The 288358-nt window shown below is 45.0% G+C and overlaps 2 protein-coding genes and 1 long non-coding RNA gene across 38 annotated transcripts; 1 reads left to right on the top strand and 2 right to left on the bottom strand.

Annotated features, from left to right (window-relative positions):
• Positions 1–38801: 38801 nt before the first annotated feature.
• Positions 38802–61791, bottom strand: TEX29 (testis expressed 29). 2 transcript variants are annotated; one of them, XM_002824438.5, is made up of 6 exons: positions 61537–61791; positions 61347–61442; positions 54446–54556; positions 42576–42645; positions 41210–41385; positions 38802–38967 (listed from the first exon to the last, which is right to left on the bottom strand). In XM_002824438.5, the coding sequence occupies exons 2-6, from the start codon at positions 61402–61404 to the stop codon at positions 38927–38929; spliced, it is 456 nt and encodes a 151-aa protein (XP_002824484.1). In that variant the 5' UTR covers positions 61405–61442; positions 61537–61791; the 3' UTR covers positions 38802–38926. The 2 variants fall into 2 exon arrangements, with proteins under 2 accessions (XP_002824484.1, XP_024086758.3); XM_024230990.3 differs by lacking the exons at positions 61347–61442; positions 61537–61791 and adding an exon at positions 43184–43325 and having other exon boundaries at positions 54446–54538.
• LOC129049603 (uncharacterized) lies at positions 61750–67130 on the top strand. Of its 2 annotated transcripts, none has more exons than XR_010136826.1 (4): positions 61750–62708; positions 63809–64375; positions 64737–64852; positions 65094–67130. It is a non-coding gene; the product is annotated as an uncharacterized LOC129049603 (long non-coding RNA). The 2 variants fall into 2 exon arrangements; XR_010136825.1 differs by having other exon boundaries at positions 61750–61922; positions 65094–67128.
• An 11036-nt stretch (positions 67131–78166) lies between these two features.
• ARHGEF7 (Rho guanine nucleotide exchange factor 7) lies at positions 78167–270139 on the bottom strand. 34 transcript variants are annotated; one of them, XM_054529243.2, is made up of 22 exons: positions 268964–270139; positions 228312–228398; positions 177161–177245; positions 172552–172682; positions 164835–165036; positions 149886–149974; positions 138866–138960; positions 138538–138633; positions 116226–116348; positions 109911–110049; positions 109073–109132; positions 108194–108340; positions 106209–106295; positions 103524–103602; positions 103197–103336; positions 100541–100765; positions 97688–97781; positions 95453–95542; positions 91595–91771; positions 83064–83163; positions 82374–82428; positions 78167–80914 (listed from the first exon to the last, which is right to left on the bottom strand). In XM_054529243.2, exons 1-22 carry the CDS (start codon positions 269126–269128, stop codon positions 80792–80794), a joined length of 2589 nt encoding a protein of 862 aa, XP_054385218.1. In that variant the 5' UTR covers positions 269129–270139; the 3' UTR covers positions 78167–80791. The 34 variants fall into 34 exon arrangements, with proteins under 34 accessions (XP_054385218.1, XP_054385227.1, XP_054385216.1 ...); XM_054529252.2 differs by having other exon boundaries at positions 100505–100765; positions 103434–103602; positions 268964–269213; XM_054529241.2 differs by having other exon boundaries at positions 103434–103602; positions 268964–269207.
• Between the last annotated feature and the right edge of the window lie 18219 nt (positions 270140–288358).

Genomic DNA, 288358 nt, shown 5'->3' with positions numbered 1-288358 from the left:
GCCCAAGTCCCCTCCAGCCCACAGCCTCCCCGTCTCCAGCCCAAGGGACCTACTGGATGAGCAGCAGCTTCCACACACGAGAGTCTCCTATGGGGGCAGTGGGAGGACAGAGAGGAGTTTTCTCCAAGAAGGGGAATTTCACTTTGTGACCAGACACAAAAGGACCTGCCCTGGTAACCCAGTAGGCAAGGAAAGAGCTGGGTTCATCCCCAGGGGTGCCTGGCCCTGAGCCCAAACTCTGTCTCCTATCACAGCCTTGGAACATCCTCCATCATCTCTGCAGGGCTCCCACAACCACCACAGCCCTGGAACAGGCCCTCACCATCTCCACAACCCCACCCGGCCTCCATCACCACAGCCCAAAACAGGACCCACCATCTCCACAGACCCCACCTTTCTCCATCACAGCCCTGAAACAGCCCCTCACCATCTCTACAACCCCACCCTGCCTCCATCACCACAGCCCTGAAACAAGCCCAACCATCTCCACAGACCCCATCCCGCCTCCATCACCACAGCCTGAAACAGCCCCTCACCATCTCTACAACCCCACCCCGCCTCCATCACCACAGCCTGAAACAAGCCCCACCATCTCCACAGACCCCACCTTTCTCCATCACAGCCCTGAAACAGCCCCTCACCATCTCTACAACCCCACCCCGCCTCCATCACCACAGCCTGAAACAAGCCCCACCATCTCCACAGACCCCACCTTATAGCCCTGAAACAGCCCCTCACCATCTCTACAACCCCACCCCGCCTCCATCACCACAGCCCGAAACAGGCCCCATCATCTCCACAGACCCCACCTTTCTCCATCACAGCCCTGAAACAGCCCCTCACCATCTCCACAACCCCACCCCGCCTCCATCATCACAGCCCTGAAACAGGCCCCACCATCTCCACAACCCCACCCTGTCTCCATCACCACAGCCCTGGAACAGGCCCCACCATCTCCACAACCCCACCCTGTCTCCATCACCACAGCCCTGGAACAGGCCCCACCATCTCCACAACCCCACCCCGCCTCCATCACCACAGCCCGAAACAGGCCCCACTATCTCCACAGACCCCACCTTTCTCCATCACAGCCCTGAAACAGCCCCTCACCATCTCCACAACCCCACCCCACCTCCATCATCACAGCCCTGAAACAGGCCCCACCATCTCCACAACCCCACCCTGTCTCCATCACCACAGCCCTGGAACAGGCCCCACCATCTCCACAACCCCACCCCGCCTCCATCACCACAGCCCGAAACAGGCCCCACTATCTCCACAACCCCATCCTGCCTCTATCACCACAGCCCGAAACAGGCCCCACCATCTCCACAGACCCCACCTTTCTCCATCACAACCCTGAAACAGCCACTCACCATCTCCACAACCCCACCCCACCTCCATCATCACAGCCCTGAAACAGGCCCCACCCTGCCTCCATCACCACAGCCTGAAACAGGCCCCACCATCTCCACAACCCCATCCTGCCTCCATCACCACTGCCTGAAACAGGCCCCACCATCTCCACAGACCCCACCTTTCTCCATCACAGCCATGAAACAGCCCCTCAGCATCTCCACAACCCCACCCCACCTCTGTCACCACAGTCCTGAAACAGGCCTCACCCTCTTCACAACCCCACCCCACCTCCATCACCACAGCCCTGAAACAGCCCCTTGCCATCTCCACAACCCCACCCTACCTCCATCACCACAGCCCTGGAACAGGCCCCACCATCTCCACAGACCCCATCCCACCTCCATCACCACAGCCCCGGAACACCCTCCATCATCTCCACAACCCAACCCCCTCCCCCATCACCACAGCCCTGGAACATCCTCCATCATCTCCACAACCCAACCCCACCTCCACCATCACCACAGCCCTGGAACATCCTCCATCATCTCTGCAGACCCCACCCCCACAACCACCACAGCCCTGGAACAGGCCCCAATATCTCTACAGAGCCAAGTCCTCAGTCACTACAGCCCTAGAACAGAACCCACCATCCCTATAGAGCCCACCCCCAATTACCACAGCCCTGAAACAGCCCCCCAACCATCTCCATAGACCCCACCCCCCACTCCATCAGCACAGCCCTGAAACAACCCCCTACCATCTCTACAGACCCAACCCCCCAGTCACCACAGCCCTGGAACAGCCACACCCTCCACCATCTCTCTAGAGCCCACCCTCCATCACCACAGCCCTGAAACAGCCCCCCATCATCTCTATAGACCCCACCCCTAAGCCACCATGGCCCTGGAACAGCCTCCCCACCATCTCTACAGAGCAGAGCCCAGCCCCAAGTCACCACAGCCCTGGAACAGCCCCACCATCCCCATAGAGCCCACACCCCCATCACCACAGCCCTGGAACAGGCCCCCACCATCTCTGCAACCCCACCCCACCCCCAGTCACCACAGCCCTGGAATAGCTCCCACCATCTCTATAGAGCCAAGTCCTCAGTCACCACAGGCCTGGAACAGCCCCCCACCATCTCTATAGAGCCCACTCCCCATCAGGACAGCCCTGGAACAGCCACTCCCTCCACCATTTCTACAGACCCCACCACCCAGTCACCACAGCCCTGGAACAGCCACTCCCTTCACCAACTCTGCAGAGCTCACCCTGCCCCAGCTTCCACCCCCAGCCCAGGTCTGTAGAGTTTGCCTCTGCATCAGAACACACATCCTTGACTTCAGAATGACTACCTCACCATCTGAAAGGGGCAGGAGGCCCTGGGAGCTCCCTCACTCATCAGTGCCCTCCCTTATTCCTTCAACCAATAAATGTGCATTGAGTTGATGCCTACTGTGTCCAGAGGTGCAGAGCACAGCCAGTCTCCTGGGACCAGCTGCCTCCACACACACCTTCATCTGCATCAGTGCTGCTCTGCTGGTCACTTTACAGGGATTTTACATCCATAATCATACTCTAGTAAGGAGACACAGCAGAACAGATGAGGAGAAAGTGGAGAAAGTGTCCACAGACAGCGGGAGACCCTCGCAGACTTTCTTCCTAAGGACCCCAGTGCTCTCAGTCATTAAGTGCACACCCCTGGGACTGCTCACCCACCATGTCAGTGGGTCCAACATAACCTTCCAGTTTGGAAAAACAACCAATGAACCAAAAGACCGTTAAAATCTCTCCACTAATTTCTTTTGCCAAGAGATGCTGGAGGGGAAAAATAAAATGAATAAAATATGATCAAAAGAATCTACAATCAACTTCCATGGCAGCTAAATTCACTTATGTATGTTGTATTAAAGTCCTTTTTTGAAAAGTTATTTGAATCTTCCAATAAAGGTTATTTATTAAATTCATATCTAAGTGGATAAAAGGAAAGTAATAAATTATTTTAAAAAGCAAAAAACAAAAAATTTCCTAGAATCAAAGGATATGACTTTCCAGGTTAATAGCTTTAACAAATTGGTTACCCTGATCAATGCAAAACAACAACAACAACAACAACAAAAATCTGACACCAACTTCCTCCACTGTGAAGCCTGGGAACAACATGTCTACATTTCTGTCCAACTTGGAGAGCAAGAACAAGCAGAAAATAAAGAGCCATGCCAGGAACCCGAACCAGGGCAGCTTCACAAGGAGCCTTCAGGGAGAGGGGACAGTGGGAGACAGCCGAGGACAGCCGTGCCAGGATGCAGACTGACCTGAACAGAAGGTCCCAGTGCATGCCCAGAAATCCAGTGAGCAGAGAAAGGGTAGTGCTGAGAGGGACTGGAGGCTGTGACACCCCAGAAGTGGTGAGCACATCCCACACCCAGAAGGTGGTTTCTAACACCATCCTCTGGTCAGGAAGCTCCTTAGAGAAGTGGCTGATTCCAGGAAAGGCAGGGAAATTACAGGATGTATATATACGGTATCTTTCAGAGCCAGAAAAGGAAATGCTCAAGCAAACAAGATGAAGGTGTGTCAGAAGGACCCAGAAGCAACCTGAGGGTAGTCATGAGGGCTAAAACTGAAGCAATGTGAGGAACAACAGAATAAACAATGATAGCACTGGATTATAACCCCTAAGATAAAACAAATATGCACGAGTCCATACTGACATAAATGACTGAGTTTATAAATAAATGTGGAAGAAGAGACAAATCTTCCTTACAGAAAAATTCTCATTAATGCATGTAGAAAGAACAAGGGAAATAGAAAATCACCACTAACACACCAGAGGAGTAATTGCTACAATAAAGATGCATTGATAAGTGCTAAAATTAATGTGCAAAACTTAAAGCAGAATATTTACCTGACTTCAAAATATCTCCCCTAAAATGTGATAATTACCATCATGTTTTTAATGTGAGTCCCACAGATCCTCAGATACCCACTTCCAGGACATGGGGCTTACTTTCCCTCCACCTGAGTGTGGGCTGGACCTACTTACTCACTATGAAGAAGTATGAATAAGATAATGATCAAAGAGTGCAAAAGAAAAAACAGTTAATTTAACAGTGAAGGAATCTGGCAAACACCACCTTAACTGAGTGATTAAAATAAATATTAACAGTAATAGGTCATATTGATATCATGTGCCTCCAATATGATTTGATGAGAAGGATACATCATCTCTGCAGTATTCTTACCCAGAATCCACAACCTTGGCCTAATCATGAGAAATGTTAAGCAAAGTCAGATTGAGGATGTTCTACAAAATATTAGACCATGATTCTTCAAAAGTGCCAAGGTCATGAAAAGCAAAGGGAAACCAAGAAACTGCCATAGACTGGGGAGGCCAAAGAGACCTAACAAATACTTGTAGTATCCTGGACTGGATCCTAGAACAGAAAAATGGTACTAGTGGAAAAACCGGGGTAAGCCTAACAAAGTCTATAGTTCAGTAGGCAGTCTTGTAGCAAAGTTAAGTTCTTAGTTTTGATAAATATTCCATGTTTAAGGTGTCATCATTAGAGAAATCTAAGCGAAAGTACATATGAGAACACTTTGTACTGTCTTTTTATCTCTTCTAAAGATCTAAAATTATTTTAAAATCAAAAGTCCTAAAAAGAAACTGGCATGAAAATGTGTGGGACTGGAGGTAGCAGTCTTAGCAGGCACCGTGTTTGGGGAGGGTGAGGCATCACTTGCAGACTTTTGGTAAAGGAAAAGGAGGAAGCAAGTGGTGCAAATTAAAAATCCTACAGGAAAGGCTGGGTTGTGGTGACTCATGCCTGTAACTACAGCACTCCAAGAGGCTGAAGCGGGCGGATCACCTGAGGTTGGGAGTTTGAGACTAGCCTGGCCAACATGGCGAGACCCCATCTCTACTAAAAATATGAAAATTAGCAGGGCATGGTGGCACGCGCCTGTGATCCCAGCTACTCAGGAGGCTGAGGCAGGAGAATCGCTTGAGCCCAGGAGGCAGAGGTTGCAGTGAGCTGAGATTGTGTCAATGCACTCTGGCCTGGGCAACAGGGCAAGATTCTGTCTCAAAAAAACAAATCCTACAGGAAAGAAAAAGGACTCACACCCCACAAAGGCACCATCCATAAGACTGTGTTCTTGAACTGAACCAAACCCCTCACTACTGCCCACATAGCATCACTCATTGTTGCTAGTCTAGAAAAATAGAAGACATTTCAAAATGAACAGAAAGTAGAAGGCACTTCAGCTGGTGAAAATTCTCCACCCAAAAGAAAATATGGAGCAGTGGAGAATTGTAACAAACACTCCAAACCAAATTAAATATTATTAAACAAACAATTATAGATTAAAAAAAACTTTACATCAAAATTCAACAGCTAAAAACAAAACATGGCTTTTTAAAAAATACTGAAATATATAAAATGAGAATAAGCTAAATTTAAGAAAAACGGAATAAAAGGAAATAAAATTAAACTATTGAGTGTCCAGGAGAAAAATGTATGCAACTGAATATATAAAAGGAATATTGAGGACACAATATAAAGAAGAGAATTAAAATAAAAAAGAAAGATGTTTAAAGGATCAAATAAAACAATACATAAAGAAGATAGACAAAGAAGATCTAACATGCATACAACTGGAATTCAAAAAAAAAAAGTACAACAATGAAAAATAACTTTTATAACTAGATTTCAATAAAATGATAATCCAAGACAATTCAGAATCTATGGGATAGAACTAAACTACCAATCAGGGGAAATTTTACAGCTTTCAATAATTATACAAATATATTTAAAAACAAAAATAAAGGAATTAAGTTCTCAACTTAAAAGAACTAGAAAAGTAACAAAAAACCAAAAGAAAGTAGGAGAAAATAAACAAGAATGAAAACAGAAAAATCACGTGACAGAAAATTTTTTTTAAAAAGTAGAACTATTACATAATTCAAAATACTGTTTCTTTCCAAAGAAATGAACAAACGACTCTCCTATACTAGGCCTAATTAAGAAAGTTAAAAATAATAATAATAACCAGGGAGGTTGACTGGGTGTGGTGGCTCATGCCTGTAATCCCAGCACTTTGGGAGGCTGAGGCAGGCAGATCACCAGAGGTCAGGGGTTCAAGACCAGCCTGGACCATATGGCGAAACCCATCTCTACTAAAAATACAACAATTAGCCAGCTGTGGTGGCACACCCCTCTAATCCCAGCCACTTGGGAGGCTGAGGCACGAGAATCACTTGAACCTTGGAGGAAGAGACTGCAGTGAGCTGAGATCATGCCGTTGCACTCTAGCCTGGGCAACAGAATGAGACTCTGTCTTGAAAAAAATAAAAAAGAAATAATCAGGGGAAAATAGGCATGAAAAAACAACATAAAAAACTCATAAGAACATGTTGTACAACTCTATGCAAATTAAACATTTAGATAAAATAAATGACTTCTTAAGAAAATATAATTTGCTAAAATTGACCCAAATAAATATAGAAAGCTTAAACATTCCTACTTCCACAACAGAATACAGAAAGTTATCGAAGAACTGTCCCATAAAAAAGGACAAAACCTGGATGGTTTCACAGAGGGTCTACTAAGAAAATACAAGATAATCTCAATGTCACATAATTTGTCTCACAATATAGAAAGAAGAAAACTTCCAAATTTTTTAAAAACAAATATAACATTAATATCTAAACCAATAGAGATAGCCCCAAAAAGACAATTATAGCTTCATATTTCTTATAAATACCAACGCCAAAAAATTCTAAATAAAATGATAGCAAAAAGAATAGAAAAACATGCTTAAAAATAGTACATTATGTCCAAGTAAAACTTATTCTAGGAAAGTGAGGGTAGATCTATATTAAAAAATCAATACAATTTGCCCTATTAATAGTAGTCATAAGGAAAAAAATGCATAATTTTCTTCATATTAAGAAGATACACACACATCAATATTTAGATATATAAATACACATATGTATATAGATATATATGTATGTGTGTATATAAACAGATGTATAGATATATATCTGTGTCTATACACATGTATGTATCCACATGTCTTTATGTACAGCCACATGTTTATGTACATATGTATGTATGTATGTGTAGATGTATAAAATCAACCTTTAAGTCATCATCTTTCTTAATAGGGAAACAGAGCATTTCCTACTAATGTCAGAAATAAAACAAGGAAACCTTTAAGTCATCATCTTTCTTAATAGGGAAACAGCATTTCCTACTAGTGTCAGAAATAAAACAAGGACACTCACTATCTGCACTATTATTTAACACTGTATTGGAAATATAATATATACAATTAGAGAAGAAAACACATTGAAAGAATAAACATTTGGAAAATAATTAAACATTATTTATAGATGATGTAATAATATACTTGGAAACCCAAAAGATTCAATAATGAAAATAAAAGAATTCAAAATGAGCAGAATGAATTATACAATGAAAATAAATATCATTTACCAAACAAAATCATGTGTGTGTGCACATAAATAATATACAATGGAAGAGAAACTATTACAAATGCAATGAAAAAGATAAAGTACTTACAAATTAATTTAACAAGAAATATGCAAAACCAATATGAAAACAATTTTAAACCACTTCTAAGAAACAGAAAAGACTTGAACAAATGACAAAAAAAATCCCTTGTTCTTGGATAATTCGGTCTTATAAAAACATCAGTCCTCCTAGAGATAATACATAAACTTATCAAAATTGAAATAAAACTCCCAACAAGTTTTTACCCTGGACTGAGTCAAATTGCATCTAAAGTTTAAATGAAAAATTAGACATACTAGAAAAGCTAGAAAAACTCTACAAGAAGAACAATGGCAGGGGGATTACCCCCTGAAATTTTAAAGTATTCTAAAAGCCTTACTAGTTAAAACTGTGCTGTTGACAGATGAGCAGACTGACCAATGGTACAGAGTTAAGGGTCCAGGAACAGATGCAAGTATTTATAGAAATACAGTCTATGATAAAGGTGACATTTCAAACTCTGGAGAACAGATAGACTTAATAAAATATGTTAACTGGATAACCATTTGAAAAAATGTAGAAACGGAGCCATACCTCCCACCATATACCAGAATAAACACCAAATGGATCAGTGTTCTAAATGGAAAAAGTTCTAGAAGAAAACACAGGTGATTTTTTTTTTATATAATCTGGAGATGAAGGATATGAAGAAAGCCTTTTAAACTAATAATTCATAAGCAATAAAAGCAACAACTGGATTAATTTGACTATAAATTTTTTTGGCTTCTGAAAAACACCATAAACAAAGTCAAGTAACAGGAGATAAAATGATAGAAAATACATACAATGTCTCTCACAGTTAAAGGACTAATCTCCCTAATACATAAAATGCTGTTAAAAATAGGGAAAAAAAGATCAAAAATCTACAGAAAAATGGACAGATCACACAAATCACTCACAGAAAACAATATATAGAAAGCCCTAATGGTATGAAAAGATGCTCGACTTCACACATAAATACAGATCAAAACTACTCTAGGACTCCATATCACACATCATGTTGGCAGAAATTCAAAGGCTTGACCACACACCCTGTTGGCAAACCTTCTAGGGAAAGTGTACGTTTTTATAACTCACTGGTGAGAACGTGAAATGATTCAACATCTATGGAGGGGAATCTGGCAATAGCCAAGAAAACCATGCATTTACCCTTTGACCCAGAAATCCCACCTCTAGGAATTAGCCCTGAAAAAGACATTTTCACAAAGATATGTCCAAGGTTATTCATTGCAGCATTATTTGTAATAGCAAAATATAGCACTGCCCAAATGCTCTTTGAAAAGCAACTAGTTATATACATGATAGTACAGCTGCATGGAGTATTATGCAGCTATAAAAATGAATACATCTATATATTGACATACAATGATTTCCAGGATATATTTTAAGTTAAAAAGCAAAATACAAAAGATTATATGTAGTATTCTACCTTTTGCATACACAAGGAGGTTAAATGAGAAATATACATATACTGTATTATGTTAAAAACCATTGCTTATGCATAAGCATGCCTAATACATATATACATACACTCTCATACAGGAGGATGCACCAGAGACAAAAAAGTGTTATTATCCTAGGGGCTGGTGAGCGATAAAGGAAAGTGTTGTGGATGGGAGTAAGAATTATCTGACTATGCTTTTTTTCATGTAGTGTTGTCTTTTGAGCATGTAGAAACTTAACATATTCAAAATGTCAAATATATTGATAAAAGGCATACCCTAAAATTGAAAACAAACAAATGAACTTAATGCCGTATCAAATTGATACCACAACCACACAGAAAGGAGAATCAATGCAAGCAAATTTTGAACCTAGTTCTCTGGCTGTGCACACCTGGTGTGATATACTCTAAAGACAAAAATTATGACAAAGAAATCTTGAATTTTTCTTAACACTCTGTTGTTGGTGGAGGTGTCAGCGTAGTAATTCCGAGATAATTCTGTACATGTCATGGCAGAAAGCCAACAGGTAAATATATTACATCTGGGGAAACCAAGATTCTCACCATAAAAGTGGTGAAATATCAATGTGGAATAAGGAGGAGCTGTTGTGTTTGGCTCAGATTGGAGAAGTTAGTAAGAATATAAAACTTCTGCTCTGTTCATTCCTAGGACCAGGAGCAATGACACCCCAGAAGTAATGAACACACCAGTACCCAGGGTTTTGTTCACAAATACCACTCTCCGCTGAAAGTAACCAAGACTCCTTAGAAAATCAGCTCTTCCAGGTCTTAGGCAGGGAAAGGCCAAAGTGAGCCTGGACCGGGTTTTGTGTTGGGAAGCAGGGAAGCACTCGAGGACTAACAGGGCACGACAGAGGCCAGAGCCTGACTGTAGAGGCTCCCGCTGGCCACACGTGAAACAACTCCATCATCAAAAAGAACAACGAGGGCCATGGATTATAATACACCAGATTAAAAGAATCCGTGAGTCTATAATTGTTTTAAAAAACAGGGGACAGGGGAGAGGGACAGTTATTCATTACAGGAAAAGGCCAGTTAATAAATGCGAGAGGAAGGATAGAATTAGAACACCATTCTGCATCGATAATTAAACAACATCACCGGGTAAAAAGTTATTGGAGAACAGGATAGTCACACAGTCACAGTCACATTGGCAGCCACCTTAACCAAATGATCAAATTTAACAAGGGTCACATGTTCTTAATGCAATGAGACAGGAAGTTTGCATCACATGGAGAGGTACCTGTTGCACCTTGAGTTCCTACTGTTTCAGAAACTTCCAGGAAGAGGTCTTGCTGAAATGTGTGACCTGAGCTAATCACGAGGAAATAACCAGACAAACCAGAGCGAGGGCGTGCTGCAGGAGAGCACACCTGCACTCCAGGAGGATAATTGGGGTCTTAAAATGAAGGTAGAGGGAGTGGGCACACTCTGGATTAAAGGCAATTAGGGAGACATTGGAAACAAATGTAACCCGCGAGCCTTAACTGTTCCTGTTCCCCAACAACAGGTGGGTTTGACTACTGGGTGGGCGATGGTCTAATGACCACAACCCAGAGGGATTTGACTACTTGCAACAACTAAGGAGAGCACTCGGGTAGTTCCGAAAGCAGTTCCTCCCCCCAAAAAAGTGAAATTGGGGCTTTTATTGGGCTAGTGTGCTGCGTCATGGCATGTAGCTGGGAGTCAAGGCAGCACAGCACAGGTTCTGATCTTGCTTCTATACCACATGCATAGGAAATGATGAATGAGCTCCTCCCTGGGTGGGGATTTTAGGATGGTAGTGAGGAGGGTTCACCCAAGTTCACCTCCCACCAGGGCCTGAGCTTCTTCCTGGAAGTTTCTGAAACAGTAGGAACTCAAGGTGCAACAGGTACAAGTAGGTATTCAAAAATCCAAGGGCCCTGGGTTACATCCCGAGATTTAAAAAATACATAAAGACACCAATGGGGACATGGGATGTACTAGTCTGTTCTTGCACTGCTATGAAGAACCACTGGAGGCTGGGTAATTTATAAAGAAAAGAGGTTTAATTGACTCACAGTTCTGCAGGCTGTACAGGAAGCATTGCCGGGAGGCCTCAGAAAACTTTCAGTCCTGGTGGGAGGTGAAAGGGGAAGCAGGTGCGTTCTACGTGGCTGCAGGAGGAGGAAAAGCGTGAAGGGGGTGGTGCCACACACTTTTAAATAACCACAGTCTCACGAGCACTCACCGCTATCACGAGAACAGGGCCAGGAGGAAACCCACCGCCATGATTCAATCACCGCCCACTGGGCCCCACCTCTAATATTGGGGATCACAATTTGACATGAGATTTGGGTGGGGACACAGACCCAAACCACATCATGGGGTGTGTATGATATATTGAGGAGACAATAGAACTGTAGTTAAACAGGAGGCTCTCTTTGTTCCTGGAGACACAGGTGGGGGTCCTTGCAAACGATTCAAGAAGTGTGTGTGTGTGTGTGTGTGTAAAACAGAAACAGAGACAGAAAGAGACAGAGATAGAGGCACAGGGTCAGAGAAACAGAGCGAGACAGCACGTGCGGACGCTGTGGTTAGCGATGCAGATGGGAAGATGAGAAAGGAATTATGAGAATTGGAGGATATGGGGTATCCATCTTCATCTTCCATGGAAGTAACTCCAGGCATAACATACAAAGCTGATACACCAAGAATGCCGCAGGCACAGTGCTGGGTTCCAACCCCACCTCTGTCTCTCACTCCCTGTTTTGGGGCCACCTACTTCTCTTCCCAGGACCTCCACTTCCTCGTGGGGTGAACAATAATACCTTCCTCACTGGGCAGAGAGAAGTCAGAGTTGAAACATGTAAAGCCCCCCCACAGGAGAGCCTGGCAGAGTGCGTGCTGGAGAAATAGCTATTCAGTAGATCCAAGGGGCTATTAAGGAGATTGTTTAGAAGTTAGGAGGAAAATACCCAAACACGTGGCAGTGGCCACTTCGGGGAACAGGAGGCGTGGAGGGAGGGCTGCTGCTTTTCGTTGTGAACTACACGGATTATTTGCTCATCACACTCCGCTCGTGGGTGAACTCAAGTGAGTAATTTTTAAGAAAGCAGCAGTGCAGGATCAGAAGGTGGAACGTCTGGTACCATCTGGACAAAAGTTAGTGGTGAGATTCAGGGCCCTCTGTGCTTCTGTCTCCTCCCCTGGAAGATGAAAGAGGGGAGAGAGTTGCCGTTTATTTCTGGGAAATAAAACCCCGCGAGCAATGGAATATTCTATCAAAACCTTGAGGTTTCATGAGAAACAACAAAAATGTTCATGGCCTGAGCCTGCCTGGGCGCAGCGCTTCCAATGCCGGGGGCAGCTGTCCCATCCACCCGGCCCACGGCCGCCCTGCCCTAAGGGTCTGCCTGAGGTCTGAGCAGGGCAGGCGCCCTCAATCTCAACCCACACTCAGAACAGGGCAGCAGCAAAATGGAACCCAGAGCCAACAAGCCTTGCCCTGTAAGCACAAGAACTAAACTGAGTGTGGCTTTTAGATTTGCACACACACACACACACACGGTGCAGCATTAGAGCTCATTCCACTCTCAATCTTTAACCCTGTTTTGAGAGTTTCCTGAAATTACGCAACCAAAGCCAGGCACTCGGAAGCACAGTGTGTGGTGACAATGCTCCAGCACTGCTCACGCTGCTGGTTTAGCTGGAACATGTTAATACCGAATGACCTTTTTCTGAAGGGTATTTTAAGGAGACGCAGCAATTTTCTGTAATATGGTTACCATAGTGATTGGCCCTTTAAAAAGGCTGGGGGAGAAATGATGTACATCTGTAATCAACAGCCGCTGCAACTACAAATGGTTTGATAAAGCAACATTTGGGGATTAATTTGAAGCAGAATAGATAAGCGGGTTTTTAAAAAATCAACCAAAAAAAAAAAAAAGAAGAAGAAAAGAAGAGAACTCCACTGAGCCGCATGAGCAGGGCCCTGGTAACGGGCGTGGAGCTCCCGCTCAGAGGAGGGAGGCGGGGAAGACGGGGCCGCCGGGAAGGGCTTGTTTCCATGCTGGGCCTCGGCTTCCCCAGAGGTGTGGAAACAAAGGTGGCCCAGATGGAGGTGGCCTTACAGCCGCCTCCTCCCCCAAAAAACAAGGAAAAATCCCCTCCCGGACCCTGACCCCCTTGCTTGGCCGGAGCCAGCGTCTCAAATTTGGGGATACAGGAGGCACCACTGACAGGAACCGGAGGTCCCTGCAGGGATGGAGAACCCCAGGGCTGGGCAGGACGTGGGATGTTGCATGGTGTCACAAAGCAGGAACGTCCTCGGAGAATGATGGCGACATGCCCGAGAGACTCGGGAACCAGTCTGCAGGGCTTCACCTGGCCAAACACCAGAGACTTTAAGCATCAAAATGAAGAATGGTGGTAACATAGTGTATTCACCGTCTCAAAGCCCAACACACAAAACACTAACCGAGCAGGAATTGTGCCACGGATAAGCCTGGCAGATGCCACCTTAATCAAATACGAAAGTGACTGTCACCAGCCACAGGGCTGCTCAGAGGGACAGGCAGCTGGGAGACATCACCCTCTCCAGTTCCTCATCCCAGAGGAGCGGAGCCCGAGTCTATACCGAGGAAACACCAGACAAACACAGGGGACATTGCACTAAGTCACTGGCCTGCAATCCTTAGGGTGAACTTCCCATGAAGGGAGGTGTGAGGAATGTTCACAGCTGAGGAAGCCTGGTGGTCCCAGAGTCCTGTCAGCGTGCACTTCTCACCACACCCTTTCTGAGGGTCCTGGAGCCACATTAGGGTGAATTTCTCACCCGGGTCCTTTCTGAGGGTCCTGGAGCCACCTTGGAGTGCACTTCTCACCCAGGCCCTGTGGACACATGGGCATCCTTGGTTGAACTGGAAACATGGGGTCTGTCTTGAACTTGAATGGGGTCAATCTTAGTCTGCTTTCTGTTGCTTATAAAATAATGCTCAAAAGTGGGTAATTTCTAAGGAAAAGATTTTTTTTTTTTTTTTGACAGAGTTTCGCCCTATCGCCCAGTCTGGAATGCAATGGCGTAATCTCAGCTCACTGCAACCTCTGCCTCCCAGGTTCAAGTGGTTCTCCTGCCTCAGCCTCCCGAGTAGCTGGGATTACAGGCATGTGCCACCACACCCAGCTAATTTTTTGTATCTTTAGTAGAGACAGGGTTTCACCATGTTGGCCAGGCTGGTCTCAAACTCCTGACCTCGTGATCCACCTGCCTCGGCCTCCCAAAGTGCTGGGATTACAGGCGTGAACCACTGTACCCAGCCAGAAGCTTATTTCTTAAGAAGGCTGAGAATTCCAAGGACAAGGGTCAAGTCTGGTGAGGGCCTTCTTGCTGGTAGGGACACTCTGGGGAGTCCTGAGACTGTGCTGGGCATCATCTAACGAGGGGGCTGGGCGTGCTGGCTCTGGTGTCTCTCTCTCTCTTCTTACAAGACTACCAGGCCCACTCCTGTGATAACCCATTAATCTATGAATGGATTAATCCATACAGGGAGGCTATGATCCAGTCATCCCTTAGAGCCCCCACCACTCAATACTACCACATTGCAGACTAAGCTTACAACATGTGAAATTTGAGGAGCCTGTTCAAACCATAGCAGGGGTTAAGGATTAGATGGTAATACATATCAATGCTAATTTCCTGATTGATATGATTTGGCTCTGTCCCCACCCAAATCTCATCTTGAATTGCACTCCCATAATTCCCACGTCTTGTGGGAGGGAGCCGGTGGGAGATAATTTGAATCATGGAGGCGGTTTCCCCCCATACTGTCTTTGTGGCAGTGAATAAGTCTCACGAGATCTGATGGTTTATCAGCAGTTTCCGTGTTTGCATCTTTTTCATTTTTCTCTTGCCACTGCCATGTAAGAAGTGCCTTTCACCTCCTGCCATGATTCTGAGGCCTCCCCAGCCATGTGGAACTGTAAGTCCAATTAAACCTCTTTTTCTTCCCAGTCTCGGGTATGTCTTTATCAGCAGTGTGAAAATGGATTAATACACTGATATTGATAGTGGGCTGTGGTTATATGACAGAATGTCCTACTTTATTGGAAATACACTAGAATATTTGGGAAAGGGGCATTATGTCAGCAACTTATTCTGAAATGGTTCAGTGGGGAAAAACTTTTGTAGCTGAAGGCACTGACTTTTTGGATGAGACTTCCTAAGATTGCCCACTTTATCGCTATCCCAAGCATTATATGGAACACCATCCCAAGTATAGTCTTTGTCTTCCTTTAGAAGTTCATTTTAGAGTCAGGACCCAAACTTATCAAAAATTGCGATGTTTCCATAAGTTTGAAAGTGATTCAAGAAATAGATATTTAAGAGAGGAAGACAGGTGCTCAAATGAAATCACCCAACTTTGGAATGGTCAGTAAAGAAAGAGCCTTTCTTTATTACAGCATTTCTAATTTTGATCCCTTCTGCACAAATAAGACAGTGGTCTTCTATCTCCTATCGGCTGAGGACATGGCTTTGGCAAAGCAAAGACAAGGTGTTTAGGTGAGAAAATTGATAACAAAAGGGCTGAGTCCTCCCCTTCCCCCCACCCCACACACTTGGTACTGAGAGCTAGTTATCAAAAAACAGAAGTCAGCCCCTCGTTGCCACCTGTAAGGTAGATTCATAGCCCAGGTTTGGACACCAGCATCCAAGCCTTCTCAATCCAGAGGACTTGGAGAGGTGGAGAGAGGTGAGCACATCTGCTGGGTGACTGGCAGAGAGCAGCAAGTTGAGTGAGCCTCTGTGCACTGCACTCAGGGAGAAAAGCCGGCATCGACAGTCCTTAAAATGAATCACCATATACTGGGCAGAGATTCTTGAGTGTTTAAATGAGCAATTCCGAAATCTCCCATCCAAAAAATGGGTTGCTTCAGCTGCAGCGGACACACCTTGACTTAATTCCTATATTTCTACCCAAAAATCTTCACTGCCCAAAACCAAACTTGACTTTGAGGAACATGGAAGTAAGTGGCCGGTAGGTAACATCTCTTATAGGCTCTCTGACTAAAACTTCTGCCTCCACATCTAACCACCTGTCCAAATGCTTAGCAAAGTCAGATGCCTTTGGAGGAGAAAGTAGTTCATACCCACGGGCGCTGGCTAGCCCTCCACTCAGGCCATGTGGTGGTTCCCTTCAGTCCACACCAGTCAGGCTCATAAACTTCACAGCAGAGCTCAGCCCTCTGAGTTGCACCTCTGATGTGATGCAATGTCTAACAAAGAGCCATACCCATGGGAAGAACATTTCTGGTTGTTTTTGCATGAATTGAAGTCATGCTTCTTGGGTAAAAGTCCACAGAGCAAGTTATACCTTGAAAGCAAGGCAGGAAAACATGAGTCTCTCAAGATGAATTTGTTTAATGCCACTAATCAATGTATAAGGACCCTATATTTTCTTCTTTTCTTTGACTATCAGGAAGCTCAATGTTAGGTGGAGCCCTTGACTGGCCCCTCCACCCCCACACCAAGGTCACTGTCCTCTAACCTTTCAAGCAGCTCCTGTTCTGTTATCACACACTGGCATGGACTGGCTGGGCCACCATGGTGGAGTTCTGGTCCATCCCTTTCATTCTTGGGTTGCTGGAACCTACTTCATAACTTACATTTCTATTTTGTCAAAGTGTATTATAATTATTTGTGCTCTTGTACCTCAAATGCCTGACAATGGTAGGCACAAACAAGTATAAAAAGATTGAAAAATACATAAGAAAATTAATATTTCCGGCAATCCTCCCACCCAAGGATAAACATGGACAAGAGTTTTGTGTGTTATCTCCCTGTGTTTTCATTCCCTGCATTTATTTTGTGTAAATGCAACAAAGGTGAAACATTTATATAGTCCTGCATCCACCCTGCTTTTTACTTGAGGTATTATAAGCAGTTTCCCATTAAACTTCTTGAAAATATGATTTGCAATGGCTGGCAGGCATTTCATTGTATGGCTGTAACAAATACTATTTTTCAATTGTGGATGCTGTTGGACATTAAGGCCGCGTCTAGATTTTTGCCATTGGAAATAGCGTTTCAGGGAACATCCTTGCACGCACACCTGATTCTGCTTCTGTTTTGGGCCTTATGAACGTGTCCCAAGGATAGAGTTCATCTTCCTTTAAAAGCTCACTGTAGAATCAGGACGCAAAAGCCAGGGTTCCTTCATTACAAGGACAGGAGGGACTCTTAACTTGAAGCTTCATTAAGTTACAAACAATTACCTGGTATTATTACATAAGCATGATCTCGTAAGATTGCCCGGATACATCAGGAGTCTGATGGTAACTCCCAATTGCTCCTTACAGAAAATGGTGAACCTGTTAACCTGTAGCTGTCGAAACTGGCTCGGTGCTCCCTGGCAATTTCCACATGCCTCTCTTCCTCCCCTGCTGTCTGGTTCCTATTCATCCTCTTCCTTGAGTTCCAAGTCATTTTGGCCCTCTTGCCAGTCTCCACTGGAAACAGTCTAGAGGCAAATGCAGAGTGGTTTTTTCCCACTGGGTTTATAAGGTTCCGAGTTCAAATTTCAAATAGAACAGTCCCATAAAAGAAGCCTCAATATACTCTAGACATAATCACGGTCGGTGAACCCCAGAGAGGGAAGAAGGCGTCCAGGAAAAGGGAAGCCAGCTGGATGCACTGAAATTCGTACCTAGGGGAAGAGGCTAGGACTGCCTGTGACCACCGTACCTGGCCATGGAGGTCTAGGCATCCTCCGGGTGTAGCTCAGCACATCAGAGTGAGAAAGCAAGGAACTGACCACGAGCAGATTGGGCGGTCAGAAATTGGGGTAGACTGTGCTCTGCTCTTTCACGTGCTTTGGTTGCAAAGGAAGTGAGAAGGAGAGGGTGCTCCCTTGAGAATTTAGGGAGAAGTAAGACTTTGGGTTGTCACGGCCAGAGCACTTGCATTAGGTACCTAGTGCTGTGTACTCACCCACCACGAGACGTAGTTGCTGACAACGACAACATTTATTCTGTTCACAAACCTGCAGTCTGGGCAGGAGTCGGTGCAGACCCCTCATGTCTGCAACCTCACCAGGCAGGGTCGTCTGGAGCCCCACACTCACATGCCTGCCCTGGGCTGGGAGGGCACAACAGCTGCGGGAATCAGCTGGGCTCCTCCAGCATCTCCCAGCCTCCCCGGAGTCTTGACACAAGGCCTTTGCAACAGAGAGGCAGCCCGCACCCCCTATGCTGGCTTAGAGCTCTTGGAAGAGAGTCAGGGGAAGAGGCAGCCTCTCCTGTGACCTAGCCTCAGAAGACGCACAGCATGGCTTCCGGAGAATCCTGTCACCACGTAAGCCCAAAGCCTCACCTGCCTCCAGGAGGACAGCAAATACATGTTGCCTCTTGCTAGGGGAGTGAGAAGGTTCTGGAAGAGATGCAAACCAGAAACATGGCTGTGACAACGTCTGGAAAACAATCCGCTACAGAGGTGTGTTTCACAGTTTATTGAGAGAATTCTTAGAACATCCGCAGCACCTGTTTTAAGTGCATAATTAATAGTTTTTCATAAATTCACACAGTTGGGCAGCCACACCACCGTTTTATTCTAGAACATTTTTGTCACTTCAAAATAAATTCCATAGGCTGGGCTCAGTGGCTCATACCTGTAATCCCAGCACTTTGGGAGGCCAAAGCAGGTGGATCACCTGAGGTCAGGAGTTCGAGACCAGCCTGGCCAACATGGTGAAATCCTGTCTCTACTAAAAATACAAAAATTAACCATCATGGTGGTGAGCACCTGTAACTTCAGCTACTCGGGCAGCTGAGGCAGGAGAATGGCTTGAACCTGGGAGGTGGAGTTTGCAGTGAGCCGAGATCATACCTCTGTACTCCAGCCTGGGTAACAGAGCGAGACTCTGCCAAAAAAAATATGTATATATTCCATACCCATTAGTACTCATTCTCACTCTGTCCATTCACTCATTTCTTAAAAAAAAAAAAAAAAAAAAAGTCTACTTAGATCTTTTGTCAGTTTTTAAATTTGGTTATATGTCCTTTTATTTTTGAGTTGTAAGATTTCTTTATGTATTCTAGATACAAGTCTCTTATCAGAAATGTGATTTGCAAACATTTTCTGCCATTCTGTGAGTTTTCTTTCCACTTTCTTGATGATATAACTTGCAGCATAAATGTTTTTCATTTTGGTGAAGTCCAGCATATTATTTTTTTCTTTGTCATTTGTGCCTTTTGTGCTTATCTAAGAAGAAACCATCAACTGACGCAACCTCATCAAGTGTCATTCCCATGTTTTCTTGAAGGGTTGTTTAGTGTTAACACTAAACACTTGCATCCAGGTCTATTGTCTGTTCTGGGTGACTTTTGGGAACAGTGTGTTGAAGTCCACTGCTTTCTTTTGCATATGTGCCTCCAGCGTTCCCAGTTCTCGTTGAAAAGATTCTTCTCTCCTCATCTTATTATCTTTCTACCTCAGAGTTTTAGGAGAAGGGAGACTCAAGCATGTTTGGAAAGAGATTTAAGGAACAAGAGAGAAGATTATTCATAGAGCAACGAACTGGAGCAGGAAAGAAGACTGGATTGAAGACCAGGCTCCCCCTCTAACGTGTGCAGGATCCACGACAGCCGGGCCGCCCTTCCTGGCCCATCCCTGACTCCATGCTGCACTAGGAGGAGCCACGTGTGCAGGTGTGTGGATACCCAGCCTGCATGACCAGCCTTCCCATGGCTGCCCGTCAGCCTGAGGACTGCACATGCCCAGGAGAACAGCCCAGGGAAGAAACCCCCACAGACCAGCACAAGCTCGGAGCCACTTGTGCAGGGAACTCTGGGGCAGGTACCTGGAGCCTGGGCTGGAGGCAGGGTGTGGACTCACAAGCCTGTCTGCCGAGCATCGTAGCTTCCGTGTCTCGTGGAGAGGATCGTGGCCAGAGAGGGCCAGAGAGGAGCTCTTTCAAGTCCAAAGCATAGGGCAGTCGAGTAAATACTGGAGGCTTTCTTAGCCCACTGGCCCCTGTCACAGCTACTTAGCTCTGCAGCTGACCTGTGAAAGAAGCCATGGAAGTACACAGACAGGGTGGCTGTGTCTCCATAAAACGTCGTCTACAAAAGTAGGCGGTGGGCCAAATTTGGCAAGCAACATCTGTGCACAGCGTGGAGGTGTAGGCCCTGGTTGCCTGCATCCTCAGTGCTGCTCGTGGACTTGACCAGAGAGGCTGGGAAGGAAACCTGTCCTCCTCCTCATAGCGGGAAAGGCATGAGACGAAGGGCAGGTACAGGGAAGGGACGTGGGGGACGGAGGCTCAAGGGAACCAATCACTGTGCTGACCTCAGGAACAAGATGAGTTCCCCTCCTGGGACCTTCACTCTTAACTTCTGGGGACGGCGACATAACTCAGTCCACCACCTGACACGGAATCACCCAGAGCTTCCATGCTTTGCAGCCCTGAATGGAAGATGCAAGGAAGGCACCTTGTCCCGCGGGAGAGAGGAATTCAGCTAACTTGGGCACGTGGCTGCTGACGACCAGAATTACTCGGATTATGTCCTGTGGCTGGAGGGTAATTTTTAGGAATGCCAACACAGAGTTTTCTCCCGTTCTTCTTGTCTTCCCCACCCCCCATCTCCCTTCTCTTCAGTCATTCTTTACATCATTCTATTTCTTGTCCACTTTGCTGGAGGATTTTCATCTTACTCATGGATCCCAGGGGATGAGGGTGGCAGGTTCCACCTCAGTTGAGCCACATCCCAGCTGTGTGACTCTGTTCTCAACCTTGTCATAACCAATAACCTCAACTTCCCCATAATTTCCATTGCGTATGCCCTCTGCCCTGCAGCCCCGGCTGCCCACAGCTCCTCTCCGTAGGACCTACTTCCTCCCAGGTTCCTCGCCCACGCTGTGACGTCCTCTCCTCTGCACCCGGATTATTTTCAGGTTCCTTTTATTAGAATGTCCTGACATGCACCCCTCACCCCACCCCACCTCCCAGCATCACACTCGACTGGCTAACCTATGGCCCAGGTTCAACCAAGCTCCCCACCTGGGTACGCCTGCACCCACGCAGTAGCACTGGGAAACAGAACATGCAGCTGCTGAGATCAGTTGCATTTTAAATTCACAGCCATGTCCTCATGGGCACCTAGGGCTGCCAGTAGTCCTCACGCTCTACTCTCCTAGACCTGAGCGGGCAAGTACCTGAGGACACTGCTAGCATACAGCATTGACTGAGTCCATCAGGGGAGGCACGGGTCACTGCACCTCTCATGAGCTCCCAAGGCCACACCTGGCACTCTGGAGGGAGGTCCTGGAGGGAAGTCCCACATGGGCTCCTCTCTCCTCAAACCTTCCATGCTACTACCTCAGCTTCCTGCTGCAGCAATAGCAAATCACAAACTTAATGGCACAACCACAGCACAGAGGTGTACCTTACAGTTCTGCAGTCCCAAGTCCAACCCAGGGCCCACCATGCTAAAATCAAGGTGCCTGCGGGGCTGTATTTCCTTCCGGGCACTCTAGGGCATAATTCATTCTGTGCCATTTTCAGCATCTAGAGCTTCATTCGCTGCTTTCGGCCCCTTCCCTGTCTCCAAAGCCACCATTGCTGCATCTCTCTGCATTTCCTCCACAGCCAGGTCCCTCTGAGTGCCGCCAGAAGGGGCTCTCCACTTTTAAGGACCCATGTGATTAGGTTGGTGCCACCTGGAGGATCCAGGATAATCTCCCCATTAAGGCCCTGTCCCTCAGTCACAGCTGTAAGGTGACTGACATGTTCACCGGTCCTGGGGATTTGGATGCAGATGTCTTTGGGGGCCGTTATTCTGTTGTAACAGCCTCTTTCCCATCCTCTCTCCCAGTGGATGACCTTGGCTCACCTGCAGGATTTTGGCAATCTCGCCCTCACCTACACACTTGGGTGTGCCCTGTGCGTAACGCACATCTTACCAAGTCCCAGGCACGTAGCCAGCACTGCATGGATGCTGGTTCATTTTTTCATCCAAAAGGGTGGACTAGGTGCTGCTTGCACACAGCATGAAGTAGGCTGCTTTCCACGGGCCAGATAAAAGGCTGCTCCCCCACCTCCCAGCTGTGGCCGTATGGCCTTGCCTGCTGCCTTCTACAATGCCACCAACATCCCATGGCCAGGAGAATCTTCACCAAGCAGTGCTTGGAGCCACCATTCCCCTCCCACCCTGCTCCCATACTTGGTCCACTTGTCCCGGTCGTTCTTTCTATTTAGATATATCTGTCAACCCAGATATAAATGGCGCTTTGTCCACTTCCCACCCACTATCTGGAGGAAAAAAGCCCCTATGTGATGGGGAAGACAGACCCTCCCCAGCAGAGGGACCCCAGGCTCCCGGTGGCCTTTATTCTATGCACCCATATTTAACGTCTCAAATCACTCTATGAAAGCAAAAGATCAAGAATCATTTCTAAAAATCTCTTTGCTTGAAACCTAGAAACAAGAAAAAAAGAAAACACTGGAAATGGTCATGGGAGAGAAGGCAGAGTTTTGAGCCCCCAAAAAATGTTCTGACTTTACTGTTCCTTGCGAGACTCAAAGCAACCTCGTGGGTGGGTTCGGGAGGGTGTGGCGCCCACAGGCAACATCAGTCCCTGTGGACCCTTGGAAGGGGGAAGGGGCTGTACTGCCTCAGGGCAGAGTCAAACACGCCGGGTCCAAATTAAGGCTTATCAGCAAGTTCATTATCTAAAAATAAATCAGCTTTTCTTTGCTTCATCAAAAGACCAGATTATAGTGTACGCTGCCTCACTTTCAGAAGAAAATGTTTTTATTCTTAGACAAGCGGGGACAATGAAAATTATTACATAATCTGTCAGGTACTGTATAGCCCCATTGTGAAAGGGTATTGTTCCCCTGCAATAAGGGGTATGGAGTAGTTTCTGCCATTGTAAAAGCACAACAGGCTTCAGCAAGGAAGAACAAAAACAAGTCAGAAACGCAATCTGTAAAAGAGAAAACATTTGCTGCCAGTGTGTGTTTCAGACGGGATACTCTTGGCCAGAGCACAGGCTTCCTTCAGGAGCAGAGCAGCCTGGCTCCCCTAACACAAGAACCTCATCCTCCCCCACCTCGGCATGACCTTGGCCAAGCCACTTACTTCTTCTGTGAATTTACAAACCAGAGGTGATTACACCTGGGCCTGTCCCCTCACAGCATGGTGAGGGCCACGGAGAAAGTGGATTCGATTCTCCCCATTGTGGACACCAGAGCCGGTCTTCACAAGAGCCTGTAACTCTCTCTCCCACCCCAGCTAGCAGGTGGGGCCAGGCAGCAAAATCCCCTCCATGGGAGGGGGCTGCAAACCGTGCCTGTGGGAACAGTGCCTATGAGACTGCCCTCACTTCAGAGAGAGGCCATGAATTTGGGGTTCCCAGACTAGATTGTGAGTCATTAGAGTGACTTACAGAACTCAGAGAGGCACCACATTTACTTTTACTCACACTTTTACTCTAACAAATGCTTGAAGGCTAGAACTAATCCATGAAGAGACACACAGGGCGAGGTGTGGGAAGGTCCCAAATGTGAAGCTTCTGTGTCCTCAGAGTGTGTCACCCTGCAGGGCACGTCACCCCGCAACACATCACTGTGTGTTGCCAACCAGGAAAGCACCCTAAGTCTCCATGTCCAGAGTTTGTAGTGAGGCTGCATTACAGAGGCATGGCTGGGGGAGTACCACCCACGTGGGTGAACTTGAGCTCCAGCCCTGTGCCCTCCTCAGAGGTCAGAGTTTGGACTGACAGACGTCAAATCCCCAGCCCTCTAGCGGTCTTTCTGGCCTGGCTTGTTCCCATCCTGAGTCATTAGCATAGCCACTGGGGGCCCACCGCGAGTCACCTCATTAGCAGAAACCATCAGGACCTACCACGAATAACAAAGACATTCCTGTCACCTGGGAAGTTCCAAGGCCTTAGAGGTTCTCTCCCAGGAACTGGGGACAAAGGCCAGATCTCTCTTTGGGCTGAGACCAAATTTCTTATTACACAGGGGGCAAAACAGAAGTGTCTGTTGTCCCACAGGACAGGCTGGACTCCAAATGTTGTGCAGCTAGGAGAGGATGGAAAGGAAATACCACCTCCCACCAAATAAAACCGTGGTCATTTGGGATCGTGGGAGCAGGCACAACTTAGTTTTCTGTTCTTTTCTGAATTTTTCATATTTTAATAGAGGATTTTTTTAGAAGGAGATAAACACTTAAGGAGCTACACAGTCTCATAAACTGACATCTGTGGCTCGGTTTTGATTGGCTGATCCACCTTCCCAACAAAGCGAGAGTTTAAGTTGTCTTTTCTACAAAAGGAGGGGCAATAAGGACAGAGATGTGCCCCTCGAAAAGGGGGTCTGAGTCAGCCCAGTGACTGTCCTGCGAGGTCCACGGTCACCCACTGCACACACTGCTGGGTCCTCACAAAGACCCCATATTCCCCACCACACACACACACACACAACACACACAGCACACAACATACATGCACACACACACAGGATACATGCATGCATGACATACAGAACACACAACACACAACACACACACCATGCACACAACCCAACACACCCACACAATACCACAAGCACATACAACATGCATAAAGTACACACAACATGCACAACACAAAGAACACATATGCACATCACTCATGCAACACACAACATACAACATACACAGAACACATAACACTTACAACAAGCACGGAACACATAGACACGACACACAAAACAATGCAACACATAGACCACATGTGCAACACACACCACACACACTCATCCACCGGGGCTTTCCTGCACCCACAAGTATAATAGATATTCCAATTCACCAAGAAGCAAAACTGAGGAAAGCCAGCTGAACGCCGAGCTCCGGCCCCTCTAGAGAGGACTGTGAGAGTTGCTGGGTGGCAGGGAGAGAACCAGGTTTGTGGGACCAAAAACTTTACAATATGGGAGCCCTCTCTGAGAAGCAGAATACAAAATTATGAGTACGAAATGTCTAGGGCCACTCTCAAATCTAACAAGGAACCCTGGTGCTGAAGCTTTGTTAGGGAACCTCCCTCTGGATAAAAGTCCGAGACGATTGCTTGAACCCAGGAGTGGAAGGCTACAGTGACTAGAATGACAGAGCAAGGCCCCATCTCCAAAAACAAGAAGAAGGAGAAGGAGAAGGAGAAGGAGAAGATCAAGCTTCACATATTGCCAGTAGATGACCATCGGAATTATTGCTTTATCTTCTCCAAACCATATCTCATCCACACGTTTATTACAGTATTTATCAGGTTTCAATTATGAATCTCTTCTTTACTTTTCTGCCTTCTTCCCTAGGTTATGAGTTCTTAATTTTATCCAGTCCACATGGCATTATCAATTCACTCCATTCCACCTCCTACTGCCAATATGAATATAAACTTGTTCAAATTTACATAGCCATAGTAATAATTAAAGTTAATTAGAAAATTCAATGTTTTTAAAATCATGGAAAATATTTCAAAGCAGACATTGCTTTCTTCCTGTATCAAGGAACATCTTTCCTACTGAGCTCCTTCTGGCCACACATTATTTTGTAATCATTCTTTCTAGCTTGTGTGATGTGTGATATTGCTTTATGGATTTGGGGTTTGCAAGGCCAATGATGCAATTCAATCTTGACACCTCTAGAGCTTCTGGTGTTTGTGTTATGAAACGGGCACATTAAGGTCCTGGAGATGAGCTATAAGAGCTCACATCACACTCTAGGATCAAATAAACCTTGTTTTCAGTCCTTGCATCAGAGAAAGCTGAGGGGGCTAGGCGACATTTTGCACAAGCCTCTCCCTCTTCTATTGAATGAATAAAGTGGCTTACTGGCCACTCCATTCTTCAAATAGCTGAACTCTCTGTTGGCTTTGGGAGGAACTGCTGTCCTTCCTTTGGGAGGAACTGCTGTCCTTCCTAATCCTACAGGTGATCTAACATGACCCTCAGGGCTACTGCTGACGTTCCACCATCCAGAATCAAATGCCAGCATGACCAGTGGACCTGGACACCTAGGAAGTCAACCTTCAGAGCCACATTGCTGCCCAGGAAATGTTATCCAGCCAACTTTTGCTCTCATTCTAAAAATTTACAAAACTCTTCATCGTCTCACTCCCCAAACACTCAGAAATTTGGTCACATATGGTATTTTGTGGCCATAGTTTCCTTCTCCAACCATCGGATATCTCTTTGAGCACGATGAGGTTCTAGCTCTTTGTCTCCACTCCCCCAGTCTTCTGGGATGACAAGTTGAAGTGGCTGCTGTCCTCTCTACCCACCTTTCCAGTCGCCCACAAGGAAGTCTGCATGTTTCCTTGTTAGTGATTCTTTTATCCTTATTACATAAATTTCCATGTTGCAAACTTCTATATCAAAGTGTGTCCACCCAAATAAAATGGCTTTGCAAAATCTCTTGTCTCCATCTTTCTTGATACTTTTTTCATACATGATGTCGTTTTACAGACTACTTTTTTTGGATAAGCAACTATGGTTTTGCCATCATTTTGCAGATATTAGTTTGCAAAGTTAATGCTTCATTAGTAAACTACCTAAAGCAATTTTTTTCAGAAAAAAAAGTCCACTTATTCTGAAATATTTGGAAATAATTTTGGAAGCTGGGAAAGATAAACCACTCGAGTTGGGCTTAGAATGAATCTGAATCAAGCCATAGGGGAAGGGTGGATCAACAAGTGTGGGGGAGCTTCCGTGTCATGAACCCACAGTTCACAGCCCAAGAAAGAAAAAAGAAAGAGCAGCCAACCTTCAGCGCACCCTGCAGAGGTTGATATTTTCATCACAAATTTAGTGAAAGCAGAGGCAAGGTAAGGGCATACATGTCCATTGTTACATAGGTGATATAGAAGAAACTAAAGAGGACTTGAAAAAAGGGATATGCAAGATTTTTCTATCCTTGGGCATGAAGATATCATGTGTGTTAATGAGCGTATGGGAGAGAAAAGGCCATAGGACAAAGGAACTTTTACACAGGAGGTCCCCAGTCTTTGATATAAGAGTCTTTTTAAATTATTCTATTTTTATCAGCCTCATCAATATGAAAAGCGCAAATATAATTGGCACAATAGTCATAGTCATAAACATGGAAAGGCTTTTCTTTTTTCTTTTTGGAAAATTGGATCATACTGAAAAGAAAACACAAAAGAAAAGATGCAGGATAACTAAGAAACCTTAAACTATTGAAGAAAGCCCAGTGTCTTGTCAAAGATTTTCATTGTTGATTAAAAGAAATTCGAGGGTTGTGTGGGCAGGGTGAAAATCAGAACTCCATTCCAGAAAACATGGAAACATAGAATAGCTACCAAGTGCGTTTACGTAACTTATTGGAATTATGGTGCTTGTCTATAATTTATCATACTACAATTATTTTCCTCAAACCAGCATCTCTCAAACTGCACAGTAATAGAACTTTCCTTTATGCTCAAGAGGAATATCACACTCACAGTTGCAATATCGACACACCAGGCTTGTGCTCGCTGACTTTTTGGAGTAGGATGGGTATTTTGTTGGCTCTGTTTTACATCAGAAAGCCTTTTTTTTAAACACTTTTTAACTTTTTATTTTGCAGCAACCTTAGTTCACAGGAAGCTTCACACGTGGTGCAGCAGGGTCTTCCCAACAGTGACAGCTCCCATGACTGCAGCTCATACCGAAGCCAAGAGACTGCCTGTCGTGTGTGCCGAGTTCCGTACTGTTCATCACCCATGCAGATTCCACAGCCTCTCCAAGATCAAGACGCAGACCCTCCGTCACCATGGGCACCTCCACTGTGCCACCCTTCAGAGATGCCCCACCCATTTCACCCCCAGTACTTCTCACCCTGCAACCACTGATTTTTCCCCTCTCCACAATTTTGTCATTTCGAGAATCTTACCTTATGTATGTGACTTGAAATTGGTTTTCTCATTTGGTTTGATGACTTTGAGATCTGTCCAAACTATTGCATGCATAGATAGCTTTTTCCTTTTTATTGCTCAGTGGTGTTTCTTGGCATGGATGTACCACACATTATTCCACTATTCGCTATTGCAGGGCTGTGTTTCCAAGTTTTGGCTATTACTAATATGAAGAAAGTTGACACGAGCATTTATGTGCATGTTTTTGTGCAAACATAAGTTTTCATTTCCATGCAATACATATCGGGGGTACAATTGTTAATTACATAATAACCATATGTTTAAAATTTTAAGAAATTGCCAAACTGTTTTTCCAGAGCAGCTGTACCTGTGTGAGGGAAGTGTAGAAATCTTACCTCCTTTTTGTATCCTTATTCTCCCCGCATTTATAATACAATGGTGTTAATGGTTTTCTTCAACCACATTATAACAGTTACTTTTTTTTTTTTTTTTTTTTTTTTTTTTTAAGAGATGAGGTTTCACCGCGTTGCCCAGGCTGGTCTCAAACACCTGGACTCAAGCGATCTGCCCAACTTGGCCTCCCAAAGTGCTGGGATTACAGGCATGAGCTACCGCACCCAGGCTGCATATGTTGAATTGTCCCTGCATCCTTGGGATAAAGCCCGCTTGATCATGGTGAATGCTCTTTTTAATGTGTTGTTGAATTTGTTTTGCTAGTACTGTGTTGTGAATTTTTGCATCTTTGTTTAACAGGGATCCTGGCCTGTAGTTTTCTTCTTTTGTTGTGTTCTTGTCTGGTTTTGCTATCAGGGAAATGCTGACCTAGTATAATGAGTTAAAACTATTCCTTCCTTCTCAATTTTTTGGAAGAGTTTGAAAAAAATTGACATTAGTTCTTCTTTAAATGTTTAGTAGAATTCAGGACAGGTGTGATGGCTCATGCCTGTAATCCCAGCACCTTGGGAGAACAAGGTGGGCAGATCACTTGAGCCAGGAGTTTGAGACCAGCCTGAGCAACATGATGAAACCCCATCTGTACTAAAAATACAAAAAATTGCCTCTAGTCCCAGCTACCCAGGAGGCTAAGGTGTGAGGATCAGCTGAGCCCAGGAGGCTGGGTCTGCAGTGAGCTGTGGTTGCTCCACTGCACTCCAGCCTGGGTGACAGAGTAAGACCCTGTTTTTAAGAAAAAAAACAAAAATCAGCAGTGAAGCCTTCAAAAAAAATCAGCAGTGAAGCCTTCAGGTCCTGGGCTTTTCTCTGATGGGAGACTTTTTATTACTGTATCAGTCTCATTACTCATTATTAGTATATCAAGGCTTTCTATTTCTTTATGATTCCATCTTATTAGGCTCTATGTATTCAGTCATTTATCTATTTCTTATAAATATTTCAATTTATTGGCTTATAGTTGTCCATAACAGTCCTTTGTATCTCTGTGGTATCTGTTTTAATGTCTCATTTTTCATCTCTGATTTATTTTAATCTTCTCTCTTTCATCTTAGTCTAGCCAAGGTTTATCAATTTTATTTTTTAAAATAAAACTCATCATTTTGTTCATCTTTTATATTTTTAAAAATTCTCCATTTTATTTCTGATCTGATCTTTATTATTTCTTTTCTTCTACTAATTTTGGATTTAGTTTGTTCTTGTTTTCTAATTTCTTAAGATGTAACATTAGGTTGTTTACTTGAGATCTTTCTACTTTTTTGAAATAGATGTTTACAGCTATTACATTCCTGCTTAGAATGCTATATCTCATAGGTTTGGGTATGTTGTATTTCCATTTTCATTTGTCTCAAAGAATTTTTAAATTTTCTTTTAAATTTCTTCATTGACCCATTTGTTATTCAGTAGTGTATCATTTAATTTCCATGTATTTGTAGAGTTTCCAATATTCTTTCTGATATTGATTTCTAGTGTTACTCCATTGTGGTCAGAAAAAATACTTGATATCATTTTGATTTTTTAATTTGTTAAGACTTGTTTTGTGACCTAATATATGGTCTATCCTGGAAAATATTCTATGTGCTGTTGAAAAGAAAATGTATTCCATAGCTGTTGAATGGAATACTCCATAGATGTCTGTTATGTCCATTTGGTCTAGAGTGCAGTTTAACTCTGATGTTTCTTCATTGATTTTCTGTCTGAATAACCTGTCCGTTGTGGAAAGTGGGGTGTTGAAGTCCCCTACTATTATTATATTGCAGCTGATCTCTTCCTTTAAGTCTATTAATAGTTGCTTGTATGTTTGGGTGCTCTAGTGTTGGGTACATATATATTTACAATTGATATGTCCTCTTGCCGTGTTGACCCCTATATCATTATATAATGGCCTTGTCTTTTTTTACTGTTCTTGATTTAAAGTCTATTTTATCTGATATAAGTAGAGCCACTCCTACCCTTTTTTGATTTCCATTTGAATTTCTTCTGTCCCTTTACTTTCAGTCTATGTCTATCTTTATAGTTGACGTGAGTTTCCTGTAGGCAGCATATAGTTGGGTTTCTTTTTTTTTATCCAGTCACTCTATGTCTTTTAATTGGAGAATTTAATCTGTTTACATTCTAGGATATTATTGATAGGTAAGGATTTATTACTTCCATTTTGTTATTTGTCTTCTGATTGCTTTTTAAAGCCTTTCTCCTTTTTTTTTTCTCTTACCATCTTCCTTTGTGGTTATTTTCTCTAGTAATATGTTCTGATTCTGTGCTATTTATTTTTAGTGTATCTATTATAGGTTTTTGCTTTGTGGTTACTATGAGGCTTACAAAAACCATCTTATAGTTACAACAAGTTATTTTAAACTGATAATTTTGATTGCAAAGAAAAGAAAAGAAAGAAAAACAAACTCTACAATTTAACACCATTCCCCTCCCACATTTTAATTTTATAATGTCTCCATTTATATCTTTTTATATTGCCAATCTATTAACCCATTATTACAGTTATGTTTGTCTTTAATAGTTTTGTCTTTTCATCTTTATACTAAAGATATAAGTGATTTACACACTACAATGACAGTATTAGAGTATTCTGAATTTGCCTGTATACTCACTTTACCACTGAGTTTTTTTCCTTGTTATGCTCTTTCAGATTGCCAACATCTATTTCTGACATAAATACTCAGTAAACTGGAATAGAAACATTCTTACCCTAATAAAGAGCAACTAATAGTTTACTTAATGATTAAAGACTGAATGATTTTCCATTAAAATCAAGAACAAGGCAAAATGCCCACTCTCACCATTTTATTCAACACATTACTGGAAGGTCCAGCCAGTACATTAAGGCATAAACAAGAAATAAGAGACACCCATATTAGTGTCTTTATTTAGATAACATGAATCTGTATTTATTCAGACAACATGATTGTCTCTGTAAAAAATTCAATAAAATCTAGAAGAAAAAGCTACTAGAACTAATAGGTGAGCTTAGCAAAGTTGTGAGTTCAAAATCACTATACAAAAATAAATTTTTATACATTAGCAATAAAAAATCAGAAAAATTTAAAAACAATACAATTTATAATAGCATCAAAATATAAAATGTACGTACAAGTAAATGTTCAAGATACATACACTGAAAGCTATAAAACATTGCTGAGACAAGTTAAAGAGAATCTAAATAAATGGGCTATGTTGTACTCATAGATTGGAAGACTTGGTATTGTTGAGATGCCATTTTTCCCCAAATCAATGCACAATGCAATCAACTAAATGCAAACCGAATCAAAATCTCAGCAGGCTTTTTGTCAAGACAGACAAACTGATTCTAAATTTCATATGAAAATGCAAAAACCTTGAGTAGCCAAAAGCCCTTTGAAAAACATTCACAAAGACTTATACTACCTGACTTTGAGATTTATCATGAAGCTACAGTAATAAGGAGAATGCAGGATGGCATGATCAAGATAGAGACAAAATAATGAAATATAACAGCGTCCAGAAATAAATCCACATATATTTGGTCAATTGATTTTCAACACAGGTGCAGAAGGAATCCAGTGAAGAAAGAATGGACTTCTCAATAGTGTCAGAACAACTGGATATCCACATGCAAAATTTGTATTTCAATCCACACCTTGTAGCTGATGGACAAATTAACTCAAGATGAATCATAGACCTAAATATAAAATGCAAAACTCTAAAATATCTAGAATTAAACAAAGAACAACATCTTTATGACCTCGGATTCAGAAAAGACCTCTTAGACTATGAGAGAGTGAGAGACAGAAAATCATGATCTATAAAATGAAAAATGAGTATATTGGATTTCATCCAAATTTTGAACATCTCTTTGAAAAACACTGTTAAGAGAATGAAAACACAAGGTACATACTGAGAAAAAAAATACTTGCAAGTCGTTTGTCTGAAAAAAATGACTTTTACTTACATATGTACAGAATTCTCAAAACTCAATAATAAGAAAACAGCTCAATAAAAAGTAGGCAAAAGATTTTAATAGACACTTTAATAATAAAAACAAACAAATGGCCAGGCACGGTGACTCACGCCTGTAATCCCAGCACTTTGGGAGGCTGAGGTGGGTGGATCACAAGGTCAGGAGATCGAGACCATCCTGGCTAACATGGTGAAACCCCATCTCTACTAAAAATACAAAAAATTATCTGAGTGTGGTGGCGGGCACCTGTAGTCCCAGCTACTTGGGAGGCTGAGGCAGGAGAATGGCGTGAACCCGGGAGGCAGAGCTTGCAGTGAGCCGAGATAGTGCCACTGCACTCCAGCCTGGGCGAAAGAGTGAGACTCCATCTCAAAAAAAAGCAAACAAACTATATCCACATAATAAGTTCGATATCATTAGTAATTAGGGAACTTCAAATTAAAATCACAATGTGATAATAGTGCACACCTGTTAGAATAACTAACATTAAAAAGACTGACCAGACCAAATCTCAGCAAGGATGTGGAGCAACTGGAACTCTCACCTGCTGGTAGGAATTGAAAATGGAAAACAGGTTGTCATTTTCTTCAAAAGTTAAATATACAACTGGGCGTGGTGGCTCATGCCTGTAATCCCAGCACTTTGGGAAGCTGAGGCGGGTGGATCATGAGGTCAGGAGATCAACACCATCCTGGCCAACATGGTGAAACCCCGTCTCTACTAAAAATACAAAAATTAGCTGGGCATGGTGGCACACACCTGTAGTCCCAGCTACTTGGGAGGCTAAGGCAGGAGAATCGCTTGAAATCGGGAGGTGGAGGTTGCAGTGAGCTGAGATCACACCACTGCACTCCAGCCTGGTGACAGAGCGAGACTCCATCTCAAATAAAATAAAATAAAATAAAAATACATCTACCATGTGGCCCAGCCATTTCACTAAGTATTTACCCAAAACAAATGAAAGCATATGTCCACACAAAACTTGTATGTGAATATTCATGGAAGATTAATCTGTAATAAGCAAAAACTGGAAATAATCTAAATGTCAATCAACAAGTGGCTGAATAAACAAATGTGGTATATGCATGAAGGAATACTACTCAGCAGTAAAAAGCAATGCACCATTGATAAACACATCAACATGGCTGAATGTCAAAATACCTATGCTAAGTGAAAGACATCAGACAAAAAAGAATACATACTGTATGATTTAATTTATAGAAAATGAAAACGAATCTCTGGTGTCAATGAGCAGATCCATGGTTGCTGGGCACGACAGGAAGGGTGAAGAACGGCAGGTGTGACAGATCACAAAGGAGCCTGACTCAACTTTTGAGTGAGGGATGTGTTCATTAACTTGATTGTGTAATGATTTCATGGGTGTATTCATATGCCAAAACTTACAGAATTGTACACTTTAGATATGCGTGCTTTGGTATATGCCCATAACACCTCAATAAAGTTGTTAAGAAGAAAAAGTGGTATCATATCCCAAGGAGACTTCAAATATTAGTGCCTCCACTAAAGACCTGGTGCCTGGGTGATTGATACAGTTTGGATTTGTGTCCCCACCCAAATCTCATGTCAAATTGGAGGAGGGTCCTGGTGGGAGGTGACTGGATTATGGGGGCAGATTTCCCCCTTGCTGTTCTTGTGACAGTGAGCTCTCACGAGATCTGATGGTTTAAAAGTATGTGGCATTTCCCCCTTCTCTCTCTCTCACTCTCTTTTTTTTTTCTCTCTCTCCTGCCACCATGTAAAGAAGGTCTTTGCTTCTCCTTCACCTTCCTCCATGATTGTAAGTTTCCTGAGGCCTCCCAGTCATGCATCCCATTAAGCCTGTGGAACTATGAGTCAATTAAATCCTTTTCTTCATAAATTACTCAGTCTCAGGTAGTTCTTTATAGCAGTGTGAAAATGGACTAATATAGTGATGATTCCTGCCACACTCTTCATTTAACTCACCTGTTTAGCAAGTACAACAGCCACATGGGTCTTGGAAAGCAACAGTAAATCACGCAGATTTAGTGAGGTGTTGATGACAATGGCAGGTGCAATTACACATTTACCTTTACTAGAATAAATCAGCTGGTATGCAACCAGTTTGCAGCTGTCAATTTGAAAAATATTTTATTCCAGTGCATCCATAAAGAAAAATAAGAAACTGCCTTCATGAAGCAGCAACGGCAATATGCCTTTGATGAGTTGCTTCGTTGCCAAGGCCCAGGTACACCTGTTGTTCTGCCAGAATTATCAATAGCACTTCCTTTCACTTTCAAAATCCAGATTTGGATTATAAATTATGCAATCACCTTATTCAGGACAATGCCAAGTCTTCTGCATTGTCCTGCATTGTCCTAGAGGCCTAAGACCTCGAGAATAGTCTGAATCATACTGAGAAGCTGTAGGGACCCATCTGGCAAGTTCTAATAGGAGAATCATTGCACAAATCTCTGAAGATTTGAGTTAGGTTATCCCCTCTTCTGTTGGAAAATCTCCTTTCTAAAAGCAGCTCTTGGCTTGCTATTAGGGTCTGGTAGAAACCAGTTCTTGCAAGTGTAGGTTTGTGGGTGGACCTGCACAGTACCCCAGCCCTGCAGCAAGTAGGCAGATCCTGTGCTGTGGCCTCACACAAAACCCAGTAATGAAAGGAGACCCTCCCAGTGAGCAAACTGTGTGGCATGATCCACCATCCACTTTCTATGGAAGAAGACATGCCCTGGGGTGCTGATTCACATCAACTTGTGGGCAGTGGCTCATGGGTTGACCAGCTGGCCATGGGCTTAAAGAGAATAAGACTGGGAAATTAGTGTCAAGGGGTTTGTATTAGGCTGTTCCTGCACTGCTACAAAGAATTCCTGAGACTGGTAACATAAAGAAAAGAAGTTCAGTTGGTTCACAGTTCTGCAGGCTGCAAAGGGATGGTACCAGCATCTGCTCAGCTTCCTGAGGTGAGGCCTCAGGAAGCTTCCAATCATGGCAGAAGGAGAAGTGGGAGCAGGCGCATCATATGATGAAAGCAGAAGCAGGAGGGAGGGTGTTGGGGGAGGTACCTCAGACTTTTAAACGACCAGATTTCGTGTGAGCTCAGAGAGAGAGCTCACTTGTCACCAAGAGGATGGCTCAAGCTGCTCATGAGGGATCTGCCCCCATGATCCACCCACCACCCAGCAGGTCCCACAGCTCCAATGATGGGTATCACATTTCAACATGAGATTTGGGTGAGGACAAGGATCCAAACTCTATCAGGGGTCAAAGTGAGAAACACGTGTGTGAACTTCTCAGAACCTATGTCCACCACAAGACGTCCACTGCAGGCAGGCATTTAATAATTATATGGACAATCTGATATCCCGTGAATGTCAACTAGCCCTTCCTCGGCTACCCTGAGGCTTGCTGGAAGGGCTCATGCACAGAGCAGCTGCAGCAGCAGGGATAAAGGCTGTGCATGGGCTCAATGGCCCAACCTTCCTCTGACCAGGGCCGATCAGTCAACTGCCTACCTTTCCCAACAACAGAGACCAGTGTGGCACCATTTTTCAGGGTAGGCAGATACCATCTGTTAGCAGGTTGAGTACATTGGGCCCTTCCATCATGAAAGGAACAACACTGAATCTTCGCAGCCATAGACAATATCCCAGGTGTGTATTTGCCTTCCCTGCTCACAGTACTTCTGCTGACACCAGCAAAGTCACCTCTAACCAAGGGACATATTTTATGGCTATGGCAGCCTATCTGGTGACCCCAACAAACCATGCCTGCTTGTTTGTGTCTTTGGGTTGCCCTCTCCCAAACTGACTCTGAGCTTGGCCACAACTAGCTGTGCCCGTGGGTGCCGGCCAGGTGTTCTGTGAGAAGCCACTGCCTGTGAAGCGCTTCTTTGGCAGCTCTGTCTGGCCTTCACCTCGCTCAACAGGGCACCAACTGTGCAAGGGCAGAGGCCCTGGCCTGTGCAGGGTTGTCACACATCCAGGCCATGGCTGGCTGTCCCTGATGGGGCCACGTGCCCACCAGCCTCACTTGCACTTAGGAGCTCTGGCCCTTCTCCTGGGGGTCCCTGGCAGGAGCAGTCCCTGGGGCCTGGTCCTTTTCCCAGCTGCACACTGAACTGCTTCCCTTCCTTCATTCCCTACCCCACTGCCCTTAGCAGGGCCAGTCTCCAAACCACACATGGGGAAGCCCTTCCCCCGACCCACACCCTAGTGAGTCACAGGGGCTTCCCAAACCGGAGACCCCAGGTGACCCCTAACGTCTCTGACGAGCATCCAGTCCACCAATAACCTGGCACTTTTTTCAGGCTGGATCTTGATTGTTTTCAGGGAAGGGGGCAGGGTTGAGGGCTTCAGCAAAGGGGCCCACAAAGGTGGACGTGTTCCACCTAGTAACTTGCTCTCTAGTGATGAGGAGTCATCAAGGGAGTCACAGGCAGCAAAGACCCAACTGTCCAGGAAGCGTGGCTGCCGGGAGGCCGTTCTGTGTGCTGCTTCCTCCTGAGGATGAAAGCTAAGAAGTTGGCGTGCCTCTGGCCAAACCTGTGGCTTTTAGTGTTATTTTGTGGGGGCATCCATTCTGCCTCGTCTCTGCAAGGGATGGTCCGGGCCATGCTGGAAACATCGTGCAAAGAGACTCTGCCAGTTAGGGCCGCTGAGCCCCATCTGCACAGCTCTAGGTTCTTGCCAAAACCCATTCCCAGTCATTGGCCAAGGCTTTATTTGAAGACAGTCTAAGGAGTGCTCAGATCCCAGGTGACTGACCTCCAAAACACATTTTTTTCTTTTTCTTTCTCTCTTTCTTTCTCTTTTTTTTTTTTTCTGATGGACTCTCGCTCTGTCGCCCAGGCTGGAGTGAAGTGGTATGATCTCAGCTCACTGTAACCTCCGCCCCCCAGGTTCAAGCAATTCACCTGCCTTAGATTCTTGTGTAGCTGGGATTACAGGCATGCGCCACCACGTCCAGCTAATTTTTGTATTTTTAGTAGAGATGGGGTTTCACCATGTTGGCCAGGCTGGTCCCGAACTCCTGACCTCAGGTGATCCACCCACCTCAGCCTCCCAAAGTGCTAGGATCACAGGCACGAGCCACCACGCCCGGCTCCAAAACACATTTCTAACATCTCTAGCCTGGGGGTTACCGACTATAGCTTGCAGGCAGCGTCCAGCCCATCACTGGCTTCCATAAGAAAGTCTTCTTGGAACAAGGCCACGTCCTTCATGGAGGCATCATTGGTGTCTGCCTTCACGCTACAGCCGCAGAGCCAAGCAGTGGAGGGACCTTACGAACTGAAAGCCTGAAATACCGGCTCTCTGGCTCTTTACAAAAAGTGTGCTGACACCTGATCTACACCAATACAAGAGCCCGATTGGCCTAAGGCCAGCCAATCACTGCCCGTGAGAAGAAAGGGGCTAACAGCAGGCCCATAACCTCCCCCTGCAGGAAGCCCTACAGCAGTGCAGACCCTGGGCCAAGCCCATCAGCAGCTGACAAGGTTTACCAGCCAGAAAGCAGATGAGGGGCTTCCAGGGGCTCATGCAAACTGATTTCTCATCTAAATAATCCTTGGAGCAGGATGCGTCTGGTCTATCCGGATTGTTTATCATCCTTTTTTAAAGCTGCAATGCGTGGGCATAAGGGCCACAGTTCCTGTGTAGAATGCATATTTTTGAGGTGAGAAAATGGAGCCTCCAAGATCCGTGGGCTGCCCTGGGCCGGCCTGGGCGTGCCTGTGAGCATCTGTCGGCCACTCTGGGACTGAGCGCACTGCCTTGCATGAGGGGCTCTCAGGCAGCTACGGCCTATGCTTTGGGGCCTCTCAGATCCAGATCCGGACGCTGCTCCTCCCTCGCAGCATGACTAAGTCTTAGCAAAGCCAATGCCAGAGTCTTGAACCACCTGTGTCCGTGTGGCAGCCCACTTTTGGTGAAAGTGCAGCCTGCCTTCTGAAAAGGAGACCTGGATGACACCACCTTGAGCCCATGCTGTGAGTCCCCATAGTGTAAATATTAGTGACAAGCAGTGCCATTAAAAACTGAAAGTTCAGGTTCCCACTCTCCTACCCCACAGGCTTTCTCTCTCCTAAGATAAAAATATAGCAATGAATAAGCAACATCGGACGAGAAGCAATTTTCAAAATACCTTTATTTTTTTCTCATTGGGTGGTCATTCCATCACACTGTTAACAGTGCACCTGCTGTACCATTTCATTTGGATAATTCTGCCAATCTCCGCTTCTTCATGTGTTTCAGTCAGTCCTCAGTTTCTTCGGCTTCTGTTATTGTCACTGTTACTAGATTTTTAGAAAAGAAGAATTGTTTTTTCAAATGGAATACTCAGCAGTCCCAAAAAGATTTCATCAGGGTCTTTGAACCCATCTACATGGTGTCCGATTGGCAATGATTGATTCAAAAGCCAGTTTTGGGGATGGCCGTATCCTCCCCTGTGTTTCTCAGTGCATTCCAGGGGACAGTAAAACACTCTTCCTCCCACATCGTCTCACTACACAGGAGGCTCCCTTAACCAGGCAAACATCTGTCCTGCAGGAAAGCCTCATTTGCACAGATGCAGCCTCGGTTAGGGGCCAGGCATTCCAGATCTGAAATCAAGTGTGGGTCGCCCTCTCACCCTGCCTCCTAATTTTCCTGATGGTCCCTGTAAAGCCAAGTCTACTTGGTAACAATGGGTAAGGCCAGGCCATTCGTATCCTGTACAAACATCTCTGAAGATAAGGATTACCATTTGAGATGTTTCTTTCTCTAACCTGACAAGGTGCTGATCTAGGAAAAGCAACCAGCAACCTCCAAGGGCCCTCAAAGCAGGTAAACCAACATATGAGCAACTTTCCTTCCTGGAAACCGAAGCAGGCATAGAGTGATCGTCCACCTCTCCAACCACGACCACCACGCGGCCAGGGCACCACAGAGAATACCCACAGCAGCCCGGCAGCCTCCCCGCACAACCACGACCACCACACGGCCAGGGCGCCACAGAGAATACCCACAGCAGCCCGGCAGCCTCCCCGCACAACCAAGACCACCACGCGGCCAGGGTGCCACAGAGAATACCCACGGCAGCCCGGCAGCCTCCCCGCACAACCACGACCACCACGCGGCCAGGGCACCACAGAGAATACCCACGGCAGCCCGGCAGCCTCCCCGCACAACCACGACCACCACGCGGCCAGGGCACCACAGAGAATACCCACGGCAGCCCGGCAGCCTCCCCGCACAACCACGACCACCACACGGCCAGGGTGCTACAGAGAATACCCACAACAGCCCGGCAGCCTCCCCGCACAACCACGACCACCACACGGCCAGGGTGCCACAGAGAATACCCACGGCAGCCCGGCAGCCTCCCCGCACAACCAAGACCACCACGCGGCCAGGGTGCCACAAAGAGTACCCACAGCAGCCCGGCAGCCTCCCCGCACAACCAAGACCACCACACGGCCAGGGCGCCACAGAGAATACCCACGGCAGCCCGGCAGCCTCCCCGCACAACCACGACCACCACACGGCCAGGGCGCCACAGAGAATACCCACGGCAGCCCGGCAGCCTCCCCGCACAACCACGACCACCACACGGCCAGGGCGCCACAGAGAATACCCACGGCAGCCCGGCAGCCTCCCCGCACAACCACGACCACCACACGGCCAGGGCGCCACAGAGAATACCCACAGCAGCCCGGCAGCCTCCCCGCACAACCACGACCACCACACGGCCAGGGTGCCACAGAGAATACCCACAACAGCCCGGCAGCCTCCCCGCACAACCAAGACCACCACACGGCCAGGGCGCCCAGAGAATACCCACGGCAGCCCGGCAGCCTCCCCGCACAACCACGACCACCACACGGCCAGGGTGCCACAGAGAATACCCACAGCAGCCCGGCAGCCTCCCCGCACAACCACGACCACCACACGGCCAGGGTGCCACAGAGAATACCCACAGCAGCCCGGCAGCCTCCCCGCACAACCAAGACCACCACGCGGCCAGGGTGCCACAGAGAATACCCACAACAGCCCGGCAGCCTCCCTGCACAACCAAGACCACCACGCGGCCAGGGTGCCACAGAGAATACCCACGGCAGCCCGGCAGCCTCCCCGCACAACCAAGACCACCACGCGGCCAGGGTGCCACAAAGAGTACCCACAGCAGCCCTGCAGCCATCCCACAGGAAGTCACCTGATCAAATGTGCAGGTTCTGCAGGACTCTTGCCCCCCCTCCCCAGGAGCTTCCCACACTAACACTGAGGGTCCCGCCAGAGGGTGAAATGACAGGGAGGCAGAAGGGGATGGGAAGGGGGAGGACAAGACTCACAGAAGGAAACTCACACTGACAGCCACACCCACCCTGCAAACCTAAACCTCCAATGTTGGGTACATTAGAATTTTGAACAAACTGCAACACTGATCACTGAGGTTGAAGGGCCTGTGTAGATGCTGAACCCCTTCCCAGGGAAGGTCTCCCGAGGGAGCAGAGCCACGCCCTCGACCTTAGGCTGAGGATCATTCCAGAAGCTTCTCACCATCATCCTTGTCCTCATCACTCTTCATCGAGGGCCCAGCACTTGGAGGCCCAGGACTCGGAGGCTTCAGCCCTAACTTGCTGCTGGATGAGGCCACCTCCGCCTTTTCACTGGACTTCTGTGGCAGTGCGACATCCATAGGGATGGCCTTTTCTCTCCTGCTCTCCTGAATGACTCTGATGGGAAGAGGGTTTTATCACAGTCAGGGAAGTTACAGATGGAAAACTCTCCAGTTCCCCCCTTCCACCCACCAGGACATCCCTCTGAAAACATAGGTTCCTGATCATGCATACTTATTTTTTAAGGTAAATGCTTTGATGTAATAGTTCTCATTTTCGTTTCTTTCTCTCTCTCTCTTTTTTTTTTCTTTTTTTTCGAGACAGTTTTGCTCTGTCATCCAGGCTGGAGTGCAGTGGCACAAACACGGCTCACTGCAGCCTCCACCTCCTGGGCTCAAGTGATCCTCCCACCTCAGCCTCCCAAAGTGCTGGGAGATTACAAGCATGAGCCACCACATCCAGCCTCATTTTAGTTTCTTGTGCAGGCTCCAAACAGATGACTGTATGAGGCAGCTAGACTCCCAAAGACAGCTCCGGGCAGGGGGAAGGTGTTTGTGCACTGCAGGCTACTGCCAGCTCATCTTCATGATTAACACACGTAAGACAGCATATAGCACCACTCATGGTAGGAAAATGCCTTTACTCAGTCCTGGACAAAGAGACTCGAATAATCTCAGGGGCTTGTATGCATGTCACAGAGTGGGCTCATGGCGAAGGTGGTGGCCAGGGAGTGAGATGCTGGATTCCAGCCCTGCCCTGGGAATAGCCACCTGCTGCCTTGGCCCCCCAGGTCTGCATTTCCTCACCTTTAAAATGAGAGGGAGTAGACTCATCTCTGAGACACCTCCAAACCCTGACACCCTGCAATGAGGACGCAGGCCACAGGCCAAGAGGTGCAGGCAGCCTTGGCTTCAGGCACTCTGAGACAACTGGGAGCCTGAGTTAGAGCCTCACTGCCCCATCCATCAGCCTTGGGACCCCCTCGATGCTGCATCAATCATCCCAATCCGGGGACAGTAAGTTCACTTACATCATCAGTGGCTGCGAGGGCTGAAAAGGCTGAGCAGAGCGCTTAGAGTCTTAGGTGCTCACTAAATGTGGATTATGATTTTCATCAACAAGCACTCTGGAGAAAATCAGTGGGGCCCTCCCTGCCTGGCCAGTTCCCTTTCCTAGGCTCACGGAGAGCTGTTCTCAGTCACCCCAGCAGCACCAAGCCAGAAGGAGCCCAGGCAGGCAGGAGGCTGCGGCCAGGAGAGGCAAGTCCCCTCCTCCCCACCCTCCCTGTGAAGAACAAAGGGACCGACCTGTAGATGATGGTGATGACGAAGGCCCCAGCGATGATCACAATCAAGGCGGAGAACACGTGGATGTAAACTGAAAAATGGTGGGATTCAAAGTCATTTCAATCCAGGTAAATAGAAAAGGAAGAAGAAGAAGAAAAGGCGACCCTTCCAGAGTCGGGTGCGGGCTCTCCCAGCACGGCTGCCCATGGTCAGCACTCCTGGCCCACCCTCCCCAGCGTCTCCTGGAGACTCAGCTCTGTGGACATCTCCAAAGGCCCCCGCAGGCAGACGAGGGCTCCCTGTGAAAGGCAGCTCCAGGTGGTAGTCAGTGCCACCCAGAGGACACTTTGTGACAACCCTGACCCCTGGGAGTGCGTGAAGAGATGGCCCTGGCTCTTGACCCCCGGGAGTGCATGGAGAGATGGCGCTGGCTCCTGACCCCCAGGGGTGCGTGGAGAGATGGCGCTGGCTCCTGACCCCCAGGAGTGTGTGGAAAGATGGCGCTGGCTCCTGACCCCCGGGGGTGCATTGAGAGATGGTGCTGGCTCCTGACCCCCGGGGGTGCGTGGAGAGATGGCGCTGGCTCCTGACCCCCGGGGGTGCGTGGAGAGATGGCGCTGGCTCCTGACCCCCGGGGGTGCGTGGAGAGATGGCGCTGGCTCCTGACCCCCAGGGGTGTGTGGAGAGATGGCGCTGGCCCCTTTGTTCCTGCTGGGCTCCCCAGCTCCCTGGAAATGGCTCCTCAATGCCCAGGTCAATTCCTCCCTTAAACTGAATACAAGGAAAACACTTACTGGATCATAGACAAATCCCACTGGTCTTGACTGGGCTTCTTTGTATTAAAAGGGGCTCCTGCAATCCCCAAGTTTCCCGTGCCTTCTCCAACCCAGCCTCAGCAAAAGTCAAGCCTCCCCACGTGGCCGTGAGGGGCAGCCCCACCACCCTGGGTTTCCCTGCGTGAGTGCACTCCCAGCCTCTCCAAAACAGGGGTAACTGGGAGGAGGAACTGCTCAGCCCCCTCCTAAGCCTCTTTCTGGGAGACTGCCCACTGCTCAGCAGGCAGGACCCCGTCTGTGCAAGAGGCCTGAGGGGCGCAGCACTGCCCAGCACCGAGGGCTGGTATCTGGATCTCCGTCGGCTCATTGGTTCAGGACTTGGACCCCTCAAGTCCTAACATTTGTACACGAGCAATACTCCTCTCAGAGTCCTTGGTCAAATAATATCCTCATCTACTGTTTGTTCTTCTACGTTCCTTCTGTCAGGTTGATGCAAGGAATTTTTTAATGAATGCAAGTAAAGTTCTTAAGTGCTTGGCTAATCACATATACACAGTAATTCTTATTGTTGTTCTTATTATCAATATTATTCTCTTCTCTAATTGCTTTCTTTCTCTCTCAAAGAAACTGGCTGACTTGCAAATACCAAGTGCAGGTGACATGATTTCCTTCAATTCCCATACCTCCCCTCCTGCTAAACCGCTTCCAAGAGTCGTGAAGCAGTAACAACACCATCAGATGTAATTTCCCTGGATGGTGTGTCAGTTTGCCAGGGATGCTGTAAGAGAGTACCAAGCACTGGGGGACTTAAAACAATAGAAATTGATAATCTCTTGGTGCTGGAGGCCAGAAGCCCAAGAACAAACTGTCAGCAGGGCCGTGTTCTTTTCAAAGGCTCCTGGGAAGGGTCCTCCCCAGCTTCTTCCTAGCATCACAGCAGTCTCTGCCCCCCTTGTCACGTGGCTGTCTTTCCTCTGTGTTCTTCTGTCTCTGTGTCTCTTCTCTTTTTACAAGGACACCAGCCATTTTGGATGGAGGGCTCACTCTACTCCACTGTGATCTCATCTTACCTAATTACACCTGCAAAGACCCTTTTTCTAAATTAGGTCACATTCACAGGTACCAGGGATCTGAACTTCAACATATGCATTGGGTGTACACAATTCAACCCACCCCAGAAGCGAGGCCGCAGGTGCAGAGAAAGTGGCTTCCTGGGCACACGAGCCAGCTTCCGACAGGATCCGCACTCCCTGTACTCATCACAGGGCCACCAGCAATGGATGAGGTGCCCAGGATTCTTTCCACGGAGACTGAAGTCAGAAAACTGAGAGGGGGTTGAAGCCAGCTCGTGAGGGTAACCCACATCCTCGATTTTCCTCGTACTGAGGTGACCTCGGTAAGGAACGATGAAGTACACAATGGGCGCTCGATAAGAGTTCCTCACGGAGAGGCTGGAGGAAGGGAGTGAGGCTTGGGGTTGCAAGCTGTCAGATAACAGGCGTGTGCATGTACCGAGCAGCACACTGGGAAACTGCTTGTCAAAGGTTCTTCCAATCAGCTGGTTTATTTCTTTAAGTGAGGACTATCCTGTGGAAACTTGCTTACCTGAGGAGGGGAAACAGTGGGGCAGACTCACCTCTAAATATCTGGGGCTACCATAACCAGCTTCCAGGATGGCCTCCCAATTCTCACCTCCTGGTATTTACACCCTAGATAGATGTTCCCACACTGAACAGCGCTGATCCCTGGAGCCAAAGGAGATGCCAGAGTCTAACCCCCGAGGCCAGGTGAAAAAGACATTGCAGCTTCTGCCCTGATCTCTCTTGGGCCACTTGTTCTGGGAAAGACTGCAGCCCTCATGGCAAGGAGAAGAGGCCTCCTATAACATCTGGTACCAACTTCCCAACAAAGTGAGTCATCTTCCTATAACATCTGGTATCAACTCCCCAGCAAAGTGAGTCATCTTCCTATAACATCTGGTATCAACTTCCCAGCAAAGTGAGTCATCTGGGACGCCAAGATTTCAGGCGACTGCAGCCTCACTCGGCACCTTGACCACAATCTCATGAGACACCCAAACCCAACCCACCCAGCAAAGCCTCTAAGTTGCTTTAAGCCACTAAGTTTTGGGGTAATTTGTCACACAGCAATAGAGGATGTATCTGAGAGGTAGCCTAGAGCTTGCCCAGAGAATCTGCACCTCAACAAACAGAAGTTTGTTGATCTGCTGTTCAATAAACAGAATCGATTGAATTGAAATGCACAAATAAAGTGAAAGGGTGAATTAAGAGCGTTCATGAGGCAAGAAGGTAACCCTGAAATTCTTGAACTCCAGGAAATGTTTTATTCCTTAGTATGACTTTGTGTCTTAGCTCATGGAATAAATTCAAAATTATGTGAGTGAAGTCCTGTTAAAGAGACATACATATTAGTCAGCGTCTTAGTATTCCACTGTCAGTATATCTCCCGTATCTTCCTATGTGCTCACGTTCTTTGCCGTTGATGCCAAGCTCCTAAAGATGGAGACTCAACCTCAATGATGCGCTCTGTACAGTGTCTGTCTAGCAACACTATTTATTACAGACCATATCTTTGGCTTATAATAAATCACAAAGTCTGGTTTATCTTTCAGAAACAGCAGCAACTGAAGAAAGGATTATTTTCTTAAAGAAACATCTTGGTAAATGTTCCCAAAATATAGTTAAACAAAAGTTTTGAAATCATCTCAGCAAGTCCCATGAAGAAACTGAAGTCAGATACTTAGAAGAAATGACATGTTAAATAACATACCCTAAATCAAGACTGAAGAATGAAGGGAAGTCTTTCTCTTTGAATTCCCAATTCTTTCTGAAAGATCTAATGCTAATTCCCCAATTCATATTCTTAATAATACAGATTATGCCATAACACAATGTGCACTTCAAACCAGCCAATTTAAGAAGTTGGTGAAAGGTTTTCATAACATGGAATTATGTGCACAAAGAGCTCATAATACCCTGTCACTGAATACTACAACTTGCACAGCACAAAGGTTCATTCGTCGTTTTGAATGAGAAAGATGTCAAAGAAATGAAAAGTAATGTGAGGGCACAGTGAGAGCCCCAAGGCAGGGCCCACTGCCCAGGCTCTTCCTACAGGCCCAAAAGAAGTCAGGAGTCAAGAAAAGCACAGCCACACAACCCAGCTATTAAAGTTAGAATGATGGAAAGAACTTAATGGTTGCTTCCATGCAAAAATGATATACCCCCTTGCAAAACAGTGAGCCCTCTCCAAGTAAAAAACATTCTTGAGAGCCTGTGTTCTCTTCTGGGTTCCTTATAACACCAGTCATGAAGCTGCTATAGGGATTAAGGCTCACTTTTAAAATGGATGACAGGCATGCGGCGATTGTTCTAACTTAAGCCATGTTCGACATACATGCCAACACTTACAAACTGGCCAGCACCTGCGTGGTACAGATAAAAAGGTGCTCAGGGGATGGGAGAGGTGGCAAAAGCAGCAGCAGTAGCAGCTTGGACGTGAGTTCCCTTCCTAGCTGTGATCTTCCTGGAGTGATGCATTTACACCACTTTACATGGTTGGATCTCTGCTTCATTGGGGTATGAGGAAATTGGGATCACTAATCATTTATGGAGAAGACTGAAAGAATAAACTTGAATACCTTTTGGATGCTAATGATTGCCGCTTTCAGGAGCCTTAAATGGTACACTTCTCAGAAAAACTAAGTGGTAAAAGTGCCTTGGAAACTGGAGTTCTGTAAGAAGTCCAACTCTATGATGGAAATGAACTGAGCACGACTGTGAGCATCTGCTGCTCTCTGCATATGCAACGTGAGCAGCAAACCCCAATTTCACAAAACAAAAACAAAATGATGACAAGTGCTAATACAGCAAACCATGGCCAAGTCAGCACCCACTGCCATGAGCTTGGCTTCAGGAGTACTGCCACATGCCCCAGAGGATGAGCTGCTGGAATGAAGCCATGTGAGAGGCCGTTCAACACTGGAAGGCCTGGAACCCAAAAAGATCTCTCAAGATTCTAGCTAAAGGGCATGGGTTTTACAATGTGACAGGTGAGTCAGGTGAAGGATAATGGACTCCTTCGGGAAAAAGCACTACATCTTGTTGTAACTCTCACTAACTGATTATGTACAACCGGACTAGGGCTTCAGTAAAGCCCATAATTAACTTTCAGGGTGATATCAGCAAAAACAGCAGAGCGAGGACCCCCCTGCCAATTTCTTCCTCCATAAAAACAATGAGAACACTGGCAAAAATCATCAGAGGGAAGTTTTTCAGAAGTCTGGAAATTAACCAAGAGCTTGCAGAAATCTGTTTATTTGAGGCAAACAGCTGAATCTCAGTAAAAGAGCGCGCTTGGACCTTTTATCTAGCCCTGTTCCCACCTCTCCTACCCACCCTCCAGCTCCACGGTAGCTTGAAAATCAACAGCCTGTAATCACGGTAAAGCCAGCAGCCTGGCAGCCACTGCGGGGCGCAGAACAGGGTGGGAGCTCCTTCAAAGCCACATTGTCAGAGAGTTGTCATTATTTGATCTGTCTGGTGCTTCCCTGGAATATCATCTTTGTTTGATCTGAGCTCATTTGGTGAGAACAGCTTTTTCCCCAGGCATTTGTTATAAACAATCAGAAGCAATTGAAAATCGTTTTACTGGCTAAAGTGGTGGGTAGCAGTTGGGGGAAAACAAGAGGCTAACCAACAAGCTTAACATGAAAATCTGGGAAATAAGATGTGCAGAGAGCTTTGAAATGCTCTGACACATTCCTGGGAATCTAGACGGCCAAGGACATGTTCAGTGCTGTGGGCTTTGCAAGGAAAGACCTATGGTGGGCCTGAGACCTCACCTCTGGCTGACTTAAGGATCTGCATAAGCAGGAAGTGAAGGCTAAGGCAGAGCTAGAAATATTCTGACTTTGTTGAAGGTATGCCTCAGCATGCACACAGAACCCCTCTGTAAAGTCTGAGAGGCTTGTGTTTCCAGGCCTCTTTTAAACCATCAGATCTAAGAAAATTTTTGTCTATTCATTAGCTATCTAGTAGCTACCCAAGAAGAGTTTTTAGTGGTCACACACCACAAAGAATACAGACTTTACTGATTTAGTTCAGGAAAGTCATCAAACAACCACAACAACAAACAGCAGCAACAATAAAACCTGGGGAAGTGAAAGAACCCAGTTCTCAGAGGTGCTATATTATCTTACCTAAAATGTCCAAATTTCAAGAAAGAAAAATGTTAAACATAACGAAGAAATGAGAAAGTATGGCCATACACATAAAAAATGCCACTAATAGAAATCATCACTGAGGAAGCACAGACATTGGACTTACTTGACAAAGACTTTAAATCAAAATATTTTAAGCATATTCAAAGAACTAGAAGAAACCATGTCTAAAGAACTAAATAAAAGTATAAGAATAATATTTCATTGATATGATTTGGCTCTGTGACCCACTCAAATCTCATCTCAAATTGTAATCCTAAGATGTCAAGGGAGGGACCTGGTGGGAGGTGGTTGGCTCATGGGGGCAGTTTACTCCATGATAGTCTCATGATAGTGAGTGAGTTCTCACGAGATCTGATGGTTTAAAAGTGTTTGGCAGTTCCCTCCCCACAACCTTGCTGCCATGTAAGACATGTCTTGCTTCCCCTTTGCCTTCTGGAATGATTGTAAATTTCCTGAGGCCTCCCCAGCCATGCAGAACTGTGAGTCAATTAAACCTCTTTCCTTTATAAATTGCCCAGTCTTAGGTAGTTCTTCATAGCAATGTAAAAAATGACTAATATCACCAAATAGAAAGTATCAATAGAAATATAGACGTTATTAAGAAAAGACCAAAAAGAAATTCTGGAGTTGAGAGTACAATAATAGAAATGAAAATTCACTGGAGACGCTCAACAGCAGATTTGAGCAGGCAAAAGAATCAGTAAACTTGAAGATATGTCAATGAGATTACCCAGTTTAAGTAACAGAAAGAAAATATAACCAAGAAAAATTAATACAGTGTTAGAGGTCTGTGGGATACCATAAAGTCTACCAAATACACGTAATGAAAGTCCAGAGGAAGAGGAGAAAGATAAAAGAACAGAAAGAATATTTGAAGAAATAATGGTAAAAACTTCTTAAGTTTGGTTAACATTAATCTATACATCCAAGAAGTTCAGTGAACTCTGAGTGGGATAAACTCAGAGAGATCCACACCCAGACACCTGGCAAACTGCAAAAGACAAAGAGAGAATCTTGAAAGCAGCATGAGAGAAGTGACACATTATATACAAAGGAGCCCTAGATTTACAGCAGTTTCTCATCAGAAACCATGCAGGCCAGAAGGCAATGAGATAAAACATTCAAAGGGCTGTCAGGAAGACTACAACCAGCAGTTTTATATACAGCAACTCTATGCTTCAAAATTGAAGGGTAAATTAAGACATTCCAGATAAACAAAGTCAGGATATTCATCTCATCACTGGCAAAGCTTCTTTATAAGAAATACCAAAGGGAGCCCTTTAGGATGAAATGAAAGAAGAGTAGACAGTAAGTCAAATCCACATGAAGTAATAAAGAGCACCATTAAGGTGCTCAATAGATGCAGAAAAAGAATTTGAAAAAAATCCAACACCCTTTCATGATAAAAACACTCAGCAAAACAGGAAGAGAAGGGAGCTTTCTCAACTCGTGTGTTTCCAAGTTGTTTCTTGCATTTACTATTAATAGATACATGGCATCTAGTAAAACCCACAGTTACCACTGTATTTAATGGCGAAACATGAAAGTTTCTCCTTAAGATCAGGAACAAGACAAAGCTTCTGCTCTTCCTAATTCTATTCATCATTGTACTGGAGGTTTTAGTCAGAAACTGGGCAAGAAAATGAACCAAAAGGCATTCAGATTAGGAAAAAAGAAGTAAAACTATATTTTCAGATGCCATGATCTTGTATGCAAAAAATCCTAAGGAATCAACTAGAAAACTAATAGAATGAGCAAGTTCAACAAGGTTGCCAGATATAAGATCAGCATACAAAAATCAATTATATTTCTATATGCTGGCAATAGACAATCTGAAAATGAAGAAAACAATTCCATTTATAATAACATTAAAAAGAGTAAAATACTTTGGAATAAATTTAATTAAAGAAGCTCAAGATCAGTACCCAGAAAACTATAAAATATTTAAAAAAATTAAAGACCGAAATAAATAGAAAGACTACCCCTGTTCATGGACTAGAACACTTAATATTGTGTTCAGATGGTAATACTTCCCAAATTATATACAGATTCAACACAACCCCAATCAAATTGCCAAGGACCTCTTTTCTGCAGAAATTGACAAGTTAAATTTGATGCAGAAATGCAAGGGACCCATAATAGCCAAAATAATCTTGAAAAAGAAGAACAAAGTTGAAGCACTCACACATTCTGATTTCAAAATTTACTGCAAAGCTACAGTAATCAAAACTGTGGTACTGGCTAAGGATAGACATGTAGATGAACAGAATAGAATTAAGAATCTAGAAATAAACTCTCACTTTTATGGGCAACTGATTCTCAACAACGGTGTCAATTTAATGGGGAAAAAAGAATCTTTTCAACAAATGATGGTGGGACAACTGAATATCCACATGCAAAATAATGAAGTTGGAAACCTTCCTTGCACCAGATACAAAAGTTAACTCAAAAAGGATCAAAAGACCAAAATGTAAGAGTTATAAGTATAAAACTCTTAGAAGATATTACAGGTATAAATATTTGCAACCTTGGATTAGGCAATGGTTTCTTAGATGTGACACCAAAGCACAAGCAACAAAAGGAAAAATAGATAAAATGGACACCATAAAAATTAAAAAATTTGTGCTTCGAAGGACACTATCAAGAAAAAGAAAAGACATGTAAGAGAATAACAGAAAGTATTTGCAAGTCACATTTCTAATAAGAGTTTAATATCCAGAATATATAAAGAACTCATACAACTCCATAATAAAAAGACAATTAACCCAATTTAAAACCGGGCAAAGGACTCGAATAGACTTTTCTTCCAGAGAAGATATCCAAATAGCCAAAAAAAAAAATGCAACAATTGTGAACATCATTATTCATTAGAATAATATGAATCAAAACCACAATGAAATACAACTTCACACCCATTACAATGGCTGTAAACAAAAGGACAACAACAAGTGTTGGCAAGAATGTGGAGAAGTTGGAACTCTCATACGCTGCTGATTGGACTGGAAAATGATCTAGCCACTTTGCAAACCAGTTGGGAAGTTCCTTAAAAATTTAAGCAGATAGTTAATATATGATCCAGCAATTCCACCCCTAGGAATATACCCAAGAGAATAAAAAACATGTTTGCACAAAAACCTATATACAAATGTTCAGAGCAGCATCATTTATAATAGCCAAAAAGTGGAAACAACCCACATGTCTATAAACTGATAGATGGGTCAACAAAATTTGGCACATCTATACAGTGGACAATTACTCTATGATAAAGAGAAAGGAAGTACTGATAGCTGCTACAACATGAACGAACCTTGAGAACTACGTAAGTGAAAGAACCACAACTCATGTGGTTCCATTTATATGAAATGTCCATAATACGGAAGTCCATAGAAAGATGAGCGGCTGCCAGGGGCCAGAGAGAGGGAAGGATAGGACATGACTGCTAATGGGCATGAGGTTTCTTTCTGGAGTGGTATAAATGTTCTGGAGTTAGTGGTGATGACTGCACCACTGTGAATATACTAAAAGCCACTGGATTGTATACTTTAAAAGGTGAATTTTGTGGTATAGTATCTTGGTAAAAATAATAACTGAAGCAATTTCCAACTGATTTTATCTGTAGTCAGAGGAAGGCGTGGGATCCTGGGAATCCCAGAGGCTCCTGGAAGTGGAGGCTGGGACAGCAGGGGGTCTGGTCCCGAGTCTCTAAAGCCAGGATCTGCAGGAGCCGTCGTCATCAGAAAACCTTCCCAACTATCAGTGGTATCCATTGTGACCTCTCGTTTGCCTCTGAGGAGCCAAAATTCATCTTCTTTTGATGAGGTGCGAAATCTTCACCACGAAGCAGGACAGACACCCTCCCTGGAGCAAGCCAGAATCCCGTCAGCGCTTTCTTTCTTGACTGATTTTGTGCCCAGAATATCCCTTTAATCTCAGAGGAGCTGGCTTAAGGCTTTACGTCTGTAGGACTGGGCAGTTCCCATGTAATCAAACAGTCTAGCCTGAAAATGAGTTTTAAAACTTTTTTTCCTTTTTCTCTTCTTCCCCTAGTCTCACGATGCAGAAAGCTTACTGCAAAAAAACTTTTGTTCTCCTTAGTCTTAAAATATAGCCTTGAAATGTACTTTCTTTGCAACACCATGGTCTCCCTTTCTCACCACACACCCCCTAGCCCCATGCACATTTATCTAACTGTGTGCTAGTATTTAATTATAGGCTTACTTACAAGTTCTAGGGGCTCATCTTGAGATAGACCAAGCATAGAGACCCAGCTGCAAAATGCCAGAGATGACCTGAAGGCAGTGAGTCTACAACCAGCCATCAAGATGACGCCACCTCCTGCTCCAGGTGGGCTGTGGCTTGTGACAGCCACTGGAACGAGACCCTCAGACCTTGTAGAAGAACCCCTCCCATGTGCCTCCCATTCTAAGTTCCTCTTTTTAAGCCCCTCTCCCCAGCCTAAAGTTGGAAGCACAAGTCAGCCACTTCCCCACTGCTAGCTTTGGAAATAAAGTAACTTTCCCTTCATTTGTTATGGGCTTTGCAAGCGGTGAGCAGCCGAGCTCACGCTAGGTTCCACCAGCAGGTCACTACTTGGAAATTTCCATCAGTCACTCATTCCCATCAGTCACTAACGTTTCCTGACTTTCTAAGCCCTACTAGATACAGGGAATGAAGAGGACCTGGTGCCTGGTCTCAAGGCTCAGTCTAGCAGGAAATGCAGGAGAAAGAAGTAAAAGGAAGAAGAAATGGCCCTGAGCTGCACAAAGCCAGGGGCCTTTACTCACTTTGGGGTGCTGGGGGTGGAGAAAAGAGTGGCCTAGGACAGGGAGGGTTTGGAACTCATCTCCAAGGAAGCCTAGAGCTGTGAGAGCTCATCAGCCACGTCCAGCATCTCCACCGTTAAGGGCTGCACTGTTCCCTCCCAAGGGCGTGCTGTGCAGGCCGCTCCCATCCGTGCTGCTGTCCACCCCTCCCCACGCAGCACAAAGAGCCCCTTTACCCTCATTTCCAAAAGGGGCCTCCACAGGACAAGGAAACATATGAAGCTTCACATGGACCTTGATGAGGGTTTGGAAATGAGAAGACCTCAGCGGTGCAGGCCGGTGCACTCACAGGCGAGAATATGCTGAGGAGGTGGGAGCCCAACGCCCTTCACGTGCACACCATCCTGGTTTCTTAACCTCCTCCCACCTCCCTTCGAACACATTTTACAACTAGCCATGGTCCTCTGAAGGGCGTGCCTCCCTCTGGAAGCCTTCACGGGGATGGGGAGTGGCAACGCCTCCGGCCCCGTACACCACCCACTGGGTGCCCATTGTCCTTACTTCACCCCTATGCTGCTTGAGGGGCTTGAGGGGCTACCAGCAGATCCTCACGTCTGGTCTGGCTTCTAGTCCAACGTTGAAGCAGCCCACGGAGTCCCCAGTCAGGGCCAAGCTCACAGAGCCCCTGGTGGACAAGGTCCATTCCACCCTGATGGGCTCACCCCACACGTGGCCACTGGCCCGGGCCCTGCCGGCGCCCCATGTTTCTGCAGCACTATTTCCCCAAATCCAGCCTCTGCAACCACCCAGAACGGCCAAATTCCTCCATGAAGGGGGCCTCCATTTGTCCCTGTCCATGCCCTGCCCAGCCCATCTGGGAATGGAACCCCTCTGGTGGCTTACATCACATTCACAGGCCCTCCTGCTCAAACCCCACTCAGAGTCTACTGTACCCACTAAGACGGAGCAGAAGAGTGTGGCCAGAGAACAATACAAAGGTGTTTCCAGCAAACAGAGACCCCGGGGAAGGGAGACAGGCAGGGCAGTGGTCGGCATGGTCACCAGCTACCTCGGCTTCCGCCGCGGGGGGCCGGGGCGTCTACTCACTGGGAACCGCTTTCTTGTAGCAGACGCCCTCGTAGAAGCAGCACCCGAACTCCTGGCATTGGTCCCTGGAGACGTTGTAGTCACAAATGTCATACAGAGGAACGTCACACACTGCAAAAGCACAGACACACACAAGTGTCACCCCCAAAAACAAAGCCACTCCGCTCTCCGCTAAAGAACCTGGGAACCGGTGTGGGGAGCAGCTGTGGGTTTGTGTTGTGGTTTTGTTATTTTCTAAATTATGCATCATGCAAATCTTTATTTGAAACTAAGATCCAGAATGAATTAAATTTCTGAGCAAAATAATGTCAAGTTAATTACACAGAATAATGCGGGGCCCTCTAACGATTAGGAGATAATACATTTCCGCGCAGCAGCGCCAGGCACGGCGCACAACAGAGCCCACAGAGCGTGGGGCTCACACAGTGGGTGCTTGGGAGTTCGGGAGGGAACGTGTAATTATTTCACACTTAAGCATACAGGAGTTAGAATTAGCAGCATGGGCTGAGGATTATTTCAGAATTTTAAAACTTGAATCAAAAGGACAGAAAGTTTAATGCCAGTTTTGACCCAAAGGGAGAAAAAGGAAGACAATGAGTGTGCAGCGTGCCTTGGGAGGTAAAGGAAGCGGGGCGAGGACAGCTCTTGGCAGACGACCCTTTCCAGAGGAGTTCAGCAACCTCACACATGTTCAGCCCCGAGGGATGTGGCTCCCTTCATCGGCCATGGGCCACTGAGGGACTGGGCTGGATGATGAAGGGGGTTCCTGCAGGTGAGGGCCCAGGTGCCCGCAGAGACCTCTGCTGGGTGGACTGCAGTCCCACAAAGCCAGGCTCCACGCCCCAGGCCAAGGCTGCACCCAAGCCACTGGGGGACCTCCCTGGCCCCTCTGTAAGTTGTTCCACTGGGACAGGGGCTGGGAGGGGAGCTGCCCAGCCTTCTTGACCCTTGAGGAGCCCCATTTGTGATCCTTGGGGTTGATTTAGTCTTTCAGGTTCCCCTTCTCAAGACACCCCCATTCCAGGTTTGCAAATGCTGCAGCTGCAGCCCTCATCCTCTGTCAGAAGCATCATGGACACGGGAGCCCTGCCGAGGCGATGCCCCACCTGCCAAGGCAGAGTGCACAGGGCAGGCCGAAGTCACCGGCTGCTGCCACCCTCTCCTCCCTCAGTTGCATGGGGTGGCTGTGTGTGGTTTGAGCTGACCTCCCATGTGGGGAGCTGTCGGGGGAGGCCAGGAGAGGCCCCACAGTAGCAGGCAGGTCCTGCACAGCCAGGCTCAGAGGGGCCTGGGATGGGTGATTGGTCTCGGGCTGTGGCTGGCCAGATGGTCCCCCACGCTCTATGCAGCAGCCCATGTGTCTACAGTGGGTGACTAGGAGGGCTTTGCTCCCAGGGTGTCCAGGCACCACGGACTTTTTCCTGGAGTGCAATTCCAGGGTGGACACAGTGCCAGAACTTCACAAGCACTACCCACAGGCAGCTCCCGGAGAATTCAGAGTTCGCCACTGCCTCCACTTTCTGACGCAGATGATGACAGCGGCTGCACAGCAAACACTTGCCAACACCAGGCTCGTGTTGCCCGCAGTCTCCTCCACCCCACCAGAAACCCGCCAGCGCCAGGCTCGCGTTGCCCACAGTCTCCTCCACCCCACCAGACAGGCTCGCGCTGCCCGCAGTCTCCTCCACCCCACCAGACACCCGCCAGCACCCGGATCAGGATACTGCAGGCTCCTCCACCCCATCAGACACCAGCCAGCACCCAGCTCATGATGCCCCAAGGTTCTTCCACCCCATCTGGGAAGATCCAGACGAAACCCAAGATCCCACGAGCTTGGATGCAGCGGAGCTGGGATCCACAGAGACCTCTGGCTTCAGGGTCCTGCTGTCTCCATGGTGCCAGGCGCCCTCCCCACCGTCCCCAGACATGGGCGGAGAAGCCCCAGCAGCACAGAGGCGTCTGCTCACAGAGCCAAGAGAACAAAGGTTTCTGAAGACTTGCTCCGGGTGACAGCAGATGTTTAATTTCAGCAAACAGCCTGGGCAGGAAATATGCCACTGAACAAAGCATTATTTTTATTCATAAAGTGATTTGTTCTCTTCAATATCACTACACAAACGTTCATACATTATTTCTCATTTTAAAAGTTCAGTCCCCATCGCATCTGACCGCCCAGCCATCGAATCCCGTCAGTCCTCCCGCGCCTCCTCCGGTGTCCCATTTTCCCTCCACACCCACCGTTATTTTCCTGCACGCACCTCCACGATGTCGCCATGCATTTTAAAAATCCAGTAGACCCTGAAAAGTCACGCATTTCAATTCCTAGCCCGGCCCTCCACCCTCCTCCACAACCCGTAACAGGATTTGAGGTTGGAGTAAGCTGAGGCTTTCTGGGCAGGCACCAGGTTGCAGCCGCCAAGGGGGCCGAAGTGGGCTTCCCACGTGGTGGGGGATCGGCAGGGCTGATGCAGCTCCCTGCTCCCTCTAGAAACATCACTGGCAGCTCGCCCACCGCACAGGTACTGGACGCCCGGCCGCTGGCACCAGCAGTGGTATCTCCAGTAGGCCCTGACACCCCCCGCACCACAGCCAGGGTGGCTCGAGCGCAGGGCTCACTGCCTGGCTCTCTCCCTGTGCTCTCCCAGAGTGGTGACAGCATGGCTGGGAAGGGGGAGAGGAGCCATCGGCTGGGCCAGGCTATGGGAACGGGGAGGCGCTGCTTCAGGATGGCGGGGCAACCACGTTCCTCCTGATCTACTGAAACGAGACTGGGGAGATCAGTCCATCTAAAATGAGCCGAGTGCTTCCTGGGAGAAGCCACCCGGCTCAGGGGGGCCAGGTGAGATGGGGGCCCGTGGAGTGAGGTTTCAGAGCTCGTCCCACGAGTCTGTCCCATCACCCCATCTGCGTCGATAGCAAGCCCAGGGAAGCCACCGCTCCCCAGGGACAGTGGGGCTGCCATCCACTCCCTCGCTCATCCCACTTCCCACCGGCCACCACCTGGGGCTTCTAACATGCCCACGCCAGCACGATGGTAAATGTTCTGTTCTTCTTCTCCAAGGCCACGCAAAGTCTCTTCACTCTGCATTTTGCTGCTTCTGCAGCAGGAGACGAAAGGTTCAGGAGGGGCATGATGCCCAGAGAGGTGCAGATCTGAGGCCAGGGCTTTCTGACCCAGGCAGCAAGGCATCATTATTTTAAACGTGGCTGATGATCCAGGTTTAAAATCATCACCTGGTGGGGAAGCGTCACCATTTTAAGTGTGGCTGACGATTCCGTGGCATTTCTCCTTCCTGTGCTCCATCCACCTCCCTTCCCCTCTCTCTCTGAAACGCACACTTGCAGGAATTCTTCCTAGGGGAGGAGCCAAGCCCAGAGACTCTCTCAGGGCAGCGCCAGGTCCTCGGTGTGACTCCCCATCCAAGTCCCTCTGCCACCTCGCTTCCTGATGAAGCAGTCAATTAGCAGGGGACAGACCACGGTCGCCTCCTGGAGAAGCAGCCGGCAGACAGAGCAGCCGTGACCTCATGGCACCGTGGAGGTTTCCAGCACTCCTGAGGCTCAGCTTCCCTGCTGGGAGCTGCTCCCCTAGAAAGGCAGGCATCAGGCTGGCCTCCAGGGGATACCTCCAAGCCACACTGCCTGGCGGCCCACTAGAATATCCCAGCTCAGGGTTCCTGGCAGCATGGCCACGGACAGCAAGACCCAACCACAGACAGGTTTCCAAAGATGGTCCAGGCGGGAAGAGAAGACAAGATTCTGAGTACAGTGGTGACAGAAAATGTGGTGTGGGAACTCCAGAGACGTGCCTGCGGTCACGATTGCCACCAGCACCCCCAGGACCTTCAGCGGGCCCAGACTGCACACCCCTTTCTGTCTGTGAGCTGTGACACCACTTGGAGTCCGGCTGAATGTGTCTTCACAGCAGATGTCATAAACAACGTAAAAATCTCTGAAACTGGAGACCCATTTTCTTGACACTGAGCTTGAAGCTGCATATCAAGTTATCTTAGGACAGAAGACGCCAGTTCTCCCGGAGTTTCAGCATCAGAACACAGAAGAAGAGGTGAGAAGGAGGAGGAGGAGGAAGCGGGGCAGGGATCACAGCAGGTTCGGGGAGCTGGCATGGTGTGTGCAGAGGCTCGTGTGTGTGGCCTTCCTGCCCGGAGCGCGTGTGAACCACGGATGGGGATCTGGGGTGTGCAGAGCCACGGGTCCCTGGGATTCGGACACAGAGAGTCCAAATATGTCCACAGACCCCCGAGCCTATGGAGAAGAAGCAGTGGCTTCGAGTCCCCACGCTTTCATACAAGCCTCTCAGAGAAGCCACACCGGTGTGGAAAGTGTGTCACAGTTTAAAAGCACTTTTGCAGAAACTATTTTATTTAGGGAGGGAGTTGACATTAATCTTTAGGCATCAGCTGACAGGCAGCAGCTGACAGACAGCAGCCGAGGCTGCATCACCGCAGTAAGGCAGAGCCTCCAGTCAGGACTGAGCGGCCCTGCACATGCCTCTTCCCCAGGGGCCGCCTGTCATCCTCCCATCCTCATTTCCGCTCCTTCACCCCCAGGTCACCCGCTGTCCAGGGCCCTGTGAACATGGTGCCCTGGGAGCCAGCCTCAGGCCATCACCTGCTAGGGGGCTGTCTGGAGGCCCAGCTGCCTCCTGTCCAGGATAAGCGAGTGTGGACATGGGGAAGCCCAGCAGGGCTGCGTGGAAGGGGAGGCGTGCAGGGCTCTGCACCCACATGGGAAGAGGCTGCAGAGCGGGTGGGCTTGGAGGCCAGAGTCTGCACTGCACCCGGCCACAGAGCCTCTTCCACATCTGCAAAGTTGCGCAGAGAAGGACAGGAGGAATTCCTCTAGGCTGCTTCTTGGGCAGCCCAGGGGTGGGCGGCAGAGAGGGCCTGAGCTACAGGGCCAGGGCCAGTCACCGTGGCTAAAGGTTCCAGCTCCCCACCTGCCCGCTGGGGCCACCAGTGGTGCTGACACCTGAGCCAGCTCCAAGCCAGGAAGACCCTGGCCTTGTCATTTCACAGCTTCCCTACACCCCTAAAGGAATAGAAACAGTCACAAAACAGCCACGCCACAGTCTGCAAAGAATGATAAGGACAATGCTGACCCCCCTGCATGCGTTGTTCAGTTCACGAGGACAGGCTCTGTGGGGAGCACACAGGAGTGTCGCCTGCAGACGCCAGGAGCTGGGGCCTGGGCATGGCCATGGCAAGGTGAGAGGACTCCAGCCCAGGGTCAGCTTGGGCAGTGCCTTGGGTGACCTGGCACACCTGAGATGACCGCCACCAGTCCCATGCACCCTGAGAAGTGGCACCAGCCTCCAGCAGCCCCTGGCAGCCCCTCACAGACGGGGTGGCCAGGCCCAGCAGCAGCTTGCACACACAACAGCTGCAATGCTTGCAGAGACCAGGAGGGTGGCCCCCAAGGGCCTGGAAGAGGGACCGCTTTCTCCCCCGTGCTTGCCCTGGCTACAGGGCCATCTTGCCAGAGAGGGGCCACCCCAGCTGGCCACAAGAGCGGCCCGTTCCCTCGGGGCCCCAGGCGCAGGCCTCCCATTCCACCCTGGGTGCGTCTGGATCGGGAACTGCAAAGACCCCTCTTGTGGACACCCCTCTTCCTGTCCAAAGAGGTAGCTGCCCCCCTGGTGTGACAAAGCCTGGTGGCCGGGTGGCCTTGGAAGGCCTCGCAGTCTGGCAGATGCCACACATTCCTGGCACCTGGGCCGCCCTGTCCCGCTGCGAGAGCCGCAGGGCCGGGTGCTGCTGTGGGCAGGTGCTCAGTGGCTGCCAGCATCTTGGCTGGTCTGAGAGGCGCTCACTAGCCTACCTTCCCAACAAAGGTAACAACCCAAAACAATCTGTTTTCTTTTTCTTCCATTTTCTTGGTTTGTTTGTTTGTTTTTGAGACGGAGTCTCGCTTTGTCGCCCACGCTGGAGTGGAGTGGCACAATCTCAGCTCACTGCAACCTCTGCCTCCGGGGTTTAAGTGATTCTCCTGCCTCAGCCTTCCGAGTAGCTGGGATTACAGAAAACCCACCACCACGCCTGCTAATTTTTGTATTTTTAGTAGAGACGGGGTTTCGCCATGTTGGCCAGGCTGGTCTGGAACTCCTGACCTCAGGTGATCCACCCGCCTTGGCTTCTCAAAGTGCTGGGATTACAGGCCACCACGCCCATCCGGTTTTCTTGTTTTGTTTTTGTTTTTGTTTTTTGTTGTTGTTGTTGTTGTTTTATAAAAGCATTGCATGAATACAAGCTCAATTGAGAAAAAAACATTCAAGTAGCAGGTAAACCCGAGCCATGGAAGGTGGCATCTCCTGCCTCCCCGGGGAGGTGCAAACTTCCAGAATCTTCCTTTTCCTGACCGTAAGTCACTGTCACCCCCCATCTATGCACATTAACAGCACGTGTGGGAGAAGTCACGTCCCACACCAGTGGTTCCTTCCAGTCCCAGTGGTGAGTGTCTGCTTCCGGGTCTGTTGCCCGGGTGGGGAAAGGAAAGGGGGAACTTCTTCATTGCTGATAAATATTTTTCCTTAATAAAAAAAGTCACTCCTGCAATAAAAGTTATGAAGTAGTTAAAGTGGATCTTCAGCACCTCATGGACAAAATGCCTTTGACCTGTTAAACCCCTGGAAATAGTTAAATGTATTTCTTCATCTAGAAAACCTCAGGTTCAGGTGTATTTTGTAATAAAATTTTCAAAAATGAAGACTTCACAGTGTTTTCCCAGGTTATTTCCTGAACACACATTTTTCTGCCTTGCCCTCCTAGCCAGGTCTGGGACCAGGACCCCCTGTCCATGCCAGGGGCTCAAACAGCTCCTCCCTGCGCCCCCCCAACCGCTCCCCTTCCCCACCCACCCTCCTGGCGCCTTCCCTCCATACCTGTGAATTGCTTCAGGAGGTACGGCGGAGACTTCTTCACTTCCGGCACGTATTTCATTGCCGCAGCTGATGGACAGATGAAGGGGCCGAGCACACCTGGAAAACAGGAGCGGTCAGCGTGGGCGGGGCCCCAGGGACGTCGTTTGGGGAGTGGGTGGCTTACACCAGGAGGGGGCGTTCGTCGACTCACCTGCACCTCACGTCAAAGGCGGGTCCCCTCAGCCACCCGTGCCTCTCAGTCCTACTCCACGTGGAAAACACCTTTTAGGTAAAACAACAAACTGGCCACCCCTCTGTCTGCCGCTCACTGTGGACTGTGGGACCAGGCTGGGCACACCCCACCCCGCCCGCTGTGACATCACACAGCCCCATGAGGTCATATGGGCGTCACACAGGACTTCAGAGCCATGCGCGTGTCCATCTTGACACTGGCTGCATCGAGGACGAAGGCCACTCAGATGAACAGATGTAGGGAGGGAGTTCCAGGGGCAAGACACTGCTGGGGACACCACGGGCTGAGTCCCACCTTCCCTGCAGGATACCCCCGCCCCTTGCCCACCAAGCCTGTGGGCGCAGGTGCTTGAGTCCTGTCCCTCCCTCCCTTTGTGCCCCGGTCCTTCCTGGGACACCCCTCTCTGCCAGCCAGCACTGGGTGCAGCAGAGAACAAAACCAAATCCCTTCCCTCCTGGGGAGAGGACAGAGCGACGTAGCTGCCTCAGACCAGACCTGGGCCGTGGGGAGAAAGCAAACTCGGGGTATGGGCCAGGCTGGACCAGGGCAGGGGTTGCCCCTTGCCACAGGGTGGGCGGGCGGCCTCCAGAGAGGAAGCTGTGTCTGGGAGGGAGCACGCAGAGGGCCTGGGGGGAGGCCGGTGTGGCAACCTGAGAGACACAAGGAGCCGAGATGCCGCAGGAGGGCAGGGCATGAAACCACGTGGGTCATGGTGAGGATGGTGGCCTTCATTCTGAGCAAAGTAGGGAGTTAACTAGCAGATTTTGTGCGAGAAATGGAATCATTTTCACAGCATCGCTCTGCTGTGCTGGAAACGGCTGTCGGGAGGTTTGTGAGCAGGAAGGGCGGGATACTCATGAGGAAGAAGGCAGGCAGCTGCCGGAGGGGGCTGCTGCTTTTTGTGGTTTGAGTTGAAGGAGTGGGCCTTGCATAGTGGTGCGCACCTGTAATCCCAGAATCTTGGTAGGGCAAGGCGGGAGGATCGCTTGAGACTGGGAGGTCAAGAGCTGTGATTGCACCACTGCACCCCAGCCTGGGGAACAGAGGGAGACACTGTGTCAATCAACCAATCAATTAATAAGAGTGGCAGACAGCTTGGATGTGGAGAGCAAGAAAAGAAACAGTCAATGGTGAGCCGAGGACGCTGTTGGGGGGCTGGAGGCTGGTGCTGTGGGCGTCAGGTGGACAGAGGCATCCAGGGGACATGCCCAGGAGGCAGTTCAGGGTGAAGGCTTGGTGGGTGAGGACACCAGCAGCTGGTAGTGAAAGCCACCATCAGGCGCTGGAGCACCCCGGGGAGCAGCAGTCGGAGAAGGAGCCCGGTGCCAGCGACAGGAGCAGGGACAGCCTGGGGCCCAGCAGCCATGGTGCCGCAGAGGCCAGAGAGGCTACGTAGAGGCAGTGGGCGCTGTGTGGGGGCTGTCCAGGTGAGCCTGCCAAAACGAGGGAGCTTCGGGGAGCAAAGCAGAGGAGGAGTCGGTGCTGTCAGGAGGGTAGGTGGAGTGGGGCTGCCTGGCCAGAGCTGGCACCCACTAGAGCAATGGCATAGGCGTGACTCAGGGGCCAGGTGCCAGCGTGCTGCTGGGTGACCTGCTGCCTGTCACACCTGGCGGCCACTGAGGCAGGGCTGCGGTACTGGATTTAAGTGGGCTGAGGCTTGCAGTGGGTGGCGGTGCTGATGGACTCTAAATTGGGAAAGAGCATGAGGACATCCTGGGGAGAGGAGAGGATGTGGGACGCTCAGCCCCTGGTGGATGGAGCGAGCTGGAGACAAAGCCACAATCAGAGTGGGGGTCCTGAGGGTGAGGTGGCGGTGCATGCTCTGTTCTGGATGAGAAGGAAGTCAAGGCTCTGCCCTGGGAGCAGGCGGCTGAGGTTGCCTGAAGCGGGGGTCAAGAAACCGGGCTGCGTGGAGATGGAGTTGGAGTTGAGGAGCCCCACCTCCAAGCCAGAGGGAGGGGCGCCCCAGGGGATGGGCCAGGCCACAGGGCCAACGGTGCAGGAAGGAGAGAGGAGCCCGAGGATGAGGGGCAGCTGCAGTCAGGGGTGGGGGCGCAGGAGGCGGTCAGCCCCAGAGGTACGGAGCCCATGGCCCAGGCGTCACAGGCTCTGGGGTGCAGCATGAGGGGGGTCTGGGGTCCCTACTCCTGTGTACAATGAGATAGAGGCTGGCCTCTGGCCCCCACCTCAGCAGCCCTGTGACCTCCCCCTTGGGACCAACCCTTCGCAGGTGCTAAAGGAGGGTGAGGACGAAGTCTCCCCAGCAAGTACCCCTCATGCCCGATGCCCAGCACACAGCCGTGCCCATGGCCAGGGACCCTGAGGGCCACAGTGGGTTTCCAGGAATGCCCTGGCCAGGGCTGCCACCATCCACCATGCGGTAAACTCTAGGCTTCACTCGTGCACAGGACATGAGGCTGCCTTTTTGTTTGATGTTCGTGATGGCTTTATTGAAATATACTTCATGCACCATGAACTCACCCATCCAATGCGCAGTTCCATAGTGTTTAGTGTGTCCGCGATGTGAGCCTTCATGATCCACACTGGAACCTTTCATCCTCCCAAAGGAAGCCTGGCCCTCCGGCAGCCACACGCTCCCACCCTAGGCAGCCCCCGGTCCATCTTCTCTCTCTTCAGATTTGCCTGTTCTGCCACTTTACATATATGGAGTGAGCTGTGATTGCACCGCGGCACCCCAGCCTGGGGAACAGAGGGAGACACTGTGTCAATCAACCAATCAGTTAATAAGAGTGGCAGACAGCTTGGATGTGGACAGCAAGAGAAGGAACAGTCAATGGTGAGCAGAGGACGCTGTTGGGGGGCTGGAGGCTGGTGCTGTGGGCATCAGGTGGACAGAGGAGGCATCCAGGGGACATGCCCAGGAGGCATACACATACACGCGATGTGGGTTGATGTGTCTGAATTTTTCATGTTGCAGAAGGTTCACCTGCCATGTAGCACGTGTCAGAGCTTCATTCCTTCTCACGGCTGAATAATATCCCACTGCAGGGACATGCCACATTTCGCTTAGTCGTTCGTGTGTGGATGGGCACTGGGTTGGGCCAACATTTTGGCTCTTATGAATAATGCTGTTGGGAACACTCAATGTAAGTTTCTGTGTGGACGTATATTTTCACTTCTCTTTGGTATATCCCTAGGAGTGGAATTGCCGGGTCACACGGTGGGAAGAACCCAATGTTTGTGTCCTCCCAAAATGCACGAGTCAAAATCCCAACCCTCAAGATGATGGGATTAGGAGGCGAGACCTTGGGAGGTGAGGAGGTTGTGAGGGTGAAGCCTCATGAATGGGAATCATGCCCCCATTAAAGAGGCCTCAGAGAGCTCCCTCACCCCGTCTTCCACGTGAGACGGGCGCCGGGTATGAGCCAGGAAGCGGCCTTTGGAGGACGGCAAATCTGCCACACCTCCATCTAGAGCTTCCAGCCCCCAGAAGTGTGAGCAAAAATGTCCGTTGTTTATAAGCCACCCAGGCTGTGGCATTTTTGTTACGGCAGTCCAGATGCGCTACGACATACAGGAATTCTGTTTCACCCTCTGAGGACCTGCCCGGCTATTTTACAAGGTGGCTGCACCATTTCACATTCCCACCAGCATTGCGTGCGGGCTCCCAGGCAGAGACACTGTGCTTCTCTCTCCTGGGAACTGTCACCTACAGCAGGCACCAACCGGGGCAGCAGTCGGCTGGAGAATCACATCATCAATGAGCTTCCGGGGAAGGAGTGGAGACAGATGAGCCTGCAGTGTGGTCATTGCCAGCATTGAGCCAGCACCGGGAAGCTGTGGGAGCCACTGGCGGGGGGCGGCAGGGACTGCCCCAGACTCACGGGGAGAGGGGTGTTCACCAAGGGCTTCTAGGGAGAGGCCATGCCGTTGAACAGTGAAACCCAGCAGGCCACAGGACGGAGCAGCCAGCATGGACTCAGCTCTGTCTGTATGGGTCCTGAGTCCCGTTCCCATGTGATAACCAGTGACTACACCGACAGACACAATTTTAGCTAAGAGCAAGATGTTTGCAGGGGTAGACTGTGCAGTCTTCCCATGGGAATGTGTAGGAGCTGCTGTGGGGTTCTTTGGAAATAGGACAAGTGCCACGGGGACCCATTACCTCTGAGGACCCCTCACTATGAAGCTATTAACCCTGTAACGGACTTGGCTAACAACTTGAGCAAAGCACTCAGACCTGACTCCCGGCAGAGCAGCTCACCCAGGCTGACAGCAGGGGATTCGGAGGGCTCCTAGACAGGGGTGTGAGTCCAGTTTCCCCATCACCACAGGCTGAACTGTGTTGCCTCAAAAAAGAGGTGTTGAAGTCCTAACCCCTAGGACCTAAGGATGAGGGCTTATTTGGAAATAGGGTCTTTGCCGATGTAATCGAGCTGAGGCTGTAAGCGTGGCCCTGTCCAATAGGACCGGTGTGCTATTAAGATGAGAAGATAGAGACACCGGGAGGGTGTCAAGTGCAGGTGCAGAGGCCCGGGGAGGGGATGGACAGCTGTGCAGCGACAGAGGTGAAGAAGGAGCAAGGTGCCTGTGAGCCCAGGAACACGGAGGACTGCCAGCAGCCCTGGGGCGGGAGGGGCAGGAAGGCCCTCCCCAGAACCCTCAGCCCACGTCCTGACTTCAGATCGTGGCCGCAGAGCCAGCGAGAAGAAAGCTCTGCAGTTGGTGCCCTGTCGGTGCTGCTGTGTGAAAGCAGCCGCAGGAAGCAAACACACCCGTGTTGACGACTTCGCTGGGACAAAAAACCGAGCAAAGATACTTCCAAATCTTCAACACCTGTCCAGTATTCCCATTAGAAAACAACCCCAAATAAAACAACACGAAGGCCTGAGGAGCATGCCAGGTCTGTCACACTGTAGATTGGAGGTGGGCCTGGGGTCAGACCAGAGCCTGTGGCCCCCACCCTGAGCACCAGGGCACCGCAGGGCAATGCCATCTCAGGCCCAGCTTTCCTGCATTCCCCACATGCTGCCAACCACACAAGACAGCTGATTCCATTTACACCCAAATCCTTCGCCACAGCATGGGGTGACAGCAGGCCACCAACATCACAGGCAGACCCTCACACCCACGGTCTCAGAGTGGACGGCTCCCTGGATGACTCCTCACTCCGTGAAGCTGTTAGTGGAGAATTTTACACGGCAGCGTCACCACGCACAGGCCTCCTCCCAGCTACTAGATGCCAGCCACCTTTCTTTACAAATAAAACAATACTGCATCTAAATAAGTGATATGGGTTGGCTCTGTGTCCCCACCCAAATCTCATCTCGAATTGTAATCCCCACATGTCAAGAGAGGGACCTGGTGGGGGGGTGATTGGATCGTGGGGGCAGTTTCCCCCAGGCTGTTCTCATGATAGTGAGTTCCCATGATAGAGCTGATGGTTTTAAAGTGTGGCACTTCCTAACCTTCTCACCACCTTGTGAAGGTACCTTGCCTCCCCTTCCCCTTCCGCCATGATTGTTTCCTGAGGCCTCCTCAGCCATGTGGAACTGTGAGTCAATTAAACCTCTTTCCTTTGTAAATTACCCAGTCTCAGGTAGTATCTATAGCAGTGTGAAACAGACTCATACAGTAAGAAAGAAATTAAAACAGCATCAATTTCAGCCCAGGCAGAGCCCAGACGATTTGCATCCAGTGTTTGGAAAAGGGAAAAGCGAGGGGCCTCACAGGATCCTGTGCGTGCAGCAGCACTGGTTTCACTCTGTTCTCAGCCACTGTGGAAAGCACTTTTTGACGCCCGTGCCCAGCGTCACACTCCCTGGCCCTTGCCCTTTGCTCGTGGAATTCCAGCAATGTCTGGAAAACATTGGAAATAACTGGCACTTTCTAACTCAGAAGTGCCAGGAAACGCCACCATCTTGCAGCAACGGCACAGCCCACAGTGCACAGAGCTCCTTCCAGGAAGCATCTGAGGAGCTGCACATGCGACAGCCTCAGGGCGACAGCGGGGGCTCCACGAGGCAGCAGAGGGTGGTGTGGGTGGCGGGAGGCATGTGCGTGCTCCATGCCTTCCTCAGGTTGTAGGATGTCATCCCCAATTTCCTTTATTCATCCAACAGATACTTACTGAGCCTGCACTGTTACTTCCCATCTTCCTTGACAGATGGCTGGCATCAGGTTCTTCTTCCAGGAGAACTCGGCTGTAAAATTGGGCAAATGTATGAGGCTGGTGTTTTGGTTATGTATGCCCCCACAAAAATATGCTGGAACTTTGACCCCTGTACCTCAGTGTGGCCTTGTCTAGAAAGAGGGTCTTGCAGATGTGCTGCATTAAGGTGAGGTCAGATGGTGGAACCCCAATCCCATGTGACTGGTGTCCTTATGAAGGGGGTGATTTGGGCCAGCCTCACAGGGTGCAGAGGGCTGAGGCGTCTACAGGCCAAGGAACCCCAAAGACGGCAGTGAACCAAGGAGCTGCAGGAGAGGCCTGGGCGGATTCTCCTGCACAGCCTCAGAGGGAGCCATCCCCGCCGACACCCTGAGCTTGGGCCCTGGGCTCCAGGCCAGGAGATGACACATTTCTGCAGTTTAGGCCATGCAGTCTGCGGGGCTTTGCTGGGGCCACCCTGGGAAGGAGCATGGTTCTTGCTTCTAGGCACTGAAGAGAAGACAGCACAGCCGAGGACTCTGAGGGGTGGAAACACAGTGGAGCCCAGCTCTCCACTGGGGGTGCTTCCGTGCGGGGTGTCCAAAAGCGGGGCTGGTGAAGCACGGGGCCCTGCAGGACTCAGCAGGGTGGGGCCAGGGAGGAGGGGCTAGGGGAGGCCGCAGGCAGGTGCACTGGAGGGCCCAAGCCTGCCTCCCTGGCCAGGTGCTGCTGGGACATGCCCAGAGGGCACACTCAGAGAGCTGGAGGAAGAGGTGCATGAGCTCCCAGACCACCCACAGGGCCCTAGCAGAGTGGAGGCCATGCTGTCTAGGGAGCACCAGCTCCAACCAAGCCTCAGCCCAGTCTCCAGCTCAATCTTGCAAAGACCAAAACCCACCAAAACTCAGAATTAAAACAATCCCCTCTCCACCCCCAGCAAAAATTGAGTGCCGACATGCGTGCCCCACACTGACGGGGAGCAGACATCACAGATTTCATCCAGACATGTTATTTAATAAACAAAACTCCAATAACTGCCCTCTGGAATCCAGAGTTGATGTAAAGTGTCCAGTATTCAACAAAAACCATGAGACACACCAGGGAACAAGAGTAACCCATTTTCATTCTTAGGGGCAAATATAGGATATTTGGCATGTGTGTGGGGGCCCTTTCTAACTACAAGGATGTGACAACTCAGGCAGACTCACGTTCTGATGATGCAGTGTTATCAACACGCAGACACCACACATCCTAATATGAACTCTTTCTTGATGAACTTTTGGGAAAGAATGTCTGCAAGTTAAATCTCCCTGCTTTTGCAAGCCGAGGCCCAAAGAAATAAAATTAAATTCAAATCTCAGTTTGGGCTGGGCGTGGTATCTCACACCTGTAATTCCAGCACTTTGGGAGGCCGAGGCAGGCAGATAATCTGAGGTCAGGAGTTCGAGATCAGCCTGGCCAACATGGTGAAACCCCGCCTCTGCTAAAAATACAAAAATTAGTCAGGCGTGGTGGCGAGTGCCTGTAGTCCCAGCTACTCGGGAGGCCGAGGCAAGAGAATTGCTTGAACCTGGGAGGCGGAGGTTGCAGTGAGCCGAGATCGTGCCACCGCACTCCAGCCTGGGCAACAGAGTAAGACTCCGTCTCAAAAAACAACCAAAAAGCCAAATCTGAGATTGTTCTCCCCATTTCCTGTTCTGCTGTCTCAGCCAGAGGGGCCCCAGGGTCCTCTCCACCCTTCCACAGATGCGTGTGGCTCCTCTGGGGCCCCAGTGTCCTCTCCACCCTTCCACGGATGCGTGTGGCTCCTCTGGGGCCCCAGTGTCCTCTCCACCCTTCCACGGATGCGTGTGGCTCCTCTGGGGCCCCAGTGTCCTCTCCACCCTTCCACGGATGCGTGTGGCTCCTCTGGGGCCCCAGTGTCCTCTCCACCCTTCCACGGATGCATGGGGTGGATATCCCCTGGGGCCATAGATGCTCCAGGAGGCTCTCATGTACACAGTTCCAGAGCCCAGCACTCCCCAAATCTGTAAACAAAAGCAACGCTCTTGCCTTGGCAGCCTGATTCCCAGAATCAAAGTTCCCATGAGTCAGCACTCACGGTGGCTGAGGCCTTGAGCAGGTCAGTGCCATGGAGGGGCAAAGCGAGCCCTGGCCTGGGAGCTGACGCTCCTCCCGGAGGGACTTCCCATCAGGAGGTCCCCCGTTTTCCACCCCTGCCTTGATCATAGCTGGGCAACCCATTTCTGTCAACGTGTTCCTCACTCAGAGAACGGCACTGGAGATGCGCCCGCCTTTTTGAAAAGCTTAAAGGTTCCTAACTGTGGCAGCCCTGTGGGGTGGGAGGTCCCCCTGTGACACAGGGAAGGCCCATGAGCCCTGAGTCTGCCATGCCCCCTCACCTCTCCAAGTTGGAAAACTCCATCCCAAGGGCATTTTCCACCGGGTCAAAGCAAGCCTGGTGTTTAGGGGAATCACATTCTTTTCTTTACACTTTTGCCACCTAAGCTTGCATCACTATATGCTATGGTTCAACTTTTTTAAAAACTTTACATAAACTGAATCATTTAGTTTATTTCTACATCTGGCCTCTTTCATTTAATGTTATGTTCAGAGCATCACCCACATTGAGGAGCAGAGCTTTGGTTTGATGTACATTTTTACCACTTATCCATTCAAACTATCTGGGTCACTTCTGTGGGGCATACTCCTAGGAGTGACACTACATGGTATCGTGGGCAGAATTCAAAGATGCTGCAGGATTCCTGCCCCCGGTGTCTGCCCCCCACCCTGTGAGGTCCAGGCAGGATCAGGATGGTCACCCCCAGGATCTGTGAACAGGACATGGTCACCCCTGGGATCTGTGACTAGGATAGGGTTGCCCTCAAGACCAGTGAATAGGATGGGGCTGTCCCCAGGACCTGTGAATAGGGCAGGGTCACCCTTGGGGTTCGTGAATAGGATGGGGTTGCCCCTAGGATCCGTGACTAGGACTGACTCACCCCTGGGACGTGTGACTAGGATGTGGTCGCCCCCGGGGTCCATGACTAGGATGGGGTTGCCCCTGGAATCTGTGAATAGGATGGGGTCACCCCCAAGACCAGTGAATAGGATGGGGTCACCCCCAGGATTCGTGACTAGGACGCAGTCACCCCTGGGATCTGTCCCAGGTGTCACCCCCAGGGCGGGGTCACCCCCAGGATCAGGCTGCATCATAAGGCAAAGTTGGTGTGATCCTGGCTCCTGTGATTATGGCATGAAATTCAGAGCTCTGTCCTGGCTGAAGTCACAGATTCTCCTGCTGGCTTTGGAGTGTGTGAGGCGCCAGGGGGCAGGAACCAGAGAGAATGACTAGCAGCCAAGGAGCAAAAGCAACCTCTGGCCAATGGGCAGCAAGAAAATGGGCCTCCATCCCTCCATCACAAGGAGCAAATGCTGCCAGCCACCTGTGTGAGTGCCTGGAAGAGGCCCCGAGCTCAGAGAACCTGGTCCCTCTGAGACCTTAATGTCAGCCTGGGAGGACCCAAGCAGGGCCTACAGCTCTGCCATGCCCTGACTCCTGACCCACAGAGACAGAGACACACTCGGGATGCTGGGTGAGGCATGCAGTCGGTCACAGCAGCAGCACTAGCAAATGAGTGCATGTGGGAGCGGACTATCTGTGGCAGATGATGCCCGGCTCTTTTCTAAGGTGCTTATACCAAGTCACCCTGCAACTAACAGCGTCCACACCTTTGGAAATACTTGACAGTATTCATCATTTTAGTGGTATTTTAATAGTATAATTTTTCCCTTTAACTTGCATTTCCCCGATTATAAATGAGATCAAAGACCTTTTATGTTGACTGGCCATTTTGGATATTCTTTGTGAAATGTCTTTCAAATATTTTACCTTGTCTCAATTGTCTTTTTCTTACTGATTTGCTACACGGGCTGGGTGTGGCCCTTGGTGTGCGGTGCTCTTACTCAGCCACCGAGAAGATGGCGCGGCTGCATCTTCTCAGTGGTTTAAGCAGTTTATCATTGGTTATGTTCATTTTAGTCAGTTATTAATCTTTTTTTGTGATCAGAGCTTTGTGTGTCCTGTTAAAAAGTCTTTCTTAACTCTCAGGTCATGAAGATGTTCTCCTACATTATTTTCTAAAGGGTTCTCGCTTCCCCTGCACATTTTTGTTTTTGAGACAGGGTCTGGCTCTGTGGCCCAGGCTGGAGTGCAGTGGTGCGATCTCGGCGCACTGCAACCTCTGCCCCTAGGGCTCAAGCAATCCTCTCACCTCAGCCTCCCAAGTAGCTGAGGCCACAGGCACGCATGACCATGCCTGGCATTTTTTGCATGTACTTTTAGTAGAGATGGGGTCTTTAACCCGAGCTCAAGTGATCCGCCTGCCTCAGCCTCCTGAAGTGTTGGGATTACAGGCATGAGCCACCACGCTCAGCCTCGCCTGCACATTTACATTTAACATCCACCTAAGATTAATGGGCACAGTGTGAGGGAGGAGTCCAGGTTCACATTCACCCCCGTGGAAAAACTGCTGGCTAAAAAGAACTGCTGACTGAAAACGCTGTCCTTCCCCACTGCTCTGCCACAAGACCCCTGGTGTAATCTCCAGCAGTCCCTCCCTGGGCACCACCCCTGGGTTGGCCGCCTAAACCTTGTCATCCTGCATGGCACGTCTTCCCGCCTTGCTTTGCGTCTGCACGAGGCTCTCAGCTGTTCTTGGCACTTTGCATTTCTACATAAATTGTTTTTCAAGATCCAGAAAAGGGGTAAAAAAACTCACAGGAATTGAATGGCTGGCACAGAATCCAACAAGCGATTAATTGAACTGATGCCTTTCCATGAAGTCTTCTAACCATCAACACAGAGGAGAACTGACGCCTCTCCATGCAGTCCTCTAACCATCAATACGGAGAACTGATGCCTTTCCACGCAGTCCTCCAACCATCAACACGGAGGACTGATGCCTTTCCATGCAGTCCTCTAACCATCACCACGGAGAACTGATGCCTTTCCACGCAGTCCTCCAACCATCAACACGGAGAACTGACACCTTTCCACGCAGTCCTCTAACCATCAACACGGAGAACTGACGCCTTTCCATGCAGTCCTCTAACCATCAACACGGAGGAGAACTGATGCCTTTCCACGCAGTCCTCTAACCATCAACATGGAGAACTGACGCCTTCCATGCAGTCCTCTAACCATCAACACGGAGAACTGACACCTTTCCACGCAGTCATCTAACCATCAACACGGAGAACTGACGCCTTTCCATGCAGTCATCTAACCATCAACACGGAGAACTGACGCCTTTCCACGCGGTCATCTAACCATCAACATGGAGAATTGACGCCTTTCCACGCGGTCATCTAACCATCAACATGGAGGACTGACGCCTTTCCATGCAGTCCTCCAACCATCAACACAGAGAACTGACGCCTTTCCATGCAGTCCTCTAACCATCAACATGGAGAACTGATGCCTTTCCATGCAGTCCTCCAACCATCAACACGGAGGAGAACTGATGCCTTTCCATGCAGTCCTCTAACCATCAACATGGAGTAGAACTGATGCCTTTGCACGCAGTCCTCTAACCATCAACACGGAGAACTGATGCCTTCCATGCAGTCCTCTAACCATCAACACGGAGAACTGACGCCTTTCCACGCGGTCATCTAACCATCAACATGGAGGACTGACGCCTTTCCATGCAGTCCTCCAACCATCAACACAGAGAACTGACACCTTTCCATGCAGTCCTCTAACCATCAACATGGAGAACTGATGCCTTTCCATGCAGTCCTCCAACCATCAACACGGAGGAGAACTGATGCCTTTCCCTGAAGTCATCTAACCATCAACACGGAGTACTGACGCCTTTCCATGCAGTCCTCTAACCATCAACACAGAGAACTGACGCCTTTCCCTGCAGTCCTCTAACCATCAACACGGAGTACTGACGCCTTTCCATGCAGTCCTCTAACCATCAACACGGAGGAGAACTGATGCCTTTCCACGCAGTCCTCTAACCATCAACACGGAGAACTGATGCCTTTCCACGCAGTCCCCTAACCATCAACACGGAGAACTGATGCCTTTCCATGCAGTCCTCTAACCATCAACACAGAGAACTGACGCCTTTCCATGCAGTCCTCCAACCATCAACACGGAGAACTGACGCCTTTCCATGCAGTCCTCTAACCATCAACACGGAGGAGAACTGACGCCTCTCCATGCAGTCCTCCAACAATCAACAAGGAGAACTGACACCTTTCCATGCAGTCCTCCAACAATCAACAAGGAGAACTGACGCCTTTCCATGCAGTCCTTTAACCATCAACACATCGCTCTGTTAATTAAGACCTTCTCTAAATTTTTTCAACAGTGTTTTGTAGTTTTCTACATGAAGGTCTTGCATATTTTTCATTTTATTCCTATTTGATATCTTTGCTATTGAAAAGATATTTTATATTTTCCATTTGTTCCTGATTTATAGAAAATTGCTACATCTTGTATCTGGCAGCATTAATTCTATTTAATTGCGGATACTTTTGTATTTTCTACATAAACAACAGTATAGTTGGGAAGTCGTGGCAATTGTAGTTGTTTCTTTACAACCTCTGTTCCCCTCCCCTTTTTCCTTGCCTTGCTCCACCAGCAAGCCTCGGGAATAGCCGGTGAGCGTTACTAGCCTTCTTATATGTATATTGATAGGTTTTTTGGTAACTGTTCTCAATCAGACTAAAGAAATTCCCTTTTATTCCTGGTCTGCAATTGGTTTCATCTCCACAAATGGATACTGAACTGTAACTAAATGTATTAATATAATCATATGATCATAGCATTTTTCTCCTGGGACTGCACAGCCATTTTCCTTCATTCTAGAAGACCAGCAGTCACAGGGCCTGGAAAGTTCATAAATCTCAGAGAGCAGTCATCACTCATTATCCTACTTCTATACAAGCTTGACATTTTCCATAAGAAACAAACACGACAGACATAGCCGCCAAGAGAAGGGTCTGGCTTTCAGGAAGGCAGGAGAAGAGATGCAGGCTCCCAGGCCAGCAAAGAAGCCATGGAACTGGGGGCTCAGGCGAATTCTTCCACCGAAACAAGACAGAGCAGCGGGGAACATGGAGACAGGTTTTTAAGTGTGGTGAGAGGTGGAGGCAGTTCCCTCGCAGCGGGTTGCACCTTTTTGTAAGCAGTCCAACAACCTCTGAGGGCCAGGGAGGAAGAAGTGGGGTTGCAACTTGTGAGACCCCATGTAGCCACTGTGGAGAGCTGGAGACAGGACTGACCCCCAAAGCCACAGTTCATCTCAACTCCCCCGATTCTCAAAGCACTTTAACACCTGTAAAACCTGAACATGTTTTAGAATGGATGACCCTCTCCAATTACGACCAGCAGCAACTGCTCTTAGTGATATGGCAAAGAAGGTGTGGCATCCGGACTAACTAGTATGCGGCAGTGCTGGGGGTGCTGGGCTTATTCCTGCACACAGGCCAGTCACACGCCCTTCTCCTTTGGCTACCCAGACACTAAGTAACCATCATGCACAGAAATGCAAAAGACCTCAACTGAGCAGCCCACCTAAATGGGCATCAGTACATTGTTACTACAGGCACTAACAGCACTGGGGTGAGTCAAAACGCAGACTCCTGGATTCCACCCTCAGAAATCAGCTCCTTAGTGGGGGGTGGGGGTGGGGGGGCACAGGAACTGACATTTTCTAAAAGCACCCAGGAGTTAGCAGGAAGGCCCTGCCCACTCACTGCATGTTTTAGAGCAGTGTGGAGTGCAAGGGGCCAGGCTAGGCAGGAGGTCATAACCCTAGACAAGGGCGAGTTTGACATGCCTTAGAAAGATGAGCAAGGAGCATGGCACAGGAAGAACCACCCACCCCAATCTTCTCCACTTCCAAAGCCATGCTCGTGCGGGGGCAGCGGCTTCCAAGGGAAGGCGTCAGCAATGAAGAGCATGTTTTGGAGTCAGCCGCTTCCATGAGAAGGCATCGACAATGAATAGTATGTTCCGGAGTCAATGGCTTCCATGAGAAGGCATCGCAATGAAGAGCATGTTTTGGAGTCAGCAGCTTCCATGAGAAGGCATCAAAATGAAGAGCATGTTTTGGAGTCAACAGCTTCCATGGGAAAGCATCACAATGAAGAGCATGTTTCAGAGTCAACGGCTTCCATGGGAAAGCATCACAATGAAGAGCATGTTTTCGGAGTCAGCGGCTTCCGTGGGAAAGCATCGCAATGAAGAGCATGTTTCGGAGTCAACGGCTTCCATAAGAAGGCACTGACAATGAAGAGCATGTTTTGGAGTCAACGGCTTCCATAAGAAGGCACTGACAATGAAGAGCACATTTCAGAGTCAGCGGCTTCCATGGGAAAGCATCACAATGAAGAGCATGTTTTGGAGTCAGCGGCTTCCATGAGAAGGCATCACAATGAAGAGCATGTTTCGGAGTCAACAGCTTCCATGGGAAAGCATCGCAATGAAGAGCATGTTTGGGAGTCAGCGGCTTCCATGAGAAGGCATCACAATGAAGAGCATGTTTCGGAGTCAACGGCTTCCATGGGAAAGCATCGCAATGAAGAGCATGTTTCGGAGTCAACGGCTTCCATGGGAAAGCATCGCAATGAAGAGCACGTTTTGGAGTCAACGGCTTCCATGGGAAAGCATCGCAATGAAGAGTACGTTTCAGAGTCAGCGGCTTCCATGGGAAAGCATCACAATGAAGAGCATGTTTCGGAGTCAGCAGCTTCCATGGGAAAGCATCGCAATGAAGAGCATGTTTGGGAGTCAGCGGCTTCCGTGAGAAGGCATCACAATGAAGAGCATGTTTGGGAGTCAACGGCTTCCATGGGAAAGCATCGCAATGAAGAGCATGTTTGGGAGTCAGCGGCTTCCGTGAGAAGGCATCACAATGAAGAGCATGCTTCTCTTGCCATCATGGCCCCATTCCTTCTTTGAGAAACTAGAACTGTACAATTGCCAAGGCTGTCATTTCCAAAATACCTCGTAAAAATATGGCAAATTCTATCAAAGTTAAAAACGCACAAACGTTCCCAGAAGTTAATCATTTAGCTGTATGTACACAGTTGCATAGCTGTATACACAACGATATTCAGTAGAACATTTCTACAATAGCGACTGCCCCCTCCCAAATACCCACTCATAGGTGACAAACTGCAGGGCATTCAATCAGGGGAATATTTATGCAGTGTTCAAAAACGATGCATGGTTCGAACTACATATACCCATATGGAAAGATATCCAAGATAAGGTTCAAAGAGGCAAGTTAGGAAAGAATATACTTAATGCAATCTCATTTGCTGGGAAAAAAGTTAAAACACAGACACCGCACACTGGCATTTGCTCAGAAGAATGAACAGAAGAACCTAAACACAGAACAGGAGCTACTTCTGGGGAACAGAGTCAGGGCGCTGGGAGGTGGAATACACACTTTTTACTTTATATCCTGGTATACTGTTTCTATTTTCCGTATAAACAGGTATTATTTTCACAATTAAAAACTCTGGTACATGCCAGTTTTTAATTAGGAAAATAATACCTGCTTATGGGAAAAATATAAATAGTTATGCAAGAAAATGAAGTATACATGGTTCAGTATACCTTTAAAAAGTGTACAGTTAGAAAACGGTATACATGGCTCAGGTACATGCTAGTTTTGAATTACTGGTAGGTACCAAGTACAAATGCCTACCTACTCCACCAATAAGATGAACAATTCACATTAGGTGTATTATGCATCACACGTTCTTGTCACAATGCAAATCAATAGAAATGGATTTTTGAACGCCTATTTGTTCTAGCCTGAAATGACTAAAGTCCTTGAAATTGTAGATCCTGACTTCTTTTGAGCTCCTACAATAAGCCAGTTGGCTGGGCACTGCGTGTGGCTGCCTGACCTCTGGCTGGCTGAAATGACATGCAGCGGAGCTGTAGACACACCTGAGCCAGGTACAAGGACCATGGACAAGAGACCCCGCTTGGTCCTCCCGGCCACCCTTCTGGAAGACACCCTCGTTTGCACCACCGCCACATAAGGACACACACGAGCAATTTCCTTTTGTCTTATGACAGCTCCTAAAAGGGACCCCACAGATATCTTCAAGAAAGTTTTGCTTACTTGATCCCACAAAACGGTGTCCTGAGTGCCCTCCAGAATGCAGGTCATTCCTCCAGGCATGGGCCAGGACCTGGGGGCTGTGCCTACCAGCGTGACCTGTTACTTCAGTTTTTGTTCCTAAGACTTCCAGTGTTCTTTCCTTGTCTTTTAAAAAAAAATCTTCAAATTTTCTCAAACTCTAGACTTTAAAGGAAACATGTTATCTTCAGTATCAAAGACAGACAGAATTTTCAAATCTAAAACAGCCCAAAGAAACTGTAAAGCCAACAAGCACACAGAAAACACATCGAAGAAGACGAAGCGACACATTCTGTGACATAAGAAAAATAATCAGTTTAATAATTACAACAGTGTAGCATCAACATTGTAGTAGTCAACACTAGGACATTGTCTGTGACATTTAAATTAGGAGTTTCTCCACACTTGTCAACGGGCGCCCTGGGTGTCCCAGAGAAGTGAAGAAATGATTGGCATTAAGGAATCCACACAACCAGGGCAGGCATTCAAGGTCCCAAACGCCCAGCGCATGTGGACAAGCACAGACGCCACTGAGTGTGAAGGAACGAGCTTCGGATGCTACATTCCAACATCGCTGAAAACTGAAAGTGCTTCACATCTACAGGATAAGAAATGGCTTCATCTCCTCATCCATATAAGGTGAGAGCAAAGGAGTAACCCTCGGGCAAATCGTGGCCCCTTTAAACGTTTATATCAAGTTCCCACCCCCTTGGGAGGTCACACGAAACAGATACAGTTATATACAACAGGGCAGGTTTTTAAAAAGAGTTGATCTCAGATGCATTTTTCCTGCTCCCTAAAAAGCCGAGGAAGATACTGGATCCACAGAAAGAAAAGGCAATGCAGTAACATGAGGCCCTCGTGGCCGCACCGTCCAGGGGAAGGACTGTTAAAAACACAAGTATTCTTGTGAAATACTTCGATCTGAGCATTAAGGCAGGTCTGCAGGAGATCCGTCCTGGCGACTCGGACAGCAACGCTACCGGCTCCGAGAGGACAGCTAATGTCGCCTCCCGGCAGAGGGGCGGACATATCAGAGGAGAGTTGTTCCTGAGTTAAAACCTGCTACAACAGCAAACTCCAATAAACTCAAGTTGAATGGTTTCCCACTGCAATGTCTTACGCATCACCAAAAAATAACTTGTAAAACTCAAGCTTACCAAAAAACAAAGTGTTGATCTTTGCTTGTGCCCGCATGAGTGAATAATCTGCTAAGTTGAGGAAGCTGGCAATTCTAGTGAAAAGTCCAGGTGAGGCCAGGTTCTGCAGCATGGGCCAGGTCCACGCTGAGCCCAGGGAGACCCCGTGGTCAGAGTCAGGGAAGGAAGCCAGAAGGGGCTTGCTGGGCACCAGAGACTGTAATTAGCAAGGGCAAGGAAGAACCGTAAACAGCAACAGAACACTTTCCCAAGGTGCCCAGCTCAAAGGCATCAGTATACAAAGGATTCAGGTGCAGTTGAAGGGCAATTTGGCCAATAGACAGAAAATTAGAAAGTCAAATCTGATGCGAAATGAGTTGTTCTGAGACCAGTAATCCACGGTGCTGCAATTTGGGTTTTTAAAGATAGAACACTTGTTCTATGGAAAAGTGTATCTCACTTTAAAACCAACCTTTTCACGGGAAGGGAAACCAAAAGCAAAGTCCCTGTGGTCACCCTTATTTATTGCTGAAGCAGAACGAAAACCTGCCCCATGGGCCAGGCTTCCTGCCCAGGACCGCACAGGCTTTCCAGAGCCAGCCTGGGCCCAGCGAGCCACAGTGAGGACAGGCTTCCTTTGTCTCCTCTGCACTGGAACACAGTGAGGGAAACATTCCCTGCTTATGCATACGTTACTTAGTGGAACCTAAGGTGTATATTGCTTTATTCTTGATGAAGGAGGGGATTTTACTTTCGGTGAGCACTGAAGCCTGCTGGCTGCAGCCAATGGTGGAGGAGACCTCGGGATGAGGCTGGCCTGACAGCAAAACTCCACCCATCAATATCAGCCTGCAGCATGGCCTCCATCTGTTTTCATCAGCTGCAGTGACTTATAATAAATAATACATTCTATTTACAGGTTCTAGTAAGATCTCTCTTTAAGGGAAGACAAAACAGTATATTTTGTTGCTACTGAACTAGCCTATACAGAAACGTCTGTGTCATCTCCCAAAACGCAGCAAACTCATCTGAGAATCACAGTACTCAGACAGCGGACAAGAGCAAACACCTCTAGGTGGATGCGGCGGTGCCGTATGGGCCTTCCTCGAGGTGAAGACTGAGTCTGTCAGCCAGCAAGCTGCCCTCAGAACCCCGCAGGTCTGGGACTGTAATGCTGCTTTAAGAGAAGACTTCTGAATGGGACTGAAGTGTGTCTCTGCAGGTATAAATAAGGTTATTTAGAAATACCGACATGAGGGGTGCTGCCACAGCACGGTGAGGCCCTGGTGCTGCGGAACCAACCAGGCATCCACCAGGCTTCTGCTTCCGGTGGGTGCGGGCATGGGACTTCTTATTCACGTAGCTGGAAAGGACATTCTAGCATGGGGATTAGCCCGGACAGAACCACCACAGGTATGCATTCAAAATGGGATATTTACAAGAAACATGTATATATAATATTTATATATTCAATTCAAAGTCTGGAAAAACAAGACTTTTAGTCAGTCACTGAACTTATTGCAGAATGAGGTAACTGAGATGTTCACAGAGTGGGATTGATGCAGCTCAGGTACTCAGAGTCAATCCCTCCTGTCTGGACTCATCAGTCATGGTTTGATCGTCTCCATTCGCAGAATAAGCTCCAGCTTTTCTATGTACAGAGAGCAAGGTGGCGCCCCACCCACCCCTGCCCTGTGGTCCTGAGTGCACCCCGACTTGGGTCAGGGGTGCCCAGCTTCACCTCAGAACTGGTCTTCAACAGAAAGAACTGAGGATGTCCCTTATAGATTGGTCTCATCCCAGGCAGGATCGTTCATGTTCTTCAGGACTTTCCTCACCAGCTTCTCTAGGTCTTTGCGGGCTCTCTGTTCTTCCTCTAGAGATTTCTTCATCTTTTTGTTGTCCTGTAAATTAAGCAGACCACAGTGTGTTCACTATCTTTGGCATCGCGTAGGGCTTCCTTTCCCCAAATGTGTATCCTTGAGGAGCTAAGGCCTCGACTCATGAAATCCCACGTGAGCTGCCTATGGGCTATGAGGTCGTGGGGGTCCGCGAAGCTCAAACACCTGGACAGGGTGGCAATGGCGCTCCTGACTGTGCTGCTGCTCCTGGGATGGAAACAGTCCTAATGGCTCTTATTAAGTCCATGAATGAATCTCTATAGAACATACCGGAAGAAAATAGCTGGAAACTGCAGACGAGACAGCTCCTATCCAGCCTTTTCGTCCACTTATAACCACCTTCCAGAGTTAGAGAAAGGACTGGAAGTAACAGCCACTGATGGGTGCAGGAGCAAGTGGGTGAGCACCTGCTCTGTGCAGCTGAACCCAGGCATGTCTCGGACGTAGGAGGCATGCACAAACGGATGCCTGCTGCCGGTAGGGGCAAAGCGTGAACATGGAAGCCCACCAGTCAGGCAAAGGTGTACCTGGAAGCCCTGCAGACACTGCATAGAATGACAGAGCACACGTCCAGTTCCACACGGCAACCTGCCCTCGGCTCTCTATCCCAGACCACAACTCTTCTCAGGCTGTTCCTCGGCCAAAAGAACACCCCAACCTTCCCTCGCCTAGCTGGGCAGAGGACCAAAGCCACTCGTACTCACATTCCATGCAATGAACACCCCAACCTTCCCTCACCTAGCTGGGCAGAGGACCAAAGCTGCTCATACTCACATTCCGTGCAATGCCCAGAACACCCTTGGTTAGTCGCCACTTCTGGCTCGCTAACCTGGCTTCGGGAGCCAAGGACCATGCAGTGACAGAGGCTAATCTCAAGGGCGCCTCGCAGGATTTGTCACCAGACAGAACTTTTGATATTTTAAATTATTCTTCCAACAGAATTTGCGATGGTTTATGATATCAAAATCAGTATTGTTAAGAAAAAAAAAAAAGTTTAAACAAGTCACTTTAGAGACAACCAATTATTTTATCTGCTGGACTTCTCAAAGACATGACCTCCTTTTAGTTTTTGCTTATGGACAATCAGCTTTTTATTTTTATTTGAGATGGAGTCTCGCTTTGTCGCTCAGGCTGGAGTGCAATGGCACAATCTCGGCTCACAGCAACCTCCGCCTCCTGGGTTCAAGTGATTCTCTCACTTTAGCCTCCCAAGTAGCTGGGGTTACAGGCACCTGCCGCCGTGCCCAGCTAATTTTCGTATTTTCAGTAGAGATGGGTTTTTGCCATGTTGGTGAGGTTGGTCTTGAACTCCTGACCTCAGGTGATCTGCCTACCTCGGCCTCCTAAAGTGCTGGGATTACAGGTGTGAGCCACCACACCCAGCCAGCTTATTTTTAATATAGTTTTCTTTTTTTCTCCCATTTGAAAAGAAAAAAAGATTGAAAGATGTATTATGACATACCTGTCTTAATTCTTGAACTTCATCCTTTAATGCATATACGGTATCCACAAGACTCCTGAAACAGGAAACAGAACACACACACATGAACAGGGTGAGGCATGGAGAGGACACACGAAAACTTACCAGGAGACGCTACGATGCTGAGTGGAGGACACGCAGCTGCTCTGCCTTACCCGTGTACTGTCTACTTTCACAACTAAAAACCGCCAACCTCTGTGCATGGCAGGTTCAAGCCTAGTCAAGGGCAGCTTCAGTCTATGCAGACATTTTAAAAGTGAAGCTTCTGGCCGGGCACGGTGGCTCATGCCTATAATCCCAGCACTTTGGGAGGCCAAGGCGGGCAGATCACCTGAGGTCAGGAGTTTGACACCAGCCTGGCCAACAGGGTGAAACGTCGTTTCTACTAAAAATACAAAAATTAGCCAGGCGTGGTGGCACAGGCCTGTAATCCCAGCTACTCGGGAGGCTGGGGCAGGAGAACCGCTTGAACCCGGAAAGGTGGAGGTTGCAGTGAGCTGAGATCGCACCATTGCACTCCAGCCTGGGTGACAAGAGTAACACTCCGTCTCAAAAAAAAAAAAAAAAGTGAAGCTTCTGAAGCCATACCCCCACCCTCAGGGAGTTGTCTGGACTCTACTTCCCCACCGCAGAGGTCAAACGCCTGCTTTAGAATACTGGAAGACATCTTACTTTTCTTCTATCACTGTCTGACCATTACTTTTAGTTTCTTCCACTATAATTTTCTCTTCTTCTGGAAGCAAAACTTGTGGAGCAGATTCTTTGCGTGAACCTAGGATCATGAAAAAATAATAAATAAACCTTGGGCGAATACCGTGGCAGAATGAAGAAAAATAACTTGACTATACAATATCACTTAAAGTTCTAGCAACTATGCATTTAAAAATGTTCATCCAGGCAAGCTAAAGGAGGGCATCTTTTACCAGTTTTCTTCACCTCTGTCTACTGAGCCCAGGCCTCCTCATGACCAAAGCCACAGAGGGAAGGAAACTGTAGCCCTTTTCAAATTGGAATTATGGATTGTTGAAACCCCAGCATTTTTAACAGGGAGGAAGTTAAAGGTTGTGACCGTACTGCTCTGGATATTCATCCCATTTTGAGCCATTATTCCAAGAGTTTCAGCAAAGACATATGAGACCAATCAGAACATATACAGTGAGTGTTTATACATCAAAGATCTGGCAATAAAAACATTTTACTCTACAGCAACATTTAATAATCAAGATATTACAGCATCATAGCACATGGTTTAGAAAAAATAACATTTATTATTTGGTCCTTTATGAAAACTTTATAGTTCCTAGAATATAAACATTTTTCTAAATGAAAGCAAACTGCTCACAATGTCAGAAGGACATTTGTGTCATTCAACCAACACCTGCACAAGAGCTTATATGGGACAGGCCCTCAATAAATGTTGCAAAATATGTACTTTAGAAATTAGGAAATCAAAATACTCATTTTAAAAGGTGAGGAAGAGAATCAAATTGTATTTAATGATGCAAGGGAGAAAATCTTTTCTTAAAGAAAATATTTTCTTGAAGATTATACAGTATAACGTGTACCATTTATATTTTTGAAAAATTATACCAGATGCAAATCAGAAGGCTATAATCTATCACAGAACACAAGCGCCTGCAAGTGGTACCATGATAAACATTTCTCCATGAAGAAGGGACACTCATGTTGGAGACATGCTAACTATGGAAACTATGGTGCTTCCGCTTGCTGGGTCTTTCTTCTGGCTCGCCTTTTGCTTGTTCCTAAAAGTTTGTCAGATCATAAGAAAGGCACTTGCTGCGCAGCCTCACTGTCACAGGAAAGCTCAGTACAATATGAATGTTTTATGAAGATGGGATTTTAAAGAATGGCTTCGGCCGGGCGCGGTGGCTCATGCCTGTAATCCCAGCACTTTGGGAGGCCGAGGCAGGCGGATCACAAGGTCAGGAGATCAAGACCATCCTGGTTAACACGGTGAAACCCCGTCTCTACTAAAAATACAAAAAATTAGCCGGGCATGGTGGCGGGCGCCTGCAGTCCCAGCTACTCGGGAGGCTGAGGCAGGAGAACGGTGTGAAGCTGCGAGGTAGAGCTTGCAGTGAGCCGAGACCACGCCACTGCACTCCAGGCTGGGCAACAGAGCGAGACTCCGTCTCAAAAAAAAAAAAAAAGTGGCTTCACCACCATTTTACTGCACGCTTAGGCTCCCCTGAGCATAACAAGGTTAAGGATGACGCCAAAGCTTAAGATGGCTCCTAAGACGTTCCTGACACGCGAGGGCACTACTGCTATTTCCACAGCAGCGTGCAACAGGAACCAGGCCTGGAGCTCACTGGCCAGGTGCTGTCCCTCGTGCGTCTGTAAAACCTGCTCCACTCCTCAAAATGGCACCCCTGGGAAACTGGAAATTCAGGGACTGAACAAAATCAAGACACTGCTCCTTCATCCTCTCAGGCATAAGAAGATAAGATTACATCCTGGGAAAGCAACCAAGTGCCGCTCTGTCACCTGGCACAAGCTTCAAGAGACACTCGCCACACCGATAATGGGAAATGAGGATAACGCACGATCTTAGGATCAAATGCAGCACTTAAAATTCAGTCACAAGCCATGGCTGGCACACCTGCGTCTGTGTTAAAGTGGGCCAAATGCCCCTTCAAAGGCAACCCTCCCTCCCCCTCATGCTGTTGTGTCTCCACTGTGCTACCAGCTGGCAGCAGCAGACCTGACAGTCAGGAAGGGAAGGAGAGGGCCCAGCTCCTCACATGGGTCCCCTGGGCCACAGTCCACCCATCTGCACACACGGTGACCTATGTCTCAGGAATAACTTTTCGGACAGAAGATTCAGACAGGACTGCAAGATATGATTTCAGAAAAACGTTTTTTAAAACATTAGGCTGGTAGTATCAGCCCTAGGAATCTCTACAGGTCCAGGAGACAAGGACGGAGACAGCCCTTCCGGCTGTGAGGACTCCTGACACTCCAGGTGCCTGTGCTCCAAGAGGCCACGGGAGAGGACCCTGAGGGCGGTGGGTCCTGGGCTGCCTCCCGGTGGGCCCTTCCTGGCTAACGGGTAATGCTGCTGAGACACGTGGGCCACACGGGAAAATACTGCTTAGGAAGGAAACTGATGTGTGAGGGATATTACAGCAGAATGTGGGGTGCCAGCCAGGAGGAGAAGCTGCCAGTGTTTCTCATACAAATGCAAAGGGTACCCATGTTCCTACCAGAAAATGTTAATTAATGTGCTATTTGCCCAAAAGATACAGAAAAGAATTTCATAGAAAATAAAAAATGAAACAAAATCCAGACTATTCATGAAGATTCAGATATTTATACCACATGTGAAGAAATCAAATGGCTTCACTTACTCTTCCCTGCAAAGAGAAGTCCACTGATAACATCGCACATTTTAGTCAACTAATTTTCCCACCAATTATCCAGTTGTCCTGCTTTGAGCCCAGACAGTTGATGACTGTTTCAGAGTCAAATTCACAAAAGTATCACTTGTGTATCTCACATTGTTTGCTACACATTTCTTCAAATGGAGTCACTAATGAGACACACTGGAAAAAGTTATGTAACTGCGGATCAGGCAAAGTATATTCTGTATTTCAATTATTTTTGTCTCTTCTACCTTCCTAGACAACCTGTTTACATCATCTGTTTCCAGCATTAACATTTTCAAATGACATAAAATAGGATCACAAAGAATGTCAACTTTGTAAATAAATGGGTCAGACACGGGGTCGACTTCTGTACAAGGAGTTGTGAGGCCATGAGCCATGTGTCCACTGCCTCCAGCCAGAGCTGGGACGCCCCTCGTGGCGAGTCTTTTAAGTTAACCTGGGCACATCACTTAAGCACTGAGTCTCAATTTCATGACTTACAAAGCATGGCAAAACTACTTCTCTAGAGCTGTTCTGAGGATTTAAATATTACATTTTGTAAATATCTTTTAACAGATGAACTCATAAAGGTAAAAGTCATTCCATTATGTAGCATAATTGGAGGAACTAAGCCTGTAAGAACTGGTACAATTACTGTATATGCATGGCACAGGTCTTATTTCTACAGCTACACTTAAAGCATGCGAGAAGGATTTAGTGATATACAAATATAAGCTGGAAAATGTTGTATCACAGACAGGATGTACTGCTTGATTCCTGAAATGCACTAATGTGAAAAATGCCATTTATGGATCTGATGGCGAACTAGGAAGCTTGTAAATGAAGATTATTAACATGCCTAGAAATAATGAAATTCTAATTATCTGCCTAGTTTTCAACAGACAGTTTTTCTAAAATGATTGAAAAGTTTTTACTACCTTTCAAAAAACAACAAAGAAATGTCCTCTAGCCAGGTTTACGTAAGTTGACTATTTCTTTAAAGAACAATGTTTTAGAAAGCAGATTTAACAAGTTATCTCAGAAATTATTAACAGTGTTTTTAGAGACATCATAGCACATTATTCCCTGAGTTACCTAGAATGGAAAAACAATTTAACAGAATTATCAGATAATGTTCTCTCACTTTATTTAAAATCCATAACAGAGGCTCAGACAGAGATGAACACATTCATGATGGTTCTAGCACAGTCAAGATCTGTGTTTCCCAAACTTTTTTGTTTCTGGGAGATGAGAGGGGTTCCACAACACATCGTTTCGGGAAATCTTGTGGGCTACATTTCTTGGAGAATCACAGTGCACCCTTAGCACAACACAGGCTTTGATGAAGTCTGCCATAAAAATACTCACTTAACTTTAATTCAGCGTTTCTGGAATGCATTTGAGTGCTGAACTTTTTTTCTTTTAAATATCATTATTAACATCTTGTGGTTTTGTGGCTAACATTTTGGGAAGTGCTAGATCAGCTTATAATCTATTTCTACAACCACATACACAAAACAGCTGGTTGGTTCTTATTTCCGTATGGAAAACATGAATATAATGAAATAATTTATACTTAACACCAATCCAGCACTTCCCAAACTCGAGGACTCCAAGAATGTGCCTGTAGATGCTCGGTGTCTGCCTGCCCAGTGCTGAAAAATCCTGCAGCAAGCATTCCACTCTCAGGGGCTGCTGTGTGCCACACGACTAGAGACCCCAGGGGGCACCAGGACCCCACAGCAACACTCACTCAGAGGTGTGAGCCAGAGAAGCCTGGTATACATGTGTGTTAACATGAGCACAAAACTTAACATTTTAGGGATGTCTGAGAACCCTGCCCCTCCCCCACCCCAAATAGTCACACATCCCTAGAGAACCACGGAGCTTCGTTTAAGAAACACAGATCTAATCCAGTATTTCCATTTCATAGACGAGATGACTTGCCACAGCAGCAACACAGTGGTGATCAACCCCTGGGGCCCCGAGTGCCAGCTCGCGACCACCACGCTTGGCTGTTAGACACCGTTCTGGGGCCTTATCTGACGACACACAACTAACTGCTCCAGGAGCAACGCAGCGCAACTGTCCAGTCCAGGCACCGGTGTGGTGTGCGTGCATGCATGTGTAAGCCTGCCTGTACCAAAAGCCTAAAAACAGGGTAAGTTCATCAGAAAAGAATATCTGTCCATCTGGCCAGTGATCCAGGACATGTGCAGGATAATTCACCTTCTTAAATTCATTATCTTTTCTAAAATCTGCATCTCTATCAACTGAAAATCAAATAACATTCACAGTGGAGCAAAATACGACTACACTTAAAAACGATTTAGTAATATCTCTCCAAAAGTCACCTAGGCCATTTTGTTCTTTATGGCTCTAAGGGTCTAATTTACTTTTCTCAGGAAAACTCCCAACTTGTGCTGAGAGAGTTTTCTACATGTACTGTCTGCACCTTGTCCTGTCACTGTACCTGCCACCAGGTACTTCGTGTTTCCTTTCCCTTTATTTTGCTTCATTACTCTCTTAGCTGGACAAGCACTTTATAAAACAGAAATTAAAAACTGGCCTTAGTCTAAATAAAAACATTTTAAAGTTGTGCTTTTTCCCATTTATGCACACACACAAAAAATAATGCTTCTTTCTGAAGACAAACCGGCCAGTGACTGAAACTTTTTAAGAAACGGGAAAGAGATGAAATAAGAAATGTACAAGGAGTGACTTTGTCTTGTCCAGAACACAGCTAATCTAAGAGAGTGCAAGCTTTTCTATCAAGGCAGACAGAAGGGTTCTATCTGCCACCTGCCTGCCTTTGGAAGATGTTCCGTTCAGGTAGAAGAGCCAAATTATATTACACTGCAAACTATGCTATTCCCCTCCCCCATGTAACAAATATTAAAAGCCACGGGCTAGCAAATGCAAAATTTATTTCAACTGTACATAACAGGTTTTTTTTAATATAAAACAAACACTTCATTGCCATATGTAACCACAAACAATAATATGCATACTGTACAATACAATGCAACATTCAGATATACATCCAATTGAGTTTTTCAAATGGTAGTCACCTACTAAAAATGGCTTTTCCCATTCACAGATAAAGAGCACAATTATAGAGATTTTTTTCAAGATCTTATACCACTATATACACATTACTGTGTTTTGGCAATTTTATGCAAAACACAATTAATATAGCTTATTATATACTTGTGGCAAGTGTTACTTCAAAGGGAACACCATTTAGGCCATTTGCAAAGGCCTGGTGATGGCTTAAACCTACCTTCTAGTTCAGACTCTTCATCCTTTCATTAGAATACTAACTGTACAAATAAATATTACAGAATTGTATGAACAGAAGATACTATTATCAGCATGACTGAAGTCCCACAAAAGTAGAAACAATGGCCCTCCGGATGCCACATCACCACTGCCACATGAGAACTGTCTTTTCAGGCTTGTGGCACTAATACTTCTTAACCAGATCACAAAAGCTAATAGTGTTAAGACATTCAAAACAAATGCAAAGAAAAGGTCGGGTTATTCTTCTGCAGTGATCTTAGCATCAAGAAAAAGCATCATCAAAATGCCTTTAACTGGTACAAAATGGAATGACGGTAAACTGTCAAAACTTTGGTGTATAGAATATCAATGAAAATGTCCCAGTAAGATAACCAAATGATACTTGGTATTAAAGGAAAATTCAAGTGCAGCAACTGTGTTTGAGTGTTGTGGTCTACACAGCGCATGACACAGGCAACCCACGCCTACGAGAAGGCAAAGGCGGCTCAGCCAGTACGCTAATGAGTAGTCTCGAGGCAAACAAAAAGATGCTCCCTGACGCAGAGGACTACCGTATGTAATACAAAACCAAAATCGCTTCTAAATCCACTTATAGTAAGTATAGAAACTTTGTAGTTATCTGATTTCTCCAAAAATTCCATTTACTATCTGGCTGAACATACATAAACCCCATCTCTGCCGGAGATTAACACTGGGCTCTGACTGCTCCTCAACATTCTTATTTTTACTAATTGGTATGAAAATACAAAATCTTCCAATGGTGTGAGCAGTTAAGTAGCTACTTGGGAACAGACAAATATTTGGAATTAACAGCTGCCCTGATGACTCCTGTGCCATTAGCTTGTTCCATGCTGAATGAAGCCACTCAACTTTCTAAACAACGTGCTACTGCCAGGAGCTCCCTGGCAGCTCTGGGCTTGTGAGCAGCAGGACCCGGCTCCCAGGACAAGACTGATACTGCATCAGAGTTCACTCTGCACAAACAAGATCAGAACACTGAATACGTGGGTTTGGCGAAGGAGTGGGCGGTGGGGAAGAAAGAAATCACGGCCACCTGGAATTACAGCCACCCTGAAGAAGGAAAAAGTGTTATTCTCAATTTACTACGGCATCTTGTTTTCTGAAGCTGGTTTCAATGAATACTTAAAACACAACCATAAGGTTCCATTTTAACACCAAATAGAGCGTGCATGGGACAGAAAACAATTTGGTCCCTCAAGCAATGACTAGATGTGGATTTGATGCTACAACTGAATGCAACAGGTCACATTCAGTTCTTTTTGAAGCAGAAATTGGTCTGAGTGAGGCCAGTGAAAACTCCTTACAACAAATCCCAGGAAAATGGGGGAGATTTTTTTTTTTTTTTTTTAAATAAGTGAGCTACATGGCAACCTAGTAATTCTTCAATGAACTTCAATATCCCATTACATTGAGGCATTGCGGTTTTATACTATGGGGTTGCTGTAAATGGAGTTTCACTGCAGCTGGCTGCTGAAAATAACGATGTGTCCATGGCTCTTCCAGACAACGTAAGTATGGATGTCAGGGGTGGGGAGCCGGGGGAACTGAAGCCACAGCACTTGACTTTTTAAGTATTCCAAATGCCTCTACTACAGTCTAGTAGTCTACACTTGCAGAGGCTGAATGCTTCCGATTTCGGGCTTTAAACTGTTAGCGTAGAGATTTTACTGTGGAGTGGTACAGGCTTGCTAAGTGCCTTATAACAGAAATCACTGCAATTCGGGGAAGTTTGCGGTGAAGATGCGAGTGAACATCTGAGCCATGACAGTAAGCTCTAACTTTGGAAAGGAGAGCTCCCACTTCACGGCCACAACGCAGCACACGGAAGAGCACAGAGCCGTGAGGTGGAGACAAGCTCTGAACACACGTGACGCCCGCCCGTCTGTGCACCTGCCAAGGCCCAGAGCCCACATGCTGTTCTGCACGATTACCAGAACACAGCCGTTGGAACTGGGCTCACAGCACCTTTGCTGCATGTATTCTTCTCATCTCTCCACAACTACTTGATCAGTGTTCATAGTACTTAAAAAATTTAGGTCCCTACAGGTAAGGCCAGAGTCTCCTCCATGGTTCTGGCACTTAGATCACAAACCTGTGTGATTTCAGTATAAAATAGAAAAGTGTTCATACAGGTGTATCCAGAAAGAAATCAAACAGTTGCTACACTGAGAATAAAAAAACCATTTGGAGCTATAAAACAACAACTACCCCTTACGAAGAGCACCCTCGGGTGTAGGCTCACGTGAACACACCACCTCCCTCCAATAGTCAGTCATTCAAACGTATACTCGCATCGGCAGTTAAGCCTCCACAAAGTACAATGGGAAATATCAGGAACACTCTCAAAAGTTGTTAAAATATCACATAAAAGAGACAAGGAACAGCAAGAAAACATCTAAGAAAAGCAGGCTGCGATACAACAAGCATTTGTTAAGAAAAGCTCAGAAGTGCATTAGTTCTGGTGAGAGATATATGAGCAACAGCTCTTACGAGATGTAGAACCCATTCTGTAACTATGGGCTGTCCATATACTGTCATAGTCAGAGTCTTCCGAGAGGTCTGAAGGCTCCAAACGAGAAAGGCTACTGCGACGACCCAAGGAGTCTAGGCTTGGTTGGTCATCATCAGCCAAGACGTGATTATGCATCAGGTCAGTGCCTTGCCATGCTAAGACGGGCGGGCGGAGGGACAGGCGCGACAGGCAGGGGGTGAGGAGGAGAACGACAGGAAGAGCCACAACCAAAACATGGAACAAAAGCAAAAGGTGATGGGAAGAGAAGGAAAAGAGAAAATATTGTTAAAAATTGGCAACAATGCATATTTTTCCTTATATATGGCTGGGTTTCACAATAACGAACTTAGCAAAACCCTTAGAATAAAACTAGATCGATTATTATCTAATTAAACCTAATATACAATGTTTCCAAACTGCTTTTTTTAAAAAAAAGATATTGCTCTAAAGCCCTCATTTAAGAAATCTTTTACAAATTACACCCATGTCCAAAAGATTATTCTACAGACATGTGGCAATTAACCAATTCTATTCCACATTCGATTAACAGTCTCATTTAGGCCATCATTTGGGAAAGGTAACATTTATGTGGCTAATTAAAAATTGTTTCCTATCAATAAACAGATGTATCAAATGCAAAATAATTTCAAAGGATTTCTGACGGGCTTCTTCAGCTGACTCTTTGCCAAGACCACAAACCTGACAGTGGGTCTGGACTTACCTGATCAATCAATAACCACTGTGAGAACTCAGAAGGCAGAAAAGGACTGATCAGGGCCCACAGCCCCAGAACTCACCCCCTGCTCCCAGGGCGCGCCAGAGCTTAGCCCACAGGCAGGGTGCAGTGGGAAGCTGGGTCTGCTGGCAACGCCAGCCACCCCAATGCAGACCCTCTGCTGTCAGGAAGAGAGACATGAACTGGCAATGTCCCAGTGTTAAAAGCAGAATGACAGAGGAAGTGGTACAACATGTCAGGAGAGAAATAATCACGAGTGGCTGGCAACTATGAGCACTGCCCATGGCCAGGCACCTGGGCTGAGAGGCAGGCTGGGCTGCCAGGGTCTCCCTCCGTGCAGAGGCGGGGATGCCTCTCGCTGGGTGAAGGCAAATCACAGTAGCCCTGGGCCCCTCCCTGCTCCTGCTTCTATCAAACTGACCTCTGTTCTCAGACTGCGAGAACTACATCATAACAGGCCGTGAGGGCCATTACTTCCTGGAGTTAGAAATCAATACCAAGGAAGTTTGGTTTACAAAATCTTCTTGGCATCCCAATGTGTGTATTGAACAGAGCTGCATTTTAGGTAAAATACATTATCCTTTTAAAACCCGTTTTACTAAGCATTTAATGTAAAAAGAGCTGCTTTCACTATGATCCCATTTCCAGACAGCTTGAGTAAGTAAACCACCTTTCCAGCACAAGTGAGCAATTTCTCCTATTACTCCCTAGTTGTGAGTGTTAGGTTTAAAGGGCATATAGGACTGTAAGCTCCCTGAAGCCCCAGAGTGGTTTGCCCATAATATGAATTAAAAACAAAAATCAATGTATCGTTCAACACTTTTCTTGCACAGGAGAAATGGAAATACAGAATACAGGCAATGTGACAAGAAAAGAAAAGGAATTGTGAGCCATTCCCCTTAGGCAGCCGGGGCCGTGAAGCCGCAGCGTATCACAGGACCCTGGTCATGAGGAAATGCGGCAGGCACTATGAGACATACAGAGCTCAGCCCTCAGTTGGCCCTCGCCCACAGGGGATTGGTTCCAGGACTCCCCTCGGACACCAAAATCCTCAGATGCTCCAGTCCCTGATATAAGATGGCATGGTGTTTGCACGGCACCTACACACAACCTCCCATACACTTTGAGTCATTTCTAAATTATTTATAGTACCTAATACAATGTAAATGCCATACAAATAGCTATTAAAAGTATAATTATTTTTATTTGTATTATTTTTTACTGTTATATTGTTACTTTTTATTGTTTCTTTTTTCTGAGTAGTTATCTGCAGTTGGTTGAATTCACAAATGCAGAACTCACAGACACGGATGGGCGGCCAACTGAACCTGGTCTGTTTATCTGAGACTACTTGGTTAAAATTTTATTTCAAGTAACTGAAACTGAGATGACAAAAAAATCTCAAATTCACAATCCAAAAATTCATGGTCACATTTTATAGCCTATTACTTAAAACATGATCAATATCAAATTATAAAAATGTAATACCTTTCATCACAACAATTTGTACTTAGACATTATTGTGTGATTATACACATATTTATTTCACCTTTTGATAGGTTACCCAGGCCTTTCTGTTTCTCTATTTCTCTCCTATTCTGATAAGCAGTCACTACAAATGGATATTTTTCACTAAAGTATGGACAAAAAAACCAACAGTGTTGACCCTTGGCAAAAAGTCTTAATGTCATAGACGGAAAATGGTACGACATCAGTAAAATACTGAAAATGGTTAAAAAAAAAGAAGCTTCTGGATAATCGAGATTCCACGAAGGATTTACCCTGCTCATCCTATCTTCACAGCTGTAGCCGTCTTTGATAAAAGCTAAAGCAGTTGAGAAGTCCTCTTTCCTCTCTCTCCTTTTCTCAGCATTAAACAATACACGACACTAATTGGAACCACCACACTGCAGGTGATTAACAAAATGAGCAAGTGAGATAAGTGACAGTTGAGCTGGAAAGGGCACCAAGTCCTAAAATTGAGGATACATCAGCTTCTATGCTGAGAGAATACAGAATCATCCAGTTCTCAAAAGGACCACCTGTGGTGTCCGAGGCCCCAGCAGCACGTGCCTCATGTCAGCTGTTGTGGGCACGCAGATGCCAGCAGGGTAAATGACAGGCACACTGCGTAAGCCACCACCCTGCTGTGCTTCACTGGCAACACCGGAGGAAAAATTTAAAGGAAAAAAAAAAGCCACCTTAGGGCCGAGCACTGTGTCTCACGCCTGTAATCCCAGCGCTCTGGGGGCCTGAGGCAGGCAGATCACCTGAGGTCAGGAGTTCAGGACCAGCCTGGCCCAAATGGTGAAACCCCATCTTTACTAAAAACACAAAAAAATTAGCCGGGTGTGGTGGTGTGCACCTGTAATCCCAGGAACTCAGGAGGCTGAGATAGGAGAATCACTTGAACCCAGGAGGCAGAGGTTGCAGTGAGCCAAAGATCGCGCTACTGCACTCTAGCCTGGGTGACAGGGCGAGACTCCGTCTCCAAAAAGAAAAAAAAAAAGCCACCTTAATAAAAAAAAGTTTTTCATTTAAGACACCGTACATCAGACACAGGTAAATCCTGTGGTTCTGAAATCTGCTGAATAAATCAGTTGTAAATTTCCAAAAAATTTTTAAAAGCAATTATTTTTTAGAAAGACTAAAAGAAACCTTGCTCAAGGTTTATATTTTGGCTATTTCTAAGAAACTAAAAAATAATAACAAAATAAAAACCAAAAATTCCAGTACTACACCAATAGTTTAAATAGCTGAAATAACTGAACTAATCTTCCATTATCTTCTAAACACGTCTTCTCTTAGCAAAAGCATTATGAATTCTGGCAATACCTTCTATTTAAATATTTCCTAGTATAATTTTATCTAGAAAATCACACAGCAATTGTGCCCACAGCTCAGACGCAGCTCCACGAATTTAGGGACCTGAAGCTCAGCTGCTGTCCTGCCTGCCACCCCTGACTGAAACATCGCTCACTGGGAGGTCAGGCGGATGGGGCTGTGCAAGGGGCCTACTACAACAGTTTCCTTCAGACTGTAATTTGAAACTAAACAGAATAAACCACCACAATTCCCAGGCCATTATTGCTAAACTTACTTGAATTGAGTGTTTGCCTTGTTTTGGCGCTGGTGCAGTAAGCTTCGATGACTTTCAGAATCTGAGCATCTTCTTCCAAAGCAGCTGTGCCTGTCAAGAGACGCACAACAGTTCACAAACGAACTGAAAGGCCTCTAGTGCAACTGGCGAGACGAATGCAATGCAGACATCAACTCAACCAAAGTGACAAGTAAGATAATCTGCCCGCTATTTTCTTGTCAGATAACTGTTTTCTACAAAATTCACAAGTTATATTCAAAAAGGTTTTCAGTTTTTTAAAAATATTTGCAACACATTTGGAAAAATGGCGAACATCCTAACTTTATAACGATTATCCTACCAACCCGTAAGAAAATTAGTATCCCCACTCTCAAACTGGAAAAACGGCAGGAGATAGGAATAAGCAAGTCACAAAACAAGAATAATTCTAAGAAAAAATGTCCAATCTCACTGAAACAACAAATGAAAATTAAAACATTTTTCTGTTTCCACATGCCAGCCAGACAAAAACAAAAGGCCGACAACTTTCAGTGTCGATGTGGGCATCCGTGCCTATCTGTTCCCCACACGGCAGCCCGTGGTCCTGGGAAAACCCAGGCCCCATCATCTTCTCTACGCAACAGGACTCTGGCTGCCTGCTGCTCAGGGCGCCATGTTACCTCCCACTCTGCCTGGGGAGCTCGGGCCCACAGAGCGCACTGTCCCTTGGGCACAGCCTGGGGTTCCTGCCCAGGGTCTCTGCAACCAGGCCTGGAGAGCTCCTCCCCAGACACCTGCTTGGCCTGCTTCCTCAGCCCCAGGAGGCTGCTCAAATGGCGCCCTGGCACCGAATCTCCCACCTCTCCTCCCCACTGGGTCTCCGCAGCACTCCATGGCCCATACGTTGTTCACTTGTTTTGTTTCTTGTCTGTATCCTTCTACTAAAACATAGGCTCTATGAGAACAGGGATCTCTTTCGGCCACACTGTATCCTTCGCACCCAGCCCATGAAAGTGCTGATGAAGCATGCGTCCATGAACGATGGTCTCAGCTGCAGCCAGCCCCCAGCCCAGCTCAGCGCTGCCCATGGATCTGCTGAAGGAAGTGGCCCACAGAACAGCCCTCTCACAGAGAAGCCCCGGCACAGCCAGTAAGCAACAGAGCAGGCGTCCAGCACCAGCTCCACTTCAATCGCTAGACCCCAGGGCCTCTCCATCTCATCAGGGGCCCTGGTGGTCAGGGACCTGGACTACCTGAGGAGAACGACAGTCAGGATGGTGACTTATACTGACATGGACATCAGGTGACAAGGACAAGAAAAGAACGAACACGCCAGCACGGTCACCTCACTGGGCTGATTGATGATAAGGTGGGGGTGAGGGGAGGCCAGCGGTGGCGCGGCACAGTGAGCATGTGGGACGGCTGCAGGGCCTCCTCCTGAGGCTGGAGGAAGTGAGCAGTGAAGGCACAGGACCAACACAGGCTGAGCTCAGACACAGGGGCGGGGCAGGGCAGAGCCCTGTAGGACAGATCCTGCAACTTTCCCAGAGCTGGCTCACTCTCCCTGGGCTGCGCTCATCAGTCCACAGCAATCTGTTCACGTGCATCTCTTCCCAGCAGTCACCCCCAAGAAAATCACTTACTTCTGAAAAGGGCTCCACTTATTCAAAAGCTATCTACCGAGCACCTAACAGGTGCCAGGTGCTTGCTGCGAGGCCACGTAGGAACCCAGAGCTGAGTCGGACCCCTAGGCCTGAGGAGCAGACAGGACAGGTCCAACAGCGGAGAGACCAGCAAGAGAACAGCACGGGTGGGTGCTACCCACACGAGAACACAGCAGGTCATGCTTCTAACAGGCAGAGGGCACTTTGGGCGATGATGGCACTTCAGCAAGTGTGGGCGGAATATCTTACAGGCAAGAGGGAGAACCAGAAGAGCAGGAGAGCCCTCCAGGTCTGGCTCCAGCTCCTGGATGAGGAAGGGGCTATAAGGCAGTGGTACCAGGACTGGATAAGGAAGGGATATAAGGCAGTGGTGCCGGGACTGGCACGGAGGCTTCACCACTGACACAAAGGCGCTTTTCCTGCTGGCTTGGGTAAACGTTACGTGGCTTATTCCTATGACTGCCTCAAGGGGCAGATCTTATTTTTATTTGGAGTCTTCAGAAAGCCACCAAGCCTCCCTCCATCCGAGGAACGCCACGGCCTGCGTGACCAGGGGGCCACATCCTCCACCACACGGACCGCAGGTACTCACTTTTCCGGGACGCGAACTCCTCATCTGAAGGCTTCCGTTCAGGTTTGCGCTTGGGCAGCAGTTTTTTCATGGTCTTGGGGCTCTTACTAAGATCCTAGGGAAAGACAAAAGAAAATGCTAACATACTCTAAAGCCAATCATTTTCACTGGTGTATCAGAAAAGCTGCTGTAAAGGTATAAAACCCCAAATTATCATAGCCACTGATAAGAGCTTCTCGCTTTTTCCTACTTTGATTTTTCTTTACCAGCTTCTGAACATTAATTTTTAAAAATCAATAGGGCATTTTCAGTATTAGTCTTTGGCTAATATTTTTTCTTCATTCTGATAAAACCCCTCGTGCCATTTGGGTCCTGTTAGTTCTGTGATGAGAGGTGTCACCAGAAGGCAGGCTGGCGCTGGTGTGCACAGACATCCTGCACGCTCCTGAGGGAGGAGGAGAGGAGGGGGCAGCTGCTCCCTAGGACAGACCCATCCCCTGGCACAGCTAACTGGAAAGAGAGGAGGAAACTAAGGTTGTCATTAAATGACAGATAAGTAAAAAATAATTGCTTTAAGAAAATATTTGGAGTTTCAGGGAGAAGAAAAGGGAGCGAGTGCTCAGCTACCTGACTCTGAGTGCCAGGAGCACAGCCAAGCTCAGCCAGGGCTGCTGTGCAGGGGCCACACGCACACCAGCTCAGAGTGTTCAAAACGGAATGGCCCACCCCTTACCTCTTCAAACAGCTTCTCAAACAAGCACAGAAGACGATGGCAAAAAACAAAGTGAGCAAAGCAAGTCCAACAGAGCAGGTAAGGTGTCAACTGTCAAGCACGTGTTAAATACTGATATCAAAAAAAGGCTGGTTTCTGCATCACCCCAATGACATAAACCATCACGAATGTTAAACGCGAAACCAAGACTCAGAAGATGAGATGTACTATGGAACGAACCAGGCTGGAAACAGAGGAAACAAAGCTTGGTTTTTAAAGTTATCTTTAAGTCTTTTCTTGGGAGCTAAACAACGGGTACACATGGACATGACCATGGAAATGACAGACCCTGGGGACTCCAAAAGGCAGAGGGTGATGGGGGTGAGTTCTGAAAAACTACAATGTTTCCTATTTGGGTAATAGGTACCCCAGAAGCCCAAACCCCAGCATCACCCAATACAGCCACGTAACAAACTCTGAATCTAAAATAACCTTCAAAAAGTTAAACAAGTCTTTCTATAAAAATTGTAAAGCTCTTAGAAATGCAGCAGCAATCTGTTCCAGAAGACACATTTATACACATGTGCTCCTGGCTTCCCTAATTCGAAGCAAATTGAGGTGGAGAGCCTTGAAGAGGCAATACCCACCCCCCCACGTGCGCCAAGGGCACCTGCAGGCGCAGAGGGTCACGGAGCACACAGCACACCTGACGCCCAGAGCCAGGCAGAGTGGGCTGCAGAGCAGCCTCCACGAGCCTCCACGTCCTCTTCTGACACCCTGCGGAATCACTCTCCACGCTAATGCTGGGCAGTGCTCAGCAACACTGGACGGCAGCTGCTCGGTGTGAGCCCTTCTCTCCCAGTGTGGAGTTGGCTAAGCAAATGCAGCCAGATTTATCAAAAAAAATTGTTTATCTTCACTTCAATACCCCTTCCCCTGCCCTTTCTACTTCTTTGCCCAACAGTTTTATCCCAATTTTCTTCCCTAGTAATTCAGTCTCCACCAGTTCCTGCAGGAGCTCACTTTTTCTTTAGACTGTGCACACTAAGGTATACAATAAGGAACACCAACATTCTTCAAGTAACTTCCCATGATAGAAAATGAAAATTCTGACTTGCACACATGATTACCTGAAAGATATCATAAAAACAAAGACTCAGAACAAAAAATGAAAAGCGCAGATCCTGATTTCTTATAAGGTACTTTCCTATGGGCCTTAAAACCCTCAGGGCTGCTGGCAAGAATGTAGAGAAAGTCTGCTCCAGTTCTCTTGGCAACTGCGGCCTGGACCAGACACAGAGGCACAAGGCCAGGCAAGAGCACGCCACCATCCTCACGCTCACTCACACCCCACCAACGGGCACTGCTGCTCATATTCACACGCACGATAGCCATACTCTCACCGCCACTCCTCATACCTCACCACCAAGCACGCTCAGCTGCTTATGAAAACAACTCTCATCTCAATTATCAGCTTCCTCAGGTGAAAGTATCTCTCAGAACAGCTTTCTAAAGACACTTCCTTTCCTCATCCAAGCTGGTTTAGGTAAAAGTGTAAGAAAGTGTTAATACTTATTCATTAGAATCGTACTTTATTTGCGCCTAGCAAATATAAAAATGCTGGATCAGAACAGAGACAAGCAAAGACTGCATCATGATTTCTTATGCATCAAAGGGGGAAACTGCCTAAGTAATTGTTTTTTTATTTGTATTAGTAAATGTTCTCTTCATCTCAAATGGCTTCTGGATGACAAAATGCAGGGCTCCTGGACAGGATCCCCAACCTGGAGGAGGGGTCGTTAGACGCAGCAGACAGCATGCAGACGCTGAGCGATGGCCTCACTCACGGGGAGTGAAAGCCACCTGGGCTCAGCGCCTTTCCAGCTCCTGGCCCCCGGCGGCACACTCCTCGGGCAAGCGCAGTAAAGGCCCCCCCCGTGCATGGCACAAAGGAGGGGGACCCTGCACATCGCCTTCCCACACAGGTTACCACGGGCCTCTCAGCAGCAGAGCAGATAACCAGAGAACCAAGGCAGACCCCCTTCTCAGTTCTTTAGGAGTTAGGGTGCATTTTGCTGTGTACAGAAGGCCCAGCACGGCACACCCAGGGCCCGAGGCATGCTCACCGTCGTCTGGCTGTTTGAGCGGTCAAGGGACCTCACCTCCTTGTAGCAGAGAGCAGCTGAGGGCCGGAGGGGAGGCGCGGGCCGCAGGCAGCTCAGGCTCCAGGGCTTGGGTGTTTTCGGAGGCTCCAGGGGTCCCCAGTTGATGGTGGTGTGGGGGGTACCATGGTGGGACGGGTGGGGGAGCGTGTGGTAGGCGGGCGTCAGCGGCGCGGGCTTGCTGTCTGCGTGCTTGCTGGACGGAGTGACCGGGTGGGAGGGGAGCTGCCAAGAGCACAGAGCGGGAAGGGTAGAGAATGTGAGGCTCGCGTGCTCACCGCGAAAGGGCACTTATCACGCACTTCCTTCTGCTCTTTAAACACTCCATGTAAAATAAACCTCAGGATTTATCACTTCATTCGAATCTCTGGCTCTCAGCAGTTTTTGGGACCAAATACCAGCTCGCGCCACCTGGGCTGAGCGTGGGGCTCCCCGCGGCGTCTGCCCCAGACAGGAGGGGCAGCTCTAGCTGGGGCCCCAGCACTCAGACATCCACTAGCCACATTTATTAGCTACGGAGTAACATTAATAGAAAAAAGGTACTTCATCTAGTAAAAAGATGAGAATTTCACAAAAGCACACAGGGCATGTGGCTGTAAGAAGGAAGGTGACTCCCCCCAGTCACGTATTACTCTTCACTTGGTGATAACTAAGGCCTGATTGCCTAGTTTTGTTTTTTAAAAAAGTTTTCCTGGCACATAGGCAGGCCTGTGCCTGTCTAAAGCTGCTGTTGTGTTCCAAGGGCAGAGTACAGCTGCAAGAGGCCTGAACCTGTAAAGCAGAGAATGTTTACCATCTGGTTCTTTATTGAATACTGCCAAACCCTGGTATTAAAACCAATTATGTTCTTAGAAAACTCAACTTTAATCAAAACAAAGTTAATCAAAAATTAACTTCTTAGAGGGTTATGCCATTAATGAATTTTATATTCCTGGAAAACCCAAAATATCCCATCACAACGACAGTTAAATGAGAAAAGTTAAATAAGTAATTCTCAAAATCAGCCAATAATGACCTCAAATTAGCCAACAATAGTAAGGTGCATTTAATGGGAGAACAAGCTGCGTGGCGCTGTGAACTGGAAACCTGAGTGGGGTCGGCATTCTGAAGTGCACGACCTTCAAAACACAGGCTGAGAGGGACGGCCCCACAGCAGCTAATGCCACAATTTCAAGACTAGAAGCCATCAACTTCCTGCAATGATCACATTCTAGTCCCTGCATAGGGGAGGGAATTGTGTGAGATGCAGGTCATGCTATGAAGCCACTGTAAGGTCATCTTTTCATAGGAAATAATGTATAGATGGATAAAATTATGTAAGACATCCCTTCTAGCAACAACGTCAAAGCAGTGTCTGGTTTTGTTTCTCCTTTCTTGAAAAAGTCAAAGGAAGTATGCTTTATGCTAAAATTAGAAAATGATTTCAGCTGGACAGAGTTGGATCACAGAATACATCATCCCACCCAAGAAACTCTGTAGGAGAATGCAGAACATTTTAAACATGAGGCACAGTGCCTTCCCCACTGAAGGGATGCCTTCCCAGCCACCAGTGAAAGAAACACTAAGACGGAGGGTCTGGCCACAGAGAAAAGCTGACTTGATATAAAATTGTATGAAGTAGAGTTTCAGGCTGCTGTTGAAAACCTGAGTGAAGCAGCTTATCCACTGTTCTTTATAAACACACTTGTACACACACGTCCCTGGGATAAACTGATCTCTATGAAAGAATGGAGAATTTTAAAATGGTAGAGCCATTAAAAATGAAATGCTAGCTAAAAGCCAATGAGTAGTTACAATCTCCACTGCTGAGAGAAATCAGATGGACTCTGAAACTCTGATGAGAATATCAGAGTACAGCAATCCTTCTTGAGCTACAACCTTCACATGAAGAAGAAAACATGAAAACTGAGCACACGACAGAACTGATCCTAATAACCTAATAAGGATGTGAGGAAATCTGTAAGCAGAAAACGCCTGTGTCATCATTCATTCTTTAAAAGCTCTGCCCAGTTTTTCCGTATTACTTGATAAAGATGACGACTGTTAAAACAACCCGATAGCAACTTCTTGAGCACAAAACACCAGGAGAGGTTTAAACACTGCAACTTCAGTGTTCATCTATTCTGAAAAGTTGTAAAAATAAAAAAAAAAAAGTCTCTAAATATCCAAAGACTTGTTGAGCTTTTCTAAGTAAAAGACACCTCAATTTCTTAAAATCAACAGTGTATCATAAATTCTATTTTAATGCCTTCAACATGAGTCTGGCCCTTTTCATCATCATAATCATTTATTTTTTGTTTTCTTAAATGAAGCATAATAAACAGTTAAAATTCTCAGAAAAATCTATAGTTGAGTGTAAAACTCCCCTAAATCAGTCTTCTAGGGCCATGCTGAGCAGAAGCAGCTTTCCACCCAAGCACCTCTGAACTGTGAGTGAGGAGGCACAATTCAGGGTTGTTTCTCGAGAACACCCATTGGAAAACAATTCACTACTGCACGAAGAGGGCCAAATATTTGCAGAGAAATATGAAGCAAGTGTTTTGCATTTTTTATCCAAATATTGATTAGGTTTTAAAGCAATTCATCACTTGCTGACAGCTCAGCCACGGGATGCCACGCCTGCAGTCTGGAAGGAGGAGAAGCACCAAGTCCTTACGGTATGAGATGGCACCGAATGAGGCTTTATGGTGGGGTTTCCCACAGATGTGACCTTCGTTTGCTTCTGTAGGTGGTCCACCCATTCCTGCAGATCCTGCTGGTTGTTGCACGACACTAATATCCGCTCGATCATGCTCCCTATAGGAGAGAAGGAAAAAATAGGCCAAGTGGAAACACAGGTAAAAAACACGGGCATGCACACCCCCCAGAATTCCACTCAACGCTTAAACACCACCTTCTGAAATACGCAAGCAAGAATCTGCACGCGGGGACAAGCTGCCTCTCCTCCCCGAGACACAGCACTCACACAGCTTGTGCCTATCACCTGATATTTCAAATGCATTTCTATGATTTTCACTGTCCTCAAGCTTTGTGATTGTCATTCCTGTCGTTGGAAGCTTTCCCTAAAAAAGACCCCCCCCACAAAAAAAAAAACAATTAGTGCTTTTCTAGAAAAAGGTACCATTATTAAAGTAAATATTAAATGATTTTAGAATTGGTGGAGGAACTGTGTTTGTGAACCAAAAAAAGCTCGTTTGTAGCGGATCCATGTATAATACAAAAATTTTTATCTCAAATAATAAATCATAATACTGTACTGTAAGCAAGAAACTCAACTGGCAACAAGAGACAGAGTGACAAGCCCAAACACACACTGTATCTGATGAGCTGCTACTAAACATAGACACCAGGACAAAATACATCACACATTATGATTTTTAAAAAACTACCGTGTATAACAGTTGTTTTAAATGATGTTTTTGCAGAAAAGAACCACGTATTTTCCTCATAAAGACATGCAGAGGAAGCTCCAAGTTTAAAGTCAAAATAAGGGTGGGAAATTGAGGCAAGAACAAGAATTGCATAACATTCTACTTTGTAATCCACCAAATAGAAAATAAGTAGTTGTGCTAAATGCTGCACACAATGCACAAAATGGTCGGCAAACCAGTGCTCCCTGAAAACGGAAGAAATCGGTAACTGCAACAGGAAATGTCAATGGAAAGATAGCAGAAAAGGGGTACAAAGTGATCATTACAAACAAGTCAGAAGTGAACACAAAACAACCTGGCGCAGCTGACAGAAACCACAGTACATGGTGGCCCACGAAGTCCTCAGGAAGAGGCAGTGGGCATCTGGGTCGCGCTGCCTGGGGAGCACTTCATCAGCTGCGGAACAGGATTCTGCATAAGCACCTCCAGAGGGAGTGCTGCTCAACTGGTGTGGGGAACGTGCCCCCACAGAGAATGGGTGGCAGCGCCACAACCTGGCAGGGGCTCAGACCTCCAGCAAGTAAGGGCCAGAGAGGCTGCTGATACCCTACAGTGCCCAGGACAGTCTCACCAAGCCCCCCAGCCCCTGGCCATGGATGATCCAGTCCAAAACGTCAACAGTGCCCAGGCTGAGAAATCTCATCCTAAAGCACGGCCGGTGGAAGTGGAGACTGCTGGACACTTCTGTGGCCAAGTGTATTTAAAAAATGCTACACACTGTGAACTCCTTTCCAAGATTCATAATGCATATAAGTACTTTAACAGCTGTAAGTCCTACAGAAAATGAAACCACACAACTGTGTTTAACCTAGCCCATCTGAACATCGGTGTATAGAACACTATGACTGTGGCTGGACCGAACGCTTTTTAGCATCCCCCAAAGCCAGTGTTCTAATGGTAGAAACGGATACCAATGATACAGAGACCATGGGTCACCACTGTGCTAAGAATGGAAAAATAAAATCCTGTTGTTGAGACGAGCTCCAGCAGTCTGTCAACACATCAAGGGCAAAGCCAGTGTGAGCACCAGTCACACAGGCAGAGACTCAAGCCTGCCACAAGTGGCAACCTCTTCTCTCCTTAGGTTAGAGAAGGCCCCTGTCTCCAGCCACTGGAATGAGATTCTGGGAATATAAAATCGGAAGCCAGATAGTGCTGACCAGAAAGGACAGAGATTTAGGTTTATCAAGGTCATTTAACAAAGAAGTAGCTGCTAGTTTGGGGGAAACTGTAGTGGGCACTATCTTTGCCACAGATCACCTCTCTTCAGCAGTGGCCTTATAAACTACAGCCTTATTTTCCTGAGTCTGTTCCTATATATGTGATTCACCAATTCTAAAGCACGTGTTTTGGTGTAAGCGTATGGCGACAAGTCCTCTCTGGATGTCGACAGAGCCTCTGTTGAGGGCACAGTGTCTGCTTAGGGATCTCTAACGTCCTTGCTGGGCCAACACAAAACAACACATGCTACAATGAAATGCAACCCAGAGAACACAAAGCAGTGGCTTCTGCTGCAGTGGTTACGCGGTGACTGGCCAGTCCTCAGAAAGTTGATGGGAAGGATAGGAACCTCTGTAACTTCACAGAAAAAGAAGAATGAAACCTGCCAAGTGCATCTACTAGACAGACAGCAAAAATACCAGCTCCTTCATATACCACCACTATAAACCACGGTCGCAACAGAAAAGGCCCTGCTCACCCTTGCATCTCCTTCTCAAATCTGCTGTCACATTTTCTCAAAGAGAAGCAGGGAAACAAAAATTAAAAAGGTTCAACGATCACACACTGCTACTTGCCCCCTTACATCACTTTCTATTTGCTGATGCAATTGGGCGGTGCCGTGCCACTGACACAAGATCTTAGTCTACACTACCCCACTAACCCACAAGCCCTAGTTGAACCCATTTCACAGAACAAAACCACAGCAAGGAGGAGCAAGGTATTTTGCATAAAATGACAGAAGGCAATGACAGAGACTGACTTGTGCCACAGTAGTCTGTGTCCTTATGAGGTTGCTCTACAGTTTACACTTCTTTCTTTTTTGAAATTAACATAGGATATGTTTGCATAGTCACAACGAAACACAAACAGGAGCTGTACGTCCATATCTGAATATACAGCACTACACACACAGCACATATACAGATAGATACATGTAATATTTAACACAAAATTCAAAGCCAGTTTGAAATTATCCTCAGATCCACAATAAAATATAAATTTAAATTGTGTTTTACCTGATAGATAAAGCCACTCATCCTAGGACTGGCAGACAACATTAGCAAAACATTTGGGAAGAGTAGAAGATATCTTTCATTCTTTTCCTAATACAAAAAAAGAAATCCAAAACATTTCTTAAAAAACATCTACTTACAAATGTGAGCACAAATACTTCACTTATTTATACTAGGCCCTATGAAACATTACATGATATTTCTCATTTAGGTACTTCTATCAAGTTTTATCAGGTAAATTAAATGGAAACAATTATGATAAATTCTGTATTAAGTCTTAACATATGATTAAGAGAGAGCTTTAACATATAGGTAAAGAGGACTTCCAAATTCTTCAAAAAACAAAAGGTAAGAAAGTAAACTGACTGATTAAAAGATCCTGGACTCACAATTAGCCTGTGTAACATCTTGAAAATATATTTGGTTAAAGAGTTCAGCTCTGTGATTAACTATTTTCAGGTAAGCTAAAATTTTCTTTTTCTGGTTCAGAGAAAAAGGAGAGAACCTATAAATTTTAGTGGGGTCAGGGGGAACAGGTGGAGTCTTTAAGCTAAAGAAAGGATAAAATGTTAAAATCAATTTTGGTCTACTAGTAATTCCTGGCACTTCCCAAACCTCTCAAATGTCAACTCAGTGTTGTTTTCATCCACCCTATAAACATCACCTGGTTTACCTCAGACTTAAAAGTATTACTTATGTATTAAAAATCATTTGCTTCAGTAAGGTAAAAGCCAAAGAGACCGTAAGTGAAAGAAAAAAGTTCCTAAGAATCCAAAAAGAGACAAAAAAATGCCACAGTCCTTTTCACATGTTGACATTTAAACTACGGCCCAAAAAAGTGAAATCAGTCCTAGGAGTTAGTTTCCCCAAGTATATTCCTCAGAACATGAGGCTTATGCAAAGCATCTTAAGAAAAGAGTCTTCCGTACTTTAAAGAAGTCACTGAGAACGACTTGCTATATTTCCCTCTTGAAGAATCACAACATACACTGGGAACATTCAGAGCCAAGTCTCTGAGGAGCTCTATCATAAAGAATCTTTTCCACTAATTACGTTCAGTCGTGATCAGAACCACTCTGAAGCATTTTGGAGTAACACCCACCAGTGTTCTATAGATCTAATATTATAAAGAACACACTTTGGGAAATGTTTCCACAGATTAAAGTTTAAAAGAGCATGACTCAAAAAGAAACTTCTTCTGAAAAGATGTAAGGTTTTTATAATCATGGTTTCTTACAGTACCCAAACTACAAGACTATGTAGAAGGGGTGATATTTTACAGGTGGAAAGGAAAACACACCATATAAGTTTCATGTTTTAGTTTTCTTATTCTCCTTGGAGTCTTGTGTTCAAAAATGAGTCATTTAGCATGTTTTGATCATGTTATTTTTGCAAAGGTAGAATAAAATTCAAAAAGAGGTGCCTGTTTAGTGACCCACTGAATGTATGTCAACGTGAATCATGAAACAAACTGCTCGATTTTCACTGTGTGGGTGGGTATGTCCCAAAAATCTGGGTTGATCTCTCACTTAAACCAAACCCATAAGAAAACTGTGGCTCCTGTAAGCATATGTCAGCTAGCATACTTTCACAGGAAAGTATAATGACCCGAAAGCATTGAGAGCGGCAGGTCCCTGTGAGAGTGAGCCTTGGTACAAAGTTGCTGGCCAGATAAGCACATACAGCTCCGTGCAGATGTGTGCACAGGACTCCTGCAAGTCTTTCTGCACACTATCTTTCAGTTCACGTGGGCTTCGGGCCACACTGACTTCAGCTGGATCAAACTGATCAAGTCTACACTCAGCTCTAAGCCTCTCTAACATGCCATAAGCCTCTCTCCTGTGTCAAGAATAAAAAGTAGCTCACAAATTATAAGATAGAGCTTCTATTAAGATGATTTTCATTGCTTGAGATGCCTTTAAAATCTTCTGCTACAAGCTCCTAAGAGTGGGACAGAAATCCTGGTGCGTGCACGTGGGCAGCAGTACCTCACTTCCAGCACACTGAATCAGGACCTGGGACATGTAAGTGACATTGCCCAGAGTTTTAATGTCATCGCCCTCCCAGTTCCGGATGGCTTCCGTCAGGATCTGCAGCTCAAGCTCTTTCCTTTTCCGGACTTCTTGACATTGGGCCTGACAGACACAGAACAACACTGTTAACAGACATAAACTTTCAGAATCTTAAGTTCTGGCCACATTGCTTTGTATCATCCTTAAGACAATTATTGCTTTATATCTTACTTCTTCAGACAGATAATCTATTGAGCGATTTGCTTAATTATACGGAATTGAAAGTATTTGCTTAGAAGTATGAAACCAAGTCAAGAGAAGCAACACACACAACTGCTCTGGAATACTAAGTATTATTTTAGAAAGATATAGCAGATTTTGCCACTTGTACAAAAAAGAAATGTGGACAAGTACTGTATTTTCATTCTGGTTTTGTGTTTGCCAATATAGAAGACTGAAGAGAAGAAACAGAAAGTGTAACTTGTGCTATAAAATAAGGCATGTATTTCCAAAACGCAGTTGGTAAAACAACCCAACAGCAGAGAAAATGGAACCACCATTGTTCTGTTTTGCAATAAATCATTAAAGACAACATGAATGAAGGGTAAAAAAAATGTTTTAAACAATTTTAAAGTAGATCTAACATCAATTATACTGTGATTTTTAAAAATTTAAATAATTATTCTATCATAGTCCACTAAAAGGAGTTTACCAGCCATAGAACGCCGACTCTGTTTTTCTTTCATGTCAGCACAAGTCATTTTTTAATCATTTGACTTTTTCAGTTGATAATTCTTTCACATTCATTTGTCACAATAATGTCTGGGGGGGAAAACAATGTGCTTAATCACTTACTGAAAGGTTTTTGAAGGCAGCCATAGATTTTTGAATATCTTGTCTGTCTGTATGATAATCCTTTGAGTAAAAGAAACATACAATTAGCTTTCATAAGGAAAAGCTTTTCTTAAAAAGGTACTTTCTACAGACCAGCTTGAAACTTTTCTAATACTTTTCAACCCTTAACATTTCCTTTCTCCCTCAGCATTAAAGTGTCAGTCTTTCAGAAAATCATGAAGCCATTAGACTTAGGGGAAATAAAAGTTGGAAGAGAACAGTCACGAGCAGCAGGGGTGGGGAAGCCAACACTTGCTTCATCAATAAAGTATTATTGGAACACTGCCACGGCTCACATGCAGTATCTAGAACGGCAGAGCTGTGTAGCTGTGATGAAGACCCTACAGTCTGCCCCCTTATAGAAAAGGTTTGCCAACTCAAGCCAAGAGAGTAACTTTAACCCAAATTTCTGCTAGGCTGCAACCTGTTATTCAAAATTGAAAGCGCACAATCATTCATTAAATGATTAGTACGGTATTACCCTATAACCTATGCACACACTGTTTGTAGCTGGATGATCCAGGTAAGACATCTCAACACTATCTGAAAATCAGTTCTCATGTTTCAGCTTTTGGAAACTTTTCAACCAGCAGCAGTGGGTAAAAGAGAGATAAGGGGTATATGTTTTTTAATAGAGCTGGAATAAGGAGAAAAACATAATATTTAACAAAATTCTTCATAAACTCTGTTGGTTCTGGCTTCTAAAATAAATCATGAATAATACTTTCTTTCACAGTAAGTCTGACCATGCCACTAACCCTTGGTAAGGACTCCGAGTAAGAGAATGAAAGCGCAGTACCTCCATGTGTCTCTCGAGCTCTTTGAGCAGCGTAGGGTATTTATCCAGGCGCATGAAGGGCTTGCTCAGGCCTGTGGTCAGCACGAGAATCCCAGGGCTGCTGGCACCTTTGGTCTCCATGAACTCCCCCAACTCCTCACTGGGCAGCAAGTGGCAAGAGAGACGCTTGTGGTTAGCAACGAGAGACAGTGGTGGGCTCTCTCATCTCCATGAGCAACAGCCAGAATTTATGAAATGTAAGTGTTGCTTTCAACATCTGGAAGGCTCCAGCTTTTATCCCAAATCTGCGCTGCTCATCTGGAAATGCCAAAGGGGAGTCCCACCCCTAAGGGGTCCCGTTCCTGCTCTCATATGAGCAACAGTAACTATACACAGCACAGGATGTGTGGGTCTCCATGAGATCCTATTGATGGCGAGGCCCTCCAGCCATCAGTGCCATGCAGACATATCCAATGGAAACATGCACACTCAGAGCCAAAATGGATTCCAATAATCTCAGAGTCTCAAGGTGGTAGAACAAGACCGAGCTGCTCCGGTAAAGAGCTAGAGCACGCTGATGGTGGTCATCCCCAGATGCGAGTTCGTCCAGCGAGCAGGCCCCACCTATGTGCTGCCAGCACTCAGCCTGGGAGTAGGCAATGGCTCTTGGGGTGAGGAGCGCGAGAAGCAGCAAGAGAAGAGAGCAAACGCTGATTTAGGCTTCAGAACTTCAAAAGCTTTAAGTTTAATCCTCACAATATGTGAGGAAGGAAGGGGTGCCTGTGTGCAGACAGCGAATGCTGATTTATGCTTTAGAACTTCAAAAGCATTGTTACATTCAATCCTCACAACACATAAGGAAGGAAGGTGTTCCTGTGTGTGGACAAAGAAACTGAGTGCATATCCCAAAATTAAAAAGTCAGAAACAAGTTTTGGAACTTTCTGTATTCTTCTTTCACCATCCCCTTTCACAGTGCCTCGCCTAGCTTTCCCTACAGTGGGTCCTCATGTGTGTCATCTTTGTCCTCAGAGTTCCCATGGCTGTGGCAGAGGACACAGGCAGGCTTCTGGGGGGTCTAGCTCTTCACCCACACGTTTGTTAAGGCTGACAGTCACCTGACTGCGACACCCCTTCCTGGCGATCTCTGAGATCTCTGCCAGGCCCTGGGTCTGCTGTCCCTCAAACTGCATGTGCCATCAGTCCACACGTCTGACAGTGCACAGCCCACAGAAAGGAGGGGAGGCAGAACCAGCGCTGGCAGCCGATGCCAGGTCCAGACCAGGATGACTTCTCAGTCACCACATCCCATTCAGGAGACCTAGGTGACCCCCCCCCACCATCACCACGCCCCATCCTAGGAGACAGAGGTCTCTAGTCAGCAGAGCTTGGTTCAAATGATACCCATGGCACTCATCCTAGGAACAAATTTTCCTAGTCTAGAGGTTTTCCCTTAAAAGGAAAAGATACTTTTATATCCTCATTATGTAAACGATGTCCTAAAATAAGTATGAAAATCCTAACAGCAAAACTGAGAAACAAGCCAATTTCCGGTTCTGGTCTTACAGGAGCCTCCCACTGCACCACTCCAGCCAAGCTGGCTACTGCCAGAGGTCTCAGGGACACCAGAACCATCAAGGGCTCCCGGGGAAAAGACAGTGTTTAGGCTAACCCAGAGGAAACTGAGTCCACAAACAGTGAATATTAACAGTTTCAGAGAGTTCAACCTAAACACAGCTTCCCATAAGGAGGACTGAGAGCCAGGATGGTGCCAGCCCTTCCCACTTCTCACCCTCCTTATTCCATGTGGATCCCCTGCCAGGGCAGCCAGGGAGAATGTCCTCCAATGAAACCAATTCAAACACCAGGCTGAAAACCAGTCACTAGGAAACCAGCCTTCCACTTCCTAAGCACGTAAGACCTTCCGAGAAGGCCACTTACATCTCAACGCTTTCTACAAAACCAGGGTGGTCTCATTCACCAAGGCCAGGGTGCAAGCCCTATGCTGCGTAAAAACAGTAACGATGTGGGTGCAGCACCTCTGTCTGTCCTTGCCAACAAGAAATACTTCCAATAAACACATACATATACACACTTAACAGATATTATCAATACTAAAGCAAATTATAAAAAAGGGTAATGTTGCATATATCCACTTATAAAAAATTAAGACGAGAAATATTTTATCAACTCCATATATAAGGCTTCATAATTATTTCTGTAAGGCTGCCCATCATGTTGATGCTGTTTTAAAAATTAGTAGCACAGAAACCGTCAGAGTACTTCCGAGTGTGTGTATGTGGTGTCTGTCTTTGTGAGAGAGAGCACACATGCACAAGAGCAAGTGCACTTCTGTGGGCAACAGACAACTCAACATCGTTTGTCTGTAACTTTGTGCTTTCCAAAAATCATTTCCTTGAGACAATCCCAGGCTGGAGGTTACTGAAATAAAGCACAGTGCCATCTTCAGGGGCCTGCTGTGGGTAACACCTGCACAGCAAGGTGTCCTGCTCACCGTGCAGGCTGCACTGACATGAGCCCATGAGCACACCGCATGTGTTCCTATCATTTCTAAACATGGACATATCCTCTGCCTTCTTTCCTCAGCATCCACCTTCCCCAGGGAGATGGGTGGGGAACTGAGGAGTGTCCAGGACAGACTCCCATCCACTGCAGCCACTACAGCCACTGTCCCCCGCCCCCTTCTCAGCTGGGGCAACAGTGAGCACTCTGCGGACAGCAGGACCACAAGGACAGAGGAGGAGCTACAGGACTGCTCACCATGCTAGGCACCAGGGCAGGCACTCACAGACATCAATGCTCCAAACATCACTGGGCAGGGCAGACCTACAATTTTGCAAGTGATACAAAGGACAGCCTGCATGAAGGCCACTGCCCACACCATCACTGCCAGCAGAACAGGTGACGCTCTGCACCCAAGGCGGACCCCTGCTATGTGGATGGCATGGCCGGCGCCTCTGACCATGGGCAGCCTGTTCCGCACACACACATCCCTCCCCTCTGCTCAGTTCTTATTCAGAAGTGCTCCTCTTCCCACTACTCACTCTATCCATTCCTAAAGGATGAATAGAGTGACATGAGGGCTTCAGACACGAGCAATTTATATTTTACCAACAATTCTCTAGGTGTTGGAGAATTTATCAGGCAGTCCCATGAAAATCAAACTTTATGATATTAAAAATATATTTCAACTCCTTTAAATGTAATCCACGTAAGTACCTTTTCCACCAAAATAAGGAAAAATCCATTCAGGTCATTATTTGTATTTCAGGGTTACCTGTGAAATTTCCTAACTATGGTACAGCAGAGAAAAATTAACAAAACTAAACAGAGTTACCCTCATCACCACTCCCTCAAAAAAAGCGCTGAAGCCAAAAAAATGAAACGTGTGCAAGCAAAACTCCTTTTAATATCCACAAGACACTCTTACAATGCCAGAACAAATACAGTTAAAAAGGAAATGAAATTTTATAAATGTTTGTGGATCATCGTTTTAGTTTCAGTTTGAAGTTAAAAAAAAAAAGTAGTGCCATAATAAAACGAAACAGCTAGTTACAGCTACTCTGACCAAAGACTGCTCTTTCAGCTTCACTTCTGCTGATGCCAGCAGCCCGTACACAGTGGGTCTCCTCAGTCCTTACTGACACAGAGCTGTGGGCTGACGGCAGCCACAAAACACATGTAAGCATGGAGCCAAGTGCAGAGGAAAAAACTGCTGGGAAAAAAATCATTTTCAAAGGCTAAATTATGACACCCATAGTTCATTCAAAATAGCCGGCCATGGACAAGTGTTGCCGCCATCACTGGATGCCGCAGAAGGTCTCAGCCGCTAAAACGGTCAGAGTTGGCACTCTGCGCTCGCAGGACTCACACTTAGAGAACTTAAACCCAAGTAACACAAGGACAGTGAGGACGCAAATAAGACTTTAAACTTCAACCCACTGCACTTGAACCAATCCTTAAAAATTACTCCACAGCATGAGCAGATCAGTCTACCCACAGGCGTGGCAGCTTAAAGACTGTCACACACGTGGAAAAGCCGGCAAGAGGAACAAGAAAGAATCCAAGCACAAAGGCAGGAGGTAGGAAGGAGACTTGGCACAGGGAAGCCTGACCCCAATTCACTGCCATGCTCTTTGGGGTGGGGAGGAATCTGTGGCCAACACGGCGGAAACTCTCGTGGCACAGGAACCTCGGGAGGGCACACAAGCTTCATGTTCCACAGTGGCGGCACCTGCTGGCTCGGGGGACCTTCCTCTCGCTGCAGCTCTGACTCCCAGCACTAAAGCAACAGTGACTTGCCCCGGGGCTGCTGTCCCGAGCAGGCCTCGGCCTGCCCCTCCACTCTCTGGGCAGCCCTGGGAAGGAGGCATAAAGACCCTCCTGACTCAAAAACCCACCTGTATTCTTTCTTCTAGTTACTTCAGGAAAATGCTACACATACATTAAGACCTGACAAACACACTCATTAAGGTAATAACAGAGAAGAGGATCAACGCAGCACACGCCTGCAAGCACTACTCTTGAATGGCTTCGCATTTTAGGAAACTAACAGTCCTAGTGACTTTCAATGTCATCTTTAGGACAGGTCCTCAGAAAGATGAACTTTCTGTTCATCTTCCTCATCACTCCATCGATAATTCTTGAAGAATTTCCAGAGACACAAATTTAACACTTGCATTGCGCTTTCTGGAAATCTCATTCAATGTATAAATTCCCAGGGGTAGGGGGCATAGCACATAACTGGAAACATGCTGGACGCCTGGACACGCTGCGGACACAGCCCACACTCCCAAGCGGGACGCACAGAGGGAGGGTTTTTTGGGTTTTCCTTTTCTGCGACTGCTGTGAGTTCTAACTTCCTTTCCTTTCCTTTCACTGCATTGTTCAAGGCTGCTGTTTCCTTTCAGGGCTGCAGATGCTTTAGTAACAAATAGAAAGTTCAAAAAATCTTAATCCTTTTATATTTGAGCACACCCAGGAAACAGTAACTATCCAGGGTCTTTTTTAAAAAATAAAAAAATTAAAAAACTAAGAAACAATAGAAGACAACAAAATATTCATTGAGCATTTGGTGTGTTCACCCTGACCTGACCTGCTGACAGTTTTAGCTGAACGCTTATAATATTCCTGTGAATGAGCTCCTTCAGGAAAGGAAGCTGAAACCCAGAGACGGGAGGAAATCTGCCCCAGGCTGCAGAGCCTGAAGGCAGCAGCCAGAGCCAGAGCCGAGTCCACCCTGCTGCCATGTCTGAGCTGCCCTAGGACGCCCACGCAGTGCCACACCTGAGCCCCAAATGTGCTTCTAAAGAGGCAACCAACACCTGTTCACTGACGAGGCTTTAAGTGGAAATGTTCGGTTAAGCTGAAGTTAAATATTTAAGTTAGAAAGACAATGGCATTTATCTTTCTGCTACTAACACAATACTTTTTCCATTTATGGTTTTGAAAATGTGTGAATTTCTGTTTTCAAAAGAAATTATGAAATTTTTGTAAAACATTAATACAAATCTTTGTGTTAATTTTTTGTAAAACATTAATACAAATCTGTGTTAATTTTTTGTAAAACATTAATAGAAATCTTTGTGTTAATTTTTTGTAAAACATTAATACAAATCTTTGTATTAATTTTTTGTAAAACATTAACATAAATCTTTTTAGAAGCAGAAAGTGAGCCTCTGAGCTCTCTAAGCCCCAGTGTGGTCTCCTCCAAGCCAATCCTCAAACAAATCAATTCTTAACACTCACTAATGACTGAGATCCTCCTCAATAACTGAAACAGCTGAGAAACATCTTCCTCCAATTCACATGAAGCAGACACTGTCTTGCCTCATAAAATAAGCAAAACATCTGTGCATTCTCTGTTGCACTTGTTTTTAGTTTCAGGTTGAAAAGCTAATGGTCTCCAATGTAATGTTTTGTGTATAAAACCTAATATTAATCTGAAATGAGATACTTTCTCTTACAGCTGATGTAACTCGGGCTCATGTACTTCCAGTTTTAAGTACTGAAATGATTCCAGGACCCTTGACTAAGCTTGTGGCTACACCCCAGAACACTTACTAACCCCTTCAACCTATTAGCCAAAGGGCTTCAGGCTGTAGGGAAGACATCAAAAAGATTTGTCTTTTTACAAAAATACTCACCATCATTTTAAAGACTTCTTACCAGTACTTCTCAAGCATAATTTTGAGGGGTAATTAAAATTCATACCCTTTAATAACCAAGGGACTATTAGCATCATACTATCTCATGCACTATTTGAAGGACACAGAGCCATCCACCCTCCCCGTTGCCCAAGTGCCTAGCGAGTGCACCTGTGTTCCGTAAGGACATTCACTGCAGAAGGGTGATTGGCACAATACGTGAGGTACAGGGTTTTCATCTGTGGCATCAGGTTTAAAAAGCAGCCTCCGACTCTCTGCTGAGCTTCGGGCAACCTGGAGAAACGCGACACAAAGGGAAATAGTCATCAGTTTTACAGACAGGACAACTGCTAACTGACAGACATATAATACTCTGAGTAAGGAAAACCTCCCTCTGCACCTATCTGTGAAAACAAGAGGCCCCGATCCCAGCACACACGTGTTGCTGCCTTGAGTCTAGCAGGAAGAAGGGGCGCCCAGAAAGCAGCTCTGCTGCCAGGTCCTCTCCGGCAGCATTCAGACTGCACAGCATCCCAACCAACCCTCAGGCCCAAGCTCTTTGGGCAGTGAGAAAAACAGATGTCACAGAGCCTTCAGCTTTGCATAAAATAAGAATTATTGAATGTGGTTATTCAGTCTGTGAGATTTTTCTACCAAAGCAGCAGCATCAAGACTAACAAAAAATACAAAAACTGCCTTTCCCTTCAGGTTAGAGACTAGAAAGCGAGCCCACCTATCAGGTGCCTCTCCTCCCCAGATCCACAGCATCCTGACAGTTAACAGGCTTTTCCAAGAAGCATAAACTCACAAGAACAAAAAGAATGAGGAAGAGACTACCAGAACCAGCACTGGAAGCTGCATGAGGGGTGACGAGTCGGCACAAGCTGCGGGCATCAGGGCCGCTGGTGGTGCCGCCTCAGTAGTGGGTGTGCCTAATGGGGTACACGCTCACCTCTCCAGACCTCAGAGTTTCTGGAGGACACCAGCAACAACCCGGAGCAGGGGCACGTGTGCTGAAAACAGGAGACCCACGTGAACTCTTACCACTTTCCCTGCACCCCAGGGTGTCTTTGCTCCCCAACTACCCACAATATTACCAGAAGGATTACGTCCTCCTACCTAGGGAATGGGAGCCAGAGAAAAAGTGACCAAAAAGATGAACACCAGGGATTCCTACAGAAAACAAGAGTCAACCAGTCCCAACTCTCGGACAGCACTTCCAAAGTGCTTTTAGTGTGCCAACCTTAATTATAAGAAGGCATGAAAGGACGACAAATACATTTGCCTAAAAAAAGGGGGGAATGAAGGAGCAAAGGGGAAAAAGGAAATATGATAGTCATTCCACATCAGAATAAAAGTTCCTGATACAGAAAACCAAAAATATAAGCAGAAGTCAATCAAAGAAATCATCACACGACTAAACAGAGTGCAAGGCACAAGACCGAAGGTGTCCACGAGCATCGGCACGGGCCAAAAGAAGACCGAGGCCCCAGACAACAGCAGAGTCATTCAGAAGCCCAGAAACAGGATGCGAAGAGCTCTGAGTGAGAAACACCTGTTCACACAGAGAATGAGGAACAGCATGGGGCTCCTCAGCACCAGAGCCCAGAAACACTGAAGCACCCCTTGAAACGGGGGTGGAAATCACTTCCTCTGTCTCCATCCGAGTCAACCGTGAGCACTCACATGGATTAACTGCCTGGCATGCACTCGCTCCTCGGGAAGCTCCCAGAGCAGGTACTTGACCAAAATGACAGAGGAATGCAAAAAAAGGGAAAGATGTCAGCACCCAACACAAAGGCGGATGGAACCTGGGACTAGGGTCCAGGCCTACAACTCATGGGGACACTGCTTCTGCTCTGCCATCCCCTCCGATAAGCACACGGCCTCAGTCTGCCCCTGCTGGGAACAGAACACCGCAGACTGGGTAATTTTCCAGCAACAGAAATGCACTGCCCACAGCTCTGGAGGTTGGAAGCCTAAGATCAAGGCACCCGCAGGTGGTCCCCTATTGCATCCTCACAGCGGGGAAGGGGCAAAACAGCTCCCTCACAGCTGTTACAAGGCTGCTGATCCCATTCATGAGGGCTGCATCCTCACGACCTAACCACCTCCAAGGCCCACCTTTTAATACCATCCAATTGGTGACCATCTGTAATAACAGATGATCTGGGGAAACACAATTCAGACCACAGCACACTCTGGCTCCCAAATGTGTCTGCTGGCAGGCATGCCTTTCAACCTCACAGGCAGGACCTCAGGCCCATGACTTCCTGGTTCCACTTCTCCTCCAGTCTCTGGGTGTGTCTCCACATTCACGAGCACTGCTTTCCGCTCTGCGGCTAAGTACTGGCTGGAGAAAGTCATAGTCAGGAGAATCAGCGAGTCACAAGTATTAGGAAAAATCTCATGCTGAAAACACAGAGCACTCAAAATTTATGCGAACTTGGTCTTCTCCCTGTTTTTCAACAATTTTTTATTCATTTCTTAGTAACTGTTAACTGAGGCTCAAAAAGACTGTTCCTGTTCTCATCAATTTAAGAAAATTTACTGAGCTGTTATCAGTACGTCCTACGATAGCTGTGGAGACAGAAAAGCACAGGAAGTAACGCCATGACAGAGGTTCCAAATCCCACCACCCACCGTTTTCTCTCCTCAGACTCTCAAGCATTCCCAGCACAATGGGTCTTTTTTTTTTTTTTTTTTTTTTTGAGATGGAGTTTCTCTCTTGTTGCCCAGGCTGGAGTGTAATGGCGCCATCTCAGCTCACTGCAACCTCCGCCTTCCCAGTTCAAGCGATTCTCCTGTCTCAGCCTCCCGAGTAGCTGGGATTACAGGCATGCACCACCATGCCCGGCCTGGCCTTCCCTTCTAGACTAGATAACATGTCAGTTTTATAAAACACGGCCTTCAGGAAAGAGGTGAGAATAAACCTCTGCTTCTAAAACACAGCAATATGTAGATGTCAAATGTAGTTACTGTAAATAATACAGACAATAGAAATGTAAAATGTAGGTAATAAAAATATCCCACACAGGTTCAGGTGGCCGATCTGTGTAAGAACATCTACCAAAGGTAAGTGCTCCCTCCACATACTAGTCTCTTCCCTGTGCTGTGTAAAAAAAGGCCAACGCCCTCCTTCAATATTTAACTGTCCATCTCTTTCCCTCTCTTAGCTCTCCTTTGATCTCTGTCTGAGCAAGACGGGTCCCCACCCAGAGTACTGGAGGGGGCTCACAGAAGCACAACAGGTACCTGCAGGGACTGGGAATTTAGTGGGGTCTGCAACAGCAGGGACCTCGCCCACAGCACAAGGAGGCTAAGGGTTAGGATGCAGAAGTCTTCCTGCCGGTGGCGGTGATATACAGACCTCTGTGCAGATGGGAGGCTGTCCCACCTGCCTTCTCTGCCATGCTTCTTTACCCTCAAATCCAACAGCCACTAGCCACCTGGAGCTACTTCAAGTAAGGTTAATTAAATTTTTTTTTTAATTAAAAATTCAGTTCTTCAGTTGCGTTAATCTCATTTCCAGAGCTTCACAGCCCCACGTGGCTAGAGGCTACTGAAATTTGTCTAGCAGATATAGCATGTTTCCATCAATGCAAGCTCTCAACAACACTGGTCTAATTCATCCAAGCCATGTTTCCAAATCCTGAATGTGTCATGCAGTTATTATGGTGCTTTACTGTTTAGTTTATTAAAACACAACAGAAGGCAAAGTAAGCTAGCATCTGCACTGCTGCAGACCCATTTCCCAACTGTGAACAGCTAAGCGGGGTTTCCACAGCCTACAGGGATTAGCCACAGTTCTGTCCATTTGCAGGGTAGTCACTGACTCAAATTAATTTCAACTACTATATGTATGCAGCACCATTACAAGGCACTGGGAACAGTTAAAAACAGGGTAAGAAACAGTCTCTACCTTAAAGTGAGTGCTATCATTTTGTACAAAAGTAAACTGAAGACAATTATGTAGTCTCAGTGACAGGAGCTACAAACTGCTGCCAGCCTACAGAGGAGAAAGGACACGCCCCTTAAGACACACAGGTTTTGAGAATATTCTGACATCTGAGCAGGTGATGTTCACACTCAGAGACACAGTGAAACATCAGGAAGAGGGCTGGCTTCTAGACTGACAGGACCCTGCATGCCTTACTAGGAGGACTGAAGAGAACTGGGCAATGATGGAATGCCAAAGTTATACGCACAAAAAAAACTGCCAGAGATGCAGCACAAGAAAGTTATTGGATATGTGCTACCCACAATGGTTTAAATTCTTACGATTGCAGAAATACTGCTCAGTGCTGGGTCATGGGCTATGCTAAGATTTCATCTCCTACCTGGTTCAGTGCCACAGCCCCGATCCATTCAGAAATGGAAATCTAGATAAACTGATTTTCATTTCTGGTATTTCATCAATTAACAAAAATTAAGTCACATTTCAGCATAGCTTATAAATAAACAATTCACGGTACGAGTGGTTTTTCCTATTTCATTCACCGCACTGAGCCTAGGCTCTAGATTTTTATTACCTCTTTCAGTCCCAGACCAATTCTCCAAGAATTTTCTGTCACTGCCATCACCAAAGTTTCACGGCTGATAAAGCCCTTGTTCATTAATTCAGTAGCAGATAAAGCTCATAAAGGTCAGCTGAGCCCTAGGACTCGAGCATAACGTGCCAACATATTCCACACATAACGCTGCCTAGACACCTGAATTCACATGACAACCAACCAGACTCACAGAAATCATTACAGAATATGAGTTCAGAATTAAAGGAGAGGATGTTCCTCTCGGTTCTCTCTTGTGCTCCATAGGCTGCTCTTCAGAGTGTGATAACATGCAGACAGGGCACCCCCACGGGGGCTACATCAAGGCCTTAGGCAGCAGGATGGTGCACATGAGTCACTAGAGGCAGCACGCATCATGCCAGCTGCTCCCACCAGGCCTCCTGGCAGAACCAAAGCCATAATCTAACAGGTGTGATGTTGCGTTGTGTCCATGAATGATCTGATGACAGCTAGAGTCACACATACCATCTACATCTTCACAGTAACAGCAACAGCACAAGGTGAAAGGGGGTACCCCAAGGGTTTTTTTTTTTTTTCCTTACCCAGAAGATGACTGAGTCTCAGGAAAAACATTTGAGAAATCAAATGCTAAGCAGTTTCCCCCATAACACATTTACTCCTAGTGATATTGCTAACTAGACAGAGGAACGGTTCTCAGTTCATTAACAAGTGATTTCAGATGGAAACTGAGATGCACATGAAGACACAGCAATGTGCTGGGGGGAACCTCCATACACATTTCCAGCCGCAGTGAACCCAGCAGCCTGTCTGTGATCAACAGATGGCCTTCAGGGATGAGACTTCACAAGTAGCCTCCTGCTCCCACTCAGGGTGGAGACAGACACAGACAGACAGACACACACGGACACAGGGCCCCTGTAACCACATGACCTCTGGCAGGTCCCTCTCTTGTTGACTACCAAAGCTTCTAAGTTTTCCAATTTATTGGCATACAGTTGTTCACAGTAGCCTCTAGTGTGTCTGAATTTCTGCAGTATCAGTTTTAAAATCAGAAACAAAAAAGAAAAATTATTTATTTGGGTCTTCTCTTTTCTTAGTCTGACTAAAGGTTTGTCAATTTTATTTTTTCAAAAAAGCCACTTTTGGTTTCATTGATCTTTTGTAATATTTCAATTACATTTACTTCCACTGTAATCTTTATTATTTTCCTTCTATAATTTTGGGTTTGGTTTGCTCTTCCTTTTCTTGTTCTTTAAGACGCATCATTAAGGTTGTTTATTTGAAGTTTTTCTACTTTTTGATGTAGGTGCTTACAGCTATAAACTTCCTCTTAATACAGCTTCTGCTGTACCCCATAGGTTTTGGTATGCTGTGTTTCCATGATCATTTGTTTCAAAAAATTTTTAAATTTTCTTAATTTCTTCATTGACCCACTGGTCATTCAGGAGCACACTGTTTAATTTCCATGTGTCTGCATAGTTTCCAAAATTCCTCATTACTGATTTCTAGTTTTATTCCATTGTGGTCAGAAGAATCTTGATGAAATTATATTTTTTTATTTTTAAGAGATGAATTTCATTTTTAAAAAATTTTTAAGACTTGTTTTGTGCTTAATATAGATAATCCTTAAGAATGATCCATGTGCTAAGAAAAGAATGTGTATTCTGAAGCCACTAGAGGAAATGTTCTGTAAGTATCTTTAGACTGATTTGTTCTAAAGTACAGATAAAGTCAAGTGTCTTTGTTGCTTTTCTGTATCAAAGATCTGTCCAGTGCTGAAAGTGGCGTGTTGACATCTCTAGCTATTATTGTATTGAGGTTTATCTTTAGTTCTAATAATCCTTGCTTTATATTATCTGGGTGCTCCAATGTTGGATGCATATTTACAACTGCTATATCCTCTTGCTGAACTGACCCCTTTATCATTATATAATGACCTTCTTTGTCTCTAGCTTTTGTCTTGAAATCTATTTTGTTTGTTATAAGTATAGCTACTCCTGCTCTTTTTGGTTCCCATTTGCATGGAGTATCTTTTTCCATTCCTTTATTTCCAGTCTATAGGTGTCTTTATAGAGGTGAAGTGTGTTTCTTGTAGGCAACAGATCATTGGGTTTTTTGTCTTTTTCGTTTTTTTTAATCCATTCAGCCACTCTACGGCTCTTGATTGCAGAGTTTAGTTCATTTAAGTTCAATGTTATTATTCATAACCATGGACTTACTCTTGCCATTTTGTCATTTGTTTTCTTGTTTTGTAATCTTCTCTTCCTTTTTTCCTTCCTGTCTTCCTTTTAGTAAAGGTGATTCTCTCTGGTTTTATGTTTTAATTTCTTGCTTTTTATTTTTTATGGATCTATTGTATGTTTCTTAATTTGAGGTTACCATGGACTTGCAAATAATAAAACCCATTATTTTTAAATGACAACATTGATTGCGTAAACAATGTAACAAGGAAAGAGAACATTAATTAAAAACTCTACACTTTAACTTTGTCCTTGTGCTTTTTAACTTTTTGTTGTTTCTACTTATATCTTACTGTACTATGTCTTGAAAAGTTGTAGTTTCTGAGCAGTTCATCTTTTAACCTTTCTACTCAAGATATGAGTAGTTTATACATAGTGTTATACTATTCTGTATTCTTCTGAGTACTATTACCAGTGAGTTTTGTACCTTCAGGTGATTTCTTATTGCTCACTGACATTATTTTCTTTCAGATTGAAGAACTCCCTTTAGCATTCCTTGTACAACAGGGCTGGTGTTAATAAAATCCCTCAACTTTTGTTTGGGAAAGTTTTTATTTCTCCTTCATGTTTGAAGAATATTTTTGCTGGATATACTATCCTTGGATAAAAGGTTTTTGCTTTCAGCAATTTAAATGTCAGGCCCACTGTCTCCTGGCCTGGAAGCTTTCCACTGAGAAGTCTGCTGCCAGATGTATTGGAGCATCTTTGTATGGTAGGTATTTGTTTCTCTCTCTGCTTTTAGGATCCTTTCTTCATCATTGACCTATGGGAGTTTGCTTATTAAATCCCATAAGGTAGTCTTCTACGGGTTAAATCTACTTCGTGTTTTATTAATATAACCTTCTTGTACTTGAATATTGATACCTTTCTCTGTTTGGGAAGTTATCTGTTATCTCTTTGAATAAACTTTCTACCCCTGTGTCTCTCTTTACTTCCTCCTTAAGGCCAATAACTCCTGGATTTGCCCTTTTGGGGCTATTTTCTGTATCTGGCAGGCATGCTTCATTGTTTTTGATTCTTTCTTTAGTCTCTTCTGTGTATTTTTAGATGGCCTGTCTTCAAACTCACTAATTCTTTCCTCTGCTTGATCAATTCTGCTAGAAGACTTTGATGCATTTTTCAGTATGTCAACTACATTTTTCAACTCCAGAATTTCTGCTTGATTCTTTCATATTTCAATCTCTTTAAATTTATCTGATAGGATTCTGATTTCCTTCTCTGTGTCATCTTGAATTTCATTGTTTCCTCAAAATAGCTATTTTTTAATTCTCTGTCTGAAAGGTCACATATCTGTCTCTCCAGAATTGTTTACTAGTAGCTTTATTTGGCGAGTTCCTGTTTTCCTGGATGGACTTCATGCTTGTGGATGTTTGTCAGTGTCTGGGCATTGGGCGTTGAAGAGCTAGGTGTTCATTGTAGTCTTCACAGCCTAGGCTTGTTTGTACCCATCCTTCTTGGGAAGGCTTTCCAGTATTCAAAGGGACTTGGGTGTTGCAATTTAAGTTTTTGGTCTCACTGCAGCTATATCTGCATTAAATTGGGGCACCCCACGCCCAGTAATGCTGTGACTCTTGCTGATTCACACAGGAACCACCGTGGTGTTCTTGAACAAAATCCAGAATAATTTTCAATTACTAGGCAGAGATTCTTTGTTCTCTTCCCTTACTCTCTCCCAAACAGAGAGAGAGAGAGACAGAGAGAGGGGTGTGTGTGTGTGTGAGATGAGTAGGTGGAGCTAGAGAAGGGTGACACAATACCCCTGTAGTCACCACCATTGGGACTGCACTGGTTCACACCTGAAGCCAGCAAAGCACTGGACTGCACCCAAGGCCCATGGTAACCACTTCCTAACTACTGCCTATGTTTGCTGAAGACCCTGGGGCACTACAACCGGCAGGTGGCAAAGCCAGATGGGCACGTGTCCTTTCCTTCAGGGCGGCGAGTTCTCCTTGGCTCCGGGCAGGTCTAGAGATGCCATCTGGGAGCCAGAGCCTAGAAGCTGAAACCTTAGGAATCTAGCTGGTGCACTATTCTACCGCAGTTGAATATTTCTTGTGGCACCCAAGCCACAAGAAAAAGTCCTTCCCACTCTTCACTCCCCTTTTCCATAAGCAGGAAACCTCTCCCTGTGGCCACCACCAGGCCTGCAGCAAGTACTGCCTGTTTATCGCTAATGTTCATTCAAGGCCCAAGGACTCTTCAGTCAGTTTGTGGTGAATGCTGCCAGGCCTGAGACTCTCCTTTCAGAGCAGTGGGCTGCCCTCTAGCCCACAGCAGGTCCCGAAATCATGTCTAACAGCCAAGGCCTGAAACTGGGGACTCCCAAGAGCCCACTTGATGTTCTACCTCACTGTGGCTGGGCAGATACCTATGCTGCAAGACAAAGTCTCCTCTCCTTTTCTCAAGCAGAAGGAGTCCCTCCCTGTAGCCACCACAGCTGGGAATGTGCTGGGTCACATTTGAAGCCAGCTCATCTTTGAGTCTCATGCAAGACCCACGGTGAGTTCTGCCTGGGTACCACTGCTGATCACTCAGGGCCCAAGGACTCTTCAGTCAGCAGATGATGGATCCTGACAGGAACTGGGTGCTTCCCTTCCAAGCAGTGGGTTCCCTTTTGGTCCAAGGTATGTCTATAAACGTCGTCTGGGAGCCTCAGGGTTCTGCCTGATGCCCTATCCTGCTGTGGCTGAGCTGGTATCCAAGCTGCAAGACAAAGCCGTCTTTCCTCTCCTCTTATTCTCAGGCAGAAGGAAGGAGTCTCTCCTGGAGCTGCAGGCTGCACTGCGTGTGGTTGTGGGAGGGTGGCGCAAGGCCTCCCTTGGCTGCCCTGGCTGAGGTCTCACTAGGTTGCATGCCCCCCAAGGCCACTGGCTCAGAGCCCCAGCACAACACCAGGTCTTAGCCAGGAAGTGCAGTCCTTGTGGCCTAGACTGTTTTTCAAGTTTATTCAGAACCCCAGGGCATTTTAGCCCACGGTGGCAGAGCTTGCCAGAACTCAGGTTTCAACTGCTGGGACCGGTGATTAGCCTTCTGGCTAGGACTGGTCTAAATGCTACCTCTGTGCCCAGTGTTGCTTTCCACTGTGACAGGGCAGCACTGAGTTCCAATACAAAGTCCCACAACCACTGAGCTCTCCCTCTCCGAAGTGCACAGGTTTTCTCTCTGTGCTACGCAGCTGCTGCCAAAGTTGAGGAAGCAGCAGCATCAGCAATTTAAGTCTGTCTTTCCTACCCTCTTCCATGTCTCCTTCAGTGACATGAAGTTAGAACCAGGCACTGTGATCACTCACCTGATTCTGGTTCTTAAGAAGGTATTTCTTCGTGTGGAGAGTTGTTCAATTTGGTGTTCCTGTGGGGAGGACAATCAGTGGAGGTTTCTATTTGGCTATCTTGCTCCACCTCCTCCCTATTATCTTAGGCTTTATAATTAACTTTTGAACAAAATCATTACATAATATTTAACTATTATAACAATTACATTAAATATTTATAAACACATTGGATATTTTCTTTGATACACTGTAGTCCTATCATATACAAGTCAACAAATGGGAACTCAGTCTACTGATGTCTGTAATACATTGAAAGGCATTTACCACTAAAATAAAATCAAGACATACATTCAAACAAAAGGCAAGAAACAAAGGGAAGGCTGTACTAAGAACTGGTATGCTCACTGGGACTGAAGGATTAAGTAGGATTTTAGTAAGAAGATAAGCAGAAGTGAATCCAAACAAAGGGAATAGTAAGGAGAGATGGGTGGGGGAAAAATCCCACTTTTCAGCCCCACCAGGAAGCAACAAGAAAGGCTCATAAGCCAAGGCCTGAGGACAGAGGCCAAAAAGGGAGGTCCAATCTGTAGAGGGACATCTGTAGATCATTACAACTTTGGAACCAATCTAAATTAGCTGTTTTCAAGAAGTAAAAATTGCCACAATTTTAACAGGTCCTGTCCAAACATCTTGAAGACCAGCTGGTGAAGCAGTGCTGTGTACAAATAAATGAATAAAGCTGTGTCACCCCCAGTTTCTGGGATGAACCATTTCAGGAGGACCAGTGCTGGTGGAGAAGCTGGATAGAACAGGAACCAACTAGAAGTCAGGGCCCAGTTAGGTTAGTGCACAGACACCATGAAAACCCACAAGACCTGAACTACAGCGTTCAGGACGGGTCAGGCACAGAACAGGTAGCTCAGCAAGTGATTCAAGGTGGGGGAAAAGGAAGAGTTAAAGATACACTAAAGGTTTCTAAAAAGAAATCAACAGGTGGGTGATACGAAGAGAGTGAGTGAGCAGGGAAGAGGAGGAAGGAGGAGACGCCAGAGAATTCCTGAAGCACGCTGACTAAAGGTCTCCACAGAGATCGGCACAAACACGAAAAGACAAGCTGAACAATCAAGAAAGATTTGATCCGGAAAGGCTGACTTCAGAGGCAGGAGCTAACAACTGGCCGTGACACTGAAAGACCGGGGATGGTGGAGCCCATACTGCATCAACTGAGAAGCGGAGCAAGCTCAGGACAGAACCTGAGCGTGGGCAGGGAGAACACACCATAGGTAACCCTCTATGAAAGGAGGCATGGTGGCTAAAAACATCAAAGCGCCCACAGTTCCAATCACTGTTCCTCCCCCTACATGCCATTTATAAAGCTTCCTTAATCACCCAAAATGTTTCTTTCCTGAATGTTTGGTGTATTTCTCCATCACCTTCCAAGTGAAACCTTCCTGCCTCCTTTGGTTTATGCCGTAGCTACAGCCTCCTCCATAGCTACAGCCTACTAATCAAGGAACTAATTAGTGTAGGATAAGAGTAAGATTAAAGACACAGTTGGTTGTCTTCTACCATTCTAAATATAGACAATGAGGGCTTAACTAGCTGGCGGTTAAAAATAATTGCCTCCAGCTATTTTAGGAAAAAAATAATTAAAATATTGACATTAAAAAGATCCAGACAATGAACGAAATATCATACCAATTCATTACACCATTCATGAAGTTCATTAAATCATTCTCCACTTCCAACCTGACTCCATGGCTGGTCAACTGCCTGTCAGACATCCCCAAACAACAGAACCAAGAGAAAAGCAGCACTGAAAAGAAAGCACCATGACCCCACCTTCCACAGAAAAAATATCGCCCAGTTAAAGACAGTTATAAAATGTCCCCGAGTTTAAGGGCAGAAAGTGAAATAAAGTGAAGACAAAGCTGCAGAAATGGGAAGGGTGAGGAAAAAAGTCCCTAACCAACGTGACTGAAAACAGATCTTCTCTCACGAACGCCAGCCAACTCACTCAGGGCCCTCCAAAGCCAGTGTGAAGTTACATTTTCACAACTGAAGTTAGAAATGGTGCACATTCTGTCCCTGGCGGAACAGAGGCTGCAGGAGAACTCAGCTCCAGACGCCAAGTAGGGCCCCGAGCATTTGCAGATGGTTCTGTAAGTACCAGGCCACTTTACCTCCGCGAGACTCTGGGTGGGTGACACCAGAACCCCTGCTTTATAGATGAGGACACTGGGACAGACGTGGGCAAGCAACATGAGGCAGGTGACCAGGAGAGCTGTCAATCCAAACCTAACCCTTACCTGGGCCACACCTCTTCCCACACACGCAGTAGGCCGGATGGGAAGTCTGCGGCTCCCAGTCTCCAACTGAAATGCACAGCAACCCCAAACGGAACTCAGCGCCTTAGCCCGAGTCCTCTTCTGAGCCTGGCCTTCCTGTTAGTGGCACCCATATCCTCTCAAACAACTTGACTCAAAATCACCTTTTTTAAAAAACTGTCACCAGAATAGAAACTGAAAATTACAAACATTGCAGTTAACCGATTTATTAAAAAAACAGTTCAAACAACAAATATGCTGAGAATTTGAGTCTCTGGAGAGGAAAATTTTTCTCTTGATGTACTGTTTTCACTATCACCTTACAGAAAATGTACAACATATTAGAACAATCTGAGTAAAGGACTGGAGATGGAATTCACCACCACCTTGCCCTCTAAACTAACAGCACCCACGAACCAGCACCACAATGGTTCAACTTTAGCTACAAAAAGGGTAGGCTTTCCTCACAGTCCTCCACAGGCGGGGCACCCTGTCATCTCCCAGGTAGCCGGAGAACATGGCAGAACCATCAGAAGCCTATGTGAAACTCCACGAGGAAAAGGCGTCCATGTATCACACGGTGGCATGCAGCAGGGCCAAGATGCTCTGAGACATTTTAACTGTGATAACTGGGTTGTGAGAGGTCATCAGGTGGCCCTGAACATCTCCAAAGCGGGGCCAAAGCAGCACAAAGCATATGGATCGGGGAGGCTGGGGACCCGGGGTGGGGAAAGCGCCCAGAACACTCAAGCAGGAATGGTGAAATGGTCGCGGCTGCCCCAAGCAACAGTTACACACGACAAGCTTAGTGTGGTAGTCCCAGGCTTGGTGGAAACTCTGGGGTACAGTGATCCAGGCACCCTCACTATTTCAAGAGCTGTACATCTGAGACGGGAACAGGGCAAATCTTGCTGTCTCCACTGTTCACCAGCCCATGCGCTGGCATCTAAACAAAGAGATGGAGAGTTACTGGGTATGTTAGTATTTATTTAGGGGACGTATTAGAAGACCACTGAGTCACCATCAAAATAAGTAAGAATAAAATTTGGTACAACAAGGATGTTCCATAAGAGAGCTTCTGAGGTTCTATTTTCAACAGAATTTAACCTCCTTTCTATCATAAACTAGAAGCAAATTCTCAACTTATGAGTTTTATTTTAAAAACTTGTTTAAAAGATACTATTAGATTCCAAGAATTCATTTTCCCATAGAAGCAATTTTTTACAAGCCACTGTTCCACATTCCCAAACTAGTCCAAAGACTCTTTAAATCATACTGTAACAGGGTCTACAGTAAATCACGTAGTACAGGGAATTCTCCGACACTTAGAACAATAGTTTGAAGGAAAACTGCATTTCAAATGCTATCCTGAGAGAGCACTCACTATCTTATCTCTCCCCACTAAGGCTTTCTTCTCCCAAAGTGAGGCAGGGGCCCTGCCCCGACAGGAGAAGGGGGCCTGGGCTCCAGCTGCTGCTGGGCCTAGCCCTGGGAGAGGAACCTAACTGGCTCGGGGCTCTCACTGGGGCTGCCTTAGGGCAGCAGAGGATGGAGTGAGAAGGTGCCAGGCCTGCGAAAAGCACTGCCAACTGAAAGAGGTGGAACTATGAATCAGAGACTCTCAGAATCAACCTTTCACCTACATACCTTGAATGAAGACAACCTGTCTCCAAATCTGAGTCCCCAGTTACCGGTTGTGTAACCTTGGGCACGTCCCTCACCTTCTTGGTGTCCTAGCTTTCTTATCTTTAAACACCTGCCTCATGGGGTCCTTTAAAGGATAAAATGAGTTAATAACTGAAAAATACCAGGAACACACTAAGAATTCAATAAATAGTAGGTCTGTACATGGAAGTTCACTGTACATATTTATAATAAGGCAGCCATCAGACAGACATGAGCTGCCATTAAAGTATTTGAAAAACTCTCCTAATGACATTAAAGTGATTAGAATTCTTCTATAGCTCTCTTCTGGGATAACTTCTTTTCACATCTGCAATCATTTAATTTGCAGCAAAACATGTAATGTCTTCTGTACTGGACATCCAGGAAGGAAAAGCCTCTGCCTGTGCTATTCACACCTGCCCCATACTGAGGTCAAATCAGGTTACCTCACTGCCCAAATGCAACAGGCAGGCTCTCCTGAGAGAGCACTCACTATCTTATCTTACTTGAGGCAGGCCCTCAATCCTGGCCCTAATTATGCATGTGTTCTCCCACACACCAAAGCTTAGAGAAGTGGAAGGCAATATCAACAATAATTACATCTGGGTGAAAAGTTTATTGGTTGTTTTTCACTCTGTCTTATTCTACACCTTCTGGATATTTTATAATGAGACTCTTTTATGCCATCTTAACTGGTGCTTTCTCTGGAATGCCATCTAGGCTTCTGCCCCAGTGCTGAGCAAATCACCCGCTGCTGCGCCTTCCAGGACCACACAAGGACCCCAGGAGGACAAGGCCCCAGGGCACTCCTCCCACTTTGGAAGTATCAACTGCAGTGGCAACCACAGACAAAGAGATCCCTTTTTGGGATAAAAGAATGCTTGGAAAAAGTCATATAAGCTACAAAAGAATTCTAGGCATAGGGTCATTCTGGGGGAAAAACAAAAAAGCAGGAGAATGAATGCATGCATGAGTGTATGTGAAGGTGGCGACCCACACTTCCTGGTTCCGAGTGGTTCCGGGAGAAGATGCTGCCTACAACCGGCCGTGGATCCCAGAAGCACTAACTCCAATGCCTAAGCAAAAACAGACTTGCTAAGTAACTTTTATAAACACCTCCACAAAATTAGCACCGAATGATTATAAGTCAGTGGCTTTTAAGGTAACGGATATTTATTCAACACAGAAAAGAATCTCGACAAAATTCAATATCCTCCTTTCTGGAGTCTCTGTGTCCTCCTGCCCTCCGCCCCCCAGACCACTCATCACAGAGCATACAGCTCCTTTTACAGAAGAGTGCCGACTATGATACTGCCAAGCTTCAAATCCATCAACGGCTTCCAACTACTCGACAGTCACCTAAGATCCAAAGTCTCCAGGACCTGATCTCGCCTGCCCGTCCGGGCTCCTACTGTTCCACTCCTCTCCATTCACAGGCTCCAGCCACAGCCAATGCCCACCTCAAGGTGCTCTCTCTCCTGTGATATCAGATAAACTGTCCCTGGCTCCCAAAACCCCTGGAATTTCCTGAGTGACAGAAATGTCTTTTGTTACCCATCATGAACCCCCTTCCGTCACACCTGAGTCTATGCTAACGAGATACCTCTGGGTCGGCCCCTAGACAGCTTCCAGGGTCGGGCTAGGTGCCACAAAGACCACCACGATCAGAGGAACTTTCAGCCCCACCCAGCAACCTAAAGGGAGGAAAGGGGGCTGGAGACCACACCACTCAGCAGTGTCCAGTGATCTAGTCAATCATTAATGCCTACCTACCAGAGCCTCCATTAGAAACCACCAAGGACAAGGGCTTGGAGAGATTTGGGGTTGCTGAAAGCACAAAGATGCTGCACCCAGAGGGCCTGGAAACTCTGCTCCCATCCCTCACCCTACATCTTTCTTCTATCCATCTCACCCTGAGTTGCATCCTTCATACTAAGCTGGTACCAGGAAGTCAAGCACTCTCCTGAGTTACATGGGTCATTCCAGCAAATTATCAAACCTGACGGGAGTCATGGGAACCCTCAAATCTGTACTCAGTCGGGTAGGAGTATGAATAGCTTGGGCACCCCATTTGCAGCTGGGTTTGAAATGTGGCAGTCTCGTGGGAGACAACTGTCAGAATAGAACTGAACCACTGGAAACTCAGTGTCAATCGATGAAGTGATGGTGTGAGAAAAAACCTCCTCTCGTTTTTTGCCTGGTTAGCTCCCATTCACCGCTCAGTGCTCAGTGATCTTCCCCTGAAGTTTGCTCTTGGTGCCGGACGTGATTTCTTTCATAAGCAGGTCTGCAATTGTAGCTTTCTAACTATTTATACAATTTTCAATTATCTGTCTCCCTCACCAGACTATAAGCTCCACTGGTACAGGGTCTATCAGCAGCCAGCCAGCATCACGCACGTGGTGTCAGTGTGCGCACAAGCACCGAATGGATGCATACCTGAGAAAGCTGCAGGCAAACTGGGCACGTTCCACCCATCACAACCTCACAACACAAATGACAGCTGCCGCTACTAACGCAGCAAACGGCGTAAGGGCATGTAAGGCAGACTGCAGTTTCTATTGTTTTGAACCAAGAGCCTAGACAAAGCATGCTTGCAAGGAGCCCTCCACAGCTGATGGAAGGAAGAACTGTGATTTGAAAAAACTAAAAGGAAATGGATTCTATAAATCTGGCTATAGCCAAGTTACTCCTATCAAACTGACTCGCCTGCAAGTAACATCGAAACTTTAAAAAACATATAGAAAGTGACTACCTAGAGGCACTCAAAAGTAGCATGAAACATAACAGAATCTTGGGACCCAAACTCACTATGCCAGTGGGAAAGTGAAACTTGGGAACTGAACTGTGCAACACTGTCTGCCTTTTGCTGCCGAACAGACAGCTGTCATTCCACAACCCTGTGTCATGGCCTCATCCATACACCAGGTGTCCACAACTACAGAAGGCCACATAGCTCCCCAGATGGCCTTCCTCACAAAGTGCTCACAAGGAGATTTCTTGTGAGCCCCTAAATCTATCAGAACATATATCCCCCACTAAAAACTAGCCCTAAAACCGAGTTCTATTGTATCTCACCCTGGCAATGTCAAGTACCAGCTTATCTTCATAGGTACAGACAAGGACAAGAGCAGAAATCACCCTTCCCATGAGAGAGAACCCTGAGAAAAACGCACAACTAACTTTCCTCCACTCCCCCTTTCCCATGTAAAACGCAGGCTTACTGAGGCTAATCGGAGGCTCACAAGAATGTTTAAGCATCTGCCCCACTGCTCCCCAGCCTCCTTTTTTCCCCCTCCTGCTTGTTCCTTCCCCTTTAAATACTGAACTTCTCAAAGCCCCCTTTGGAAACAGCACAAATGCTCCTGTTACCTGGCGCGTCCTCAACTGCAGCTACGTAAACCTCTATCGATTGAGACCTGCCTCAATCACTTTTTAGTTAACATCAGGTATATTCTGGGGAAGGATGGACATTTGGAAAAAAGAACGGGCAGGGCACCTCCTGCTTTCTCAACTATTAAGCTAATGGCAGCCAACTTTGTTATGTGGAACAGCTAAAACTCCAACAAAAATCCACAGGGTTTGGTTCTACCAGAGTTGCTGGGAAGTTGGGGGAAACCCACGGTGAGTGTGACCCTGAATTCTGTCTCTAAATTCTGCCCAAATCTCTGGCTGACGGCAGAACAGAATTTGCACAAGGCCAACTTCAGATCAGCTGAGTCTAAAATAAGTGGACTGAGATTTGAGCATCTGCCAAAGGGAGAGTTGGCAATTTGAGCCTGACCAAGTCAACTGCCTATCAAACAAGCAAATCAATACTCTTCAGGGAAACCTAACATGATCAAGAGTCTACAACCCACAGTAAACAGGACACAATTCAAAGTCACTAGAAATAAAAAGAATCATGAAGACGTAACCCATCCTCACAATAAAGAATCAGCAGATGGGACCTTAAAGCAGTTATTCTAATTATTGCTAAAGGATATAAAGAAAAATATTCTTGTAGTGAATGAACAAATATAAAACCTTAGCAGAGAACTAAACATTTTTTTTAAGCGAAACAAATTCTAGAACTGAAAAAAATTCTCTAAATTAAAAACTTGTTGCACAGGGACGAACAAGAGAGTAGAGAGGCAGACAGTGAACACTTAGGACACAGCAGATGCCATTCAACCTGAAGAACAGAGCAGGGACCAGGTCAGAAAGCAACAAGCAAATCCGGGACCTCCAGCAAAAGGTCTACATGAGCGTAATTGGAGCCCCAAGGCAGAGTAGAAACAGTAAAGCAGCAAAATATTTGAAGAAATAATGCCCGAAAATTCCCCACATTTGGTAAAAGACATAAATTTTCAAGTTCGAGAAGTCAGAAAACCACACCCGAGATAATCACCGTCAAAATGCCAAAAACCTAAAATAAAGGCAAAAATCTAGGAAGTGGACGGGGAACAACTATCTGAAATTGTGCTGATCAGAATATAATGGAGGTCATCATTAGATACAATCACCAGATACAGTGAAGTCCAAAAGACAGTGGAGCAATATCCTTCAAATGCTGAAACAACAAATCTGTTACCCAGAGTTCAGTATCCATGGGGAAAAAAAAATCTTCAGGAACGAAGGCAGCAATTCTCAGACAACAAAATCCAAGATCATGTTTGTCAGTAACACACCTGAATTACAAAAAACTAAAGCGTTCCTCTGCCTGAAGAAAAATGACACCAGATAGAAACTTCAATTTTCAACAGGGAAGACAGAAGTCCTACATGGCAAAAATACTGAGAAAACAAACGTGGGCCTCAGAACGCACAGGGAATGGAGAGGTTAGGGCCAGGTCGAGGCCCCAAGGAAGAAAGCACATCTCACGTGGGGGTCAGCCAACTTTCTATAAAAAGCCAAGGAGTAAATATTTGAGGTATGTGAGCCAGACAGTTTCTATCACAACTTCACTGCTGCCACTGTAGTACAAACACAGCCATTAACAATGGGTGAATGAAAAAGTACAGCACGTGCCAGTGAAACTTTGTTTATAGAAAACAGGCGGTAGGTGGAATCTGACCCAGCCCATAGTTTGCCAACTCCTGGGTCTAACCAACAGGCAGCTGTGAAAGGGGCTGGACATCTACGAATCAAGTCTGTGTAGAGACGAAAAAAAAAAAAAAATCAAAAGAAATAATGAATACGAAGGCCAGGCGTGGTTGCTCACGCCTGTAATCCCAACAATTTGGGAGGCTGAGGCGGGTGGTTCATTTGAGGTCAGGAGCTCATGACCAGCCTGACCAACATGGTGAAACCCTGTCTCTACTAAAAATACAAAAAAATTAGCTGGGCGTGGTGGCTCATGCCTGCAATCCCAGCTACTCGGGAGGCTGAGGCAGGAGAATCACTTGAACTCAGGAGGCAGAGGTTGCAATGAGCTGAGATCTCACCAGTGCAATCCAGCCTGGGCAACAGAGCAAGATTCTGTATCCAGAAAAAAAAAAAAACAATGAGTATGAAACTGCTATATATATATGGCATTTGGTAAACTGTAAAATGGTACAGAAATTTCACATATAGGACAAAAAGACGAAAGTAACAGTCTTAAAATGGAAATGATGAAAATTTCAGAATATTCATAATAAAAAATAAGAGAAATAGCTGAGAAAGAAAACTTTGTCTAGTACATTCCATTTCCCTGTGGCACTCTAACACCTCGTATACATGTAGCATAAAATTTGAGAAACTTGATCAAAATAATACCTAAGCCATACCAAATTCTGAGATAACATAAGGACTGAAGCCTTAGTAAACACATGGTTTCAAGCGATTACTTTACTGCCCTTTATTTCAGCTTTTTAATCAGTAATGTGAGGATAATAATTCACAGGGCTAATATAATGCTCAACAGAGGTACTGCAAACTGTATTTTTAAAATGTACTGTAATAATTTGTTAGACCACATTATCTACAGCCAATGAGAAAAACAGAGGCAAGCATTTACTTCCATCTTGAGCACAATATGAACTCTTACAAAGATTTCGAATTATTAGCAAATGACCTTCATTCACCAAAAGAAAATCAAAGTGATTCCCAAGCTATTCTTTCATGGTCATGTAAGTAATGCCATTTCATGCAAACCAAAAATGCTATAAAAGTAACAACAATGGCCTGCAGATGGGTTGAAAGTACAGTCTGAAGTTCTATAGAATATTCACTTACGGTTTCTAATATTCTGTTACTCTGGCATTCAGCTTTCTTTGCCATATCGATAGTTCAGTATAAAGTGCCTTGACAAAACCTCAAAGCCCAGCCAAAAAGTTAAGGGAACAAAGTATTTTCCTCATGGTTGGTAAACTGTCATGAACTGCAAGAACTGGTGGTACAGAAGGAAGGCCACTCCCTCACCACATCCAAAACCTAAATAGACACAAGCTGAAGGGAAGACCAGAGACCAACCGAAATCCAAGGAAATAATGTACTGTAGTCTTTTCTGGGGGTTATATGAATAAAGATCAAAGATAATTTTAAAATAAAATGTGTCACCTTCATCAAACCCACAAGTAAAGAAACATCAGCCGGTAGACTACTAAAACCTAAAACCTTCCAGGCGCACTACTGTTTTAAGTCACCTGGCAGGAAATTAACAAATATCCTTTAATGTCTGATGTAAACAAAGAAACAGTCACACAGAAAAAAACTGATGGCTGATTATTCAGAACATGCCTCTGTCCCTCCAAAGGAAAATTTTGGAAAAGTGACAAAGCCTCAGAGCCCTGGTTCATCAGCATAGCATCTTATATCAGGTTGGTGCAAACATATTTGTGGTTTTTGCATTGTTGAAATTTGCCATTTGATATTGGAACACGTTCTTAAATAAATGTGGTTATACATCATTTTAATGCGTATTTCTCACTTTATGGTTTTTTTTGCTAATGACTTATTACTTGCTGTTTATTTTAGACTATGGAAATGTTAGACAAAAGGCAAATTTGAGCAATTTTGTTATTCGAGTTCAAAGTAAGTCGTAAAGCAGTGGAGACAATTTCCAACATCAACAACGCATTTGGCCCAGGAACTGCTAACAAACACACAGTGCAGTGGTGGGTCAAGAAGTCTTGCAGAGGAGACGAGAGCCTTGAAGGTGAGGAGCGTAGTGGCCGGCCATCAGAAGTTGACAACGACCAATTGAGAGCAATCACTGAAGCTGATCCTCTCACAGCTACACGAGAAGCTGCTGAGGAACTCAACGTCGACCGTTCTACAGTCAATCGGCATTTGAAGCAATTTGAAAAGGTGAAAAAGCTCGGGTACCTCATGAGCTGAGCGAGAATCAAAAAAATCATCATTTTGAAGGGTCATCTTCTCTTATTCTACACAACAATGAACCATTTCTCAATCAGATTGTGACATACGCCGAAAAGTGGGTCTTATACGACAACCGGCTCAGTGGTTGGACCAAGAAGCTCCAAAGCACTTCCCAAAGCCAAACTTGCACCAAAAAAAGGTCCTGGTCACTGTCTGGTGGTCTGTGCCGGTCTGACCACTACAACTTTCTGAATCTCCACAAAACCATTACATCTGAGAAGTATGCTCAGCAAATCGATGAGATGCTTTGAAAACTACAATGCCTGCAGCCGGCACTGGTCAACAGGAAGGGCCCAATTCTTCTCCACAACAGCGCCCGACCGACACGTCACACAACCAACACTTCAAAAGTGGAACAAATTGGGCTGCGAAGTTTTTCCTCATCCGCCATATTCACCTGACCTCTCACCAACCACCATTTCTTCAAGCATCTCGACAACTTTTTGCAGGGAAAACGCTTCCACCACCAGCAGGATGCAGAAAGTGCTTTCCAAGAGTCTGTCGAATCCTGAAGCACAGATTTTTACGCTACAGGAATAAAACTTATTTCTCACTGGCGAAAATGTGTTGACTGGAATGGTCTTGATTAATAAAGATGTGTCTGAGCCTAGTTATGATTTAAAATTCACAATCCAAAACCACAATTACTTTTGCACCAACCTAATATGTTATTTCAAGAAGCACTGTATCTGCTTCTGGAAAGCCAGAAACAGCAGGCAAGCTGCAGGATGCTGCTGGAAAGACCTGGCCTTCAAGGCCCCCTGCGCAGCACTCAGGGCACACAAGGAGCTGAGCCACTTTTCCCCTCAGTGGTCCTGGTGTCAGGCCATTCTCCTTTCTCTCCCAGAGGCTCTTCATCCCTACTCTTCCTCCATGGAACACCTTAAAAATCACCATTCTTGAGTCTTTCTCTGAAGATTCCTGCTATACAAACTAGACAGTCTAAAATACAGCTTTTACTATAAAAGCTGATTTACCCAAAAGATTTAAAATAACCTAAGTTTGCATCTTTAGAAATGTGAATTCTAAAATTATTTCACACTTAATCCTTTAAATACCAATTATACCAACCTGAGTGTTGCAAATTTTTAGCATCTTACTTACTTGGTGCATTCTTCTAAAGACTGTACGAGCATTTGCTGGAAAGAACATATTTCTTCTAGATTTCCCATTAAATATGAAATGTTTGCTGAACTTAACCTAGAGCCAAGAAAAATAACAGTAAACATATGTAAACAGTTTTATTTATATTCTTCTCCTTTGCCATCCCAATGTCCTATTGAAGTCTTAACCTAATAAACAGCTGATGTCTAAGGCAAACTGGTACACTAAATTTTGTTTCACTATTTAACCCTCTATTCTCCGAAAATAGAAGAGAACGGCCTAAGGTTTAGACTATTTTACAGTTAATGCAATTTATCATCTAACTTACTTCTCACTGGTCTGCAATGGCCGTAGGTAGGTTGAAAGCACAGTCTGAAGTTCTTTAGAATATTCATTTTCTGTTTCTAAAATATTCTGTAGCACCTATAATAAATGATGAATAAGTGTTATTTGACATTTCAATTGCTATTTGACACTAAGATTTATACACTTTGGACAGTTCATCGCCGTTGTTCAATTCACACTGTTACTTCTATGTAATACTAAAGTGTTGAGTATCAACATCATTCTTTGTGATTATTGACTATTAAACCCATGTAATGAATTATTACTAAGGCCATACAACTGACTTTATCTTACTGCCAACCATATCTGACACAGGTATACCTAGCATGAATTCCATCATCAGATGCCACGTCTGTTTAGATAAAAAGGAAAAGCCGCCAAGAATCACAACTGCATGGACAAACAGATCAATCTCTACGACACTGTGTGGTGCAAAAGAAGCCATTCCCAAAAGGACATCCTGCATCATTCCATTTGTATTAAGTCTAAGAGATGGCAAAACTAATTTATGGTGACAGAAATCAGAGAAGAGGTGAAGGGTAGGATGGGGGCGTGGACAACAGGGAAAGGAGAATGAGGTAAATGTCTAAGGTGATAGATAGGTTCTGTATTTTGATTTGGGTAGCGGTTACAACAGATATATACATTGTAAAAGCTCACTGGACTGTGCCTTTGAAATCTATGTATTTTAATCTATGTAATATTAATCTCAACTAAAAAAACAGTTTACTCTTTAGATTGCATCTAAAAACTGAAATCAATTTCTGGGAACTATAGACTTTCCCTAGTGAATATGACAGTCTCAGACACCTTATTACCACATTTATTAAAAACTAAAGGTTTATCAATGTTAACAATCTTTACTACTTGATTTAAAGATAGCAGAATAATTATAAATTAACCTTAAAATTAAAATGTTTCCCAATACCCTGTATTAATGTAGCAAATTTAGCCAAAATAATTTGTCTTAAAAACTGACAGATAAATATAAAGTGCAAAACTGGTGAAACCAAGCAGGAATGCTTTCCACCAGCTATCACTGCAGCAAAGGCCCAGCCCAGGGCGGGACGAGAAGGCACCTGGATGTGAACTGCAGGTGCTCCTCGCACTCCTGGCACCAAGCAAGATGCTCTGCACACAAAACCTTTCCTCTTAGAGAAGCTGACTTCTCCCAACTCAAACAGCTGGGAAAAGCAGAGCCAGACAGTGGCCCCAGGTCCTCCTGCCACTGCACCACACCACACTGTCTTCTTTGGCATGAGAGTGAGGGCCGCGCTGAGGATCCTGAAGGACCTGACATAAGTGAAGAAAGTGGAATCCTTGCCTCCATTCTTTTTCACCCGACTCTGTTACAGAGCTAGTGCTTTTTAAATCAGGAAATCACACTACACGTATTTTCTGCGCATCTAGCACATGCATCAAGATGTGCTATTTGTCTCCCAGAGCTAACAATACATTCTCACTTACTCATACAAAAGAAATTGTACAGAAGTAATAAAGATATTAAACATGCTCAGTTTGTCCCCATAATTTTTGATAATCCAAATGTAAATTTAAACATTTAAGAAAAAAGTCATCAAGTTAAATTTAAATTTCAGCCTTAGTAAAGACAACCCGGGTCATTATTCTGTTTGCTACTGTTGACTGTAAACTCTGAGAAAGGAATACAGTCATTCCTGAGTAAATGCAAATCTGATTAAATCACTTACTAAACTACTTGGGCAAAAAAAACCAGAGGCTCTTCCACTGGTGACAAGGAACTCAGGCTCATCCCTGAAGGGATCTATTCATGGGAGACGAACGTGGGAGAGCCAGAGCAAGGGGCCCTGCAGGCAGCTGGCTCTTCGTGGGAAATGCTGACCCCACAACCACAATGTCTTCCTTCTATGAAATTCCCGTCGAACACAAATGTCAAAGGTCTGGTGAGCAGAGGCAAACCGTGATGCCAGCCACCACACCCCAGAGACACTACTCTAAACCAGGCCTGTCCTCCAAAACAACGGGCGAAGCCAGCCAAGCATAATGGGATCTTGAGCTAAATAAGATAAAATAAGATCTGTCACAGACGTATCAGAAAAGTCCTTTTCAATGTTAAAGATAGGAAATATGATTTAGCTTCTTAAATATTGGATACCAACTTACCAACACTGCTCACTGCACACCTGAAGACCTATACACTTATTTTCAAACAGAAAAATGTTCCTATGTGAGATAAGAAAGCAGCCACTAGAAACTATCACTAGCACGAATATGAGAAGAATAAAATACAATGACCTTTTGTCCGTCACAGCACTAAGCGCTGGTTGTAGAAATGAAAGCTTCCTTTAAGCACCAAAAACACTCAAAAGAGCCCTCTGCCAAAAAGCTACATTTGTTAAAATAGTTAAGTTGGTTAAATTCAACAAATAGTCTTAAACACTATTTTCAAATAGGGTGCTAAACACAATTCCTTATTACTCCCAACCAAACAATTCAAGTTACACTTAACTTTTCCTCAAACACACAGCCAGACCTGGCTCCCTGGCTCCAGCTGGGGTGCCCACTCCCTCTGCCAAGAGGTTGCTGGCCTTCCTGACCTCGGGGCGCAGCCCTGGGTGCCACTTACCACCTTTCTTCCCTTCCTCGTCTTCTGCACGCTCTGGCTGCTGCAGGACCCCATGAGACCTCACAGCCTGGACGCCACAGCTCCATCCCACCAACGCTGGGAACCCAGAGGACGCACGCAGTTTTCAGAGAAAAGGCAGCTTTTACGACCCACAGTGCTGAAGAAAGGCCCAGAGAGCTGAGCTCAGCCAGTGCCAGCTTCCCGGGGGTCACGAGGCCTGGAGAGGCAAGTGCAGTCAAACACTGGTGCCACTCAATCCCTACGCTGCCCGCCTCAGAGCACAGCAAAACAAAGAGGACTCACTGCTGCGCCTCGCAGACACAGACACTTTATTCGTTGCATCATTAAAGGAGTACTTAGTATTTCTGATTTTACAAATGGGTTACAACTTCCACTGTCAATCTTGGTAGGTGTTTTATATGTTTATGTCATCAACAGCCTTTAAAAACAAATAACTGATTTACATAAGAGAACAAAGAACATGTCTTTTTATTTCATCTGTATAAAAGATTTTTATCATCATACAACTGTATTTCCATAACCCAATCCTAATGTATAAGTCCAAGAAGAAAAACTAAAAAGTGGCACAATTATTCAAAATCTACCTCCACCCTACCTAATCAGCCCCTCCCTGTCCACTGCTACAGAGAAACAAGATCATCATTTAATGTTCTCCATTCCAGTCTATTTACACTTCAGGTAAATTTTCAAAAAGTAAATTACATGACAGTAGTTCACCACACAATGTAGCCTCTAATAAACATCTGACTACATGGAAAGGAGGAGGAGGAGGAGGAGGAAGGAGTGTTGACAAGAAATCCCAGAAGCTCCTGCTGGCTCATCTACGGGTCACAATGACATGAGGCAGTCAGTGGCTCCCCGACCACCCATTGCTGATTTAATGTAGTAGGTTAGCACTGCTGGTCCTTACCAATACCTCGGAACATTAGCTCTCAAAAAAAGTTTGGAGGGACCACATAAATGCTTTTATGATACTGTACCTTTTGAAATAAATGTTATTCTATTACTTTTAAATTTGGAGATTCGCAGGTCTTGGGGTACGTTTCTCCTAAATGTTAAAGGTTTATAGGCAATGGCTCCTGCAAAGCCTCCAGCCCACAGGGGGAAGCAGACACCGCCAATGGCACCTGCACAGCAGCATGGCGACAGGTAAAGAGCTGGCCTCTCCAGCCACATGGACGTGGGCTCCCAGCTGCGCTCCACCACTGACTGCCTGCAGCTGGACAAGTCTATCGGTCTGTTTCCCTTTTTCACAAAAAGGGGTTTTACAGGGTTATAATGGTTACTCAAGAGTGCCAGTCATTGGCTTATAGCAGGAAGGCATCTAGCCAGTCACCCTTCGACCTTCCAGCCCAATGTGGAGTCTTATCTGGAGCTGCTTCTTAAATGACTCCTTCAGTCAGGAGGTAATTACTTCACAAGACAGGCTTTCTTGCAATTAAGTCACTTGATTCTCCCGAACACTGAGCTCCTGTCTGTGTCAGCCTTCCACTACTGCCTACCTGACAACCTTCATCTGTATCATCTTAGTCTGGATAGAGCAAGGAAATCCCATGAAAAACAATCATCTTAGTCCGGATAGAGCAAGGAAATCCCATGAAAAACAATCATCTTAGTCCGGATAGAGCAAGGAAATCCCATGAAAAACAATCATCTTAGTCCGGATAGAGCAAGGAAATCCCATGAAAAACAATCATCTTAGTCCGGATAGAGCAAGGAAATCCCATGAAAAACAATCATCTTAGTCCGGATAGAGCAAGGAAATCCCATGAAAAACAATCATCTTAGTCCGGATAGAGCAAGGAAATCCCATGAAAAACAATCATCTTAGTCCGGATAGAGCAAGGAAATCCCATGAAAAACAATCATCTTAGTCCGGATAGAGCAAGGAAATCCCATGAAAAACAACGGGAGCCAAGTGTGAAAGAAGCCAGCAGGCACCTCGCCGCCCAGGAAAAGAGGGGATCCCACAAGCTGCACACCCTCCCTGATACCTCAGGGCCCCTCATCTTTAACCATCTCCACCTACAGGCCCCAAGCAGAGACCTCAGGGGTCAAAAGATTTGAAAGAATCTTCATCGAGGTGGAGAAAAGCCAAGGGCAAAGCAGAAGATGAAGAGATGAAGCAACACCAGGGTTTAGGGTCAGTGCTGATGGATGGAGACAGAGGACACCCTGTCACCAGGAGGCTCAGGTTTTCCTCCTCAGCCTGGCATCTGAAGGCCATCAGAAACTAAAGGAGCAGGGAGGAAGACAGGCATGGGGCTTCTCTGGAGCACAGGAAAGGCCCGTGGATGTGTGTGATGGCATCTAAGGATACATAACCGTTTTATACACTTATGGATTAGAAAGAGTGATGCTACCTATTACCTTATATTCACAGTATTATAATAATGCACTAAATAACAGGGAAAGTGATATGGTTTGGCTCTACGGCCCACTCAAATCTCACCCTGAATTGTAATAATCCCCATGTGCCAAGGGCAGGACGGGGTGGAGGTAACTGAATCATGGTGGGGGGGGGGTGGGAGGGAGCAGGGGCGCGCAGTGTGTTCCCCCATGCTGTTCTCATGATGGTGAGTTCTCACAAGATCTGATGGTTTTATAAGCATCTGGCATTTCCCCTGCTGGCACTCATTCTCTCTCCCCCTGCTCCGTGAAGAGGTGCCTTCCGCCATGACCGTAAGCTTCCTGAAGCCTCCCCAGCCATGTGGAACTGTGAGTCAGTTAAACCTCTTTTCTTTATAAATTACCCAGTCTCAGGTATTTCTTCACAGCAGCGTGAGAACGCACTAATACAGAAAGCCTATAAAATCAAACCGTAGTGTATATCGCTGAGCAGGGAAGGCCATAAGGACTGTGTCTTCCCAGTCAGCGACTTAAGAAACCTCATTCTCTAATGACAGAGCAGGGTGCTCCTCATCCCCCCGAGAGGCAACTCTAGACCATCATTCTCTCCAGCCTAGGCAACCAACCCCTTCCTTTGATCCCCATCAGCAAAGATGCCAGTCACCATGCCATGGGCGCAACGAGTGTGCTTTCACTGTCAAATCCACCAAGCTCGGGCACATCAGGTCACAAATCTGTCTCCTTTAATTATATGATCAGGCCGCCTTGGCTACAGCTTTCACAGGTCACCCTCAAAAGCTACAGGGATTCCAGTTTACAAACAGAATGGTATGGTGGCCTCAGTGATGCCTTCTGTTCCCAATCCTCTTAAATACTCTTCTCAATAAACACAAAAACCTCTAAGGTCCAGCACTTTGCTGGAGGCCTTAAGGCCAATTGTCAGTCCACTTAATACTACCAGGTCAGGGCCAGCATTACCAACCTCATTTTACAAATGAGATAACTGGGCTCAGGAAGCTAGGGCCAGAGCTCCTGGCCACCCAGGCTAAGCAGCATGGATGATTCAACAAAAAGGCTGTACACCTTCCACTGCATCAAGCCACCCTGATCTTACTACCTACACAACAAAGGCACCCTAAGATACAGCTAACAGACTGATTTCAAACAGTACGTACATGAGAAAATAGACGCAACAGTAGTGGCTAGCTGTGTCACAAAAACTAATTGAAATTAAAAGAGCTGCATTTAAGAGATCTTGATTTCCTCTCCCTTCCCCGTCACTCTCCAAGCCCGAGGCCCTGTGTGCCTGCCATGTTCCACGCTGGCTTACTCCCTAGCCTCAGGGGCCCCTGTTTCTATCTCCAACACATTCTGGACTGTCGTGCCAAAGACTTCCCCCATAATCACTATCCCTTACATTAGTGGGAAGCTAAAATTCCTCCACTGGAAAGAAACCATTCTCTAGCACAATGTCTTCTATCTTGTATGTCAACTTTGTAATACCATGAGATCATATCACCTATGTAATTTTATATTCTGTTATTGCACTTAACACGAAAATACGAAAATATATGTTTTTTGTATTTTTAAAGGCTCATGTACACTTTAATAATTGCAAATGGACAAACCACTGATCGCTTAATCATTCTGGTACTATTCATCTCATACTGTTTATTTTGGGTTGGTTGCAATTTATTACTATAACAAATAATCCTCTGAAAATGCCTTTACACAAGCATCTTTGAATATATTTCAGGTTAATTCTCTGGAATGGATTTCAAGAAATTTAGAAATTAAAGAGAAAGCCCTAAATTAAAGAGCTTGATCACTTTCAGAATTCTATATATAACTGCCATATTACTTTTGAGAAACTCTGTATGGATTTACATTTCTACCATTAGAACTAAAGATTCTCTCTTTAAATCTCTGCTCACTGATTACAGAAAATATGGCTATTAAAATTTTTATGGTGAGTTTAACTATTTTTTTTCAAAGCCTTAGTGTTTACCATTTTTTTAAATTGTTCACATCCTTTCCCATTTATCTATTAATCTTCAGGTATTTGTCTTAATGAGCTCTTCAGACATTAAGGATAACTTTGTACTATACCTGATGCAAATAACATTCCAATTAACTTGTGATCTGGCTTATATTGTTTGAGGCAAGGAATATATTAAACTCTCATTAGGTAGCCTAAAAGATTTATCTTTTCCTTTGTCATTTCATCCACTGCCTTTAACTTTTAAAAAGTCATGCTCCTCCCCAGCTCCCTCTTTGAATGCATTCCCCAACCCCATACAGATCACTGGCAAAGAGTGAAACCTCACTGTCAGAGGTGTTTTTTGTTTTTTTAGGGACACAGTCTTGTTCTGTAGCTCAGGCTGGAAGTGCAGTGGTGCAATCATAGCTTACTGAAGCCTCAAACTCCCGGGCTCAAGCAATCCTCCCACCTCAGCCTCCCGAGTAGCTAAGACTACAGGCATTTGCCACCAAGCCCAGGTAATTTTGGTTTTTTGTAGAGACATGGTCTTGTTATGCTGCCCAGGCTGGTGTCAAACTCCTAGCCTCAAACAATCCTCCCGACTAGGCCTCTCAAAGTGTTGGGATTACTGGTGTCAGCCGTAATACCTGAACTGTTAAAGGTGTTTAAGCACAATCTTTGGTGAATCTTTGGCTGAATACTAAATTATGCTACCCAAAAGTGAATCCTAGAAAGACAGAATTAAAAATAAAAACAAGAATAAAAAAAATAAAAATAGACATCAGTGACTATGGGAAGATAAACTACAGAAGTGCTCTAGGTGAATCACTGAGCAAGACACAGCAACAGCAACAGTATATCCCAGGGGAGGTGGATTTCAAGCATCCAGAGCTGCTAAAATAGGTCTAAGATGTCCAGTTTTCAATTTAAAAAATTATAGGACATGCAAGAAAGTGTGAACACACACACACACACACACACACACACACACACACACACAAGAAGCAGTCAATGGAAACTGTCTCTAGGGGGCACAGATAGTGGACTTAGGAGATAAAGGTTTCAAAGCAGCTATTATAAACATGTCCAAAGAACTAAAGGAAACTATGTTTAAAAAATTAAAGGACAGTATGAAGACAATGGCTCAAATATTGTCTATATTTGACTAATCGCACAACAGGAGTCCCAGAAGGAGAGGAGAGAGAAATAGTTACTGAGTGGTCCATAATAACAGACATAAATTATTACAAGTTTTAGTTTCCAGTGTCTTTTTGGTGTTCATCTTAACCATTATACAATAGCAGGAAAACACATATCCATCCCATTCATACCTGTCTCATTGTCTCTTAATTTCAAAATGTTGGTACTTTCACATGGAATACTCTTCTCTCAACTCTATTATACTGATCCCAAGTTAAGACAAGTCATTCATGTAACTTTCCTTAACACCATTGGTCCACACCAGTCTTACCCTTTAGTAAGTTTTCAACTCTCAGTGGGGTTAAAAACACCTAGACCTTATAGTTTTCTGTGAAAACGCAACTACAAAAGGGGGTGTGGAAATGCCTAACACATTATCTATCATGTTCTGTTCTGTGTTGTATTCTGTTCTCTATTTTTATGTACAATTTACAAATATAAAATTAAGGAAAGCTGAAATTGATTCCTGGCTTAGTCAGTAACCAGTGTATAACCTTGGACAAGGCACTTAGCTTCGTTTTCTCTATTGTAAAATGAGAGTACTACATCACAAGATGATTCTCTATGAATTCTATGAGTTTATTTCTATAACAACTGTAATTTTACCATGTGCTACTTACAAATGCAGCTTTATATAGACAACAATTTAGATGTGATTTTGAGATCAAGGTGTTTTCCATCATTCTGTATGAAAGAGTTGGCTGATTCGAAGAAAACAGCACTTATAATACCCAGGCTATTCTCTCTGTAAAAGGACAGTTAGAGAAGGAAAACGAAGAAGGTATCGACTATGCTTCAATCTGAGAAGTATTACAGAATATATAATGCAAAGAAAAACCCACCAGGATTTCTAAAAAAGCATGGTTGCCTGGTTTTATAAAGTGCCTAATGAAAGCAAGATTAATGGAGAAACTAAAGAATGCCCTTGGCACCAATTTAAACACTGCTAACCATTTTTTCTAACACAATTATCTGGACCTGAACCATAACAGAAGGTAACACACCCTTTGGAATCTCACTGTGGATTGTGGCTGTGTTATTCACCACATGAAGCCTTCCCCAGGAAAGCAATGTCTTATACAAGAATGCAAGGGGAAAGGGCAGCTTCAGTAGTTAAAACTCAAGTTTTCCTACAACCCGTAAAACCCATCTACTGTCTTTGTAGCTATGTACACAAAACTACACATAAACTACATTACACAATAAAAAGCAAATGAGTTAGTAGAGTCAAATCCCAGGAGCAAATGCCCAACAGGCCAAGGGATGAAGGCGATGCAGAGCACTAGGAGAGACGACAGAAAGCAGGCATCCCGGGGAACGTGGGCCACATGACGGGCTAAAAGGAGTCTGATCTTCTCAAAGTCCACAAAGGTGAGCTAGAAGGCAGAGTCCAGGTAGCCAAATGAAGATGAATGAAAAAAGGGGAAGAAAGAGGGGAAGCAAAGAAAAGGGTCTCCAAGGCAGAAAAGGGTCCAGAGTTGACCAAATACAAGGAAAAATAAGTCAAAGATTGCCACTAAGGTAAGAGAAGTGGCATGATGCATGAAGAGACCTGTTCACAAGAAGGTGCAGAGATGTCAAATTATGAAAAAGAAGCAGTAAAAATGGAGGCAACAGAAGACCATTATGTGTTCCCGTACCCAAGTGCAAGCTCAGCAAGGGGAGAGGCACCCGCCATTCTGTTCACTGTGCACCCTGGTGCCTTTAACAGAGCTGCACAGAGCAGGCACCAAATAAACAGTTACTAATGAGTGCGTCCCCAGGCCAGTCTGTCCTGCAGTAAGATGCTGGGGCAGGTGGAAGGCGGGCACTCAGGAGAAAGCTGAGAGTGCAAGCCCCACAGCACGAGACGGTGGCACAGGTCCACGTGGTGGAGCTGTTCAGACTCCATTTCACCACAACTTTTCACCGTTTCCCAACAGGAGCAGAAAATGAAATGCTCACGATAAAATGACTGCTGCCCAAAAACACCAATCAACTGCTGTTTCACACCAACAATTCAAAGGTCTCATGGGTTCATAGTTATATCTACTCAAGAAGAAAATAAAGATTGGGAGTAGGGGAAGAAATAACAAAACAAACGCACATTTTCCCCAGAATTCAAAACATACATATGTTTAGAGGTTTTACTTTGTTGTTATCATGTTGAGTAGTTTAAAATTTTAATAAATTCTTTAAAATAAATTATTTTCCATTTCTATAGAACATGCAATTGCTACATGAGCTTAGGTACAAAGAAGGTTTAGACGATACAGACTTAGTACCATGAGACTATACATTTAATAGCATTAGACTACACAGATATAGTATCACATACTGAACATATTAAGCAGCAAATTTCAGGATCCAGAAACACCTGTCTTTAACACGTATAGTGTTTAGACATGCTCCCCTAATTCTATGCCATGTGATACCTATGCATCAATCCTGGGAAATACTATATTAAGAGAAAAAATAAATTAGAAGCCCTATGTCTAAAGTACTTACAGTCTACTCTGAATACAAACAGAATGGCATATAAAATTTTCACATCACATTATACATTTTTTAAAATATCATTTTTGAAGACTGGCTATGGCATGGGGAAACAGCCACATTACTATGTTATGGGATAAGAGCAAGGGACGTTTCCATATACACGATATTAAAACAAAAACATACAATTACGAAAATACAGAGATTAGAAGGAAACAGGCCAAAACTTTAATGGTGGTTACATTTGTGTGGCGGATGAATGAACTTTATTTCCTTCTTCCTATTCTAGGTACTTTACACTATATTCTACACTGCTGAGTTTTAGAGACAGTCAAAAACCAGTTAGTTTAAAAATGTTCTGCAATTACTCACCACATTGTAATAGCTTTTGTTTATGGCAGTCGTATCAAATCCTTTGGGAGGGCTCTTCAGTGTTCCTGATTTGGGAGACACAGGCTTCTCTGAAATAAAAATGTAACAGTTTTACTGATCAGTACTAAAGATGACAAAAGTTCCAGCCCCTCACACAGGCCAAGGATACTCATCCAGCAGCCTCACTGAATTAACAAGCCAAACAGCAAGCCAAGGAAAAGGCCATCCACAGTGACCCTCAGTGCCTCAGAAACCCAGTCCCTCAGGCTCGGCTCACCAAGGCCAATCACAGCACCCCATCCCCACCCTGTTCTCCCAGTTTCAAGTTGAAGGCGTCTAAGAGACTGCCCCATGAATGTCAGCCAAAACCAAAGCAGTTTAGCTACAAGGACAATTCCATAGTGCGGTAAATATAAAGCGTCACCCAAATAAAAGGCATTTTGGCAGATACGTAACAATATTAAAACATCAGGGCTAAAAAGTTAGGGATTCAGATCCCTCAGAATGGAAAAGTCTCTCTAAACAAGCAGGATCTGGCTCAGGGCTTGAAATAACCATCACTCACAGGAGACAAGGAGGAGAAAGAAAAGTCATCTCAAGCAGCAGCAAAAACAAGAAAAACCCACACCGCCTTCACTTCCACACCAGGCAAAACCATTAAAGCAGCCCTGATTTCAGCAAGGATTCCGATGTTTTAAAACAGCACCGCTTTCGCTCCACATCCATTCAACACATATTTACTCTGCGTAACAGGTGCTGAAGAAACACCTGCCAAACAAAAACCTGGCACCATGCATGCCCGTCATCAGCTCTATGGGGTGGGCCCGTCTACCAATGGTTCTACGGGAGGGGGTCTCTATCACTGGTTCTATGGACAGTGTGGGTGTGTCCACTGCTGGCTGTGTGGGTGGGTCTGTCTATGTTCTACGGGTGTGTGTGTGTGTCTATTATCAGTTCTACGGACAGTGTCTGTGTCTTTACCATTAGTTCTGCAGACAGTGTATGGTGTCCATCATTGGTTCTATGGGGTGGGTCCCTCTGTCTCTCAATGGTTTTATGGGTACGTGTGTATTTCTATTAATGGTTAGATGGATAGGGTGTGTCTATCACAGTTCTATAGGGTGGGCCTATCAATGGTTGTGTGTGTGTGTATCTGTTTATCACAGTTCCACGGGGCAGATCTACCAACAGTTCTAGGGGGTGGGCAGATAGGTCTAACATTGATTCTACGTTCTATACATCTTACGTTGGTTGTGTATATCGAACATTGGTTCTACGGATTCTGTTTACCACTGGTTTTCCAGGGCTACAGAGCAGTGTATCAAATTGGGGCTAGTGGGGACAAAGGAAAGGGAGAGGTTTTTTTCCACATTCTTCCCCCAAGAAATTCTGATGAGCATTTTCTAGGGGACTTAGTCCCTACTAGTTTTCCCTCAAAGCTCACCTCCACTGCAAGAATCCTGCCATGTGAACCCCCTCACTGGGTGGGAACACACCCCTCCCCTCTGGTGTGTGAGCAGCACCTGCCTACAGTCCATGCCCCATCCGCAATCTCAGTGTCCTGGGGTCTGAGGTAGTATATCCCAAAACAGTGCCTTCAACCCCAAACACTCTAAGGCTTCAGGTCCCTAACGTCAACTGCCTCCTCAGGATCTGCATCATCTTCTGGCAATAGAAACCCAGAATGCCCCAAACCAATCTCATGCTCCTTAACCTCGGGTCCTCCTCCTGTGGAGCCGTTTACCTCAATCTTCCTTCAATGCCTCACTGTCAAGTTCCTAAATCTTCCTTCAATGCCTCACTGCTAAGTGTTTCCAGGTGGTTGAAAACAACAAAACAAGGTGCCGCTGCAAGTTGCAAGAATTCTCTCTGCCCACAGGATGGAAAGCAAAACTCCACAGGAAACAAATCCCTTCTATACTGTAAGAGCTACGAGGAGGAAAACCAATCTATTCTTGCTAGCACACTTTCCTACTCAATCTCTTTTCTACAGCTAAGAATTTAATTGTAGAAGAAAAAACTATGAAATGTTTTCATTTGAGGAAAAACAACACTTTTTTCATCTTTGAAATCTACAATTTGGAGGCAGGATAGAAAACAACATTACAGGGGAGACTGTCCACACCTAAATTACAGCCACTGCGATCATAAGCCACACGTCAGCATGCATGCCGGTAAAGTGAACTTCATAACAGTGACCCTGAATCTGCATTATTTTAAAAGTAATGATTTTGCCAGCTCTGTTATTTTAAACTTAAGACATACCTCACAACACCACAGTTAATAAAATTCAATTAATTTACTATAAGAACTATAAGAAAAAAGTTTTCAAAAGAAAAAGCTTCAGGTTACTAACATTACATAAAAATAAAAAACAGGCATTAGAAACCCAGACAAATCAGATTAAGTCCAGGCAGGTTGCCTTTTCTCCCTTAGAAAAAAAGAGCTCCCAATTCTGCTGGCTGCTGGATGGAAGGTCTCAAGATCACGTTCCCCAAAACACCCCGTGGTTCGTTTTCAACAAGAAGGTACCGCTGAGGTGTGCCACCCACAACGTGCCCTTGCTTCCAATCAGGAAGCGCAATTTCCACAAACGCCCAAGGTGGGTCTGCTGTCAGGAGACCCTGCAGGGGAGACAGGAAGCCCCTGGCTGCCAGACCCCAGCCAGGCCACTCCTGGCTTCTGATGCAAAGCTCCTTGCTTGCCCCACCACTGTCCAGGCTCCTGGGGCGGTCACGCCAGAAGAAATGCGCCATTAACAGGAGGGGTGCGGGGCAGCAGGGGCACAGGTAACTCCCGGGCAGCCTAGGAAGTCTTCTAGTAGCTTCTACCAAAAAACAGCATTGAAATTAAGAGAGGCTAAATTACGGCCATTCATAACAGATGGAAAAGCACACAGCCAGGAAATAGATTAGAAAATACTCAACTGCCCTACTATCCTAAGAAAAGCAGCATTATTTGGCCCATCTGGTAGCTAAAAATTAATAAAATTCACTGGTATTGAAGTGTGGGGAACCAAGAGAATGTAGCTTAGTGCTACCTTTCCAGGGGCTGACTGGGGCAGCAAGTCTTCCCTTTCTTAAAATAAACTCGAAAAATGCTGAAAACAAGAAAATTTAAATATAGATGTGTAAAAGAAAAAGAGGGGACGACATGCCAAAAGCAAAGAGGAAACCCTCTCACTAGGAGAGCAGAGACAGACCTGCCTCCAGGCTCCAGCAGCTGGGGCTACACCCAGTGCAGGAAGAAAACAGACCTGCTCCAACCCAAGCAAATAAAACTGGATCCCTTAGTAACCCGCACAGCTGATGCAAAGATGTCTAGAAGCTTCTATGCACTGGTCTAGAGAAACAGCAAGGAAGTGTGCAGGCTGCTCACAGATGGGGGCACAGCCTAGAAGAAACCAAAACCCAGAGCCTGCACCTGCTTAGCAGGACCACTCCAACCTATGCTCTTCTCTTGCAGGACTACAAGTACCTGCCTGGGACAAAAAAGTCTCCAGGAACCCCTAAGAAGCAAATGTTACTCCTCTCTGTAGAAATATTTCTACAACCCAGGGTACACAGGAACCCACCATCAGGAATAAGCCCACCATTAAACAGTATCAGCCACAGAAGGTACTGAGCTGCCAGGAGGGTATGAGCAGATGTGGCATATAAAGGGACCAGGTTCCCCAAAGTAGAAATAAGAGGAAAATCAAGACCTAATGTAATCTGTTGTTTAAAATGACAGGAGAGATATGCAATTACGACCCACCACAACGAATAAAAAAGGCGCCATGAAGATTAAAAACATCTGAAGCGGCAGCAAAACTTCTACAGATAAATATGGTCACTAAAATGGAAATCTCCACAAACAGGTTAGTATCACCGTGAGGAGGGAATTAATGAACTGACAGGCAGAGGAATGGATAATACAGCACAGTGAAACAAACAGATACACAAAGTAGATTAAAATACGCAGATTAAAACAGAGGGCAAAGTAAGACATCCAGTAAGATATTCAGGAGAAAAATCAGGGAGCGAGCTGGAAGTAGTCCTTGAGAAGATCCTTTCTGGAACTCAAGAGCTCTGGATTCCTTGGGCTGAGGAAGCACAGCCAGCCCGAGCAAAACCAGAGTCCACCGAGACACACAGGAACGCTGCACAGCTGGGCGACGGCCAGGTCCGGAGAGCCAGGTGCAATGCCCCCACTCCGAGGCAGCTCCGCCATCACAGGGCTGGGAATTTCTGCCTCTTCTGAGAAGAGCACACTTCTGTGAGTCCTCACTTGCCTCTTCCGCTTGACTGAAAGCCACCCAGCCGCTTCCCTCTGTTTCAGTGGTTACGCTTTCATTTGTGATGCGTCACCAACCCAGCAAAGTCGAGTTAATCATCACCGCTGGCTTCAACCACCAGAGCAGACATGGCCCTGAAAAACTCGGAATTGCCACGTCCTCTTCCGACCTTCTGTGCTGGGGCTCTGTGCGTGGTTTGCTGGCTGTTACTCACGCAGTCAGAGTTCACAGAGTCAGTGCCTGTGTATGTCTGCCCGTGCTCAGCAGTGTCTGCCTGCTGCTTTCCTGCATCACGTGCACCCTCCTCTCGGGTGACGTCCTCCTAGTTGTTCAAGGGATAATCTGCTAATACGCTCGATCTTTGTTCGAAAATGTTATAATTGTGCCATTACTTTTTCCCAAACTTTAAGGTAGAAACGTAAAAATATACATAAACATACAGAGAATGACTATGTATATACTCTTAACAGTGTTAGCAGTCCTCAGCAACGAGCCTGCCTCATCCACTCCCGCCGTGTTCTCTGCTAGAAGCACTATCAGCAAGTCTCAGAGATGAGGTCATCTCCACTCACCAAAACTTCAGTGTTAGTAAAGGGAGCTTTTCTTCTTTAAACTCAAAACCCTAACCTCAGACCATTATCACACCTGACGACATTAATAATTTTTAAATAGTATCTAATGCCTAGTCTATATTCAGATCTTCCTGTGTGTCAAAACAATGGCTTTCTGATGTCAGCTTATTTGAATCAGGAACCAAATAAAGTCTGCACAGCACATCTGGCTGTTGTGCCTCCAAAGTCTCTTTCATTCTATAAAAGCGCCCCCTCCTCTTTTTTTGATGCCAATAGAGAGCAGAAAGCACAGACCTTCACGCTTACCTCATGTGCCATGCAGGACGCCTCAGATGTGCTTCATAACTTCTGGGAAGACACTCTTGGTTTTCCCACTGCTGTGTTTCTCAGTTCCCACAACAGTGTTCACCAAAGTAAGTATTTGTGGAATGGATGCTGGGTGTGGCTTTAGAGCCAAGTGTAACTGGTGTAACTGTGAACAACCTTGACAATGCAACAGAAAGATACAGCTGAGTAAAGGCAGAACGTGGGAGGAGAGAGAAAAGGGTCAAGGTGAATCTTCACGGAACAAAATGGGGCATCAGGAGGTATCTGCCAAATGTCACCGAAATACAAATAAGACCAAAGCATCTCATTTAGCACACCAACAGAGGAAACCAACAGAAGTACAAATTAATCACAAAGAACAAACCTAGAAGAAAGTAGGAGGAAGAAGGTAAGTCAAACGGGGTACATAGGTAGATCCTGAAGTTGCTGAGGGCTTGGTTTCAGACCATGGCAATACAGTGAGTCACACAAATTTGTTTCCTACTGCATATAAAAGCTATGTTTACACTATACTGTAGTCTATTAAGTTTGCAATTGCACTGTCTTAAAGTACATTCCTTAGTTAAAATAAATGTTTCTAAAAAAATGCTAACAATCATCTGTGCCTTCAGCAAGCTGTAATCTCTCTGTAGAGGGTCTTGCTTCATATGGATGGCTGCTGACTGATCAGTGGCTGCAGAAGGCTGCGGTGGCTATGGACACTTCTTGAAACAAGACAACAATGAAGTGTGCCAGTATCAATTGATTCTTCCTTTCATGAAAGATTTCTCTGGAGCGTGAGACGCTGTTTGATAGCATTTTACACACATACAACTTCTTACAAAATTAAGAGTCAATCCTCTCAAACCCTGCTACCACTTTATCAACTAACTTTTTGCAACAGTCTAAATCTTTTGTTACTTCAACAATGTTCACAGCACTTCAGCAAGGGCAGATTCTATTTCAAGAAACCACTTTCTTTGCTCAGCCATAAGGAGCAACTCCTCATCCATTCAAGTTTTCTCATGAGACTGCAGCAGTTCAGTCACATCTCCAGGCTCCACTTCCAATTCTAGTTCTCTTGCTGTTCCCACCACACAGGTAGTTCCTTCCTAAACTGAAGTCCTGAGGCCCTAAGGTCATCCATCAGGGTTAGAATCAACGTCTTCCAAACTCCTGTTGATGTTGATATTTTAACCTCCTCCCATAAATCACAAATGTTCTTAACAGCATCTAAAGGGGTAAATCCCTTCCAGAAGGTTTTCAAATTACTTTGCCTAGATCCATTAGAGGAATCACTATTTATGACCTTACAAAATGTATTCCTTAAATGCTAAGACCCAAAAATCTAAATTAATCCTTGACCCATGAGCTGCAGGATGGATGCTGTGTTAGCAGCATGAAAACAACATTAATTTCTTTGTATGTCTCCCTCAGAGCTCTTGGGTGATTAGGTACACTGTCAATGAGCAGTAACATGCTCAAGGGAATCTTTTTTTCTGAGTGGGAGGTCTCTACAGTGGGCTTAAAATATTCAGCAAACCATGATACAAGCAGATGTGCTACCATCCAGGCTTTGTTGTTCTAACTTACAGCGCAGAGAGGCAAAGTTGGTTGAGCATAATTCTTAACGGTACTAGGATTTTCAGAATGGTAAATGAGAATTGGCTTCAACTCAGTCACCAGCTACATTAACCCCAGACCAGAGAGTCAGCCTGTTGGTGTGGCCACCTTCACCGATGATCTCAGCTAGATCTTCTGGATGACTTGCTGCAGCTTCTCCGTCAGCACGTGCTGCTTCACCCTGCACTTTCATCATGTTCTGGAGATGGCTTCTTTCCTTCAACCTCATGCACTAACCTCCATTAGCTTCAAACTCTTCTTCTGCAGCTTCCTCACCTCTCAGTCTTCAGAGAATTGAAGAGATTAGGCTTTGCCCTTAAGGAAATGTTGTGGCTGGCTTGATCTTCTATCCAGACCACTCAAACTTTCTCCATATCAGCAATAAGGTGGTTTCATTGCTTATCATTCATGTGTTCACTGGAGTAGCACTTACAATTTCCTTCAAGAGCTTTTTCTTTGTATTCACAATTTGACTGACTGGCGCAACAGGCCTAGCTTTCAGCCTGTCTCACCTTTATACATGCCTTCCTCACTACGGTTAATCATTTCTAGCTTTTTATTTAAAGTGAGAGACATGCAACTCTTCCTTTCATTTGAACACTTAAGAGGCCATAGTAACGTTATAAACTGGTTTAATTTCAGTATTTTTGTGTCTCAGGGAATGAGTGGCCTGGGGAATTCCCAGTCAGTAGAGCAGTCAGAATACACACAACATTTATCGATTAAGTCTGCCATCTTACACGGGCATGGTTCATGGCACCCCAAAACAATTCTAACAGTAACACCAAAGATCCCTGATCACAGATCACCATAATGGATACAATAATGAAAAGCTGTGAAATCGTGCAAGAATTACCCAAATGCAGCACTGGGACAAGTGGGCACATGGTGCTGGAAAAATGGCACCAACAGTGTTGCCACAAGCCTTCCATTTGTAAGAGGGAAAAAAAAAAAAAGCAAAGTGCAATAAAGTGAGATATGCCCTATAAATCAAAGCAGAGAAGTCTCTGCATACTGTGAAGAGTTGCGAGGCAGCTACGTAGAAGAGAAGAGGAGGTGAGTAACGGCTCTCCCTGGATCAGGGCTGTGGGAGTGGGTGGCCTCTGCTCTTCCCCACATGAGCTCTTCCGTCTACTGGCTATCACATGCTACAAGCATGTGGCATGTAAGTAATACAATTACTTAAGCATAAATGCAAATAAAACTTTTTTAAAAAAGAGAAGCTCTAATACTGGAAGACTAACAACCTGACCCCTAATTACTCTAAGTCAGTTGATCTATGGGATGTGCCCCTGAAATGGAAGATGTGTAATCATCACCGACAATGGGAGACAGCCACATCTGAGTGAGGACATGCTTGGTATACCAATCTAGGAGAATATTCACTTTCACATGCCAGAAACATTTCCAAACCATCTAATCCAAGACCCCTTTGTACATAATGCTATAATATGCTCCCTACACCTGCCTCGGGGGCCCATATCTTCTAATTTATGTTCTTCTCTCTTGTTTAAAAACAATTACATCTAGAAACAATAGTGCTGAGAGGTCCATCCTGTAATGCAGCCTCATGTGTCACATCCAAACCCAATCCTCACTGGAGAGGAGGACGGACTACAGCACAAGCTCACATCCAGTGGCACGAAGGAAAGCAAGGTTCTGTGGTACTTTTGTCCTTTTCCCTGCACAGACTATACTTACATCAAACACTGTTCCTCCACAGCTCAATTAATAACGACATCCAAAATTCAGCTGCATGTTGCTTTATGTCAAAAATAAGTAAAAAGTATTTAAAAGTGTCCAACTTAAAAAGTGGCAATGTGAACAGTCGTTAAAGATCTGTGGATCAGCAAATGACAGTCCCATTTAAGCTCTGACATTACTGCCAAACACAGATCATTAGTCATCATCTCAAGCTAACCAGCCCCCAAAACAGCGTTTAAAAGAAATGTCTTTACAACAGATAATAAGCTGTCCAGAAATAGGAGAATTACTAAAGTCAGCACGTTAGAAATAATCATCTAAAAAAGCCTGAGTCCACATGCACACACAGAAAACTGGTCTTGGAAGCACACAGAGCACGAGGTGTGTTCTCACAGCTGCTAACCGTGTGTGCCACATGCGGCTGAGTGCCTCCACTTCTATCCAATCACAGCAACCACCATCACCACTCACTTCCAGAATGGACCTTGCTGCTTCTCTCCTCAACTTCTCCCTTGAATTTAGGAAATTCTGAAGCGAAGGAGTAAGAGTGAGGGTGGGTGGGTGTAAAACACAAATACACATCAGCCTGTAAAAAATGCTGTAGACGGTGGGCACGGTGGCTCATGCCTGTAATCCCAGCACTTTGGGAGGCTGAGGCGGGCAGATGACAAGGTCAGGTGTTCAAGACCAGCCTGGCTGATATGGTGAAACCCTGTCTCTACTAAAAATACACATATTAGCCAGGCGTGGTGGTGGGCGCCTGTAATCCCAGCTACTTGGGAGGCTGGGGCAGGAGAATCGCTTGAACCCAGGAGGTGGAGGTTGCAGTGAGCTGAGATCATGCCACTGCACTCCAGCCTGGGCAACAGAGCAAGACTCTGTCTCAAAAAAAAAAAAAAAAAGCTACAGAAATCCATGGGTTTTACCTAACCAAAAAAGGTGCACAGAAAATAAATGCTAAGTGACAATTATTTACCTTCCATAAGACTGTATATATTCAGGAATAATATACGATGCTTTTGACACAAGCATTAGAAAGATCGTTATTACAGAATCCTGGAAAATTTTATCTGTCTTCAAAGAGGGACTATTCAAGAAATCCTACACCACAGGTTAAAAGGCACAAACACACAACGGTGAGAACAATTCCATCTCTGACCACAAGAGGGCAAACCACCAATGGCTACACTTCCCCAGGGAAGCAGGAGAGGTGAATCTTGGATCATCTGGTCAATTTATCTGGAGATAAACAGCCTAAAAAAATGTCATTTAGAGAAAAACTTCAGTTCTTGTTTACTCAGTAAGAATATTTGTACATCAAATTAAAATATAATGCAGAAGAGAAACCCTCAATTTAAAGGAAGTCAGTGTTTTCATGAATAAAGAAATGACCCTAACATGATGGTCAGAGAAGTCTCTAAGTTTGGAACCTGGCACAATTTTGTTTTCAGAAAAATCAAGCACTAATTAACTATAAATCAAAATACATTTAACACACTCTTCAAAACAGGAAACCTAATTCCAAAATCAGAAAGCCACGTAAACTACTGGAAAAAATGCAATATAGCCGCCCACCCTTATCCACGGGGGTACCGTCAAGACTGCCCACTGGATGTCTGAAACTGCAGCTATATCTCTGTATATATACCAACCCTATATACACCATGTTTTCCTATCTATACATACCTATGTGTGTTTAATCTGGAAATTAGATACAATAATGGATTAACAACAACTAATAATGAAATAGAACAATTATAACAATATACTATAACTAAAGTTATGTGAATGTGGTCTCTCTTCTCAAGATGTCTTACTGTATTGTTCCCACTTATTTCGAACCACGGTTGACTGCAGGTAATTGTAACCACATTAAACAAAGCCAGAGGTGAGAGGGAAGTCTGCTGTACTGAAATGTAATTGTGATCGTAGAGTTTTATTCTTAACTGCTCTAAAGTAACACGGTAAAAAATGTGGTTTCACACTTGCCTCAAATGCCCACGGTTAAACTCAGACTGGGCTGGGCGTGGTGGCTCACGCCTGTAATCCCAGCACTTTGGGAGGCTGAGGCAGGTGGATCACTTGAGGTCAGAAGTTTGAGACCAGCCTGCCAACATGGTAAAACCCTATCTCTACTAAAAATACAAAAATTAGCCAGGCATGGTGGCACGTGCCTGTAATGCCAGCTACTCGGGAGGCTGAGGCAGGAGAATTGCTTAAACCCAGGAGGCAAAGGTTGCAGTGAGCACCACTGCACTCCAGCCTGGGCAACAAGAGTGAAACTCCATCTCCAAACAAAATAGTAAAATAAAATTAAAAATAAATAAACTAAAATAAAACTAGCATGACTTTCCATACAATATGCTTAGGTAATTAGAGAACAACAGGGACAGGTTATTCCCTTGGTTCAACCATCAGATAAAGTTTAGCAAATGCATCACTAATATGCTCAAAAATTACATTTCTTGAATTTTAAAAAATAAGCGGAAAAAAAGGGAAATTTTCCAAAGTTACTTAGGTCTCAGTTTGGCACAAAACTTATTGTGATGGTTAATACTCAGTGCTAACTTGATTGGATTGAAGGACACGAAGTATTAATCCTGGGTGTGTCTGTGGGGTTGTTGCCAAAGGAGATTCACATTTGAGTCAGTGAACTGGGAAAGGCAGACCCACCTAAGCTGCTGGGCACCACCTAATCAGCTTCCAGCAAATATAAAGCAGGCAGAAAAACGTGAAAAGGCGAAACTGACCTAGCTTCCCAGCCTACATCTTTCTCCCATGCTGGATGCTTCCTGCCCTCAAACATCAGCCTCCAATTTCTAGTTTTGAGACTCGGACTGGCTCTCCTTGCTCCTCAGCCTGCAGATGGCCTATTGTGGGACCTTGTATACATATACACATATATGTACATGTACACATATACACATATATGTACATGTACACATATACATACATATATGAATCCATAGGTGTATTAGGATTCTTTAGAGGGACAGAACAGAGGGACAGAACTAATAGTATTCTCCTATTAGCTGTATATATATAGATAGATACAGATAGAGATATCAAGGGGCTTATTAAGGGGAGTTTATTATATATAATGTTATATATATATAAAGGGGAGATACATATATATATAAAGGGGAGATATATATATATATATATATATATATGAAAGGGAGTTTATTAAGTATTAACTTACATGATTACAAGGTCCCACAATAGGGGGATGTATATGTATATATGTATATGTAGATATATATATCTCTCCCCTTTATATATATATAAAACTCCCCTTTATATATATATAACATGTATATATAATAAACTCCCCTTAATAAAGTCCCCTTGATATCTATATATATATCTATCTATATATCTATCTATATCTATATATATAACTAATAGGAGAATACTACTAGTTCTGTCCCTCTAAAGCACCCTAATACACCTATGAATTCCATGTGGCCCCTGCAAACAGCTCCTTGATGGCAACACACCACATACACGCACATATGTTGAAACCGGGCACGCACACATGCTCAGACACGCCTAAGACATGAGTAGTGGCTTCGGGTAGAACAAAGTGAGAGCACTGTTCCTCATGAGAGCCATGTTTCTAAACACGCCCTGCTGGTCCTTTGGAGGGGGTCCTCTGCTCCTGCCAGCTCAAGGGCCCATAGTCCACTCAAAAGCGGGGGCTCACGATGCCTTCCTGTGGGCTATCAGGGGTAACAGCATGCTGCAAGACAAATTCCCACGGCAGATGACACTGATGACATTCAAATGTGTCTGAAAATCACTTCCAACTGGAGAGGATTTTGAGATCCACAAACCCCATCTTTTCAGTTTAATTTCCTTACTCTGGGTTACTTCTAAAAAATCCACAAGGAGAAATACATGAAAAGTAAAACCCCACTCACCTGCACTCTTACTGTGGTGGTTCAGTCGGTCCAGGATTCACACTTAAAGGAGGAGTTCACTTAAGAATTAAAGAAAGTCAGAAAGACCAGCTGGAACAAGCGTCTGTCCCTACTCCAAAGGTGCGTCCCACTTAGCAGTTCTGTAACCTCAACTCTCCTTGGCAAAGGTGAGCAACGAGGCCCTCCTTCCTCTGCCCTGGCTAAGTGTCCTCCTGGAAAGTCCACTGGCGCCATCTCAGGCCTCTCGGCCCAGGGCTGCTCTCATTGGTTCCCAGGAGAAAGATCTCTCCAACTGATGGGGCTGGGCTAGGAGATGGGCTCACAGGATGGACCGGACCTGCCCTAGCCCTAGGTCTCCAGGAAGGCTCACGCAGGCCAGCGCCATCCAACTGAGTCACAGACTAAACTGCATTTCCTAACAGTGGTGTCTGTCAAGTTGACATTTCCACCCCTCAGCATGGTGCCAGTGCCGCGCTCTCAGCGGGCTCTACACATGAACAGATTTTTTTAAAGGATGTCATGTACTTGTAACCTACCCCCTTCTTAATATCCCAGCAATACTTGTCTTCAAGGGTTATGAGGAGAACTGAAGTTGCAAACGGAAAGTACTTTATACATTAACTGGAACATAACAAGCAGCCAGAAAAAAATTCTGCCCAAGTCGATTTATTATAATAAAAAATACTGCCTTTTAAATTATCATTATTAACAACTACAAAAAACAGTAGCAACTTCACATCCAACAGGATGGCTATTACTTAAAAAAAAAAAAAAAAAAAACAAGTTGGCGAGAACATAGAAGCAGCAGAACCTTGTGCACTGCTGGTGGGAATGTGACGTGGTACAGCCGCTGGGGGAAACCACATGGCAGTTCCTCAAGACTTAATCACAGAACCACCATCTGACCCAGCAATTCCATTTCTGGGTATACACAGAAAAGAACTGAAAAGCAAGGACTCAAATACTTACACAACCATGCTCTTAGCAGCATTATTCACATAGCCAAGAGGTGAAGGTAACCCAAGTTCCCATCAACACATAATGTTGTACATACATACAATGAAATATTATTCAGCCTTACAAAGGAAGGTAACTCTGTCATATGCTATAGCGTGGAAAACCCTCGAGCACTTTATGCTGAGTGAAATAAGCAGTCAAAAGACAAAATGATTGCACTTACATGAAGCACCAATGGTAATCAAATTCAGAGACAGAAAGCAGAATGGCAGAGAGCAGGGGCTGGGGAGGGGAATGGGGACTGTTTAATGGGAACAGAATTCAGTTTGAGAAGAAAAAGTTCTGGAGATAAACGGTGGTGATGGTTATAAAACTGTTAATGTATTTAGTGCTACTGAACAGTACACTTAAAACTGGTAAAAATGGCAAACTGCTTTATATATATGTATACGTATACACACAATAAGAACAGGCAGGTGTTGTTCCTAAAAATTCCAACACCAGAGAAGTTTACAAATAAGGGCTGCCATCTGCCTTATTAAAATACTTGTCTTCTGAGGTCACTCAGAGAATATTTTTACATCAAAATTGTCATATTCCCATTTGTAAATATTTTTTTCTTGCCACCTTAGAAAACTAATAGCAGCCATTAACATTCCCTGAGCTCCTACTCTGCCAGACTCCATACACATAGTACAAACCTTAACAATTCAACCCCACAAGACGTCACAAGGGAGAACTACCATCCTCATTTTCCATATGAAACACCTGTGGCTCTGAGGCTCAGTCACCCAAGCCCTAGAACAGAGCTATAATTTTACATCACGTTCTTTCCACACCTCCCTGTGTATCAGCTATTCTCTGTAAGTCACTCTTTCCCCAGCAGAATCAGAGGAACTGTAGTATACAACGGTGTTTTTCAACTACAGGGCAGGATGCAAGTAAAGTTACATACATGATTGCTCCCTTAACAAATCCCACCCCCCACCTCTGTCCACCCACCCACACGCTTCCACAAGAAGCACAACAGCCCGGCAGCCATAGCCATGTGCCGAGGATCACTATTCTTTCATAAGAACACAAGCCTCAAAATCGGAAAGTCAGTGAAACAATGTGAACAACTACAAAACATAAGGAAGCAATGCATTTGTAAAATACTATCACTAGTACAAAGAAAATGACACAAATTACTTCACTGCACACCACTGCCAAAAGTACCACCCATAGTCACAAAAATTAAACACAGCCTGCGGACTGCCAACTCCAAGTCCTGACACTAGCTCTTAAAAAAAAACAAAAAAAGATCAATTCTTTCACAGTAAAACTGCAACGATAAAGATTCGAGATGTTTCTCTTCACGTCTGGAAAATGCCAGGATGAAAGGAAATGCTGGCTAGTAACTAGAGCCCCTGATGCCAGGGCTCCAATGTAGGGCTGAGGTGAAAATCCATTACATCTAACAAAAAACTGTATCCTAAGACCAGGTCGTTTGCAGAGGTCCAGCTGGAGAGTAAACGCTATGTCAAGTACATTTACTTCTTTCTGCTCATCGCAAAAAGCCACACACAGCCCAGGCTCGGCCACTTACCGCTGGCCTTGACCTCGCGCACGTAGTTGCTGGGGAACCAGCCGGTCCGGCCGTTGAGCGTGCCCTCCCACCAGCCCCCCTCTTCCACACGGGTGACATGGATGACGTCTCCTTTTGAGAAGGAAAGCTCGTCCTCATTGGTCTGCTGGAAGTTAAACTTTGCTCTTACTACCAGTTGATTGTTGCTATTATCGGTCATGTCCTAAAAGGGGAAGAAAAGTGGGAGAAAAATTATACCAAGAACAGTCTACTTCATTATAAAATGGATTATACTTTACTAGTACAAAGGTAGCATAATTGCCCAACAGTAGAAAAACATTTAGAGAAATTTCAGTTTCCTCCCTTCCAGTGCCCCATGGCCACCACCAGCACCACTCCAGCCCCACAGGACACCCTCTTCACAGCATTCAAAGGTCCGGGTCTGCCACCGTGATGCCTAATCAGACACATCCGTGTACACAGAGACAGAGTCACACTACACGCACTTCTCCACAAGTCACAAAAGTTAAGACAACATGGTTATTTATCTGGCAGTACTTACTGGTGCTTACATAACACTTAATGTTATGCTATATGACTATGCCATTCATTATGGAGCCCACTCTCCATTAGTGGATTTTTAGATTATTTCCAGTATATTTCCAGATAGCATATATAGTACTTTCCTTGTGTAGACAAGGCTGCATTAAAAATATTTGTATGTCTATCTTTGAATACACCTGTAAACAAGCTATACATTAAATTCTGGTCAGAAGACCTATTTATTACAGTTAACTTTTTAATACATCTTTCTAAATTGTCCTCCAAAAAGTTTCTACAAACTACACCAAGCAACATCCCCACCAACAGTATCTAAAAGTGCTTATTTCAAACTTCCACCAACACTCAATATTGCCAAACGTTTCTATTTTTGCCAAACTGACAAGAAGAAATAGTACCTCATATTTTAATTTGCATTTTTCTCAGAAACTGTGCATATTTTCAGATTTCTGAAAGGTAGAAAGAGGAAGGCAGAGGGGCTGGGGCCTCTTTGATTTCCATCTGCCCCGGACGGAGCTCTGGAGAGGCTGGAGATGCAGAACTACCAAAGGGCACAGCCTGACAACCCCAGGAGAAGCCTGCTCGTGCCAGCACAGGAGCAAGAAAAGGGCCGCCTGGCAGACCTCAGCCCCGGCCCACCCCTCTTCCCTACCACTGACGGCAAGTGAGCCCAGCCCACCTGCAACACAGTGTCCACACAGACTGCACACAATGTCCAGAGCTCCAGGGAGCACCAGTGACATCAGCAGTGTCCAGGCCTCTATCCCCACCAGGTGGCAGCAGGTGATTCCATCTGCCCACATTGGCTTCTCGCTGCCCTCCACCCAGCCACAGGGAAGGCCTGAGACCCCCCACACTTCTTGACATACAGCCCCCGCTCCACCACTAGCAGGCCAGTCATCACCCCCCAATCCAGCAACACTCACTCCCAGGGACTTGTGCGAAATAACAGAACTTCAAACACCAGTATCAGTCTCAGAAGCTGAGTCTAAGAGGACAGAGCTGAAAAGCAGGGTAAGAAAATATGGCTCAGAATATCCCAAATTTGACAGAAGACATAAATATACCAATCCAGGAACCTGCGTGAACCCCAACTAGTATAAACCTAAAGAAATTCACACCAACTCATACCATAATTAAACTTCTGAAAACTAAAGACAAAAAAGTTATTAATAAAACAGACACCTGCAGATATACAAGATCTCAAAAATTTACCTCCCACGCACCCCTTTCTGAAGGAGTTAAAAATGTACTTCTCTAAAACAGGTGAATTAACAAAAAAATTGAAGAGAAAGAGGCAGAGGAGATCTACACAGTCAGGGGGAGTGTCCCAGGTGACAACAGAAGGCGGCTCAGAGGCAGCAGCTGTGCGGCCAGCCTGGCTCACAACCAAGAGAGATTCAAGTAGGGCACAGGCTCCAAGAGCGTTAATCGGGAAGAGAAGAGAAAAAAATAATGTGTTTGAATGTCAAAGAGACCCTTAGAAATACGCAAAAGACTAGACCTGCAACCTGCAAAACGTACACAGAAAACTAAACAAAGAAACGAGAATTACTAATTCTCGAAAACAAAATATTAGGAAGGTAAGAACAGTCATAGCATACAACGTGGCTCTGCTCTGAATATTATTCGCTCGTCATGTTACCCTGAGCATCGATCTCAGTGAAACCACGGTGGAACTCAGCCATGGGGGAAACAGGCCTAGGCACCTATGCAGGTAAAGGGGCCAGGGGAGGAAAACAGCACCAGCCCCTCTTTCTCTGTGGAGCCCACATTGATATCACCTTTTTTTTTTTTTTAAGGAAAAAAAAAAAAGGGCACTTTATTTAAAGACACACAGGCAAATACCTACAAAGAACCAACAGAGGAGCAAGACAGCCAAATACAACCCTCCAGCAAGATCGCTCCCTCAGCCCCGCAGGACACCAAACTAACAACTATCCACGTTAGAAAGCACTCCTTAAGAACCAGCACTCAGAAGTCATGGATGCTAGAGGGGACGGACGCCCCCAGTTACTCTGATATGATTATTATGCATTGTATGTCTGTATCAAGACAGCTCATGTACCCCATAAATATAAATGAACTATGTACCATAAAAATCAAAACAAAAAAAGAACAAGTGGAAAAAAATTAAAAATGGCCGTCCCTGTGTTTTTTCCTAATAGCAGGTCTCAGAGAATCACCTGACTTTAAGTGCATGTATAAATCACTGAAAAAACATTTTTAAAAAGTAAAGCATCAAAGCAAAGAGGTCACAACGATCCTCAATAAGGAGCAGCTGTAATATTATTCCAAAAATATTTCATACTTATCTATTTAAATGTGTTTACAGATTAAGTATTAATTATAAATATGTATTTAGTAATTCAAATTCATAAGTGAAATACTTAATGCATATTTCATATTTAATCAAGAAGCCTCTCTTCAGTGTTTGGCAACAAAAGCGCCAGCAAACAATTACCAGCGCAGACACAAAGCTCTCTGGGCCCTGTGACCAACAAGGGGCAGGGTCAAGTTTGCCACTGCAACTGAAGATCCCATCCAGAAACTGTCGTGTTCCTTGCTCTTGTGTGGTGAAACGTGACCTGAGTTCACTGTGCTATGTCAAGTTCTCTTTTTGCAAACCACCATCTCCACTCACTAGCTGTCTGTTGTGATCGCCACCATGCTCTCCTGTGAGTAATCCAACGTCACCTGGGCACGCTGGCCTTGGGGAAAACAGGCTCACAGTGCATGCACCCTGGAGATCAGCTCCAACGCCAGAACACAACTGTGGTGAGCAAAGCAACACAGGCGCAGCAGGCCCCTTCCCAGGTCAGGTGCCCGGGGTCACCCTTGGCTAGCTCTGAGGCTCCAGCCAGCACCAGGGCTGAGGCCAGCGCAAGACTGAATGGAAGCAGAGCGGAGATGAGGTATGATCAAGAGGCAGCGGCGTTGCACCTCACAGTCGTGAGTGTGCAAATGCAGGCACGCTCTACACTCAAGGCACGGGTGAGGGAGGCACGCCTATTGACATTACTTCATCAATGCAACACCCCAGAAAGAAACGGTGGCGTCTAAGAGAGCGGGGAATCCAAGGAAAGGTACGGGGGCAGGCAGCCGTTTCAGATCCAGGTATCCAGGTGAAACGTCGCAATGCAACATACCTCCATTCTTTAGCAGTCATTACACTGAAGGACATGTGGGCTCTGTAATGTTCCTTCTGCCTATTACTCTCAAGATAAGTTACTTAGAACATGCCAAGAAGTGCTCCATCAGAGTGCAAGATGCATGGGACTGGCTGGAAAAGGGTGTCCTAGAAAAGGCTATATTCCAACTACACACTCTATACTACCAAGTTCAGCCTAAAATCACGGCAGCTGAGTGAGGGCTCCGTTCACTGTCAATAGTGTTACAGGAAGCTGGAAGAGATGTATTTCGTCACTATTTTATCATTGTGGGGGTTTTTTCACTTTTTTAAAAAGCTCTCCTGAAACTGCAGCTTGTTACCTGTCTGGACTCAACATGACACTCTAAGGGAATCTAAATCATTCAGTTGAGAAAAACAAACCAGTCGTTACAACAACAACAACAAAAAAAGGATATGCCACAGAATCCCATTGCTAAAAAAATACAAAAATGGATAAAACTCATCTTTACCATCAGACATCAGGATAGCAGATACCTTGGGGAACACAAGCTCCATCGAAGAGTTGGAGGCTGGTCATGCTCTGCCTCCTCATCTGGGTGCTGCTTACACAGGAATGTTCCATGTATAAAACTTCATCATGCAATACATCACACTGTATACACACAACACATGAACTGTTTTTCTATGTACGTTACATGTCAATAAAATTTAGTAACTGGAGGGGAGTGAAGATAGTTCCCCCACTGCCCTAACCCAAAGGGAAAAGAGATTCCATCCAGGAACACATGACCTGGCCGGGCACAGTCATCTAGGCCCACCATGCTCCTCAACGGCCTCTTTCTGATGCCTGGAGCCGAAGCACCACCCATCAGTATCTTGCATATTAATCACCTGATTACTTTATTGTATCCCATGTTCTGAAATTACCCTAACAATCCAAAACCAGGACACTCTGGAGTGCTGCTTCACACCAACAATACCCTCTCCTCCACTCTCTAAGAGCACCTGTAATTTCCTTTACAGAAGGAGAAATGCTTGCCAAAGGACTGAGACACAATTTTTACTCCAACTTTACTATTTCTGAGTGCTGTGATCTTGGGTAAATATCTTCTCTAAGCTTCAGTTTCCTCATGTCAACCAATATAAGATGCCAAAAATTAGACAATGCCTTTATATTCCACCAAATACTGTCAATTACATTATGGCATACCATCAACTGTAAGATACACGTACTTCCAGATGTGGTAAAATGACTTAAAAAGAGAAGTCTTCGAATTGACAAAATATGGTATATGAAAATATTTAACAATGTGTACAATACATTTGGATATAATTTCTTGCATGTCTTGGAAATACACTCGGTGACTGGTCCAAAGCCAAGGTTACCTGCCAGCATCAGGACTGTGCCAGACGTCCAGGTCCCTGGTTTCCAGAAGCAGAAGCAGCACTTTAAGAAATCAAGTCACCTCTCCCAGAAGTGAAGGATGATGGGGACAATCACCTCACAAACGCCATCCCTAAACTCTGAGAACAGCATTCAGCACTCAAGGCTGTACCTATCAGCAGCCAGCAGTTGAAGCCTAAAAGCACAGCAGACACCAGGAATTCCAGCGGTGTCGATCAAAGAGTGAAGTATGAACTCATGCCTTATCTATGAGAAAAACCATACCTAAATCTACAGCTGGCACCTACCACATTCTTCACCACCGAGGCCCATCACAGAGCCGAACTGGATAAAGAGCTCGGTTTAGTTCAGCCTCTGGAAGGGGGTAAGAACTCTCCCCTGACTGTTCTTTCCTTGGAATGGTGGAGAGGCACTGCAGACAAGTGAAAACCTCCACTGCAGTGCAAAGCAGTAAACGCAACATCAAACTGTTCAAGCCTGCCTATATCCCGAGACAGGAAATCTGTCCCGAGGCAGGGTGCTGACGGTTTCACAGATGAAAAACAAGCTTATAAAAACAACCAGCAACTGCAGTGGTGGCTGGAGGACACATTCTTACACTGAAAGGGAGGCGGGTAATGAAGGAGCAACACAAGAGCAAAGGGGCGTAAAGAGCACCAGCCCCTCAGAACACAGATCCTCGCCTGGGGGATGGAAGCATCTTACGCAATCTCAAAGCTTAGGTTTAATATGATCTCAAAACTGACGTTCAAGAAACTGCAAGTTGCCTTTTAGCTTAACTTTTTATCATGGAAATGTCCAAATGCACACAAAAGGAGAGAGTGACAGGTGGCCCTCCATGCATCCACCGCCCAGCTTCAAAGGAATGTTAGGCCATTCTTGTTTCAAGATAAGTTCTTAATTTTTAATCCAAGAAAACTACCACAAAGTGCTATTGATAAACTACACACAGAAAAACCTAAGGGTAAAGAAACACTCATTCTTACCTAGCATGGCTGAGAGAGGTCTTGCACATTCCATCAAAGAGAAAGCAGCTCACTAGCACCCAATCAAAACATCAGCCCCAAAAAGACTTCACACAGGTCAGAGAGTGCAAGTCTATTTCTAGTATAATGAAATTTCAGCAGCTAATGAAAAATTAATCCAATACTTATTACGATCTCAGTAACATTACCAAAATTACATTTAACTTTATTTTACTTAAAAGTATACATTTGTAATCCAGTCCTCTACTCAAAAAGAAAAAATCAGATGAAAATTGCCACCAGTGAATGGGTGAGACAGCAAATCACAGCTTTACCCAAGGCGAGCTGATTTCTCTTATGTTTTCCTCATGTGTTTTACAGAGCTAATTTCAAGTGTGTTTAAAGTGGTTTCTTTAGTTCTCTTTAACTTGGAATCCTAATGCTCCCAATGGTAGTCCACAGAATTCTTCCAGCACAGACTCCTGCGAAGCAGGAAACAGCAACAGCCAGGCCTCTTGGGGCTGCTGTGAGGACTGCAGCACTCAGGCCACGCAACCCACCGCCCACCACGCCTGGAGCAGTCAGAGCCCTCGGGGGTCCTCTAAGAGGAGACACAGCAATGATAGCGAGCTTGAGTTCAAAAAGGTCAGAAACATAAAAATCACATTCCTCGCGTATCTTTCCATTTTTCACACATGCTTCATAAACCACTCTAATTTATTTCCTTCTACAAAACACGACTCTATCTAAATTAACTTTTATTTCTTGAGGACCACCATCAGCTTACTCAGCAATATTCCCATGTTAAGGCAGAGGAAAATTCATGGACCCTTCATGACTCTAGAATAGGGTTCTCTCTAGACTCACAAGATCACTATGTTTCTAACAAAGTAATGTACTGTCGCCGAGAAAACAGTGGTATCCCCAGCAGCCAATCAAAGTCACTGCCCGCCAGCTGCAGCGCAGAGAAGGGTGCAGGACTGCAGAGTGGCAGCCCTGGCTCTGCCCCAACACTCTCCAGGCAGCCCTGCTTTAACCCTGCTTGAGTTTCTCATTTTCAACTTCACTATTACATTCCGTGGGCTTTACTCACAGCCTGTATACTGAGCATTTTTAAACGAGTATTTTTTCACTCTCCACAACAACTGTTCGATCATCTAAGTTTCTTTCTCCGCATCCCAATCAGTCATTCTAAGGGATTCCCTCCCCTGTAACCTAAATCCTGACTTAGTAAAGCACACTAAGCCATGCTTTCATGAAGAGAAGAAAAGCCAGATTCTTTAGTTTTAACCATCTCTTCTTTACAGAGCTCAGTACTTTTCCATACATATTTCTTATTCTCATATTTCTGTACATGTGCATAGCTGATAATGCCATGCAAGTGACAAGGGGTGTGTTTTTTTAAAGCAGCATCACTCCAGATATCGAGTCATGAGTCTTGCAATACAACCTAAAAACAAATGAGTTTCTCAAAAGCAATCATTAAGCATAATATCTGGATCATCTGGTAATGAGCAAATGCCAAACCAGATTACAGGCGCAACGGAGGCAAAGTCCAGCTACCTTCACCCTGTTTAACACCATTAATGGAGGCATACGTATCTTCCCAGATATATCCATACACACTTATATCCTTCCCAAACATATCTAAGTAACAAAATCTCTCAAACTTACCAAACTCCGATACTGGCCCTGGAACAGTTTTGAAGTCCGAGTGTGCAAAGACTGTGATCCAAGGGAGTCAAAAGACTTTATGCGGTGAGACGAGGGCCGGGCACACACGGAGTCACTCCCCAGCCCGATGTCTGCAAAGGGCATGCACACAGAAAAAGAGAGCTGAGAGCGCCTGATACCATGCACCCACACTACACACTAGACTTTAAAACTAGGGCAGCACAGAGGGACACACCAAAAGACCACAACAAAGCAGCCCATTTATGCAGAAAACAAAGAACAAATTATTTGCTACATAAATGACTTGCATTCATTCCCCAACTACCTTTCCAGAAATTATCTGGAGATAACTATTAATCAGTTCTTCTCTAGTATAATTTTCAAAAGTTTGTGAAATGTATTATAACTTTTTAAGATTTTCCCTTCACCTGGAAAAAAAAGCCTCTCAAATTTGATTATGGAGCAGAGAACAACCAAGTACTGATTCTCCAACGCATCACCACCACGTGCCCACTTTTCCAGGATGATGTGTCATGCAATAAGCAACAGAAGGAAAAGACTCTTATTTAAAAGAGAAAATTCCGGTGTATTTTTCAGCCAGAGAGAACCCTGTGAGGATTATTTCCCCAACACTAAGGCAGCACAGGCTCTACTCACCTCATGAAGTTGCTGACAGAATCAAAGTAAACAGACAGTAAGAGGCTTAGTTCTATTCTCCGGATCCCCCTTCATAAGACACTCCACATAGGCCAACCAACAAACAAATAATAGCAATTTATTCTTAAAAGTGACTCAATTAAAAAAAAGAGAGAACGAAGCTGTGAAAAAGTTTGCTGGGAAAATCGCTGTTCTGAGAGGCACGTGCCCGGCCATGTCCTAAACTCCAGGGAGCCTTCCACGAAAGCAACCCTAAGTCTCCAGGTCCCAGCTTCCTCGCAGGTGTTAGGATTGGCTTGCACAGTATCTGATAAAATTCTGAATTAAATGGTCAACATCTAAAAGTCTGAAGGTATCACCAAAAACCCAGATTCCCCACTGCTCTTGACACATTTAGGATGTGGCCACACCAGGTCTATATCCCATCAGGTAAAGCTGGCTCAGAGTTGGGCAGGGGCTGTCCTGAGAGGACCCAGCACCCATGCCCTTCCATCCAGCTCCTCCCTTCACGCCACCTGCCTGACCCCACAGACGTGGGCTTGCTACCCCAACGGTCTTAAAATTCTTCTCAGGTCACCCGCACACCCTACACTTCCCAGGACCTGCTGAGGGCAGGTTACGAGTAATCTCTATAGAGCACATTCTACTTGAGAACACAGGGGTCTCAGGCAACCCGCAGCACAAAACCAGCTAAAAGGGCATTTCCAGCAAATTCTACAGGGCTCCCTGCCATGGTCTGCAGTGCTCTGCTGGCCCCAGCCTCCCAGGAAATTCTCATAGGAGGGCATCCTGAAGACATTCTGTACTTCCCCATCACCAAGCTTTCTTCTATCCAATTAAAAGGCCAGTTACAGTCAACTAAATGCCTTGAGAACACATATGATTTTAAGAGACAGAAGCAGAAAGACAATGACAATCCTCCCAAGAATGTCCACAGTACTATGGCTGCTGCAGTTGTCTTACTGTTTGCCAATCAAGCAAAGCTGACATCTAGAAAGAAACGAGGCTGGGCGCAGTGGCTCATGCCTGTAATCCTAACACTTTGGAAGGCCAAGGCGGGTGGATCACCTGAGGCTGGGAGTTCCAGACCAGCCTGACCAACATGGAGAAACCGCGTCTCTACTAAAAATACAAAATTAGCCGGGTGTGGTGGTGCGTGTCTGTAATCCCAGCTACTCGGGAGGCCGAGGCAGGAGAATCGCTTGAATCCAGGAGGCGGAGGTTGCGGTGAGCCAAGATCATGCCATTGCACTCCAGCCTGGGCAACAAGAACGAAACTCTGTCTCAAAAAGAAAAGGGTACGGGCATTGCCTTCCCACTGACTTCAAAAACAAAGGGCAAACAGAAAAGCAAAACATTTCTTCCATTTAGGAGGGGTCATTCCTACAGTTTAAAAGCTTAAAAGTACCACGTTTATGTGGTAACTTCCAAATGTGTCTTTGTAAAGAACAAAGCTATCTATTTTACATCTAACACATAGCCAATGATACCAAGAACATATACAAAATACATTTCCATAAGGTAGAGGTAAAAACCAATAGCCCGAGAGCTATTGGATTCTGACTTCTCTTATTTACTTGTAAATCCTACCATCTCAAACCTAGACGGTTGACAATCCCAAGACTGTGTACAAATTAAAGCCATCTTCTAAAGCCACTTCTTCCTAATTAGCACCCCACTTACAACAAAGGCAGAGAAAACATCTACAGTGAAATTCAAAGTTACTATCTTCTGCTCCTGTGAGCAACCTCTAGAAAAGTATTCAATGGGAGCAGAGTCAAATTAAGGATTACTTGTAGATTTTACGTATCTGTGCTATTGCCCCACCTGCCACAGAGATCTACGTTAATTATAAGGCGCATCATTTAGGCCAGGCACGGTGGCACAAGCCTGTAATCTCAGCACTTTGGGAGGCCAAGGCAGGCAGATAGCTTGAGCTCAGGAGTTTAAGACAAGCCTGGGCAACACAGCGAAACCCCATCTCTACAAATATGTAAAAATTAGCCAGGCACAGAGGCACACACCTGCAGACCCAGCTGCTGAGGAGGCCGAGGTGGGAGGACTGCCTGAGCCCAGGAGGCTGAGGCTTCAGTGAGCTGAGATCACGCCACTGTGTTCCAGCCTGGACGACAGAGCAAGACCCTGTCTCCATAAAAAATAATTCAAAACTCTGAGGCATGGATGAATATGAGTTTGCAGACAGATCCCCCATGTGGTCAGGACACATGAATATGCCACTTCTGTACATCATCTGTTGCAGTATTTCTTGTATTAAATTCCGGTGATCCACTCTAAATGTATGTCCTTTTCAATGTCATCCATAACTTTAGATAAGTGATTTTCTTTTTTTTCTTTTTTTCTTTTTTTTTTTTTTTTTGAGACAGAGTCTCGTTCTGTCGCCCAGGCTGGAGTGCAGTGGCGCAATCTCGGCTCACTGCAAGCGCCGCCTCCCGGGTTCACGCCATTCTCCTGCCTCAGCCTCCCGAGTAGCTGGGACTACGGGTGCCTGCCACCACGCCTGGCTAATTTTTTTGTATTTTTAATTGAGACGGGGTTTCACCATGTTAGCCAGGATGGTCTCGATCTCCTGACCTCGTGATCCACCTGCCTCGGCCTCCCAAAGTGCTGGGATTACAGGCATGAGCCACTGACCCGGCTGTGATTTTCTTATTGTTTGTTCATATTAAAAGGATCATTTTTAGATTGTAGAGACAAAGAAGGCATTAAATAATGTGACAATTTTCATTAGTTACATCCATCTTCATAATCCTGCCATTTAAATTTTTGTTTCCTAGATGCTTTCATCTGAACAGTCCTTTAAAACCTCAGAAGTCAAGCTGTGAACACGCAGCCACAGCCACACCTCTGCCTGGGGTCTGCCCCTGCTCCCAGGGATGGGGGCCAGTGCCTCTCGCCGGGGCATCAGCAGCAGCAGCAGCTTCCAGACAGCAGTCAGAGCACACATGCGCTGGGAGGCAGCACCAAGGACAGTCCCTGCACCACCGATGAAGCCTCCCAGAGCCAGGAACTACAGCCCCAAAGCATGCATAACCCCAGTCTCTCCTCAATGTGCAGTGAGGCAAGTATACCCTCTCTGAAGGGCCAGACGAAACTGAGAAGTGACCCTGATAAAATAAACTCAAGAGGTTTCTGTTTGAAAAGGACATGTCACTTTCCCCCACAAATCTGATATTTAACATCCGTGAAGGTAAATAGGAAAAAAAAATTACTCTAATAAAACAAAAAAGCAACTAAAAAGTTCCTTCCTTTTGAGCCACACAGAGATCCAAGAAAGAGCTCCTCAGGGCTCATGGAGCATTTCCTCCGGGGACCTCGGCATCATGGACAACATGCACCTTCCCTCAGAGGACCCTGTCTGAACAACTCCTGTCTTCGCTGTGGCCCATGAGAGGGGCACACCATGTCCCCAAAACCTCCTCTCCACTTCAGTACTAACGGGGGCTAGGACCACACACACCAGGTACCTGGGTGCCACAGCCCTCAGGAGCCCTGGACAGGTAGTGTGGACTTCACAGGCCAATCCACGAGCCACTCCCTTATCATGGTCACAGATCAAAACTTATGCTCACTAGATACAAATTTTAACCAGCATACACTCAATAAAAACTCAGAGAAAGGTGCTTCTAGCTCCAAGACAGCCCATGAGCCTTCCCATGAGAACTAGACACTTTTCTCCTGCTATACCTTCAGGTGAGAAATCTCTCCACCCACAGAAAGGAAAACACCTGATATATACCAGAACATTTAAAGAAGATTCTGTTCTAACAAGGCAAATAAAATATCACAGCAAAAGGAACGATCAAAATGTAATGCAACAAAAGCTTATTTTTTAAATTCAGTAGCGCTCCCCTGGCTTTGGTAAAACAAGAAAACCAAAGGTGTCAGCCCGTATGTCTTCCCACCCCTCGAGTTCAATAAAAAAGAGTCTTACCTGCTGTTACTTTATTTAGAGTCACTAAGGAACTGAGGACCTTGTTAAAATTCTGCCCCTGATACAAATCATTTGCATCAAACGTCTGAAAGGAAAAATTAAACAAGCAAAATTAGTAGAGTCTTATGTTGGGTGCAGGATGAACTAAGTTCTCCCAGCAACGTGACGATGCTCAGCCTGAAATCCTAAGGAGACCGCACAACCTGCGACAGGGAGACCAGCACGCTCAGTCTCTCAGTCCTGAGGTAAGAATCCAATCAAAATTCTCTTACTTAGGTGCAGGGTCCCCCCTCGGCATTACGCCAATTCCCTACCCAACACCCGCCCCTGCCCCTCTGGAGTGTGAGCTCATTCACAGGGGTGAGGGTGGGGGTGGGCTGCTGGCATTCAGCAAGCAAGCAGCCGTGCTTGCGCAATCCTCCTCTCCTTAGATTAACACAGAGGCCCCAGGCAAGGCGTGCTACAGATGTTCTTTCCTAGCCACAGAAAATAAGGGAAAATGACAGTCGATTCCAAAGCTAACAGCAGCAAAAGAAAATGAGGACATCAGAGAGCAGAGTGGATGTGAGGGTAAAAGGAGCAAAGGAGAAGCAGATCCCAGATAGGAAAAGGGTAGGGACAAGAGACCACCACCCTTAGAGCTCTGAGGCCAGAACCAGGCAAGCCCACAACTGCATCCTCTCCAATCCAGGGCTATCTAGAGCCCTGGGACCATGATGGAGCTGGTCACATTGCCACTGGCAGGCACTTCCCACCACCCATCCTGGAGCTTGGAAAGGTAAAGCACATTGGTTTGCCTGGGTATGTGGCAACTACAATCCAGAACGCATGTGCACACACACAGCCATGTCAAAACAAACAGAGCTCTCATCTCAGATACTGCCCAAAGACTACATATGGCTTCTGATCACCAAATAACCTCAAGCAAAGATAAACAGTGAAATCATCCACAACTATGTTCCAGAAAAATTAAGAAAAAATTTCTTTCAGAGGTGCAAATAACAGAAAGATATATTTAAAAAGCAAAACGTGTATCCTGTTGCCACATGTTCTAACTGAGATTACCGGAAATGAGCATCAGTGGACAAGGGCCCCACTTTCTCTCCAGGGCTGTCCTCTCCTCCTGTCAGTCCTGCCCTCTCCCCATACCTCTAGCAGACCCTGCCAGAAGCCCCACTTCTTCCTCTTCCTGCCTTCGGTCCCCTCCCTTTCCTGGCTAATCCTTATTCATCTTGCTTCCTGACACAGCCCTGCCTTGACAGCCTGGCTGCCCCCACCACACCCGGTCAGGTCCCCAGCCAGGCTCCCCCAGAACATGTGTCATGACAGTTTGATGGTATATGTCTACAGGCCTCCCTAGACTAAAAAAGCTGCAGTGGCAGATTGTGCATCTCCCAACACCCAGCACAGGGGCTGGTGCACAGTGAAAAGACATCCGAATGGAGACGTGCACCAGCACCCAACCAGCCACCCACCCTGCAAGCGCCACATGCTGCTGTAATGAAGCTCACGCCAAGAGAAGTTAAGAAAAGTGACGCCAAATGTGAAAAAGTCCTGCTGTATTATTCAAAATTCATCTGCAGTTAAAGGCCTTCTGTCTGTAATTTTTCAAATAGGTAAAAATAGTCATGAGATGTTTAAACATAAAAAAAGAAGAACCAGACTTTGAAAAACTACCTCAAGAGAAAAACCCACCAAATCACTAACAGAGTCAAGAAACGAGCTGAAAACCAGAGGTCACTTTCTTAAAGTTCACAAGGAAATATCAAATGGAACCACAAAACGTAAAAGGAAAGCTGTGAACACATCTAAGCATTCTATGTGCTTACCGATGCCATTTCTAACAAAAAGCACAAAACATAACTGATTTCATGAAGCTAAATCTTTCCTTTAAAAAACAGTCCTTAGATAGTCTTTAGAATCATCTTTAATACAGAATACATTTGTTGTAATATTTATTATTTAAGAAGAAATCCCAACTCAAATGAGAGCAGCATCTAGGCTGACATAACCATCTATAACAAATACGGGTTAAGCTGCATTTTTAAAAAGGAATTAAATAGGCCTCAGCTTCCTTATATGCAAAACATAAAATTTCTCTTCTTCACAACATTTTTAAATAGGAGATCTGAATGTCTTTCAGCTCTACAGATCTAATCTTAGAGCTTGGAAAATTCAAGTTATTTTTTATTTTGTCAATTTTGTATACTACAAAGTCAATTTTGTATACTACAAAAAGAAATACATACATAAATTTCTACTAACCTTCATAGTGGCAAAGCAGCAAGTCACAAAACCCAGAATAACAGGATGTGAAAAATGTGAAGTTTCCTGTTATTCCAGAACTATATATCTTTCTTACTTGGATACCCAGGAAGCATCTGATTGGCTGAAACTGCCCACCAATGGGCTTCAATATGACATCAGAGTTTAAGTGAATACACACACCACACTTCTCAACAGGAAGCTAGACAATGAGATGAGGCAAATCCTTACCCCTGAGAGGGGGAAAATGCACATTCTCAGCCAATAGAATGTTTCGATTGAAGAGCTTCTCTAGAGAAAGATAACAGACTATTTCCTAAAATAGAAATCTATTCAACAAAAAAACAGAAACAGAAAAATCTGAGTACAGAGAAATTTTGTACTATGGGAATAATAGGGAAGTCTCAAAACTTTTATAGAAATCTCTCTGCAAAAAGTAAATCAGTGTGTATATAAGAATTACCATGACATTTAGCACACTAAATTGTTCCCTAGGGTTATTAAAACAAGTGTCTTAGACGGGATTCATTCATTCCCCACCACGACTTGCTGGGTGCTTTAGAAGTATTTCCACTCTTGGCAAGGGCAAGGAGCAGCAAGAGGGAAGGAAGTACAAACCATATTCCATTGTCTCCAGACCTCCTTTTGGAAGCCTCTGCCTCAGGAGCAGCAATTCTCAGCAGGAGCTGCATGTTAAGACCTCCTGGGGGGCTGTAAAACGGCAGGATACTCCAGCAGTGTTCTGGAGTCCAGAGACTCAAATCAAAATGCCAACCCTCTCCAAGTGACTCCAACACACAGCCAAGCGTGAGAAGCGCTCCTGGTGAGGTAAGGAAGGTCATTAGGAATCCTGCCCAGCTGAAGGTTCAACGCCAGCACAGGCACACTTCCTGCCACCTGCACCTCCCCACACAGGCACCATGCTGGGGAAGAGGGTGGCTGCACAGACACACTTCACCCCATAATATGCTTTAGGATCTATCCATTTGGAAAAGCATATTTCAAACACTCACCCTTACTTTTACATTTAAGTGAATTAAATGTGCAGTACAATGATCCGATACTCCCAAAATGAAATCATCCTACCAGCTTTCCACCAGAAAACCAACATTAAAATTCCTTAGCTTATTTTTGGTATTTTACTCTCAACAGAAACTACATAATCAAATACAATACCAAATCAGGGATAAAAGAAGCCCAGAGTATTCAAACAAGGATAGAAAAATACCTTCTTAAAAGGGGAGGGGGGAGGGGAGTTCCCATGGTCTAACACTAAACCGCACAACACAATGCGGCACGTTGTGGGAAGGACGTGGCGGTGCTGGAAGAAGGAAGAGGGCTGAGTCTACGGAGTAGAGCGTCCCTGACCACCTGCTTGCTACAGCCCTGCACTGGGCCCCTTAGACCTCAGACTTCTCATCCTCACCAGGGAAACGGGAACACGCTTGAGGACAGGAAGCGGCAACTGGAATGCCCCACACTTTCAAAAAGAAAAGGGCACACCAAATCTCGCTTATCAAAACAGACCTATAGATAACTCCATTCTGCCAAGGAAAACTCTTACTTTTAAAAATGCAAAATAACCACAAGAAAAAGCCCCCTGAACAGAGAGAAGAATCATCTACATTACTTACAGGTCAACCCTCTCATTTAGAGATAAAATGAAGCCCCAAAGTACAATGACTTTCTCAACTCTATTCTCATAGATTATGTTTGTTGGACCTCATTTCTCTTGCAATGCCTTCCAGAAATTGCTTCTTAGGAAGCTGAATTGTAGCTGGCACTGTTTAGGAAAATTATCTTGCCCTCTATGAAATACACAGGCCATATATAAAGCAATTTGGGCATAAAATAGAACGGCTAGAAGGTGTTAAATTATACAGACCATAGAAGAAAACAGTGAGACACAGAGAAACTATCTGAGGAAGATTTCTGCAATCGTAGGTCGGAGAACCTCAGCCACAGGGACAAGGGGGACGAGGGGGATTTGGACAAACACTGGGGAGAGACCGGAAGAAGCCGACAAGCCTGGGGATCAAGTCCTAGGTCCACAAGACAATGGCATGGAGGACGACCAAGGGTATGGTTTTTTAATTGAAGGCTGAACTTCATTAATATTTACAACTGAGGGAAATCCCCCCAAGCCAAAGAAGAAAAAAATGTCTTCAGTATCTCATCCTCATTGTCTTTACCGTGTCTTCACTGAACAAGCAGCTTCTGGGCACCTATAAAAGCCAGACATTAAGTCTGTCCACAATTCTGGGCCATGGAAAACAAGACTGTTCTGGATCAAGAGACTCTAGATGCCATGAGGAGCCCTGCACTGGACCGTTTTGAATAAACCATCTACAAAGTGTACTTGGGAACACCTGGGGAAATGTAAATACAGACTACGTATCAGATGGTGTTGAGACATCATTACTAACCTTGCCATGTATGACAGACATTACAGTTTTGGCTATGTCGGAACATGGCGTTAATTTTGGAAAGGTCATTTTGAAGGATTTAGCTGGCACCTGCAGGGTGGACAAGTCTCCACACAGCTGTGGGTGTCCCGTTCCTCACCTGGGAAGGGAGAGAAGCTGAATCAGCTAACCTCTAAAGTCACTTCCAGTTGTAAAACTCAAGGATTTCTCTGACAGTGTATTGTCAAAAAAAAAAAAAGACACGATTTCGAGCAAGGAAGCACCAGGGTCAAGAGAGCTGGCTGAACAGAAAACGAGAGAAGGGTGAAGGTGAGTGGTGAGGAATTCAGCAGCTGGCTACAGGACAACAAGAGAAAAAAAAATGAGTTAAGGCAAATGGGCATTCATTCCTTTGTACCGCAACTGCATCTCCCACACTTGGTTCCAGAGAAAGGAGGCTCGGCTTGGAGATGACCGAGAGGAAAATGAAGGACGCAGCAGGGAGGGCACTGGGCTCTCCCCAGAGAGGCCGCAGCCCAAGGCTGGTCAGGACCCCTCCCATCTAGGGGCCAAGAGAGGTGATGTACACAGACACAGAAAGATGGTAGGGAAAAGTCGCCCTGGGTGTTGCGGAAGAGGAGGAGGAGTCATCAAGTAGTCCACGGTGGCAGAAAGCAAGCACCCGTAACATGAGTCAGAAAGCGCTTCACAGAGAGGGTGACAAACTGTATGTGCTCCCAATGGAGGTACAGACTTTGGAGCAGAACAAAGGAAGAAGGGTGAGCTCATGCAAATGTGGACCTAAGGCCACCATCCGTAACAGGCATATCAGGAGGTCACTCTCTAGTGTCCCTTCCCCACTGCTGTCCAGTCTCTAGGCCCAGGCTGATTATTCCTGGGCACCCAGCACTCCAACTCCTAACCCCACAGAAGAAACTGAAGCCAAAGGTGCTGGAACCAGTCATCGAAGGCTCTACAATCTGGCCCAGACTCAACTTCCAGCCTTAATTTTTGCCATGCCTCCAAAGGAAGTCTATTTTAGCATATTCCTCATTTTATGGTTGCACCAAAGCAGCCACATTTATTATTAAGTTTAGTTCCTGAACTAACACCTGACAAAAGGAGGACTCATTTGGACGTGAGGAAGATGGGCTCGGCTGGTCACCAGCAACCATCTGGCACGATAAGGCCCTTAGGGTAACCTTACATGTATGCACAGGTAACATCAGGGAGCTTATAGTCACCTGTGCTCCCAAATATGAAAACCTCTGACCAGAGGATGACTATTAGCAGAAATATCCACAGTGGTTTCCAGGACAGCTTCAATCAAAAAGAGTATTATTGTAAAATAAAAAGGCTTCAGCAGAAAAAAGTTCTAAGAGCTGATGTTGACCCAAACTTAAATTTTCACATTCAGTACACTATGTTCCAACTTCCTCTGCCTCTCTAACCCAGGCTCACTGCAGCAGACAGTATGGCTGCTTTAATTCACTCCCCCTGCCCTTCGAGGAGGAGTCTACATCCAGCCCAGTGATGCCCATCAGCTTCCTACAGGCAGGGGCAGGCCTGGCCACATGACTTTCTCTGGCCAATGAGATATTGAGAGGTGACACCGGCTGGGCTTCTGGGTCGGGTGGGGACTTGGAGAACTTTTCTGTCTAGCTAAAGGATTGTAAACACACCAATCAGCACTCTGTGTCTAGCTAAAGGTTTGTAAACGCACCAATCAGCACTCTAAAAAACGAACCAATCAGCGCTCTGTGTCTAGCTAAAGGTTTGTAAATGCACCAATCAGCACTCTGTAAAAATGCACCAATCAGAGCTCTGTGTCTGGCTAAAGGTTTGTAAACGCACCAATCAGCACTCTGTAAAATGGACAAATCAGCAGGACATGGGCAATGCCAAATAAGGGAATAAAAGCTGGCCACCCGAGCCAGCAGCAGCAACCCGCTCAGGTCCCCTTCCACACTGTGGAAGCTTTGTTCTTTCGCTCTTCACAATAAATCTTGCTGCTGCTCACTCTTTGGTTCCGCACTACCTTTATGAGCTGTAACACTCACCACGAGGGTCTGCAGCTTCATTCCTGAAGTCAGCAAGACCACGAACCCACCAGGAGGAATAAACAACTCCGGACACGCCACCTTTAAGAGCTGTAACACCCACTGCAAAGGTCTGCAGCTTCACTCCTGAAGTCAGCGAGACCACAAACCCACCGGAAGGAAGAAACTCTGGACACATCTGAAGGAACAAACTCCAAACACACCATCTTTAAGAACTGTAACACTCACCGCGAGGGTCCGCAGCTTCATCCTTGAAGTCAGCGAGACCAAGAACCCACCAGAAGGACCTAATTCCGGACACATTTTGGCGACCCAGATGGGACAATCACCAAGCAGTGAGTATCATCAGAACCCTTTTGCTTGCTATTTTGTCCTGTGTTTCCTTAGAATTCGGGGGCTAAATACCAGGCACCTGTCGGCCAGTTAAAAGTGACTAGCGCGGCCGCCAGACTAAAGACACGGGTGTCAGGCTTTCTGGGAAAGGGCTAACAACCCCTGACTCTTCAGAGTTGGGAGTGGTGGTTTGCCTGGAACCAGCTTCCACTTTTCCTGTACTTCCAGGCTGAGCCGAGGGTCAACAGAGAGGAAAGCCATTCAACTCCGGGGTCCCAACAACAAGCTAGTTGACCCCATGGCCATGAGCGGAACTCTCAAAGTCATGTCGCCCAAGCAAGACTCACCCATCTATCCTATCTCTCCTGAGCCTTGCCTCCTAGGTCCTAATGCATGTCAGACAAACTTCCTCTCACCTCTCTTCTCTGATGCTAGTCCTGCTTCTAAAAACCACTCCCTGTCTCTAGTGCTTTTCTAGTTTCAGGACTCTGTTCCCTTCTTTAAGCACCCGGGCTCACCAATCAGAAAGACAAAATTTTGCCCAAAGCCCTGTCGCAGGGGTACTATATGGAATTTTAGCACCCCTCCTCAGAAAAGCAGGCCTAACAAAAGCTATTCCTGAAGCTAGGATATGGGGAGTCTCAGAAATTGTATCCTTCCTATTCATATAAGTGAGGACAAAAGGCATCACTCTTCCAACCCTGGAGATCCCTTCTCTCCCTCAGGGTATGGCCCTCCACTTCATTTTGGGGGCATAACATCTTTATAGGACACGAGTAAAGTCCCAATACTAACAGGAGAACGCTTGGGACTCTAACAGGTTTTCAAGACTGCGTCAGTAAGGGCCACTAAATCCGATTTTTCTCGGTCCTCTTTGTGGTCTAGGAGGACAGGCAAGGGTGCAGGTTTTCGAGAATGCGTTGGTAAGGGCCACTAAATCCAACCTTCCTCGGCCCTCCTTGTGGTCTAGGAGGGAAACTAGTGTTTCTGCTGCTGCATTGGTGAGCGCAACTATTCCGATCAGCAGGGTCCAGGAACCGTTACGGGTTCTTGGGCAGGGGGAGAAAAACAAACCAAAACTGTGGGCGGTTTTGTCTTTCAGATGGGAAACACTCAGGCATCAACAGGCTCACCCTTGAAATGCATCCTAAGCCACTGGGACCAATTTGACCGGCAAACCCTGAAAAAGAGGCAGCTCATTTTTTTCTGCACTACGGCTTGGCCCCAATATTCTCTCTCTCTGATGGGGAAAAATGGCCACCTGAGGGAAGTATAAATTACAATACTATCCTACAGCTTGACCTTTTCTGTAAGAGGGAAGGCAAATGGATTGAAATACCTTATGTCCAAGCTTTCTTTTCACTGAAAGAGAATCCGCAAAGCTTGCAATTTACGTCCCACAGGAGGACCTCTCAGCTTACCTCCATATCCTAGCCTCCCTATAGCTCCCCTTCCTAGTAATGATAAGCCTCCTCTAATCTCCCCTGCCCAGAAGGAAACAAGCAAAGAAATCTCCAAGGGACCACAAAAACCCCCGGGCTAGCGGTTATGTCCCCTTCAAGCTATAAGGGGAGGGGAATTAGGCCCAAGCTGGGTACATGTCCCCTCCTCCCTCTCTGATTTAAAGCAGATCCAGGCAGAGCTGGGGAAGTTTTCAGATGATCCTGATAGGTATATAGATGTCCTACAGGGTCTAGGGCAAACCTTTGATCTCACTTGGAGAGATGTCATGCTATTGTTAGATCAAACCCTGGCCTTTAATGAAAAGAATGTGGCTTTAGCTGCAGCCCAAGAGTTTGGAGATACCTGGTATCTTAGTCAAGTAAATGACAGAATGACAGCCGAAGAAAGGGACAAATTCCCTACCAGTCAGCAAGCCATCCCCAGTATGGATCCCCACTGGGACCTCGACTCAGATCATGGGGACTGGAGTCATAAACATCTGTTGACCTGTGTTCTAGAAGGACTAAGGAGAGTTAAGAAAAAGCCCATTAATTATTCAATGATGTCTAGCATAACTCAGGGAAAGGAAGAAAATCCTTCTGCCTTCCTCGAGCAGCTACAAGAGGCCTTAAGAAAATACTCTACCCTGTCACCCGACTCCCTAGAGGATCAATTGATCCTAAAAGATAAGTTTATTACCCAATCAGCCGCAGATATCAGGAGAAAGCTCCAAAAGCCAGCCCTGGGCCCTGAACCCTGAACAAAATCTGGAGGCATTATTAAACCTGGCAACCTCAGTGTTCCATAATAGGGACCAAGAGGAATAGGCCCAAAAGGAAAAGCGAGATCAGAGAAAGGCCGCAGCCTTAGTCATGGCCCCCAGACAGACAAACCTTGGTGGTTCAGAGAGGACAGAAAATGGAACAGGCCAACCACCCAGTACGGCTTGTTATCAGTGTGGTTTACAACGACACTTTAAAAAAGACTGTCCAATGAGAAGCCGCCCCCTCATCCATGTCCACTATGCCGAGACAATCACTGGAAGGCACACTGCCCCAGAGTGCAATGGTTCTCTGGGCCAGAAGCCCCCAACCAGATGATCCAACAACAGAACTGACGGTGCCCGGGGCAAGCGCCATCTCTTGTCATCATCCTCACTGAGCCCCATGTACATTTAACCATTGAGGGCCAGGAAACTGACTTCCTCCTGGACACTGGCGCAGCCTTCTCAGCGTTAATCTCCTGTCCTGGACGACTATCCTCAAGGTCTGTTACCATCAGAAGAATCCTGAGACAGCCTGTAACCAGGTATTTCTCCCACCTCCTCATTTGTAATTGGGAGACTTTGCTCTTTTCACATGCGTTTCTTGTTATGCCTGAAAGTCCCACACCCTTATTAGGGAGGGATATATTAGCCAAAGCTGGAGCTATTATCTACACGAATATGGGGAACAAGTTACCTATTTGTTATCCCTACTTGAGGAGGGAATCAACCCTGAAGTCTGGGCATTGGAAGGACAATCTGGAAGGGCAAAAAATGCCCACTCAGTACAAATCAGGCTAAAAGATCCCACCACTTTTCCTTATCAAAGGCAATATCCCTTAAGGCCTGAAGCTCAAAGTATTACAGGATATTGTTAAACATTTAAAAGCTCAAGGCTTAGTAACAAAATGCAGCAGTCCCTGCAACACCCCAGTTCTAGGGGTACAAAAACCCAATGGTCAGTGGAGACTAGTGCAAGATCTTAGACTCATCAATGAGGCAGTAATTCCTCTATATCCAGTTGTACCCAACCCCTATACCCTGCTCTATCAAATACCAGAGGAAGCAGAATGGTTGACTGTTCTGGACCTCAAGGACGCTGCCTTCTGTATTCCCCTGCACTCTGACTCATAGTTTCTCTTTGACTTTGAGGATCCCACAGACCACACGTCCCAACTTACGTGGACGGTCTTGCCCCAGGGGTTTAGGGATAGCCCTCACCTGTTTGGTCAGGAACTGGCCCAAGATCTAGGCCACTTCTCAAGTCAACGCACTCTGGTCCTTCAGCATGTGGATGATTTACTTTGGGCTGCCAGTTCGGAAGCCTCATGTCAGTGGGCTACTCTAGATCTCCTGAACTTTCTAGCTGATCAAGGGTACAAGGCATCTAGGTTGAAGGCCCAGCTTTGCCTATAGCAGGTCAAATATCTAGGCCTAATCTTAGCCAGAGGGACCAGGGCCCTCTGCAAGGAATGAATACGGCCTATACTGGTTTATCCCCACACTAAGACATTAAAACAGTTGCAGGGGTTCCTTGGAATCACCGGCTTTTGCCAACTATGGATCGCCAGATACAGCAAGATAGCCAGGCCCCTCTATACTCTAATCAAGGAGACCCAGAGGGCAAATACTCATCTAGTAGAATGGGAACCAGGGGCAGAAACAGCCTTCAAAACCTTAAAGCAGGCCCTAGTACAAGCTCCAGATTTAAGCCTTCCCACAGGACAAAACTTCTCTTTATACGTCACAGAGAGAGCAGGAATAACTCTTGGAGTCCTTACTCAGACTCGTGGGACAACCCCACAACCAGTGGCATACCTAAATAAGGAAATTGATGTAGTAGCAAAAGGCTGGCCTCACTGTTTAAGGGTAGTTGCGGCGGTGGCTGTCTTAGCGTCAGAGGCTATCAAAATAATACAAGGATCTCACTGTCTGGACTACTCATGATGTAAATGGCATACTAGGTGCCAAAGGAAGTTTATGGCTATCAGACAGCCACCTACTCAGATACCAGGCAGTACTCCTTGAGGGACCGGTGCTTCAAATATGTACATGTGTGGCCCTCAACCCTGCCACTTTTCTCCCAGAGGATGGGGAACCAATCGAGCATGACTGCCAACAAATTATAGTCCAGACTTATGCCACCCGAGATGATCTCTTAGAAGTCCCCTTAACTAATCCTGACCTTAACCTATATACCGATGGAAGTTCATTTGTGGAGAATGGGATACGAAGGGCAGGTTATGCCATAGTTAATGATGTACCCATACTTGAAAGTAAGCCTCTTCCCCCAGGAACCAGCACCCAGTTAGCAGAACTAGTGGCACTTAACCGAGCCTTAGAACTGGGAAAGGGAAAAAGAATAAATGTGTATACAGACAGCAAGTACGCTTATCTAATCCTACATGCCCATGCTGCAATATAGAAAGAAAGGGAGTTCCTAACCTCTGAGGGAACCCCCATTAAATACCACCAGGAAATTATGGAGTCATTACACGCAGTGCAAAAACCCAAGGAGGTGACAGTCTTACACTGCCAAAGCCATCAGAAAGGTGAAGGAGAAAAGGCAGAAGGAAACCATAGGGCAGATGCTGAGGCCAAAATTGCTGCCAGGATGAACCTCCCATTAGAAATACCTACGGAAGGACCCTTGGTATGGAACAACCCCCTCCAAGAGATTAAGCCCCAGTATTCCCCAACTGAAACAGAATGGGGACTTTCACGGGGGCATGGTTTTCTCCCCTCGGGGTGGTTAACGACAGAAGGAGGAAAGGTACTTACACCCAAAGCCATCCAGTGGAAAATACTTAAAACCCTCCAACAAACTTTTCATATGGGTATTGAAAACACTCATCAAATGGCCAAATCCCTATTTACAGGGCCCAATCTCCTCCGAACCATCTGACAGGTAGTCAAAGTCTGTGAGGTGTGCCAAAGGAATAATCCCTTGGTCCATCGTAAGCCCCCTCTAGGGGAACAAAGAATAGGTCACTAGCCCAGAGAGGACTGGCAGTTAGACTTCACCCGTATGCCTAAGTCAATACTTGTTGGTGTGTGTTGATACTTCTACAAATTGGATAAAGGCTTTCCCCTGCAAGACAGAGAAGGCTCAGGAAATCATTAAAGTCCTAATTCATGAAATAATTCCTAGATTTGGGCTTCTCCAAAGCTTACAGAGTAACAATGGTCCAGCTTTTAAAGCCGTGGTAACTCAGGGAATTTCCAGGGCGCTAGGGATACAATATCACCTTCACTGCCCCTGGAGGCCATGATCCTCAGGGAAGGTCGAGAAGGCAAATGAAACACTCAAGAGGCACTAAAGGAAACTAACACAAGAAACTCATCTCCCATGGCCCACTCTTTTGCGCATGGCCTTGTTGAGAATCCGAAATTCTCCTCACAAAACGGGGCTCAGTCCATATGAAACGCTGTATGGACGACGTTTTCTCACAAATGACCTCCTACTTGATCAGGAAACGGCCAACTTCGTCAAAGATACAACTTCTTTGGCAAAATATCAACAAAACCTTAAAATCCTACCTGAAGGATGTCACAGAGAAAAGGGAACAGAGTTGTTTCAACCAAGAGATCTAGTGTTGGTCAAATCTCTCCCCTCTACCTCCCCATCCATGGGCTCTTTGTGGGAAGGACCACACTTGGTAATCCTCTCTACCCCCACTGCAGTTAAGGTGGCAGGAGTGGAATCTTGGATTCACCACACCCAAGTTAAATTCTGGACACCCACTGAGAAACCTGCAGGACCATCAGCTCAGGAGTCCCAGGATCAGCCAGACCAGGCTTGATACACCTGCGAACCTTTGGAGGACTTGCATCTCCTTTTTTGGAAAGAAATATCCCAGACTAAAAAGGCTCCTACCACTGATCCTGAAGAAAAACCCCTTCCTCCTTAAAAAAGATAAGTGAAAACCTACATAATCTTTAACACCTCTCCTTACCCCTTTAATGGAATCCTTTTACTATTTCATCATATGATTAAGCAGCATACTATCCATACTCTTTGCGATAGGGCTATATGCTATAGCTCCTGCTAGGACGAAAATCCTAATCTTATCAACCTTCTATCTTCCTTCCTTCTGACAGCAATTTACTCCTACCTTTAACTCAGCCTGGATAAAATGATCTCATCTTCCAGAGCACTCTCTTTACCTTCCTATTTACTCTTTGCCTATCTATCCCTCCTGCTTCCTTGGATACCATCACCCCTCCCCTTCCACTAGCTCCTAAATACCTCTACAAGACTCTCAACCCACTCTCTGTTAAACAAGTCCAATCCTTCCCTCGCAAATGACTGTTGGTTTTGTATCTCTCTATCAACCTCTGCTTACGTAGCCACTCCCATTCCTGCAAAAAACTGGGTCTCTACCAACTTAACCTACCACCCTCGTTATGAAGGAAAAGACCCTTTCCAACTTCTAAATATGCAATCATTAGCCAACTTCCCCATCTCTGACAGGACCAAGAATACCCTAACAGGACGTGCAATCAACTTTTACATTCTTACATTTCCAACCTCATCTATTACACAAGCAATGAAAAGCCCATACACGGCCCTGTTACTATGAATACGATCTTAACTTTCCAGGTCCCTTTATGCATCCAATGCAACCTGTTATCAGGCCTACCACCCCATCAGTGTAATTACACCCTACAACTTCAAGCCCCAACTGATCATAGTAACTTCCGAGTCACCCAAACAGCTCCATTCGGATGGCTTGTCCACTTCTCAGGGTGCCCCCAAATCATCACCTCCTCGCTAAACAGTCCAGGTTTTGTAATGGCAAACATACTCCCTGCATGACCATTCACCCCTGGACCCCCCGCAGCAGCGCCCCCACCACTAGTGAATGCCTTCTCATCCTCTTTCAATCACTCTCTCGAACGGTTCCTAGTAGATACAAAACAGTTTTTTCTCCAATGGGAAAATAGAACACAGGGAGCCACTCAGTTTGCTCCCAACACCCCTTTTCCAGCCACTCACCGGAGCTACCTTGGCAAGTACTCTAGGAGTATGGGAAAATGAAAACAACAAACTCACACACCTTTTTAACATACACAACCAGTTCTGTCTACCCAGCCAAGATGTATTCTTCTTATGTGGAACGTCGACCTATATCTGCCTCCCCACCAACTGGACAGGCACCTGCACCTTAGTCTTTCTAAGTCCCAACACTAACATTGCCCCAGGAAATCAGACCTTATCAGTACCCCTCAAAGCTCAAGTCTGTCAGCGCAGAGCCATACAACTAATACCCCTACTTATAGGGTTAGGAACGGCTATTGCTATAGGAACCGGAATAGCCAGTTTATCTACTTCATTATCCTACTACCACACACTCTCAAAGGATTTCTCAGTTTGCAAAAAACAACAAAATCTATCCTTCCTCTACAATCCCAAATAGACTCTTTGGCAGCAGTGACTCTCCAAAACCGCCGAGGCCTAGACCTCCTCACTGCTGAGAAAGGAGGACTCTGCACCTTCTTAGGGGAAGAGTGTTGTTTTTACACTTACCAGTCAGGGATAGTACGAGATGCTGCCTGGCATCTACGGGAAAAGGCTTCTGAAATCAGACAATGCCTTTCAAACTCTTGTATGAACCTCTGGAGCTGGGCAACATGTCTTCTCCCCTTTCTAGGTCCCGTGGCAGCCATCTTGCTACTACTCACCTTCGGGCCCTGTATTTTTAACCTCCTCAAATTTGTTTCCTCTAGAATCAAGGCTATCAAGCTACAGATGGTCTTACAAATGGAACCCCAAATGAGCTCAACTAACAACTTCTACCAAGGGCCCCTGGACAAACCCACTGGCCCCTTCACTAGCCTAAATAGTTCTCCTCTGGAGGACACTACAACTGTGGGGCCCCTTCTTCACCCCTATCCAGCAGGAAGTAGCTAGAGCGGTCACTGCTCAATTCCCAACAGCAGCTGGAGTCTCCTGTTTAGAGGGCGGATTGAGAGGTGAAGCCAGCTGGGATTCTGGGTCAGGTGGGGGACTTGGAGAACTTTTCTGCCTAGCTAAAGGATTGTAAACACACCAATAAGCACTCTGTGTCCAGCTAAAGGTTTGTGAATACACCAATCAGCACTCTGTAAAAACGCACCAATCAGTGCTCTGTGTCTGGCTAAAGGTTTGTAAACGCACCAATCAGCACTCTGTAAAAATGCACCAATCGGCACTCTGTAAAATGGACCAATCAGCAGGATGTGGCCGAGGCCAAATAAGGGAATAAAAACTGGCCACCCGAGCCAGCAGCAGCAACCCGCTTGGGTCCCCTTCCACGCTGTGGAAGCTTTGTTCTTTTGCTCTTCACAATAAATCTTGCTGCTGCTCATTCTTTGGGTCCTCACTACCTTTATGAGCTGTAACACTCACCACGAGGGTCTGCAGCTTCATTCCTAAAGCCAGCAAGACCACGAACCTACTCTGAGGAAGAATCAACTCCGGATGTGCCACCTCTAAGAGCTGTTAACACTCACTGCGAAGGTCTGTGGCTTCACTCCTGAAGTCAGCAAGACCACAAACCCACCGGAAAGAAGAAACTCTGACACATCTGAACATCTGAAGGAACAAACTCCGGACACACCATCTTTAAGAACTGTAACACTCACCGCGAGGGTCTGCGGCTTCATTCTTGAAGTCAGCGAGACCAAGAACCCACCAGAAGGAACCAATTCCGGACAAAATAGGACAGAAGAGGCAGACACCAGCTCCAAGCAGAAAGAAAACACCCTGGTTCTAAGCAGAAGCCTTGGGAGCCTTCAGATGTTCCAGCCAACCTCCTATCCTTTTTCCTTAAATGAGAATGGCAAGGCTCAAAATGGAGCTGTTCTATCAGCCTGGATGCTGAAGAAAGACACTTGGAGCAGAGCAACACCTTATCTGCAGCTAACACATAACTGATATAATAAACCTTTGGGGCTGTAAAGCACTGAGATGTAGGAACTGTTTATTAACATGCCATCATCTAGCAGGAGGTGGTAACATGTCCATATTCCATATTTTCCCCAATAGAACTTACTCCTGAAGGAGAGGAAATGCATCCTGCAAAAACAAAAACAAAACTCATTAAGTGAAGCAGTTAGGTCACTGAGGTAACTTTTACCCTTTTAACACAACATGATAAAAGTAAGTAGCTCTTAGCTGGCTAAGACACAGAGAATTCTCCATTATTCAAAATAAGGAAGACTTATCAACACAGTACTTATTCCATGGCAAACAAGGTTTTCCCTTTCTTCTCAAATTCTAAAAGCAGTAATCACATAACTGCTAAAGGCTGCTGTTTTACAGAAATCTCCAAGAAAAAAAGACACAAATGCAAGTCGGCCCTGACGGAGCACATATTTTCGCAGAAGCCTCTCGGCTGCTGATCCTCTCGGCTGATCCAGCACCATGCAGGAGGAAGGCAGGCAGGGAAAGGATGGATGGCAGCGGACTCTGACAGACATGCACTTGGCTCCACCCTTCACCTCCGCGCACAGATGCTGCTGCTCATCCATTTCTACAGGCAACTCACTCTAAAACTCAGTGGCCCAAACAACAAGCATCTGTTATCTCAGTTTCTGCGTGTCAGCGTTCAGGGCAGCTTAGCTGGGTGAATGTGGCTCTGGGTCTCAGGGGAGGTCGTTGAGATGTCAGCTGGAGCTGCGGGATTCTGGCAGCCTAAGGCCTTGCCGGGACTGAGGAGGTGCTACCAAGACAGCTCCACAGCATGGCTGTGAGCAGGAGGCCTCAGTTCCTCAGTCCTCAGAGAACGGACAACGGACTCCACAGAGCGAGTGATCCCAGGGCACACACAGGAAGGAAAGCAGGGCCTGCAGCTTCAGGAATCCTATGAGCTAGCCTCAGCAGTCAGGCAGGCTGTGCTCTGTTCGTAAGAAATGAGTCATCAGCCCCACCTGTACTCAAGGAAAAGCCAACAAGGCTCCACCTACAGAAGGGAGGAGCATCCAAAAACCGGAAGACATTGCTTGAAAATCACCAGCAGATCCACCCACTCTCAAGGTGCTAGGTTTTTCTCTACCAGCTGAGTGACCACACCTTCACACTGGATGTCAGATGTCACAGCCACTCTGCAGAGCGGACACAACTTGAAGAAACAGGTCACAGAAGGACACTCCAATGTTTGGGATTCAAAAGGCTCCCCTACTGATACCCCGATATTAGTGACTTTGCCTCACCCCACTTCCAAATTCATAGGAAGTGTAGAAATTCAGGAATATCTTCCACAGAATAAAAACGGCAAACTACATCACAAAATAGACCGTGTGACATGTCTAATATATAACACAATGTACATTATGAAAATACTTCATATAATAAAGATCCTGTGTCAGAACTTTTCCACTACAAGCAAGTAAACCCAACTCAAATGGGCTTAAACAAAAAAAGGAAATTATTGGCTCACACAACAAACAAGTCAAGAATGGCAAGAGCCACAAGCTCAGAACCAGAAGGCCTTCTCCGCTGTCTTTCCTACCCTCCTGAGTGTGCGCCGCAGTTTCAGGAATGGTCTCCCTCATCAGGCAACAGGACCACTGGCAGCCCCAGGCCCATACCACCAGGTCAACACCTCAGATCCATCTCGCTGGACCCAGAGCCCACCACGTGAACCAATTTCACAGCCAGTGAGGCAGAACAAAGAGAGCTGTCCAAGGAACCAGCAATAACGGACACAGCATTCTGGCAAACCCACACATAAACATGTATTAATAATTTAGAGCACAGAAATTCAGACAGTCCCCCAGAGCTAAGGGACATCACTGTAGCACTAGAGCCACACAAATGCAAACAAAGGGGATCCCAGGCAAAAGGACACACTGACCAGCTCTATTCCAGCCCAACTGCTTTCACACCACCCTCCCAATACCCTCACCAACAAGCACAGCAACCTTAATCAACCCCATCAGTACTGACACGAGAGCAAAAGAATGCCTCCTGCCTCCATGGTAGCGCTGGCTGATGCACCTCTACGTAGACCCCAAAAAGACCAGACCGGGGAATGGGGAAAGAAGTAGTCGTCTTTTTGTTTCTCCTCACTTTCCACCATCTCAATACTGACGGAGAGGCCTCTGCAATGTGGGACTGAGCGCACACTTTCTGGGCTCACTGAAGCTTTAGTGGTCTGCGTTGCCACCAGTCAGCTCGCCTCCTCCAGGGACTTGAGGAGGAAGTTATTCTTGACACAAGAAATTGTTATTTTTGGCACAGCTCTGGAGTGTGGTTTGCAAAGTTTAAAAATATAATTTTGTTCCATCACTGTCAAATGGAACTTGTGATTTCAGAACAAGAGTAAAAAATGAATCTTAAATAAGTGGTGCTATTTAAGTTTAATGCAAATGGTCCATATTGTTGGGGACATGTGAAAAACAGAAATCCAGCAGTACGTTTTCGCTTCCTGGCTTCTGTAGATTTTGTACTTAATCCCACCTACTCCTACACCCCAGGGATAAAATTAAAGTCTGATGACGGATGCTATCAATTACGGCACTTTCACCCAACATGCACCCAAATGATCTATTTCACTTTAAAATGAGAATCAAATCTTATTCAATTTTGTGGATTCCACTGTATCAACACCCAAACACTAGGACAGAGAACACATCTTCAAAAAAGAAGTAACCAAGTATTTTAGGTAGTTTCCAGGAAGGGGTGGGAGGAGCAGAGCAGGGAGGCAGGAGCACAGCAATGGGAAGGCAGGCAGGGCTCATCCCAACAAGATGCTCTCTGCCTTCCGCAGACCAGGAGCAACCTCCACACGAGGCAGGGAAGCGCACCCCACCAGGCAGGGGAAAGGAAGGACACCTCCCTGCTTAGGACCACAGCGTGCTGTGCTGGCCCGCACACAGCCCGTATCTCAGTGTAGACTGCATGCCAGTTTATCTTACAGACAGAAAACACACACACACACGAGCTCCCAAAAGACAGTGTGACAAAGCTTACAAAGGCAGAACCAAGATCGGAGCCCACCAGCCTGGCTTTGCCCACACCACCATACTGCCAGCCAGGAAAGGACACCAGGGACAGTCGTGTCCCACAGCGGTCATGCAGGCAGATCAGGCAGCACCCAGGGGAGGAGGGGTGGCCTCAGACACAACTCACCAAGCACACACACACAGCAGCCCATACAGCCTACACAGGTCCCCAGACTTCTGTCTTCGACTGCTAGGGAGCACATGCCTGCAAAGAACAGCCTGGCTGTCGCCAGAAAGTGAGCACATACCACAAAGATGGATCTGGGCAGATGCAAGACACTAGCTTGGGCTAACAGTAAGTGAAGCAGTAACATTTACAGCTGTAAAGGCAATGCGCCCATTCCATTAACTTCAAAACTCAAGCAGTTACAAGACTCCAGTTTTGAGAAGTTTCTCAAGATGGCCGACTGCAAACACCTATCTAATTCCCATCCCTCCCAAGGTGCCACCGAAATGACAGAAAGAAAAAGCTTCAAAAAATTAACAGAGAAAGAACCCACTATACTGCTAAAAAGGAAGGGAAAGGCTATGAGCAGTCTGAGCAGGGTTTGAGGAGATTCCTGGGGACAGGACGCAGATGGACTCTGAATGACCTAACAGTTCAGGGCAGCACTTGCAAGGGAGGCCCAGGAGCACCAAAGACGGTTTTCTAACACAGGAGGGGACACATGACGCACCTCAGGGACTTCAGCACAACAGCCCCTTCTTCCTGATGGGAAGCCCAACACCCAGACCCCTCTCTAATTAAAAAGAAGCTGCTGCCTGCACTGGATTCTAACCGGAGTTTAACTGACCCTGTCTAAAGAGAAGCCTGCGGCCTGCACTGGATTCTAACCGGAACCTGATGCACCACTAGGCCCACACAACAATCTCTGAGAAAAAAAAAAAAAAGGCAATTCTACCCAGAAGCGAAATCCCCTGGGAGCTCCACCACCAGCCTGGACTACCCCTATGTGAAGTGTGACACAGGAAACAGGTGCAGAGAAAGTGTCTCCCTCAGCTCTGCTCGTGGAGCTGCTTCTAGAGCCTTCCATCCGGTTCTCCCCACCTGCTCCCAGACACACAACCCACACACTGAGGCCCACAGGGCCGTTAACCCACACACAGGACTGCACAGTCCCCTCCGCTCTGATGCCAGTCAACTGGGCTTTTATTCACAAACAGGAAGAACCCATCAAGGCCACACCTGATAGGAAATAACAGCACAGACTAACCTATGACTCCCAAAAAGATGGAGAAGACGCATCTCCCCCTCCCTCCAGCTGAATGCAGCTAAAAGCCCTGGATGCTGCCTATAAAACAAACGTCAGCCTCAGAATGTGAGAGAGGAGGCAGACCGGCTAAGGGTTTCAGGGCCGGGAACCATGCCAGCGGGTTCTCTGGGTTTTCTTTTTGCCTCAAATGCTCCAAACTGAGTGCTAAACAAGCCAGCAACCCAGAAACACCAACATGTACAGAAGAAAAGCCTCAAGAAAAATCTATCCTCTCTAGACAAAGGACCAGGACAGGGCAGCCTAGTAGGTCAAAAAACTTCAACAATAACCATCTGTATTAGTCCATTCTCACGCTGCTATGAAGAAATACCCAAGGCTGGGTAATTTATAAAGAAAAGAGGTTTAACTGGCTCACAGTTACACATAGCTGGGAGGCCTCAGGGAACTTACAATCACGGCGAAAGGCACCTCTTCACAGGACAGCAAGAGAGAGAATGAGCGCCGGGAAAAGCCCCTTATAAAACCATCAGATCTCATGAGAACTAATTCACGATCATGAAAACGGCACTGGGGAAACCGGTGCGTGATTCAATTATCTCCACCTGGTCCCGCCCTTGACAGGTGGGGATTATTATAATTCAAGGTGAGATTTGGGTGAGGACAGAGTCACACCATAACACCATCCTACCCCAACCACACAGAGAGGGTTAAAAAATGCAGTCCCACCCCTACCCGGCCATAAGCAAGTGACCCCCCTCAACTCTTCCCCACAAGGCCTGGTGGAGACTTACAGAGCTCCCCATCTTTTACACAGGGAGAAGTCTAAGATGACTAGTCAAGAAATACTAGAATTACAGTTAAAAGGTAACTACTAAAAAATTGAAAATCGTAGAACCGGTACAATTAGCAAAAACTGGGATTTAGAGGGGCTGTGGGGAAGGTGAGAGACAGAGCAAGTATATTAAATTCCCTCCCTCATAAAGAGGCCATAACGGGAAAGAGAAGAAATGGATTGGAAGAGGGTTTATAGGTAAAAATCCCCAGGACTTTATAATAATTGATAAAATGACAATGTACATGTAGTTTATGCACTACTTGATGCTATGCAAATGTAACTTTCAGCAGACAACATGAAAAGTTCAAAGGAGGTTTGAGTGATTAGAAAAGAAGCCATAGATGATGCTGGAGATGAGACCTGAGGGTAGACCCCATCAAAAAACATCCAGAGAATCAAAATATCTGCCAGACAACTTCTGAGAGAAATAGAAAAAAATAAGCTTATAACCACATTTTCACTGAGAACGTTTTTGTTTAAAAAAAAAAAAAAAAGGTGCCAATACTCCCATCTAAATGCTATAGAATGCTACATCTCCGTCTGCCTTCTCCACTTAATTTCTAACTCCCAGTACATGTCCACTGCATATGTATTTCAAAATAAGTGCCATTTAACAAAACTTGCTAGCAAGAGTACAATGACACAGCGTGCGTGCAATGTGACTGCTAGTAATCTGCCTTCCTCTAACTCTTGACTATTTACACCTTGGTTCTACCTTGTAGGGCCCTCCAGATGCTCAACTTACGATGGGGTACATCCTGTTAAACCCACTGTAAACTGAAAAATATCGTGAAGTTGAAAATACATACATTTGATACACCTAACCTACACAACATCACAGCTCAGCCTAGCTACCTTAAGTGTGCTCAGAACACACATATTAGCTTACAGTTGGGCAAAATCATCTCACACAGAGCATATTTTATAACACAGCGTTGAATAGCTCATGTGACGTACTGAATACTGAAAAACTGGCTGTATGGGTACTCGAAGCACTGTTTCTACTGAATGTGCATTGCTTTTGCACCATGGCAAAGTCAAAAAAATCATGTTAAGTTGAACCACTGGAGATCATGAACCATATCTGTATGAGCCCACAGATGCTAGGCCCAATTTCTCTGAACCCTAAAACTGCTTTCTAAACATCTAGTCCAAGTCTCCCGATGGCGGGGGCAGAGCTGAGAGCGGCCACACTGAGATGCAAGGTGGGAGCAGTCTCCAAGTTTATCGGAGCCCAGCCAACTATGTCAAAGCTGAAGTTCCTGGTATTCGTCAGACCCCAGGCCACGTTCCCCCCACCCCTGGGCATGACACCTTTGTTAAGAGGCCCAGCCATGCCCATAGCCAAGCAACAGAGATGCACAAGGTGTGGGAAGACCTTCTCATCCTCTCCGGCTCCTCAGATTTAAAGGCGGATGGACTCACACTGGAGAAAAACCTTTTGTATGTAACAACACATGCGGACAAGCTTTTACCACCAAAGGCAGCTTGAAGGTCCACTGTATGACACATGGGGCAATAATAACTCAGCACCCCGTGGAAGGAAGCTGGCCAGAGAACACGGGGGCTCCATTAGGTACAGACGAAAAGAGTCTCAGAAATGCTTCCCAAGGAAGTCCTGAACCCTCCGGCGAACAGGGACCTGTCGTATGGAGGCGGCACACCAGCATGCTCGACACCATGAAAATCAACGAGACTGCTGCGATCCAGAACGGCGGTGTTCTCACCCTCCTGGTCTCCAATTCTTGTGAATTAAGGCCACTCTTGTGAATAAAACCCTCCCAGATTCCTCTGAACAAACATCAGGTTCAAGTTATTCCATCCCCTAGCAGTCAAGTCGCACAATGCTGCAGGCTCTTCAGATTTCCCTTGACCCCACATTTAGGACAGCTCACCAAATCCACAGCACTTTGTTGGTTCAGTTCAACACATCAACCTGAAAAGCTCACAGGCCAACCAAGCAGCAGCATTACCTGCATGATGTCTGGCCCCTCTGCCCTTTCAAAGGTTGCTTCCTACCTGAAGCTCTTTCCTGTTTCCACCTGGAAGGTTTCTTCGTCTCTCTGAGTCCCAGCCCCATGACAGCTGTGCCTCTCTTGAAGCACTTACAGCTGCTGCCCCCTATTCAGGTTACATGGGTTCCTTCCAATTCAATGCACTGCTCCATGATGCCTCAGGGCACAGATATCTTGTTCACCTCTACACTCCCTCAGGGCAAGGCACCCAGCTCAAGACACTTCCTCAGAACCGAGTGCAAACTGATGAACAGCACCTGGAGAAATACTCCAAGTTCTCCACCACAATGAAATCCAGACTATGCTCCCCAGTTGTTGTTGTTGTTGTTGTTGTTTTAAAAAAACATGATCTATCCAAGAAACGCCCCAGTCAAAGGATCTCATGACTTTCTCCCATCTCTTTCTGGGCATGCTCCAAGTCCTACAAAATGACCTCCACCTCTTCCAGGGGCCAGTTCTAAACTAAGATTCCAACAAACTGCCATAAACAAGATAAAAGTAGGTTTCCAGGTCTTCTCTCAGCAAAGGGATGTAAAATTTGAAGTTGGGACAACTTGAAACCCTTAATACACAAATTTACCAATTCCAAAGTTGCCTTGTCCTGATCCTTCTAAGACCCCCATGTGATCAATGTTCAAACTCTTGACCATGATCCACACTAAAAAATGCATTTCACATTATAACCAATACACACAGAATCCACAAAGTTGTTGAAGTTTGGATTTTGAATAAATTCACCGCTAAGAGATAAACAACCAGCAAATACAACAGGGACAGGAGCTACTCAAATTTTAAAGTTGCCATTCACCTGCTCCAATTTATTTTCGAAGTAGTAAGTCTTTCACTACACTCAACGACCCTCATTGAGTTACACATCATGCCCAGAATGATGGGGGGCATTTTGAACACTAACATTTTTGCAATCAGACATCTTAAATCTTAAATGTCCTTCCAGTTGCATGATGCAGATTATGTATATTATCTATATAAACACACGTATTAAAAATTCAAAACGCAGAACATTATGGACACTACAGTATGTAGTTCCCCATAAAGATTAAATTGCCAGGTGTCTATAATCTTCCACCAACTGTATGCTCTCATTCTCTTGCTGGAGCTGATCTTTAATTCTCAATTTGGAAGTTCTGAAATCACCATAAACCTGGATTCAAATACCAACTCCACCAACTAGTAAATGTTAGACCCTGGGCATCTTCCTTAACCTCTCTACATCTCAGTTTCTCCTTCTTGTAACATGATCACCATCTCTGCCTTACAACACAGCCTTGTGGGGCTTCTGGTACTGAGAAGCTCCTCTGGAAGCAGCAACTGTTACTACTAAGCTGCTGTTATGCATTTTTTAAAGAATCTTACATTTCTACCTCTTCTATATTTCCACCATTACTTCTCATAAAATGGAAAACATCCTATCTTTATGTGTTCCTCCCTTGTCAATCAACTTCTTTCTATTCACTCCTGAAGTTCACATGGATAAAATTCAGTTCATAGCTTCAGTCTGAGTCAAAGACTGATTTTTTGCTTGGTAATGAAAAGCTCATAAGGGAAGTAAAACAGACCTCAGAAGTAAATGACTAAGTTCACAAATGTTATAGAATCTTTGGATTCTTGAAAGCAAAGTAACATTTTCTCCTCTCCCACATCCCACAACTTGCTGGCTTAGATGCCCAACACCACCCTCCAGTGCCCTGCCAACAGGAAGGAGCCTGAGGCCCTAAAGAAAGCCTCAAATCAAAGGGCCTGAGAACCACCTGAACCACCACAACAGGAAGTAATTCAGGCACGGATCGGCAGTGGATGCTGGAAGCATCAGTGAAAGGTTTGGGGGTAAAGTGTCATCCATGGATTAAGCACAAAGGAAAAGGCACCCTTATAACAGAGATCTGGTGGACATCACTTTAACCTAGTGACCAACTGTGGCACCAGCAGTGACGGAGCCCACTAACAGTAAGTGCCTTCTGCTGGGACCCAATGGGAAGTACAGAGTATTACCTATGCAGAATTCATGCCAGAAATGTCTAACTTGAACCAAATCATGTCCAGACTGTAGGGCATGCTACAGACTAACAAGCCTGGATTCTTCAAAAGCGTCAAACCCTAACGTTAAAGTGATAAAGGCAGAAAAACGATCCTACAGGAAAAGAAACTAGAGACAAAGCAGATGTAATGCATGACCCTTGTTCAGATCCTACATTTAACAGAGAAAAGCCATAAACGTCACTTTGAGACCACCGCAGATATCTGAATACGGGCTGCATAAGCGATAACATTATAGGATGTAGCATATGGCAATACAACGTTAAATTTCTGGGTGTGATAATGACACCGTGGTTATGTAGGAGAATGTTCTTATTTTTAAGATATACATGCTGAAGTATTCAGAGGTAAGGATCATGGGATCTACAACATGACTTAAATAGTTGGCAAAATAAAATACAAACAGGCGTTTGAGGCCGGGTGCAGTGGCTCATTCCTGTAATCCCAGCACTTCGGGTGGCCAAGGCGGGAGGATCACCTGAGGTCAGGAGTTCAAGACCAGCCTGGTCAACATAGCGAAACCCTGTCTCTACTAAAAACACAAAAAAAAAACCAGCTGGGAGTGATGGCGCGTGCCTGTAATCCCAACTACTAGGCTAGCTGAGGCACGAGAATCGCTTGAACCCAGGAGGCGGAGGCTGCAGTGAGCTGAGACTGCACTACTGCACTCCAACCTAGGTGACAAAGCAAGACTGTCTCAAGAAAAAAGGAAGAAGAAACAGGCATTTGAACTCAGAATGCTGGTGACCTGTGAAAAGGGCACACGGATGTTCACCACACTCTTGTCTCCCAACCTTTCTGTCAAACTTTTCAAAACTAAAAAAAAAGGGGGACAGCACATTAAGTGGCTCTCTCTAGCATCCGCTCACCATCCGTAGCCTAGGAGGAAAATAAAGCATTTCACTCATCATCTGTGGGCCTTTTGTGCAAATAAACACCCACATGAACAATCCTTCTGACCGGCCTGACATTTCTTAAAGATCTCAGTCACTGCCACACTAATCTTCCCCTCAAACTCTCAGCTTAGCTGGGCTGGCCCATTCTACAACGAGACGGTTAGAGAAAAGTGTGGCTTCCTCCCTGCCTTTTCCAAGCTGGGTGGGTACCGGCAGTTGCCTCCCTGACAGATGGCTGGCACTCCTCACCATGCCCAGCTGGACAGCGCTAAGTACCAAGCTAACTCAGTCAGAAACTCTCCAGAGAGACACTGGGGTCAGCATTTTTTTAAAAACACTCCCATACTCAGAATCCCAAGTGGATACCACCCAATCTAACCTTGAAAACCTTCCCTAAAGGGCAAGAGTGAACATTCCATCTGAATACTGTATCACTTCTGAACTGAAGACCACTCCCTTTCTCTAAACTATCAGAGAAAATACACAAGGTAAACTGATAAAAATCTGGCCAAAAATACATATTTTGGATAAGAAAGTTATTTTTAAAAACACATTAAATGTAGACTGCACATCTAAATACGGTCTGAAAAGAACTCAGGGTTTTGTGTTTTTGTAATTACTCACTGGGAACCTGTTCTCTCGCTGGTTCCCAGGACATAAGGGAACTCCTCAGGAACTCTGAGTGCTTCAGGGCAAGCGCCTGTCAAGAAAAAGACAGAGGAGGACTTCCCATCCCTACAAGATCAGCTGGCATTTTCTTGCTTTATTTTTAAATGAAAATAGAAAAGCGATGACTAAAAGATGATCAAAGAACCCTGCTTTACTAGCCTCAGTCAAGCTGAGAAACAGGAAGTTTAGGAGAGAGGAAGGAGGTCAAAGGACAGGCACTGAGTGAACACAGAATTCCCTGTGCGTGGAGAAGAGGCGGTGAGCTATTCCAGGGTTCTCAGGACCACACTGCATGCGAGTTTAAGCTTCACACTGTTCCCACTCACTGGTCATGACTGTCTGCTCCATTTTTCACAAGGACTTTTAGAAAATAATAACATATACCCTTCTTAACACTTGTTTCCCTACCATCTGGCCAACATCAAACATCCTTGTTCAATAGCATGTTGAAAAATGCACGTAACCTAATATATTCAAGATAGCGCGTATTTCATACCCAGAAAGACATGCCTTTTACCCACTCTGGGCCACTCTGTCTGAGGCTAGTGAGAGGCCTTCCCAGTGACAGTCCCAAGGACAAACGTCGTCAACTGAGCTAGTCCAGACAAGCGGCACCGGGGCAGCAGTGCCTAATGGGACCGCCAGCAGTACCGTGTGAGAACCTGCAAACTCACCAACACGGCTCAGGGATACTGAGAACACATTCTCAGGGGGTGTGACCGTCCCCTTCTCAGTGAGCACAGACCTGCTCCTTAGATTCCAGCAGCATGCAGAACACACTGACTCCACTGATAGCACGTCTCATACCCCGCCTGAGCTCAGCTCCCAGAAAGACCAACGGGCCTTGACCAGTTTGCAACAGGAAGAATGCGGACTCCTTTGACGGTAGAGGGACAAAAGGACAATAATACAACATCATGTGTGTTTCTTCAATATGCACACAGGCACAGAAACAGGAAGTGCATCACAACAGGCCCAGCCTCAGCCCCGGCCACAATGCACCAGCTGTGTGGCCCTGGCCCAGTTCCCAGGCCTCTCAATACCTCCATTTCTCCCCCAAAGCGATGCCTGCTTCCTCAGCACTGGTACAGGTTGAAATGAGTTAATTCGGTGAAGTCACTGGAACCACGCCTAGCACAGAATACACACCGCTTGTTTATAAAATAAGTCAACTGGCCGGGCGCGGTGGCTCACGCCTGTAATCCCAGCACTTTGGGAGGCCAAGGCGGGTGGATCACCTGAGGTCAGGAGTTCAACAACAGCCTGGCCAACATGGTGAAGCCCTGTCTCTATTAAAAATACAAAAATTAGCGGGGCGTGGTGGTACACGCCTGTAGTCCCAGCTACTGGGGAGGCTGAGGCAGAAGAATCACTTGAACCCGGGAGGCGGAGGTTGCAGTGAGCCAAAATCGCACCACTGCACTCCAGCCTGGGTGACAAGAGTGAACTCCATCTAAAAAATAAATAAATAAATAAGCCAATCAGCAAATACTACCTAGGGACATCACAGATCATGTGACACGCCTGAAATGGAAAGCTCAAGAGCAGATGGGGGACAAGAGGAGGACAAAGGTCCACACGTGGGGGTCCCACTCATCGTGGTTAGGCTCCTGGACGTGACCCTACCTGATGGGAAACTTCCCAGGGGGGGTGTTTAGGCAGTGACAGATGGCAGGCAGGGGCTGCATGGGTCACCCCACAGGGCACAGCACACAGTGAAGAGAAAGGAGAGAGTGGGACCTAGGAAGAAACTGGGGAGGAAGCAAAACACAAGTTCCAGGGGCCGGCCATCTAACCAGATCCATCACACGAATGGCAGCCAGATGCCAGAGGGGGAGGGGGCACATCACGCACAATTCTCAGGAAATAGAAACTGCCTTACACACCTCAAACACTGCATTTGACAGCAAAAAGTATCTTGCTCACCTACAGTCATTCTCCACATAGCAGCAATGGTCGTATTTTCTATGGGTAAAAGACCAGGCTTAAAATCCTCCAGCAGCTTCTGGCCATCATTAGACTAAAATCCACACTTCTATCAACCTACAGAAGGGGGCTCAGAGTCCTAGGCAGAGCATGGTGCTGGTGACAGACTACCTGTGTGGCTAACAAGAGTTTGGCTGTGTCCCCAACCAACTCTTTATCTTGACTTCTACTTCCAGAAACCCTGCGTGTCATGGGAGGGCCCAGTGGGAGGTAATTGAATCATGGGGGCAGTTACCTCCATGCTCTTCTCTTGACAGTGAGTTCTCACAAGATCTGATGGTTTAATAAGGAGCTTTCCCCTGCCCTTTGCTCTGCATTTCTCCTTCCCGCCGCCATGTAAAGAAGGACGTGTTTGCTTCCCCTTTTGCCACAACTGTTAAGTTTCCTGGGACCTCCACAGCCCTGCGTAACTGTGAGTAAATTAAACCTTTTTCCTTTATAAATTACCCAGTCTCAGCCAGTTCTCTATAGCAGTGTGAGAACAGACTAACACATTCACAAAGACTCAACCCCTGTGCCTCAGTTTCCTTATCCACAAAGAGAAGTGGGCAGTCCCACCTCCCAGGGCTGCTATGAGGATGTCCAAGGCAATACCTTTCGAAGCGCCTGGAACAGAGAAAGCCCAGTAAGGAGCCAGCAGCTTGGGAGACCCACCCTGCGCCAGCCTGCAGCAGGTGAGCTCAATTCCATCTCAGAGCCTTTGCCCAGGCACTCTTCTGCCTGGTGCCTTCCCCACACTCACAGGGAAACACCCTGAGCTGAGAGGGCCCCCAGAGAGGTGCTCCGAGGCTTTGAGTCTCACACGGCAGCCCTGCTCTCCCACCCTCTCCCCTTCCCTCACTCTCCCCTCACTCCGTCTTCTTCGTGGCTTCCATCAGCACCAGCAATTCCGTCATGAACATGTTTGTCCTCTGCACATTCTGAACCATGCAAGTGTGGGCCTTGTCTCTAGAGCTTCTAAGACAGTGTGGGACCCACAGGGGCCCTCAGTACACAGCTGCTGAATTATCCCATCAACTCCTTAGTGGCTATTTCAGTGAACTATTATGAAAAGAAATAAACAGAATACCACAAACAAATATTCAATTTAGAGAAGCCAGTCCCACTCCCAGAAGGCAGATCTACCTTGTGAAAGGCCAAAATCTAATTTAATTCAACTTAAAACAGGGAAGAGTCAAATTCACACTGCTGTATGCTCCCAACAGACGAGGACGGTTAGGGAGGAGACAGCAAGATCCCAAGACACATGCAACAGATGGAGCCTTTAGGTTTCACCCGACACACACAAGCACATGCCCTGCACAAAACCGACCCAAGGACTGTCAGCAACCTCTAGTCCTTGCACACCCAGCTGAGTTATCAGCAAACTGCTTCCTAGGAGCTGCAAGGACCTCCCGGTGTTTCATCTCCTTTCTGCTTATGACCCCCAGCGTACAGATGAACCAGACCGCTACCACAGCTGAGGCACGGTGTGTGGACACGGAGCATGGCAAACCCAGAAGGTGTGTTTTCACAAAGCTGGAGCAAAGTCGCCCTCCAGATGTATACTTCAACTAAGGCAAGACAATGAACTCAAAATAGCACTACGGGAAAACTTAGTGAACTAAGCCACATATGCCCAGATAACGCATGGCATTTCCCAGCTCCTTGTAATGACCAGGAAGTCACAAAATGCAAGAGCAAGACTGCGAGAAAGGTGAAGGAAGAACAAGAAAAGGAGACAGACGAGGAGATGACAGAAGACAGTAAGACGGCCTCTTCCTCGCTGGGTGGGCAGAAATCTGTCAAGGATCAAAGCGGGAGAAAAAAGCCTTCCAAGAATTCGGAAGAGATGAAGATGCCAATACACAACAGGTGCCAACAGAGGGATTCCACAGGCACTACCGTCTGGACATTTTAACAGTGTAGTTAAATGTAAAAATCAGTAAATGATCTTAGAGCACAAGCTCTGAGAAATAAAAGAGTAACCAATTTTAATTATCCTCAATCCCAAAATATCTCAGTAGTCTCTATAAAATATTACCTAGATTTTAAATAGCAGCAAATATTATTCCTTTTTTCAAAACAAACCTTGTACACTGAAATATGCTAACACGGACTCTGCCTTGTGCACCTCATGTGCTTCATTTGTCTTATCCGAATAGGACGGGGGAGGGCTGGGGTGCCAGACGAAGGAGGGAAATTTACCTTATGAATTATTAATACCAATCCAAGATTACAAATTTGTCTTGAAAATTAAGTAAATTTTTTATTACAGTACTCACTACACAAGTTGACCCAGTCAGTGAAATGCAAACACCATCACAAGCAGTTAAGCAGCCTGATAAAACTGAATGGCACCCACATCCCTCTACAGACACCCGCACCTGTGTCACAGGCACACCCCACCCACCCCCTGACCTCCAACACTCCAAGACCAGGTGCTGCAGGCAGCAAATGACATCCTCAAACACAAGACATCTCCATTCAATGTGGGGAGAGGCAGTGGTCTCCATGCTCACTGGGCAGCCATGAAACACAAGCCGGCTTAAAGCTGACCCTAACAGCACACCCAAAATGTACTTTCCAAATTGCCAACCTCCTGGGAAAACAATCCGTGGATGAAATTTCACAGGCTTCCAATCAGTGAATACACTGTGTCCCCAGTGAGCACTCTGCCCTGTCCCTCCACATCCTGGGGCTGAGCTTACGCTACAGAGCATCTCCAACTGATGCCACAAAGTAGGTACGAAGGTGGAGCATCCTCCCAAGACCAACATAGAGGCCTGGAATTTGTCAAACTCCTGGTATTTTTCCTGGTTCTGACTCCCCAGTCTGACCCTGCTACTCTGTGAAGATAAAAGTGACAGGAAGACTTTAAAAGGGGGCAAAATATCCAGACAAGCTAGCCAAGCACACCACCCCTCCAGGCTGCCAGGCTCTGAGACCGGCCAGCCCTCCCAGGCAGGATGCATTCCACCTCAACCATGGCTAGGCTGTTTCTGCCCAGAAACGCAACATGCTCTGGGGGAAGTAACTGGCAGATCTGTGTGCACTCTGACACCAACTCTGTGAAAAGAAAAAAGGTGTGGGTTGAGAGTGAGCAAGTGGCATTAAAAAATGTTGGAAGGAAAGATGGCAACACGTTAATAAAGGTAACTTATTAATGATACAAGTGGAATGGTTTTTTCATATACTTTTCTGCAGTTTTTATTTCTATATACAGGTTGAGTATCCCTCATCTGAAATGCTTGGGATCAGGAGCGTTTCAGATTTTGGATTTTCAGATTTGAGATGCTCAACCTGTCTACACACATAGCTACTATAATCAGGAGAAAAAGGCAGCATCAATAATGTCTGACTGGAAAACAGCTATGCCTAGTTTGTACATGCCAACTCTGGCTGCTGTCGCACAACAATGGCAGAATAATTGTGACAGAGGTCTGCCCCACCCCAGCCCCCACAAGATAGTTACTATCTAGCTTTTTACAGAAAACTTTGCCAAGCCTTGGTTTACAGCACCGAGACCCCTCTCTCTGCTATTAACCCAGTCTGCAGGGTGTTTTTACTTAGTGTGCAAATGACAGTTCAAGTCTACTGCAAGAAAAGAGGCTGGTTTTTTAAAACCAAGTTTTATTATGGCTTGAGGTTCTTTGAGGAAATGGTTCCCAAAAAGTGTGAAGGGCAGAAGCAGTCAGAGAGGATGTGACACTGTGACAGGATGAGGTGATCACCAACTTTCCCTGCAGCCTTATAGAGTGACACCACCACGTGACTTGGAACTGGAGAATGCCATGACTTCAGGGATATTAAGAGAATATATACTTCCAGGACCACATTTCCATAAAGACGATGCTCTAAAAGCCCCTAGAGCACTGATTCAGTGAGTGCTTCCATTTATAGAACTGAATTTATTTTTATAGAACTGAATTTATTTCGTTTAGGGATATTAACAGAATATATACTTCCAGGACCACATTTCCAAAGAGACTATGCTCTAAAGGCCCCTAGAGCACTGATCAGTGAGTGTTTCCATTTAAAGAACTGAATTCATTTTGTTTTAATCTCCCTTACTGGCTTGTAAGAGCTACTTACGTATTTAGAGTACCAGCCCCTCATCAAGGTTACGAACGTGTTTTCTCAGGGTACCGTGTACTGATGCTCTCTGCCAATGCCTTGGGCCTTTCAGGCTGCTGTAAGAAAATACCATAACCTGGGCGGCTCATAAGCCACAGAAACGTTTTCTCACAGTTCTGGAACTGGGAAGTCCAAGATCAAAGCACGGACTGATTCAGTATTTGGTGAGGGCCTGTTTCTTCACAGCTGAACTCACTGCAAACTCACATGGCACGGGGGCAGAGGTCTCTCTCTGAGGCCTCTTTTATATGAGCACTAACCCCATTCATGAGCCTAGTCACCTCCAAAGGCCTCATCTCCTAATACTGTCACCTTGGGGGTTAGGATTTCAACATGGGAATTTGGGGAGGAGACACAAACATTCAGACCATGGCAGCCACAGAAGAGCTTTGTTTTTAGAGGCTCATTGACTTCTCTCTTCCTTTTTCTCTTGAAATCAAACTTTAACAGCTTTCCCCAATTAGAAAACCATTCACCAAGCTAACTTCAAAGATCACACTGATGTTTACTCCATCACGTAAAAATTGCTCATGCAAATTGAACACATACACAATGAGCCAACATCCTCAACTAAAAGAGCAAAGCGTGAAGGGGAAGGACTTGTAGATTCAAGTATGTAACCTGGAGCAATATTAAAGTGTAACTCTACAAACAAAGTGAAATTATTTTTAATGCTTTTCACTCTATTTTTTTTAATTTGCTTTCAAAGACTGTCACCAACAAGCCTCATCCAGCACTGAGCAGCCACACTCTGCTCAGACACCTGTACCCCTGCACACACAGCTCCCAAGCTAGGCTTGGCTACAACCAAAACCCAAATACCTCAAATCTTTATGGTAACAACAGTGCCAGCTCACACAGTTTAAAACATCTTAGCCTCCTCATCACAAACAAAATGTTATGGAAAAAACCGTACCTTCCTGGGGCTAATTCCGTTTGGTTATACAGAGCCCTGAACAAAAGTAACTCTAGGAGTGCATTGATGAGCTTAAGCTTAAAGTAAAAGCCAGTTCTTTCATTTGTGTTCGAGCCCTTGTTTAACAGATTTCAAACAATAATTAAAAAAAAAAAAAAAATCCAGTGCACACAAAATTCTTAGTTCCCTATTTTATGATGGATATTTGGTATGCATGCATTTTTCTTATGAACACAAACAACAGAAAAAGGATAAAATGCTTTTAAAAATTAAAGATAACCACTGCTGCTTTTTATATCTGCAACAGAAAAGACTGAGACCGATTATCTGTTATCTGCCATAAATTAAATTCCCAAATCAAACTTCTTATCCCAAGTACCCAACAAGCAGGTCTCCCATTTTTACCTCAAACACACAGCAGCAGGCTCTGCTTCCAGGGGCCTGGGCACCATCAGTCGTCAGAGTTCTCCCAAGTCCTCCCAGAGCGGAGCCAGACCCTTGGGGCAGCCACCATCATCTCCCAACAAGGAACCTTCTAGAACCTTCCAGAAAGTGAATCTGGCCTAAGGGTAACACATAGCACTTTCCCCGGCCACTCAGCACTGCATTCAGTAAAGGCAGGAAGCCTTGAGTGAGCAGCCTTGTGCAAGGCCATTGATAACACAGGTAACATGATCAATTCTCACCCAGCTTCCCTACATAAAAAATAAAATAGGAAGGAATTCCAGTGACAAGGAAAAAATGGTCAACAGAAGAGCAACTATGACATCCATGTTTGGTCTTCCTCAGAAGATTGACTACGCCAGGCACGGTGGCTCATGCCTGTAATTCCAGCACTTTGGGAGGCCAAGGCGGGTGGATCACTTAAGGCCAGGAGTTCAAGACCAGCCTGGCCAACATGGCAAGACCTCGTCTCTACTAAAAATACGAACATTAGCCAGGCATGGTGGTACATGCCTGTAATCTCAGCTACTCGAGAGGCTGAGGCATGAGAACTGCTTGATCCCAGGAGGCAGAGGTTACAGTGGGCTGAAATCACACCACTGCACTCCAGCAGGGAGAACACAGCAAGACTCTGTCTCCAAAAAAAGAAGAAGAAGAGTGGCTAGCTTGTACCACGTTGGCTCTGCCGAGGGGCCTTCTCTGACAACCCAGTCTAAGTCAGCGCTCAGGAGCTCTCTCACCTCACCCCCCGATATTCTGCAGTTGCTGCGCATGACAGTTTTATTTGTTCACACACTCGTTCCTTTGCTTAAGCGTTTCCCCAACCAGAATTACACTCCCTAAGAGCAGGGCCCCCTCCTCCCTTACTCACCAAGCCACCTCCAGCAACTACAACGGTGTCTAGCAAACAGAAGTGATCATTAAGTGTTCATTAATGTAACAGCATAAATACATTTTACAGTAAGAATGATGACTCCAAAGTTAAAAATATAATTCCACCAAAAAATCTTCCAATAATGTCTCACAAGCAAGGTCCTGGTTACCAATGCAAGGACCAGGAAGAAGCCTCTGGCTGATGTGGCTTGGTTCTGTGTCCCCGTCCAAATCTCATGTCGAAGTGTAATCCCCAATGTTGGAGGTGGGGCCTGGTGGGAGGTGACTGGATCGTGAGGGGCAGATTTCCCCTTGGCGCTGTTCTCGCGATGATGTGTGTGTGCTGGTGAGATATGGTTGCTTCAAGGTGTGTGACACCTCCCCACTCTCTTGCTCCTGCTCCAGCCAATTAAGACGAGCCTGCTTCCCCTTTGCCTTCCACCACGATTGTAAGTTTCCTGAGGCCTCTCCAGAAACAGGGCAGATGACAAAATCATGCTGCCTGTACACCCTGTGGAACCATGAGCCCATTAAACCTCTTTTCTTTATAAATTACCCAGTCTCAGGTATTTATCGCCATGTGAGAACAGACTAATACAGTGGCAGTAACAACCTCTGCAATTCTCTCCTAACACATGACTTTCTTCTCTTCCCAACAATGCCAAGTGACTTTTTTAAGGATTAAATAAACTACTACATGTTAAACGGATTTGCCTCTGCCTGGCACATCCCCACAGTAAGCATCCCCAAACTTAACCACTACTATTGTCATTATTTGTTACCTAAGCCAACTTCCCAAATTACTGAACACCAAAGAGTTCAGAACTACTGATTAAAAGAGAAATGATAAGGTCTGCTTCAAATTGTGAATAGTGAGTTGCTGTCTGCATCGTCTCTGGCACAGGCACCAAAGAACATATTATAGAAGCAATGTCACCTACCTACCTCACGTCATCCAATACTCCTGGCTTCCATAAACACTTCACTGGCAATCAGTCATCGGGGAACCTATTCTCTCAACACAGCATCACTTTCTTGGAGTTAACATATCAAAACTACAAAAGTATGCCATTTTTACATCTTTAATATTTCCTTTGTTTAGTTTCAAAAATCATCTCTCAAGCTTCAAAAAATTAAACCCAAGTTTTGAGATTCTGTGATTTTGTTCTGGGGGTGAGAATGGACAATTTACTGAAACCCTTTCATAATCTTCAAAACTGTATAATCTATAAGGATATAATTACCTTTCAAGACTGAACCTGAACAATTCTTGCCTATTTTATCCACCTCTATGCAGAAACCCTGGTATTTCCCTGTTAATATTCCAAGTTCTTGGAACATTCTGAGAACATAAAGACATGGAAGGAAAACTGTCAACTCTCCACTCGTGTTTATCCTCAAGGCAGCATGAAGCTTGAAGAAATCTGCAGGAGGCGGGGACTCTGAGCCTGGAATGGCAACAGCTGCTGGGTGGCTGGGCAGGCCGGGAGGGGACCCACACCCCTGCCCAGTGGGGCCTCACACAGCTGTCGCACACTGCAGAGACAGAGTAGATGAGACCAAGCGGGAGAGTGGCAGAGGCAGAGAAGCAGGCACAGGGGAGGGCTAGCACCTTCCACCAGCTACCCTGGCCATCTCAGCCCTGACAGTCTCCCTATGACCTGGACGAGAGAGGAAAAACCTAGGTAAGCCAGGACCCTCTCCTCAGGCTCCTGGTGCCCAACTCCTCAAGAGGCAAACTAAGCAAAGGAAATCACTCTGCCAAGGAGGGAACATTATCGAGGCTAGACAGTCACCCTGCTCTCCTACCAGAACTCCACACTGTCACACCGAGAAGGTTCAGTTTTACTGTTCAAGTGTCCTGTGAGGAAGGGGTGGCTCTAGCGTTCTGTCCTCTGGAAAGTGCCTTATGTCGCTGTCTCGCTCTGGTGTGCTGCCCACCACAGTGGTGCCCACAGGAAAGGCACTACATTCTCAGTGGAAAGAGGCAAACTGCACAAGAGCATTCCTAGTATGGCCTCAGTTCCTGAAAAAGAGTCCATGTGTGCCTCAGCATTCAACAGTGGCTCCTGCAGGAAGCAGGGTTAGGGTGTTTAGGAGGGAGAGAGAAGAGTGGACGTTTCCCTTTACGTGTGCCTGTAACACTCTGTTTGCTCAGAATGCACACGTCATTTATAACTAAGAAAAAACATTGGCTAAAACAACTAACATTGCACCAAGGGATCTCACGTCACACATGCAGGGCAAAGAATGATTCTCCTGAACTGGGGGATAGGAGTGATACAAGGAGATTAATAGAGCTACACCCTCATCTTAAACAGTTATTAACTAAAACTGATAAGAAACAACAGTGCCAGGATACAATATGGAAAGGAGGAAGTAAAGACCAAGAAGAAACACCAGCTGAGAGTGTGTTTCTGGGATAAGGAGAGCGCGGGAGGACTGTGTTTCCTTTTGAGGCTCTAAGTATCATTTATCTTTTAAGCTATGTACAAGTCTTATTGGATAAAAGAAATATAAAATACAACTTGATGACAACGAGTCCTCAGCTTCTAAGCTCACATACAAAAAGCCCAGAGATCATATCTTTGCCAACTTTCACGCTACATGACCACCAACCTATTTTTGCATGGTGCTTCTCTGTGATTTTCTGACGATAAAGAGGACCTAAGTACCCTCGCACTGAATGACTGCTGTGGATACACCTGACCCAAGAACAAACCAACCGTTTACTCAGGTGGTTACAGCTTGGCCAGGAAATGAGCAACGTCAGTACGCACATCTAGCAGGACTAAAATGTTCCGGGACTAACACCTCCTCACTTCCTCCCCCAGCCCTTCACCAGGTATTCCTTCATTCTCTTTGAGGCATGGATGTCCTCCTCCCCACAGCACCTGCCCATAATATGTGTTTAAGACACTCTTCCACATGACACAGACTAACAGGAACATCACTCTACACAATCAGAACCTGCTTGTGCAGAAGTCTGAAGCTGATATCCCAGCCCAGGCCGCATCCCTGAAGTCCAGACCTGATCTTCACTGAGGCATCTCACAGATATCCTGATGGAGCATGTCTGAAGCTGAGTGCCCACATCTGGCCCTGCCAGACTTCCCCATCCCAAAGACAACTTCTTCTAACTGCTCAGGCCAAACCCTTGGTCCTCCTTGACTCCTCTCCTGCATATCCCATCTGGTCCATCTGTAAATCATCTCATCTCTACCCTCTTGATAAAACTACAATTCAATCTCTCCTGCCACCTATGCTGACAGGACTGTGGTTCCAGCCACCATCACCTGGGAGGTCACCTGGATTGTTGCCATCCTGCCCTCTTTGGTTTCTGTGCTTTTGCCCTTGAGTCTTTCAGTCTATACTCAAAACAGCAGCCAAAATGATCCTGTTAAAACTTAACATCACATCCCTTCTCCCCTCTGCCCAAACACCCCCAGAGGCTCCATATCACTTGGAGGAAAAGACAGGACCTACAGGACCACCTGATCTCGCTCCCCACGACTCCCTGGCCTCGCTTCCTATTATTCCCCATCTCTTCCAAGCGTCATGGGTTTCATTCTAAGACATTAGGTAAAATCAGAGTCAGGAGGAAAATGACCAAAATCAGCCTTGAGTTTCAGAAAAAAACAGTCTGGAGAAAGGCAAGGATAGACTGGCCAGGGGCTGCTGCAGTGATCCAGGTGAGGGATGTGGACAGCCTGGGCTAATGGTGGTGGGCAAAGAGAAAAGCCAAGATTCTGGGGTTAGTAAAAGGAAGATGAACCAGATGTGACAGATGATTAATGGCAGGGAATGGGGACTCCAACTGCCAGAGGCTTTCCTGGAGGCTGGTCTTTAAGGCCACTCTACCACCACTGGTCTCCCCAGCCCTAATCTCACCCTTTAATCTACAAAATACCCCTCTCAAACCATCTAGTTCAATCAGCCAAGCATGAAGAACCTCAGGGACAACTAATTTCCATTTGAGTCTCATGAGAACTTACACATATGAGGCCATCCACTCTGGATTCTATTTGCTAGAAAATGAGAGACTATGCAGAGCTGACCACTGAATCCCTCTCTTGTGCCAACATCTCAGGAGCACGAAGCCCTCAGCTGCACCGCTGTGCACACTTCTTTCTGCCTCTACCCTGCCTATACTGAGTTGGTTCAACAGACTCTACAGCTAATTAAGACCAAATTCACCGTTGCTTTATCAAGGGAAAGAGATGCAGAGAAACAAACCAGAAGGCTTGTTCCTCCAAGCCTTCTGGTTGTGGGTAGCAAAGAGTACACAGAAACTTAGTATTTTCACGTTAGGCAAAACTCAACTGCATTGTCACAGTGGCAAAACAGCCTCGCTACTTTACTGCATGTGTTAAGTGCTGCCAGTACTTGCTGAACAACTAGCTGAGATATGAGTGACGCAACTCTTGGGTGAGACCAACTGACCAGCTGCACTGGAAAGACTTACCCGGCTGCCCACATGGGCCAGGCATGAACACCTACTAAGGGATCTGTGTCCCATGTCAAGGGCCAAAAAGGGAGAGCAGAATCTGGGGCTAAGTCCTATTATTAAACTGGTAGCTCATCTAGAAAGTGGCTCCATCAATGACTCACACAAGTCAGGCTTTGAAGGAACCTTACAAGTATATGGTCCCAGCGCCTATCCTCCGGCTAGTTAGACGTAATGTGAGTAGAAAGTTCTCTCCAATTCCTCGGAGAGGCTCTTCCCCTCCACTCAACCCCAACATGTTCTCTGATCGGTAAGTTCAAGCTGACTCCGACTTCCCATCCTTTTATCATCCCAACACTGGAGAGGATGGCTTTCCCAAAAGGATCCTTTAGAAAAACAAAACCCACAGCCAATATTATCACGGGTCCTTATCACTGACAGGTAAAATGGTAGCCGCCTTGGAAGCTGTGGCAATTTTTAATGCATGAGAGACAACAAATTATCTTAACTTCCTATCAGGAGGAAGTACTTTAAGCAACTCTTTAGTAGCAGGGATTGTTGAGGGTTATTCTTATCCCAATTCTGCTTGCTTGGGGTCAGGGATGCAATCGTGTAAGGAAAATGGTGATAACAACTTGAGACAGCTACTTTTAGCCTGGGTTAACACACACTTCATAATGGGTCCTAGGCCATAATCAGCACTCAGAAAATGCTGCTTAATCCTGTTATTGATCACAGACCTGTAAGAACAATACCAGCAGGCTGGACCAAGTACACAATTGCAGGGTCCAGCACGAATTGGAAATGCAGAGCTCCATGTCAAAAAATTCTTAAGAGTTTCTGATGGCAACAGCGGAGCATGAAACCAAGCACAGGGCCCTGTGTGGCAACACTAGTCGCACACCCATGAGGCAGGCCCTGTCACCAGGTAAGTTCTCCAGAGAACTTGCTCATGGGCCTTGCCAGCAGTTAGCCTAAGAGTATTGCCTTGATGTTGTCAAATACCTCACCTCATGCCACACTATGCAGCAGCATGCTCGTATGAAGAACCCAGCCAGTGCAGTGGGTGCATCTGAGTTCAAATTCCGAATCTCTTCACTGGCTGAGCTGGGACCTGGGACTTCTGAATCACTTCAAGTCTCAGCCTCCTCATCTGCTAAGTGGGGAACTGCCATCTTCTCTGCAGGGCATTGTGAGGTTTAAACAAAACAGTACAAGTAAAATGCCTAGACACACAATTTGTTCTCAACAAACCTTGGTCCCATTTCATTTCAAAGATCACTGTATTTCTTCAGCCTCTTAAATAATCCAAACGCAACATGCAATACCGGAGCCACTCACAAATGGGCTGCTAAGCAACTGAAATGTGGCTAATACAAACCAAGATGTGCTGTGGCCATAACAAATTCCAACAAGATTTTATAGACTTAATGTGAAGAAACTAAAATACCTCATTAATATGTATATATCAATTACATGTTGAAATAATTTTATGGATACACTGGGTTAAATAGAATGCATTATTAAAATTAACTTTAGGCCAGGCACAGCGGCTCATGCCTATAATCCCAGCACTCTGGGAGGCTGAGGTGTGAAGACTGCTTGAGCCCAGGAGTTAGAGATCAGCCTGGGCAACGTGGCAAAACCTCATCTCTGCCAAAAAATACAAAAATTAGCCAGGCATAGTGGTGTATGCCTGTAGTCTAAGGTACTTGGTGGGGTGGGGGCTGCAGTGAACCGTGATCACGCCACTGTACTCCAGCCTGGGTAATAGAGTGAGACTCTGTCTCCAAAATAAATAAGTAAATAAATATTTGAAAATGAAAAATAAAATTAACTTTGCTTCACTTTTTTAAAGTAGTTACTAAAAAATTTAAAATCACATCTGTGGTTCCCAATATATTTCTATTGCATAGTGCTGATCTAGACAATTAAGACATTCCAAACATCTGAAATGAAGGGGGAAGTCTAGTTGTCTACACTAGAAAAGCAGCCTGGATAACCAGGAACACTTCGTGCTCACCCAGCAAGGCACTAAGGTACAAGACAGAGGGCCATCTCTTGACACTTCTTGCCAGGTAAAATTTAAACATAATTACAGTGTCTGAATGGAAATTGTCTTTCTTTAAACTACCTACAAAATGTTCAGGGAATAGTTACTCATTTCTTCTCCCAAACAATCTTTTTACTTAACTTCCTTAACTAAAGTTCTACACAGGAATCAGCTTCAACAGCTTATTCAATAAATCAGTCAATAAACACTATGTTGTGACCAACCATTTCACACTAGGTATCAATAGTATAGAAGGGTGCCCAGCTAAAAAGAATGCCTCAAACTTATCTTTGGTGCTTCATAAACCTTCAACGCCAACTTTCAGTAAACAGTTTACCTCCTCATCTGTCTGAATCTAGAACAAAGACAACACTTGGCTGGGCATCCCATCTCAGACTATAGATTTACTTCTGTTTTTATTGCAATTAATTATTAAGCCTGTATCAACAAGTTTTGAGTTTCAGTAAGTGGTTCCCATGTTTTAATTCTTTCAAAAGTATTAATATTTTTAACTATTCTTGTGGGTGAAATCCTAATCACAATCTTGCCTAAAAGAAATCTAAAAGAGAACTGAGCATTAGGCAAAGCAGTATAATAAAAGAATTTGTCCTTCGGAAATACACAGGGAAGATGAGTGTTTTAGAAACAGGTAAAGCAATTTCTTTTCCAAAACCTCTCACTCACTGAATTATCCCAGCTCCTTACGATGCTGGACTGCCCACCTGAACTCCTTTTGAAGTCTCTCGACTGTAAAGTGAGAAAATAAAAACCTGCCCTCTCACCTTTGCAGACAGTCTCAAGATGCATTTACAGCCAGAACTCCAGCTTGTACAGAGTGGCCCAAGAATGTCCCACCCAGTGCCATGCGAGGTTACTTGTGCAACAGCTGATAACACTGCTAATTTCTAGAGTTTTCAACTTTTATTTCCAATTCTAGCAGCTTTTCTTTCCTCTTTCAAAAGTCCAATGCAGGAAATGTTGACTGCCTTACATTTATTTTAGTTTGCAATATCCCCAGAAATGTAAAGCACTATAGAAGATATAAGATAGAAATCCAAAATGTTTATCCATAACAAGTTTTCCATCTTCCTAAGGGAAAGAAAATATATAACAGATTCAAGACAGCTGTCCACAGGACATCCATAGGACAGGAAGGAGTACTCTCATGTACTGCTACTGGCAAAAGTTCTCTGGAAGCTGTACAGTAGCAGGTGTTCAAAGCCTTTGAAAGCCCCCACCTTTGGCCTTGCAGTGCCCTATTGGGGAATTTGTCCTACAAAGAAAATCAAGGATTAAGGGTGTGGTACAGAAATGTCCATTGCACAGTCCACTGTTCACAACCGTGAAAACTTAGAATCCACCTCTGTATCCAAAAATGGGGATTATTACCAGGAACTAAGAGGCAGCCATTAAAATCAGTAGTAAAATAATTATTTAACATGGGAAAAGACTCACACTGGATCAAATTAAAGCATGTTATAAAACATTACATGTATCTATGATGTCATGGATATTTTTAAAATATATTTACATATTTGCAATGGTTAAAAAAAAAAAATGACCAAAAAAGAAATACTAATTTTAACACTGGTATCTCTAGATGGTAGCATTACACAGCTTTTCATTTTCTTCTTACATAGCTCTATTTACTGCAGTTTAAAAAATGAATATGGAACCCTGGGTAAAGATTTAAAATATACCATATGGCTCCAACTACACGAAAGAATAATAATGCAAATGATAATAACACCTAATGTCTCTTTGGCACCTCCAACCTACCAGGCACTGTTCTAAGAGTTTTGCATGAATTCACGTAATCCTCACGACAGACACAAAGGGCAAGCACGTGTGACACCCATTTTCCTGATGGCACAGCTGGCGAGTGGCAACACAGGACAGCAACCCAGGAAAGGAGTTGGGGTCAGGCACTACATTCCCTCCCCCCATACCGTCCCCCGCGAAGCAAACACCTGATAATCGTGGAGAGCTACCAGGAGTGAGCAATAACCCTGAATAAAAAAAGGAGAAATCAGCTGAAGATCAAAGTCACAATTACTAGCTGTGAGTGTGCCGAGCTGACCATTTAGCACCCATGCCACAAGCATGCTCTGTGCTACTCAGCATCATGTACACATTCTCAGAAGTGACACAAGTTGGGATCAGAAGTGTTTTGTATTTCAGATTTGGGGATATTTTCATTATAGTTATCAGTTGAGCATCCCAAATCCTGAAAATCCAAAACATTCCAATGAGCATTTCCTTTGAGTGTCACATTGGTGCTCAAAGAGTTTCAGATTTTGGAGCATTATGGATTTTCAGGTTTGGCATGTATATTAGTCCATGTTCACACTGTTATAAAGACATACCCGAGACTGGGTAATTTATAAAGAAAAGAGGTTTAAACGACTCACAGTTCCACATGGCTGGGGAGGCCGCAGGAAATTTACAATCATGGCGAAAGGCACCTCTTCACAGGGCAGCAGGGGAGAGAAGAGTGAGGAGCAAAGGCGGAGGAGCCCCTTATAAAACCATCAGATCTCCTGAGAACTCCCTCGTTATCACAAGAACAGCATGGGGGAAATCACCCCCATGATCCAATCTCCTAGGATTCTACTGGATCCAGCACTATCCAATAGTTTTTTTTTTCTTTGTAGAGATGAGGTTTTGCCACATAGCCCAGGCTGATCTCTAACTCCAAATCTCATCTTGAATTGTAATCCCCATAATCTCCTAGGTCTCTCCCTAGACGTGGGCATTATGCGGATTACAATTCAAGATGAGATCTGGGTGTGGACACAGCCAAACCATATCAGTCAGCATGCTTAACCTGTATTGTTAAAACATCTATATTGCCCAAGGTGATCCACAGATTCAATGCAATGTCTACCAAATTTACAATGGTATTCTTCATAGATATAGAAAAATTATCCTGAAATTCACATGGAATCACAAAAAAAAAAAAAAAAAACCCAATAACTAAAGCAATCTTAAGTAAAAAGAACAAAGCCAGAGGCATCACACTACCTGATTTCAAAGTGTATTACCAAGCTATAGCAGCCAAAACAGCATGGCACTAGCATAAAAGCAGACACATAGACCAACAGAACAGAATAGAGAGCTGAGAATTAAACTCACATAATACAGGCAACAGATCTTTGACAAAGGTGCCAAGAACACCCAAAGGGGAAAGGACAGTCTTCAACATATGGTGCTGGGAAAATTGGATATCCACATGCAGAAAAATTAAATTGGAACCTTGTCACACAACACATACAAAAATGAACTCAAAATGGACTAAAGACTTAAATGTAAGACCTGAAACTATGAAACTACCAGAAATAAGCACCATGGAAAGCTCCATGACACTGGTCTGGACAATGAGTTATTGGATATGACCCCAAAAGCACTGAAAACAAAGACAAAAATAAGATAAATGTGATTTCATCAAACTGAAAAGATTACGCACAGCAAAACAGAATTAAGAGACAACTCACAGAATGGAAAGAAAATATTTGCAAACCATACATCTGATAAGAAGCTAATATCCAAAATATATTTAAAAACTCAGTAACAAAAAAAAAAAACCTGGTTAAAAAATGATGAGCAAAGGACCCGAAAAGATATTTCTCAAAAGACATACAAATGGCCAACAGATTAGAAAATGTTCAACATCACTAATCATCAGAGAAATGCACATTCAAATCCTGAGAGCATCTCACAACTGTAGAATGGCTATTATCAAAAAGATGAAAAGCGACAGGTGTTGGCAAGGATGTGGAGAAAAGATAAGCCTTGCACATTGTTGGTGGGAATGTAAATTCCTGAAGCCATTCTGGGAAACAGTATGGAGGTTCCTCAAAAATCTAAAAACAGAATTATCATATGATCCAGCAATCCCACTACTGGGTATATAGCCAAAGAAACTAAAATCAGTATGTTGAAGAGATGTCTGCACTCCCATTTTCATGACAGCACTATTCACAACAACCAAGATATAAAATCAATCTAAGTGTCCACTGAAAGATGAGAGAATAAAGAAAATGTGGGATATATACACAATAGAATACTAGTCAGACTTTTAAAGAAAGGAAATCCTGTTATTTGCAACAACAATGAATGAACCTGGAGAACATTATGCTAAGAGAAAGCAGGGCACAAAAAGACAAATACTGCATGATCTCACCTATATGCAAAGTGTAAAAAAGCTGAACTCACAGAAGCAGACAAGAGAATGGTGGTTACCAGATGCTGAGGAGGCTGGGAAGGAGGGAACAAGAGCTAGACAGGGAAAGGGGAGATGTTAGTCAAAGGGTACAAAATTTCAGTTGGATGGGAGGAATAAACTTTAGTGATCTATTGTACAGCAGGTGACTACCGTTAACAATAATGTAAAGTATATTTCAAAATTGCTAAAAGATTAGATTTTAAATGTTCTTACCACAAAGAAATAAGAAGTATGTGAGGTAACGGGTATGTTCATTCCCCTGACTTAATCATTCCACAGTGCATTCATATACCATAACATAATGATGTTACTCCATAAATACACGCAACTATTTGTCAATTTAGAAACAAAATATAAGAATTAAAGAAAAGAAACTGGATATGACGCAAGCTTTATGTGACTAGCTGGTCTGCATTTCATGCTCTGTTGATCTGAGAGACCAAAAAACCAACCAAAAACTTCCAAGGGTGAGGATGAGAAAACAGCAGATTTCTGTTCTGAACCACCTGGGCCTTTGGATGCTTTCCATTTTTCCAGAAAAACAGTTAAGTAAATGAACAGCAACTGTGAAACCTGCAGATAATTTTAGTATTAGTTGCTGTGCCAAGGAGCTGGAAAGATCAATTATTAATATATTAGGGTTACCATCCCTATCATATCAAACATAACTATTCCAGAAATGGTCTATGACAAGAAAGAGCTGTGGTTTGCTTACACTTGACAAATTGGCTTTATTCCCTCTTGGCAACTATGAGAACAGGCTCACCCAGTTTCATCTGAAATGTTTTGTTTTCCTTTCCAGTAGTGATGGTAACACTGTATGTGAGCCCACAGTCAATTCTTAAGCAAAAAAGCCTCATTAATATCAAACTATCCATCAAGATTACCCTTTTCTATTATGTATGAATATAAATATCGAGAACAGTAGACATCTTTCTTTCAAACAGAACTAAGTTAAAATCCATAGCTTTATTATAATAATTTTGTTGCTAATATTCCTGAAACCACATGTTATTAATGTGAGCTTAATAATGTATCATTTAAACAACTGGAATCTTATATCCTTAACTTTCAGCTCTTGAAATAAAAAACTGGTAAACATGTTACAGGTGTGATGGCTTTAACCAAACACAGCACATGTTACAGGTGTGATGGCTTTAACCAAACAAGCTTTCTCCTAGGAACATAAAATCTGCTTTTGCCAGTTACATTTCACCTGCTTCCCTAGTTGTCAGATGCCTAATCAGACAATGTTGTATAGGGTGGGAACATCTTGGAGGCTAATTCATTGCGACCTTTTCAGTGAACAAAGAAGCATGTGCACACACACACATGCACACATACACACCCTACAGTAGCTACAACACTTGAATCAGAATTCCACAGTAACACAGCAAAAAACTGGAAACAGAAATCACTCGGAATTTCTCTGTAGCTATTTACCTAAGAAAATGCAAAGAAATGTTCTATCACTTGCTTGGTTTGCCTCAGTAAGTTACTTATCCTCAAGTGAAATTCTACAAACATCATCATCATCATCTTTTTTTTTTTTTTTTGAGACGGAGTTTTGCTCTGTTGTCCAGGCTGGAGGGCAGTGGCGTGATTAGTTGAGATGGGGTTTCACCATGTTGGTCATGCTGGTCTCCAACTCCTGACCTAAGGTGATCTACCCGCCTCAGCCTCCCAAAGCGCTAGGATTACAGGCATGAGCCACTGCACCCAGCCAATGTCATCATTATTCTTATTAATAATTATTATTTTGGGTGCTTTTGAGATACAAATAGAGAGAAATTGTGTGCCTAGGGTTTTTTTGCCCTAACTGGAAAAAAAAAAAAAATTTACGCATGCCAAGTAAAAAAGTTATAAGAAAATGAAGTCATCCAAGTTGCACTGCTTTCCAACACTAATTAAATTTTTTTAATTTTCCAAATTTCAAAGTTTTCCAACCTAAAACCTAGTGCTTCTCAAAGTTTACCAATAAATGCAACTCACACAATATTCCTTTAAAACCAATTTATAAAAATATTTTCATCATCAGAACTGGGGGATAATATCTGATTCTCTACAAGTAATTAAGGAGGGCATGCACCAAAATAGCTGACATATTAACCAAGTTTACTTCCTTTTTCCCTTTAACAAATCTTAGCAGAGCTTAAATTGACAGTAAATAAGAATATATACACCAAAAACAATCTGTTACAAACACAATTCAGTCTAAACTAACCCCTGGAAGAAAAGCACCTTGACATTTACAACCACAGAACAAAAGCTAAACTAGAATTTAAGCTATCAGTTTTAAGTTTTGTGTCTGTAATTTCAAAACATTTCTTATCAATTTCCCACCTTTCAGAATTTTGTGAAAATGAAATGTGTAAATCCCACAACATATTTCACAAGTGCAAGGCCCTTCCCTCCTCACTCCCTAAGCAATTCTTAAACACTGGGAAATTGCTGCACTGTGGCCCGCATGGGAGATGACCAAGTCCTTCAGGGCCCAGCCCTGTCCCTTCACATCACCTTACAAGGCTGGAAGCCAGAGGTGGATGCATATCATACAAAATGACTTCTCAGGGTAACTTCCCAAAAAACACAATGACTGAACAATTTATCAGGTTTTTCATGTGCTGTTTTCATATTTTCATTTTTATTATCTCCTAGATAATAAATAAATACAAGTGTGACTCACACTAAGCTTGAAGAATGCTAACATTTGCCTCTTGTTTAAATTTACTGGAAGAGATATTTACTCTTTAAAAATAGCACAAAATAAGTCAAAACTTATTTTTTACTTTAAAATGAAACTCACTTGCTATCAACTACAATCTCAAGTTCATTCTATTAGTAACAAATATTTATTGAAAGCCTATTATGTGCCAAGCACTACTCTAGATGCTTGGGATCTGTTAGTGAAAACTCTCTTCCAGAGAACCTTCAAATAAACCCTTACTTATAAAAACAATAGTTACCATATGAAATGTCAGCAGCAACCTTTGGAAAACTAAAAACGGCAAGTTTTTAACATTCAATTTACTTTTTCTTTTTTTTTGAGGGAGTCTTGCTCTGTCACCCAGGCTGGAGTGCAGTGGCGATCTCAGCTCACTGCAACCTCTGCCTCCGGGGTTCAAGGGATTCTCCCGTCTCAGCCTCCCGAGTAACTGGAACCACAGGTGCGCACCACCACGCCCGGCTAATTTTTGTTTTTGGGTTTGTTTTTTTTTTAAGTAGAGACAGGGTTTCACCATGTTGGCCAGGCTGATCTCGAACTCCCGACCTCATGTGATCCACCCGCCTCGGCCTCCCAAAGTGCTGGGATTACATGCGTGAGCCACCACGCCCAGCCTCAATTTACTTTAAAACAAAACTTTTTTAAAAAGTCTTACACTAAGGTCAGATAATCAATGTGCAAATTGAGTTTCAAAAGTGTGTTAACATAAACAAAACTCAACAGTTTCAAGAGGATAATATAATAAAATCCCACACAAAAGTCAAGAAAAAGTAAAACCTGCCACCAGCAACGCATATTATCACAGCCAATAAGGCAGCTGGATTACAAAATGACAAAGCTGATACGACAAAGGGTATCAGGGAAAGACTACTGAAACACTGTCTTTTTCCCTTTTGAAAGGGCCCTAAGTTTCTTGGAATCTCACGGAGAACTTTCACTTACGTGTAATAATTTCCTTGCCAACATGAAATACTACCAACAATAAATTTCTTTGTGTTTACAATCATAAACAACTCCAGTAATACTTTAATCTATGAATTCCTACACGTCTAATTCAATTAAATAAACTTTCCATGTAACCTGCCCTCACAGATTTGATGTTCTAGGCTTTCCGAGAAACCTATAGCAAAAGACTACCCTTCGGGAAGGGAAACCTCTGTTGGGTTATCCTATATAACAGGTTCTACAAAGATGCTTTCATATACAGTTGTCCCTTTTTATCAGCAGGGAATTGGTTCCAGGATCTCTGTGGATACCAAAACCCTCAGATGCTCAAGTCTTTTATATAAAATGGCATAGTCCCGTAAACATTACATCATCTCTAGGTTACGTACACTACCTAGTACATTATAAATGATATGTAAATAATCATTATACTGTGTTGTTTTTTATTGTTTTTTTTAATTGGTTTCCCCCTCCTCCAATATTTCCAATCCAAGGTTGGCTGAATACGCGGGTGGGTAACCTTGGATACGGAGGACCGACTGTACTCTTATCTGGGAGCTTGATATTGCCCATCTCAGTTTACAGATAAGAAAACTAAGGTTAAGAGTGACAAAGTGGCAACATAAACGGCAAGACTTAACTACAGGACTGACTGCAACCACTTAAGTAGATCCCAAGAAAAGCAAAGCTAGATTTCTGTATTTAAAGCGCTACCCCAAGTGTAGGAAGAATCGCAATAGAAAAATAAAATGAAAGCGTTAAATTCCCAGAAACTGCCACTGAAAGACTGAAAAGACAATGTTTAGTAAAGTGACACAACATTTTACAACAGGGAATCGAGACCCCGCCCAGTATGTTCCCCGACAGCATGTTTTATAAACCACAGATACCGGTTAATGTGAATTCTCTAACCTAAACATTAAGTGTTGAGGGTACGGAAAAACCACCGAATTTCTGGTCTCAGGAAGAAAAAGCAGAGAAAGGAGTGCAGCTGGGAGAAGCAGGCGGAGAGCTGGCCAATTTTATTTCTGCACGACTTTGCCTGATCACCTGCTGAGGATTCTAAGGCCTGACCCAGACCTAGATGCGAGCCTTTAGATGACAATCTCTAAAAGCAGAGTTCATGCTGAGGCAGGTGCCAAGAAATCGGTTCACACCCCTGATAAACGGTTGTTGAAAATGTGTGTCACCTGCACCACCAGCGGCCAGAACCACTCTTCCTCACTGCAACGAGGGCAATGTCTGGGGTTCCACACGCAGACTCCACCCTGCCCTGGGGGTGGCCCGCGCGCCGCCACCTCCCGGCCGTTACCCAAACCCGCAACGCCCCGCTCCACACATCCCGTAACCCCGAGCGGCCGGGGAGGGTCGGACCCGGGCGCGGAGGAGGCGGGAGGTCCGGCTGGAGCGAAGCACCCACCCTGGGCCCAACCCCGTCTTCCCGGCCCCTCCCTCGACCCGTGGCCGCCCGCGCTCACCTCCAGGCGCAGGGAAGCCCCGCAGCCGCGCAGGAACTCGCGGATGTTTCTCAGGCACTCGCTCTCGCTCCGGGGCTCCGGGTAGACCTGCAACACAGAGCACAAGCGCTGAGCGCCGTGGCCGGCAGCGGGCAGGCCGCGGACAAGGCCGAGCGACGCCCACGGCCCGCGCTCCCAACACAGCGGGCGACGCTGGCGAGCGGCCCCCGACGGCCTGGAGCGAGCCCGCTGCCCCAGATGCCAAGCCGCTCAGCCGCTGCTTCTCCTCACCCTTTTTTCTTCCTCCGGGGCTGCACCAATCTCTGCCCCTTCCCGCACCAGGAAGTGAGCCCCGGAGCCGGAAGTGACGTCCTCAGACCGCGCCCCCGCCGGCCCGCGCCGGACGTCTTCGGCTGGCGCCGGGTGTTCGCCCCCGCAGAGGCAGCCCACCCTGCTTACCCGGCGAGCTGCCACCTCTTCCGGCCCAGTGCTGGGCCTCGGTCCGGTAGAGGGAGCCCACCGGTTGGCCCCACGCGCGGCCACTGCCGCCGCCTCCTGTCCAGTCTTCGGCCTCAGCCCCAGCCCCGCGGACGCAGCCGACAAGGCCCGGCACCGCGCGCGGCCTCCTCCCTGCGCCAGGTCCTTGGCCTGGCCCCGCAGACACAGCGCACCCGGCTCGGCCCCGAGCGCGGACGCCGCTGCCTCTTGTCGCCCGGTCCTCGGCCTCTCCCAAGTGGACGCAGCCTGGCCCAAAGGGGCCCCAGAGAACTCGGGCGGCTTGAGTAACCCCTGATTGTTGGGAGAGAACCTGGGATTTCTTCCCTTCTTTCTAGCGAAGGCTCATGGAGAGCGCAGTTACTATTCTAATGCAATGACTTAAAATAATTAAGCAACATAAATTATGCATGTTGGGATTAAGGTGCAATGTTTTCCCAAATATAAGCCACGTGCTTCATGAATGATTAACCGAAATAGACAGTTAACATGAAAACCAGTAAGTCAGCTGAGAAGAAATTCTGGATCCACCGCAGTGGAGGAGCGCAGGAAGGCGCCTACAGACTCCCTAGTGCTTTAGTCCAAGGTAGAATTGGACTAAAGCAACACATGTAAGGTGTTTGGAACTTACCCACGGCAAGAAACTAAGGAAACCAGAAACAGTACCAATTACTAGAAAATTTTAAGAAGCCTGAGACATACGAAAAACTTTATTTTGTTTTTTACTCTAAGGATTATTTTAACTGTAAGAAAATTTCTGTTCCAAATTACATGTGAAGACATTAAGCGTTGACATTTAAACTAATGCGTCATCTAGAACTCTAGCATTTGAGGACATTAAAGGCATTTTTGTCCTGTACTGTAGGAGAAAATCACGACATTTCACCAGGTTATTCTCAGGAATACTGTGGTTTCATTTCATGGTGCTCAGGTGTTTTATACATAAAAACCAAGTGTTCAGCAATGCCAAAAGGGATGAAATGAAGCTTTTTTCTTTCTATAGTTGAAAAATTCCTACAAGCAAGTGCTGACATGTTTCCATCGAAATTATACATTTTTTCAGTGGAATGGCAAAAGCAAAGCTGCTTCCTAATCCATTTTGCTCTTCTCTTTAAAATAATTTTCAAAAATTATCACATATCTAGGTAATACCTAATTTTTTTTCTTCAGTTTTAAATAGTTGTAAAGGATGTAATTTCTGACATTCTGAAGACATTTTTAAATTAAACCATTGCATCCTTTATAAAAAATATATCCAATAGAATCTAAATGTAATAGAAACGTAATACCCATTTCTCCATCTAAAAAGTTTCTGAACAAGTCAGACATTAATTCTTTCTCCTTTAATTCATTCCACTTCACCCAAAAAGTTGTATCCTCATATAGTCTATTTTTATGCTTGAAACACACTCTTTTTTGACAAGTGACCTCTACAAATACAGTCAATCATCATTCAAAATCTGTATTTATGAACTCAGCTACTTGCTAAAAATTGTGTGTAACCCAAAAATCAATACTTGAAGCACTCTCAGTCATATGTGGACACATGCAGAACAGTGAAAAATTTGGATCACCTTATGTACACGTTCCCAGCTGTGCTTGAACAAGGCCATGCTCTGCCTTCTTTTTTTAGTTCTCATTCTGTAAATATATGTCCTCTTCTCACTCAGTGTCACGTTTTTCAAATTTCTGTGCTTTCCGATAGTGATTGCTCTGTTTCAAATGGCCCCCAAGCGTAGTGCTGAAATGCTGTCTAATGTCCCTAAGCGCAAGAAGGCTGTGATGTGTCTTAACAGAGAAAATACATGTGTTAGATAAGCTTCGTTCGGGCATGAGTTACAGTGCTATTGGCCATGAGTTCAATGTTAATGAATCAACAATACGGTACATTCACATCTGTACATGAGGCTGCTCCAGAAAGTGCTAAAGTAACATCTATAATGCATGATGAAGCTATGGAAAAGATGGAAAAGCAGCTAAATTTGTGGATTCATGAGACGACAACCAATAAAAAAAAGTGTAGTGGGCAGTATTGTTGTGAGGCTGAAAGCCAAAGAAATTTACAGCCATATTACCCAAGGTCAGGAAAATGTTAAACCCTTCTCAGCTAGTGCAGGCTGGCTGGCACATTTCAAAAGGCGGTACAGCATGAAATCAAATTTTAAACTTGCAGGCAAGGCAGGTTCTGCCATAAGGAGGCTGCGGAAGAATTTTAAAAACGCCTGCTAAGTGTTAGACGTGAAAAGGGTTAAAGGGTTATGTTAAAGAGCAGGTTTTCAATGCTGATGAGACTGCTTGTTTTATAAGAATGCTGGCAAATTAACCTATGTAATGTAAATGGTCACGCAAGCCCCTGGCTTTAAAGCATTCAACCTTGCTATTGTGCACAATGCCAAGGGTGACTTTAAGTGCAAACCTCTGATGGTGTACAGAGCCCAAAACCCATGAGCCCTTAAAGGGAAAAACCTGAACTGCATGCCAGTCCATTGGAGGTAGAATAGAAAAGCATGGATGGTATCTGAAACATTCTGGGATTGGTTCCACCACTGCTTCATTCCAGAAGCTGAACAATATCTCCAGGGCAAAAACCTTGCTTTCTGGGTCTTATTAATTTTGGATAATGCCACAGTTCATTGCACGATGAACTTGAAAATGCTCACCCCAACAAAGAAGTTCTTTTCATGCCCCCAATACTACAGCTCTCATCCAGCCCCTCAGGGCATAATACAAACTTTCAAGGCACACTACACGAGGGAACTTTATTGTAAAGCTTGTGAGGCTCTTGACGCCAACAAGGAAGCCACCATGATAGACTACTGGAAATCACTCACTATAAGCAGCATTATTGATTATGTTGGCACAGCCCGGGACGGCATCAAGCAGGCTACTATCAATAACTGCTGGGAAAACATCTGACCAGACTCTGTGAAAACTTTTCAAGGCTTTGAAGTTGTTTCAGAAAATATAAAAAACAATGTAAAAAAACAATGCATATTGCATGGCAAATAAGTGGAGAAGGTTTCAGTGACATGAAGGAAGAAGATGTGGAGGAAATTTTGTCAGAGAACGCAGTAGAACCCACAAACAAAAACCTGGGTGAGATGGCAAAACACGGCAGCATAGTCAGGGATGAAAGTCACCCTAAGACTCCAAGAATTGTCCCTCTCACGGCAGCCAAAATATCAGAATAGAATTCTGCCTTGGAAAAAATTTTCAATGACATGGAAGAATGTGACCCTGTACTTGAACGTAGCCTCACATTTAAGCACCTTACTTCCACTGCATTTATCCCTTCTTCTGAGATGCTTAAAGATTTGAGGCGAAAAGCCAGGAAGACAAGGCTGAACCAATTTTTCTAGCCAGTTTGAGAGACAGTTGCCAACACCATCAACAAGTTGCAAAAGACAAACTGCTAAGGTAGCTCTGCCGGATCACAATGTGCTGCCCTTACTGACCTCTTCCTCTTGTGCAAGGTGAGTTCCACCAGCCTCTTTTGATTTTCATGGGGCAAGCTAAGGTTGATAGGGTAAACCACAGTGCACTCACTGACCATCACACATCCTGCAGCTCCATTACAGTAAGACTTTAGTTAATGTGTATAAAACTTTAAATACTTAATCTTCACTTAATGCTTTTTTCAGGACTTCATGTATTTGTTATTACTGTGCTATACAGTATAAAGCATGTTCACAGTATTCCGTGTTATGTGAGTACTGTATATGTGTATTGTGTGCATGTGTGTACTTATGACTGAGAATTAAACTAGTAGTCATAGGAGTACATAATGCTGTAACTGAAACACAGTGTTTATTATAAAGAAATACTGCATATGATTAATTGTAAGAAATTTATATTAAATAAGCTATCTTCAAACAAAAATACACATAAAACAAGGTTATGTATTGATTGGTTGGCAAAATGTTCTGGCCAGAGTCTTCGTATATCCTAACGCTATATTTCTCCTCAGAGCAGTGTTGCATTTGCCAGTAATTCAGTGATCAAGGTAACTTTCTAGAACATAACTACCACAAATAATGATAATTGACTCTACATTTAAGAGTATTAAGCCATAAGAATCTAATTGCTATGATTTTTTTCTGAACTGAGTTAACACAACTATTATGAGTACACAAATGATGAAAACAATATGTTACAGTTTTTATAAATTATTACATATAAAAAGCAAAGTTTTATCTGGAAGTGTATTTCTTTTTCTTTTCTTTTTTTTTTTTTTTTCAGAGATAGTGGTCTTACTATGTTGCCCAGGCTGGTCTTGAACTCCTGGGCTCAAGCAATCTGCCCGCCTCAGACTCCCAAAGTGCTGGGATTACAGGCGTAAGCCATCGCACCTGGCCAGAAATGGTTTTTTTAATGAAATGTATAGGGCTTTTTTTTTAGTTTGTTAATTTACCCATGAATGACTATCACTTTTTGCTAGAGTGAGGTATGATCTAGCATCACTTGTTTTCCTATCTTGGAGGATTTTTATGCAAACCCTGGAAAACTTTGTTCACAAAAATAAATACTTGAAAATGGAAGGAGATTTGTCATGATATAACTTAACTCTTTGAAGTCTTCTGAGTTACATGGACAAAGTCCAGATATGGTCTCTCATAAGTTAAAAATATTTTAAATCATTTATTAACAACTTGATTAGGTCTCCTTTGATTTCTGTGAAAGCTAAGAAGTGGAAACCCCTGAGTAGCAAAATTTCAGTCGTTAAAGTCATTGACTCCCTAATACCATCAATATTTCTCACTGTCTCTTTGTTCCACGGCCTGGAAGTTTTCCATCCTGCAGCAGTGTACCTCAGGAAGATGACAGGTGCGAAGTCTGCGTTTCTGTATGAACTGGGAGAATGGCTATCGTGAGAGAGGAGATGGGGCGGCCAAACCAGCTTCATGTCTTCCGTGGCTTGGCACCTTCTAAGGCTAGTCAGTTTTAGGTGACTGTGTATGCAAGCTGAGGGTCTGGAAGTGGATTCCCTTAATACCATCCTGTGCCTGCATATCCCTTGAAAAATATTTCTGTACATGTACATGCATACCTGTAGCAAGCTAGGTCAAAGAACACTGTATCTAAAACACACTTGTTTGGAAAACTGTAATGTCAAAGAGTCAAAACTTTATAGTAAGTAGTACCTGGCTGTGTAACAAATATGTTGTGTCACACTGGACAAGTCACTTGACCTCTTGGGTCTATGCCCTTGTCCCTGATTTAAGGCTAACACATCTTTTTGCACAGAGTGGCTGGGAGGATGAAATGGGTAATAAATTAATCCAGCAATATTGGGCTTAGACTCCTCTGTAGATGATGGCATAAGCACGGTGAATGCAAAGAGTGAGACGCACAGAAGCTTGCACACAGCATGGCAAGTGTGGCTAACGGAGATGTAGACTCAGCACTACAGAAGCATGGCAGAGGGAAACCTAAATTCTGCAGAGATAGGGCAGGGCTAGAGGCTTAACCAGCATAAAAGGTGACCTCTGAGTTGGGCCCAGAAGGGTGAAGAGGCAAATGGAACGGCATCTCAAAGGCGTGCCATTTTGGCAGTCCAGGGTGTTCTCAAGGATGGCAAGTAGAAAAGGGCAGCTGAGATCATGGGTGAAGCTGCAGTGGAAAAACATGTTTGGAATATTATGATACAAACAAGATGATTGAAAGTCCCTTTAATATTTCGCTGAAGAAGCTATAGGAACGAATGGTCAGTGAGCACGTGAAAAACACTTCAACCTCTTTAGTCATTAGGGAAATGCAAATTAAAACCACAGATAACACTGCACCCCACCAGAATGGATCAAATGGAAAGGGATGACAATATATCAAGTGTTGGCAAGGATGTAAAGTAATTGGAATTCCCAGACACGACTAATGGGAGTGTAAATGGTATGCTTAGAAAACTGGCAGTTTCTTGAAAAGTTAAATATACATCTACCCTAAGACCGGCATTCCTTTCCTAGGTATTTACCCAAGAGAGGTGAAAGCATAAGTCCACTGAAAGCCATGTACAACAATGTTCATAGCTTTATTTATAATCAGCAAAGCCTTCACAATTCAAAGGGGTGGGGAAGTCTCCTTTTTCATGTAGTCTCCAGAAATATTCAGAAAACTCAGGCCTCAAATGACCAACAACTCTGCCCAGTTCACTTTTCAGAAATCCTGTGCCAAATTCTCCATGGTAATAAACTCCAGGCTTTTCCATCAAGAACTCTAACCAGGCAGAGGCATAGCCAGTCCCAGAATCATTACAATTTTCCTTCAAAGTATGGCTTTTGTACTTAATATTTGATAAGCAGTGTGTGTGATATGAAAATTTGCTACAAATTAATCACAAAGCAACATTAAGGTCAGACTTCAGAAGCGTCCACAGCTATCCAGTTTTCATGTCATGTCCTTACCAACTACTCCAGGGCAGGAACAATCATCTCCACCCTCAACCAAAGCAGAGCCAACTAAGACAGCTGCCACCTCTCAGAATTTAAAGACTCTCAAACTTTGAAAGAGTTTGAGTAAAAAACCACTACAGAAGGAAGAACAAGCAGTATCAGCAAGGCAAATAATTAAACAGGTTCAATGTTATCTCAACAATTAAGATCAACGGTAGAAAATAGTCACATCTGAGAAGTATTTATCTCCCCAGGGAGATTCTGATTCTGCGTAGATCTGAAGTACATACAGCCCAGGAGCCTAGCGTCAGTGTGCACGTGTGTGTGTATGTTTAAAGTCTTCATCTGATTCTGATTTTCAGCCAGGTTTGGGAACCACTGGTATGGTATAACTCAGTGTTTCTTAAACATCTACATGCACCAGAATCACCTGGAGTAACACAGATTCAGTAGGTGGAGTGGAACCGAAGAATTTGGATTTCCAACAAGTTCCCTGTAGACATTGATGGTATCAGGGCCATACTTAGAGAATCTAGTGGTATATATAGACTGACTCTAGAAGTGTTCTGTTTTTTTCCTACTTGGAGAATAATGCAGACTCCCAACCACAGAACGAAGGTCACCCCAGGTCTTTGCCATCAAATCTCACACCCCAGCTATGAAAGATCACTTCCTCCTCTGAATGTGTGTGGTTCCGTCCACAGCTAGACCTACAACACAGCTGGACCTACTTGTGCACATCTCATCTCCCTCATTAGACATAAGCTCCCTAACTGCAGGGCCCACCAATGTCTCATGTTAAATAGTCAGCAACTGTGCACTAAATGACCTAACTCACTTGGGTCACCAAATCCACTCATCACGGAGTAAGTGAAACAAAGAACCTTAGCTGAAAGGGTCACAGAAAACTTTTGAGGTAGTTCTGGTATTTTACAGATGAGAAAACAGGGACTCAGCTGAAATGTCGTGTCCAAAACTACACAGCCTGTGGACTTCACCAACCTGCACCGACCTCTGAGGACTGCATCAACCAGGCTTCCCTGCTCTCTGGCTTCTGGTGGGGTTGAGCCAATAGGGGGCCCTGGCAGGAAGCAGGGGCCTAGAGCGGTAGATGCTGGAGCTGGCTCACAGGGGGCTGTATGGGTCTCACCCTGTCACACTTGTGTCTTGAAAGCCCTGGTGTAAGTACCTACAGCACAGAAATTAGCAAACGGTACATGCCAGGGCCCCCCCTCGCAAACAGCCAGGTGTTTAACATGTACCAACACACCACTGGCGGAAGACCATGGCTCCTGTCAGGCAGCCTCTCCTGTAACTACAGCTCTCACTGGCTGGAGAAACCCTGCTTCCCTTGACCTTTCCCTTTGGGGTCAGGGAGAGTTAATGACTTTTCAGTCATTAACTCATCTCTTCTAAGTTGTCCTTCTTCCTGCCCTCACTTCATAAATCATCTCATAAACCACCTCTGTTCAGTGTGCCATCTATCTGTTTTCTGCCTGGCCCCTAACCTGGGGTGCTTCCTGGCAGCATCTAAAATTAGAACACAATGTAATGGCAAACGATTGGAAACAATCTAGAGGACACATTAAATGAATTCTAATGCTTCCACAAACAGACTATCACCACTACCATACAGCCTTTAAAAAAGGGGCAGCTTTATATCCTGATATGTTACAATCTCCAAGTTATGTTTGGCGCAGTAGGGAACATTGGGAACACTGTGGATAATATCTACCTTTTCTATTTTTTCAAAAAAAAAGCAAGAAGAAAATGTATGTAGGTGTTTAGAAATGCATGGAGCTGTCTCTGCAAGCATATGCCAGACACTTAACAAGAGTTCCCTACGGGGAAACAGAATTGGGCATGGAGGACAAGGGAACAAGCAAGAGAAATGTGCTTTTCTCTCTCTACTTATTGTACCCTTTGAATGTTGTCCCATGTGCAAGTATTATTAAATACATTAGAGAAGAAGACGATGACCACTCCCAATCTATTATTCTTCCCCTCAGGCCAACGTGACTGCCCCATCACAAAACAGTCCTCAAGACAGCTGGGCTGCCAGCATGCTGGGGTCTTTGTAGGGCAGATCTCCACCATGTCATGCAAAGATGCAATAGTAGGTTTGAAATCCTAAGTTCACCTTCTAAAAGTCCGCTTAGCATTCAATGGTTCATCTAATTTTTAATTACATGGTAGTCACTGCTTTATTCTAATTAAATTGCAGCTGTCTTCTGATCAGGAATTATGCTCTTCCACAGCACTCTGGCTCATTCCACAGTCAATAATGTTAAATGGAGTGAAAATGTAGGTCAGTGGAGCTAACTTGGAAGTCTCCAGGACAACTCTTCTTCCAAATCCATTGGAAAACATGAAGCAACAGGCAGAAATGCCAAGGATTTGACTGTTAAATACCAGACAAGTAAGCTGCTCCCCCAAAAAGTCTTTAGCATACTAAGCAAGTCATTTACTGGAAGAAATTTAAACCTTTTATAAAGCATGTTTCTCTTTTGCATTCCTTCTTCAAGAAATCCCAAAGCTCAACTCTAAATGAAACGCTGCAGCCATCTAGGAACAAATTGTTTTCCCTGAGTATGGAACTGGCCAGATTATAAAGGGTAGTAATCCAGTTCCCAGTTCCCAACCTCCAGTTCCCAACCTAAATTCAGATATGCCAGAGACATGAAATGTCAAAGAGAGACCAACAAGACTACAGTGCTTCAACTGTCTCATGCATCCCTTGAGGCTTGGTTCTCACAAACTCTAAAAGCACAGTTTAAAATCCCTCAGAATTGGTGGCAACAGTCCCAAATTCACAGCAATGCCAAAAATGGATAACAAAATATTTAAAGATAAAACTTCATCAGATAACCCAGAAGACATTTCACCATTGAGTCGTATTTTGTTCTCCCAGTATTGTTAGATGAAAACGTAGCAGTTGTATCTTAATTGTTGAATGAGAGTGAGCTGGGAAACAGCACGTACCCTGCCACCCCTCAAGGTTAGGCTGCGGCGATGCAGACCCCCAGGAAGCAAGTGCAGCTGGGATGGGCACGGTTGATGTCTCGCCACTTCCATCGGCAGCCACCATTCCATGTGCCCTTGAAGGATCTGGGTACAAGAAAACTGAGAGCAGTACAGATTCATAAGACAATTCAAGTTGAGTCTTGTGGTCGAAGATTGTTCTTTCACCTGTTCACGTGGAATAATTGTTTTTTTTCTTTCACCTTCATGCTTGTGACCTAATGGAAACAGACTGTAAATGATGGCATGGCATTCTGTGAATCAGAGCTGCCCATCACTTTCTTGTTAAGCTCCCTTGCTCTACTGTTTCCGACCCTTTGGCATGTTCCCTCTCCCACTGAGTGCACTTCAGCATGGTTGGTGATTATTTTCTTATTACCCATTGTTAAAGACACTTATGGAGAAGACTGTGGCCTCTGACGGAAATGTGTTAGTGAATCCAAGGTGGGTACTGGCTGTGTAGTCATTGTCTGGGTGAGTTTCGAAATGAGGCAGGGTCATGTCCACCCTCAGCACAAGCAGTCTGTTCTCTGCCGGGATGTTGCCTCCTGTATCTACTCTCTGCCTCACCAATAACCCAACATCCTATTCTTGACCAAGGCACCTCGGTGAGAATGGCAGCTCCTGTCCCTGCAGTCCCGAGTGCTACTCTGCTGTTCATATTTATGTTCTCAGACGTCTAGAGTTTTTTATGGCGGCCCTGCATTTGTTTGCCTCCACTACTCAGATTTCCTTCTGAAGTGTCTTCCTGCCGTCCAGCTCCACACACAGTGAAGTCAGGGGACAAGAGTGGGAGCTCCACAGTCGTGCACTGTTTTGTTCCTGGACCTTCCCACCCAAGAGTCTTTGGTTCGAAGCTGTGTTTAATGCAAGTTCAAGTCTCAGAGCCACCTAAGAGAAGACTGAACCCAACCACCTAGGAAGAAATCTGTTTTCATCTACATGTTAACTTGTGGGGGATTTGAAGGCATGCAAAGAGGCAGGCTCATTTTGGAGAGGAGATGGTGAAGCAGGAGGGAGCCATTCACCCAGAGGAAGAAAGTGAAATAAGGGGACTGGAAACAGCTGAGGACATCCACAGTTAAGCACATCTCTCTATAAATAGCAGTTGGGCCTTCCCTAGAGAGAGAGGTGAGAGGAGGAAGAGAGGGCAGGAAGCGTTGGCCAAGGACACTTGTGGGCTATAAAAGCCTCTTACATGAAAGACAGGCCAGTTGGGACTTTCATATTATCTGTGAGTAACAAAAAGGTTGACAAAAAGATCATTATTACCCAAAACTCAAGTATCAGCAGTGTGGGCTGAGATAAATAGGGCCATAGCTGTGAATAAGATGTGTGGCAATCTGTACTTGGGAAATGCATTTTTTAAAAACCACTTAGAAATACTGATCTTCATTACTTAAAGATAAGGCTGCTAATGTATACACAAGAATTCCATTTGGTTCATATTACTATCATTATTTATAATTTGCCTGTAATGTCACTCCTCCACTCAAAACCATTAAAAGCTCCCCATTTCACTCAGGAAAAGCCAAAGTCCTTGAGAGAACAAGAAGACAAGCCACCGACAGGGAGGAGATATTTGCAAAACACATCTAGCCAATAACTTGTATTCTGAAAGTATAAAGAACTCTTAAAACTCATTAAGAAAACAACTCAGTTTTAAAAATGGGCGAAAGATGTGAAAAAAACACCAACAAAGATACACAGATGGTAAATAAGCACATGAAAAGATGTCCAACATCATATATTATAAGGGAAATGTAAATTAAAACAAGGAGATGCCACTGCATACCTATTAGAATGGCCAAAATCCACAAAACTGTCAACACCAAATGCTGGCAAGAATGTGGAGCAATGGAACTCGCATTCATTGCTGGTGGGAATGCAAAATGGTGCAGCCACTAGAAGGCAGTTGGGCAGTCTCCTACAAAGCTAAATGTAGGCTTACCATATGATCCAGCAATTGTGCTCCTTGGTATTATATTTACCCACGTGGGGCTGAAAACGTATATCCACACAAAAACCTGCACACATTTGTTTATAGCAACTTTCTTCACAATTGCCAACACTTGGAAGCAAGCAAGATGTACTTCAATAGGTGAATGGAGAAAAAACAGTGGTACATTATACAATGGGATTATTCAGTGATAGAAAGAAATGGGCTATCAATCCATAAAAAAAAATATGGAGGAAACTTAAATGCATATTGCTAAGTGAAAGAAGCCGATCAGAAAGGCTATAGAATATGTAGTTATAACTATATGACATTCTGGAAAAGATAAAACTTTTGGAGCTTCCAGGCAGCTGAATACGTAGAGGTTCCTGGAGGGGGCACACCCAGGGAGGGCATGGAAGCTGTGTGACACTTCCCCCGTAGCTCGCACTACATGTGTCTTCATCTGTAGCCTTTGCAATATCCTTATAATAAACCAGTAAATGTAATTTAAAAAAAAAAAAACATGGGCACAGTAAAAAGATCAACAGTTGCCAGGGGTTGAGGTGAGGGAGGGATGACTAGGCGGAGTAAAGAGGACTTCAGGGCAGTGAAACTACTCTGCATGATATTATACAGTGGCTACAGGTCATTATACACTTGTCAAAACCCACAGAACATACAACACACAGTGATCCCTAATGGAAACTGTGAACTTTATTTAGTTAATAATAAAGTATCAGTATCAGCTTATCAATTGTAACAGGTGCATTATACTAATGTAGGGTGTTAATAATGGGGGGAAAGTGGGTGGGCTGAAAGAAGGGAGTGTATAGGAACTCAGTACTTTTTGCTCAGTTCTTCTGGAAACCTAAAACTGCTCTAAAAAATAAGGTCTAGGCTGGGTGTGGTAGTTCATGCCTAGACCTTATATGTAATCCCAACATTTTGGGAGGCCAAAGCAGGAGAATCACTTGAAACCAGGAGTTCAAGATCAGCCAGGGCAACATAGCAAGACCCTGTCTCTACAAAAACATTAAAAATTAGCTGGGCATGGTGACGTATGCTGTAGTCCTAGCTACTATGGAGCCCAGGAGTTCAAGGCTACAGTGAGCTGTGATCTGCCACTGCACTCCCTCCTGGGCAACAGAACAAGACCCTGCCTCTAAAAAAGCAAACAAACGAACAAACAAAAAAAAGGTTAATAATAAACGGCCAAGTCCTTCTAATGGCCAAGCAGGTACTACACAATCGCTCCCTTGTTCCCTCCTTGACCTCATCAGCCAGCTACCACCCTCCCCACTCTCACTGGCCTCTGCTGTTCTGGAACTCGCCAGGCAGGCTTCTACCCCAGGACCTCGCACTAGCTATTCCCTCTGCCTGCAACACCATCCTCCCAGATCTTCACATCACTCCTTTCTTCATTCCCATTCATCAAGTCTCTGTTCACGTCACTTCTCAGTAACACCTCCCAGATGACCTGATATAAATCTGCACCACCGCCCTAGGTGCTGGCACTTCCCACCCACCACCTGCTGTTTTCCTCCATAACACATATCACTGGTAAATGAAATGTCTCATTGATTTCTGTGTGGTGTTTACAGAATCTCTCCCTGCACTATACAATACACGCTCCAGCTGCAGTGTATTTGGTCCGTTTGGATGACGGTTGTATCTTAACAGATGGCATATACAGACAGGCACTTGGTTTATTATTTGTGAATTAATGAACAAAGGACCTGTACCTGTGACACTCTAATAAATCACTTGATTATGGCTATCAAAAGTGAAGTTCAGTGATACTGACATGGCAAAAAGTAATATACCAAAAAGTAATATAATTGGTCTAATGTGAGAATTGGATGTTTAAGACAGGAACAATCCTGAAAAAGACTTGGAAATATGATCAGTGTAGACAAAATGGTAGACATAAATCAAAGACTGTCTTAGTTTTACCTTAAAAGTTTCACCCCTCCCTATTGAGACTGATAGCTGCATCCTGTTGCCACTGGCTCGGCCTGTGGCCAGCTGCCCATGGGCTTCCCAGCGCTCTCCAGGACTGCCCACTTGCAGGCCCATGGCTCAGTTTCCTCTGTGCATGGGCATCAGTTCAGCCAGTGCTGTCCAGAGTAAGCTCTGGTCACAGCTCCTGCCTCCCTATCGCTAAGGAAAATCGCAGGCCCCAAATTGGGTTTCCCCTAAGCAGCTGGCCTGCTCCTGCAGCCCACATCAGGCCCCTGTCTGCCGCCAGTGCCCCACACAGGCACCCACCAGTGCTCCACGCAGGCACCCGCCAGTGCTCCACGCAGGCACCCGCAAGAGCCACAGGTTTCACAGGGTGGCCTTCATTCTTCTACCAAGGGGGACAAAACACACTCTGAAGGCCTCCTGTGATTCTGACAGTTCAGAGGTGAGAGAGACAGAGACGTAGACACAGAGAGGGAGAGACGGAGAGGCAGAGGATGTCACAGATACAGAGAGACAAAAAGGGGAGAAACAGAGTCACAGAGAGGCACAGAGGGAGAGACAAGGAGACAGCAAGGGAAGGGAAGAATCCTGCTGTTGTTCCCACGCTGTCTGCTGTCCTGCAGTGTGTACCGCCCTGGGCAGCCCTTGCTTTCTGAGGTCTGTTTTCTCTCTGTTGTCCACACTGAGCCCCTCCCTTGACAAGTCCTCCATCAAGTTCACTAATCAATCTTCTGCCATCTCTACTGTACCTTTGAGCCCATCCAGTGAGTTTTATTTCCATTATTCTATTCAGTTCTATACTTTTAATTTCCTTTTCATAAGTTTTATTTCTTTGCCGAGATGTTCCATTGTTTCATTTGTTTCCAGAGAACCTGTCATTGCTTTTTGAGCCCTTTTCATGATGGGTGCTTGGAAATCCTTGTCGGTTGATTCCAGCGCCATTCATGAAAGCAGCCACGGTCACCAAAGGCTTCAGCAAAGTCATCAGGGAATGAACCGTCTAGAAAAGGAGCTTCTGTGCCAGCTGGAGCCGGTTCTCCAGACCCAGCTCTTTCTCTGCATGATGCAGTGTTTTCTCCTATGGCCAGACTTGGGGGTGGGGTGTTGTCAAAATTGTCATCATTTTCTCCATATTCAGTTTTTACAAATGGACCCTCAATTGGCCACTGAACTGCAAAGCGTACGCTGGACTGAAATTGAGCAATGTGTCTTTGGTTTTGCCGAAAGGATAGTGCGAGCAGTGCAGGATGCTTCAGACCTTCAGAGAACAAGGGCATCCCCAATTTAAGGACGGCAAAACCCACCAACCCTTTGAGTTAGAAAGAGGCTACGGCTCAGCTGAACTCCACAACATGAACTGCTTCCTTGATAAGCAGCCGTTTGCCCATTTGTGTTTTTTGGTTTTTGTTTTTGAGATGGAGTCTCGCTCTGTCATCCCAGCTGGAGGGCAGTGGTGCGATCTCGGCTCACTGCAACCTCCACCTCCTGGGTTCAAGTGATCCTCCCACCTCAGCCTCCCAAGTAGCTGGGATTACAGGCATGAGCCACCACACCCGGCTAATTTTTTTTTTTTTTTTTTTGAGACAGAGTTTTGCTCTTGTTGCCAAGGCTGGAGTGCAATAGTGAGATCTCGGCTCACTGCAACCTCTGTCTCCTGGGTTCAAGTGATTCTCCTGCCTCAGCCTCCCAAGTAGCTGGGATTATAGGCATGTGCTACCACGCCAGGCTAATTTTGTATTTTTAGTAGAGATGGGGTTTCTCCATGTTGGTCAGGCTGGTCTCGAACTCCCGACCTCAAGTGATCCGCCTGCCTCAGCCTTTCAAAGTGCTGGGATTACAGGTGTGAGCCATCGTGCCTGGCCCCAGCTGTGTTTTTGAACTGGCAACCCAGACTCCTCCCTGAGGCTGCCCTTAGTTCCCATAACCAGGCAACATGGTTGATTTACTCTTCTTTAAAAGCCTCGGCATTAAAAAGCATCTTTACCTAAAACAGTATGACTTCATCTTCTGGTCATTTTTTGTGACTCAATATCTTATTTAGCTATAGTTCTTCCCAACCCTAACTTGAATATTTCACTGATGTCTCCATACATGCCTCAATTTAAGTAACATATTTCATCAAATCTTGTACAAACCTCCTGAGCTTGGCCTCTTAATGGAGATTGTTTCTCTTCTGTTGTACGAAAAAAAAACATACATTCTTATTTTAAAAAATTATGCACAGAAACAAATGGGATTCCAATTTTTCAGATAAATTCCGAGTCCCCTTCCAACCCAAGCAGGATGTCTTTTCTGTCTCTCTGCCTCCATGCTAAATACTCCAAAAGCCCATGAGGAAGCAGCACTCGGGGTCTGCTCTGTCTTGAACTAAGAAGGTACTAGTTAGGAAACTTGTTAAGCATGAGGATGGGGAGGGCACACCAAGGTGAGCGAGCAGCCTGTGCCACGCAGGGAAAAAATGCCCAGGTGAGCACACCGTGGCCTCCTGTCTGCTTCAAGGGTCATGCACACCATCTGGGTGGTCCAGGTCATGGTGCTGCTGGGCTAATGAGCTCAGTGGGCTAGGTCAGTGATTCTCAATCATGGCCCCAGGACCAGCAGCACCAGCACTGCCTGAGAACTTGTTAGAAAAGCAGATTCTCCTCATAAAATGAGTTAGGAAGGATTCCCTCTTTTTCTATTGATTGGAATAGTTTCAGAAGGAATGGTACCAGCTCCTCTTGTACCTCTGGTAGAATTTGGCTGTGAATCCATCTGGTCCTGGACTTTTTTTGGTTGGTAAGCTATTAATTATTGCCCCAATTTCAGAGCCTGTTATTGGTCTATTAAGAGATTCAATTTCTTACTGGTTTAGTCTTTGGAGGGTGTATGTGTCCAGGAATTTATCCATTTCTTCTAGATTTTCTAGTTTATTTGCGTAGAGGTATTTATAATATTCTCTGATGGTAGTTTGTATTTCTGTGGGATCAGTGGTGATACCCCCTTTATCATTTTTTTATTGCGTCCATTTGATTCTTCTCTCTTTTCTTCTTTATTAGTCTTGCTAGCAGTCTATCAATTTTGCAGATCTTTTTAAAAAACCAGCTCCTGAATTCATTGATTTTTTGAAGGGCTTTTTGTGTCTCTATCTCCTTCAGTTCTGCTCTGATCTTAGTTATTTCTTGCCTTCTGCTAGCTTTTGAATGTGTTTGCTCTTGCCTCTCTAGTTCTTTTAATTGTGATGTTAGGGTGTCAATTTAGATCTTTCCTGCTTTCTCTTGTGGGCATTTAGTGCTATAAATTTCCCTCTACACACTCCTTTAAATGTGTCCCAGAGATTCTGGTACGTTGTGTCTTTGTTCTCGTTGGTTTCAAAGAACATCTTTATTTCTGCCTTCATTTTGTTATGTACCCAGTAGTCATTCAGGAGCAGGTTGTTCAGTTTCCATGTAGTTGAGCGGTTTTGAGTTAGTTTCTTAATCCTGAGTTCTAATTTGATTGCACCGTGGTCTGAGAGACAGTTTGTTATAATTTCTGTTCTTTTACATTTGCTGAGGAGTGCTTTACTTCCAACTATGTGGTCAGTTTTGGAATAGGTGTGGTGTGGTGCTAACAAGAATGTATATTCTGTTGATCTGTGGTGGAGAGTTCTGTAGAATTTTAGACTAATATCCCTGATGAACATTGATGCAAAAATCCTCAATAAAATATTGGCAAACCAAATCCAGCAGTACATCAAAAAGCTTATCCACCATGATCAAGTGGGTTTCATCCCTGGGATGCAAGGCTGGTTCAACATACACCAATCAATAAACGTAATCCAGCATATAAACAGAACCAAAGACAAAAACCACATGATTATTTCAATAGATGCAGAAAAGGCCTTCGACAAAATTCAACAACTCTTCATGCTAAAAACTCTCAATAAATTAGGTATTGATGGGACATATCTCAAAATAATAGCTCTTATTATTATCTCAAAATAATAAGAGCTATTTATGACAAACCCACAGCCAACATCATACTGAATGGGCAAAAACTGGAAGCATTCCCTTCGAAAACTGGCACAAGACAGGGATGACTTCTCTCACCACTCCTATTCAACATAGTGTTGGAAGTTCTGGCCAGGGCAATCAGGCAGGAGAAAGAAATAAAGGGTATTCAATTAGGAAAAGAGGAAGTCAAATTGTCCCTGTTTGCAGATGACATGATTGTATATTTAGAAAACCCCATCGTCTCAGCCCAAAATCTCCTTAAGCTGATAAGCAACTTCAGCAAAATCTCAGGATACAAAATCGATGTGCAAAAATCACAAGCATTCTTATTCACCAATAACAGACAAACAGAGAGCCAAATCATGAGTGAACTCCCATTCACAGTTGCTTCAAAGAGAATAAAATACCTTCCAACTTACAAGGGATGTGAAGGACCTCTTCAAGGAGAACTACAAACCACTGCTCAAGGAAATAAAAGAGGACACAAACAAATGGAAGAACATTCCATGCTCATGGATAGGAAGAATCAATATCGTGAAAATGGCCATACTGCCCAAGGTAATTTATAGATTCAATGCCATCCCCATCAAGCCACCAATGACTTTCTTCACAGAATTGGAAAAAACTACTTTAAAGTTCATATGGAACCAAAAAAGAGCCCACATTGCCAAGTCAATCCTAAGCCAAGACAACAAAGCTGGAGGCATCATGTTACCTGACTTCAAACTATACTACAAGGCTACAGTAACCAAAACAACATGGTACTGGTACCAAAACAGAGATACAGACCAATGGAACAGAACAGAGCCCTCAGAAATAATACCACACATCTACAACTATCTGATCTTTGATAAACCTGAAAAAAACAAGAAATGGGGAAAGGATTCCCTATTTAACAAATGGTGCTGGGAAAACTGGCTAGCCATATGTGGAAAGTTGAAACTGGATCCCTTCCTTACACCTTATACAAAAATTAATTCAAGATGGATTAAACACTTAAATGTTAGACCTAAAACCATAAAAACCCTAGAAGAAAACCTAGGCAATACCGTTCAGGACATAGGCATGGGCAAGGACTTCATGTCTAAAACACCAAAAGCAATGGCCACAAAAGCCAAAATTGACAAATGGGATCTAATTAAACTAAAGAGCTTCTGCACAGCAAAAGAAACTACCATCACAGTGAAGAGGCAACCTACAGAATGGAAGAAAATTTTTGCAATCTACTCATCTGACAAAGGGCTAATATCCAGAATCTACAATGAACTCAAACAAATTCACAAGAAAAAAACAACCCCATCAAAAAGTGGGCAAAGGATATGAACAGACACTTCTCAAAAGAAGACATTTATGTAGCCAACAGACACATGAAAAAATGCTTATCATCATTGGCCATCAGAGAAATGCAAATCAAAACCACAATGAGATATCATCTCACACCAATTAGAATGGCGATCATTAAAAAGTCAGGAAACAACAGGTGCTGGAGAGGATGTGGAGAAATAGGAACACTTTTACACTGTTGGTGGGACTGTAAACTAGTTCAACCATTGTGGAAGACAGTGTGGCAATTCCTCAGGGATCTAGAACTAGAAATACCATTTGACCCAGCAATCCCATTACTGGGTATATACCCAAAGGAATATAAATCATGCTGCTATAAAGACACATGCACATGTAGGCTTATTGCGGCACTACTCACAATAGCAAAGACTTGGAACCAACCCAAATGTCCAACAATGATAGACTGGATTAAGAAAATGTGGCACATATACACCATGGAATACTACGTAGCCATAAAAAATGATGAGTTCATGTCCTTTGTAGGGACATGGATGAAGCTGGAAACCATCATTCTCAGCAAACTATCGCAAGGACAAAAAACCAAACACCGCGTGTTCTCACTCATAGGTGGGAAGTGAACAATGAGAACACTTGGACACAGGAAGGGGAACATCACACACCGGGGCCTGTTGTGGGGTGGGGGGAGGGGGGAGGGATAGCATTAGGAGATATACCTAATGTAAATGATGAGTTAATGGGTGCAGCACACCAACATGGCACATGTATACATATGTAACAAACCTGCACATTGTGCACATGTACCCTAGAACTTAAAGTATAATAAATTTATATATATATAAAAAAGAAAAGCAGATTCTCTGCCCCATCCCAGTCCTATGAAATCAGGAACTCTGGGGGTGGTATCCAGCACTCAATTTCCACAGGTCCTTGGGCAGTCTCACATACACCCAAATTTACAAACCATATAACCACCTAGACAAAAGAAAAAAAAGATGGAAGAACCATCTTACTTGAAAACAACTTGGAAAAACATGTACTGCCAATTCTGCTGTCAGTGACATCGCTAACATTTCTATATGTGATGGACAAAAGTTCGTGTTGAGCAGCTCTGCCATCTCTAACTATAAACAGAGGAAAACCAAACCAACCCAGATATTTTCTGCCCATAAGCTGAAACGTATGTATATATGTGCATGCACATACATGCGTGTATCAACATGTGTATTGATATGCACGTGTTCATGTATGTTTACGTGTGCATGTGTATGTCTGCATATGTGCATATCCATGTGTATAGGCATATGTGTTTATAGATACGTGCATATAGAGGTGTGTATATACTGTATGCATATATACACATATATACACGTGCACATATATACACGTGCACATGTGTACATATGCACGTGTATAAATGTAGATAGCATGTATGTATATATGTGTATATATGTATGTGTATATACATGTGTATATGTGTGCATACAGATGTGTATACATATGTGTATATGCATGTGTATATGTGTGCATGTGTATATATAAATATGTGTGCATACACGTGTATATATACATGTGTATACAGATGCATGTGTGTATATGCATAGATGTGTGTGTACTTATGTGTGTACATGTATGTGTGTGTGTATATCATTCTCCCTTCCCTCAATATCCCCACCCCTACTCCCAATAACACTCTCTACCCACCTTCCTCTAAAAAAAAAAAGGATTAAAAAGAAAAAAGTAAGTGGTGAGTTTACTTCTCCCACACATGGAGACAGAACTGAATTGTTCATGTTTTAATGCTTTGAATTAGAAAAATAATTCCCCAAAACATTACTTACATTTACTGCAGTTATTTAGGAACTATATTCCCAATAAGCACCACTGGATTTGCTTCATCTCCATCCATTTAGCGTGATATGTAACACACTGTGAGCATTTTCTAAAGGGAAAGAAAAAGTAAATCCCAGGAGAGACACAAGTGTATTCATAAAATTCTCACACAAATAGTCCTCAATTTGCACCTGAACTTTCTAAAACTTATACATTGACTTCCCTAAAATGCCTTAATGATATCAAATCTAGACTTTCAAATGTCACCTGCAAAACAGAGACTCAGGAGAGAGCAGCTAGTTTTGGCAGTGTCCCCATCCTGACCTCAGAAGCCATTCACTATCAAAATGAATCAAAGGGGAAATATTAAACACCCGACATCAATACATTTATAAGCTGGAGATGAAAGTCTTAGACATTTTGAGAGTAACAAACAATTGTTCAGGCTCAATGCAACACTTATTGGCCTTAAACCACCAGATGCATCCATCAGGAAGGAAAAGAACACACTTTAAAACGTGGGAAAGGAAAGAAAAAATATCAGACATTCTCCCCTAAAGCTGTTGAAAGGGATACAGTTTGCTAGAGCTTCCTTTATCAAGAAAAACACGCTGACCCTCACTGAAGATCACTTCCTCTTAACCAAACATTCAAGACAGTTAATAAGTGCCCTAATCTCCCGCTCAGTTCCCTGCCAATCGCTACAGGTGCATGCACCCCTCCATGGGTGGGTTTCCACAGGGCCCACCATCCACCCCCCTCACTGAGTCCACCCCTCTCTCATACTCCACAACTCTATTCCAACATTTCCACTCCCCTCGGTGACTGCCAGGCTCCCTCCCAGCCCCATCTTCAGTCCTGGGCACGCCCGCATTGCTCCAGTATGTGGGCTCTGGGTGTGTGCTAGCCAGTTGTCCTAGAACAACTAGGAATAGCACCCTCCTTCCCATCCAGCACAGGCCAAAGCCGGCAGACAATCTTCTGAATTGCACTCACCTGACCTCTCAGAAACACACCAGCACTCTCGTCCCCTGACCTCAGGTCACTGCCTGTCTCCTAATGGCCTCTGACCACCCTGCCTTAGTCTCTCTCTTCAGGCTCATCAGCACCGCCTGGTTATTCATCTCCACCCTTCCCAAGGCTGGCCCTTGGCCTTCTCACGTTCACACTTTAACTGCCCTGTAAGAAACCTCACAAGTCCTTCAGCTTCAGTTCATATCTCTGAACTACGAGTCCCACGTGTATGCTTCAGTCCAGGGGGCCTCTAAGCTCCAACAGTTCCATGCGGATGCCTCCAATGACACACCCAACCCTGAATCCATTCCTGATCTCCTTGCCCCAAACCTAGGTAAGCCTCGCCCAGGGCTCCGGCACAGGCGACCGCCCCATCTATCCTGTTGTGCAACCAGAAACCCAGGAGTCACCCTAAGCACTGTCCCCCTGTCTGCCCGCCGCCGCACCCTCCTGGGCTCCCTCAGTGCCATCCCCATCTCCTTGTCAGCACTGCCTCCACTCCAGCCCAGGCTCCCACAGCTCTCCATGGGCAACCGTGGGAGTTTCATGACCATCTTCACATCCTTCATCCTGGGCTCATTTCATCTGTTCTCCACGCTATGGCTAGAGTATTGTTTTCAAAACACAAAACTGATCATATCGTTCTCCCCTTAAAAATTTGAAAAGTATCAAAACCTTTACAAACTAAGGGCCCACCAGCCCCGTGCTGCCTGGCTCTGCCTGTCTCTCCGCGTCCCCTTGGTTCCAGCACTACCCGTCTAGGCCTTTCCTCGCCACTCCCAACAAAGCAGTCCTCCTCTTGCCCCAGGCCTCGAAGGGCCCCTCTGTCTAGGGGTGCATGCCCCTCCTCTTACGACAGCTATACATCAGTCAGAGGGCAACTCAAATGCCACTTCTTGAGGACAGACTTCCCCAAACCGCCACTGGGCCCCCATCTGCCAAGGGGCATAGTTTCTTCTGCTGCGTGTTTGGAAATCTGTCTCTTGCCTTCAGAGCACATAGCTCGTGTGATACAATCAGTTCGTGTAATTCTTTTCATGTTATTCTCCCCCACTAAATAGTATGCGAGTCTATTTCTGCGAAATCTCCAGTTCCTAGCACTATCCTTGGAACACAGTAAAGACTTGATGAGAAAATAAACAAATAAATCAATAAATGAGCTGTCAATAAATCCCTTCCCCTAATAAAACATAAGTACACAATTTACCATTGCACATTAAAATTCTATACGTTTTCTAAATTCACGATTAGGTTCAAAAGTAGGGGACAGCAAATAAAGAGTTAAAGCTCCATTACACTCAACAAAAACGTAATTATGCTCAGGGTAAAGACTGTCATATGCCGTATTGAGGTATCACTGACATACAATAAACTGCTCATATCTGAACTGTGCACTTTGATAAGTTTTGACATAGTGCAACCTGATGGAACTGTCACAAGAGGCAAGGTAATGACTCTGCCCCTCACGCAGAGGTCTCCTTGAGCTACTCCACAATCACTTTCTCCTACCCCAGCTATTGTCCCCAAGCGAGCACTGATTTACTTTCTGTCACTAGAAATCTTCTATAAATGGAATCATACATTAAGTACTTTCTTGTCTGGCTTCTTTTATTCAGCATAATTTTGAGAATCATCCATGTCATGGAATATTCCTTTTTATTGCTGAGCCGTGTTCCATTACAGGAATATACCACAATCTGTTTATCTGTTCACCAACTGAAAAACATCTGCATTATTTCCAGTTTGTGGCTATTAAAAATACAGCTGCTATGAACACTTGCGTGCAAGGCGTGGTATGGCCGTATCATTTCCATTTTCTTGGGAAGACATCTCAAAGTAGAATAGCTGAAACATTTGGTAGATGTATGTTTACTCTTTTAAGAAACGGATGAACTGTTTTCTGAAGCAGTTGTACAATTTTACCTTCCCACTGTCAGTGCATGAGAGTGCTGGTTCCCTCACATAGACACTAACACTTGGGAGGATCACTCTATTAGATTTCAGCCGTGATGATAGGTGTGTAGTGGTATCTATCTCCTTGCAGGTTTCATTTCCACTTCCCTAATGACTGATAATGTTGAGCTGCTTTTTGAGTGCTTATTTGCCATCTGTACATATTTTGTGGTGAAATGTCTATTCAAACCATTTGCCCATTTTTAAAATCAGGCTCTTTATTACTAAGTTTTGAGAGTTCTTTATATATTCTAGCTACAAATCCTTAAACAGACATGTGATTTGCAAATATTTTCTTCCAATATATAGACTGTCTTTTCATTCTCTTAACAGTGTCTTTCAAATAATAGAAGTTCTTTTTGTTTTGATTAAGTCCAATTTGTCCACTCTTTCTTGTATGGAATTCTTTCTTCTATGGATCATGTTTTTGGTGTCATATATAAAAAATATTTGCTTAGTCCAAAGTCACAAATGTTTTCTCTTATATTTTCGTCTAGGAGTTTTTTAGTTTTAGGCTTTACATTTAGATCTATAATTCATTTTTAGTTAATTTTTGTATACTAAGAGGTATAGATCAAAGTTCATCTTTAAAAATATGAGTATCTACTTGTTCCAGTATCATTTATTGAAAAGAGTGTCCCTCCAGATGGGTTCACAGCCGAATTCTACCAGAGGTACAAGGAGGAACTGGTACCATTCCTTCTGAAACTATTCCAATCAATAGAAAAAGAGGGAATCCTCCCTAACTCATTTTATGAGGCCAGCATCATCCTGATACCAAAGCCTGGCAGAGACACAACAAAAAAAGAGAATTTTAGACCAATATCCTTGATGAACATTGATGCAAAACTCCTCAATAAAATACTGGCAAACCGAATCCAGTGGCACATCAAAAAGCTTATCCACCATGATCAAGTGGGCTTCATCCCTGGGATGCAAGGCTGGTTCAATATACGCAAATCAATAAATGTAATCCAGCATATAAACAGAACCAAAGACAAAAACCACATGATTATCTCAATAGATGCAGAAAAGGCCTTTGACAAAATTCAACAACGCTTCATGCTAAAAACCCTCAATAAATTAGTTATTGATGGGACATATCTCAAAATAATAAGAGCTATCTATGACACACCCACAGCCAATATCATACTGAATGGGCAAAAACTGGAAGCATTCCCTTCGAAAACTGGCACAAGACAGGGATGCCCTCTCTCACCACTTCTATTCAACGTAGTGTTGGAAGTTCTGGCCAGGGCAATTAGGCAGGAAAAGGAAATAAAGGGTATTCAATTAGGAAAAGAGGAAGTCAAATTGTCCCTGTTTGCAGATGACATGATTGTATATCTAGAAAACCCCATTGTCTCAGCCCAAAATCTCCTTAAGCTGATAAGCAACTTCAGCAAAGTCTCAGGATACAAAATCAATGTATAAAAATCACAAGCATTCTTATACATCAATAACAGACAAACAGAGAGCCAAATCATGAGTGAACTCCCATTCACAATTGCTTCAAAGAGAATAAAATACCTAGGAATCCAACTTACAAGGGATGTGAAGGACCTCTTCAAGGAGAACTACAAACCACTGCTCAAGGAAATAAAAGAGGATACAAACAAATGGAAGAACATTCCATGCTCATGGGTAGGAAGAATCAATATCGTGAAAATGGCCATCCTTCCCAAGGTAATTTACAGATTCAATGCCATCCCCATCAAGCTACCAATGACTTTCTTCACAGAATTGGAAAAAACTACTTTAAAGTTCATATGGAACCAAAAAAGACCCCGCATCACCAAGTCAATCCTAAGCCAAAAGAACAAAGCTGGAGGCATCACACTACCTGACTTCAAACTATACTACAAGGCTACAGTAACCAAAACAGCTTGGTACTGGTACCAAAACTGAGATATAAATCAATGGAACAGAACAGAGCCGTCAGAAATAATGCCACATAGCTACAACTATCTGATCTTTGACAAACCTGAAAAAAACAAGAAATGGGGAAAGGATTCCCTATTTAATAAATGGTGCTGGGAAAACTGGCTAGCCATATGTAGAAAGCTGAAACTGGATCCCTTCCTTACACCTTATACAAAAATCAATTCAAGATGGATTAAAGACTTAAATGTTAGACCTAAAACCATAAAAACCCTAGAAGAAAACCTAGGCATTACCATTCAGGACATAGGCATGGGCAAGGACTTCATGTCTAAAACACCAAAAGCAATGGCCACAAAAGCCAAAATTGACAAATGGGATCTAATTAAACTAAAGAGCTTCTGCACAGCAAAAGAAACTACCATCAGAGTGAACAGGCAACCTACAAAATGGGAGAAAATTTTCATAACCTACTCATCTGACAAAGGGCTAATATCCAGAATCTACAATGAACTCCAACAAATTTACAAGAAAAAAACAAACAACCCCATCAAAAAGTGGGCGAAGGATATGAACAGACACTTCTCAAAAGAAGACATTTATGCAGCCAAAAAACACATGAAAAAATGCTCACCATCACTGGCCATCAGAGAAATGCAAATCAAAACCACAATGAGATACCATCTCACACCAGTTAGAATGGCAATCATTAAAAAGTCAGGAAACAACAGGTGCTGGAGAGGATGTGGAGAAATAGGAACACTTTTACACTGTTGGTGGGACTGTAAACTAGTTCAACCCTTGTGGAAGTCAGTGTGGCGATTCCTCAGGGATCTAGAACTAGAAATTCCATTCGACCCAGCCATCCCATTACTGGGTATATACCCAAAGGACTATAAATCATGCTGCTATAAAGACACATGCACACGTATGTTTATTGCGGCATTATTCACAATAGCAAAGACTTGGAACCAACCCAAATGTCCAACAATGATAGACTGGATTAAGAAAATGTGGCACATATACACCATGGAATACTATGCAGCCATAAAAAATGATGAGTTCATGTCCTTTGTAGGGACATGGATGAAATTGGAAATCATCATTCTCAGTAAACTATCGCAAGAACAAAAAACCAAACACCGCATATTCTCACTTATAGGTGGGAATTGAACAATGAGAACACATGGACACAGGAAGGGGAACATCACACTCTGGGAACTGTTGTGGGGTGGGGGGAGGGGGGAGGGATAGCATTGGGAGATATACCTAATGCTAGATGACGAGTTAGTGGGTGCAGTGCACCAGCATGGCACATGTATACATATGTAACTTACCTGCACATTGCGCACAAGTACCATAAAACCTAAAGTATAATAATAATAATAATAATAATAATAAAAAGATTAAAAAAAAAAAGAAAAGAGTGTCCTTTGGACAGCCAAGTGTCTTGGTACCTTTGTTGAAAATCAGTTGTCTATGTCTTTAAGGATCTAATTCTACCTCTATTCTCTTCTGTTGATTTATTTCTCTATCTTTATTGCAACATTGTGCTGACTCCATTACCATTGTTTTATGAAAACCCTGGAAACCAAGTCCTCCAACTTTCTTCTTCCATTTCAAAGTTGTTACTAGGCCCTTTGCCTTTCCATAGACACTTTAGAATCATTTATCAATTTCTACTGAAAAAATTCTGGGATTTTGGTTGTGATTCTGTTGAATCTATAGATCAATATCAATAGAACAGCTTAATAGCAAGACTTCTGACCCAGAATGTTATGTATAGCCCCATTTATTTAGATCTTTCATTTCACTCAGCAATATATGTTGCTGAGAGTGTACATGTTTTTCTTATCTTTTGTCAGATTTATCCCTAAGCATTTGTCTTTCATTTCTTTGCTATTGTAAATGGTATTTTAAATTTCAATTTCTGATCACTTGTTGCTAATATATAGAAATACAACTGATTTTGTATATTAACCCTTCAACCTTGCTAAACTGACTTACTAGTTTTTTGTTTGTTTGTTTGTTTGAGACAGAGTCTCGCTCTGTCACCCAGGCTGGAGTGCAGTGGCACAATCTTGGCTCACTGCAACCTCCAACTCCCAGGTTCAGGAGATTCTCCTGCCTCAGCCTCCTGAGTAGCTGGGATTACAGGTGTGAGCCACCACATCCAGCTGACTTACTAGTTCTAGTAGCTATTTTGTAGATCCTATCAAATTTTCTACACAGACAATCATATAGTCTACACATAAAGACAGCTTTACTTCTTCCTTTTCAATCTGGATGGCTTTGGTTTCTTTTTCTTGCTTGATTGTACTGGCAGAGACCTCCAGTATAAGGTTGAACAGAAGTGGTAAGAGTGAACACCCTTGTGTTGTTCGTGATCTTAGGGGAAAAGCTTTTAGTCTTTCACCATTGAGTCTCACGTAGGCTATAGGTTTTCATGGATGCCCCTTAGCATGTTGAGGAAGTTTCCTTCTATTCCTAGATCACCGGGAGTGTTTATCAAGAGTTTACGTTGGATTGGATTGGGTTGAATGCTTTTTCTGCCATCCATTGAGAAAATCCTCTGGATTTTTCTTTTTTAGTTTGTTAATATCATGAATTGTATTGATTGATTTTTATTTCCTGGGATAAATGCTTCTTGGTTATGATATTTTACTTTTTACATGTAATGCTGAAATTGATTTGCTAAATTTTTTTGAAGGTTTACATCTATGTTCATATGGGTTATTGGCCTATAGTCTTTTCTTATAATGTTTTTGTCAGGTTTTGTTATCAGGATAATGCTTACCACTTAGAATGGGTTGGGAAGTACAACCTCATTATTAATCTTTCTTTACTTCCTTCCTTCTTTTTTTTTTTTTTTTTTTTCTGAGACAGAGTCTCACTCTGGCACCCAGGCTGAAGTATAATGGTGTGATCATGGCTTGCTGCAGCCTCAACCTCCCAGGCTCAGGTGATCCTCCCACCTCAGCCTCCTAAGCAGCTGGGACCACAGGCACATCCAGCTAATTTTTAAAATTTTTTGTAGTGATGGGGGGAGGGTCTCACTATGTTGTTCAGGCTGGTCTCAAACTCCTGGCCTCAAGCAATCCTCCTCCTAAAATGTTGGGATTACAGATGTCAACCACTGCACCTGGCCCAATTTTAATTTCCTAGAAGAGCTTGTGTAAAATTACTATTATTTTTTTCTTAAAAGCTTGGTAGAATTTACCAGTGAAACTATGTGGCCTGGAATTTTCTTTATGAGAAGAATTTTATCTACAAATTTATTTCTGTAATAGATGTAGGCTTATTAAGGTTATCAATTTCTTCTTTAGTGAGCTTCGTGTCTTCCAAGAAAGTTATCCATTTCATCTAAGTTGTAGAAATTGTTGGCATAACAATGTTTTAATATCCACTTATTATCTTTCGATATCTGTAAGATCCGTGGTGATTCCTTACATTGGTAATTTCTGTCTTTTCCCCATTTTTCCTAATCAGTCCACAAACAGGTTTATCAATTTTATTGATTCTTCTCAAATAACCAGCTTTCAGTTTTGTTTGTTCTCGCTAGTAATTTTCTAATCTCCATCCTGTTCTTTATTGTTCTCTTTCTCTTACTACTTAATTTGAGTTTAATTTGCCCTTATTTTTCTAGTTTCTTAAGGTGGAAGCTCCATTACAGGCAACAAAAGATTTAACTATGTGCAGGGTGAGTGGTGTCTCGCTCCCAGAATTTCATTTGAGCAATTCATAAACAGTGTGCTTATGACTCTAGGTTATTTGTTTGAAGAGCCAACCTTAGATAGCTGACGTTGCAATTACTCAGATTCAATCTAGGGAAATGAGCTTGGTCAGAAGTGCCATAAATGAACTTTTATTTTTCTCCATTTGTCATCAATTGATAAAGTCTGAAAGACATTCCATTCTAGTCTCTTATCATGGAAAATTATGGCTTCTAGGGCACTTTCTGGAAGTTTAACCTTTGTCACAAGTCACAAGAATTTGGCCATATTCTATTTAGTTAAAGCCTTTTTTTTTTTTTTTTTTTTTTGAGACGGAGTCTCACTCAGCTGCCCAGGCTGGAGTGCAGTGGCACGATCTCAGCTCACTACAACCACTGTCTCCCGGATTCAGGCGATTCTCCCGTCTCAGCCTCCCAAGTAGCTGGGATTACAGGCACCTGCCATCATGCCCAGCTAATTTTTGTATTTTAGAAGAGACAGGGTTTCACCATGCTGGCCAGGCTGGTCTTGAGCTCCTGACCTCAGGTGATCTGCCTACCTCAGCCTCCCAAAGTGCTAGGATTATAGACGTGAGCCACCGTGCCCAGCCTTAAAGCCTATTTTCAAAAGAAACAAAAATCCTTAACAAATAGGGACGACTATAACCAGAAAATGTGTTTCCACCAGAAGAAATCTGTCACCAGCACCAGTGCTTTATGAGATCAATGAGGCAAACCCAGGTCTTAAGGCACTTTCCTAAGCACCACAGAGGAAGCCTCAATGACATTGCTCAAGGTAAACAGAGGCCTGGACCGATTCCACATGGGCAGATGAGGCTCGCTCTTCCTGAGGAGCCAGACACAATCAGAACCAGGAATATCCTCTGAATCTCCCAATTTCCTATCAAAATCACTGTAGCATTCTTCCTTAAAGTGAATGACAAAGCCACAATCTTTTGGCATGTGTTCAGAAAGCAAAAGGCTTTTTCAGAAAATCTGTATCCCTAAAAAAAGACATCTGAAAAATCTGCTAACTACAAATGGGTACTTAAAAGTCCCTTACAAACTTAAGCTACTTTAAGGACAGGACATTGGTGAAAAAGTATCCTGGCATAGGAAATTAGTAGTGAGACGCTCAGAATTGAGGGAGAAAAGCCATCACTGGCCACAATATTTACAAATAATCAAAACCGGACCACTTTAAAGGCGTTGCTAACAGATCACACTGTCAGAACAAGGCTTCATGGTGAGAGAACACGCAAATCCAAACACACTTGGAACTGTGGATGCCCATTTTAGACAAAAACAATTTAATATAAACTGGACGAGGCTTATGTTTCTTTTATATACACTTTTTGAGATTCTGAATTATATATAGCTTCTATAAAGAAAAAATAGGATGACCACCAGCCCCTTAAAAAAAAAAAACTGCTCCAAGTGTAATAATAAAGTTATGCACAAAATACCAAGCAACAAGAAAAAAAGAACATTTCAAACAACCAGCTTTCAGTTTGTTTTCTCTAGTAATTTTAAAGTACTCAGAAGAAGAGATATGAAACCCAGGGCGTAGGACATGGATATTCATTCATATATTCTCACTCTCTCTCTTTCTCTCATAATGGAAAGATTCCAGGTCCAAAGCAGTACAGTAAAATTATTTCAGCCTCACTTCTCTTGAAAAAAAATCCTCCAAAACAGCCAGGAGAACAAGAAACACAAGCTTCATCTTCAATAAAACTAGAAGACACCTGGTCGGGCGCTCTAGCTCACATCTGTAATCCCAGCATTTTGGGAGGCCGAGGCAGGCAGATCACTTGAGGTTAGGAGTTTGAGACCAGCCTGGCCAACATGGTGAAACCCTGTCTCTACTAAAAATACAAAACTTAGCCAGGCATGGCGGTGCACACCCGTAGCCTCAGCTACTCGAGAGGTAGGGGCAAGAGAATCACTTGAACCCGGGAGGCGGCCGTTGCAGTGAGCCGAGTTTGGACTCCAGCTTGGGTGACAGAGTGAGATTCTGTCTAAAAAACAAAACAAAACAAAAAATCTAGAAGACACCTATCCCCAGGCCACCATTACGAAGGCAGGGAGCAGACGGAGGATGGGTGGGGCTTCAGCAGAGACTAGGAAGGTCCCATCCCAGTAGCCAGTGGCACGTGCACCCTCCCAGGTGGTAGACAAGCCACCTGTCTGAGAGTCAGATGCAGGCCTAGGGGCCCCAGCCCCATCACAGCTGGCCACCCCTCTTGCCATCCTTGCAGGGGTCCGATGCTTATTCTCTGGGGAAAAGTGAACCAAAGAGGCCAGAACTTGGAGAGGGCTAGCATGGAGCCAAGGTGAGGATGGACACTGCTGATAGGCAGCAGATGGAGGAATCTCTGGAGAGACTCATGGCTGCTGGAGAAGAGTCCAACAGGTCCAGACTTCTGGGCATTGCTAGGCTGCCCCACGGCAAGACCCGCGTGTCCCTGGGCCCCAGCAGTCACACAGGACTTCCTGGTCATTTTGAGGGCCTCACACTTGAAAGATCATCTGATGTTTGAGTAAATCTCCAACATGGAAAAAAAATTGCACAAGAGGACTCAGAGGAAACAGAGATAGTGAATGCAGGGAAGGAATCACCCTTCAAGGAAACTGTAATGAATGTTCACAGGAAGAGAGGAATCATCCCAGAAACAGGAAGGGACTGACTGAAAGGGAAGAAACAGAGAGAAACCAGATAACAAGAAAAAAGAACTTTTAGAAATTAAAAAAAAAATAGCCAAAGTAGGTCAAAATAAAAAATGTTAGTAGAAAAGTTGGGAGATAAAGTCAAGGAAATGTCTTTTAAAAGGAGAAGAAAGATACAAGTGGAAAGTCAGCAAATGACAGATTCAACCCAGGAGGCCTGGCAGCCACACAGGCAGGGGGCGGGGCCGGGGGGGCGCAGCCCTCCAGCCAACGATGGCCAGTTACCAGCCGCTCTGGAGCTCCGTTTCCTAATCTGAAAATGGGGGTGATCCTGTCACCACCTCCCTTATAGGGTGGTGAGGAGGGTTAAATCCATTATTGTGAGCAAAGTCCTCAGAACAGTGCCTGGCATACAGTATGCACTCAATAGATATTATCTCTGATTAGTCTTAATAAGATTTCTAAAAAATGAGAATAGAGAAAACACTAGAGAGGAAATTATCAAGGAAATAAAGGATAGAGAGGGTATTTTAAACAAAGGTACAAGCACTCCTGTGATTGGGATGGAATGTATTTACATATATCGGCATGTCCCCTAGTTAAGAATGGCATGGGCTTGTGTGTGTGTGTGTGTGATTTGTTATCTATGGCCATGGTAAACCTCAGTGGCCGGCTCGAGTCAGCCTGGCCCGGGCCTGCTGGTGCAGCTGTGCCTGCTCTGGGCAGGGCAGGCAGCTTGCTGACCCTGGCTGGGCTCTCATCAATGTTTGAGGTTGGTTGGCTATGGATAGGTCTGGGATGGCCTAGGCAGGGACAACTGAGTTCTCCTCCATGTGATCACATACCACCAGCACCCAAGCCCTGGGGTCTCCTCGGAGGTAGACACACGGCCTGAGAGAGTGCAGAAAAGTGCAAGCCCTTCCAAGGCCTGGGCTAGGAGCTGACACTGGTCACTTCTGCCACAGTCCATTGGCCAAAACAAGTCACAGCTCAGATTCAAGAAGTGAGGAAGCAGACTCCTACCTCCTGATGGAGGCGCTACAAGGCACTTTGCCAGGGGCATGGGAGGGTTGGAGAACTGGGGCCACTTCTATCATCTACCCCAACCCTTCTCCACTCTGCTTTGTGTCCTGGGAGGCTGACCTCTATACACAGTATCCCAGGGCCGCCTCCCAGCACAGGCCTTGGAGTCATTCGCTTAGACTACAGTGTGAACGGTTCTCCCAAGACTGGGCAGTACACAGCTTACACAACCACAGGCAGGTGCCCTCAGTGAAGCCATCTGCAAAAGAAGGCGTCTGGGCTGGATGACTCTACATTCCTTCATCCTGAGAACTCACAAATACTTTATACCCAAGATCCTAGCATTTCTCTCCTGACCTGCCTGAAGACGTGGCATGGCTGGCATCCATGCGTACGCTTCCATGCGTGTGATGTGGGTCACTAGCACGCACGCAGTAGGAACCTGGTAAAAGGGATGATTAAATGAATTCGCATACATGTGTTTGAAATACACTGTGCACACATTCCATTTCAGTTCCCCTCACCCCCTCGCCTTGAGACCCCAGCAGACATGACACCATCCTGCAAAAACAGGGTTGAGAACTGCCAGTCTGGTGCATCAAACCTTAAAAGTTCAAAGCTAAAGTTAGAAATATAAAAACATCAAGAGATTAATTCTCCTAACTTAACCTGACAGAACTGATAAAGGAGGGAGAAGCCAGAAGCTGTACCCGGGAAGCAGTGGGCCCAGGGGCAGCCCCAAAGCCCTCTCTCTGCAGACACCAGGTGGGGCAGGCTGGCCCTCACTTCCCATCTCTGACTCCCGGCCCTGCTGATGCATGAAACTTTATATAAGCGAAACCTGAGTCCACCCGCTCAGCCCTCCTGCTCCCCAACCAGCAGCTGTGTGTACTCAGCAGCTGCGCCCAGATCTGGCGCTGACCAGAGGGCCCTGGAAGCCACGTTCAGCGGGCCCACCAACCCAGACAATGGTGGTCTGTCCAGAGTGGGATGCAGAGGCTGCCAGCCCCCGAAAGTTGCAAGAGTCTACCCTGTTGTGAGAATTAACCAGTGTTCCTGGATTTGGGTGGCTCTGAGGTTCAAATCTTGGCTTAGAGTCTTCTGGACACGATGGGGAAGGCTTTCAGTGTCAATCAACAAAACAGTAACTACTGCGTACTGAGGAATTACTTTGTGCCCAGCACATCTACTCATTTACCCTGGCAATGACCTCACTGCCCCCACCAGTGGATATCATTCATCTCATTTTTAGGACGAAGAAACTAGGACTCCAAGAGGTTAGACAGGTGCCAGAAGTCACAGAGCAAATGGCTGCGGGAACAAAGCCAGGTGTGCCTGACTCTGAAGCACACAGAGGACCGGGTCTCCCAGTGTCTCCAGGCAGGAACCCGCGGGTTCGGGGGATGCCAGTCCTCCCAGCTCCCAGCGATGCACATGGTAGAGTTGTGTGCCCAAAGGGATGATGTGCCTCTACCACCTCCCTCGTGCAGTGAGAGACGCGTGGGCATCAAGCCCACACAAGACTCCAGTCCAAACGGCTAAAATCCACCCTACACAAGAACAAACAGCTCTGCCCCCACTCACCTCACAGCCCCCATCACCTCTACTTTTTATATTTTAGAGTGATCAGTGGCCTCTAAAGGGAGAGAGACATTCATGTGTACATAGTACTTGAATTTTAAAAGTGTGTGTGGTGTAGATGCACACATTGTTTGAAATCTTGGACTAAGTGGAAATCTAGTAGGCCCTACAGAGTAGGGAAGCCCAGGAACTACAGTGAGTTATTGGATGGCACAGGAACACTGAACTCACGTTCTGCGGCCGGGGAGGAAGGCCCAGACACAGACTTCTGCAGGAGCTTCTGCAGGTTCCCCCAGGGCAAGGGGCCCTACCCTGGGCTCCTTTGGGGTCATGTCCACTGAAGGGCAGAGCTGCTTCCAGATGTCCCGAGAAGCGAGACACCAGCAGTGGCTCCAGGCACTCCTGAGGGCTCCCACTCTGCCCCTGTGGCCGGTGACCTGAGCCACCTCCTCCAGTCCTCACTTTTGTCCTGCCTGGGTGCTCAGTTACACTGCTGCCTCCACCTCGTTTCCTGATCTGGTTTGTAAATTTCTGAAGGCAGTGGTTGCCAATCTTCCCCTAAGTTCAGTATAGGTGGCAGAAGCAGTCTTGTTTTCCATGGGAAAGGTCACAGTCTTGAGCTGGAATCTTCCACCTCCAAGTGCAGCCAGATGACCTGGGGCAAAGCTAACTGCCAGACCTCAGGGTCCTCATCTGCAGTATGGGTATTGCGAGGGACAGCGCCTACAAATGAGAGGAGCATGCTGTCTGCCATGCTGGGCGGACAGCTTATTCTCTTTTAAGAAGATGTATAGAAAGGCAGGCAGTGCTTAAAGAAAGGAGACAAGCAGGCAGATTCTGGAGTGACTTCTATTAATAGAATGAGGGCCGGGTCCTGAGACGGCATCCTTTGAACTGGGCTTGGAGAGTTCACAGAACAGCTGCCCCTGAGAAAATGGAATGCCACATGTGCCAGCACTCCTTCCCCCACTCCCTCAACCCCAGTCAGACGTGTCTGTGTGCGTGTGTGCATGTGTATGTACACGCATGTGTGTGTGTGCATGTGTGCATGTGTATTTACATGCGTTTACATATGTGCATGTTTGTGAGGCATGCATGTGTGTGTGTGCATAAGTTCGTGTGTGCACGTGCATGTGCAAGTGCGCATGTACTCGTGTGTGTATGCTTATGTGTGTGTGCACTCCTGTGTCTGTGTGATGGCAACATAAACACTAGTTTCTAGTCTGGTTCTCAGGAAATCTCTTCAGGCGCTCCTGATTTAAATTGAATTTCAGTTTGTTTGCTTTCTTTTTAGTGAGCCAGCAAATGCAGTTCCAGCTACCTTCTTCCCTAGGCCTGAAACTCAAACAAGAATCACACTGGTTCAGGGTTGCGACAGGACTATAAAGTCACAGGCTTCAAAAGGAAATGTTTATTATTGCAAAATTCACTATTCTGAAACCATATTCAGAGTAGTTTAGTTAGAAGAAACTTGATATAACTAATCATTCAGTTTGCAGGGTTTAAAGAAGTCTCCTTAAAAACACAGTCTGGAGATACCATATTATAACTTTTCTCTATAAGTGACTTAGCCAATCAACAAGTCTTTACGACAGCTACAGGTCACGGGCCTGAGTGACAACCTTACCCTACCACCACATGTGATCACTTACCACGTTCTTTTTAGGGCCAAAGGACCTGAGAAAAGGCACATTTCTAGCAGGTGAGCACTTCTGCTTCTCCCCACCCCAGCCCCTAACCAACCCCAGAATCCTAAGACTGAGCAGAAAGTGAGTCTCCAGTTCACCTGGAAAAAAGTATTTTCTTTTTCCTATGCGACATCAGATTTGCTGATTTTCTGCAAGCCTGTGGAAAATCACCTAGGGCTGCCAGGTTACAGTTTGGGAAATGCAAACCATATTCTTACCCACACGTCAGCAAAGTCTTGGGTCTGACCTGCTCAAATGCTGGTCTTTTTAGCTCCTCGATTCTTTTGCTCCTTCTCATCCATATCTGACATTACGACTCTTGACTTCCTTCTGCCTCATGCTGTTCTTGTCTTTCGGGTTATGTTTTCTGTACTAGAACCCCCAAGACTCTATTATTTAGGTTTTGTAATCTCTCCTAGCACCTGGCATTGTGCAATCAGATCAATAGCTAATAAACTGATCTGGTTCAAATGCAGAAACAACCTGTCATGAGCTGAACTGTGCTCCTCCAGCATTCATATTTTGAAGTCCTAACCCCCAGTATCTCAGGATGGGGCCTTATTCAGAAATGAAGTTAATGCAGATGTAATCAGTTAAGATGAGGCCATACTGGGGTAGGGTGCCCCTAATGCAATTCCACTGATGTCCTGCTAAAAAGGAGGAATTTGGACACAAAGAAGAAACCACAGCACGGACGTCATGTGAAGATTGGACTTGTGTTGCCACAAGCCAGGAACTACCAGAAGCCTGAGAGTGGCCTGGGACAGACCCCTCCTTGGAGCCTTCTGAGGGCACAAGGCCCTGCAGGTACCTTGATCCCAGACTTTGGGCCTCCAGAGCTGAGAGACAAATGCCTCCACATCCAGCACTAAGACCAGAGGCAGCGTCTGACTTTCAATTACGTTCCACAAACACCTAGCCAGGGTCTCTCGGGAGCACATCACATGGATTACACAGGAAGGTTCTCTGTGTTCTGTTCTCCTGGGACACACAGAGAAAGAACCAAGTTCCTTGAGTTTTTCATAGTGAGTTAAGAGACTTCATTTGTTGCATTCACAAGTGAAATTAAAAGAGCATTTCATGATTTCCATGATTTTAATGTGTTGTATTAGTCTTATAGAAATTTTCCATCCTCTAAAATTCACCTATCTTGATTTCACCTCCTTTGACTAAATACCCTAGGGATGTTTAAAGTGAATTTGTGAGAAAAGGGCTACCAGGGCTCCCTAGACGTCATGACCTCAGAGAGCGTATGCTCACGGGAGGAGTGTGGGAAGCCGAAGACGTGGGCAGCCCAGCCAAACATCCTGACCCCTCCTGGAGAAAACCAAAGTGCAGGATCTCCAGATACAGAGAAGGGGAAAACTTCTTAATCCCATTTTCCTCTCCCCTACAGCAGAAAACATCTGTCCAGTATAATGAAAAGCGTCTCTTTTCTGAACTGTTCATGTAAAGTTTATAATTCCATCTTCTCACTGTCTAACCTTCCACCTTAAAAGCAAAGCGGGAACCTGGGTGGAAAGTTTCCTTTAAATGAGCAGAAGAATCTGACACTCCGTGAACGTCCTCTTTGCTCCCTCCACCCTCTTCCTAACTCTGAAACAGAACAAATGAGCGTAATGGAAGAAACACATTAGGACATGGTTTCTTAATAAAAGACATATGGGAAGCCCGAGGCACCCAGCCATGTTTCTTAGTTCTGCCCTCATCCCCAGCCTCATGGCCCATGTCAGGTTGCGAGCCTGCAGAGGCGAAGGTTCCAGGCCCTTGCCCTCCGCTCCCTGGCTGTCGGGGCACTCCTGCAGCAGAGGTCAAGTGAAGCCCCTGTCATGTCCACATGAACATGCAGTTAAGTTTCCAAATGCTTCCTTTTAAGGAAAAAACATCCTCAGACTCACATGCCCACATTTAAGTAAAAGTTACTCAGCATGTGTGCTTTGTGGCATAGATTATCTGGTAAGCATGAAAACACCAAAAACCCAGATAACTGGCTGGGTGTGGTGGCTCACGCCTGTAATCCCAGCACTTTGGGAGGCCGAGATGGGACAATCCCTTGAGGCCAGGAGTTCAAGAGCAGCCTGGCCAACATAGCAAGAACCCATCTCTACGAAGGAAGGAAGGAAGGAAGGAAGGAGGGAAGGAAGGAAGGGGAAAGAAAGAAAGGAGAGAGAGAGAGAAAGAAAGAAAGAAAGAAAGAAAGCAAAGAAAAGAAAGAAAGAGAAAGAAGGACAGAAAGAAAGAAAGAGAAAGAAGGAAAGAAAGAAAGGAAAGAAAGAAACCCAGATAACTCTGCCTAGGAAATGGAAAAAGCTCACAAAACTTCTGAAACACAGGGATCTCAGAGGCAGAAAATGGCTAATATTTTACTCCAAAAACCTACTTTTGAACTCCAGAGAACCAGTAACTGTGTCTACAATATGCTGCCTTGACATTAAACTTTCATTGTGACAGAGTCAGTTTAACACAAACCAACTGGAGCTCAGAGGGAATCAAAAACAGCTCTGACCTAAGAAATTTCCAAATGACTGTAGTTTTAGAATATGTTGAGTTGTTTCAACTTGGCTTCTGCAAGCTCAACATTTTATTCGTTCTTCTCTTTGTTGTTTCAGAGATGAAATGAATGCTACTGTTTTCTAGGAAAATCTTTCTATAATTTAAAAGAAAATGATTATTGAAGTCAGCCAATCAATATTAATACAGTTAATATGCCAAACAACATATTCTTTGATGGCGACATGTTTTTATCAATGCAGCATATGACATTTCTTAAAGCTTTGCTCTTAGAGATGGAACAGAATTTTATTTAAGCCTATTTTGGTGAACTTTGCATGCATTTCAACACTTTTCAACATCTGTCTTTTATTACCAGAGGTACCAGTATCCAAACAGCAAAGTATTCTGAATGCCTTGAAAGTCAGATCCTGCTCCTTAGTCCTCCTGTTTTAAATCATAATTTCACTGTGACATCGGGTTCATTTTTAAGGAACATTTTTTATCTCATGGACAGGCAGGCAGCCATTCACTCTAATATGCAGATTCTGTTTTCATAAAGATGTTCCAAGTAAGAAAAATACCTAAAACTGGAATGCAAGCCAAATTCATATTAAATAAAATGTTTTCTGACCTCATTTAAAATGTAGCAAGATAACATGTACATGTGTATGAATAAAATTAAACATTTTACTTTTTCAAGTCACTTACGTGGCATTTTATTTACAAGTTGTTGTCATCCTGTATGGGGGCCAATATAGCCCACTTAAAAACTGAAATCCTTCTTCCTAATTATGGTACACTTCAATTTCTATATTTAACAACTTTTAAATAACTGTTGATCTTAATGCTATATATTGGCCACCCCCACCCCACCCCCCGAAGAAACACCCTGGGAATAAGATTTTAGTATTTTGAGCTACAGGGAGACATCGTTTTTGGAAGCTCTCCTGTCTCCTCGGCCCCGCTGGCCGGCTTGTGGGCGAGGAAAACAAACTTTAATCACTTCCAGAGATTCGGGTCAGGGTTCACACGCTCCAGCCTGGGAACCACCAGCCGGAAGGGAGAAGCAGTGCCTGCAGGACTAAAGGTTCTGTTCAGAACGAGGGAGGGACCTGGGAACGAAATCTAGAATTTTAAACAAGCCTTGAAGAGTGCCAGGAGTTAGACCCTGTGTCTGCCGTCCTCTCGGCTCGGATAGGTGGGGAATTTTCTCGAGGGGAAAGTAGTAGATCATTTCACAGCGCAGCCCTCAGCTACAGATGCGTGCATCTTTAAAAATACAGAGCAACCGGTCAATTAACCCGGGAGGCGAAACTCACGCAACGCCACCGGCAAGAACTGTCCACACAAAGCCAGCGGAGTGAGCCGCACGGCGTCGGAACGCGGTTTCCGAACCGGCTGCTGCCAGGGAGCGGGGCCGGCCCCCCACGCGGAGGGCAACTTAGCGTTCGGGCGGCGCAGAAGCCCCGTCTCCTCGCTGCGGTGCACTCTCCTTCCCGGGGACCCCCGCCGCCCGCGCCGCCCCTCCCCCCGACCCCTCCCCGGCCCCCTCCCCCTGCCCCGCACACAATGGCGCCCCCCGAGCTCCCGCCACGGTCCTGGCGCCGGCCGCGCCGCCGCTCCGCGCACAAAGGAGGGCGCACTGGTTCCCCGAGTGCGGCCGGCCTCAGGTGCTCCGCGCGCATCCCGGGCCGCAGCGGGCCGGACCGGGGGGCGCGGGTGGGGGCGCGGGCCGGGACTTACTTTCTCGATGGTCCCGGGGAGCAGGCGCTCCAGCAGCCTGCAGAGGACCACCCCATCCTTCAACGACGCCTGCAGAAAGCCCTCCGGGTCCGAGATGGTTTTTTTGGGCGACTCCAGCACCCCCAGAGTGATGAGCCACGTAACGGTCTGCTCGGCGGAATTCATCGCTGCGGCCCGGGAGGCAGGCGGGGAGGGGCGCGCGCCTTCACCTCGGAGCGGCGGCCCGGCCCGCGGCCCCCACCGCCCCCGCCGCCGCCGCCGCCTCCTCGCCCATGGAGCGGCCGGCGCCGGCGATTGGCTCGGCGCGGCCCAGCAGGTCCAGCCCGGCCCGCTTCTCCGTGCGCCCCGGCCCGCTGTCAGGCGCCTTCTCAGGAGCGGCTCGGGAACCTGCGGGCGCCCGCCGCCCCCGCCGCCGCCCCCCGGCCTCGGCCGCCGTCGCCCAATGACATCACCGCCAGGAGAAGAAAGACGCGGCCGTCCGCCCGGCCCGCGCCCGGCCCGCGCCGCCCCGCGCCCTGCGCAGCCTCCGCTCCAGGCCGTGCGCGGGGCGGCGGCGGCGGCTGGGAGCGGGCGGGGAAGGGAAAGGGGAAGGGGAGCGGGGAGCGGATGGGGAGGGAGCCGGGGGGACCTGGGGGTGGGGGCGGGCGCGCACCTGCGCTCACCTGCCCCGGGCCCGCCTTGCGCCCCGCGCCCCGCGCCCCTGGCCGGGGCACTCGGAACCCTTTGTTTATGTTTTGAATTCGTGAGCGTTGAAATGATGAAGTACTTCCCAGAATGCTCTTTTTATTTTTGCCGGTTTTATTTCAAGGTGGCGGGGAGAGGCTGAAACGAGACGTTTGTCTCCCTTTGCTACCTTGCAAGCGGGTCATTACGGAACACAAATGATGGTTCCATCGGAAGCCATATGGGTCTGAATCGGGAGGAACCGACTCTCCCGAGCGCGGCGCCGACCTCACCGGCAGGGCAGGGGCATGCGTGACTCTGCTCTAGACGGACGGTGACGCTTCAGACCCTGCCGGGGGAAGGTCAAGGAAACGGCGTGGCCTGAAGTGGGGCTGTGCGGAGGGCCGGGCCGGGCGCCGGGCTGCGTCTCGGGGACGCCGAAGATCTGGGCTGTGAACGCAGCAGGCCGAACCTGGAGAGCCCAGACGGCAAGTGTCGCGTCATGCGCGAGCTTCCTCGAACAACTGGTGACACGCACACATTGACATGCGAGGAGAAATGGAGCCTCTTCTTAAAAGGACACGGGTCTCCACTCACTCCATCCACTGTCCCTGGGCGCTCCCCCAGTTTGCTCGCTGTGACCCGCGGGCAGTTTAACAAGCAAAGCACTTACTCTATGCCAGGCACATACATTAATCCATTCAATGACAAAGGCTAGAAAGCATATAAAGCTTCCAAAAATAATCAGAGGCTTAAGTCGTCTCCCTCTGCCTTCTGCCGGTGGATTTCTCTTGCAATCACTAATTGCTTTTCTTTCTAGCCTTGAGTTAAGTGGTTAAAATTTTCTTTACAAATACAAAAAATATTCAAATGGCAGTATGAATTCTGGATTACGAGGACAATGTGCTCAGTGATAACAGCGACTGGTTAGGAACCCTCACAAAGTGCTGTGTACTGCCTCGTCTCCCATCATGGTCCCCTTTTACTGATCAGATGCCGAACAAGTGCCAGAGATAAGACCCAAGCTCGACTCCTACCAGCAAAGGCATACCTAACCCGTTTCCTACTGCTGCCCTATAAGCTTTCTAGGAAACAGAAGGGCAATTAACAGCTACATCAAGGCTTGTACCCAGTGTCTTCATGGAAGGAAAGATGTCAACCCGGGGGGTGGTTGTACACCGAGACTTCTGTTCACTTTCCTTACTGCTGAATTAGAGAAATAATGCAGTCGTTACCATTTCGAACCCTGCTAAATTCGGCTTGGTACTTATAAGGTGGTAGACTTGAGTAAGATTGAAATAGACTCAGTTAAATGGTCCTATAGAAAGCCAATTCTAGGGAGTGGCCTTAGGGGACCAGTGAAGCAGAGAGCCAATTCTTGTCGGACTGGAGACCCACAGTCCAGGTATTACAACTCGTCTTTTCTTGGTGGGGAGAAGCCCAGACTTTTAAACATTATATGGTTACTAGTTGCGTTCTTTTATGTTGGATATTTATTAATTTCAGAAAAAGGGTTTACTTGGAAGGGATTTTAGAAAGTAACATTGCTCAAAGCTAGATATTTGTAGGTGCTTAATTGAGTTGTTTTAGTATCCAAAGTGGGCATTTTGGTTAAACCTTCCTTAGCACTTTTCCAGGTTCCTATCACAGAGGCCACGCGGAATGCAATCTGGCGCCCATTGTTTTTGGGCTATTGGGTTAGCTCGAGTTAAGACTATTGTCTAAGGAGTTTAGCCCTTTCCGTGGCTCTCCTCTGGACTTGCCTCAAGAGGTGGAGAACGGCTTTCCACGCAAGCCTGGGGCTTCGCTTCCTTCGTCTCTAATGAGAGGATGTCAGCCTCACACCCAGCTTGGCTGCTTGCTAGTGCCTGGTAGGCACCTTCCACATCACTGTTAGGAGTTCACCCACAAACCCAACTGCAAACCAGTTACCACCCAAAGCTCAGCTGAACCCTGCCAACTCAGCGTGTGTTGGGTCACTATAAAAATGCCAAAATCTAAAAAATAAGGCAAAATCCACTCCAAACTTAAGCTGGACAAGCAGATGACCGTTTACCTAGAGTAGGTAGTAATCACTCCCTGTAGAACTACCTTCATCCAGTTGGACCCCGTCTGGATTGGAGAATGCACTACGAAGTGGCTCTATGCAGCTCATTGTATCTGCTGTGTGTTATTGTATGAAACAAGGTCCTATTCATTTGGGATAAATATGATCAAATGCTAAAATTAAAAGACGCAAGGTAGGAAACATTAATTTATCAACACATGTGGCTGGAGGAGTATGCAGGATCCGAAAGCATTTGGCCAGTATAGTATATTATGAAACATGATGCCAACAAGACGCTTCTCCTGGTTAGGTTTCCCCTAGAAGCAGACCCTGAGCCAACAAATTGGGTGCAAGTAGCTTGCTAGGGAGTGACCCCAGGAAGGACAGTGAGGAAGGGGAGTGAAGCAGGTAAGGCAGTCAAGGGGTGAAAATGAGCACTAGGGCTCTGTTTCCCTAGGGGGCCCTTGAGAAACAAGTGGAACAGGTCTCAGCACCTTCTGGCCAGAGGGCAGGAAGGCTGACTTTACCCATGGACTCTGGATTGAGGGCTCCGCCATCAGTGACCTCTGATTCAGCAGAGCCCAACGTATCTTTTGGGGGACAATTTAACTGCAGGCATTAGCGTTATTTCATAAGCCAGCGCTTCCACCGCACCTGCTCCACATGCCAGTTCCGCACAGGTGAGAGGTGCAGTCACTGTGATGGTGCAGAATGGGCGTGGGAGATTGCCACTCATGGCGCATCAACAATGGCATCTGTGACAGTGAGTTTTATGTGTCAACTTGACAAGGCTACAGGGTGCCCAGACAGTTGGTTAAATATTATTCTGGGTGTGTCTGTGAAAGGGGTTTTTAGGATGTAATGAACATTTGAGTAAAGTAGATGGCCCTCCCCAATGTGGTGAGCTTTATCTAATCAGTTGAAGACCTGAATAGAAAAAAAGACTGACCTTCCCCAAGTAAGGGAGGATTTTCTCTCGTTCTTCAGCCTGTGGGCCCCGTGCAGAGCAGATGTGCCCACCTCCATAGTCATATGAGCTACTTCCCTATAATAAATCTCTCTCCCCTCCTTCTCTCTCCCTTTCTCCCAATTGATCAGTTGGTCAATAGAGAGAGATTCTATTGGTCTGTTTCTCTGGAGAACGCTGACTGACACAGTGTCCTAAGGCCGTGCCATCTGGCTGGGGAGAGATGTGTCTTGGGATTCTCCTCCTGGGCATCTGCTTTCCAAGGTCCCCTCTGATACCATCTGCCTTGGTCTGTCCCCTCCTGCCCCCGAAGGCAGACCCTGAGCCAGGGCTTCAGTGCAGGCTGCCTATTTGGGAAGTGACCATGAAAAGCACAAAGGAGAAAGTGGGAAGATGGGACAGGGAAGGGGAGAAGCTAAACACAAGGCTGCCTTGATGGCAGGTTATTGCTATGGGAACCTGGGCTGCAGTCCTACTGGGGCCTATGCATTTCTGGGAGCTGCCATAACAAAGTCTCACAAGCTGGGCGGCTCAAATAAAAAGAAATACATTCTCTCCCATTTCTGAAGTTTGGAAGTCTGAAGTGAAGGTGTGGGCAGGATTGGTTCTTTCTGGGGCCCAGAGGGAGAATCTGCTGCAGGTTTCTCTCCCAGCTTCTGTGGATGGCCAGCCATCCAAGGGAACCTCCTCGGACTGGATATGAATTGCCCTAATCTCTGCCTCTGTGTTCACATGGCCTTCTCTCCCTTTCTGTGTCAGTGTCTGAATTTCTCTCTTCTTATAAGCATGCTAGTCACTGGATGAGGACCCACTCTGATCTGGGATGGCCTTATCTTGACTTGATTGTATCTGTGAAGAACCTATTTCTAAATAAGGTTGCATTCACAGGTACTCGGAGTTAGGATTTCAACATATCTTTTGGTGGACAATTTAACTCACAATAGTGCCCTTTGAGAAATCAGGACCCTGCCCCAGAAATATTACATGAGAGGAAGGGGAAGTGGAACTTCCTATCACATCACTCAGAAGGCACGTGGTGTCCTGGGATCTCTGTGATGCTAGGATCGACTGGTGCATTCTGGTGTTACTATCCAGATCCATCCGTTATGATTCCACCCATCATCATCTATTTGCTTCAGCAACTATTCGTAATTCCTACTAGATTCAGTGTTTCATTCAGAATTGCCATATCTTGATAGTCCTTCAGTTATATTTCAGCTAGAATTCTGCAAGAGGTACTGTTCTTTATCAGCTATATGTGTACTCTGAAATGTAGTTCCTACAGGAAAGGCAAGATAAAATGCTCACTCATTTTCCATTGTTTACTGCTTTTCAGCATCATGAGTTGGTGCTCCAGCATCCTGCAGAGGAGACCAGTGATTTCTCTGAATACCATTATGAATTCACAGACTTTGAAAAACACATTTGATGCATTTCATTTCTTATTTCCCTCTTCTTAATTTCTCTTTTTGGAATTCTTGGGAGACCTTTCTCCATGAGTCTCTCCCACTTCTGAATATCTGAGCAGAGGTAATGACAGCTTTTGTTGCAGCCTATCTTTTCAAAAGTCTTTTAAAGCAAACAGCCTTGGAAAGTAGATATATTGTTCCCCTTTTGGGCAGAGGACAAATTTGCTTGCCAACCAGTAGATTAAAAAAATGTCTCTCTCTGGGAGAGTTTGAGCAGGTTTGCTTGCAGTGCCTTTAAAGACTAGGGTTGCCCAAGCTTGAGGTCCCTTAGCTGTGACACAAGCCCACCATGCCTGCAGCCTTCCCCTGGGCTACCTCTGCATGGCCTCATGGGACTTAGAAGCAAGGAGCCTGTTATGAACCTGAAGTCCATGCTGCCTGCTCAGCCAGGGCTCATATGGTCCTTTGTTTCTGACCCAGGAGTCTCGTGTCTTCTTCCAGCATCCATGAAACTGTGGCTGACTGCATTAGTTTGTGAGTAGGGTAAAATCTCAGATCCATTCTAGTTCTTCACAGTGCCTTTATTCATTTCTCAAGATGAATGCTCAATTACCCTTTTCCTTCTAAATATAACTTTCACTGTGTCCCATGAGTTTTATGAGAAAGTACATTCTTTTCCATTGCTTCCAAGGGGATTTATAAGTTCCCTTTCAATTTCCTGTTTGGCCAAATCCTTTCAATTTTTTTTAATAGATAAATAATGGATGTACATATTTGGGGGTTACATGTGATAATTTAATACATTCATATAAAGATTTATTGTAAAGATCAAGTCAGTGTAATTGGGATATCCATAACCTTAAATATTTGTCTTTCCTTTATACTAGAAACATTTGAATTATTCTCTCCTAGCTATTTTGAAATATGTAATAGATTATTGTAAATTATAGTCACTCTACTGATCTGTCAAACACTAGGTCTTCTTTCTCCTATCGAACTACATTTTGGTATGCATTAAGCAACCTGTCTTCATCCCTCGCTCCCCTCCACCCTTCCTGTCCTCTGCTGACCACCAGTCTACTCTCTCTCCATGAGATCCACTTTTTTAGTTCTCACATAAGTGAGAGTGTGCCATATTTGTCTTTTTGTGCCTGGCCTATTTTACTTAACAAAACGACCTCTAGTTTAATCCATGTTACTACAAAAAAATTTCATTCTTTTGTATGGATGAACAAAATTTCATAGTTTATATATACCACTTTTTAAAAATTTCATTCATCTGTGTTTTGTTTTGCTTTGTTTTGTGACAAAGTCTTACTCTGTTGCCTAGGCTGGAGTACAGTGGCGTGATTGCAGTTCACTGCAGCCTTGACGCCCTTGGCTCAAGTGATCTTACCACCTTAGCCTCCCAAGTAGCTGGGACTACAGGAATGTGCCACCATGCCTGGCTAATTTTTTTGTATTTTTCGTAGAGATGGGTTTTTGCCATGTTGCCCAGGCTGGTCTTGATCTCCTGGCCTCAAGCAATCTGCCTACCTTGGCCTCCCAAAGTGTTGGGATTACAGGTGTAAGCCACCGCACCCAATCTTATTCATCTGTTGATAGACATTTAAGTTGATTCCATTACCTTGGCTATTGTGAACAGTGCTACAATAAACATGGAAGTGCAGATATCTCTTTGATATATTGATTTCCTTTCTTTTGGTTTTTTTGTTTTGTTTCATTTTGAGGCAGAGTCTCTCTCTGTCACCCAGGCTGGAGTGCAGTGGTCTGATCTCAGCTCATTGCAACCTCTGCCTCCCGGGTTCAAACAATTCTCATGCCTCAGCCTCCTGAGTAGCTGGGACTACAGGTGCCCACCATCATGCCCCACTAATTTTTGTATTTTTATTAGAGACGGGGTTTCACCATGTTGGCCAGGCTGGTGGAACTCCTGACCTCAGGTCATCTGCCCACCTTGGCCTCCCAAAGTGCTGGAATTACAGGCATGAGCCACCGTGCTTGGCTCGATTTCCTTTCTTTGGGATATATACCCAGCAGTGGGATCGCTAGATCATATGGTAGTTCTATTTTTAGTTTTTTGCGGAACTTCCATACAGTTTTCCACAGTGGCGGTACTAAATTACATTCCCTGTGTGAGGGTTCCCCCTCTTTGACCAAATCTTTATCTAGGAACATGTTTTCTTAATTATCAATGACTTCAGAGTTCATTGGCCATTGATTGAGATTAGGCAATCAAGCCTATATATTCCTACTTTCTAAAACTTGCTAGGATTTTAAATATTTTATGAACTTATGAAAAAATGTGTACACTCTGTTCAAGAGAAAATGCAATTATATTATGAAAAGTTTTTATAATTTATTAAAACATTTTTTATCTTGAAATAATTTTATATTCACAACAGGTTTCAAAAAGTAGAGAGAATTCCCGTGTGCCCTTCACCCAGCTCCTTTGATGATAATGTCTCACATAACCAGAGTATGCTTTCAAAATAAGGAAACTGATGTGGGTACAATACTATTAACTGAACTATAGACATTACTTGGACTTCACCAGTTTTTACATGCACTATATGTCTATGTATGTAGACAGTTCTATAAATTTTGCCACATGCATAGATTCTTATAACCAATACCACAATCAGGCCACAGAACTGTTCCCAAAACTACAAAAAACAAAAACAAAAAACTTCCCTTTAGCTACTTTTTCAGACTCACACTGTGCCCCATTGAGGTTTCTTTGTTTTGTTTTGTTTTGTTTTGTTTTGTTCTGTTTAGACAGGTTTTGCTCTATTGCCCAGGCTGGTCTCAAACTCCTAGGCTCAAGCAATCCTACCATTTTAGCCTCCCAATAGCCAATTGAGTTTTTAAACTTTTTCCTGTTCCCACCTTTTTTGTCTATTAGAAATGTCAATTCTCATGGACATACTTTTTTTTAACTTTTATTTTAGGTTCAGGGGTACATGTGCAGGTTTGTTACATATGTAAATTACATATCATGGGGGTTTGGTGTACAGATTATTTCATCCCTCAGGTAATTAGCATAATACCTGATAGGCAGTCCTTTGATCCTCTTCCTCCTCCCACCTTCCAACTTCAAGTGGGCCCCAGTGTCTGTTATTCCGTTCTTTGTGTCCATGTGTATTCAATGTTTAGCTCCCACTTACAAGTGAGAACAAGTGTAGTATTTGGTTTTCTGTTCCCACATTAGTTCCCTTAGGATAATGGCTTCCAGCCCCATCCATGTTGCTGCAAAGGATGTGATCTCCTCTTTTTATGGTTGCATAGTATTCCACGGTGTATATGTACCACATTTTCTTTAACCAGGCTACCACTGATGGACATTTATGTTGATTCCATGTCTTTGCTCTTGTGAATAGTGCTGCAGTGAACACGCATGTGTATGTGTCTTTGTGGGAGAACGATTTATATTCCTTTGGGTATATACCCAACAAAGGCATTGCTACGTCAAATGGTACTTCTATTTTAAATTCTTTGAGAAACCATCAAACTGCTTTCCACAATGATTGAACTAATTTGCATTCCCACCAGCAATGTAGAAGTGCTCCCTTTTCTCCACAACCTTGCCAGCATCTGTTATTTTCTGATTTTTTAACAATAGTCATTCTGAATGGTGTTAGATGATATTTCATTGTGATTTTAATTTGCATTTCTCTAATGATTAATGATGTTGAGCATTTGTTTTGTATCCTTGTTGGCCGTGTGTATGTCTTCTTTTGAAAAATGTCTGTTTACATCCTTTGCCCGTTTTTCAATGGGGTTGTTTTTTGCTTATTAGTTTGTTTAAGTGCCTTGTAGATTCTGGATATTAGACCTTTGTCGAATGCATAGTTTGCAATTATTTTTTTCCCATTCTGTAGGTTGTCTGTTTACTCTGTTGAGAGTTCGTTTTGCTGTGCAGAAGCTCTTTAATTAGGTTCTATTTGTCAATTTTTGTTTTTTTGCAACGTTTTTGGCATATTCATCATGAAATCTTTGGCAGGGCTATGTCCAGAAGGGTATTTCCTAGGTTATCTTCCAGGGTTTTTAGTTTTAGGTTTTACATTTAAATCTTTAATTCATCTTGAGTTGATTTTTGTATATGGTGTAAGGAAGGGTTCTAGTTTTGATATTTTGCATATGACTAGCCATTTATTGAATAGGGAGTCCCTTCCCCATTGCTTGTTTTTGTCGACTTTGTTGAAGATAAGATGATTGTAGGTGTGTGGTGTTATTTCTGGGCTCTCTATTCTGTTCCATTAGTCCAGGTAACTGTTTTTGTACAGTACCATGCTGTTTTGGTTACTGTAGCCTTGTAGTAGAGTTTGAAGTCAGGTACAGTGATTCCTCCAGCTTTGTTCTTTATGCTTAGGATTTCCTTGGCTACTTGAGCCATTTTTTTGATCCATATGAATTTTAAAATAGTTTTTCTTTGTTCTGTGAAGAATATCATTGGTAGTTTGATAGCAATGGCATTGAATCTATAAATTGCTTTTGGCAATATGGCCATTTTAACAATATTGATTCTTCCTGCCCATGAGCATAGAATGTTTTTCCATTTGGGTCATCTCTGATTTCTTTGAGCAATGTTTTGTAATTCTCATTGAAAAGATCTTTCACCTCCCTGGTTAGTTGTATTCCTAAGTATTTTATTCTTTTTGTGGCTATTGTGAGTGGCATTGCATTTGCTTTTTTTTTTCCTTTTTTTTTTTTTCTTTTTTGAGACATGGTTTCACTCTGTCACCCAGGCTGGAGTGCAGTGGTGTGATCATGGTTTACTGCAGCCTCAACCTCCTGGGCTCAAGCAGTTCTCCCATTTCAGCCTCTCATGTAGCTAGGACTACAGACACAAGCCACCACACTCAGCTAATTTTTAATTTTGTAGAGATAGGGTCTCCCTCTGTTGCCCAGGCTAGTCTTGAGTTCCTGTGCTCAAGCAGTCCTCCTACCTTGTCCTCCCAGAGTGATGGGATTACAGGCATGAGCCACCACACCTGGCCAGATCGTGTTCTTGATTTGGATCTCAGCTCAGACATTGTTTGTGAATAGAAATGCTACTGATTTTTGTACATTGATTTTATATCCTGAAACTTTGCTGAAATTGTGTAGCAGATCTAGGAACTTTTGGGCAGAGACTATGGATTTTCTAGGTATATAATCATATTTTCTGCAAACAGAGAGAGTTTGACTTACTCTTTTCCTGTTTGCATGCCTTTTATTTCTTTATCTTGCCTGACTCCCCTGGCTAGGACTTCCAGTACTATGTTGAATAGGAATGGTGAAAGTGGGTATCCTTGTCTTGTTCTGGTTCTCAAAGGAAATACTTCAAGCTTTTGCCCAGTAAGTATGATATTGGCTGTGGGTTTGTCATAGATGGCTCTTATTCTTCTGAGGTATGTTCCTTCGATGCCTAGTTTGTAGAGGGTTTTTAACATGAAGGGATGTTAAATTTTATCAAAAGCCTTTTCTGTTTCTATTGAGATGACCAGGTGGTTTTGTTTTTGGCTTTTTTCATAAATAAAATAAAAATAAAATCACTTTTATTGATTTGCATATGTTGAACCAACCTTACATTCCAGTGATAAAACCTACTTGATTGTGTTGGATTAGCTTTTCGATATACTACTGGATTTGATTTGATAGGATTTTGTTGAAAAGTTCTGCATCTATGTTCATCAATGATGTTGGCCTGAAGTTTTCTTCTTTTGTTGTGTCTCTGCCAGGTTTTTATATCAGGATGATACTGGGCTTGTAGAATGAGTTAAGGAGGAGTCCCTCCTCCTCAATGTTTTGGAATAGTTGCAGTGTAATGGTACCAGTTCTTCTTTATACATCTGGTAGAATTTGGCTGTGCATCCATCTGGTCCTGGGCTTTTCCTGGTTGGTGGCCTTTTTAATATTGATTCAGTAAGAACTCATTATTGGTCTGTTTAAGGATTCAGTTTCTTCCTGATTCAATCTTAGAAGGTTGTATGTTTCCAGGAATGTATACATTTCTTTTAGATTTTCTAGCTTGTGTGCATAGAGGTGTTCATTGTAGTCTCTGAGGGGGTTTTGTATTTATGTGAGTTTAGTGGCAGTGTCCCCTTTGTCATTTCTCATTGTGTTTATTTGTATCTTCTTTATCCTTTTATTTATTAGTCTAGCTAGCAGTCTGTTAATCTTATTTATTATTTCAAAAAACCAGTTCATGGATTCATTGATCTTTTCTATGGTTTTTCACATCTTGATTTCCTTTGGTTCAGCTCTGATTTTGCCTCTTCCTTGTCTTCCACTAGCTTTGGGGTTGATTTGTTCTTGTTTCTTTAGTTTCTCTAGGTGTGATGGTAGATTGTTAATTTGAGATCTTTCTAATTTTTCGAGGTAGATGTTTAATGCTATTGACTTCCCCCTTAATGCATTAGCTGTGTCCCAGATATTCTGGTATGTTGTATATTTGTTCTAATCAGTTTCAAATAATTTCTTGATTTCTGCCTTAATTTCATTGTTTACCCAAAAGTCATTCAGGAGCAGGTTGTTTAATTTCCATGTAATTATATGAGTTTGAGTAATGTTTTTAGAATTGATTTCTATGTCTATTTTTATTGCACTGTGGTCCAAGAGTGTGTTTGATATAATTTCAGTTTTTTAAACATTTCTGAGGATTGTCCTATGGCCAATTGTGTGGCTGATTTTAGAGTATGTGTTATGTGCAGATGAGAAGAATGTATATTCTGCTGTTTTGGTGTGGAGAGTTCGGTAGATATCTATTAGGCCTATTTGGTCAAATGTCAAGTTCAGGTCCTATATGCCTTTGCCAATTTTCTCCCTCAGTGATCTGTCTAATACTGTCAGTGGGGTGTTGAAGTCTCCCACTATTATTGCGTGGTCATCTAAGTCTCTTCATAGGTCTGTAAAAACTTGCTTCATCAATCTGAGTCTTCCTATGTTGGGTGCATATATTTAGGATAGTCTTCCTGTTGAATTGAATCCTTTGCCATTGTCTAATGCCTCTGTTTGTCTTTGTTGACCGTTGTTGGTTGAAAGTTTGTTTTGTCTGAAATTAGAATTGTAACTCCTGATTTTTTTCTGTTTTCCATTTGCTCACTAGATTTTTCTCCATCCCTTTACTTTGAGCCTATGAGTGTCATTGCAAGTGAGATAGGTCTCTTGTAGACTGCATATAGTTGGGTCTTGCTTCTTTATTCAACTTGCCACTCAGTGCCTTTTAACTGGGGCATTCAGTCCATTTACTTTCAAGATGAAATATTAATATGTACAGGTTTGATCCTGTCATCATGTTGTTAGCTGGTTATTATGCAGACTTGATTGTGTGGTTGCTTTACGTCAATGGTCTATGTACTTAAGTCAGTTTTCATGGTGGCAGGTAACAGTCTTCCCTTTCCACATTTAGCATTCCCTTAAGGACCTCTTATAAGGCAGGCCTGGTGGTGGCAAATTCCCCTAGCATTTGCTTGTCTGAAAAGGATGTTATTTGTCCTTTACTTATGAAGCTTAGTTTGGCTGGATATGAAATTCTCAGCTGGAATTTACGTTCTTTAAGAATGCTGACTATAGGCCCCTAATCTCTTCTGGCTTATAAGTTTTCTACTGAAAGGTTTGCTGTTAGCCTGATGTGGTTCCCTTTGTAGGTGACCTGCCCCTTCTCTCTAGCTGCCTTTAATATTTTTTCTTTCATTTTGACCCTGGGGAATCTGATGACTATGTGTCTTGGGGATGGTCATTGATAGCATTTAGATATTTGTCCTTGCTCAAATCTCATGTTAGGATATAATCCCCAATGTTGGAGGTGGGGTCTGGTGGGAGGTATTTGGATCATGGGGGGTGGATCATTTTACTCACCATGAGTAAAAGCTTCCTGAGACCTCCCTAGAAGCAGATGCCAATGTTATGCTTCCTGTACTACCTGCAGCAACATGAGCGAATTAGTCCTCTTTTCTTATCAATTACCCAGTCTCAGGTATTTCTTTATACCAATGCAAGAACAACCTAATACAGTCATCTTGTATACTATCTCACAGGGGTTGTCTGCATTTTCTGGATTTGAATGTTGGCCTCTCTAGCAAGGTTGGAAAAATGTTCATGGATGGTATCCTCAAATAAGTTTTCCAAGTTGCTTGCTTTCTCTCCCTCTTTCACTGATGCCAGTGAGTTGTAGATTTAGTCTCTTTCCATAATCCCATATTTCTTGCAGGTTTTGTTCATTCTTGTTTGTTTTGTTTTGTTTTCCTTGTTATTTTTGTCTGACTGAGTTATTTCAGAGAACCCGTCTTTTAGGTCTGAAATTCTTTCCTCAGCTTGGTCAACTCTGCTGTTAATACTTTACATTGTATTATAATTTTTTTTTTTGAGACAAGGTCTTACTCTGTCACTCAGGCTGGAGTGCAGTGGTGTGATCTCAGCTCACTGCAACCTCCACCTCCCAGGCTCAAGTGATTTTCCTACCTCAGCCTCTTGAGTAGCTGGGGCTACAGGTGTGTGCTACCACACTTGGCTAATTTTTGTATTTTTGGTAGAGATGGGGTTTCTCCATATTGCCCAGGCTGGTCTGGAACTCCTGGGTTCAAGTGATCCACCTGTGCCAGCCTCCCAAACTGCTGGGATTATAGGTGTGAACTACCATGCCTGGCCTGTATTATGATTTTTTTTTTTTTTTGAGATGGTGTCTCACTCTGTCACCCAGGCTGAAGTTCAGTGGCAGTCTCAGTTCACTGCAACCTCCATCTCCTGGGTTCAAGTGATTCTCCCACCTCAACCTCCCGAGTAGCTGGGACTACAGGCGCGCACCATCATGCCAGACTAATTTTTGTATTTTTAGTAGAAACAGGGTTTCACCATATTGGCCAGGGTGGTCTCGAACTCCTGACCTCAAGTGATCTACCCGCCTCAGCCTCCCAAAGTGCTGGGATTACAGGCATGAGCCACAGCACCCGGCCATGTAATTCTTGAAGTGAGTTTTTTAGCTCTATCAGTTCAGTTCTTTCTTAAAACAGCCATTTTGTCTTTTATTTTCTGTATCATTTTATTGTATTCCTTAGATTCCTTGAATTGGTTTTCAACTTCCTCCTGAATGTCAGTGTTTTTATTCCTATCCATATTCTGAATTCTTTTTCTGACATTTCAGCCATGTCAGCCTGGTTAAGAACCACTGTTGGGGAACTAGTGCAGTTATTTGGAGGAAAGAAGACATTCTGGCTTTTCGAGTTGCCAGAGCTCTCGCCCTGTTTTTTTTTTTTTCTCATTTGTGTAGGCTGATGTTCTTATAATTTTTGAAACTGGTGTCCTTTTGATGGGGTTGTTTTTAGTTTCTTTGATGCCCTCGGGGGTTCATTTGTGGTATAAGGTGGTTTCAGTCAACTGGCTTTGATTCTAGTCTACTATTGGGTCTTGGAGGAGGTCCCTTCAACCACTGTCTCCATGCCTATGCTTCTTTTATTGGGTGTTCTCGTCCATGGGGCTCCCTCAGGCAGGGGCTGCAGTTGGCAGAGAGGCCATATCCTTGTTGGGTCAGCCTTAATCTGCTGTCTGAGTGCCTCCTGAAGGAACACAAGGTTGTGCTTGCCAGCAGAGTTCAGGCAGAAGAGAGACTGCTGGGCTGAAAGCTCTAGCAAGACTTGCCCACTTGGCTACCAACAGCGGGGTTGGATAGGGTTGCCCATCCTGCTGTCTGGGTATTTCCTGGGACAACAGGAGGCTACATCCTCTGGCTGAGTTCACACAGAAGTGAGAACCCTGGGCTGGAAGTGCTAGCAGGTGTTGCTTACGTGGTTGCCAGTGGTGGGGATGGGTGGGGATGGGTGGGGTCTCCCACCCTGCTATCAGGGTGTTTTCTAGGACAGCAGGAGGCTGCTGCTGCTCTGAGTTCAGGTAAAAGCAGGGCTGCTGAGCCAGAAGCTAGTGCCAAGCCCAGTCCAGTGAGGACTGATGGTGCAATCTTACTCCTCCCAGGTCCTGCAGCTGTGGCTCTGTTGGAGCTGTGGTACCAGTGCTGGTCTGCTCTGGGACCCAGTGCTTGTAGAGTTGCCCTTGGACTCAAGAGTTGCCCCCACAAAATGTCCAGGTGACTCTCTGCCTGACTCTAGAAGCACAGTGGGAGTGTTCAGGGGTGCCAGGGAGATTCTCCCATTCCCAATCTTACACAGGTCCCTGTGGAGAGTGTGAATCCGCCAGGGGTCTCCACTCACTCACTCATCTTTTCCCATATTGGAGAGGTTCTCCTGGCTACTCACTAAGCCCAGACTGGCTGGGGCCCAGCCTTGCTCCTCTGTGCTCTCTGTGTCCCACTGCTGTCTTGGTGGATCCCGACATGGTTTCTCAGATGATCGACCTGCAGGGTCAGTGTTCACCAGCCCTTTTGTTTCCTCTCAGTAAGAGTGGCGCATATGAGCTGCTTCTAGTTCACCATCTTGGCCTCTCCTCTCACGGACATAAATTTTTAAATCATTTTCCCTAAATTCCAAATTATTTTAAAAATTACATAAGATGTTTGATGCACAGATTGGTTGAAACCTTTTACATCTTTCTCATAAGTTATGCCTTAAATCAATTCATGATGTCCTTTCCTCATTCTTCTGTTCTTAATTTTAGCACGTCTGACATTTTTCTATCCTTGTTTTCTTTATACTTGTATTTACCTGATAATTCTTTGTCCATATCTTTATTTTCAAGCTTTTTTCAAGACTTCGTTTTAAGTGAGAGTGCATAAATAGCATGAAATCAGGCTTATTTTGTGTACTTGACAGTGTATTTTCTAAAAGAAAAATAGTCCATCCTGTACTGACTGATACATTCATTTTATTCTCTTTATTTTAATAAATTATTATTTATTTTACATTGTTGTTTTCTATTTTCATTTCCCATGTTTTGGTTCATTTGTTCAAATTACTCTTATTTTCCATTTTTGTCCTTTTGTTAAAACTTAAAAACAGCATTATAATTTTCCATTTAGAAAATAGTTATCTACCCTTTATTGGCTTACAGTCAGACACATATTCCTCTAGTTTTAAAAGTGAGATACAACAATGCACTGCTTTTCCACCAATAGGTTCTTTCTTCTTCCAGCTCACCACCCACATGAGCAGGAAGAGACATGCCGAGGGCCTTGAGCTGTGCTCCTGGCACCGCCCCACTCACATCCCAGAGCAACCGCTAGAGAGCTCTGGCCTCCACTCATCTTTGCCTCTAGTGCCTATATTTTTCAATCAGTTTAGTCGTTTTAGTTTTCAATTATTATTAGAGTTTCACTTGTAGAATATCCCTTCTTTTCCAGGAGTTTTTATTTAGCTCTTATATTACACATGCTCAGGGAATGTAATCAAATGTGCACTCTCTCTCCCCTAATCTTTGTAAATAACATGGGAGGGTGGGTGTCTGTCTACTGTTGCTCGCATCATTTCTTCTTCCTCATCCTTTCATACATCCTAAGGCCCTGGTTCTGGTTTGTGTGTTGTTGGTGTTATGTCTCAGAGATTTACCTCCAGTGGGACATATGGGTGATGAACTATTTAATTTCATCCATGTTTGCAAATCTGTTTTTATCACCCAACCAGTGATTGCTATCTTGGCTGGATAGAGAATGACTAAGATGCAGTCTGTCTTTCTCAGTAATGGCAGGATATTATTCCATTATCTTACAGCTTCTGGTGTTGCAGATAAGGAGTCCTATGCTAGTTTGATCCTTTTATTCTTTGTGAATAACTGGTTATTTTGGTCTAGATATTTATAATATTCTCTCCTTATCATTAGATATTAGAACTTTCATGAGGCTATGATTACCATGTGCATGCACGGGTGTGCACGTGCACATGTGTGTGCGTGCATGTGTGCACATATCCATGTTTATCATCGTTTTTGCCTGAAACTTCATGAGTCTTTTCAAATTCCTGACTCAGTTTCTCTTCAGTTTAGAAGTATCTTCTTTGATTATTTGTTTAATACCTTTCCTCCATGTCTTCTTTCTTTTAACATTTTAGAACTTTTATTATTTTCCTGTGAATTCTTTACGTGTTTTCAGTGTCTCTGATATTTTCCTAATGATTTCCATCTCCTATTTCCACTCACTTTCAAAGAACCAGGGAATATTTGTCAGCAGAAGAGGTGAAGAGACCCATCCAGAGGACAGAGAAAACAGAAAAGGGATAGGAAAGCTAGCAGAATAGCATCCAGAGGACAGGGGCAAGAGTTCTGGTATGATAAACACATTCACCAAATTTGAGATGGGCAAGGTATGTGTGTTTTGAGAAGAAGTAAATGGGGAATCGGACAGATGAAATTATATCGTTTATCACCCACATGTCCCACTGGAGGTAAATCTCTTTAGACATCACACCAACACCGCACAAACCAGAACAGGGGCCTTAGGCTGCATGAAGGGATGAAGAAAACAAAATGGTTGTGAGCAATGATAGATGGACGCACACACACCTATGTTTTCTGTGTAGATTGGGGAGAGAGAGAAAGAGAGCACGCGTGCACACATTATGTTATGAATTGCCTAAACTGCCTGAGATTTGTGCTTTGAGATTTGTCTTCTCTTTTGGGTGCTAGTCCAGTCATTTGGATGTTCTTCTCCTCTAATTCATCAATTATTTTGTTATTTTAGCTTCAGAAAGTTGTGTGTGTGTGTTGCACTTAAAACTCCATAAGCGTATTTTTGTCTTGTGTTTATAATTTCAGGAATAAATGTATATTTGCAGAACAAAAATTCTCTCCTTCACAATCAGGAGTTTGTGGTGGTTAAAACAATTGTTCCATTATTTTATGGCCAAAGTAGGGGGAAAGAAGGCTCAGGAGGTTGGAGCAAGTGGCAGCCCCTCTCCTATTTCACAGCACAGCTGCCCCCAGCATTTCTGCCCTCCCCAGACCCCACACTCCAATTCCTCATTTCCTTCTTTCCAAAACACAACCCAAACTTGGTGAGTATGTTCATCACACCAGAACTCTTGCTCCTGTCCTCTGGATGGTATTCTGCTAACTTTCCCATCCCTTTTCTGTCTTCTCCGTCCTTTGGATGGGTCCCTTCACCTCTTCTGCTAACAAATATTCCCTGGATCTCCCCATCTCGCCTTTCGCACCCCTACTCTCTCCACCTTCCTTGTCTCCGATCCCAACCTTTAATAATCTCTCCACAACCCTATCATCTTCTTTTCAAGTTATTGTCCTTTATTCTCCCTCCCCTTCCTAGTTCCTCACCCCTCAATCACGCTTGCGTAAAACTCTTTCACTAGTTTGCTAAATGAGCCTCCAAACTAGGAATGAAGCATATTTTTTGTGGAAGTTATAATTACCCGGCAGGTACCAGAACGTCCCCAGGGCTAAGTAGGAAAGGCTCTCACACCATTTTATTTCCAGAAAGAGCACGAACAAGAAGGTCCAAAACAGGATAACACTCTTTCTTAATGGTCTTGGGGCTAAAAAGCCTCTTGAGAATCTGGTGGAAGCTAAGGAAACTCTCCTCCAACACAGAACATTTCAGAGGGCACTTGGATGCCCTGGGGTGTAGCCATGGGCTTCAGATTAAGTGCGTGCTCGCTCAGGAGCAAATGCAAGTGGAGGACACACGAGCCTGAAGAGTTCCATGGCCCAGAAAACCTACTCAGAGGAAAGCAGCAGGCACTGGAAGATTAAACCAGTCCAGTGAGCTCTTGTTTCTATGCATCATCAAGATGCCGTGATAGACAAGTCTTGTTGGAAAGTCAAATGTTTTACAAATAAAAGCTGTTTTCTTCTCCAGGTGAATTTACCTAAGAGAGGCTTGCAAGTGCTGTCCTCAGTGCCCTTGCCTGGGTGTAAAATAGCAGAGACCGAATCCAGGACTGGGTGCGAAAACTGCTGATCAATCGCAAAGCCTGAAACAAATACTGCCTTAGAAGTGAGCAGTACTGTGATTCTTCTTTTAAAATGCCTGTTAGTGCTTTACCTATATTCTGTGCAAAACTGAAAAAAAAAAAATGTATACTGGAGAAGTACTTTTTGAAGCAGAACAGAAGCAGATACCAACAAATAAATATTTGATGACATAATTAGTTCCCTGCCATATTTTGTACCTGGGTAGTAAATCAATCTTACATGAACATTTTTTGCTTTATATGGCTTTGGCCATTTGAATGTAAATTTTACTTCCAAAGGGAAGCATTTTTAATTGCCCTGGTTGCTGTTTTTGTTTTTATTTATTCCCGGAAAAAAAGGCACATCAATTAAATTAGAGTTTGATTAATTGGAACACAATTTTAGAAGCCGCGTCTTATTGAATATACGGAAGACCTTTAAGAAACAGGGATTTTTGAGCTTGTCCTGGTCCTACATTTCAT

Source organism: Pongo abelii, chromosome 14 (assembly GCF_028885655.2).
Source record: "Pongo abelii isolate AG06213 chromosome 14, NHGRI_mPonAbe1-v2.0_pri, whole genome shotgun sequence".
Taxonomy (NCBI): domain Eukaryota; kingdom Metazoa; phylum Chordata; class Mammalia; order Primates; family Hominidae; genus Pongo; species Pongo abelii.
This window is presented reverse-complemented; position numbering and strand designations above follow the sequence as displayed.

What these genes read in the sequence shown, in the direction of transcription:
- TEX29 (XM_024230990.3), bottom strand. Translation starts at nt 54,538, where the DNA reads ATGACATTTGTGACTACAACGTCTCCAGGGACCAATGCCAGGAGTTCG. An exon ending in CTACAAGAAAGCGGTTCCCA is followed by an intron (nt 43,326 to 54,445) that starts GTGAGTAGACGC and finishes CCTTGTATTCAG; the next exon opens with TTTAAGGGAGGAATTGACCT. An exon ending in CTCTCCACGCACCCCCGGGG is followed by an intron (nt 42,646 to 43,183) that starts GTCAGGAGCCAG and finishes ACCATTTTTCAG; the next exon opens with TTTACATCCACGTGTTCTCC.
- ARHGEF7 (XM_054529252.2), bottom strand. Translation starts at nt 269,128, where the DNA reads ATGAATTCCGCCGAGCAGACCGTTACGTGGCTCATCACTCTGGGGGTG. An exon ending in TGAGTGGCTTTATCTATCAG is followed by an intron (nt 103,603 to 106,208) that starts GTAAAACACAAT and finishes GGTCTTTTTTAG; the next exon opens with GGAAAGCTTCCAACGACAGG. An exon ending in ATTCGGTGCCATCTCATACC is followed by an intron (nt 100,766 to 103,196) that starts GTAAGGACTTGG and finishes TGCTCTTGGCAG; the next exon opens with CTCCCCTCCCACCCGGTCAC.